The sequence below is a fragment of the Engystomops pustulosus genome, chromosome 10, assembly GCF_040894005.1.
Source record: "Engystomops pustulosus chromosome 10, aEngPut4.maternal, whole genome shotgun sequence".
Lineage (NCBI taxonomy): Eukaryota > Metazoa > Chordata > Amphibia > Anura > Leptodactylidae > Engystomops > Engystomops pustulosus.
In genome coordinates this window covers 84,505,332-84,793,689 of record NC_092420.1, presented here as the reverse complement: position 1 = coordinate 84,793,689, position 288,358 = coordinate 84,505,332, and the positions used below count along the sequence as shown (strand labels likewise).

General features: G+C 44.2%; 6 protein-coding genes and 1 long non-coding RNA gene across 12 annotated transcripts; all 7 read left to right on the top strand.

The window, feature by feature from the left end:
- The first annotated feature begins 34,274 nt into the window (after nt 1-34,274).
- DDAH1 (dimethylarginine dimethylaminohydrolase 1) lies at nt 34,275-82,186 on the top strand. 3 transcript variants are annotated; one of them, XM_072128699.1, is made up of 6 exons: nt 34,275-34,718; nt 73,534-73,633; nt 74,884-74,957; nt 75,981-76,100; nt 77,734-77,877; nt 78,714-82,186. In XM_072128699.1, the coding sequence occupies exons 1-6, from the start codon at nt 34,419-34,421 to the stop codon at nt 78,828-78,830; spliced, it is 855 nt and encodes a 284-aa protein (XP_071984800.1). In that variant the 5' UTR covers nt 34,275-34,418; the 3' UTR covers nt 78,831-82,186. The 3 variants fall into 3 exon arrangements, with proteins under 3 accessions (XP_071984800.1, XP_071984801.1, XP_071984799.1); XM_072128700.1 differs by lacking the exon at nt 34,275-34,718 and adding an exon at nt 56,674-56,859; XM_072128698.1 differs by lacking the exon at nt 34,275-34,718 and adding an exon at nt 65,044-65,371.
- A 56,215-nt stretch (nt 82,187-138,401) lies between these two features.
- LOC140103530 (guanylate-binding protein 1-like) lies at nt 138,402-178,277 on the top strand. Of its 2 annotated transcripts, none has more exons than XM_072126626.1 (12): nt 138,402-138,522; nt 140,295-140,395; nt 155,738-155,941; nt 159,140-159,267; nt 161,438-161,547; nt 163,050-163,243; nt 164,172-164,420; nt 168,414-168,685; nt 170,567-170,767; nt 171,262-171,343; nt 175,361-175,404; nt 177,684-178,277. In XM_072126626.1, exons 3-12 carry the CDS (start codon nt 155,767-155,769, stop codon nt 178,197-178,199), a joined length of 1,971 nt encoding a protein of 656 aa, XP_071982727.1. In that variant the 5' UTR covers nt 138,402-138,522; nt 140,295-140,395; nt 155,738-155,766; the 3' UTR covers nt 178,200-178,277. The 2 variants fall into 2 exon arrangements, with proteins under 2 accessions (XP_071982727.1, XP_071982726.1); XM_072126625.1 differs by having other exon boundaries at nt 175,358-175,404.
- A 16,234-nt stretch (nt 178,278-194,511) lies between these two features.
- Nucleotides 194,512-249,675, top strand: BCL10 (BCL10 immune signaling adaptor). 2 transcript variants are annotated; one of them, XM_072127529.1, is made up of 8 exons: nt 194,512-194,877; nt 195,902-196,190; nt 199,485-199,729; nt 203,309-203,562; nt 248,412-248,550; nt 248,667-248,858; nt 248,992-249,120; nt 249,254-249,661. In XM_072127529.1, the coding sequence occupies exons 1-8, from the start codon at nt 194,830-194,832 to the stop codon at nt 249,254-249,256; spliced, it is 1,299 nt and encodes a 432-aa protein (XP_071983630.1). In that variant the 5' UTR covers nt 194,512-194,829; the 3' UTR covers nt 249,257-249,661. The 2 variants fall into 2 exon arrangements, with proteins under 2 accessions (XP_071983630.1, XP_071983631.1); XM_072127530.1 differs by lacking the exon at nt 194,512-194,877 and adding an exon at nt 194,907-195,165 and having other exon boundaries at nt 249,254-249,675.
- On the top strand, nt 246,075-248,292 carry LOC140104613 (uncharacterized). Its single transcript, XM_072128231.1, has 4 exons — nt 246,075-246,762; nt 247,058-247,215; nt 247,320-247,573; nt 248,226-248,292. The coding sequence occupies exons 1-4, from the start codon at nt 246,075-246,077 to the stop codon at nt 248,290-248,292; spliced, it is 1,167 nt and encodes a 388-aa protein (XP_071984332.1).
- A 248-nt stretch (nt 249,676-249,923) lies between the features above and the next one.
- On the top strand, nt 249,924-251,605 carry LOC140103904 (uncharacterized). The gene is made up of 2 exons (XR_011850202.1): nt 249,924-250,681; nt 251,301-251,605. It is a non-coding gene; the product is annotated as an uncharacterized lncRNA (long non-coding RNA).
- Nucleotides 251,606-257,378: 5,773 nt separating this feature from the next.
- LOC140105239 (protein kinase C-like) lies at nt 257,379-261,314 on the top strand. The gene is made up of 8 exons (XM_072129186.1): nt 257,379-258,090; nt 258,382-258,539; nt 258,644-258,897; nt 259,886-259,948; nt 260,061-260,199; nt 260,316-260,507; nt 260,641-260,769; nt 260,903-261,314. The coding sequence occupies exons 1-8, from the start codon at nt 257,412-257,414 to the stop codon at nt 260,903-260,905; spliced, it is 1,617 nt and encodes a 538-aa protein (XP_071985287.1). The 5' UTR covers nt 257,379-257,411; the 3' UTR covers nt 260,906-261,314.
- Nucleotides 261,315-269,692: 8,378 nt separating this feature from the next.
- On the top strand, nt 269,693-273,527 carry LOC140104090 (protein kinase C delta type-like). 2 transcript variants are annotated; one of them, XM_072127447.1, is made up of 8 exons: nt 269,693-270,404; nt 270,700-270,857; nt 270,966-271,219; nt 272,040-272,102; nt 272,219-272,357; nt 272,474-272,665; nt 272,799-272,927; nt 273,061-273,527. In XM_072127447.1, the coding sequence occupies exons 1-8, from the start codon at nt 269,726-269,728 to the stop codon at nt 273,061-273,063; spliced, it is 1,617 nt and encodes a 538-aa protein (XP_071983548.1). In that variant the 5' UTR covers nt 269,693-269,725; the 3' UTR covers nt 273,064-273,527. The 2 variants fall into 2 exon arrangements, with proteins under 2 accessions (XP_071983548.1, XP_071983549.1); XM_072127448.1 differs by lacking the exon at nt 272,040-272,102.
- Nucleotides 273,528-288,358: the final 14,831 nt, after the last annotated feature.

The following is a 288,358-nucleotide window of genomic DNA, read 5'->3' as shown; positions in this document are numbered from 1 at the left end:
TGATTTATCATATTTAGCATTATGCGTGCCTGCGTATACAATCAGCCCCCTTCATCGAGTCAGCCGTGTATATAAATAAACGCCTCTATACATTTCATGGTTCGTTATATGGAAAGGAATGTGTTTAATCAGAACGGTGCCCTAGGAATTAAACACGGGGTCCAGATCCTGAACATGAGTCAACGACATGGAGCGGGGGGGTGACGCCCCCATGGGCCGGATGCCGGTCCCGAAACGTCTATTCTGTGGACTCTGATGTTGTCGACTTTGCTTTGTTTAATCAGATTATGTCATCGTGGTCGTATAGAGCCATGGGTGTTCTTGAAGATATTAAAGTTTGAGGTCATGACAGCCCATATGTTCTAGTAATTCATTGTAAAGGGCCCATTCCCTCATTTTTTCCATGAACTTTATGTTCTTTTTATTTTTATCTCCTCTTTTTCTTTCCATATGTTCAGTTTATTTGCTTTTTCTAGTCGTACTTCCACTAGCGTGACCATAATCTGGACATATACGTAGGGGCGCTCTGAAGTTTCCAACTATTATAGGTTCCCTGTTGACAGACAGGGCCTGATAAAGATTGGCGCAGATTTGATGGGGCCCCATTCCCACTTATAAACCAGAACTGAACCTCTGTAGCATAATATGGAAGGCATAGGGACGGTAAATTACTAAATTTAACCTCAAAATATAAACCACTGAATGTGGTTCAAGAAGGGTCTAGATGCCTTTGTACACCTAAATAACACTGATGGTTATGTTATATAGAATTTTTTTTCCCATAAATCTCTTCCTCATCCAATCCCTTCCCTTCCTTGGATGAACTTTATGGACATGTGTCTTTTTCAACCGTATAAACGATAATGTGATACTATGAATGGCCATAAGAGAGGGTGGGTGGTGAAAGTCCCCAAATGGATGAAAACCCTTGAACTGTGCTGTATACCAGAGGGTCTTCCTTTTCCCAACCTAAAATACAGCACCATCTGAAGACCAGGCACTTAGGGTATCCCACTGACTAAAAGGGGTCATGTACCTTGATTTTAGCCAAGCCACAAGCCTGAAACTCGTATTGAAACTATGATGTGGGTAACCTGGACCTTTCTGAATGCTGTCTTACAACATCTGTGCACTGGTGCAAATGACAACTCACAAGCAGTAATGTACTTTCCTACAGTAAAGGGGGGATTAGTGTATATATACACTATATATAGTGTACTGATATGATTCAGTAAAGTTACTGAGGCTGAACTACTGAAATCATGTTCGTAACTACCCGGGTAGTGGAACGGCAATAACTAGGAGTAATGTTCTGGAAGGGGGGTGAAAACGGTAATATAGCCCCAACCATATTGTACTATTAATAGCCCTATGGTCTCACAGTATGTATTATAACAATACCATGACATTACTGTGTGTATTATCCCTGTACTGTGACATCACTGTGTCTATTATCTCTGTACTGTGACATCACTGTGTGTATTATCCCTGTACTGTGACATCACAGTGTGTATTATCCCTGTACTGTGACATCACTGTGTGTATTATCACTGTACTGGGACATCACTGTGTGTATTATCCCTGTACTGTGACATCACTGTGTCTATTATCTCTGTACTGTGACATCACTGTGTGTATTATCCCTGTACTGTGACATCACAGTGTGTATTATCCCTGTACTGTGACATCACTGTGTGTATTATCACTGTACTGGGACATCACTGTGTGTATTATCCCTGTACTGTGACATCACTGTGTGTATTATCCCTGTACTGGGACATCACTGTGTGTATTATCCCTGTACTGTGACATCACTGTGTGTATTATCACTGTACTGGGACATCACTGTGTGTATTATCCCTGTACTGTGACCTCACTGTGTGTATTATCCCAATACCATGACATCACTGTGTGTATTATCCCTGTACTGTGACCTCACTGTGTGTATTATCCCCGTACTGTGACATCACTGTGTGTATTATCCCTGTACTGTGACATCACTGTGTGTATTATCTCAGTACTGTGACATCACTGTGTGTATTATCCCTGTACTGTGACATCACTGTGTGTATTATCTCAGTACTGCGACATCACTGTGTGCATTACCCCTGTACTGTGACATCATTGTGTATTATCCCTGTACTGTGACATCACTGTGTGTATTATCCCTGTACTGTGACATCACTGTGTGCATTACCCCTGTACTGTGACATCACTGTGTGTATTATCTCTGTACTGTGACATCATTGTGTATTATCCCTGTACTGTGACATCACTGTGTGCATTACCCCTGTACTGTGACATCATTGTGTATTATCCCTGTACTGTGACATCACTGTGTGCATTACCCCTGTACTGTGACATCACTGTGTGCATTACCCCTGTACTGTGACATCACTGTGTGTATTATCTCTGTACTGTGACATCATTGTGTGTATTATCCCTGTACTGTGACATCACCGTGTGCATTACCCCTGTACTGTGACATCATTGTGTATTATCCCTGTACTGTTACATCATTATGTGCACTTTGCTGTATTATCTCTGTGTGTAAAGGAGACCAAACTCACACACTGAACTTGGGTGGCCATTGTCAATATATATCTATTCCTCTGGGGTCCTGTGGTTACTGATTGCCAATACTGATTTCTGGCAGGAGCAGAATTACCTGGATAATCCTTAAAGGACATCTACCACCAGGATGAAGGATGGTAAACCAAGTATATTAACATACTGGTGTATGCCCCCTCTGGCAGGATCCACTCTTCTTTAAGCTTCCTATACCCTTGTTTATAAGAATAAAAGTCTTTAAAGGTTATGCTAATTAGCCTGAGGGGCTTCAGGCTCCATTAAAACCTATGGAGCCTGAAGCTCCTTAGGCTCATTTGCATAATTTTCTTTTTTTTTTTTTCCAAAAACTATGGAATAAGAAGCTCAAAGAAGAGGAGATCCTGCCAGAGGGGGCGCACACGAGAATGTTAGTGTGCTTGGTTTACAATCCTTCATCCTTGTGGTAGTGTCCTTTTATTAGCTCCTCATTACCCCATACAACTATAACTACATTCAACCTGGCCAGCATAGGGTGAAATATCCATATCTATATGTATTGACATTGACTTATATGGTGATATAGATCCATGACAGTTTTCCATGGCAACGCTGCACCAAACAGAACTGAGAAGGGAACATTCCATACATTTTTGTGATCTCAGGCTCTGGGCATAAATATTTTTCTGTGCTGTGGTCTAGGGGGAATAGAGTAGATTGATGAATAGCCTTGTAGGAAAATATACAATAGAACTTGTAATTTCTTGATCTTAGGCTTTGTTCATTTTTGTTTTAGGAGTCCATTGGGCGGTACTACTCAGTAGGACCACCCACTGGACTCCAAACGACTGAGCAAAATGTTTAGATAAGTAAACAGTTAGCAGTCCTGATTCTTTCCTATGAGAACTCCCTCCTGAATTAAGAGATTTTTTTATACCCAAATTCTAAAAAAATAATTTTATTCTATTTTGATGTCATGTCGGAGCAGTCGCCCAGTGATTTCATAGGGCAGAGTTTTATGAATATTGGCTTTGGCTTCAAAATGGCCACCTCCTTTGCGTCGAAGACACGTTAAATATAACTGGCATTTATGTCATAGCAGTGGACCCGCAGAGCATTCATCCTGTCTAAACAATCACTCCCGTTTTGTTAGCAGATTATCACTTATTTCCAGGGACAGTCCCGGTTTTGCCACTGTAAATATTTTTGGTCTCTGGCAATGACCTTATTTTTCCTATATTGACCAATTGCGTAGAATAAATCCTCATATCCTGAAGACTGGAAAGGAATTTTAGCTGAACAGAATAATAAAACCTGTGTATTGAACATGTAGACACTTTCTGTGCTACTGGATTTGTCATTGGGAGACACAGAATTTCCACTGTTTTTACTTTAAAATGACCCTCAAAACACAAAACAAAATTTGACATTTAGGGTCTAAACTTAACCTAATCATGAGGATTAGGTGGAGTTTTGGAATATCCCTTTAATGTTTGGTTCTGGGGCTTGGATAACAATGTAGTGTCTTCCCTACACCCTTAATCAATGGTCATCATGTGACAGAAAATACTTAAAGGGGTCTAATTATTCAAGAAAGCAGGCAAGAAAGTAGAGTTGAAGATTGTAGGTTGTTTGCTTCCAAACATGGTACCTCCAGTGTTAGATTTGGGTTCATTGAACCAACCAACTAAAGTGATTCCTTCAAGACACACATCAACCACCCTAGTAGCCTCAAAAATAGATTGGGGGTCATTTACTAAGGGCCCGATTCGCGTTTTCCCGACGTATTACCCGAATATTTCCGATTTGCGCCGATTTCCCCTGAATTGCCCCAGGATTTTGGCGCACGTGATCGGATTGTGGCGCATCGGCACTGGCATGCACGCGACGGAAATCGGGGCACGTGGCCGAACGAAAACCTGATGGATTTGGAAAAATCGCGGAGCTTGCACTTACCTTCACTCAGCCAGGCTCGGTGGATTCCAGTGCGTTCCATGGAACTTCCGCGCAGCAGCGCCACCTGGTGGACGTCGGAGGAACTGCCTTAATAAATCCCGGCCGGACCCAAATCCAGCGCAGAGAATGCGCCACTGGATCGCGAATGGACCGGGTAAGTAAATCTGCCCCATTGTCTTTAACTGGACCTTTGGGGACAATTATTTATTGAGTTAAGGCCTAACAGAGAATATTTTGGTAGTCTGGTGAGGCTGTCCAACCCTTTCCAGTTGAGGTACAGTAGATTCAAACCATGAACTGCATGGTGGAAGTCCCATCCAGGTCAACATCTTCAAAGAGTTTGTACGTTCTCTCCGTGTTTGCGTGGGTTAACTCCGGGTCCTCTGGTTTCCTCCCACACTCCAAAACAAAACTAATAGGTTGAATAGATTGTGAGCCCCATTGGGGACAGGGACTGATTTGGCAAGCTCTGTGCAGCGCTGCAGAATCTGTTGGCGCTATACAAATAAAGATATTATTATTATGAACTGGTATGATGCCAACTCCAGTTTTTGAAGACCTGAAAGAAATCTCTGGGGAGCCGGGGCATGCGTGCCAAAAAAAAAAGGAAAGCATACTTACCCTGCTCCAGCCAGCCTCCGCTTCCATATCCATATCTCCCCCTTGGTATTTCTGTTTTTTGGCAGTGCGTCCGGCCAGAGGCGAATGATTGGCCTCCTCTGTTTTTGGAGACAACAAATGAAGTGATGTCCCATGGTCAATTGAAGTGACATCTTGCGGTATGTGGAGGCTACTCATTGACCAAAGTGGTTCCCATGATCCCTGTAACTTCTGTCTGGAGACAGTGCCAATAACCTGAATTGGATGGATGCAGGAACCGGTAACTGGAGCAGGGTAAGTAGGCGTTTTCTCACCATCCCTACTCCAGGCCATCGTAGTGTTTACCACATGCTTGGAAAACCCCTTAAAGATTTTGGTTTAGTTGTCCACAAATTATCTCCTTAAAAAAAATTGTTTATACTTCTATTGCTATTAGTAATTTCACATTATAGAACTTTATAACATCCATTCATAATCCATTTACCAGGGTTTCTGGATTTATACTAACTCAACATGTGCTACATCAACATAAAATCCCCCAGTATAGGAGTGGTCATAACATTCCATGCGCGCCATTTATGACTCTGCGTTTGGAATTTCAGCCATGACAATGTTACTTTTAGCTCTTGTCCTCTTCGCCGTCTTCTCAAGGAGCACCTGTCCTGATGTTTACATGTTCCTCCGCACATAATCTGACCTATGGACTCTGTGACCCTCTTTTGTGTTGTAATCTGACTTCCAAAATTTACTGATCCCTCAGGCCTATTTCCTAAACGTTGCCTGAGCTCTTTTTCCATTCCAGGTGCTTGCAGGAGGTGAGGACCGACCACCTTGCTCTATTGTTTACATATACAGTGCCAGAACAATGAAGGGATTAGACATGACCAGATGTATTTATGTACTTTTTTTATCAAATAATTTGCATTATGGGAAAAGTTGGCTGAATCCAACAATTTCAGCTTTCGATATCAACTAGTCTACATTCACATTTTCAGCCAATGGTCTGTCTGACTTTCATATTCCTCTCTACTTCCCTCTTCCCAATGCCAACACATGTAAACCTAGCTGAGCATACCTGTGTATGAGTGAGTTGGGGAGAATCCCTCTTGGCGTTCATCTGATGCCATTACCACATCTAGTTCTATTAGAGATGCATTGACTGGAGATTTCAGCTTCGAGTTGCCCAGGAACAAAACAGGCGGCACCAGATTCAGGATTTCTGGCGCACGTTCTTCATGAATCTGGTGCCCCTTGTGCACTGCCCTGACAGAGTGGCTCACTTTTTTTTTTGTGCACCCTTAACATAGAGGGGCTCATTTACTAAGGGCTCAGCAGCCGCACTTTCGTCGGGTTTCCTGACTTTTTCCGTTTTGCACCAAATTCCACCAAGAAGAAGCAGGTGAACTCCGGCGGACGTCGGCGCAGCAGCGACACCTGGTGGACATCGTGTGCACGACCTTAGTGAATCGCCGGAAGACCCGAATCCTCATCGGAGAACGCACCGCTGGATCGCGACAGGACGGGGTAAGTAAATCTGCCCCAGAGTGTGTGACACAATTCTGTCGTACTTTGCATGATAAATGTGGCGCACGGTCCGACTGAGCCCATGTCAGTGCAGAAGTTTGTGTTGCATGAAGAATAGGCACTTCTTAAATACAGGCAGTCCCTGGGTTATGTACAAGATAAATTCTATAGGTTTGTTCTTAACTTGAATTTGTATGTAAGTCAGAACTGTATCTTTTATAATTCTAGCTCCAGCCAAATTTTTTTGGGTCTCTGTGACAAATCGATTTTAAAAATGTTGGATTGTCATAAGAACCAGGATTAACAATAAAACTTTCAGACAACTTTGATAACTGTTATAGCTGATTATTGTAGCCTAAGGCTAAAGTACAGTAAGTTACCAACATCCAGAAGGTCGTTTGTAACTAAGGGTCATCTGTAAATTGGGTGTTCTTAAGTAGGGGACCGCCTGTACCGGTGCAAGCAGTTAAAGAATGTGCAAAGTCCAGTGTCTGTACATAATAATTTCTGCCGTGTTGACACTTTTCTAACATGATGTCATTCAAAATATTAGGAATGTAAGGAAACAGTCACATGTCACCACTCTCACAATGCCCCAGAGTAAATGTACAGGTAGTTTTTTATAATATGTCTTAGGCTACATTCACACGATGTGTACCCGCCATACCGCAGCACGGCGGGCACCCGTCAGCGCCGGGGAGAGAAGGAGGGGATGAGCGTTGCTGACCTCCGCCCCTTTCCATAGCGTTATATGGCGCACGGCACCGTATTCCAGGGTCCTATCTTTCTCCCGGCTACGGGACGGTACGGTGCCGCACGCTCCCATACGGCACCGTGCACCCATTTCCGTCTATGGGGGACCTATATATGGCGTATATACATCGGCCATATATACGTCCCCCATACGGTCGTGTGAATATAGCCTTAGATAGGATTTGATTCTAGGACCTAAAGGCCTCATTAGCAATTGTCTTCATTACGGGCTTTACAGTAAAGCGAGTCATCACCAGATTTTTCTCTAATAAATTAGCAGCCCCCTCAGGTCAGGTATGAAATGTCCTTTCTAGAATTCCCTCTTTTATGTGAAATCGCACCCATTTACCTATAATAAATCTGTAAAATCATGTGATAATGTACAGAGAAGAGTGATATTGTGCCTAAGATGCTCTCGGGAGAAGCGTGAGTGTACTGGGAGATGCTGTGTCAGAGGGAAGGTCCCTGTCAAGAAAGAAGGAGCAGAAAACTCGATGTAGCATGTAAAAGTTTTTAATGAAATTACATTATTTTTTATTTGGTAGTAAGCTACCATTTACCGTATATACTTGAGTATAAGCCGACCCAAGTATAAGTCGAGGCCCCTAATTTTACCACAAAAACCTGGTAAAACCTATATTATTTTTACTCGAGTATAAGCCGAGTTTGGGGTTTCAGCACATTTTTTTGTGCTGAAAAACTAGGCTTATACTTGAGTATATATGGTAATTACCTAATTAATGGTACAGTTGGCTTTACTCTGCTGTTCCCTTTTATCAGACAGTTCAAGTGTAGAAGGCACTGAGTGTACCTGAGTGTTCTATGATGGGATTATAGCGAGGAAGTTCAGAAAATCCCTACCATATGAGTAAATCTTTATCACATATATCTCAAATTCTAAGAACCTACAAGAACAGTTCTTGCTCAAATTGCCAGCTGTTATTTGGGTTAAGGTTCAAGGTTTCTTTAAAGTCCTGGTGATCCAAAATTTTTTGGTAATGAAAAAATTATTTTATGAAATTATTTATGAAATATTTTATATATGATGTCACAGTACAGGGATAATACACACAGTGATGTCACAGTACAGAGATAATACACACAGTGATGTCACAGTTCAGGGACAATACACCCTGTGATGTCACAGTACAGGGATAATACACACAGTGATGTCACAGTACAGGGATAATACACACAGTGATGTCACAGTTCAGGGACAATACACCCTGTGATGTCACAGTACAGAGATAATACACTCAGAGATGTAAAAGTACTGGAATAATATTCACAGTGATGTCACAGTACAGGGGCAATACACACAGTGAAAATAGCATAGGGGCAAATAATTCCCACTACATATAGTAAAACACTGCCAATAGCATGGGTGTCACATAGTTCCATAGTATAGGGTGATCTAGTATGAATGGTATAAGGTCACATATATTGAGTAGTTTAAGGTCATCTAGTACTACTACTAATGGTATAGGATCACATAGTTGCAGTAGTATAGGGCCATACAGTACAAATAGCATAGCATTATATAGTTCTAATAGAAGGTCATACACTGCCAATAATAAAGGGTCACATATTTCCAATAGTATAGGGGTCACATAATTCCGTACTAATGGTCATAAAAACCCCTTTAGTAAAAGGTCACATAGTTCCAGTATTATAAGGTCATACTTTGCCATTATATTGGGTCACATAGTTCCAGTAGCTTAGGGATATACTGTGCTAATAGTATAGGGTCAAATAGTTCTAGGTGTAGAAAGTCAGGCAATATTAAAAGTACACGTTCAAGTAGCAGAGGATCATACAGTGAGTATGGTATAGGGTCATATAGTAGCAGTTGTGTATGGCCACATAGTTCTAATAGTATAGGGTCACATTCACAAGCTTGAATAATAAATGGTCAAGTATTTGCAGTACTATAAGGTCATATAATGCCTCTAGTATAGGGTCTCATAGTTCTAGTAAAGGGTCATACAGTGCCAATGGCATAAGGTCACAAAGCAGTAAATGTATAGGGTCACATAGTTCTAGTACAGGGTCATACAGTGCCAATAGTTTAAGGTCACAAAGTAATAAATATATAGGGTCACATCACTGCAGTACTTTAGGGTCATGGATACAGTGCCTATATTAAAGGGTCCCATAGTTCCAGTAGTAAGTGTATAGGATTCCATAGTTAAAGCAGTAAAGGGTCATACAATGCCATACATTGGATAGAGCCATATGGTCCCATTAGTATAGGATTTTACAGTGCTTATCTTATAGGGCCACAGACTTGTTTTGGTGCCAATAATATAGTGTTAATGTAGTCTTAGTGCTAGTTCCAGTAGTACAGCGCCATTTATGCTCATATATCCTACAGTCTATGTGATATAACAATATAGGCTGATCTCATTTCCATACTCCATCAGTATATAAATATACGCCCTGGGCCCTATAGGGATGTGTCCTCTGTTACCAGTGCAGAGATAGGAGGTGGGATGTGTTTTTCTCTCTATTTTGGTGGCACATGGCTCACAGCGGAGAATGAATACGGTCTTTTCATGCGGGGCCTGTAGGTGGCCAGTATTTCCGTGGGAATGTCTCCTGGCCTAGGAAGTAACAGCTTCTGGCCGGGACATGCGTCAGCCCCTAGGAATGCTCCGGGCCGAGCAGAGAAGGATTCTTTGTACGTTTTCCTGGCTAATAAGAACCAGACATAGCCGCAGACAGGCAAAGTAATAAGCAAAGAGGTGACCGTCCAGAAGTCCGCATCGCGCTGACCATCAGGAGAAATATTCAATGACACAAATCCTGGGATATGTATCCCAATATCTCAGGCAGGAATTTGCTTTCTTTGGAAAGTTCTTGAATGACAAAAGTAAACTTCCTTTTCACGTGTACGTCTCAAGTTTTCCCCATTCTTCAGGCCTCCGCGAAAGCGACTGCCAAGTAACCCTTTCAGCGCCTGGTGTCTAAATGATATCACAGTTTTCACCAATTTCATGTGTTTACGGGGATTATGAGTTGTACTGTCAACAGGGCCGGTCATGAGAACCCTCGCTTGCTATTTTAAGTCAGTTTTTCTCATTATTTCTCCCTGCCAATAGCACTTAGATAATGTTTCGTAATAGCACAAGGCCCCAAATCAAGATCCAATATTATACCGCCATATGGTTGCCACATTATACTGCCATATACCTTCCAACTTCTAGACAGTGGAAAAAGATACAGACGTTACAGCACTCTCTGCAAATTTACATACATAATCTAAACTTATGCCCCTTAAAGGAAATCTACCATCAAAATCCATCATGATAAACCAGGGACACTTACTCATAGATCCAGGCACAGTGACTGTAGTAATCTTCTTATATTTGTTATCCATGGCCTCCTTCCTTCTGAAATCAACTTTTAAAATTATACATTGGGCACGAACACTTCCCCCTGAGCACCTGTACATTGTAACAGCTTGTGAAGCTAGAGCACAGAGGAGCTGCACCGAAGAGCTCATTAGCATAATTTTAAAAGTTGATGCACAGGGGTTAGTGAGTCTTTATAATGAACCACTGCTTGGGCCACCATAGGGAATTATTACAAAGCTCCACATACACATTGGGGCATATTTACCAAGGGTCTGTCGGACGCATTTCCGTCGGGTTTCCCGAATTTTTCCGTTTTGCGCTGAATTGCCCCGGGTTTTTAGCGCATGCGATCGGATTGTGGCAGATTGGCGCCGGCTTTCATGCGACACAAATCGGGGGGACGTGGGCGTTGGACTACTCAACTGATTCGGACAAACTGCGGAATTTAAAAAGCAAATTGTGTCGCAAGATCAGCACTCACATACACTGGGAAGAAGAAGGTGAACTCCAGCGGACGGCAGCGGGGGAAGCGACACATGCAGGAAATTGGACGCACGATCTTAGTGAATCGTGACAGCTCCGAATATTCGTCGGACATTCCGGATCGGCAGCGTCAGCAGGACGGGTAAGTAAATGTGCCCCATTATCCTTGAAGTGTAGTTGGGTTATGTGGTCCATTACTACCGGGGCCTATCAACACATCCGATGTGGTGTTCGCCTCTTACCATGGCACCTGCGTAAAGACATTTCACCAGTGGATGTCACTGATCTGACATATTTTACTGCAGCAGCATTAACCACTACAATACTGCCCCCTATGGTCAAAAATGTACAAGAAAAAGAACTGCAGAAATTCTTATTTATAACGAATTATGTAACTGTAGATTTCTTTTTCCAAAAATCACATTGTAAAGTGTATGATATCAATTCTTGGATGGTGCAGCTTCTGCGGTATACTGTAATGTATGACTAACGCATTGGAGACATAGATTTCTAATGATTGCAACCAAAGTTCCAGCAACTCATAGAACTTCTGATAAATGTGTCACGCTCTCGGTATCCTTTCCCAGATGTGTCACATCATGTTTTGGACAATGGGGGATATTTATCAGAAGTGTCTGAGGTAAATCTGTTTTAGTTGCCTACGGAAACCAATCAGAGCTCAGCTGTCATTTCATAAATAGCTGTTGAACAGTGAAAGCTGAGTTCTGATTGGTTTACATGAGCAACTAAAACAATTCTGCTTTCAGATACTTCTGATACATCTCCCCCAATATTAGGTCTAATTAATCCTTTTCTTCTGACATACTGGGTAGTGAAGGGTCGTTCGCAAACGATGTGAGACGGCTCTCCTCAGTGATCCGATGGCTCACTAAACCCAGCCCTAAACTATTAACCACGCCCCTTTTAACCTGATAAAATCGGCTTAAAAGTGGTGTGGTGTGGGGTGACTGACTGGCCTGCGGCTCCCTATTATATATTTAATAGGGAGCCGTTCAGGAGTGAAAAGAGCCGGCTCTTCTGATTGAGCGGAGCCTAATGATCCAGCTCACTAAGAAGAGCCGGATTTAGTGGTTAGATATTGGGGGGAGATTTATCAGAGAGCAGAACTGTTCTAGTTTCCCATCCCAACCAATCAGAGCTCAGCTTTCATTTCCCCACAGCTGTTTATAAAATTAAAGCTGAGCTCTGATTGGTTTCCATCGGTAACTAAAATAGTTTTACCTCAGATACTTATGATAAATGCCCCCCAAATTTTCTATATATTATAGCGCTATACATTAACACTTGGCCTCTCTGTGCGGTTTTAATCATCCGTATACGTATTTGCATATATGTACCCAGAGGCCAATATAATTGAATGTACAGGCATGATGTGTTAGGAGAAATATGTGTATGAGGGTTTCAGAATTTTCCTTGCTCCGGAGAATCTGATCCCTACATGGATGTATGTTCATTCCAGCCATAAGCGTCTTGTACTCTCTGAAGCACCTCATCCCTGCAGGACATATGTAGCTCTTGGCTGGACATTTTTTTCTGATAGATGTAAAATTTGGGAACCAATGAGCATCAGTCCTGCATGGAGAGAATGTCAGCACATTGTAAGCCTCAGGGTCATACTATGGTATAAACTGCATGGACTGGAATTAGGAGGATGGTAAAAGCAAACGTAGAATAATTACAGGCCGTCCCCTACTTAAGAACACCCAACTTACAGACAACCCCTAGTTAAAGACGGACCCCTCTACCCCCTGTGACCTCTGGTGAAGTCTCTGGGTGTTACTATAGTCCCAGACTGCAATGACCAGCTGTAAGGTGTCTGTAATGAAGCTTTATTGATAATCCTTGGTCCAATTACAGCAAAAAATGTTGAAACTACAATTGTCACTGGAGAAAAAAAAGGTTTTGTCTGGATCTACAATTATAAAATATACAGTTTTGACTTACATACAAATTCAACTTAAGAACAAACCTATGGAACCTATCCTGTACGTAACCCGGGGACTGCCTGTATTGTGGTACAGGGTAATGCACCAAGGATATTTAACAAAGAGCCTTTTTTTGTAATAGGTGTTATAATGAGTGTATTGAGAGGACTCAAAGGCTGAGGCTTCCTTACACAAGACAGGTGTCTGCTGCACTATGCAGCAGACACCCGCTGCTAGCTCTAGAAATCGGTGCTGTCAGTGATCAAGGGTATTTAGCATTTAAGTGAATCCATATTGACTTATCAGAACTTGGCATCATCAGGGGAATGCGATCCATTGCTATAACAAGTGGGAGCCCCTCCCGGACTCCTATGGAAGCCATAAAATATTTGAATCAATGGTGGTGCCAGTTGTCTCTTTAAAGGGACTCTGTCATCAGATTTTACCCCATTAGACTTCTAGCCCCTCGAAAGTAGTGTATGAAATAGAATTTCTAGAATTCCATCTGATATGTAAAATCTCACCTGTTTACCTATAAAAAAATCACTAAAGATATGTAAAAAAGCAACAGAGAAGAGTCATATTTTGCCTGAGATGAGTCAAGTTTTGAGGCTGCAGGGGGAGTGTCAATTCAGAGACCCTTATTTTCTGTTCTGTAGTTCCTAGAAACAATCTAATCTTTCAAATCACATCATGATTGTGGTTGACATTTATTAAAGCATTTGCACAAGTTTTCTGTCTGATATTGCACTGAAAAGAATGTGCAAACTGCGAGCATATGTATTCATAAAGTGTCTGCTCCAGTTTTGTGTTGTGGCTGTTCTGTGTCCGCCGCACCAGAAAAATGTGCTCCTAAAGGATCGGTTACTGCTTTTTCAGAGTTAACGCCACAATTCTGAAGCATGAACAAAGTGCAAAAATAATGGTTACACTTCCCGAGCAGTGCAGGGGGCGCCAGATTAACGAAAACTGTGGGGCACATTTACTTACAGGGTCCCCGAAAGTGCATTGTCCGTGCACTCTGCCGCGATTCATTAAGATCGTGCACCAGATATCCTGCATGTATCGCTTCCCCGCTCAGGTCCGCCGGAGTTCACCATCTTTTAGGCGGTCCACTATGTGCATGGGCTTGTGACACAATTTGAAAGTTAAACCCCGCGCTCAGTCCGAATCAGTCGGATCGTCTGACGGCACGTCGCCTAATTTGTGATGCATGGAAGCCGGTGCTGCTGCTCCACAAAAGAATCGAGTACACCAAAATTCCATCACACACACTTCTTAAATACCTGTGCCAGCCGTTTTAGCCCCGATAACGGTGCACAGTCCGACAAAAGTGCACAGCGTGATCCTTAGTAAATGAGCCCCCGTGTGTCAGTTTTGATGAATCTGCCGCATTCTGCACACTCCACATGCAAACTGCACATAGTACAAACTGAAACAGGCTTTTCCAATTATTTCTATAACTGTCTTTATCTCCAGTTCCGTAGCTCAGGTCCAAAAGCCTGATGGTTTCTTAAAGATGAGATTCTTATCTTTAATATGATACCAAAACCGCGATTCTCTGTACTAAGGAAGGGAACATAGGGGAATCTGAACTAAACTTGACTCATCTCAGGCAAATTATGACTCTTCTCTGCTCATTTTCATATGACTTTGGAGGAGATATTTTACAGGTAAACAAGTTAGCTTTCATATAAAAGAGGGAATTCTACAAATCCCATACCTGAGGGGACTAGTAGTTTAATGGGGTAAAATCTGGTAACCCTGTCCCTTTAACATTTTGATATTCCTGACCCCTTTAAAACAGAAGCAATAAATCTGCGCAATTCTTCTTTACACATTCAACTATTCAACTTTGAAATATTTTCTGCTTCCAATGAGTATGAGCTAGTATGGGTTCCCCCGCCTTTGTGATTTGTAGGATACTATAGCTTGAGCAGAAGCGTAACTACAGTGGTAACAGCCATAGCAGCTGCTATGGGGCCGGCAATATCAGGGGGCCTGGACATCCGACCTGACATTAAAGAATGGAGGATGTGCATCATTCTATACATATTATGCTGCACATTGTACATCATATTATGTACATAACATATTTATGATCTATATATGTGTGTGTATCTGTTATGTGTATATGCTGTATGTGTGCACGGTGTATGTGTGTATATATGCTGTACCTCTGTATATGGCACTGTATGTGTGCATATGTGATGTGTACATGCTGTATATATGTGTGTGTATGTATATAAATGTGTGTGTATGAGTGAAGAACTGTATGTTTATGTATATAGGTATATAAATGTGTGTGCATATATATGAGTGTAATATGTATATTTTAAAGCGGGAAGGGGGCCCCATTCAGAAGTCTGCTATGGGGCCCTACTTCTCCTAGTGATGCCCCTGAGCTTGAGTAACTATACAGCGACGCTGAGATGTAACGTACAGTAATTGTCCTAATGCCCTCAGGTCCTCCTGACTGTACATACTGAGGTTACACAAATTATTTGTGACTAAGAACAATCAGTGGTGATGGATTGTAATTGTCTCTGATCGGTTTCGATTGCTCCTGGTATTATAATGGGATCCTGTGGTGCAGCGGATGAGTATTAAACCTGTTGTATTCGTCTGAGCTGCTTTACTGATGACACCTTAACCACAAGATCGTTCAGGGAATGGATTAGGAGAAGGCGAGCCGGCAATTACAATTTCAGAAAACGACAATATAATTGTTTGATACATTATGATGTATACAGATGATACATTGTCATGTAATATAACATGATGATTTAGGACTGGGGCAGGCACTATTCTGGCACAAGAACATATAGGTGGATCTCTTACTGCACGTGTCTTTCCTGGCTCAGGAGGACTCAGCACAACTATCATGTAATACTCCATTTCGCCTGTAGTGGCCACTGTGGGGATAATAAGCAGCTCCAAGATCAGAGATTAGATCAGCGATCAGGTGATCATCAGGGCAGATCCATTATTAGAGGAGCTGTCATTGTTATAGTGTTACTTTATTTGGCAATTCATATAGCTTGTTGTTTAGAGGATGGAATGAGTGGAGATGGTAAAGATAACACTGCAAAACCACACTGTATGATATCATCCCATTCTATATGTGATTTACCTGTTATCTTCATGGACACACAATCTATCCCTAGTGATGAACAGACCCATCCTAATTTGGGTCCGGCGGGTTAGCACCAATTGCGAGGGTTAAAGAAAACCTACCATTTGATTTGCTGCATTATGAAGCAAACATACCTTGAGATCGCTGTAGCTACACTGATGCAGGATCATATCTTGGTTAATCCCTGTGCTGAGTGGTTTGCTGATAAAACAGATATAACATTATGATAATGAAGCTCTGTTGCTTCTATGGCTCCCGCTTCTCTTAGCAAGTGAGTTTTTCTCTGCAGGAGATGATGATGCAATCAATGTTTTCCCTGCCAGACAGAATAATCAGTTGCTGCACCATCTCCCAGCTGCTGTGTATGAGTCATCCAGCTCAAGTTGATTAGTCATGCTTTACCAACCTCCATTTGTAATTACACGCTCCCTGTCTAATGTGTCCATCTAGGCAGCCAGCCTGACCCAGCTTTCCCAAGGTCCTGAATGTTATAATAGTTTTTTTTTCAGCAAAACCACTCAGCTCAGGGATTAACCAAGATATGATCCTGCATCAGTGTAGCCACAGCATTCTCAAGGTATGTTTGCTTCATAATGCATCAAATCAAATGGTAGGTTTCCTTTAACCCTTTAAATTGCTCAACTGTGGTAGGAATGTCCCATCAGATCTACTTCTAATGGTAGAATCCTCATGGCAGGTTTCCTTTAATGTGGCTGGACATCCCCTTTAAGCTACGATTTACACATAAGGTAAAAACTTGAGGAACAAGTTTACTTTTTGGTCGTAAAGTTTTGTCTGTAATGAGATTATATATATATATAAAGTTTCCTAAAATTTTGTTTTGATGATATATATATATATATAGCATAGTATCCAGAATAAGAAAGATGAATCTGAAATAAGAAGCAGCGTTGGGATGTGTGATGTTACGTAATGCCTCCGGACCTTCTAAATATTTAGTCTGATTCCTGATGAGTTCCTGGCGAGCATTGCCTGTGACAGCGATGCTGGTTAAATATAAGCTCAGCACATATCCATGTGGAAAATTTCCACATCCTCTTGTCTAAATGGCGAATCTTTAAAGACTCGGAAAACAAAATACATCTGTATATTTTCCCTCGTCCCGCGGAGCTTCTCAGATGTGGCTAAAACAGAAGGATCCACTGTAAAAACAAGCCTTCTCCTGCCCTCGTAGACGCTACACAATGCCGCCATATTAAGTTTCCAGTCAATATTCTGGATATACGAATCGTGCAATCTTGATTCCAGGTCATGTCCTCAGGTCTCCACGTAACATATGCCACGTAATCCTAGTGATGGAGACGGTGGAAGCAAAATGAAAGATTGCCTTATGTTAAAGGGGTTCTCCAGAGGTTGAAAGACATGGCTGCTTTCTTCCAAACACAGCGCCCCTCCTGACCATTGGTAGTGTGTGGTAGTGCAACTAAGCTCCATTCATTTCTATACAGCTGAGCTGCAATACCTGCACTCACCATGGTCAGGTGTGGCGCTGTTTTTGGAAGAAAGCAGCCATGTTTTTCCACCTCGGGAGAACCCCTTTAAGTGATACATATGTTAGGCCTAGTCATATTTTGGCCCCTCGGCTGCCGTCTTGGTGATCAGCGCTGATCTGTCAAGTCAACTTCAATTCATGATGACCACAGGAACAAGAGGGAGTGGGGGGGATTGGAACATATGTTCAGGACAGATGTTCCCATCAGGATCAGGACTACCTTATCTTTATAGGGGCTTAGTGTCTCTACTGATAAAAGGCTTTGACCAATGGTGTCTGTGGATGGCTTTCTCCTCTTTCCCTATCCACATGCACCCTCAGACAGATCAAGAGTGCATCTGTATGGGGGGAATATCTGTAGGTGATGCGGTTTTTGTACTGCAGTTATAGTAAGGGTAAGAGAAGCTCCTGTGTCTCACTTATTTTGCTCCCCTTTTCCTCTGGACACATAAGGAGAGGAGGCTAAAGCTTATCTCCTTACACAGCTTGAAAATATTTCCTTTGATATCAAGTGACTGTCAGTAAGGTCATTAGAAACTACTTATCTGCTGGATTTTTGAGCGACCTCTTTCTGTTTAGACAGAGCGATAAGTCAAAGAAGCATAAAAATAATCAAAAAATAAACATTTAGTTACACTTTAAAGGAAATTGATTTGATTTGCTGCATTATGAACCAAACATACCTTGAGAATGCTGTAGCTACACTGGTTGCAGAAACATATCTTGTTTTATCCCTGATCCAACTGGTTTTGCTCAAAAAACATTTATAAAATTATGATAATGAGGCTCTGTCGCTCCTCTGGCTAGCTGGGTGCTTCTCCTCACCCTAATTATGCACTGCTTCCCAGAACGCTGTATTGACTGTGTTGTCCCTAACAGGCAGAAGTAATCAATCGCTGCACTATCCCCCAGCTGCTGTGTATGAGTCATCCAGCTTAGGTTGGACAGTTCAGGAAGCTCCTGTGTACGTGGAAGTAATGTATTTATGTACAGCAGCCAGTCTGAACCCAGCTTTCCTAAGATCCTGCATTTCAAAAGAGTTTTTGGGCAAAACCACTCGGATCAGGGATTACACAAGATATGTTTCTGCATCAGTGTAGCTACAGCATTCTCAAGGTGTGTTTGGATCACAATGCATAAAAATAAATGGTAGATTTCCTTTAAGAGGGTTGGACTGGAGCACCAGTGTATGATCTCCTTGGTCCATGCTATGACATGGGCCCCAAAAATCTATAAGCGGAAACCACATGCCTGGGTATAAATTAGGATATAACATTATCCCTTTAAGTTCTTTATCTCCTAGGGGTTAAGTACTTTATGCCCTGTTGTAGATGGCTAGACCACCTCCATATTAGGGCTCCCATTCTTTTATGGCAGTCCCTTTCCGATGATGTATGTATGGAAGTATAAGGAAGCATTGCTTGTATGGAAAATCGCACCATATAAATGACATCTCCTGTACAGCAGAAACTGCTGATCGTTACCAGTGTGAATATGTCCCGATCTTGTCATTTCTGCACACAGACAAATATAGTGCAGAAATAGCTGAAATCCATCTGAATGGGGATGTCAGATCTCTATGCACATGCCATAGGGACCAGCCGTGTCCAGATATATGGGCATATGCAGACATTATATAGTGTATCCCAATCATTCTGGTAAAGAGATTTTCCACCTTATTTTTAGAAGCATCTGATTAATAATTCAGGATTACTTGGCTTATCTGCTTTTCTTCTTCTCCGCTGGCAGAATAATGCCAGTCTGTATCCGACCTAAAAAGTTATGTTTCAGACATATGAATAGGTCCACGATAATAGGAATCAAATATTATGGGGCACATTTACTAAGGTCCTTGCCTCAGTTTTATGTCGGACTTTTCACGTTCTTTTTGGTGTAAACTGCTTGCACAGGTGTCACGGGCGCTGCTATTGAGTCACAAGAGACCCAAATTACGGGGCATTCAGCACTCGTGACCGGACCATGTGCCAGATTTAACATGCAAAGTCTTTTGCACGCCCTATGTTAAAGGTGCACCCCAAAAAGATGGTGATCTCTGTCGGGCCAGGGCAGGGAAGCGCCAGATTCATGATTTCGGGCGCACGTTTTTAATAAATCTGTCACACCAAGCATTATACACGGGCAGAGCACTTTATGTAGAGTTTCCTACATTCTTAGTAAACGTGCCCCTATATGTAGTGGTAAACGACTGTATGTAGTGTGATCTGCCTGCACTCACCACTAGAGGGGGCTCAAAAAATAAATGGTTTATTGGATACAAATTACACTCGATAATAAACTTGACTGTAGTCACCTACCCCTAGTGGTGGCTCCATACCTCCATCATTTATATCTCATTATACAGCTGGAGATTTGTTACAGGGGTATTCCCATCTTCCATGCTCTATAACCTGCTGCCTGCAGATAGGACACTATGTACAATCTACTCAGCTCCTTCTGCTCTATAACATGCTGCCTGCAGATAGGACACTATGTACAATCCGCTCACCTCCTCCTGCTCTATAACATGATTCCTGCAGATAGGACACTATGTACAATCTGCTCAGCTCCTCCTGCTCTATAACATGCTGCCTGCAGATAGGACTCTAAGTACACTCTGCTCAGCTCCTGCTGCTCTATAACATGCTGCCTGCAGATAGAACACAATGTACAATCTGCTCAGCTCCTTCTGCTCTATAACATGCTGCCTGCAGATAGGACACTGTGTACAATCTGCTCAGCTCCTCCTTCTCTATAACATGCTGCCTGCAGATAGGACTCTGTGTACACTCTGCTCAGCTCCTGCTGCTCTATAACATGCTGCCTGCAGATAGAACACAATGTACAATCTGCTCAGCTCCTTCTGCTCTATAACATGCTGCCTGCAGATAGGACACAATGTACAATCTGCTCAGCTCCTCCTGCTCTATAACATGCTGCCTGCAGATAGGACACTATGTACAATCCGCTCACCTCCTCCTGCTCTATAACATGATTCCTGCAGATAGGACACTATGTACAATCTGCTCAGCTCCTCCTGCTCTATAACATGCTGCCTGCAGATAGGACTCTAAGTACACTCTGCTCAGCTCCTGCTGCTCTATAACATGCTGCCTGCAGATAGAACACAATGTACAATCTGCTCAGCTCCTTCTGCTCTATAACATGCTGCCTGCAGATAGGACACTGTGTACAATCTGCTCAGCTCCTCCTGCTCTATAACATGATTCCTGCAGATAGGACACTATGTACAATCTGCTCAGCTCCTCCTTCTCTATAACATGCTGCCTGCAGATAGGACTCTGTGTACACTCTGCTCAGCTCCTGCTGCTCTATAACATGCTGCCTGCAGATAGAACACAATGTACAATCTGCTCAGCTCCTTCTGCTCTATAACATGCTGCCTGCAGATAGGACACAATGTACAATCTGCTCAGCTCCTCCTGCTCTATAACATGCTGCCTGCAGATAGGACACTGTGTACAATCTGCTCAGCTCCTCCTGCTCTATAACATGATTCCTGCAGATAGGACACTATGTACAATCTGCTCAGCTCCTCCTGCTCTATAACATGCTGCCTGCAGATAGGACTCTATGTACACTCTGCTCAGCTCCTGCTGCTCTATAACATGCTGCCTGCAGATAGAACACAATGTACAATCTGCTCAGCTCCTCCTGCTCTATAACATGCTGCCTGCAGATAGAACACAATGTACAATCTGTTCAGCTCCTCCTGCTCTATAACTTGCTGCCTGCAGATAGAACACAATGTACAATCTGCTCAGTTCCTCCTGCTCTATAACATGCTGCCTGCAGAAAGGACACTATGTGCAATCTGCTCAGCTCATCCTGCTCTAAAACATGCTGCCTGCAGATTGGACACTATGTACAATCAGCTCAGCTCAGCTCCTCCTGCTCTATAACATGCTGCCTGCAGATAGAACACAATGTACAATCTGCTCAGCTCCTCCTGCTCTATAACATGCTGCCTGCAGATAGAACACAATGTACAATCTGCTCATCTCCTTCTGCTCTATAACATGCTGCCTGCAGATAGAACACAATGTACAATCTGCTCAGCTCCTCCTGCTCTATAACATGCTGCCTGCAGACAGAACACAATGTACAATCTGCTCAGCTCCTCCTGCTCTATAACATGCTGCCTGCAGATAGAACACAATGTACAATCTGTTCAGCTCCTCCTGCTCTATAACTTGCTGCCTGCAGATAGAACACAATGTACAATCTGCTCAGTTCCTCCTGCTCTATAACATGCTGCCTGCAGGTAGGACACTGTACAATCAGCTCAGCTCCTCCTGCTCTATAACATGCTGCCTGCAGATAGAACACAATGTACAATCTGCTCAGCTCCTCCTGCTCTATAACGTGCTGCCTGCAGATAGAACTATACATAAAACAAGGCAGGTTCCCTTTAAATCAGCTCAGTCTCCAGTACGCCAGTGACTGCACGGTATTTATTCAGATAAATGAAATGTTCTCTGTTCTGTGTAATGACAGGTGTGTGGCTGCAGGTATCTGATGGCACCTTATGTATTTGCCTATTGTTGTGTCCTCTGTGATAGGATGAGCTCACTGCACATGAATGTGTTTGCCTTTGGGGATATAGCGTTTACTTTGGATGGAAGTCATTGTTTTATAGGACATTCTCAATCCTAACACATAATAGAGTGAGGACCCACTCCGGAAAACCCGAAAACCACAAGGTCTCTTTCAGTTCAGAACACTGATATGATACTACTTGTATAATGAAAGGCTCGGTGTAAGGATTCTCCCCAATCTCATTTGTGTTGGGGTTAAATACCTTTGTATTGCTGCAGTGAAATCGAGAACTTGGGTGAAGCAGATGTTGGTAAACCCTACTAACCGAAAGGGATGGCCCCACGTGGACAATTCCTTTAAGAATGTTCACAGCCGAAAATAGCAGACGCAAAAATATATTTTCGTAACATTCTCGTCACATTTCTGATTTCTTGACATGATGAACATCCCCTTCTTCCATATTTCAGAGAGATTGATAGAAACACAGTGACGTAAACACATTCCTCGCACGCCGGTGACACAATGGACGTAACAAAGGGCAAGTGATAAGTAGTCATCGTGTGATGTGAATTGTTCTGTGGGGTTGGATGAGAAATAAGATCAGCTTAGGATGGGCCTACACCTATTCACAGCGAGCCCAGCCATCCGTGGGAATGCTGCTAATCGGGGCCCGGATTGCTAGTAACAGCGGCCATAAACGTAAAAAGGGGTGTGCCAACTTTAAAGGGGTGTGACAACTATAAAGCGAACCTGTCAGCAGGTAGGTCATTTGTAGCTGGTGATCATTCTATGCTGATTTTATACATTCATTTTTCAGCATTTCAAATGCTGCCACTACTTAATAAAAGTTTATTCCACATCACCTGAGGTGGTGCAGCAGGGAAGGGGGATATCTGCAGCAGTGAGTGTGCCTGTGTCTCAATCTCCTCAATGTATTCTTCCACTCCTTCACACCATTTCCCTTCCCTACCTGCTCAATGCACATGACAGGAAGAAGGGGGGGGGGGAGAGAGAGAGAGGAAACTGCATGAGGAGACTGAGACAGAAGGAAGGTAGTGGAGAGGGAGCTGCATGAGGAGACCGAGACACAGACACACATGCTGCAACTTTACTTTTGCTGAAAATCTTTGTTCTGGGGTAAGGATCTGAAATGTGTACATAATGGGGCACATTTACTAAGGGTCTGCGGACCGCATTTTCGTCGGGTTTCCTTACTTTTTCTGTTTTGCGTGGAATTGAACTGGGTTTTTTGGCGCACGAGATCAGATTTTGGCGCCAAATTTCATGCTGCACAAATCGGGGGGTGTGGCCGTCGGACAACCCGACTGATTCGGACTGAGCGCGGGATTTAACATTCAAAATTGTGTTGCAAGCCATGCACTTACATGCACCAGGAAGAAGAAGGTGAACTCCGGCGGACCTGATCGGGGAAGCAACAGGAAATTGGACGCACGATCTTAGTGAGTCGCGGCAGCTCCGAATCCTCGTCGTACAACGCACCTCGGGGATCGCAACGGGACGGGTAAGTAAATGTGCTCCAATGTCATTGTCACCTCCTTGCATGATGCCAATGGCTGCTGTGTTACATATACAGAGGTTTTTCGCATTCCGCGCCTCCCTTCTGCCACCACACAGATGCCGTCTACATCTCCTGTATTATTCCCCGCTCTGAGAAGATCTATTGAAGGTTTTTTCTTGCTCCGTTCACATTGGCTTCACCCTGTAGAGTTATTAAAACAACCCTTTTTGCAGTTCCCAAACAGTGGAAACTATGTCTCCCGCTCCATGTTCATTTGTGTCAGACACGAGATTAATGACTTTCCGCCGCTGCAGAATGGAATGTCTAAGGGAAACCATTTGGAATTGAATGGAAGAAAAAATAAAGATTACCCAGAGACGAGTCCAAATTTCCAAACTAAATGTGGCTGTTATTAGGACGGAGGGTAATGGACACATCATTCACCCACCACCTAGAAATATACATTATAGAAGAAAAAGGTCAATTCATCATTTCTTCATTTTCCCACCTGGACATTTTTTTTTCCATTCAAGGCTTTAAGACGTAGAGGAATGTCGTCTTTCAAGTAGAAAATCAGTGGAAAAAAAAAAGAACAAGACACCGAGATGGATCTGGAATGTTCTGTATATTGGCTGGTAGTAAAAGGAACAATAGAAGTTGTGGCTCATGCACCTATACCAGGGTGTGGGGTCTACAGGATCCTCCGGTTTACACTCTTTAAAGGGAACCTGTCACCAGCTTTTACACCATTAAACTGCCAGCCTCCTAAGGTAGGCCATATGCAAATGAACTGAGAAGAGCCATTTTTTGCCGGAGATGAGTCACCGTTAGAGGCTGAAGGGGAGGACATCACTGGGCACATATCTTGGGTACTTTAGTACAGGTGATACAGATTTGGGAATGTGAAATGCAGATATAGATACAATACTGTCTGTATCTCCAATTCTGTAGCTCACAGAACCACAAGCGTAATCATCATTTAATAGATGAGCTTACTGGGTCGTATTTACTAAGGCTACATTCACACTAACGTATGGAGGACGTATATACGACCGACGTATATACGGCCGATATACGTCCTCCATAGACGTCAATGGGCGCACGGCGCCCTACGGGAGCGGTACGGTGCAGCACACGTGCAGCACCGTACCGCTCCGTACCCGGAAAAAGATAGGACCTGTCCAATCTTTTACCGTAATACGGCACCGTGCGCCATTACTTCCTATGGAGACGGGGCGGGGCTGCGCTGCGCTCTCCTCCTCCTCCTCTCCCCGTACACTGCCGTTGCCCGCTACGGTACGGGCGGGCAACGGCAGTGTGAATATAGCCTTAGGGTCCTCGGCCGAACTTTCCTGGGATATTCTCGCGTTTTTAGGGATTGCGCCGCTGGGACAGGTATTTAGAAGGGGATTGTGTTGCACGCGATCAGATTTTGACTTTCATGCGATAGGAATGGGGGGAGGGGGACTGACGGCGGGCCGGCGGACGATCCAACGGATTCAGACTGAGCGTGGGATTTAACTTTAAAATTGTGTCGCAAGACAATGCACTTACATACACTGGGAACAAGAAGGTGAACTTCGGTGGACCTGAGCGGGGAAGCGACACATGCAGGATATCGGGCGCACGATCTTAATGAATCGCACCAGAGTGCATTATCGTGGGTAGAACTCAGTCGGACAGGTAAGTAAATGTGCCCCATTATCTTTAATATGATACCTGTGACATGTTTCTAGGTGCTATAGAACTGACGATAGGGGAAACTGAAATGAAAACCTCTAAACCTGACTCATCTCTGGTAAAAGTGACTCATCTTAGCTAATTTGCATAACTTTGAAGGAGATTTTTTTCTGGGTAAGGTTACCTGCACATGAACATTGACTGTCCTCAGGCTGCACACAGCATATCCCAGGTCAGTTTTTGCAGCCCATGTGATTTAAAGTATGTTAGACCTTTGAGTGGTTTGTCCAAATAAACTGTCCTTTTGTCTCCTCAATCAAATCAGTTTTTGCTGATCTGTAAACAAAAAAATATACGGCTGACAAATGATATCAGTAAGGCCCCTTCTCCACTGGCGTTTTTCACGCGCGAGTTCTGCGCGTGCATTTGACGCTCAGAACTCGCATTGCACTCTGTCCCATTGTATTCAATGGGTCTTTCTCCATTAGCGTTGTTTTTGACGCGCGTGCTTGCGTTCGTTTGCACGCGCATCAAAATCGCAGCATGCTCTATTTTTGCGAGTCACGCGCAATTTTCACGCCCTATTCAAGTCTATGGAGATGCATCAAGAACGCATTGCACTCACAATCATTGCAAGTGCAATGCGAGTGCAATGCGTTTTAAACGTAAGGGTTGCTAGGTGACCAGAATAACATTATTTCCCCTGCTCGCGAACGATCATTTAATTAAAAAAACACAGTGAAGAACAGTGAAGAATAGAATAAAATCATTGTACACAGTGAACACAGTGAACACAGGATCATTTAAGATAAAAACACAGTGCAGAACACAGTGCAGAATAGATTACAGATGTTCGGCACATCTGCTTACTTGTCGGGAGATGCGCGCGGAACGGTGCGAACAAAATAGCATGTGAAGAACAATATATATGTGTGAAGAACACATTGCAGATGTATTTAAACATCTGCAATGTGTTCTTCACACACATATATATTGTTCTTCACATGCTATTTTGTCCGCACCGTTCCGCGCGCATCTCCCGACAAGTAAGCAGATGTGCCGAACATCTGTAATCTATTCTGCACTGTGTTCTGCACTGTGTTTTTATCTTAAATGATCCTGTGTTCACTGTGTTCACTGTGTACAATGATTTTATTCTATTCTTCACTGTTCTTCACATCTGCTAAATTGTCGGGAGATAATATACGCGCGGAACAGTGAAGAATAGATCGCAGATGTTTGCAAATTATCAGAAGACATTATTTTTCAATTAAATAACACATTTTAATCCCAAACCATGGTCCCTTTGAAAAATGCTCGAGTCTCCCATTGAATCGCGCGTCAAAAATGCGCCGAAAACGCAAAAAAAACGCAAATTACTCCAAGGAAAAATGGAACAAAAACGCAGCCAAAACGTCAGTTTTTCACGCATTGCACCCTGACGTGAAACGCAACGATAGTGTGCAAGAGGCCTAACTTGTACCGAACTCTTCCAGGGTCACATAATTTTGTTAAATAGTAACTGACCCGCAGATATGGAGCAGATGCGAGTGAAATTTTTTTTTACTATCCACATTTTCACGTTCCTATAGACTTCCATGGGAAGGCACAAGCTGAAAACATGGGCAGGAATAAGAGCTGCTCTGAGATTTCTATAGACTCCCTTAAAAACATGTTCATGTGCCCATTGAAATGAATGTGTCCGTGTGACATCCATGGACCAATGGATTTAAAGGACATCTACCACCAGGATGAAGGATTGTAAACCAAGCACACTGACATACTCGTGTGTGCCTCCTCAGGTGGGATCTGCTTTTGTTTAAGCTTCCTATGCCGTTTGTTTTTCAGAAAAAAAGCTTTAAAATTATGCAAATGACCCAGAGGGGCTCAAGGCTTCAGAGGTGTTAATGGAGCCTGGTGCTCCTTGGGCTCATTTGCATAATTTTAAAAGCCTTTTTGTTGTAAAAACCAAGCCATAAGGAGCTAAAAGAAGAGCAGATCCTGTCAGAGGGGGCACACACCAGTATATCTGTGTGCTTGTTTTACAATCTTTCATCCTGGTGGTAGATGTCCTTTAAGGTGGCCAGACATGTGGTTGGGATACATGGTATTGCCATAGTGTTGTACTTCCATTCTTGTGAGTTGAGTGTGCATGTGTGAAGGGAAGTCAAGTGAGATAGCTACCATCCGAATTACCACTTTGGATACAGTAAACTGTATTGCCGTCAGCAAACAACCACAACGACCCATGCAGTACGGACCCATGTGCCGGACGGATTTCATAGACTGACCACTCCATGAGACTGACCACTCCCTTCATGGTAGTGATATATGATGCAAGGAATCTCACAGAATGATGCAAGGAATCACACAGTAGCATAAAACTGTAATGATGATTACTGCAGGGAAGCAGGGACTCCTTACATCAGTATGATATAAGGAATCCCGTCCTCTGAATTGTGGTCAGTCCGTAAAGTCTGTCCGTGACACTTGCCTAAGGCCTCTTCCTCGCTTGCTATATTTTTGAGTTGTCCAACCTACACATGTCTGTAATAAGCTGTATCAGGCCTAAAGAAGATTCAACATCCAAGAAAATTCCGTACATTTTCCCTTCTATCTGCAGCCGGAAGCCTTTAGTCCTATAAGCCGCCTGCACTATCCTGCCTGCCTTTGATTTTATCATCACAGCTCACTTCATTTTGCTTCCTCCCACACAGGCTCCACATCCTGGCTCTGGATTATGGATGGTGGGATGATGAGGAGGATGATAAGCATTCCTCTGCACTGAAGACCACCATGAAGTCCTCTGACACCCAATGGGGATAGCAGCAACGTGTCACAAGCAACTGAACAGGTAAGAGACAAACATTTACAGAAGATTCCTTTAAGTCCATGGTCCAATGGATAAACGTATAAGTGGGGCTTCAGTGATATCCTAAATGCAAAGTGTATGAACCATAGAGAAATTAATATCCGATATTTGGTGTAGTCGCCCTTTGTGACCCCCCTAGAGGAGAGGATATGACCCCCATTAAACCCTGATCTTATCATCATCCAGTCATGCCTGGGATTATATAAAAGGACAGAAGGATTGGAGTGAGAATACATCCACAGAGGATCTGTGCTCAGTTCTTCAAGATGTCTGGAACAACCTCCCTGCCAAGTTTCTTCACAAACTGTTTAGAAGTGATGATATGGCCCCCATTAAACCCTGATCTTATCATCATCCAGTCATGGCTGGGATTATATAAAAAGACTTAGAAGAAGTGGAGTGAGAATACATAACGGAAGAGCTGTGCTCAGTTCTTCAAGATGTCTGGAACAACCTCCCTGCCAAGTTTCTTCACAAACTGTTTAGAAGTGATGATATGACCCCCATTAAACCCTGATCTTATCATCATCCAGTCATGCTTGAGATTATATAAAAAGACTTAGGAGTGGAGTGAGAATACATACACAGAAGATATGTGCTCAGTTCTTCAAGATGTCTGGAACAACCTCCCTGCCAAGTTTCTTCACAAACTGTCTAGAAGTGATGATATGGACTCGCAGAGTGCTGATCTCATTATCATTCAGTCACACCTGGGATAACATAAAGAGAGCAGGATTGGAGTAAGAATACACCTACAGAAGGATCTGGGTTCAGTTATTTAAGATGTCTGGAACAACCTCCCTGCCAAGTTTCTTCAAAAACTGATCTCATCATCATCTAATCTGCCTCAGATTATATGAAGAGACAGGATTGAAGAACATCTACACCCAGAAAAGATAAATTGCGAGTTCCATAAGATGTTCGGAACAATCTCCCTGCCGAGTTGCTTCAAAAACTGTCTGCCTCGAAGAACTGATGCTGTTTTGAAGGCAGAGGGAGATCACACCAAATATCCATTGGATTTTGATTTCTCTTTTGTTATTCACTTTGCCCAAGACTAGTAAAATGAAGAGATTGCAGCGCTCCTATTGCCTTGTATGGGACTGATGAACATATGGTCCCCAGGCTGCAATATGGAGGCTTCGAACCCGCATGAAGAAGATGATTGGTGCCGCTGCATGGTCTTGATTCTTGATTTTTTTCATTGATTAAAAAACTTTCTACACTTCTACCTTACAGCATTCTTTACACACATGCCTAAAATTTTTGTACACAGCTGTATATGGGTATGAATGTTCGTATTACATATAGACAGGTACTGTCTGTGAATACGTTTTGGATTTGCGTACAAAGGTGTGAGGTGTATTGCAACAAAACCTGAGCAGATTGATGTATTGATAATGGATATAAATATGGATATATTTATATAAAATATAAATTTGCTTCTTTAGTACTTAGGAGTCCAGTGGGTGGGCAGCTATCTATTGATTTATGGGCAAGGCTATCAGTCACGGAGTAGAATTGCCTTCTGGACTGCCTAAAAAGTCCACAAATGCCCATTTGGACCACAAATTCAATATGATCAGTATCTCCGGTTCTATAGCAATCTTAAAGATTAGATTATTGTCTTTAAAATGACACCAAAACATGTTTCTAGGTGCTATAGTACCTGAGTTAAGGGCATCTCAAGTGATGCAGTAGTTTAAGGGGGTAAAATCTTATGACAGGATCCCTTTAAGACTAAAGGGCTCATTTACATTGGGTTAAGTTTTGGTGTTTAGAAAGTGCCTATCAGCAATACATCATGTTGTCTCCCGCCCAGCACTCACTATGTGTAAATCATCCTGTATACTGAGATCATTCTCATCCAATTGAGATAAAAAAAAACGTCAGTTTGGGTTTTTTTTGTCTGAATTATTTATGGTCTTTATGTGAAGGGTTTGGGATTCTCTCTTTGTAATGTAAATGTCAGGACGTCTGGGCATTATTAGACTAGAGACGAAAACTCAAGATAAGGAATGTGAGATTATGTGATTGGTTATTGTTGCATTCCTAATAGGAGCTTCAATTACTGGGTAAATTCGCCATATACCGCGGATCTTATAGATCTTTTGGGGTTTCCTGCACAGTGGACGCACAGGTGGAGAGACGCTGGGCCATACATGGTGGGAGTCTGATCAGGTCTTACACTCAGGGCCTATACAAATGAATAGGACAAGTGTACAGGACTCATCTCGCAAGGAGTAGATGCAGGGGCGCAACTACAGGGGTGGCAGCCATAGCAGCTGCTATTGGGCCCACAGTATCAACGGGCCGGGGCATTTAGTGTATTGGGTGTGTATATACTGTGTGTGTGTATATACTGTATGTCTGTGTATAGTATTGTACATATGTGTGTATTTGCTATATGTGTGTGTGTGTATATGTGATGTGTATATTCTCTATATGTATGTGCATATGTGATGTATTTATGCTGTATTTATGTGTACAGTATATGCTGTATGTGTGTGTATGGTATGGCATTGTACGCATGTGTGTATTTGCTGTATGTGTGTGTATATGTGATGTATGTATGCTGTATTTATGTGTATATGCTGTATGTGTGTGTATGGTATGGCATTGTACACATGTGTATTTGCTGTATGTGTGTATATGTGATGTATATATTCTCTATATGTTGGGCATAAGTGATGTGTATATGCTGTATGTATTTGTATATGCTGCATGGGTGTATATGGTACTGTATTTACGTGTGTACATGCTGTATGTATGTATATGTGTTGTGTATTTACTGTATGTATGTTTATACTGTATATGTGTATATGTGATGTATGTATGCTGTATGTATGTGTATATGCTGTATGTGTGTGTATATGTGATGTATGTATGCTGTATGTATGTGTATATGCTGTATGTGTGTGTATATGCGATGTATATATTCTCTATATGTTGGGCATAAGTGATGTGTATCTGCTGCATGGGTGTATATGGTACTGTATTTACATGCGTACCTGCTGAATGTATGTATACGTGTTGTGTATTTACTGTATGTATGTTTATACTGTATGTGTGTATATGGTCTTTAAATGCTTTATGTATATGTTAATGTGGCATGTTAATGTATATGTATAGCATATGTTAAGCATGTATGTATATATGAGTGTATAAATGTGTGTGACTGTACAAGTATGTATATTTTTTTAAAGGGGAAGGGGGGGCCCCATTCTGAAGTCTGCTATGGGGACCTGCCTGTCCTAGTTACACCCCTGAGCAGATGCATTGACAAATGTACCGTGTAGCGGTTGTTGGCGTCATAGGACAGAAGGGCCCATTTATGGTGACACTTTAATCCACCGTCATGGCTGAGCTCACTCTACTTATTTGAGGAGTCCAAAGGGCATCACTCGGAGGTTACAAACCAGACAATAAAGAGAAGTCGAGTCCCTGGTGACATTCCCAGAACCCCTCTGTGCTGCCGCAGATTCACAAGCTGTTACAACATATATGGCGTTTTCAGATCGTAAAAAACGCATGCGTTTTTGAACAGTTTGAATTAAGATAATTGGTCAAACCTGTCAAAAATGCAAGCGTTTTCAAAAAAACTTGTGTGTTTTTCATAAACGCATGCATTTTTTAATGAATACGTTTTTTACGATCTTAAAATGCACTAAAAACGGCCCAAAAACGTTCTAAAAATGCCGTGTGTGTCACCACCCTTAGGCTGGTGCAACACGCACCACTATGTCTGCGTCGAGGCCGATGACATAGCGGTGCATGTGGCACAAGCCTTAGGGTGAAGACACATGTGGCGTTTTTAGGCCGTTTTTGGTCTGTTTTTACTAAGTGCGTTTTCAGATCGTAAAAAAACGCATGCGCTTAAAAATTCATGCTTTTTTTGAGAACGCATGTCCGTTTTAATTGCGCAAATTTGGAAAACCAGACCAAAATGCATGCGTTTTAAAAAAATGGATGCGTTTTTTTAGCGCATGCGTTTTTTACGATCTGAAAACGCACTTAGTGGGGGTCTCAGTGCTGATCCAGTTATTTTTGCGAGTCACACGTGGCGTTTTGAACCCGTTTTTAGTCAGTTTCTAAGCAATGTGCCCAGAGGCCGTATTCCCACGTGCCATTTTTGTTGCGTTTTTAAACATATCCAAAACGCAAGTGGGTTGCGTTTAAGATGCGTTTAAAAAGGCAACAAAAACGGCACGTGGGAAACCGGCCAGAGGGCGCATTCACAGGATGAGTCACATTTTTTGATGCGTTTTTTACGCATTCCAAAGGTTTCAGGGAGCGTTCACACGTTGCGTTTTGGTCGCGTTTTCATTGCGTTTGAAACGCATTACAACAGCTGATGAGAGGTGATTTGCCCGATTACATTACCATTTATGTTTGTTAACGCAATGTTAACACATGTCTTTACATCGCGTTTAGTAGGCTTTTTGTAAACAGAAATGTTAACTGTAATGTATTTAGGCAAATCATCTCTCCTCAGCTCTTGTAATGCGTTTCAAATGCAATGAAAACGCAGGCCAAAACGCAACGTGTGAACGCACCCTCAACCTTGATCACGTGTTGAAGTAACATTGCGCTTCCATTGCATTTGCTAAAACACAATATTATTTCAACATGTGATTAAGGCTGTAGCCTTTTGAATGCGTCTAAAACGTATCAAAAAAACGTTTTTTTCAGCCTTGATCACGTGATAAGGTTACTATGGGGGACATTTACTATGGCGTTTCCGCCAGTTTTGTGGCGCTCTCACCACATGTTCTGCTCTCCGACCTATTTATTAGCTGTCTGCTCCGACTGTTCTCCGAAAAGGGGCGTGGCTTTGGCGGAGTGGAGACTCAGACACAATTACTATGTGTCGCAGCCCTTTTTGGGCGGTGTAAACTGACGGAAAGTAGACCAAAAGAAAACTGGTCTAGCAGGGACTGTTGGACACATTTCTGGTGCTCGGGACAGATTTTGTCCCAGGGACAGAAAATAGTCTCGGCGCCAGAAATGTCTCTGCACAGCTCCACAATATTAAATGTGTATCTTCTTACCGAGAGCAGGTCGGTAACAAAGCCAATGCAGACACCGACACTGTAAGTAAATGTCCCCCATTGTGTTTTTGCAGATGCAGTGGAAACGCAATGTAACCTTATCATGTGATCAAGGCTGAAGACAGTGGGATGCGTCAAAAAACGTGACGCATCGTGTGAAAGCGCACTAACGCATCGCTACCATAATGGCGGCGTGCCTCAGGAAACACATGCGATCGGTAAACAATCGCATGCGTTTCACTGGAAACGCTAATGAGATTGGGCCAAGGCACGCCCCCCCGCGTTGGAGGCGCAGCGTGTGACCGCATCCTAAGCACCGGCAAAATAGTCTGGGAACTGGGAAGCTGCAACAAATAGGAGGCTGAGGAGGAAACATGTAACAGCTGACACTTCCCAGGATATTAACCCTCGCCTAACCCATCACTGCACCCAGAGAGTGTGACTTACTACGTAGATACAGTAACACATCTAGAGATAAGTAGCAATGATATCTGACCCAGATTATTACAGAAATCCCTATGAAAAATCTTGTGTTTCCTATTATCAGGAAATAATCGGTTACATTGTAACAACGTTGTTACATAAATATTGTTCTGTGTTATTGTTGGAGTCTGATGGATTCCATGGGGTCTCCTGTGTAAGGATTTCCTAGAAGATGCTACAACCTGCTCCTCTCCTCCTCTCTCCCCTCTGAATGGAGCGCACGCTGGGCTCAGCACCAGGCAGGGGGATGCAGCTGTCATCCAGGATTGTGCTGCACCCAATCAGCTGGCAGTGATAAGTGACCAATTGCAAACTGCATAACATCTTTGTTCTAGGGACTGGTTTACATTCAGCCAGAGGATGTAGCTTTGCCTCTCACTAGGACTCTATTTACACTGTTGGTCATTGATCCGGGCACAGTCTGAGCAGAGGGGCTATCGCTATGTCTGTACAAGCTGTGTCAAGCTTAGGCAGATGCACACATGCCATAGTGCGAGGCATCCCAGACTCCCTCAGCCAGCAGGCTCTCCGCATGGAGGACGCCGGAGACGTGGATACAGCCAGGGCAAGGAGGGAGCATGAGCTCTACATCAGGGTCTTAAAGGACAAGCTGGGGCTGCAGGTCATCGAATTGGAGGCGGACGACTCTATGCCTGATGCCCCCTTTGTGGAAGACGTTGCTGTTGTGCTGAATGAGACCGCCCTAGTGACCAGACCAGGGGCCCCAAGCAGAAGGAAAGAGGTAAATGACCCCTGACCTGTGCTCCTTAAACCTTTCTCCCATGCACAGGCACCAGCGCCGCTTTCTACACAACGCAGTTAGGGATATATATTCTGTATATGACAGAATGAATGTGGATAAGGTGTGGCAGCTGTATGCCAGGGCCTGGCTGTGCCCACAGGACCATCTGCTCGCTGCAAGCCGCTGATTAGGAATTTCAGCCTCTTATCCTCAGATTTAGCAAATGCAATTTACCCGACAGACAACAAAGCCTTGAGACCGGAGAGTTTATTTTCCTAATATTCTCCAATTTTGGAGGTGGGTGGGATTTGCATAAATTCGGTGATTATAGCAATTACTATGTGTTGGTATCTGAGATGTGTGTTGCCCGTGCACAACGACTGGAGGCTCCGGCATTTGAGATCTATCCGTAGTGTATGAACGTTTCATGTATTCCTGTGTCTGGACGAATGTGGCGCAAAAGTTGATTGTTTTGTGTGGTGAGTGATTTCTAGTCGCTACTATGATAAATCGATGGATATGGGATCAGCTGCAGCCGTGTCCGGGCCTTGTGCTCTGTAATGGGATATACGCACAGTCTGGAGGATGGATCTCTATGGAATACAGTAATAAATATTATGGGAGAGACACAGTGGCAGGTGCAGGTGCAAGAATAGAACTCACTTCCAAGACGGCGACTCCTGACAGCCACATAGTGCTACAGCCGATACAAGGGTGTGACTAGGGAAAGTAACGTATTATGGGCACAATGTGGCGCTGGGGGGGGAGGGGGGAATCGTCCGCGAGAATATTTGTGATGAAATATTGTATCATTGTTCTATATTATTATAAACCGTATAGAAAGAGGACTTTTATCTATTATATATTCATACTGTTTCTCTGTATCTCATACGTATCGGTCTCCTAACTATTATGTTATCTGTGCGTTTAAGTATATTTTAGGTCAAAAATCCTATTGCAAGATGTTTCTTTTGAAGTTTGATTTTGTTGTGTTTTTGGGGTTTATGATAAAGTAAGATAGATTTTTTTTTTTTTTTCTTTTGAAAAGGCAACATGAGCATCTATTTTACTTCTATGTATTCATCTATCTACATATCTCATTCATTCATTGATCTCCAACATCATCTATCTATCATATATCTATCATTTTATTTCTAAGTTCCCCACTATCTATATCTGTGATCTCTCACATTCTCTATCTATTGTGTGATATATATATTAATTTTATCTGTATGTATTCATCTATCTACCTATCTTGTTCATTGATCTACCACATTGTCTGTCTCTATATCCACCTACCCATCCAGTTATCTAGCCTCTCAGCTTTCATTGATCTATTGTATATCTATTCATTTTATCTTTATGTATTCGTCTTTCTATCTCTATATCCATTCATTCATTCATCCTCACATCTTTCATCTATCTACCCCACTATCTATCTATCTATCTCACTCATTCAGTGAGTCTGTCTATCCATTCATGTATCCATCTAGCCTTAGATCTATCATCTTTCTGTAGTATTTACTCAGTCCCTGAGTAACTGATGAGTACAGTAACCATCTCCCCCCATTAGTCTTCTATGACAGCTCCAGTAATAGCACGGACCATAGATCTCCTGACAGTGATCTGGATAATTGATGCTAGCCTGGTGTGTGCTGTGTATTCACAGACATGTGGCGGTGGTAGTACACCAGTGCTGGGCAGTCCTCTGTCTGGCGGCACCACACCCCTGGTCCATCTTTGTTGCAGCGTTCATGGCATACACAAAGCTTGGAGGGACTGTCTGTCGCTACATAATGGCAGGGGAAAGGGGGCAGCCAGCCGGAAAATGAGTCTCCAAGTGACGGGGAGGGATGTGGGATTGGAAGCCTTCCTGAGAAAAATAACAGCAGGAAAAATCCCATTAGAATAAAAACCAAGGAGCTCGCAGAAAGATGCCGTCTATTTCAAAGGAATGTGCAGCTCCTTCTATGGGATTTAATGATGTGTTTTTAGCGAAAAACTTGCCCAGAAGTTTAATAGGCCCTTCTCTGGTAAATGATGGAAAGTTCTGCCCCTAAATAAAAATATTTCATTTTCTCGTAACACAAAAATAGAAGCGGATTAGTAAATAACGGAGACATTACAACTGGAGAGACGTCTGCACCCACAATGGAAGAAGGTGTTGAATAGTTTTGAGTAAAGGGGTTGTCCAGGGTTTATAAAGGGATCAGGTCATGGTTCCCATTCAGAGCGCTGGAGCAGCATGGGATTGATAGGAGTGTGTATCTTTTTGTTTCTATATTTTATTCCTTTGCATCTCTCTTGGCTGGTATTTATGTAAATCCTGTACATCCCCTTTAATCCCACAAATGCTTTTTCTACAGTAGAGCTGGTAACGTGTATGAGTGGAGGTGCCCTTGGACTGTATGAAAATTGTGGGTTCACTACAGGTCAAATTATTTTAGTGGTTTAAAAGTTACTGTCTACATACAGAACCAGAACGAAAGTTTTTCGGAAAGGGGGGGGGGTCCCTTCTGTCCGTATTCAGTTTTGCAGTTTAAGGACCTTCAAAGGACTTTATTCACATATGTTGAGAGCTGGCACGTGTATGTGGTTTTCAGGGAATAATAATAATAATTCTCTATATAGCGCAGACAGATTACGCAGCGCTGCACAAAGCATGTCAAATCAGTCCCTGTCCCCTATGGGGCTCACAATCTAAACAGCCTAACAGTATGTTTTGAAGTGGGGGAGGAAACCGGAGGACCCGGAGGAAACCCACGCAAACACGGAGAGAAAATACAAACTCTTTGCAGATGTTGGGTGGGAGGTCCTCTCTCTACATGGCCACATTGATGGCCATGGGCCCCTTAGAAGCCTTGGGGATCCAGGCTGCCGCCCTAACCACCCATATTATAATCCACTGCTGCCTATAGGCCTCAATGTTCCAGAAATTGGTAGATCATGGATCCTCAGATGCTGTCGTAAGGGAAATCTGGCCATATAGATCAAAGTCGCATCATCTGAAACTAATTTTACGGAATCAACAACCCATCAATGTATAAGTGGGTCCTACCAACTCTCCCACCTACTCATCACGGCAGATGCCGCTCATTATATATTTGGCTGAGGATGCATGTGCATGGAGCGTCGGAAGGAACAGCTGCTGGCTGATAGATTTCTAATTTGTATGATCAGCCTAAAAGTATAAACTGGTGGAGGTTCTCCAAATCAGTCTGGGTAAGGCGAGCATGGGGTATTTCCTCAGACCCCATTTATGTCTTCTAGCCTAGAGATCTTTCTACATGCAAGAAATGTTGACTCCTGCAGGACAATGGGTCTCTATCTACAACTCCATGGGTGGCACGGTGGCTGAGTGGGTAGCACTTCTGCCTTGCAGCGCTGGGGCCCTGAGTTCTAATCCCACCCAGGTCAACATGTGCTAAGAGTTTGTATGTTCTCTCTGTGTTTGCGTGGGTTTCCTCTGGGTCCTACGGTTTCCTCCCACACTCCAAAACATACTGTTAGGTTGTTTAGATTGTGAGCCCCATTGGGGACAGGGGCCAATTAGCCATGCTTTGTGCAGCGCTGCGTAATCTGTAGGTGCTATTTATATAAAGAATTATATTATAACTCGGGTGTGATCGAATACACAAGAGGTTTTCTGGCTGATAACAGGTGATCGTATGGGCCTCAGCAGGACGCCCATATACACAGCATCTGCTTGATATGAGACCAAAGTTCTGTCCGAACTATGCAACGCAGTCGTTTTTAGACTCTACTGAACTCTAAAAAGTTTCCTCCCAGGGCCTCATGTTGACACATGGAACATATGATAAAAGTTTTTTCACCGCTTTTGAGTGATCGCGACCCATGTAATGGTTTTGTTGCATTACGCCATTCATTCCAGTGAATGTGGTGGCACCGGGAAATGTAAATGTCTTCATTCCTGACATCTGCAGTCACTCTGTACGGTATTCTGTTACTATAAACATGGAGGGCGCTGTATCATGGACCATTTACTGTACATTATTCTCCCTCTATAGGCCGCACATTGCTGACATTCCACCGTTTAGGGTAATTATTATTAAGCGGCGGAGCTTCATTATCGGATATGGTTTATCTTAGATGCACATTCCACTGGTTTTATAGCTCAGTGAATTTACAGTAAAGACTTCAACATGCGATGTATAAGTGTCATCTCTATAGGCAGGTCTGGGCCCATTACATAAAAAGTGAAGCTGTGTAGTAGGTTTTACATAATTTAAAAACCTGAAAATTTTCTCACAAAGCCATCACTTTGGTTTCCTCCTCCTGCTGTTTGCAGATGGGACACTGTACAATGTGCTTAGCAACTTCTGCTATATAACATGCTGCCTGCAGAGAGGACACTATGTAGAATCTGCTCAGCTCCTCTTGCTCTATAACATGCTGCCTGCAGATAGGACACTATGTAGAATCTGCTCAGCTCTATAACATGCTGCCTGCAGATAGGACACTATGTACAATCTGCCTAGCTCTTTCTGTTCTATAATATGCTGCCTGCATACTGGACTGTGTACAATCTGTTCCTCTCCTCCTGCTCTATAACACACTGCCTGCAGATGGGACACTGAACAATCTGGTTTGCCCTCCTGCTCTATATTATACTGCCTGACAATAGAACACTAGTTATAATCAACTAAGAGTTTGTAAATATTAGGTTGATGGTGGCCTGAGATCTGCATGAGACTCTGGTCCTCTCTTCCCTCCACTGATGGAAACACATGAGTGTTGTGCATACAGAACACCATAGTCTGAAAATCCTAAATCTGGAGGAAAGTCTTCCTGGAAATGTCTCCATGCTTAGACCATGGATCATACATGTGGATGACAATAGCAGTGTCACTTCTATCAGCTGTAGCCTTTGGGTCTGATATCTACCCCGGGGTAACCGGTTGGGAGCCATAACACTAGCGCTCCAATGAATCTCTGGGTTCGTGTGGGCGGATGAATGAACATCTTCGAGCACAAGGATTTCCATAACCACATGAATAATCTTGAGCAATTATACATGTTTCCAGATAAGCGGAGCGCTTTCCATCCTGTGTGCAGATAATTGTAGACTTCCCCTTTAATTTCGCATGTGGGATAATAGATAATGTATTAACCTCACAGTTGAAACTCTCCGCTCTCCCACCTGGATGATCCCGTGACCGCCGGATTCTGTACATTCTTTTGACGGGAAGATGCAGAAGAGGAGAGACCTGTTTGTGACCTGGCGGCACACTGTGAAAATGACACGATATCGTGAAATGGAAGCGGAAGCCATTAAATGTCACTTTTGGTGAAAGGCGTCTATGCGCAGTGGGCGGACCGATGGCGCAGATAATTTAGTTATCCCTATAGTCAATGAGTTGTTATTTTTTGTAGACGCAGATATCATTTAATGACGTATGTGTGTGCCGTGTTTATAAAGGGACTTATAAAGATGCCATACTGTTGAGATATTCTTTGTCCCATGGTGCCATAAAAAGCACAATATGGCAGTTCATGACGAGCCTACAGCTCCATGCTGGGTTCAGGGGTGCACCGCCGTATGATTGAAGCGCCGTCCCTCCATCCAGAGGCTTAATGGAGTTTTGCACAAAAATCATACGGTCATTAAAGGTGAAGGAAGTGCAGGAACGTCCTGCTGGGCCCCCTCTACCAACAGCCGTGCCCCTTCATGCCCCCTCCACACCCACTTGGCATGGAGATGGGGTGTAGCGGAGATTAATCACAATTAATGGCGTTTTGCAAGTAACTGATTATTTCGGGGCTTCTAGGCCAATTTTCTGCCATAAAGGCGCTGATAAATGTCCCCTTATCCATCTCACGCAACTGTTCCGGACCCAGTTGGACTGTCACGATGTTCGGGCCCCGCTGGTATCCTCCAGATGCTGACAGAGTTGATTGCACTTGAAGGTGAGTATATGTGTTTATTATTTTACTGTGGGGGCACAATAAGAGTGGGAGCTTCTTGTGGGGGGTCGCACAATTTGAGGGCAAGCTGATTAGGGGGTGCATAATTTGGCCAACAAGCTGCTGGGGGGAGCACAATAAGAGGGGGAGCTGCTGGGGGCTCCATAAGAGTGAGTTTTAATATGAAGGGGAGAATAAGGGCACTAAGGAGAATTTATACTGTGTGGGGATGGAGTAAGGAGGAGAGTAAAAAGCATGGTGGGGAAGAAAAAAAAATGTATGCAATGCACATAATGGCCTTCATATATTGTCCCTCTTTTCTGCTATAAAAGTCGGATACCCAGCAATCCAAAGAATCTCGTTTCCACTTCCTGATGGACTGGCAGGTCAGACATGTGTCTTGCTGCTCCATTTAATAGTATGGGATGATTAGAAATTGCCGAGCACAGCACTCTGCTATCTCTGCCACTGCTGTTCTCTGTCTATTAGCATGCCAAGCAGCGGCAGACACCTCAATAATTGAGAACAGGACCCACATTCTCATGGTTGGTGACTATAACTTAGTACAACCCCTTTCATTTTCCCATAAAATGGAGAACATTCATGCATATTGGGAGCCCATCACTTTCTGCTTTGAGCATTGAGCAGGGGTGTAGCTAGGAGGGCAGCTGGAAGTGCCCCTGGGGCTAGTGCCTCACTAGAGGCAGTGACAAGTAGTGACGGTGTAGGGTTCGCTCATGTGTTGCAACCAGTGAAGCAGATGATTTTGTTTCACCCATGTAACCTTTTTGGCCAGTGACTGTGAAAGTGTCTGTAGCCCCGTATGTCTAGTACTAGCCATTGATCCAGTGTCCTAGCAGGTCACCCAAGAGACCACACCTGTTCACATGACAGTCTTCATCCCTGTTATTACAAGTCTCTCACATTTTCCCAGTCCGTCGGCCATGTGCCAGCCATGCTAATGTCTCATTATGTAACCGTAATAGGAATAACAACCAGCCCGGGGTCTTGTTCTACTCCGGTAACAATGACCTTCTGTTCTTCTAAATATTCATTAAGTTTTAATTGCACTAATTGCTAAAATGGATTTCTGAAATGTTTATGGAAACAAGAAAAATATGTATATCTGCCCCTGTTTTATGCTGGACTCGGGACCGGTGTTTGGGTGCGGGGGGGCAAAATGGGCATTTGCCAGGGGCCCTCTGTCCTAAAGTGGACTTTTGTGGGCAGTAGATGTATTGCTCCTTTGATACCCCTTGGTTGAATGCCCGGGTGAAGATGCTGATCATCTGTATATCTAACCATTTATCAATCTGTACATCAATTAATCAATAGATCTTCTTTCTCTTTTACTGTGTATGTCTCTAATATATATGTTCTTTTTATAAGTTAGTATCAGAAGATCCGGAGCAGCACAGCAGATCAAGGGTACAAAATCCAGACAACCATTGGCAGAGATCCTCAATCAATAGTCTAAAACCAGACCTGCCTGGCCCCCAACCCGTCCTCTATTTACTGTTCTGATAAATTCTGGAAAATGTAAAAATAGTAATGCTCATACATATTTGTGTCTCTGTGCAGTCACAAGTGTTGGCCCCCCTTCTCCCATGTAGTGGCTAAGTGCAAGAACATCACAGTGGGGCACATTTACTTACCCGGTCCTGTCGTGATCCCCCGAGGTATGAAGTCCGGCGGGATTCACTAAGATTGTGCGCCCGATTTCCTACATGGGTCGCTTCCCCGCTGAGGACCGCCGGAGTACACCATCTTCTTCCCGGTGTATGTGAGTGCATGTCTTGCGAATTTGAATTTTAAATCCTGCGCTTAGTCCAAATCAGTCGGGTTGTCCGAAGGCCCGCCCCCCGATTCGTGTGGCATGCAAGTCGGCACGATTGCGACAAAATCTGATCGCGTGCGCCAAAAACCAGTTAAATGTGGCGCAAATTGGAAATAGTCGGGAAAACCGACGGAAATACGGTGTGCGCACCCTTAGTAAATGAGCCCCAGTATGACCGCCAAACAGTGCACCAGTAAATCTTGTAATCTGGGATGAGTTCCAAGCTTTGGGACATAAGAGATCCAGCCCCTTAGTTACTGCACCCCTTTGGCAGCTGCAGTGACTAAGGGTCTGGATTAGAGATGAGCGAACATGCTCGTCCGAGCTTGATGCTCGGTCGAGCATTAGGGTACTCGAGACGGCTCGTTGCTCGGACGAGTATTTCCCCTGCTCGAGATCGAGCATTTAATTAAAAAAACACAGTGAAGAACAATGAAGAATAGAATAAAAACAGTGAACACAGGATCATTTAAGATAAAAACACAGTGCAGAACACAGTGCAGAATAGATTACAGATGTTCGGCACATCTGCTTACTTGTCGGGAGATACGCGCGGAACGGCGCGAACAAAATAGCATGTGAAGAACAATATATATGTGTGAAGAACACATTGCAGATGTATTTAAACATCTGCAATGTGTTCTTCACACACATATATATTGTTCTTCACATGCTATTTTGTTCGCGCCGTTCCGCGCGTATCTCCCGACAAGTAAGCAGATGTGCCGAACATCTGTAATCTATTCTGCACTGTGTTCTGCACTGTGTTTTTATCTTAAATGATCCTGTGTTCACTGTGTTCACTGTTTTTATTCTATTCTTCACTGTTCTTTACATCTGCTAACTTGTCGGGAGATAATATACGCGCGGAACAGTGAAGAATAGATCGCAGATGTTTGCAAATTATCAGAAGACATTCTTTTTCAATTAAATAACACATTTTATTCCCGAACCATGGTCCCTTTGAAAAATGCTCGGGTCTCCCATTGACTTCAATGGGGCTCGTTACTCGAAACGAGCACTCGAGCATCTGGAAATGTTCGGCTCGAGTAACGAGCACCCGAGCATTTTAGTGCTCGCTCATCTCTAGTCTGGATCTCTTCAGTACAAAAACTTGAATCTAACCCCTGGTCATATGAAGTAATCATTTATTCCTTTTGGGTGCTAGGGGTTATGTTTTTTACACACCCATACAAAACCTATAAATAAGTATCAGAATACAATGTTGAATTCGATGTTCGATATCTGATTTCTCTAGATTTCCCATTCCAATGTGAAACTAGTTAAAAAAAAGGTCCCTGTAGACCCCCTGGTCACGTCGATGGTGCTCATTTGCAAATGATGCAGGAGACTTTAACTACAAGGTTATATATTTGTTTATAACTGACTAGGGAGCTAATAAATTTGGTCCCTTCAATAGCACTTTTATCCCTCCCTCTTCGTGGTGGCATGATCACGAATAGACTGAGTGTGAAGAGATCCAGATAAGCCGCCCCAAGCAATATCATTACATCTATAGTCTCCTTGGCCTGTGTAAGAATATTTTAATCTCTTTGAGGTGTGTGGTGCCAGTAACTGGATCTTCCATAGAATTCGGTGGTGATTCTGGATATTTTACACCCCATTGCCCATCGTTAGGGGTTAAATGTCAGCGGAGTTGACATGTAATATGGGGAGCAGCAGGTGGTCAGAGGTGCACACAACATATCTGAAAACAAAGCCGTCTTGTGTGTGGGACATTGGGGGCATTGTTCCGTCGCTCCGTTTTTGCATTCCATTGTCGGTTCTATAACAAACTGTTAGTTCTGCGATACTAAAAGTTAAGAACAATTCATAGTTTTCTGTCCAGGATCCAACAAAAATGTCTACATTGGGCGCGTGCCACTGAGGGAGCAGTAGGGTTCACTTTGTCCTCCTGTAGCCACTGCCCTGGGCTACCTATTACCCTGAACGTCACTAAGTTCTGTGTGGCGTCTTTCGGTGCCAAATTCTACTGGGCAACGTTGCTCTCTGTTGATATTGTTTCTTTGGCCATGCTAGTTCCCATCATGGTCAGCCTGTACTCCAGCCTAAATGCAGCAAGTTTGGAAAACCCAGAGCTCCAAATAGGTGCAGGTCCCATATAGGAAACCTGCATCTTGCAGATGATACACTATACATTTGAGTCTGGAAAACCCTTTTGCCTTATAAAAAGTCCATCAAGTCCCAGTCCCGACCCCAATATTCAAGTCAGAAGAACTTCCTGAATCAACCTCAAACCATAAAATGGTCTTCAACATCAGGCACTCTGCTTGTTGCAAAACTGGATACCTGCTAGACCGTTACCTGTTGAAGGTCGCCTGCATCAGGTTGTAGACTGTTGATGTAGACTTTCCTTCTAGAGCAAATGGCTTGAACTGAGTGTCTCAAAAAACATCACTTACAACGGAGGTCCTGGATTTCAATGGAAACGATGGTGCTACCTTCCTGTGGTGGCACTGTGGACTCCAGTTTTTCCTACAGATTACAACTGGTCATGAGAATATATGCAATCAGGACCTTCGATGATCACCTCACTGTTGGGGGAAGTTTGAGTTTAAATCCTGAATAAATTCTGGACTGGTTGATTTGCTGTAGGCCTATCACCACGTTGCACCCTACAACATGGGCTTTCAATTACTCACAATGGATCTCTACTGTCTTGGTACAGCAATATTTTTGGATCCTTCCATCTGTACTATAGAAGTGTCGGTCCAACCCCACCAGTCTTTAACCAGGTCCTCTCATGTTCCTTTGCTGTCTTCAGAAAGATCTTCAGAAATGGATGATAATAGTTCTCCATTATCATCATTTTCCCTTTCTATGGTACTCTTGGCATAATCTTCAGGTGGAATTCGCATACGGTCAACATGATTTGAGGAGCACAAGTTAAACTTGACATTTGTTTCTTTGGACCTTGAAGGAACATGTTGTTCTTACTTCTTTTCACTTCTCTATTGTGGACCTTTCAATAGTAAAGGGGAAAAGGATGATGTCACCTGCTTATAGTCTCATAAATGAGAAAATTTGTTGATGTTCATAAATGTTTCACCTCATGGGTGGAGTGTCCTGGAATTTTATTGTGTCATTTTTTTGGCCGATATTCCCTTGTTTTATTCAGATCCTACAGTGTTGATGATCTTTTCTGCTCCTTTGTTCATCCATTCCACTACTTTATTGTTCAACTTTCGAGCTGTAGAAAATGGGAAAGCGCTAGAAAAAAAGGCCAAAATGTGATTTCTAAGCTCAGCGCAGGTAGGCAGATGCGCTGACTTGGCATTGTACGGAGGGTCACTTTACTTGATACGAAATGCAGATGTTCGAAAGTGAAGGTTTTCTCTTGGAGCGATCAGTTCCTGCTACATCCGGTACAGACTGAGCGTCTACTGATTACTCTGATAACAATATTATCAGTGCTGGAGCTGGATCTCTGTTATATAAGTGTTCTTTGCTGATGAGATCAGGGGGTGTCGGAGAGGAACCTAATCTGTCTGCACAGCTGAGACGCACGTCATGATGGGTCTACACTGAGATCCATTAAGAAAATTGAGTTGTACAATATGTTATACGTTACTGAGATCCTTCCATCATGAGGCCTTCAAACCTTAGTGTCTGGACACTTTGGGGCATATTTATCAAGCTGTCTGAAAGTCAGAGTATTTCTAGTTGCCCATGGCAACCAATCACAGCTCAGCTTTCATTTCATTAGTGCTCATGAATATTTTAAAGGGATGCTGTCATTGGTTGCCATGGGCAACTAGAAATATTCTGACTTTCAGACAGCTTGATAAATATGCCCCAATGGGCGCATGTGTCGCGCATTTTCCTGACGACCTTGAGACCTTCCCCTGGCATAGAGTGCGCCTACTTTATAAAGAGGCACAGATGCTCATAGGATTTGTGTTACATTAAAGCCTTATTGTGTTGCACCAGTTAATTTAGTGTTTGCTACATCTGTTTGTATTGCATCGGGTGACTTCCATGGTCGACATTTCTCGTTTTCGAGTAAATTTTAAATTTTTTAATTTTTTTCTAAGTATTTCAGAATGTATCCATCATGCGTTTCTTTACTTGCCATATGTGAGTATATGAAGGATCAGCAGTGAGGATTTCAAGCACAGACCTGTGATTTTGCTTTTTTTTTTTTCATTCTCTATGACTAGAAAACTGTTCCCTGTCGCCACCTAGTGGAACCTCCATGAAGTGCATTAAGAATGCAGCAGGAGATTTTTAGGTATTCCTCGGAGGTGACAGCACATGATGTGCCAATGCTAATTGATAGAAGATTAAGAATTTCATGTTTATGGTATCTGCGACTCATGCCCAGGTATTGTCATTGTCTCGCCATGCTCTGTAATAATGTGTTCTGAGTTGCAGAACGTTACCAGTCTACATTTTATGTAATTTGTGTCTTGGAATGTGGCATTTCAGGTTCCCTTTGGTAGTCCTACAGACATCAGGTAGCAACAGATTCAGAATTTTTTGTTCAAAACATGTGTTTTATTATATTCTTCTCCAGGACCGCCATTAGTTATCTTAACTGGATATTTCCCATTATATACAGAGATAAGGACCCAGTGAAAACAAATTTATACTCCCCTTCCTGCGCTCCCTGCAGCTTCCCCTGTGCTCCTCTTCTTACCCAAAGCGACGACCAATGCGGCGGCATCCTCTCTGACCCAGGTACTGCTGCCTAAGCAATTGCTGCGCCGTCTGGGTCACAGGCAAAGGAAATATCGCTACCTGCGTCCAGTGATCAGCGCTGTGTATGGTGCAAATAGCACCGATCACTATTGAGGGCACCCCTTTTAATGCAAAAAGGGGGAAGGGGGCCATGAGACCCCCCCCATAATGGTGGCCCTGTTCTTACCACCCAAAAAACTTTCTTTTATTGGGATTGTACAGGATTAAAAATCACAATAATGTTCTCTTAAAATAACTGCAATATCCTTGCATTTCCATATGTTGTCTTATTCTTTCTGTACTTGTATATTATCCCTGTACTGTGACATCACTGTGTGTATTATCCCTGTACTGGGACATCACTGTGTGTATTATCCCTGTACTGTGACATCACTGTGTATATTATCCCTGTACTGTGACATCACTGTGTGTATTATCCCTGTACTGTGACATCACTGTGTGTATTATCCCTGTACTGTGACATCACTGTGTGTATTATCCCTGTACTGTGACATCATTATGTGTATTATCCCTGTACTGTGACATCACTGTGTGTATTATTCTTGTACTGTGACATCACTGTGTGTACTATCCCTGTACTGTGACATCACTGTGTGTATTATCCCTGTACTGTGACATCACTGTTTATTATCCCTGTACTGTGACATCACTGTGTGTATTATCCCTGTTCTGTGACATCACTGTGTGTATTATCCTTGTACTGTGACATCACTGTGTGTACTATCCCTGTACTGTGACATCACTGTGTGTATTATTCTTGTACTGTGACATCACTGTGTGTATTATCCCTGTACTGTGACATCACTGTGTGTATTATCCTTGTACTGTGACATCACTGTGTGTATTATCCTTGTACTGTGACATCACTGTGTGTACTATCCCTGTACTGTGACATCACTGTGTGTATTATCCCTGTACTGTGACATCACTGTGTGTATTATCTCTGTACTGTGACATCACTGTGTGTATTATCCCTGTACTGTGACATCACTGTGTATATTATCCCTGTACTGTGACATCACTGTGTGTATTATCCCTGTACTGTGACATCACTGTGTGTATTATCCCTGTACTGTGACATCACTGTGTGTATTATCCCTGTACTGTGACATCATTATGTGTATTATCCCTGTACTGTGACATCACTGTGTGTATTATTCTTGTACTGTGACATCACTGTGTGTACTATCCCTGTACTGTGACATCACTGTGTGTATTATCCCTGTACTGTGACATCACTGTTTATTATCCCTGTACTGTGACATCACTGTGTGTATTATCCCTGTTCTGTGACATCACTGTGTGTATTATCCTTGTACTGTGACATCACTGTGTGTACTATCCCTGTACTGTGACATCACTGTGTGTATTATTCTTGTACTGTGACATCACTGTGTGTATTATCCCTGTACTGTGACATCACTGTGTGTATTATCCTTGTACTGTGACATCACTGTGTGTATTATCCTTGTACTGTGACATCACTGTGTGTACTATCCCTGTACTGTGACATCACTGTGTGTATTATCCCTGTACTGTGACATCACTGTGTGTATTATCTCTGTACTGTGACATCACTGTGTGTATTATCACTGGAATGGTTTCAAAGGGAACTAGGCTTGGTTCATCATGCGTTTGATCTTTAATATATGTCATGTATACCTCCTTTGGTATATGTCAGGGTTTACCCTTTTTTGCCTCGGTGTAGGAATACTGTATCACATATATATCCCACTGTCTTCATTGATGTAGAAGAAATGTCTGCTGGCAGAGGCATGGACCTATACACTTCTCTTCCAGTACTACAACTCCCAGTCTCTGTGAGGAGATGCCTGGAATACCACAGGTCATCTAACCCTCACTGTGTTATATGTTTGAGAGAGGGTTTTTTTTTTTTTTTTTTTTTCTTCATAATTCCAGTTTAAACCAAACATCCCTTGAAGAGAGTCCAAAATCAGCGGCTCAAGGTATTTTTGGCCTTTTCCGTTTACTGGAAACGCATTCCTGCTGCGGCACAACCTTTTTACTGTGAGGCTGCACTTGTCCGCTAATTAGCGATGGAAGACAAGCAATGGCCTTTCCCGGTCTTCACTCTTCAAGGCTCAGTCACATCGTCCGCATCCAAAATAAATATTGGGAGGACAAATTGCACATTCATTCTTCCACCCCTGACCCCCCCCCTCCTTTCATCCACTCCCCTTCTTCTCAAGCCAAAATCGCCTCTATTACTGGAACTGAGTATGAGGGTTGTTTTTATCCCATCAGTCAGGTCCGTGTCTTAGAAACTGAATTCCTTCATGGGGAATGAGGGCAGCGCAGTGTTCTAGGATACACTCAGGCTTCAATGCGACGTAGGCCGGAGCTCTGATATTTATATTCCAGGTAGTCTTCGAGGCTTCATCTAAAGCCCTTTTCATGGCCTCCTCGTTGGGAATCACTGACGGATGATTGAGCGCAACGTGTGGCCTGGAGATACCATTCGTTACAGGTGGGATCGGGATGGTGTTTCAGGGGTGGGGCTCAATTTACAATGTGCCCTTTTTGTATAGGCGAATTCTTTTCATAGTAACACATAGCCCATTTGTTCAGGTAACATTAGATTTCATCCGTGCCATGTTCTATAAAGTGGCGCTTTTGTTTTTGGTGTGTAGATATCTAGTAGACCTATTTTGCTTGATATAAGTCTATTAAATGCTGGACCTTCAAGCTCCGTGACCCCAAATACTTTCCCTTCCATTTACCCCCCCTGAGGTGCCTGAAATTGTGTTGCAAGGCCTAGTGAGCACAGGACCTGCAAGCTTTTTCCTGTTAAAGGACTTGTATGGGATTAGGAAAAAAACATGGATGATTTCTTTACGATACAAAAACCTGTCCATAAGTTGTTTCCATTGAAGTCAATGGAGTTGAAAACTGTGGACTGCTATTGCACTGAATCATAAATAAAAGCAGGACAATAAAATGAATGGAAGAACTAGATGTTAGAAATGACCAACCATAACTGCGCCCCAAAATTTCCATGGGTCCCATGTCTCAGTAGAATGGAGCCAAGCGTATGACCACTGCCACTATGGGAATGATGGGGGACAGCCATGTAGAGTTCTCAGCGATCTTCTCCAGTCACATCAAAACTTTGAATGAAGCTGCAATGTCCATGCATGATGATGACTTGTATGTAAATGGAAGACATGGGAGCTCTGCTCTCATTACTGGAGACTCCCTAGTGGTGGAAACCATAGTACTACACGACTACTCTCCATTCTGGTCTATGGTAGCTCTGAAAACAAGACAAGTCTAGAAGCTCTGTTATGTTTTTGGCTCCTATATTCTTGAATCGAGAGTGGCCACGCGTGAACAGCTGAGCCTTTAGACCCACCCAAAATATAAAGATCTAGTAGTTTTGCCATTGTCAGCAGTCCAATGGAATGAACTTGATTGGAAAGTTGCTGTCCGTGCACATCATGATCTACATTTCGCCCAAATGTAGGAAGCGGAAACCCATTCTCAAGAGGCGGAACCTTTATTTATCATGTATTTATGACCTCCTGAGGTTATGTTATAAATATAAACGGTGGGAAAACCTCTTTATTGTGTCTTTTCCAGTTTCTTGACTGTCTGAAACAAACTTGACCATGGCTTGTCCCTGGTACTATAAGAAGATTCATTCGTTCAAACTATGGATGCAGCCAGAAGAAGACCGCTCCATCCATAATGTCAAACAGCTGATGGTTCAACTCCCCCCAATTGTCTTTTAATGACCTGTCCAATGGAGGGGTCATTGCTAGATTTAGCCTAGAATGCCCATTATGATAAGACCATGTTGGAGGACCTGTACTTGGCAGCCCAACAGTTGTTGGCTTTGGTGGAAAAGTGTAACCAAAGAGCTTTTGAGATAACTTTGCAAGGACATGTCAAGATTAGTGTGGGTTAAGATTTCTTAAAGTGCAGATTTCGAGGATTACTTTCGCTGGTACTCACCTGAGCTATGCCACCCACAGACATGGCACACGTGTCTGCATAACTACTGTGCGTGCCATGACTTCCGACTCTCCCTTTCTGCTCTATTTATTCTATGCCGCTACCTTCTTTTTTTTTTTTTTTTTTTTTTCTCTTGCAGAAAATATTTGTAGAATATCTGGAACATTCTGTTCCTTTACAGTAAGTAGCTACAATCGAGTTCATGATTTAACAGTACCACAGACGAAGTATTTGAAGACAAGGAATGTACCGCACAGCCCAGATAACCTAGGAAGGATCATTACTTTCCCATCCTCTGCAATGATTCTATAAAATAAAATACAGATCTAGCCCACAGCATTCTTCTCCTATGATTAATCTAAACACAACTATCTCGACCCCCGGAGGAGATTATCTATATAAACCAAACATTTGCACGATTCTGAGATAGCGGCGGGGTTTTTAATGCGTTCATAACCAAAAAATGAGACACTTTGGTGATAGCAACAGTAGAGTTTATTAAAACCACCCACCCTTTTTCCATTTGAGTCTGTCTTGTGAACATATACAGAGATAACATGTGTATATAGGATTGGGTTTTATGTGGTTTTATAGGAGGTCAAAGCTATAAGAAGAGTTTTCCCTCCAGTACAAGGCCAAAATATCCAGGAGACGGTGACTGTCCTTGGACAATACGTTGGTGGCGAGTGGCTTGGTTACAATCGGCAGAAGCTATTGTACCTTGAATATTTGGACTTTTTGCTTACCATGAGTCACTCTTAATGTATTTTACTCTCCAAAGCCCCAAATAAGGGAGGACAAAGGATAAGTTGCCTCTCGGCCTTTCTTACCCGCTGATCATGGGTTATGGAAAAAGATAAACATGGCTGTTCTATGTTCTTTACTTAAGGCCCAATCAGATTTCCGGAGACGGTGACTTGCATTGCTTCCGTAACTCCCCAAATTCTACTGTTTCTGTAACTCTTGAGTTATGGTAACAATATGCAATAGCGGTTTCCATTATTTCTGACTTGTGGTCGGAAGGAGGACATACCTATTCACATCTTGGCCCTCCATATAAAATATAATAATGTAAATATAGAATTAAAAGTGTAGAGGACCAATTTGGCTAGCTTTGTGCAGCGCTGCATAATCTGTGTGCCCTATATTAATAAAGAATTATTATTAGAGTATTTTATGAAAAAAGTGAGGTTCAAATTATAGTACCATTTTTAGAGTTTTATTATAAATTTGGGTTGTCTGAGATATAGGGGAAAAAATAACAAAATTTACCTTCTTTTTCTGCAGATGATCCAGCAATGGACCACCCGTGGTGCTCTCTGTTGGAGTCACGCTTCTTGACTCTTAACATTCAATTAGTGTCTGATGTCCTAAACAAGCTGCCCCTTTAAGTCATTTGAGGACTTTCATCATATGCCGGTGCACGTCGAAACCCTGCCCCTCTACATCGCCGACTACATCAGGAGGTTCCAACCTCCTGATGTATTTGGAGGTTGGATGCGTTGGTGTACAATGCTGCAGGATCTGGTGTTGAATTGCGCTATTAGCTGCAACCATACAGGCTTGAAGAGCCGCAGGCAACAGCAAATGCGCGGGGTCAGGAACGCCAATCGCCGGCCCGCACAGACTCTGGCTGCACCCCCTTCTCTTGCCATGGAGGCGGTATAAAGGGGAAAATTAATTGCAATGCCTGGAGGATCACAGAAAACTGGCACATGAGCCCTAATAAATGCCTAAATTGTGGTCGGATTGTTCCAATGGTGGATGTAGCGCTGTTGAGCCTCCTGACCAGGAGCACCATGGGAGGTTCAGTGCTGGATTGTCTGCGGTGATATTTTGTTACATTACTGGTGGACCACGGAGACCTGGACCACTTTTTGCATTCTGTAGGCACATCTGGAAGATCGGGAACACCCCAGGTGCACTTGAATTGCAACATTTTCTTAATATAATTGCTAGATATAATACCTTTTGACATAGCTCCTTGGCACAGATCACAGATGATTCCTCAGGGCTCCAGAAGGGGATCCCTTGGAGAATCCCTGCAAAAAAATCAATTCATAAACAAATTGAATCTAATCTTATGTAAGATATGAATGAAAAACACACGGCATTCCTGCCAAAGGAAAAAAAACATTTTCGAGGTCCAAACCTTTTATCAAGTCGGTCAGGGGCAGCATAGGAAACTTACTGCGGCTTGGTCGGAGATAAGGTTTCTGGGAAAGTGGCATTATGTAATGGTTTTCCATGTATTTGCAGAGTTAGCTAAAAATACTTTGTTTTGTGGCCGCGTAGCACATTTCTCTACCAAGAAGCTGGTGAATTCTGCTTCTGCTGATAAGTCACTTGGAATCTTTTTGTCATAGAACAACGTGTTCTTCCTAAACCTCCTCCTGACTTATCACTTGGCCGAGTTATGGCTTATTCTTGCCAGCTATAGAGTTCTAGAAAATAAGTCAAATGCTACTTTTGCTACATTTTTCATATGTATACCTAATATATGTCATCATTTAAGATCTAAAATGGAAAATACGGCTATTGACACCACATCGGAACCCGTCAGCACAAACATTTACTCAATGTAAACGCCCCTGCAGACATGGCTGCATTCTCTTAGGCAGGGGCACATAAGACTGCCATGGGTCCTTGGCTGCATGAATATTATACGCCTACAAGTCTAGGATCACTTACTACATATGGTAGTAGCATCAGCTTCTTGGGGAATCAAGGATGTGTCCTTTCTGCTGCATTCAATCTGTGGTTTTGGGATGTTTTAGAGGCCCTTCAAAGGTCCTGTAATGACTCTTCTGTGTATGTGTATTGATAGTATGAACAGATATACTCAGAAGAACCTTTACCCATGAAATTCTCTCATAACATTTGGTGAGTGGTTTGGGTGGCCATGGACCCACTGGAAGGCTTGTGCCCTGGACTACCACCCAAACCGCCTATATTATAATTCATTACTGCCCTTGGAAACACAGCCTAAGGCTAAATTCACACTGTCTTTGCCCGCTGTACCGTATTACGGTGGACACACGGCAGTGCCAGGGGAGAGAGACTCTCACCCTCGCCCCTCTCCATAGGAATATATGGTGCACGGCGCCGTATTCCGGAGAAAGATAGGACCCCTCCCGTTGGGCGCCGTGTGCTCATTGCGATGTATGGGGAACATATATTGGCCGTATATAAGTCCCCCATACGTTCATGTGAACATAGCCTAAGAACATGGGGTCGAGACAAATCTTGAGCTGGACTAGGAATATGAACACCTAAATAATTCTAGATGGTCCTGCATCCATGAGCTTACACAAGAAATTTTGTGCAAAGTGGTTAAGGAACCGTTGGTCCAGATTTAAGATGGGGGATCATATGGAAAAGGAAATTTTAGATAAATACCTAAAATAATTATATGTATGAGTCATAAAGTTGTGTGAGAAGATAACATTGGCGATACCTATCCCTCCTGCCCACCGTTAATTTTTGGCTTTGTTTGTAGACTCTTATTTTGAGAAAATCCGGATTAACAAGCAAAAATGTTTTCTGAGTAACTGATGAAGCCCGTTCATACAGGAAATTGGTAATGTCCAAGCATCGCAGACTTGTAGAAGACCTTTCACAACCTGCACCAACCCCAACGCTTTGTATTCTTTATAGGTGTCAGATTCCAGTACAGTTGTAATTGTTTCGTTAGACCCCAACCTAGGAGTATGGGGTGGTCTGTTCCAGCCCTGGAGTTCCCACTTGACAGTATAGGACCTAACTACCAAATTTGTTGCCAAAAATAAAGGCATCAAAGTGAGGTAGGAGTAGAGAGAGGGAGAGCAAGAGGACCTTCCAATGTGTATTGGAGTATTCTGATGGTTATAAGCCAACATACGCTGTGGAAGAAAACAAATAACTCACTCATTTTCCTTGGAATAAACCATGAACATGAACACTGAACCCATCAGTAATATCTGTTGCTTGGTTTGGTTTCCATAGGCTATTTTGGACTACGGTGATACAGGATATACATCAAAAACGTATCTAGGATGACAAGGGTGTACCAGTCATAAAGCAAGTTGAGCCTTTTGCATCAGGCGTTACAAACTATAGGAAGATGGGGTGCACAATAAGTGGAGCAGTCACCTGCTACAAAGTAAGACTTAAAGGTGTTTTCCCATGAAAGAAAATTCTCACATTTCAATCTCCTAGTGAAGTTAATACAATAAAGATCATTAGATACATTATAACCCATCTAGTTTTGTGGGGTGACAAGGTGGTTACATTATCAGGGTACAGGTGTATATGCACTTTCATCTGGCTTCTGACATTGTACTAACACACTGACACATAGATGAGACAGATCAGAGATGCATGAGATGATTACAAAGAGGCTGATAGACCATTACACTGTGAGCTCTGCTGCATCTCACAGATATGTGCCTGCCTCCCCCTTCCCCTGGATCACTTATCTGGTTGTAGTTTGCAGCCTCTCTCTCTGCTCACCATGTGCTGACAGGATGTGAATCGGTGAGTGTCTCTGAGCTCCGTGCAGGGGACGGGGCTACAGGCACAGCAGAGAGACCGACAAGAAATCTCATTTGCACAATCTCATCCAAGATGGCGGCCTGAGCCTAAGTCAGAAGTTAAAGGGTTGTGTCTAGGGGCAACTGAAATTGTGTACAGCAGGACTGATAGAGACAGGTTGGACTTGTATGTGTGAAATGCTGCACTTTTGTTAATAATTTATGTTATAAGAATGTGTTATTTTGTTATCTTGAGTACATATAAGAAACTTGTCTTCGTGGGAATATCCCTTTAACACTCTATGAGACACTACATGGAGAACCCACATACTAAAAAACTATCCTGATGTTACTACTGCATGGGGGGAAGGGGCACTGCTCTATAGCTCACCTTAGACAGCAGAAAGTTCAGGTTCACCTCTGCAGGATGGCATCATAGAAGAACATTATGGTACTACCACTTGTACGGGGTCCCTTGGCATTTTTGAATCTTGCCTAGATGGTAATCTGGCATCAGAGTGTATACCTCAAATTAAGAAGTTTACTTATAGAAGACCAGAAAACCCAAAAACCTAATACCCCACCACCACTGGGAAGAGACATTGGCTTCAAATAATTACTGTTCGGGACCATTTTTTTTATGGTTCTTTGCTCCTCGTCCACTCATAGTGAAGTATTTCGGCACACGTTTCAGCTTTGTTTTTCTGTTCCAACTAGAACCATCAGGGTAGCTTGGAGCTGATGAGGTAGGGCAGATCCTCTAGGAATGTACCATAAAAATTAGGGTTCCTCCTGACCATTGGAACGCGATTATGAAAGCATCCAGTTTGTTTCACTTTTTCCATCCACATTGTTGACTTGATGGGTTTTGAGGGGGAAAAAGGACAAATTTTCTGTTTTTGACTTTATGAGAATAAGGATCTGTGTTCTCCCCGAGCTCTTCACGGCCCGTGCATATTTTATTTCCAGATGTTGAACTGTTGTTTTTTCGGAAGCCTTGTTAGACTGCCAACGGAGTCGATTATTGAAGGATTTTCCAAACCCAGCTGATTATCACAACACACAGGAATCTGAAGTTTCAAAGCCACTTTCTGGCGGCGGATCACTGGAACAGCTGCACGAAATCTGTGCAGAGGAGCCTTTTCCGATGAGCAGCGTTTGTCCTTTTAAGGTAAAATAGTGAGAGCATTCTTCTCATCCCCGTGTCATTGGGACACTCGAGTCATTGAAACTCACACGTTCGAAAACCATCGGATCATCGGACACACCAGAAGGCAAATATGTATTTTTTTTTTTTTTCATACTAAATTTTGTAATTTTAAGGGTTCCCCTTGGATGTTCCTTCATTTTTCCAAAACTTTAAAGGGAAAGTATGATAAGCGCATCATTCTTCCCTCCACCCACTTGGGTTTTGCACTTGTCTAAGGACTTCTTGTGGCTTTTGAGCATATTTTTAGTGGGAAGATTACATAATTCACTGGGGTTCCGGATACAGGAACACATTCTGATGAAGTGGTTATAGTCAGATGTTATTACAGAGGAATTTCTTGTTTGTGCTGATTTATGATGAGTCTTGGTTTCTGATGAACTTTTCTGAATTTCCACTTATTGGGGCACATGTATCAGAAGTCCCTCTGTCAGTCTGTTTTTGGGACGTTTCTTGGGTTTTGCTGGTCATGTGTATCTTTAGTGGCTTTTCCTTATTGATACATGTGGCGTTTTGGTCTTATGTTAATGTTCGACTATTCCAAAAGTTCCAAAGTTGAAGATTTGCGCCAAAATTTGTGACTTTGTTGCAACTTTTAAAAAAAGTCGCTATTTCCACATCTGGATTCAGGTGATAACTCGGGGAACACTCAAGAAAACTAGACAATGGTGAAATTTGAAGAGGGACGTTTTGGGTGCAAATAAAGATGCAAATAAGCATAAGAACCATGAAAAGTCTCAAAAATTTAAAGACAAAGGCAAGCCAAAAGTTTGATACATGTTCCCGATTGACTTCTATAACCAGATGATGCATCTGGAAACATTTTATATTCTGCCATAGAGGTCTCCAGAAGTGACCATTTCAATAACTGACCAGATATAGCAGAGTTTCGGTAAGATAAAGTGTCAGTTCACTCTCTGCCTGTAAATTGGACACTACTTACAATCTAATCAGATACTACTGCTCTATGGGAAATATGCAAATATGTTTTCCAAGGTGTTAAATGGAAAACAATGCCTCCTTTTGCTACCTTGAAAGGCAGCCCTATTAACACCAAGTATGACCTACAAGAAGTAGGGAGAAGTAGAGGAGACCCAACCAGGACGAAACAGCACTGTCCACAGTTGGGAGTCTGTTCCTTCTGGAATAGATATACTGGTTTGGCTTAATCCCACATCATGGTTTTAGATTTCTTGTAGGTCATACTTGGTGTAAAGGGGGCTGCCTTTCAATGTAGCAAAAGGAGTCATTGTTTTCCATTTAACACGTTGGAAAACGTATTTGCATACTTCCCAGAATTCCCTTGTCTAGCATCTATGGCTTTAAGTCATAAGACTCATAAGTCTTAAGACACACCTTTTAAGGTGGCTTTAATTGGCAATCTCTCCCTAAGGAGAACACCTACTGTCTGACTCTACTGCTCTATAACATGCTATCGGCATACAGGACACTATATACAACCTGATTGGCTCCTACTTCTCTATAACATGCGACCTGCAGATGGAACACGTTGTACAATCTGCTCTGCTCTTCCTGCTTTATAATGTGCTGATGGTACATACATGACACTTATATGTAGCTAGTACTAGCTACATGGTTCGTGTTGTATACAGTACCATCATATTGTGTTTTTTTTAGCTTTCTGGGTCTTGATTAGTTGTTTGCCACCTAGGACCACTCTTGACACCTTATCACATGGGTTATTTTGCCCCTTTAAGTATGGATGTTGTTGTTGTCTACGGCCACGTCTGCTATTACAATTCAGACGGGCCATCTGGTGTGCTCCTTGGATTTTCGCATTCCTCCTCTTCCAATGTTTCCATTCTCTCAGTCCTGTGGCCTCAGTGGTCCCAGGCCTTGTGAGGCCTTTTAGCAGTGAGCTATTTATGTTGCAGGATGAGGTATGTACCCTCCTCAGTAGTTTCTCTCAGAAGACCAGACATCTTTACTGCATAGCGAGCAAAGGACATGGTTTAGGCATTACAGAATGGAAAAGCGATTAGGAAGAAGGGAAAGACTCAACATGGAAGATTGTGATAGCATCGTGTAACTTATTCTACATTCCCCAGCGAGTCGTCTGCTAATGTTCTCATACGTTCTGTCTGGTTTTGCTATCAGCCTCCTCTTATTTGAACCAATGCAAAGAAATATGTTCGGGACAGATTCAGCTGTCAGACAGGTGGACCTTTTTTTCCCTAGAAAGTCACTGGAAAGGAATGAAGCGGAAATGTTTGTTTGTAACAATGATGGCCTACGAGGAGATGGACACGCGTGGAAAGATCATTTACATGTCCTGTTATTCTTTATCATGATGTAGGAAGATGCCAAGAAGATGATATAACACTACAAGGGTTTATTTCCCCCGTTGGGGCTACCTAGGGAGTCGTATTGTGGTGGGGCACAGGCCATACTAACAGGTCTGGACTTCTGTGCTCCTCAACCTTGGTCAGCCCCGATAAAACTGATGAATTTAGAAATGGAGAGGGGGAAAAAATATAGTTTGAGGGTTTAGACCATTAACCTCCTGGGTCTTCAGTCCATTCCGGTTCTGACAAATCCTTTTTTTTTATTGGATTTGTGATGTTGACCTTTTATAGGGACCATACCATAAAAGACAATCTCTTATCAAGATTTGCTCTCAAGGACCGCGCCCTGAGAACCATGGCTGTGGTAAAATTTTATTCGCATGGATTTATTTTGGATCTGCGGGGAACAGTAGTGGAATACAGGCGGTCCCCTACTTAAGAACACCCGATTTGCAGACGACCCCTAATTACAAACGGACCTCTGGATGTTGGTAATTACTGTACTTTAGCCTTGGGCTACAATAAACAGCTATAACAGTTATCAAATTGTCTGAAATTAAGATTTATTGTTAATCCTGGTTCTTATGACAATCCAACATTTTTTAAATCCAATTGTTACAGAGACCAAAAAACAATTTGGCTGGGGTTACAATTATAAAGTATACAGTATTTGCATACAAATTCAACTTAAGAACAAAGCTACAGAACCGATCTTGTAAGTAACCTGGGGACTGCCTGTATAATATAGACGGTTTGGGCGGTAGCCCAGGACCCATGCCTTCTAGGGGCCCATGGATACCCAAACCACCCACCAAATTTTATAGCGAAAAGAATATGCTCTCAATACATATGTACACAGGAGCTATTTCGGGACCTTTTTTGAAGGTCCTCCAAAAATCCTGAAGCCAGATATGAAATTGGGCAAAAGTGAAGCATAATCCATTCCCCAAGAAGCTGATTCTGGTACCATATGTAGGGAGTGATTCCAAACTTGTAGGGGCTATAATGTTCATACAGCCTGGAGCCAAAGGGGAATAGGTCAAGAGATATCATATATAGAACGTAATGCCATCATTGAAATTGGGACAATACTTGGGGTCAAGTGTTGCAATGTTTAAGCAGTACGTGTACCTCAACACTTATATACCAGTCTAGGTGTGTGTGATATATTATATCTTACAAATTGGTTAAATAGCCTTGTATTAAATTGCCAGACATGTGTATCTGAGACTGGAAAATTTTGTTTTTTCTTAAAGGACAGTGCGTGACTGATGTGAGTGGGGTTTATTGGGTATACAATTTGGTATTCGGCTTGGATTTTCCACAGTTATATATTTGTAAAATGTCTTTAATGTTGGTCCCGTAACACAATTTTTCTTGCCTGCTGCTGAAATTCCTGTTACTTCCGTCCGGATCTCAGTTGGGGTCCACTTCCAACTGTTTCCTGATAAACCGGAGATACCGGCTCAGCCAATCACTAGGCAGAGTGAGCTGTTTTAGCCATTGGTTGGCTGAGAGGCATCTCTGCATGTACCTGGAATTGGAGTGCACCACAGACCGGGCAGTCTCTAGACCAAAGTTTAGGGAAGTACCATAATAATAAATTATGGGCTCCATGTTCAGCCATTACAGTTACTGGATGTTATTACTATTGGTATTTCACATCTGACCCAATATAATAGAACAAGTTAAAACTGGAATCTAAGATTTTCCTTCGTTTGGAATCTGTGTTCCATTATACACTGGTATTGCATAAGGACATCTGGACATCTTATAACTCTCCCTCATAACCTTATACTACAATAGATGGAGCGGAGAAGTCTGAGCATCCGTCCAGCATTTACGCATAATACTGCCTTGTCCTGGAAAAGCACGGCTGAGCTGGCCGGATTATCCTTCTGCTGTGGGATCTTTGATTTCAGACGCAAATGATCGTCATCAGATATTACAAAGGAATAACCTGGAAGGATCTTGCCTCATGCAGTAATAGAAGGAGATTGTTAGGAAGTCTTATTATTTTGGCAGGTGAAGCGAGAACGGTCCAGACAGGAGAATATGTGGAATCGTAGCGGTGGTGGTGGAGGTGGAGGACGGTGATTAATCTCTGATTCCTGTTACGTTTCACAGTTCTATGGGAAGTAATACACAATGACTAAGGCCTAATGTGGCTGCCAAGTCTGTTTTCTAGCAAAGTGTTTTCATAACCGTTCAGTAAATCTACCAAATCCCTAGGCAAGGCCGGGTTCAGCTGCTTCTCTACGCCAAAGCCGGCTCTGGGAGGGTATGACGCAGTAAAAGTCTTCAGTAATCACTGAGGATAATTATCCTGATATGGAGAAGCCTATTAAAGGACCCATGGTTGAGAACATACTATAGATCCACACAAGTGGCTGCTATGAGGTCCTTTGGGTGAGAGGCCCTAATCCTTGTTGGTCTTTGCTAATAGTTTTAGGAAGCTTTGTGGGTCTTGCACCTTTTATAGGAAGTGCATTGTTGATAAGCAAGGGGCGAGGGATTGTGCCAAGGGTCAAAGGAAGGGTCTGACTTAGAGCCAGTTTTGTACTTTGTGTCCGACTCTTTCAGACATGACCACTGAGGCTAGGGATTGTCTCAGCCATCACATGTACATAAAATATGATTGTATTTTCCATTGTACTGGTAGACACCATTGACCTCGGGACGTTGCTGGTGCCATGGTGGTCACTCCCACTGTAATACCTTGATGGACCTTGCCCCTAGACCTCCTGATGGGGTATGAGTTGCAGTACCAGTCATGAACAAGGGTGGTGCTATATCATGCACTTTCTCGAATTCCCAACTTTAATAGTGAGTAGAAATTTGCCGCTGACAGATGAGTCCTCTCCGGCTTTTGATTATTCCTCAGCCGCTTTGAAATCTTTACTTGCCTTTTAAACAAAATTTTTCACTCGTTCCTTCTGGAAGTAAACTGTACTCTTTTTAGTATAACATTTTACCGTCCAACATAAACAGCTTGTCAGTCTTTTGTGAAAAGGCCGGTGTGTCGAAGGAATCTCCTAATTGATAAATAATCGCGGCTAACCGAAAGGCACGAAGGAATGGCGCTATCTAAATAATGAACCTGGCGAATAAATCAGACCCCATTCTTCATTAAACAGAGCCACCATTATCCTGGGAGGAGTTGTGTCGCTTACACAGTCTGCTGTAGTTTATGGAAAACTTGTGCATCTCGTCCCCCCCCCCCTCCTTCCCCTATGCAAAAGTTGTCAATTTGCCAATTCTTTGCAAAACAGCTGGAGGAACACTGAATGTTTTGTTTGCAAGGACACTATCCTGCCAAGATTTCCACTCCGCAGGAGAAATGTTAAACTTCATTCAGAGCGTCCTGGGCTTTTCTTCCTCTGCAGGGTCCTCAGATCAGACCTCATCACTCTTCGGAGCAAACTATTCTTTTCCACTACATTATTCGAGGATTTGGTCATCCAGGAAATTGAGGCCTTGTCCATGTTTGGGCCTTATATCCTGTTGCTCCGTACCCCCCCCCCCTTCTTTGTTGCCATGTAAAGGCATCTAAAGAAAATTTGCGTAAGTCATCTTGTTCTGCACGGAAGAGGCCTGGGGAGCGAGATCAAATAAGGGTCTGCTGAGATCATGCATGTTTTATGAGTCAGTGACTTTTTAATGTTACAAAAAACATGTGTGCGGGAGACTAATGTCCATTATGACATGCGGATTCTTTCCATTCACTGCTAAAGAAAGCATCTGAAATAGCAGACTAAGAACACATTCACTCAAGATGTATTTATGGTCCTGCTATGGTCCATATATTTCTTTCCAAAAACAGTAGTATTTGGCCAAGGGAGGCTGAAGAGAGGTCTTGGCCCCTGGACGATATGGGTCATGGTAACTTTTCCACTTGTCTGAGAAGTAATACACCTGGAGTATAGTAGCTGCCACAAGGCCATAGATGCATTCAATTTTGTCTAGAATTGTGACATCTTAACACCCGCTATAAATACAAGAAAAATAAGCCTTACCAACGATCATGTGTCTATTGGGGGATTCCAAACCCTCAACCAACGTAGGTTATCATCGCCATGATAAACTGTATCATCCACAATGCTTTGTTATTCCGAAAGATGAGCTGAGGTCAAATATTTCTGCCAGAAGTTTACTCTACTCTCCTATTCCAGTGAAAAATATATTGAAAAGTTCTTCACAAAGCCAAGTGTGCAAGTGCATGTAAGAGCAAAGAAAGTTCAGGAGGAGTCTGAAAACTATTGTCTCTGATGCTCCCAAATTGCCACCATCCTCGCGTGAATATAGTAAGACAATACATTATACCGTATGTAATGCTATCACTTAGGAGTTTTTAAAGAAGGGCTTTACATTGACTAAATAATACCACCACATAGTGCCCATTCTGTACAACTACACAGTGTATAACCAATTCAATAGATACATTTACATAGATTTATACACACTTTTTACCTCCGATGTCCACATCCAGGTTGGACAGTCATTGCCCCACTGTCTGGGTGTTGGTGACGTTCCTGGTCTAAGGGGGTACATAGAAAAGTCTTGGATTCAGATTATTTTTATTTTTATTTTTTTTTGTATCATTCTACATTGAACCTAACTCATGACCTTGCATACCTCATTTTTGGATCACCATGTTGCCAATGCCATGTAAACCATGTTGGGCAAGCAGGCGAATAAGTAGTAAGTCACCTACAAAAGGAAGTCAAAAGTCAATGCTTGGCACTGGTGACTTAATGGGTCCCCAGACAGTGCCAAAGTGGTCAGACTGACCTTGCCTCTGAGACATTAGCAAAAAAAAGAGAAACCCAAGGAACTCCCAAATACTAATGTTTTTGGAAATGCATATATAGAGCATAGCATGGCCATAAATGCAGCTTGGTGAATGTGTCCATGTAGCTAACCCTGAAGATTGCCGATACCAGATAAATCCTATTCTTCTACCTTAGAACCTTCTGTTGAAAACTGTCAATTCTTAGTATTTTAGTAGATGAGGTCCATTAATTCCAACCAATAATCCTACAGTGTTAATAGAAGTGTTCAAAAGAAGGCCACAAAATCCGATAAGGGTTTTGAAAATTTTGAGAAGCTTTGCTCTAGTGACATGTTTCCTTATTGGTGGACATTTTCCAGATCTATCCGCAGAACTCCTTCAGAGACCTTCTTCTCAACTTGGCTGAACAATGAGTTCCATCCAAGGTCATGGGGTTCTTGGCCTTACCCTGAATCTGGCCTTGGTCGTCACCTCGGTCACAAAAATTCTGGTATAGTCCCTCAGACGTTGCTATGGTTTTTCGGCATTGTACCAAGTAGACCAAGGGTCTTTGCTATTGTTGAAGAACAAAACTCGTCTTCAGTCCTGCCGCAGGTCGTTTTGTTTCCAAATTCTTTCGCTTCAAGCGCAACATTTCCCGCTCCCCCCAAACTTTTTAAATGGTGGCGTCTCGTTTAACTTCACCTCTTTCACAGGCTTTTTTAGCACAAACAACGCAGCTGGAAAGGAGCCCCGGTGGTGAAACCTAGCCCAGGAATTCCTGGTGATTGATACCGACTTTATCTCCAAGTGGCTTTATTTGCAATTTAATGACATCTCTCGTATTCAGGAGTAATAATGGCCTCGGTTGAAGCTTCTATTTTCCCATGGAATGAGGAGAATGTGACAGCCGAGCTTTCAACAAGACTCATGAATTTTAAATAGTTTTCAACTAGAAAATAGGACACATGGCGTGTGGTCAGGGGTGGACGGGGAGCTGGCAGCCGCTCGGGGTAGTTTGGGATATAGTTGGTGCCTAAAAAGATAATGAATTCTTGGCTTGACCAGGTGCATACTTTGCCCAAGGAGCATGTCCAGACAGAGCGGAGAATGTTCCTTTGCCCAATATTTAACAATTGATCATTTTGTAGAAGGCAGAGGAGAAGTATTCGGCGATGCACTTTCTCAGCATGCTTGTACAGATCCCCATTTCATGTCATCATCCTTATCAGACAGAATCTGCACTGGTATTTCTAAGCGGAGTCTCGGTGCCAGTAACGCGGGTTATATAACATTTTTCCCTTTTTTTTTTTTTATTTTTGCACGACCTGAAATACATTCTTATGTTTTCATCACAGGCTCCGCTTCGCGTTGGATTGGATCGGTCGCTGATTTGAGGGTAATGAAATCCATACATTTTATTTTCAGGAGGAATCTTGCATATCCTTTTCTTTATCTTTCTTAGGTTTTTTTTTTTTTGCTAGTCAATGTATCAGGGTCTCTGTTTTTGGAGCCTTCATCAGAAGTTCCACCATGTTTGGTGCTGACGATTGCCACATGCACCACCATTAAAACTACACAGAATGGAGGCCATATAGGAACCTCCATATAGGAACCTCTTCTCCCTGCAGAACACTTACCGTATCTGCATGCCTTATGTTGTACCTATAGTACAGGAAATAACTCCAGGTTCCTTTACAGGCTGCAATTCTAGAATTAGCAGTTTAGCAAGCAATACATATCTATCATCAGTCATCCTCTATTATGGATTGTTATCTACTGACAGATTAGAAATACCGCCAGCAGCGTGTAAATGGTTGAACTGTATGTGCACAAAAGACACTCATATAATGATCACAGTGGAGAAGGGAATCGCCAGGGAAATCCCTGTATACACTGATCCTGAGTTACATTCAGCATTGTACATCAGAGCTGCACTCACTGTGTACATACATGACTTTACTGATCCTGAGTTACATCCTGTATTATACACCAGAGCTGCACTCACTATTCTGCTGCTGGTGCAGTCACTGTGCACATACATGACATTACTTATCCTGTACTGATCCTGAGTTACATCCTGTATTATACTGCAGAGCTGCACTCACTATTCTGCTGCTGGTGCAGTCACTGTGTACATACATGACATTACTTATCCTGTACTGATCCTGAGTTACATCCTCTATTATACCCCAGAGCTGCACTCACTTTTCTGCTGATGCACATTTGTAATTTGGGCTTAATACAGGATAAATAGTCCAAACCTTCTTAAAATACGTCAACCTTTTGCACTGTGATAAATATAATGTAATCTGATGAACTTTGGATACTTCATCCTTTCGTGCGATGCAGAGGAGTCGTCATAACAAACATATTCCCAGTCCCAAGGGTCAACGATTGGCAATAAACAGGTCGGGTACGGACTCTTAGGAATGGCCCATTGTGATCGATGTGTTGCACTACACAATGGGGCGTTTGAGTGAGACGCAGCAGCGTAGCTGAGCGCCAGCGCTGAATGACAGGTCGTGTTTTCATTTCATCCAAGGTTATGTCTGCCGTGTGGAAAATATTTGCCTGGGGTTAGAGCTTCTGATGTAATAATCTAAAGCCGTGTTGACTGATGCTTCATAATTGTAACATTTGTACGGGTGCAGTTTACTCATGTGTGCGCCTATACCCTGAGCGCTGTCCTCCGCTCACCCCTTAGGTTTAGACAAGTGGCGGGCCGTGCGCGTCTAATGACAGGATAATGGCAGCGCGATGGAGGCTTTGCTCCGGACTGTCATCGGGTCATGTGTTTTCTACATAATCAACAGCCGTAAGAGAGAAAAAATGACAGATCTGTGGCAACCGTAATTCCCAGTGTCAATCCCGCAAACTCCGGGCCCGGCTCGTATGACACTCATCGCACGGTTCAGAAAGTAAGATTCCACAATATCTCAGCAAAATAACTTTTCTAATTGAGTTTTCAGAATGACATATAATCTGATACCGTTATCCCCCCATATGTTCTTATTTAACGTAGAGCTGAAGTCCTCACCTCATATTACACCAAGGCCATCCTTTACAGATCTCCGTGATGACAGGTCCTAAATTTATAGGTTAAAAAGTGCAAATGCCTTACTTTTTACACGTCAACTTAAGTCCCATAATGCACCACTCCAAATCTTACTTTGTGGGGGCCTGGTTTGATTAGAACAAGACTGTGGTGTCTGGCGTACACAGAAGCAAGACTCATTCCTATGCAGGGTCTTCTTTCACATGAGGAGAGTTGAGCATCTTGCCTCAGGCAGCACCACCTGTAACAAGAAAGGGGGCGGCATCAGGGGAGCAGTTACATGCTACATAGCAGGATCTGCCTCTTATAGATATCTCTTCACACCTGTTGTCAGCATGGGTGTGAGACTCTGCATGGAGAACCCACTTGGTAAAAAATAAACTTATACATAACTACTGGATGAGGTATAGGGGTGCCGTTCTATAGCTCGCCTCAGACAGCAGAGTTTAGGATCACCCCTGCCTCTTGCCTTATTGTTTTTCTACTAGTTGTTATTATGTTACTTTCCTTTAAGAGATCCCACTTGCAGGGAATTCTTAGTGCAATGCCTATTGGGTAAAAGGAAGGTATGCAAATTAATTCACCTGCAGAGGGATGATCTCCGCTCTAGTGCCATCTATAGGTGATAATCCCACGAAGTTAAACATTTATATCTATAGGTGTTTCTGCTTTGTCTATTGTTTCATAGATGTCTTGGGGGGGGGGGGGGGGGGGTGGTAACGCCTGACCCTCATTTGTTAGATTGTAGCCCTAGAGAGCTTGGTGGTCCACCTTTTTTGTATGTTGTTAGTAGTGATAAGAAGATCCAATCCAGATCCGAACAAAAAAAGTTTGGTTCTGGGACCAAGACCAGAATGAAAACCATCACCATCGTTGGTGTTTAACCTTTTAAAAGCAGGGAGTGACAAACTTGGGCAAAATGGCGCATGCACCAATGGTGCCAGCAACGATCGTGGGTGTTAATTATGGAGGTGAATGTCGAACCAAACTTCTGGCAGAAGTCTGGGTTCAGACACGAACCCGCAATGTTTCACACTCTGGCCCACTCAACCCTAGTTGTTAGCTTTAGCATAACCATTACAAAAATGAATTCCTATTCATATCCATGATTTGTAGCTTTTCCAATGGCAATGGATGTGTATCCTCACCCTGCTGTGCTTAGTTCATTGCATTAACCTACCACATTGCTTGACTCTGCTCCACGTGGAAGCTTTAACGTCCAACCAGAAGCCTGACCATTTTACCCAAAGATATTGAGCCATAGCAAAGTGCAGAGAGAAAAGAGCACAGCAGTGTTAAGATGTTTTTTTTTCTATTGCAATTAGAGAATTTGAAGTCCTGGAATATAAATTATTTTTCACAAAAAATTTTGTAAAAAATACACTTCTGTTTTGTTATGGTCTTCAAGCGAAAGCCACTTAGGTGGCACCAAAGAGGCATATTCTAATTTTTGGAGTAGAGCTCCTCATTTTCGTATGATTTGTCATAGACCCAATTTCCTTTGCGCTAGTTGTTATGAGAAGGTGCCAATGTCCTTAATATGGAAGAGGAATTTTTGGCCTCCACCTGGCGCCTTATTGCTCCCCTGCCAATGCCCTGTGCTGTTCATTGCTATATAACGTTCCCCGATCAGACTGACCTCTCGAGTTTGTTTCCAAACATCAGACGGAGGGGCGGCCTTGGGTCTGGTGTCCTTCCACCGTTGGATCCACGTGTAACGGGTCTCATACGCGACAGACTGGATTTTACTGTGTTTCTGGACAACAGGAAATTCTTAGAAATGTCATTAACACACATTTATTGCTTCTTTCCCAGAAATAGAGGAGCTCTGGCAGATCCTCTGCAACTCTCCTCTACCTCCATAGACATTTTATAACTCTGGAATGTGTCTGCTTCAAAACTTCAGGATGTTTCGATATTACTCATGATAATTTTTCAGGCGCCGCAACGTGAAATAAGCTTCAAACAAGTCGTGAGGATTGAGAATAATGTTACAGCGTGTCTCGTGTGCAGTAATAGAGCCGCGTGGAGACAAGTCAGGAGAAACAATAGAGCCACAAATATAGCCAGTCCTACCATGCTGTGCCTATAGAACGCCACCATACTGCGCCTACGTAATAACGTTGTACGGGGGGAAACCGGCTTTAACCCATTCAGTACGCAACCTGTTTGGGACTTCAGTGATGACTTTATTTATTGCACCGTTCATAAGTGGACTTGTTTTCTGTGGGGTGCGTTGAATTTTAAGATGGCATCATTGTGGGGCACTTATAATATTTTGTTTATTAAAGGGAACTGGTAATCAGGAAGGTCATTTTTAGCATGATAGGTTCCAATAGTTTCTGCCATGTTGATCTAAAAAAAATGCTTTTATCGTACATCTGAATAATAACCGTGATTTTATTTGGTTATATAACATTGCCTGATTCCCTGCCAGAAGTGTGTAGTGAGTCCCGGGGGTGGGGAGGCAGTTCATGTGGTACAAGTTGCCTTCTCTTCAATTTCTCCTCCTCTACATCTCACGCATTGCCCTTCCTCATCCTCTCCCCTGCTCCCTACTTTGCTCACAGCTCTCTGCTGCAAGCCCCCCTCCCACCAGGACTCTCCACACACAGCTAGCAGGGAGCCATGTAATCTTACAGGGGGAAAAAAAGACTGGAATTGTTCAGATGCACGATAAAGTCATCTTTAAAATCAACATGCCAATAGCTTTTGAAACTTGTCACCATGTAAAAATTACCTTCCTGATGACCGTTTCCCTTTTAACAATGCATTTATTTTTTAGCATTTTTGTTGTATAGTCAAAATGACTTCCTATACTTTATTCTTTTGCTCAGTAAAATCATGGAGAGTTTTTTGTTTTTTGTTTTTTTTAAAAAAACATTGCAAAAAAGTCTTTGCACCCCAATGTTCTCACACTTTGATGTATGGTGCTGGCTAAGGTGTAATTTTTATGCAGGATGAGCTGATTATTTTTTTTTTTTTTTTTTTTTTTCCATTGATACTATTTTGGGGACTGTACTACCTTTTAAACACTATAAAGGGAACATGTCATCAGGAAGGTCATTTTTAGAAGACCGGTTCCAATAGCCTATGGCACGTTGATTTTAAAAAATGTCTTAATAATTCCAGGGCTTTTTAATAGTTTCTTTAACATTAGCGGGCTCTCTGCCAGCAGTGTGTGGTGAGTCCAGGGGGGGCAGTTTAAACAAGAATTTCTTGCGGTGGTGGCCTGGGGAGGGGACAACAGGGCAGAAGCTGATGGAGGGGGTGGGTAATGAGTGAGGAGAAGGCCTTGGGGAGAGGAAGACTTGTGCTGTTCGAACTTTCCTCCCAGGACTCGCCACATGTTACTGGCAGGGAGCCAAGTAATGTTACAGGCTTCCTTTTTATGGGTGGCAAGATGGCGAAAAGTGTGGATTTGGAGGATCTGTAATACCAAGTGCAGTCCCTAGACTGCTAGACTGTGTATGATACTGAGCCAGGAACACCACATGACTCATGGGTAAAAAATGTCAAGATATTTTTTACATTTTTGTGTTGCAGGGGACAGTGTAGACGAGAGCAGGAACCTATTCCCGACGCCATTTGTGGTTGAGGGGCAGAAAATGTGGTGACAATTTCCCTTAAAACATATAAACTGTATACAGAGAGCTCCCCCTAGAGGCGGTAAAATTGTACAATGACTATGCTGGAGATTTGGATCTCTGTAACAAGGCTCTGATCAGCACAGACTTGACTTGACAGAAGAATCTGACCTAGCAGTGGCTGGATGTCTCACCCCTTCATTTCGGAGGTATGAGAAAAATGACAGGCACGCAACGTTCAGGTAAACCCTATAAAGCCTTGAGTCCTGACCGTTCCTGTTCCAGGCAACCTGTCAAGTTGTCTTTTTAGTCGTTGAGCTTCCTTCTTACCCACGGCCTGTTTTTTTGCTTTTTTTTCGATTCTGTGAAATCTTCACCTCGTCGATGATCTTCGGTGATGTAACGTGCCATTGTTGGATTGAATAGAGCCAAAATTCTTTAGTAGTCATTTTCTCAGAAGTTGGATGAGATCATTTTTTTTTTTTTTGGTCTTCTGTCAAATGTCAGCCTCATATTTGTGTCAACCTTGAGAGATATACTGCGGTGTTTACAGCTCGGCATATTTGGTTGCGGTGTTTGACATATGCCACCCCCTGCCTGGGGCACTTGGAGCAGACATTACAGAGAGATACAGGTTTCTCTAGAAGACTTGGACGGCCGCTGCATTCATTGTCAGCATAAGTAAACAAGCACTTACGTCATCCAGTAGCTTCTTACCGGTAGTAATTGTCCAGGTATGAGGAACTGAATGTCTACCGGCTCCGGCTTCCACAGTTCAGACACATTGTGTAATGACAATTAAGAGTCCTTAAATATTTTCTCATTAATCCTATTAAGTAGAAAATATTCCGTCATCTTCTGAGCGAGCGTTTCCACCTGAGTAAATGTCTTCTCCAAACATTGCATCAGCGAGAGACAGAATAATTCTCCCAAGGTAACGTAATCTGCAGAGCGTTACATCTTCCAGCTCATCGTATCGGCTTGGAGGCCGCAGGTGATTACTCACTAGAGGGATTGTCCTGCTTGGTGAATGCTAGGAGGTTTCCCATGTAAGTGATACTAGAAGCCACCGATTAGTGAACAACCCTCATGGCTCTGTCTGATCACAAGATATTGGGTAGAAGTGATCGCCCCAATACAACCAGTGTCGGACTGGCCCACCAGAGGATCCTCCGGTGGGCCCCCAGCTCAACCCAATACTGAACCCCAGAGGTCCATCAGAAAACAACACAATTTTAAGGCTGCTAGAGTATATTTCCTGGGGGATAATGAAGAGTTGGCCCCCAGATTGTTTTTCTCTGGTGGACCTAAGGAGACCCAGTCCGACACTGAATACAACAGTTTCTCATGAAAGTAGAAGAAGGCCATGTGCATTCGGCAAACCTGGGCATCAAGTATCAAAACCTTTAGGCTTGTTTCAAGAGCACTAATGTGGTACACTTTGGGTCTTTATTTAAGGGAACCTGTCATCAGGTTTTAGCCCACTAAACTAGAAGCCCCTTCAGGAAGGGGATGAAATGTTCTTTCTAGACTTCCCTCTTTATGTGAAATCTCACCTGTACAACTATATAAATCGGGAAAATCTTTCAGATGACATCAGACTAAAGGATTTGTCATCTACAGAACCAGAGATGCAGAAAGCTAAAGACATAGTTGGAAATGCAAGCTGCATGTAAAGATGCAATTCCCGCCTATTTGACCGCCTGTGTGTCCAGTTCTGTAGCTCACAGAACCATAAGCCTGATGGGATCTGAAAGATGATTTTTTTCTTATCTTGAATATGACACCAGCAGCATGTTTCTAGGTGCTAAAGAACAGAAGATGGGGGGGGGGGGGCTTCTCAAATGACACTTCCCCTGTAACCACTGAACTAGACTCCTCTCATATGAAAGTAAGATGAGAAGAGTCCTGTTTGCCTGACTTTATAGGTAAATGAATCCACATGGAAGGGAATTCTAGACATGACATACCCGACCTGAGGGGTATAGTGGCTTAGTGGGGTAAAACCTGGTGACTGGTTCCCTTTAATTTTTGGTTATTTTTGGGTGTTTGTTTGGGCTTTGTGGTCAAAGGTTTCAACTTGAATAAAACTCTGAAAGGACAAGGCCTGTGGATCTTTGTGGGTACAAGCCTGTACTTATTGATAATGACTCTCCATTCTTTATGGGATAGAGGACTCCCAAAGATTACTAAAATGAATCCACTGTATATCTTCTCCTTTTGGGCTGCGTAAACACATGGTGTAAACACAATAAAACAGCGGAGGACAGGAGATTTCCATAATTACATTCTTGTAAATATTGTGTTTTATTTAACACAAGTAGTTAACACATTAAATGAAATCTACCACCAGGATCAATGATTGTAAACCCAGCACACTTACATGATGGTGTGTGTCCCCTCAGGCAGGATCTGCTCTTCTTTCAGCTTCTTATACCCTTGTTTTTACAGTAAAGGGATTTAAAAATTATGCAAACGAGCCTGAGAGGCTCTGGGCTCTTTTAACAACTATGAAGCCCTGAGCCTCTCAGGATCATTTGCATAATTTTTACATTTGTTTTTGTAAGAACACACCAGATCCTACCAGAGGGAGCACACACCTGCATGTAAGTGTGCTTGATTTACATAATGGATGGTGGTGGTAGATTAACAGAATGTTAACACCAACAATAACAGCATTTTGTAAACACTAATGTTAACGACAATGTAATTGGGCAAATTCCCTCTCCTCCTGAGCGGTAATATTGCATTTCAAAATATGTAAAGGCCACATGTGAACGCAGCCTTATGCTTAGTAAAAAAAAAATCAACTGGTTCAATTAGGATTCTCATTAATAAGGTGCCACACAATCTCACATTTGTGTCGCAGAGGATTTCTACTATCCTGAATACTGATGAAACGTTCTGTTCCTGCAGGTGGAGGCTGTGAAGAAAGCGTTACAGGACCTGCAGATGAATGTGGTGGAGATGACGGATGAAAACGCCACGCTGGATGGGGGAGATGTGTTGTTTACAGGTAATATATCCCAAATGATGGGGGTACCAGTGTGTTCTTTGACTTGGCCCCCCAATACTGTAGTGCCAAGGAGCCACTTACTTTCAGAAACTCATTCCTACATATAGGGGGAGATTTATCATAAGTCTCCAAGAGCAGAACTGTTCTAGTTGCCCAAGTCAACCAATCAGAGCTCCGCTTTCATTTTCCCACAGCTGTTTATAAAATTAATGCTGAGCTCTGATTGGTTTACATGGGTAACTATAACTAAAATATAACAGTTGTACCTGATACAATCTCCTCCATAGAATCTATAACCCAACCATCAGTAACAGTCTATCTATTGTAGAAACTTATGTTTGCTTATTAAAAAGAGGGGTCTTTAGGCCCCCTCCAGCATCAGGGCATTGGTGCAGCTTCTACTTCTCTTCCCCCCCCCCCCCCCTGTAGCTACATGACTGTCCCAGCCTAAGCCTCTGCTGTCCATGTTCACCATCCATTGACCTTCTATTCCTATACTTTCTATAGTGTTTTTTTTTCCCCAATTTTAAAGCCAAATCTTCCTTGCATGTCCGTGATTCGGTAGAATCATGTGTAGCACATGGAGGAGACAGAACACGTCTATAGCTATTCATAAAGTAGGACTTCACCTGATTGAATTTGTTCACCCCTTTAACTACATGACCTAAGGATAAACTTATGGTCTGTAAATCCCAGGTTTCTAGGTGCTAAAGAACAAAAGATGACTCTCCCCTGCAACCTCTAGACTCCTCTCATATGAAAATAGGATGAGAAGAGTCATATTTGCCTGACTTTAGGGGATTTTTTTTTTTAAATAGTTAAATAAGTGAGATTTTTAGGCCCCATCCGGCATCAGGACATTGGTGCAGCTGCTACTTTCCACCCCTATAGATACATGAATGTCCCAGCCTAAGGGTGATGTCACACGTATGCGTTTTCAATCCGTTTTCAATTTACAGGTCCTGGTGCCTAAGGGTGAAGACACACGTGGCGTTTTTAGGCCGTTTTTAGTTAGTGCGTTTTCAGATCGTAAAAAACGCATGCGTTTTTGACAGGTTTGACCAATTATCTTAATTCAAACTGGTCAAAAACGGCCTAAAAACGCCACGTGTGTCTTCACCCTTAGGCACCAGGACCTCTGCGCGAGTTATGGTCTGTAAATCCGAGGGAATACACTAGGTGGCAGCGCTGAGTGATAACATGCACTGTGTACCGTTTGTGTTGAATCCAAGTTTTTTATCATTTCTCAGGGCGAGAGTTTTTTGTGGGTTTATCCAAAAGAACGAACCAGCGGGGAGCAGAGATCCTGGCCGACACATTTAAGGTAAGAATGAGATAAGATCGTACGTTATACTGCATATTATAAATGGGAAACTGGGGACACAGAAAAGAGTCTTGTGTTGTTTAATTACATTGATGTTAATGTTTGCATTTACAAAATAATCCATGTGTTAACATAGCATTAACAAAACAAATGTTAATGTGATGTAAACACATGCAGTTACATTGTGTTAACATCTCGTTTTGTAAAGACAAATGTAAACAGCAATGTAATTGGGCAAATCTCCTCTCCTGAGCTGTTGTATTGGGTTTCAAAATGCAATGTAAATTCCACATGTGAACACTGCCTTAAAGGAGTAATTCCATCTCAGCAAGTGAATGTTATTGTTGTATTATTAGAGAGTTCTAGAATTTTCCACTATACTTTCTGTAACACGGTTTTATACATCTCTGCTTGCTGTTATTCTATGGAAACCTTCTATGTTACTTTCAGTGGACAGAAACCGGACCATGGCTCGTTATATCAGGGCTCGTTATATCACATACCACTCATTACGCTCTATGATCCTAACGAGCCGTGCACCTGTGTGACCGTGGTCAGATTTCTATCCACTGGAGTAAACATAGATGCTTCCTGTAGAATGACAGCAAGCAGAGATCTAGAAAACTGTGATACAGAAAGTACATTGGAAAATTGTATAAGTTTTTATAATGCACACAATAACATTCACTTGCTGAAATGGGAATAGCCCTTTAAGGATACATAGAGCTGCAGTTGATAGATAATCTAAAAGAGTGTAGCCAAAGCTCCTCCATTCACATTACATTAGATAAGATTTCTCTGATGATATATATTCAAAGAGCTAAGGATTGGGCATGTTGGATGTCCACATGGCTGATCATTTTGTCCTTGGGTCAGAAGTCACTTGTAATTGGATCTGGCAGCAGCTTTCTCCATCCATTACACATCTTCCTATCATTACCTAAACTTCTACAATAGACATGCTCAGAAAAAAATTTGGACACCCTAAGTGTTAATCTCCCAAATTCTCTTCTGTTCCCGCAGGATTATGCAGTGTCCACAGTCCCCGTAAGCGACTACTTGCATCTGAAGAGTCTGTGCAGCATGGCCGGACCCAACCTCATCGTCATCGGCTCCAGCGAGGCAGCTCAGAAAGCTCTTAAGGTACCGAGTGACTTTATTAAGAAGCCCGCAGGTCCCCGAGGACACGATCTGCTGAATTTGTACTGTATCTGTTACCCCATTCCAAATCGGCAACTAATTTGGGAGAAGTTACTGCCACCTCCCCTTCTATCTATCGTTACAGCATAGTAAGGTCTCTACATTGCAACCATTTGGTACATTGTGTCCCCGATGACGTCTGTGCTGGACATTGTTGTCCTCTTCTGCATCACTGATGGAGGAGAACAAAGCCTGAGGCTTATAATGAGCAAATATAACAATATGTATCTGCATAATGTCTCCGCCATGAGGTCACCTGACCTATATTTACTATGCAGGTGACACACACGGATCTTGTATAATTCTAGGCAGGTTCCTGGAATGTGCAGAACCCCAAAACCTAGAGTAAAACATATAGTAAATATTAGCTCAGTTTTGTTCCAGAGATGTACACGCTGTTCTAGTTATGATGGTTAGTACTGCATCTACATGATCTGATCATAGAAGAGGATGCGGGAGATGACAGGTCTCCTTAAAGGGGTTGTCCAGCCACATCCGGTTTTCCCCAATCCACAGATCAGGAGAATAAAAGTCTGATGTACCCCAAATGATTGTCTAGTGACGGTCTATGACAATGATGGAACTGAGTATAGGCGGTCCACCTACTCAAGGACACCCAACCCCTAGTTGAAGAAGGACCCCTCTCCCCCCTGGTGAAGTCTCTGGATGTTACTATAGTCCCAGGCTGCAATGATCAGCTGTAAGGTGTCTGTAATGATGTTTTATGGATAATCCTTGGTCCCATTACAGCAAAAAATTTTGATAAAATGATTGTCACTGGAGCAAAAAATAATTTTTGTCTGGATCTACAATTGCAAAATATACAGTTTCGACTTACATACAAATTCAACTTAAGAACAAACCTATGGACCCTATCTTGTACGTAACCCGGGGACTGCCTGTACTGTGCTCTGCTCTCTCTGTCATAGAGTTAAATAAAGCAACAGACACATGTGCGACCACCAACGGACCACCATTCCCGTGATCCGTGGGGGTCCCACAATGGTAATATCCACCTAACAGCAAGTAATCCCCTATGCTTTTACTTATGTGAAAACCTGATTTGACTCTTGATGTGGCTGGACAATCCCTTTTAAATCTTCAAATTCCTATGTGTGTCTCCTACATAGAACATCATCGTAACATTGCGGGATGTAACGATGATTCCAAGCTGGAAGGCGACAAGATGTTCTTTCACGGGAGAACAATTTCATCTCTCGCTTCTGTCTCTGACCCGCGACCCCTTACACCAGCCCTTTAAGCTGTCTGGGTTGTGGTTGGCTGCATTTTATGGAGATCCGTAGTCTGCAGTTTCCTCCACCAGAACCAGAACCATCTCTATCACACCAGGGAGACTGTAACCAGAAGATTTTACATCTGCTTGGACATGACACAGATCGGAGGAAAGCCATGAGGATATGGGGTCACCGACTGCAGGATTCATTAACCTGTTGATTCAGAGCCATACAAATTTATGGAATAACATGCCAGATCACATATATGACCCAAAACGGGTCCTAACAAGTTCTGTCTGTGAGTTGGACACATAATGAATGACGTTTCTGCTGTGTTGCAGACCATGCAGCAGATGAGCGATCATCGCTATGACAAGCTGACCGTCCCCGATGATGCCGCTGCCAACTGCGTTTATTTGAACGTTCCCGGGAAAGGTCATGTCCTGCTGCACCGGGCACCCGAGGAATTCCCTGAGAGTGTGAAAGTAAGTTATAGAAAACCTGATAGCCCTCCATGACTGCTCTGACTGGCTCTGTATACAGCATAGCCACCTACACAGTAGAAACCCAGAAGCATAAATCGCTTAGTTTATGGTCCTAGATCACCTGAGATGCCTTGGTCAATTGTTACCACAGCATCTGTAAAGTTAATCTCACTTCCTGTTATGTGAAAGTAACAAAGCGCTAACAACCTCATCGCCTCTTACAACTGATCCCAGGCTGTGGAAAGCTCAATAATATTGTAGTAATTGTGTTACAATTGACCACAGTATCTCTAATTTCACTTCCAATTTAAATTGTCCCTGGAATGTAAATTTTTAGCTGATGACAGGTTATAATAGTCTATGCTATTCAAAATGTAAAAATACTCTTTGTTGGTATTCTAATCATTTCAGTTGTTTAATAACATTTTATTTCACATTATTCCCATCTCAGGACACGCCAAGTAATGTGAAATAAAGTTTTCTAAAGTACTGCAATGATTCAGAATGCTGACAAAGGCATTTTAACTCCTTACCGATGTGTGATGAAGGTTGGGAGAGTATATAGCAGCAAACCAGCACCAATCGCGAGTGTTAGGCCCTAATAAGCCTGCAGCATGCGTCGCGTGCTTAGATGGACGCTATCTGTAACGTCGTTGGGGAACGACTACATGTCTCCATGACAGCCTTGGATCTTTTTAAGACCCGAGGCTGTATGTTTGCTGTCCATTTGTTACAATGTAATGTATAACTTGGAGTTCTTAGAAATAGGTACACGTTGGAGATCTTTAGAAAAATATTTTTTGATTATTCCAATAAATTTTTCCCTTTTTTTGTAGGTTTTTGAGAAGCTCAAGGAGCACATGCTGATTCCTGTGGCCAATTCCGAGTTGTCTAAAGTGGACGGATGCCTGACCTGCTGTTCACTACTGATAAACAAGTCGCCAAACCTCTGAGAGCCTGGACTGCGACAAGTGCGCCCGGAGACAAGTGCACACTGTGGCCACTCCTCCAACGTCCGTTACCTGACAATCCAACACCGAGCTGATACTACGAGAAATCCACATAGAAAATTGAGGGCTAAATTTACTGACCAGTAGTGAAATCATTAAGTAAAATCCCATTTTTCATCTAAGAAACGCCTTAAATTCTCATGCAGAGCCTGATCGATCACTTGGAATTCAATCATTTTGGAATAAAGTACCAAACCATGTCAAATTTGCTAAATTTTTTACACTTTTTTTTGTTGTTGTTTGGGAGGAGGAGGGTTACTAGTTTCCATAGTGGTGGGAGATATATATATATATATATATATATATATATATATATATATATATATATACGTACATTTTTGTTGTTTTTTTTCTGGAATAATTGCATTTTGAGCACTATGTTTGTGTAACCCCGCCCACTTTTACCAACCTCAGTGAGGGGGTGTGGCTTTTGTCACCACCAATGAGAGACCAATTCTTTAAAAAGTGATTTGATTGTTCACTTTGCTTCCTTTGTAATGAAAATGGTCAAGTTCCATAGTAAAGGATAAAGCTCAGGAATATTCCAAGGTGGATTTCCAGCCAATGACTGGACAATGAACCTATTAAAGGGATTTGTCTATGAGTAGAAAAACTTGTTGCATATGGACTCTAACACCGTGCCCTATCTGTCCATGCTCAGCCACATTCACTTCAGTATAACTGAGTTGCAGTACCAGACACAAGCTCAGGAAAGAGCTGGCACTGCCTGACAGTTGTGTTACAGAATAGGGAGGAAGAAACTGTTTTTCTAATCTTGTACAACCCCTTTAATGGGCTCCAGCACCACATCTGTCTCCGGGTTGGATCTGGTATTAAAGCTTATTCCAAATCAAACGATTAAAACTGAGCTTGAGTACTAGACACAACACCTGAACAAAGTGGGTGTTCAGTCTAGGAACTATGAATGATGGTTTTGCAGATTTATACCCCGCCTCCCACCTAAATCCCCGCCCCCGCGGTACTACTATAGTATCTGTATAGCAATCGTGTTTTCAGTACGGGAAGGGAACTAGCTTAATATTGACACAACCCCAGAAGTCCCCTCCACTGTGCCTATGAGCTTGGTGACCCTCTACAGAATCATATATGGTAAAAACTTTTTTTTTGTCTTTTTGATCACCTGTTAGCATTTTCTCAAATGTGTTTCAAGCAAGCTAGAATTTTAGAAAATTTGTATAATTATTGTTCTAGGAAATAATTGTGGTGCACATGTTACAATCTGACACTGTGTGAAAAAAAAAAAAAAATTGTTATCCGACAAGGGCCTGGGCAAAGTTTCTGAAACTTTCTTTTGTACAGGTGAAGGACAAGGTTAGATGGTGGGTATGGGTCTCTATTGGCTATTCTACCTTATAATTTGGTAAATAATCGCAATTCTTATCATAACAATTCTAATCCTTTTTTTTTCCGTTTTTAATTTGTCTCTTCCCTCTGTTATTCCGCCTGACAATGTATGGATAAACTGACAAATGGTTGTTAGCATTCCCCCGATCCCCTTGACAATAGAATATGTCCCTCCATCCATAACCTGACATGCCCTATCGGTTCTAAATTTGTATCAATTCCTCCTGGTTTTCTAGACCTCTGCTTGCTGTCCTTCTATAGAAAGCTTGTTTTCTATAGAAATGTTTAATTCCAGTGGACAGAAACCTGACCATGGTCACACAGGTGCATGGCTCGTTATATCACACGGCTCTGATTACTCTCTATGATACTAACGAGCCGTGCACCTGTGTGACCATGGTCAGATTGCTGTACACAGGAAGTAGCTTTCTATAGCAGGACAGCAAGCAGAGATCTAGAAAACCACAACAGAAAGTATATTGGAAATGTGCTTCAACTTTTTATAGTACAAACGGTACCATTAATTTTCTGAAATGGGAACACCCCTTTAATCATCAGGAAGAATAACAGAGGGACGACACAATGTAGCATTCTATGAAAAAGAAGCTCCAGAATTATTATATTGAGGTCATCGGAGCTGTATACACAAAACGGTACCTATAATCACATGGGCGGCTAATTGTGGCCCAGGATAAGGGTGATGCCACACATGGCGTTGTGAACCTGGTTTTGGTCCGTTTTTACGCAGTCCGTCCAAATGCGCATGGGTTTTTTTGAAAACTCTTCCATTTTTTGACAGGTTTGGCCAATTATCTTACTTAAAACTGGTCAAAAAAACGGATGCGTTTTTGGACGGACTGCTTAAAAACTGACCAAAAACGGGTTCAAAACGCCATGTGTGGCATCACCCTAAGGGCGAAGACACCCTAAGGGTGAAAACGCATGCGTTTTTGACAGGTTTGACCAATTATCTTAATTCAAACTGGTCAAAAACGCATGCATTTTCAAAAAACGGTCTGAAAACGCACTAACTAAAAAACCGCCCAAAAACGCCACGTGTGTCTTCACCCTAACACTAGTTCTAGTTAATAAGTCCTCTTGACTGCCCCCTAGCTATGTTATAGGGCATTATTCTGCATAATTATGATGCACTATAGGCAGCAAATAGTGTAAATACATACATCTAGACAATCCCTTTTATATAAAAGTCTCCAGTTTGTCTCTCTCTCGTCTCATTTCTCCTGCAGCGCAGCCTAGAGGGGAAGTGTAGCATTGCAGGCAGGAATTCACATTTGACCACCAGAGAAGAAGCCACTTCCAGTTAGCTGCTACAGGGTGAGACCACCGCATAGTTGTAACGTACAAAGTATCTTCTAGGGTATTGTGATCTTTAATCTGTATATGGTGATAACTTTTTCCTGAATTTGGTGTATAATGTATGTGGAATAAAAAAAATTTATGCTGTGAATAATGTACACTCAGGTATTTACCGGAAACATTTGTATTTAGAATATAGATGCAGATGAGTAGTAAGACATTGTGTATCACAGGAGTATGGGGCGGACTTAGTGCAGTCGCAGAGGGGGCCTATAGAGGAATAGGGCCCGGTTTGGAAGACCAGTATTGTCTATAGGTCTCTCAGAATTGCTTTCTTTGCATTGGTTTAGAGTCCCATATAACGTTCTGCAGTCACCAGTATAAGTGACCCCGGATATGCCCATGTGTGTAGTCTGGGTGGACAGATGTCCAGTATACGGCTGCTGTTCTTGTCACCATCTTGGCACCAGTGCGGTTTTCTCTAGACGTCCAGTATGTAGATGTCAGGATCACATATGACCGGATCGTGTTCCTGTGACATTATGGTTTCCTTCTGAATTGTCCTGTTTCATGTAATGGGTTTTCCTGTTGATTTAATAAAAGTCACCTTGAATTTATTGTAATGTTGAGAGTTTTTCATATTCTTTGTTTCATGTCGGTAACGTCTGCTCTGCGTCACCCTACAACTTTTACAGGGCTAATCTGCTTCCTATGTATCTGTGTCATCCTGCAACTTGCTTATGGTGCTTGACCAGATCTTATGTATAATCAAACCTGACACTGTGCCGCGTCGTCCTGCAACATACAAACAACCTTAAACTGGACCTTGTGTCATCCTGCAACTTGTACACCTGTGTCCTGAGCCGGGACCAGGCAGTGTGGCACCCTAGGCAGAGCAGCAAATTGTACACGGTGTTAGACATGGGTCACCCTGCGATTAGCAGATCATGTGTTAGATCTGTAACCCTGTAACTGATCAACCTGGACCCCTGGCTGCACTTCACAAAGTATATAAACCCAGAAGGCATTATTAGAGTGCCATATTTAATGCAATTGCCATAACAAATGTAATGTTGACCCCTAGTGGTTGTTTATTATTACTACAGGCTGATTGAAACCTGGACTAATGGCCATCATATTGTTGGGGGAAAAAAAGCCTCTTCTGGGACTAGCCTATAAGGTATATTGGTAGTTCAGTCTTGAGTTTAGTTTGGGGTTAGTCAGGGTGAGGTGATGTGAGAGGAGCAGTTAAAGACAGGTCCTGGGACGAGGCAGTGGCGGATGGACCCTGGGCTGTTCACAAGACTAGGGTCTCCTAAGCATCCAAACAAATGTGTGTCTGGATGTTAGGATTTCCAAGTACTGCTCTATCTACTCTATATGCTTTTATCTTATACTGTTCATAAAAGTAATTTAATGATGATCTACAATTGTGCCCAATTATAGCCCATCTATTAACGAAAGCCGATCACATTCCCTAACTGCATGAAACCCTCCATTCACCTACTGTCCAGACCAGATGTCCCAGACAGTGTAGGAGATGTGGGTGCTGCCCCTGGATGCCCCGGCCTCTGTGCTCTGCAGCTGAAATCCACCCTTGGAATTGTTCCCCGAGGCCTAATCTCCTCCGCTCAGTGACACCACCGCAGCCAGTTCTGGATAGTGCCCACCATCCCGGGAGTGGAGGTGCATATTTACTTCAATGGTGCCAGGGGGGAAGTGACTCCCGTCATAGACAGAAGAGGGCGCTGTGACTCACTGTGGTGCTGGAGCAGGGTCTGATGGCCGATGCACAACTGTGGTGCGCCACAGACATTGCTGCAGCACATGGACATGGGTCGCCAGATATAAATGTGATATGTAGTTGCAGCGGCACCAATGACCTACATCACCTGCACATCCTCTAATACAGTGGTCCTAAACCTTTTTGTATCCTGGGACCGGCTGCACCCCAATTTTTTTTTTTTTTCTACAAACAGGGTTGGGTAACTCCCTTACCATGGTCCCTTGGAAAAAAATTGTTTTCCCCGCAAATACCTCATATCTAACCCCAACCCATATTATGTGCCTTTCCAGCAGCCCCTGGCCTAAAAATGCCCCCTTTCTTGTAGCCTCTCCTGATAGTGCTGCTTTTTCTGTAGTCGGCCTATATAAGAAGGCGGCTACAAAAAAGGGGACACTATAATATCCCTTTTTCTATAGCCCCACACACACCTATAATGACCCCTTGACCTTTTCACAATGAGGAAAAAAAATTACTGAAATGTCTACAACAGCCACCCCCCCCCTTTACTAAAATGTCCACAGCAGCCCCCCCTTTACAGAAATGTCCACAGCAGCCCCCCCCCCCTTTACAGAAATGTCCACAGCAGCCCCCCCCCTTTACAGAAATGTCCACAGCAGCCCCCCCTTTACAGAAATGTCCACAGCAGCCCCCCCTTTACAGAAATGTCCACAGCAGAGCCTCCTTTAATCAAATGTCTGCAGCAGAGCTCTGATCTACTGAAATGGGCACAGCAGAGACTCACTTTAATAAAATATGCAAAGCAGAGCCCCCTTTTATGAAATGTCCACAGCAGCCCCCCCAGCAGAAATGTTTACAGCAGTGCTTCTCCCCATAGTGGTGTTCACTGATCTGTCCACTGCTACACTAAATAGAAGGAGGGAATTTGCTCCTACAACCAAGATTCTAAGAGAACAAAACATGGGGATTTCCAGTGAAACTACTAATTTCCAGAAATGGAGTCACCCACGTGCTCAATAACCCTAAAGATGCCACAAATCTAATGCGGAGGTGGAGTTTGCTGCCCCCTGGAGACGAAGACACAGCATCACCATAGAAGAAGAAACCAGTGGAGCACCGCCACCTGGTGGAGAACAAGAATAAAGCAACAACCAAGTTCAAGTCCTCTACAGTGGGGCTCATTTACTAAGGGTACGTGGTCCGCACTAACGTCGTAATGCCCGACGATTTCCAATGTGCGCTGCATTTCGAAGGGGGTTTTGGCGCACGCAGTCGGATTATGGCGCATCGGCGCTGGCTTTCACGCAACACAAATCGGAGGGCAGGCCGTCAGATGATCTGACGGATTCGGACAATGCGCGGGTTTTAACATTCAAAATTGTGCCGCAAGACATGCACTCACATGCACCAGGAAGAAGAAGGTGAACTCCGGCGGACCTGAGCGGGGAGCGATACATGCCGAAAATTGGACACACGACCTTAGTGAATCGCAGCAGATCCGAATCCTCGTCGGACAACGCACCTCGGGGATCACACTGATTGTATTAACTCTAACACCCCCCCCACTCCCCGCGTCACTCAGGCATCTTGGAGCCTTAGGCCGCGGTCACACGTACCGCTAAGCGTCCGTCATAACACGACGCTAGCGCACAGGGAGAGGTCCTCGGCCCGAACGCACATGCGTTTCCAGGGAAACACATGCGATTGTTAAGCCGATCGCATGCGTTTCTCTGGAAACGCATATGCGTTCGGGCCGCGGACCTCCCCCTGTACGCTAGCGTCGCGTTATGAACGGACGCCTAGCGGTACGTGTGACCGCGGCCTAAGAAGTTCATAGCAAACCAGATTTGTGTATCCTTACTCCATAACTTTTCCATTCTTAGTGTCCCTCCACTACTTTAGGATGTCACCACTATTGTTTTTCATGATATGTTATTGCATTGTTATTAAGTTGAATTATGTGTTTGACTTTTTCAGGTGACAAATTTGGCTATGTAAAGGTATAGTGTCCATCTCAGCATTTCTCAAAAAATCGATAATCATTTAATATTACAAAAATTCATGTAAAAGGGTTAAATAGTCCTTTAAAAAGAGGCAGTACTCTGGAATGAAGCATTTAAAAAAGCAACATTTTATGTATCCAGGAATCTCACGTAAATCCTGTAATGCGCCCATTGCCGGCCTATGGGAGAAGTATATGTGACGTATATACTTTGGCCATATATAGGCCCCCCCAACGGCCGTGGGAAGGTGGCCTAAGGGTGATGCCACCTGTGGCGTTTTTGGTCCGTTTTTTTTAAGCATACGTTTTCAGTCCGTTTAAAAACGCATCCGTAGTCTACTGTTTACCACGCGTTTGGCTGCTTTGAACCTTTATTTATTAAGATAAACAGGTTCTAAGCAGCCAAACGCATGGTAAACGGACAAAAACGGATGCGTTTTTTTTTTTAAATCAGGTAAGAAGATTTAGCATCAAAAGAAAAAAAGAAGTAATTAGCTCTTACCAAATCCCTATTAAAATCAATTAACCCCTAGGCGCACCAGGACGTTATAGTACGTCCCCGGGGCTAGATGCTTAGCGCACGGGGACGTTCTATAACGTCCTGCTTCTGGCACCGGCTCGCGAACGGAGCCGGCACCAGAAGCAGCGGCTGTCAGCTGTCTAGTACAGCTGACAGCCTGCGCTAACACCCGCGATCGGAGCCGGCTCCGATCGCGGGTGTTAACCCCTTACACGCCGCGGTCAAGCATGACCGCGGCGTGTAAGGGTGTCTGCGCCGTGAATCGGATCCCCCGTGCCGCTTACCGGGGGATCCGATCCACTTCTGGGCAGCTCCGAGGACTGGCATGTGCCTCGGAGCTGCCCGGTTGCCATGGCAGCCAGACCCCTTCCGGGTCTGACTGTAAACTGTCTGAGCATGCGCAAGCTTGCTCAGACAGTTTACACTGCTCTACAATAAAATAGTATTGTAGAGCAGTGTATTGAACTTAAACCGGTGATCAGAGCATCACTGGTTTAAGTTCAAGTATGTATAAGTAAAAAAAAGTAAAAAACACTAAAGTTATCACATTACAATAAATAAAAAATAAATACATTAAAATATAAGCCCCTAAAATGTCACTTTCCTATAAAAACACTTAATAAAGTATAAAAAACACAAAAACACAAAAAAACCCCGCATATTTGGTATTGCCGCGTCCGTAACAATCTGTATAATAAAACCGAATCGTTACTGGACCCGCACGGTAAACGCCGTAGAAAAAAAAACGCAAAAACGTTCCGAAAAAAGATAATTTTTAATTAATACCCTATAAAAAATGCTCTAAAAAGTGATTTAAAAAATGTTATGCACTCCAAAATAAGCCCACTAAAAAGAACAACTCTTCTCGCAAAAAATAAGCCCCTAACTAGATTTGTCAGCCGAAAAATAAAAAAGTTATGCATATGAAAAGATGGTGATGCTAAAATGAACAAGATTTTCTCCAAATTGGTTTTTATTCAGTACAATTGAATAAAATACACAAAACCCCCACATATTTGGTATCCCTGCGTCCGTAACAATCTGAATAATAAAACAGAATCATTATTAGATTCGCCAAGTGAACCCCGTTAAAAAACCCCCAAAAAAAGCTCCAAAAAAAAGACAATTTTCAATTAATACCCTATAAAAAATGCTCTAAAAATTAATTTAAAAAATGTTATGCAATCTAAAATAAGACCACTAAAAAGAACCATCCTTCTCGCAAAAAATAAGCCCTTAAACAGATTTGTGAGGCGAAAAATAAAAAAGTTATGCATATGAAAGTCGGTGATGCGAAAATTAACAACATTTTTGCCAAATTACTTTTTATTCAGTAAAAATGGGAAAAAATAAAAAATCTATATAAATGAGGTCTTTTCGTAATCGTGGCGACCCATAGAATAAAAATAATATACTATTTTTATGGTATGGTAAACGGCCAAAAAAAAACAAACAAAAATCTTCCTAAAAAGTGATGATTTTCATTTCCTCCACCAACAAAGAGTTAATAAAATCTCACCAATTAGCCTATAGATTCCCCGAAATTACGTACCAGAAAAGTGCATCTCATGTGGCAAAAGAAATAAGCCCCTATAGGTCCACATTAAAAAAAGAAAAAAATTTTAGCCTGTACAATGTGACATAGCAAATCTGATCTGCATGGCGCCTCCTTCCCTTCTATGCCCGGCCGTGCGCCCATACAGCAGGTTATCACCACATATGGGGTATCCGTGTACTCGGGAGAGATTGGGTAACAAACTTTGTGGAGCCTTTTTTAATTTAATCCATTGTAAATGTTTAATTTTCCACCCAAAATGAGTGTATTGTGAAAAAATATTACAATTTGCAGACTGCACCTCCATTTTGTTTTAACCCCTATAAAACACCTAAAGGGTTAACAAACTTCTTAAAAGTGGTTGTTCATACATTGAGTGGTGTAGTTTCCACAATGGGGTAATTTATGAGTCTCGCTATTATTTAGGCCTCTCGGTGTCAATTAGAAGTTGAGCAGGTCCATCTAAGTACGGGTTTTGGTGATTTTACAAAAAATGTGAAAAATGATACCTAAATTCTGAGCCTCATAACATTCTAGTAAAATATGTGGAATCTTAAAAAACCATGCCAACATAAAGCAGACATTTGGGAAATGTAAGTTATGAATTTATTTGGGTGCTATGACTATCTGCATCAAAAGTAGAGAATTTAGAATGTTGAAAATAAAGAATTTTTCCAAATTTTTGCCAAATTTTGGTTTTTTTCATAACTAAACGCAAAAGATTTCATCCAAATTTTTAAACTAATTTGAAGTACAATGTGTCACGAGAAAACAATCTCAAAATCCCCTGGATATCTTATAGCGTTCCAAAGCTATAACCACTTATAGTGACACAGGTCAGATTTGAAAAATGGGACCGCGTCCTTAAGGCCAAAAGAGGCTGCGTCCCGTAGGGGTTAATACTCAAAACAAAAACGACCCCTCCGAGAATATGGAAAATAAGACAAAGGAATTGAGATATGAGCTGTATCAAATATATCAACACAAACTTCAAACTTCAATATGAGGAAAGCAGGAGTGAAATACTACTGGCAGGGAAACTATTAGCAAGTAAAATTCAAAATAAAAGATTGAAGCAAAAGATCCCTTACATATTCGATAAAGACCAAAACAAAATGTTTAATCCGCAAGCGATTGCAGATACCTATGCAGAGTATTATAAATCATTATATAACCTAAAAATAACAACCAAACCCCCCACACAACACAGGAGCAGATATCACATTGGAGCACATTTACTTATACATCACAGTTCACAGAACAGAACTATAAGAATCCTAGATTTAATACAAATTTCTGAGACCCGGAAGGTCTCCTCCAGTCCTCTCCGCTACCGACTCCTCCGCCGCCACAGAGGCCGTTGGACGTTAGTCCTCAAAGATGCTATTGCAAGACTAGCAAAGAAATGACCAAGTAGAGTAGCACAGTCCAATTCTACAAAAATTTGTCTGACAGGAACTAACAATTGGCAGCGATAATAATGCACCTAAAGGAAACAAGGACGTAAAGTATGATAATAGTGTAACCATGATCTAAGTTAGTAAGCTAAACGTTAAGTCACACAAGTATTTACTGTATTAGGCTACATTCACACTGCCGTTGCCCGCCCGTACCGTACCATAGCGGGCAACGGCAGTGCACGGGGAGAGGAGGAGGAGGAACTAAGCGCAGCTCACCCCCGCCCCTCTCCGTAGAGATACATGGCGCACGGGGCCGTATTACGGGAAAAGATAGGACAGGTCCTATCTTTTTCCCGGGTACGGAGCGGTACGGTGCCGCACGCTGTGCGCCCATTGCCGTCTATGGAGGACGTATATCGCCCGTATATACGTCCTCCATACAGTAGTGTGAATGTAGCCTTACAGGCAGTCCCCTACTTAAGGACACCCGACTTACAGATGACCCCTAGTTACAGACGGACCCCTCTGCCCACTAGGACCTCTGTTGAAGGTCTCTGAGAAAGCGCGATCTAGCACAAAGCGGCCCTTCGTCTGGCCCCGCTCTACCCTTGTACTGCACCTTGTTTGAATAAAGGAGTTCTACACCTCGGTGAGTGCCGCCTCGCTTTTCTCTGGGATATATTCTATATTCATACCACTTATTTCTGGCTGAGCAACACCATTTAGAACTGTGGCGAGGCGAGTCATCGTACTTTGAGATCTGTTGATCATTAGTGGTTGGTGCCGAAACTATCGTTATCTTACTTGGACTTAGATTTGATGCTATTACTATAGTCTCAGGCTGTAAGGTGTCTGTAATGAAGCTTTATTGATAATCCTTGATCCCATTACAGCAAAAAATGTTGAAACTTCAATTGTCACAGGGCAAAAAAAAAAAAAATTTGTCTGGATCTACAATAATAACATATACAGTTTCGACTTACCTTATATACTCGAGTATAAGCCTAGTTTTTTAGCACAAAAAATGTGCTGAAAACCCAAACTCGGCTTATACTCGAGTAAAAAATATATAGGTTTTACAAGGTTTTTGTGGTAAAATTAGGGGCCTCGGCTTATACTTGGGTCGGCTTATACTCGAGTATATACGGTACATACATTTTCAACTTACAAACCTATGGAACCTATTTTGTACGGAGCATTGAACCCTGTTCTATTAAAATACAAGAAATATCGAAGAATTCTAGAGAACCATTCTAAGCCCACCAGTTATGACGCACCAAACACCAGGATGCAAATATGCCCTATAAACCATGAATATAGTAACGAAGACAAAAATAGTATAGATGAAAGGGGAGGAAGTTTTCCGCTTTGATTTGGCTATTATCCACATAAATGGACGACGTCCACCATAATTGGCTTAGTTTTTATGTAACTTTGCCTGAATATCTGGCTCCCCCTGCAGTTTCCCTGTCTCCCCCTGCAGTTTCCGACCAGACCACCTTCTTTTCCCAATAGAAATAATCAAGTCAAACAGGTTATTAGGCTAACAGGGTAAATTGAAAATATATCTTGACAAGGACCAGCACTAATTTGGGGCAGCCCGTTCCTCCTACTGGTCTCATTCATTGTTTCTGCTGCTTCCTAGGACACCTGAGAAAAGCATAAACTGGTCAAAAGAAAGAAAGACAGTAAACTATTTTGAAACATTAGTAATTATCATAAATTAATTGTAATGGATCCTTGAAGCCAGAGATCTTATCAAAACATGCCTGGCACTTACTCTGTATTCTCCCAGCCGCAAACCTCCCGGCTCAGAGGTCCAATTTACTTTAATGCAACTTAGAGCCCCAGGGATGTAACCTAACAGGGTCTTGTATAAGGATGCATTGTAGAAAATAAGGGGACTATACCCATGATGGTCACCCCTCCACACCGGGAGACCATACCCGTGACAGTTACCCCTCTACACCATGGGGCATACCCATGATGGTTACCCCTCCACAACAGGGGACAATACCCGTGATGGCTACCCCTCCACACCAGGGGACTATACCCATGATGGTTACCCCTCCACACCAGGGGACTATACCCATGATGGTTACCCCTCCACACCAGGGGACTATACCCATGATGGTTACCCCTCCACACCAGGGGACCATATCCGTGATGGTTACCCCTCCACACCAGGGGACTATACCCATGATGGTTACCCCTCCACACCAGGGGACTATACCCATGATGGTTACCCCTCCACACCAGGGGACCATATCCGTGATGGTTACCCCTCCACACCAGGGGACTATACCCGTGATGGTTACCCCTCCACACCAGGGGACCATATCCGTGATGGTTACCCCTCCACACCAGGGGACTATACCCATGATGGTTACCCCTCCACACCAGGGGACTATACCCATGATGGTTACCCCTCCACACCGGGAGACCATACCCGTGACAGTTACCCCTCTACACCATGGGGCATACCCATGATGGTTACCCCTCCACAACAGGGGACCATACCCGTGATGGCTACCCCTCCACACCAGGGGACTATACCCATGATGGTTACCCCTCCACACCAGGGGACTATACCCATGATGGTTACCCCTCCACACCAGGGGACTATACCCATGATGGTTACCCCTCCACACCAGGGGACCATATCCGTGATGGTTACCCCTCCACACCAGGGGACTATACCCATGATGGTTACCCCTCCACACCAGGGGACTATACCCATGATGGTTACCCCTCCACACCAGGGGACCATATCCGTGATGGTTACCCCTCCACACCAGGGGACTATACCCATGATGGTTACCCCTCCACACCAGGGGACTATACCCATGATGGTTACCCCTCCACACCAGGGGACCATATCCGTGATGGTTACCCCTCCACACCAGGGGACTATACCCGTGATGGTTACCCCTCCACACCAGGGGACCATATCCGTGATGGTTACCCCTCCACACCAGGGGACTATACCCATGATGGTTACCCCTCCACACCAGGGGACTATACCCATGATGGTTACCCCTCCACACCAGGGGACCATATCCGTGATGGTTACCCCTCCACACCAGGGGACTATACCCGTGATGGTTACCCCTCCACACCAGGGGACCATATCCGTGATGGTTACCCCTCCACACCAGGGGACTATACCCATGATGGTTACCCCTCCACACCAGGGGACTATACCCATGATGGTTACCGCTCCACACCAGGGGACTATACCCATGATGGTTACCCCTCCACACCAGGGGACTATACCCATGATGGTTACCCCTCCACACCAGGGGACTATACCCGTGATGGTTACCCCTCCACACCAGGGGACCATATCCGTGATGGTTACCCCTCCACACCAGGGGACTATACCCATGATGGTTACCCCTCCACACCAGGGGACTATACCCATGATGGTTACCCCTCCACACCAGGGGACCATATCCGTGATGGTTACCCCTCCACACCAGGGGACTATACCCATGATGGTTACCCCTCCACACCAGGGGACCATATCCGTGATGGTTACCCCTCCACACCAGGGGACTATACCCATGATGGTTACCCCTCCACAACAGGGGACTATACCCGTGACAGTTACCCCTCTACACCATGGGGCATACCCATGATGGTTACCCCTCCACAACAGGGGACCATACCCGTGATGGCTACCCCTCCACACCAGGGGACTATACCCATGATGGTTACCCCTCCACACCAGGGGACTATACCCATGATGGTTACCCCTCCACACCAGGGGACTATACCCATGATGGTTACCCCTCCACACCAGGGGACCATATCCGTGATGGTTACCCCTCCACACCAGGGGACTATACCCATGATGGTTACCCCTCCACACCAGGGGACTATACCCATGATGGTTACCCCTCCACACCAGGGGACCATATCCGTGATGGTTACCTCTCCACACCAGGGGACTATACCCATGATGGTTACCCCTCCACAACAGGGGACTATACCCGTGATGGTTACCCCTCCACACCAGGGGACCATATCCGTGATGGTTACCCCTCCACACCAGGGGACTATACCCATGATGGTTACCGCTCCACACCAGGGGACTATACCCATGATGGTTACCGCTCCACACCAGGGGACTATACCCATGATGGTTACCCCTCCACACCAGGGGACTATACCCATGATGGTTACCCCTCCACACCAGGGGACTATACCCATGATGGTTACCCCTCCACACCAGGGGACCATATCCGTGATGGTTACCCCTCCACACCAGGGGACTATACCCATGATGGTTACCCCTCCACAACAGGGGACTATACCCATGATGGTTACCCCTCCACACCAGGGGACTATACCCATGATGGTTACCCCTCCACACCAGGGGACTATACCCGTGATGGTTACCCCTCCACACCAGGGGACCATATCCGTGATGGTTACCCCTCCACACCAGGGGACTATACCCATGATGGTTACCCCTCCACACCAGGGGACTATACCCATGATGGTTACCCCTCCACACCAGGGGACTATACCCGTGATGGTTACCCCTCCACACCAGGGGACTATACCCATGATGGTTACCCCTCCACACCAGGGGACTATACCCGTGATGGTTACCCCTCCACACCAGGGGACCATATCCGTGATGGTTACCCCTCCACACCAGGGGACTATACCCATGATGGTTACCCCTCCACAACAGGGGACTATACCCATGATGGTTACCCCTCCACACCAGGGGACTATACCCATGATGGTTACCCCTCCACACCAGGGGACTATACCCGTGATGGTTACCCCTCCACACCAGGGGACCATATCCGTGATGGTTACCCCTCCACACCAGGGGACTATACCCGTGATGGTTACCCCTCCACACCAGAGGACTATACCCATGATGGTTACCCCTCCACACCACTGGACCATATCCGTGATGGTTACCCCTCCACACCAGGGGACCATATCCGTGATGGTTACCCCTCCACAACAGGGGACCATACCCGTGATGGTTACCCCTCCACACCAGTGGACTATACCCATGATGGTTACCCCTCCACACCAGGGGACTATACCCATGATGGTTACCCCTCCACACCAGGGGACCATATCCGTGATGGTTACCCCTCCACACCAGGGGACCATATCCGTGATGGTTACCCCTCCACACCAGGGGACCATATCCGTGATGGTTACCCCTCCACACCAGGGGACCATATCCGTGATGGTTACCCCTCCACACCAGGGGACTATACCCATGATGGTTACCCCTCCACAACAGGGGACTATACCCATGATGGTTACCCCTCCACACCAGGGGACTATACCCATGATGGTTACCCCTCCACAACAGGGGACTATACCCATGATGGTTACCCCTCCACACCAGGGGACTATACCCATGATGGTTACCCCTCCACACCAGTGGACTATACCCATGATGGTTACCCCTCCACACCAGGGGACTATACCCATGATGGTTACCCCTCCACACCAGGGGACCATATCCGTGATGGTTACCCCTCCACACCAGGGGACCATATCCGTGATGGTTACCCCTCCACACCAGGGGACCATATCCGTGATGGTTACCCCTCCACACCAGGGGACCATATCCGTGATGGTTACCCCTCCACACCAGGGGACTATACCCATGATGGTTACCCCTCCACAACAGGGGACTATACCCATGATGGTTACCCCTCCACACCAGGGGACTATACCCATGATGGTTACCCCTCCACAACAGGGGACTATACCCATGATGGTTACCCCTCCACACCAGGGGACTATACCCATGATGGTTACCCCTCCACACCAGGGGACCATATCCGTGATGGTTACCCCTCCACACCAGGGGACTATACCCATGATGGTTACCCCTCCACACCTGGGGACTATACCCGTGATGGTTACCCCTCCACACCAGGGGACCATATCCGTGATGGTTACCCCTCCACACCAGGGGACTATATCCATGATGGTTACCCCTCCACAACAGGGGACTATACCCGTGATGGTTACCCCTCCACACCAGGGGACCATATCCGTGATGGTTACCCCTCCACACCAGGGGACTATACCCATGATGGTTACCCCTCCACAACAGGGGACTATACCCGTGATGGTTACCCCTCCACACCAGGGGACCATATCCGTGATGGTTACCCCTCCACACCAGGGGACTATACCCGTGATGGTTACCCCTCCACACCAGAGGACTATACCCATGATGGTTACCCCTCCACGCCAGGGGACCATATCCGTGATGGTTACCCCTCCACACCAGGGGACCATATCCGTGATGGTTTCCCCTCCACAACAGGGGACTATACCCGTGATGGTTACCCCTCCACACCAGGGGACTATACCCATGATGGTTACCCCTCCACACCAGGGGACTATACCCATGATGGTTACCCCTCCACACCAGGGGACTATACCCATGATGGTTACCCCTCCACACCAGGGGACCATATCCGTGATGGTTACCCCTCCACACCAGGGGACCATATCCGTGATGGTTACCCCTCCACACCAGGGGACTATACCCATGATGGTTACCCCTCCACAACAGGGGACTATACCCATGATGGTTACCCCTCCACCAGGGAACAATACCCATGATGGTTACCCCTCCACCAGGGAACTATACCTGTGAAGGTTACCCCTCCACATCAGGGGGCATAGCTCTGATGGTCACCCTTACACCCCAGGGGGCCATCCCCCTGATGGTGACCCCTCCACAACAGGGGGCCATACCCGTGATGGTCACCCCTCCACACAAGGGGGCCATATCCATGATGCTCACCCCTTCACACATTGGGGCCATACCTGTGATGGTCCCCCTCCGCACCAGGGGGCAATACCCATGATGGTCCCCCCTTACACCAGGGGGCAATACCCATGTTTTTTTGTGGGGGTAATATTTTTCAGTATGTATGTAATATATATCAAAATCTTACTCTTGTCTAAGCCTCTCACAGTATATCAGTGAAGCAATATGTAAGAATGACATTTCAACGTAATCGTACCAAATCGCAAAATACCTCAGAGGCTCCGCTTTAAATGTGTTTCGCCAGATAACAGGCTATTACCATTAACGAGCAAGGCCTCATAACATAATGTAATAATGGTATATAATGAGCCTTCTGCTCTGAACACAGATAGCCAATGCCCACCTGTTCTTATATACCCGTCCACCGGAAGAGACATTTGTTTCCGTCTCTGTTTTTAACTTATCATTTCAAATTTAAATTAAATAGGAAGGTCTGCAAAATATCCCAAGCCAAAAACGTACCGACTCGAGAGGTGACAAGTATATAGGGAGCCATATGTAAAATATAAAAATAGCCATAAATATATATATATATTTTTATAGAGGTAGATGGACCTCGAGGCCACAAAAGCTCAGGCACACAAAACCAGGAAAATATGTTCCATGACCACCAGCCATCAGCACCGGCTCAGCTTCACTCCTTCCCCGGCTCCTCCTCTCTCACCAGTGTGTGATACATGTGACCTCCTCTATAGAGAGCACAGCAATGGCTGACATCTATCCTCAGCCCTTCTCCTCTCTATCACCAGCTCACCAGGACTCATGATTCTGCAGTAATATGTGATATATCAGCCATATCTGCTCTAAGTAACAGAAAGACCCCACGTAATAAAAAAAAATCCATATTAACAGTGTGTGAGGTAATAAAACTCCCATGGAGCATATAGCGATCTGTGAGGTAACTGGGAGCAGGTCACCCATGTGTCATCTTCACATAATAGTATAAAAGATTTCTCCACGGTAACACTAAGCAGCCATATGCACAGTGTATGAGGTAATAAGCTGACATACCGTCATGTCTGCCATATATAAGATAACAAGATTATATATATGAGGAGACATATTACATAAACTCCTGTGATAATTATGATTTCTGAGGTAATAATTATTTCATATATAATATGGAAGCTGATTCTACACTAGTACATGACGTGTGAGGTATATGTGGATACTACAGAGTGATATAACCCCAGTATTATACACCCCCAGGCAACAGACATGTTTATTCATGGTCTTATGGTGAGAGAAAGAGGAAGAGAGACACAGGACAGGAAGTGACATCTACTAGTGATGGAAATTACGGCTCACGAGGAAGAGCTGGCTCTTCTGGCTCCTGAACAGCTCCCTATTATATTTTTATATCAGGCCAATCAGTTACACCACTCCATTTTTAATCTGGTTGTATCGGGTTAAAGGGGGCGTGGTGAGCCGGTAAGGGGCGAGGATAAGTGAGCCATTGGCTCTCTAAGGTGAGCCGGATCCCATCATTCAGGAATAAGAGCTGGTTCGTTCGCGACACATCATATAATATCTACTGTTGGGTCCCACCCCTCTTACATTACCACACTTGACATTATATACTCTGTCTCCTAATAGGCTTGCACTACACATCACGTATTTGGTCCCCTTAAAGCAGACCCACCCCTATTAACCCTACCCGTACCCTGATGTAGTACTACGTCATAGGATGTGGGTAGTTCTCACACCTTGACATAGAATTACGTCATGTCGATCGCTCGGGCTCAGAGGCTGTACTCAGTATGCAGTAACCACAGTAACAGCCGGGATTGCGACTATCGCGATCCTGTCCGTTTAACCCTATTTATGCCACTGTCATAATGTATATAGCGCATTGCAGCGACGACCAGGACCTTCCGTGCAGGGAACGGAGGTGCCAATCATTGCCATGGCAGCCCTGAGTTCCGATAAGGACCCCAAGGCTGCCTTCAGTAGCAGTCTGCTAGGATTGTGCAGCTGTCAGCCTATGCAGAATGCATATCTAATATGCTGCAATACATTAGTATTGTAGCATATTACAATGAACAAGTGATCAAATGATCACTTGTTCATGTCCCACCCTGGGACAACATAAAACAGTAAAAAAAAAGTTTGAAAAAAAGGTGCAAAAAAAAAGAATAAAAGTCCCCTGAAGTCCCATCCCATGCAATAATCAAATACAACAGAAAAAAGTGTAAATTAAACGAAAACAAAACACAACATATTGGGTATGACAACGTCCGTAAGAACCCGTACAATAAAATAAAATTGTCACTGAACCCATATGGTGAACGTGGTAAAAAAAACAAAAAAAACTCACAAAAATTATGAAATTTTCACATCTGACTTCATAAAAAGCGCTTAAAAAGTGACAGTGCACAGTACCACTTCTCCTGTCCTGTATATATATATGTACAGTGCACAGTACCACTTCTCCTGTCCTGTATATATATGGACAGTGCACAGTACCACTTCTCCTGTCCTGTATACATATGGACAGTGCACAGTACCACTTCTCCTCTCCTGTATATATATGGACAGTGCACAGTACCAATTCTCCTGTCCTGTATATATATGGACAGTGCGCAGTACCTCTTCTCCTGTCCTGTATATATAGACAGTGCACAGTACCACTTCTCCTGTCCTGTATATATATGGACAGTGCACAGTACCATTTCTCCTGTTCTGTATATATATGGACAGTGCACAGTACTACTTCTCCTGTCCTGTATATATATATGGACAGTGCACAGTACCACTTCTCCTGTCCTGTATATATAGACAGTGCACAGTACCACTTCTCCTGTCCTGTATATATATGGACAGTGCACAGTACCACTTCTCCTATCCTGTATACATGGGTAGTACACAGTACCACTTTTCCTTCCATGTAAATATGGAGAATGCACAGTACTACTTCTCCTGTCCTGTATATATATATATGGATAGTGCACAGTACCACTTCTCCTGTCCTGTATATATATGGACAATGCACAGTACCACTTCTGTCCTGTATATATATATGGACAACGCACAGTACCACTTCTCCTCTCCTGTATATATATATGGACAGTGCACAGTACTACTTCTCCTGTCCTGTATATATATGGACAGTGCACAGTACCATTTCTCCTGTCCTGTATATGTATGGATAGTGCACAGTACCACTTCTCCTGTCCTGTATATATATGGACAGTGCACAGTACCATTTCTCCTGTTCTGTATATATATGGGCAGTGCACAGTACCACTTCTCCTGTCCTGTATATATATGGACAGTGCACAGTACCACTTCTCCTGTCCTGTATATATATGAGCAGTGCACAGTACCACTTCTCCTGTCCTGCATATATATGGACAGTGCACTGTACTTCTCCTGTTCTGTATATATATGGACAGTGCACAGTACAACTTCTCCTGTCCTGTATATATATGGACAGTGCACAGTACCACTTCTCCTGTCCTGTATATATAGACAGTGCACAGTACCACTTCTCCTGTCCTGTATATATATGGACAGTGCACAGTACCACTTCTCCTATCCTGTATATATATGGACAGTGCACAGTACCACTTCTCCTGTCCTGTATATATATGGATAGTGCACAGTACCACTTCTCCTGTCCTGTATATATATGGACAATACACAGTACCACTTCTCCTGTCCTGTATAAATATGGACAATGCACAGTACCACTTCTCCTCTCCTGTATATATATATGGACAGTGCACAGTACCAATTCTTCTGTCCTGTATATATATATGGACAGTGCACAGTACCACTTCTCCTGTCCTGTATATATATGGACAGTACACAGTACCACTTCTCCTGTCCTGTATATATATGGACAGTGCACTGTACCACTTCTCCTGTTCTGTATATATATGGACAGTGCACAGTACAACTTCTCCTGTCCTGTATATATATGGACAGTGCACAGTACCACTTCTCCTGTCCTGTATATATAGACAGTGCACAGTACCACTTCTCCTGTCCTGTATATATATGGACAGTGCACAGTACCACTTCTCCTATCCTGTATACATGGGTAGTACACAGCACCACTTCTCCTGTCCTGTATATATATGGATAGTGCACAGTACCACTTCTCCTGTCCTGTATATATATGGACAATGCACAGTACCACTTCTCCTGTCCTGTATATATGGGCAGTACACAGTACCACTTCTCCTGTCCTGTATATATATGGACAGTGCACAGTACCACTTCTCCTATCCTGTATATATACATATGGACAGTGCACAGTACCACTTCTCCTGTCCTGTATATATATGGACAGTGCACAGTACCACTTCTCCTGTCCTGTATATATGGGCAGTACACAGTACCACTTCTCCTGTCCTGTATATATATGGACAGTGCACAGTACCACTTCTCCTATCCTGTATATATATATATGGACAGTGCACAGTACCACTTCTCCTGTCCTGTATATATATGGACAGTGCACAGTACCACTTCTCCTGTCCTGTATATATATGGACAGTGCACAGTACCACTTCTCCTGTCCTGTATATATATGGACAGTGCACAGTACCACTTCTCCTGACCTGTATATATATGAGCAGTGCACAGTACCACTTCTCCTGTCCTGTATATATATGGACAGTACACAGTACCACTTCTCCTGTCCTGTATATATATGGACAGTGCACTGTACCACTTCTCCTGTTCTGTATATATATGGACAGTGCACAGTACAACTTCTCCTGTCCTGTATATATATGGACAGTGCACAGTACCACTTCTCCTGTCCTGTATATATAGACAGTGCACAGTACCACTTCTCCTGTCCTGTATATATATGGACAGTGCACAGTACCACTTCTCCTATCCTGTATACATGGGTAGTACACAGCACCACTTCTCCTGTCCTGTATATATATGGATAGTGCACAGTACCACTTCTCCTGTCCTGTATATATATGGACAATGCACAGTACCACTTCTCCTGTCCTGTATATATATGGACAATGCACAGTACCACTTCTCCTGTCCTGTATATATATGGACAATGCACAGTACCACTTCTCCTCTCCTGTATATATATATGGACAGTGCACAGTACCAATTCTTCTGTCCTGTATATATATGGACAGTGCGCAGTACCTCTTCTCCTGTCCTGTATATATGGACAGTGCACAGTACTACTTCTCCTGTCCTGTATATATATGGACAGTGCACAGTACCACTTCTCCTGTCCTGTATATATGGGTAGTACACAGTACCACTTCTCCTGTCCTGTATATATATGGACAGTGCACAGTACAACTTCTCCTGTCCTGTATATATATGGACAGTGCACAGTACCAATTCTCCTGTCCTGTATATATATGGACAGTGCACAGTACCAATTCTCCTGTCCTGTATATATATGGACAGTGCACAGTACCACTTTTCCTTCCATGTAAATATGGAGAATGCACAGTACTACTTCTCCTGTCCTGTATATATATATATGGATAGTGCACAGTACCACTTCTCCTGTCCTGTATATATATGGACAACGCACAGTACCACTTCTCCTCTCCTGTATATATATATATGGACAGTGCACAGTACTACTTCTCCTGTCCTGTATATATATGGACAGTGCACAGTACCATTTCTCCTGTCCTGTATATGTATGGATAGTGCACAGTACCACTTCTCCTGTCCTGTATATATATGGACAGTGCACAGTACCATTTCTCCTGTTCTGTATATATATGGGCAGTGCACAGTACCACTTCTCCTGTCCTGTATATATATGGACAGTGCACAGTACCACTTCTCCTATCCTGTATATATATATATATGGACAGTGCACAGTACCACTTCTCCTGTCCTGTATATATATGGACAGTGCACAGTACCACTTCTCCTGTCCTGTATATATATGGACAGTGCACAGTACCACTTCTCCTGTCCTGTATATATATGGACAGTGCACAGTACCACTTCTGCTGTCCTGTATATATATGAGCAGTGCACAGTACCACTTCTCCTGTCCTGCATATATATGGACAGTGCACTGTACTTCTCCTGTTCTGTATATATATGGACAGTGCACAGTACAACTTCTCCTGTCCTGTATATATATGGACAGTGCACAGTACCACTTCTCCTATCCTGTATACATGGGTAGTACACAGTACCACTTCTCCTGTCCTGTATATATATGGATAGTGCACAGTACCACTTCTCCTGTCCTGTATATATATGGACAATGCACAGTACCACTTCTCCTGTCCTGTATATATATGGACAATGCACAGTACCACTTCTCCTCTCCTGTATATATATATGGACAGTGCACAGTACCAATTCTTCTGTCCTGTATATATATGGACAGTGCACAGTACCAATTCTTCTGTCCTGTATATATATGGACAGTGCACAGTACCTCTTCTCCTGTCCTGTATATATGGACAGTGCACAGTACTACTTCTCCTGTCCTGTATATATATGGACAGTGCACAGTACCACTTCTCCTGTCCTGTATATATATGGACAGTGCACAGTACCACTTCTCCTGTCCTGTATATATATATGGGCAGTGCACAGTACCACTTCTCCTGTCCTGTATATATATGGACAGTGCACAGTACCACTTCTCCTGTCCTGTATATATGGGCAGTACACAGTACCACTTCTCCTGTCCTGTATATATATGGACAGTGCACAGTACCACTTCTCCTATCCTGTATATATATATATATGGACAGTGCACAGTACCACTTCTCCTGTCCTGTATATATATGGACAGTGCACAGTACCACTTCTCCTGTCCTGTATATATGGGCAGTACACAGTACCACTTCTCCTGTCCTGTATATATATATGGACAGTGCACAGTACCACTTCTCCTATCCTGTATATATATATATGGACAGTGCACAGTACCACTTCTCCTGTCCTGTATATATATGGACAGTGCACAGTACCACTTCTCCTGTCCTGTATATATATGGACAGTGCACAGTACCACTTCTCCTGTCCAGTATATATATGGACAGTGCACAGTACCACTTCTCCTGTCCTGTATATATATGAGCAGTGCACAGTACCACTTCTCCTGTCCTGTATATATATGGACAGTACACGGTACCACTTCTCCTGTCCTGTATATATATGGACAGTGCACTGTACCACTTCTCCTGTTCTGTATATATATGGACAGTGCACAGTACAACTTCTCCTGTCCTGTATATATATGGACAGTGCACAGTACCACTTCTCCTGTCCTGTATATATAGACAGTGCACAGTACCACTTCTCCTGTCCTGTATATATATGGACAGTGCACAGTACCACTTCTCCTGTCCTGTATATATATGGATAGTGCACAGTACCACTTCTCCTGTCCTGTATATATATGGACAATGCACAGTACCACTTCTCCTGTCCTGTATATATATGGACAATGCACAGTACCACTTCTCCTCTCCTGTATATATATATGGACAGTGCACAGTACCAATTCTTCTGTCCTGTATATATATGGACAGTGCGCAGTACCTCTTCTCCTGTCCTGTATATATATGGACAATGCACAGTACCACTTCTCCTGTCCTGTATATATGGACAGTGCACAGTACTACTTCTCCTGTCCTGTATATATATGGACAGTGCACAGTACCACTTCTCCTGTCCTGTATATATGGACAGTACACAGTACCACTTCTCCTGTCCTGTATATATATGGACAGTGCACAGTACAACTTCTCCTGTCCTGTATATATATGGACAGTGCACAGTACCAATTCTCCTGTCCTGTATATATATGGACAGTGCACAGTACCACTTTTCCTTCCATGTAAATATGGAGAATGCACAGTACTACTTCTCCTGTCCTGTATATATATATATGGATAGTGCACAGTACCACTTCTCCTGTCCTGTATATATATGGACAACGCACAGTACCACTTCTCCTCTCCTGTATATATATATGGACAGTGCACAGTACTACTTCTCCTGTCCTGTATATATATGGACAGTGCACAGTACCATTTCTCCTGTTCTGTATATATATGGGCAGTGCACAGTACCACTTCTCCTGTCCTGTATATATATGGACAGTGCACAGTACCACTTCTCCTATCCTGTATATATATATATGGACAGTGCACAGTACCACTTCTCCTGTCCTGTATATATATGGACAGTGCACAGTACCACTTCTCCTGTCCTGTATATATATGGACAGTGCACAGTACCACTTCTCCTGTCCTGTATATATATGAGCAGTGCACAGTACCACTTCTCCTGTCCTGTATATATATGGACAGTGCACTGTACTTCTCCTGTTCTGTATATATATGGACAGTGCACAGTACAACTTCTCCTGTCCTGTATATATATGGACAGTGCACAGTACCACTTCTCCTGTCCTGTATATATAGACAGTGCACAGTACCACTTCTCCTGTCCTGTATATATATGGACAGTGCACAGTACCACTTCTCCTATCCTGTATACATGGGTAGTACACAGTACCACTTCTCCTGTCCTGTATATATATGGATAGTGCACAGTACCACTTCTCCTGTCCTGTATATATATGGACAATGCACAGTACCACTTCTCCTGTCCTGTATATATATGGACAATGCACAGTACCACTTCTCCTGTCCTGTATATATATATGGACAGTGCACAGTACCAATTCTTCTGTCCTGTATATATATGGACAGTGCACAGTACCAATTCTTCTGTCCTGTATATATATGGACAGTGCACAGTACCTCTTCTCCTGTCCTGTATATATGGACAGTGCACAGTACCACTTCTCCTGTCCTGTATATATATGGACAGTGCACAGTACCACTTCTCCTGTCCTGTATATATATGGACAGTGCACAGTACCACTTCTCCTGTCCTGTATATATATATGGGCAGTGCACAGTACCACTTCTCCTGTCCTGTATATATATGGACAGTGCACAGTACCACTTCTCCTGTCCTGTATATATGGGCAGTACACAGTACCACTTCTCCTGTCCTGTATATATATGGACAGTGCACAGTACCACTTCTCCTATCCTGTATATATATATATGGACAGTGCACAGTACCACTTCTCCTGTCCTGTATATATATGGACAGTGCACAGTACCACTTCTCCTGTCCTGTATATATGGGCAGTACACAGTACCACTTCTCCTGTCCTGTATATATATGGACAGTGCACAGTACCACTTCTCCTATCCTGTATATATATATATGGACAGTGCACAGTACCACTTCTCCTGTCCTGTATATATATGGACAGTGCACAGTACCACTTCTCCTGTCCTGTATATATATGGACAGTGCACAGTACCACTTCTCCTGTCCTGTATATATATGAGCAGTGCACAGTACCACTTCTCCTGTCCTGTATATATATGGACAGTACACAGTACCACTTCTCCTGTCCTGTATATATATGGACAGTGCACTGTACCACTTCTCCTGTTCTGTATATATATGGACAGTGCACAGTACAACTTCTCCTGTCCTGTATATATATGGACAGTGCACAGTACCACTTCTCCTGTCCTGTATATATAGACAGTGCACAGTACCACTTCTCCTGTCCTGTATATATATGGACAGTGCACAGTACCACTTCTCCTATCCTGTATACATGGGTAGTACACAGCACCACTTCTCCTGTCCTGTATATATATGGATAGTGCACAGTACCACTTCTCCTGTCCTGTATATATATGGACAATGCACAGTACCACTTCTCCTGTCCTGTATATATATGGACAATGTACAGTACCACTTCTCCTGTCCTGTATATATATGGACAATGCACAGTACCACTTCTCCTCTCCTGTATATATATATGGACAGTGCACAGTACCATTTCTTCTGTCCTGTATATATATGGACAGTGCGCAGTACCACTTCTCCTGTCCTGTATATATGGACAGTGCACAGTACTTCTTCTCCTGTCCTGTATATATATGGACAGTGCACAGTACCACTTCTCCTGTCCTGTATATATGGGTAGTACACAGTACCACTTCTCCTGTCCTGTATATATATGGACAGTGCACAGTACAACTTCTCCTGTCCTGTATATATATGGACAGTGCACAGTACCAATTCTCCTGTCCTGTATATATATGGACAGTGCACAGTACCACTTCTCCTGTCCTGTATATATGGGTAGTACACAGTACCACTTCTCCTGTCCTGTATATATATGGACAGTGCACAGTACCACTTCTCCTGTCCTGTATATATATGAACAGTGCACAGTACCAATTCTCCTGTCCTGTATATATATGGACAGTGCACAGTACCACTTCTCCTGTTCTGTATATATATGGATAGTGCACAGTACCACTTCTCCTGTCCTGTATATATATGGACAGTGCACAGTACCTCTTCTCCTGTCCTGTATATATATGGACAGTGCACAGTACAACTTCTCCTGTCCTGTATATATGGACAGTGCACAGTATCACTTCTCCTGTCCTGTATATATATATGTACAGTGCACAGTATCACTTCTCCTGTCCTGTATATATATGGACAGTGCACAGTACCTCTTCTCCTGTCCTGTATATATATGAACAGTGCACAGTACCACTTCTCCTGTCCTGTATATATATGGACAGTGCACAGTACCAATTCTCCTGTCCTGTATATATATGGACAGCGCACAGTACCACTTCTCCTGTCCTGTATATATATAGACAGTGCACAGTACCACTTCTCCTGTCCTGTATATATATGGACAGTGCACAGTACCACTTCTCCTGTCCTGTATATATATGGACAGTGCACAGTACCACTTCTCCTGTCCTGTATATATGGACAGTGCACAGTACCACTTCTCCTGTCCTGTATATATGGGCAGTGCACAGTACCAGTTATCCTGTCCCCCTTGCGGTAGTGTGAATGCAGCCTAACACTGATGTTAGTATCCCGGTTTGTGAGTTTGCTCTGAAGGACTGCGTTCTGTTTCTAAAAAGCAATTTTTGCCCACCCTCTAATTCCCCAGCAGTGGATTCCTTCATTCCTTCAGTTCTCAGAGATATCGAGAACTATAAAGAAGCAGCTTCCCAATCCATTGTTAAAAGCAACCTCTCCATTGTTGAAAGGAGGGCGTTGGATACGTTAGTCCATGACGGCGATCTCATCATCAAACCCGCAGACAAGGGTGATGGGATCGTCATCATGGACCGTGCGAAATATATGGATGAGGTCTACAGACAATTGAATGACCAGTTGGTACACAAAAAGGTCGATGCAGACCCTATACTAATTTTTACTAAAAAATTGAAGGTCCTTGTTGACCATGCTTATGCTCTTGACATTATTGACAAGGATTTACATGACTTTCTGTTGCCCAAATTCCCCAAAACTCCCTTGCTATACTGTTTACCTAAAATACACAAGTGTTTACACTCCCCGCCAGGCCAACCAATCGTGTGGAGGCGGGATTCTTTATTCAGCCCCGCGCCGATTTTTCTCGATAAAATACTCAGTTGCTATGCAACCAATGTGAAGTCTTACATCAGAGATACAACCGATTTTTTTGAATAAAATTTCCACTATATTTATCCCAACAGGAGCTCTCCTTGTTTCATTTGACGTGATAAGTCTATATACGTCTATTAATCATGACCGGGGCATTGCTAGTGTTGGCAAAGCATTATCCAGATATGATTTTTCCAATGAGAGCAAGGAATTTATACTGGGTTTGCTAGAAATGATACTTACATGCAACTACTTTATGTTTGATGATGCATTTTATGTTCAACTTCGCGGCACGGCTATGGGGTCCAATGTGGCCCCAGCCTATGCAAACATCGGGATGGCTGATTTGGAGGAGACTTGCGTCTATGGGTCCCACCACTTCAGCCATGTGCTGAGGAGATGGAGATACATCGACGATGTCTTCGCCATCTGGCTAGGTGACCGGCCTACACTTGATTGTTTCTTGGATTATCTTAACAGTATCGACTCTGACATTAAATTTACCATGGTGGTTGGAGAGTCAGGGCTACAATTTCTGGACACTAGAGTATTCGTGGTGGACAACCACTTAAGAACAGATTTATACGTAAAGGAAACAGATTGCAATACACTCCTTAGATATGATAGTCACCACCCCAGAAACATGGTACGGTCGTTACCTTAACTTCTGAGGGTTAAACGTATTGTGGATGACAAGGACTCCCAACTAACTGGCCTTTACAACATGGGTAATAAATTTGTCAATAGAGGTTACCCTAAATCACTGGTGGGAAAACATATAGAGAGGGTCATGGACATAGACCGTACCAAATTGCTCTCTAAGGACACTATTAAGAAAGACAATAGTCGCATTCCCATGGTCTCTACCTACACCATACATAGCCAGAACATTGCTGCGATCATTCGTAACAACTCGCGCATTTTGAGCACATATTATAAAAATATACAAGAATTTCAGAGTCCTCTGTTATTTTCCTATAGAAGAAATAAAAACCTGAAGGACAGACTTGTGAAAACAGATGTGTCAACTACTAGAAGGGACAAACTCTCTCGTAAGGGTTGTTTCCCATGTATGGCCTGTGACAACTGTACATTAATGTGGAAGGGTGATAAATTTATCCATCCTACCACAAAACGGGAGTTCAAAATTAATTCTACTTTCACTTGCAGAAGTGATTTCGTTATTTATGTCCTCCAATGTCCCTGTAATCTCCTTTATGTCGGAGAAACGACTACCGAATGTAGATTGCGACTTAACAATCACAAATCTAACATACAAACTAAAAAAATTGATCTTCCTGTTCCACTGCATTTCGTTAAAGCTAATCATGGGCTGAAAGACCTTCGGTTTACGATTATCGACAGAATACCCCCATTAAAATTTGGGGGCAATAGAGAACTGTTATTGAAACGTAGGGAGGTGCAATGGTTACACAAATTGAATTCTTTGCACCCCTCGGGCCTTAATAGAAACTTTCCTCTCAATGGGGGTCATTTACTAAGGGCCCGATTCGCGTTTTCCCGACGTGTTACCCGAATATTTCCGATTTGCGCCGATTGTACCTGAATTGCCCCGGGTTTTTGGCTCACGGGATCGGAATTTGGCGCATCGGCGCCGGTATGCACGCGACGGAAATCGGGGGGCGTGGCCGAACGAAAACCCGACGTATTCGGAAAAACCGCCGCATTTAAAAAAAAATTGTGTTGTGAAAATTTCACTCACCTTCATCCTGGATAGGCCGGTGTATTTCGAGGCATTCTAAGCGGACTTCAGCGCAGCAGCGCCACCTGGTGGACGTCGGAGGAACTGCTTTGATGAATCCTGGCCGGACCCGAATCCAGTGCAGAGAACGCGCCGCTGGATCGCGAATGGACCGGGAAAGTAAATCTGCCCCAATGTCTTTATTTGATGTATTGTGTCCGAAATCAATGTCCCCCTATGGGATCCGATTCATTTGATAACCTGCTCCGCAAAATATGACATATTTAAATAATTTTTTATGCCATTATTCAATGCTCTATTCGAATCTTACAAGGTGTGACTATTTAGGCTATATTAAGGGGACCACATTGGCCAATTACTAATTCATCCTCTCATTCTTGTTCTCTACAGCAGCAATTGGACTGATACATGGACATTTCTGACTTTCCGGCTGGCAGTGACTGCTAGGTGATCAGGAACCTTTGGAACCGGTGGACTCCTGAGATAAATGATCCCGGATGGGCCGTAAATACGAGCCAAAGTTATATGGCATGATATGCTATCTTGAGCCTGTTGTCTCGACTTACCTTGGACCCTGGGTTATCCTCCCGTACTTCACCCGGCAATAAATATTCACTTTTTTCACTACTCCTGGAGTGCTGCTTCATCCTCTCTTCTTGGCTACATGGTGGGTCATGTCGGACCCTCTGTGAAGACCTGCAACCGCTCCTTACACGGTGCCATTCCACAACCTTTGTTTTTTCTACCTATGGACAGAGCACAGTACCACTTCTCCTGTCCTGCATATATATGGACAGTGCACAGTACCACTCCTCCTGTCCTGTATATATATGGGCAGTGCACAGTACCACTTCTCCTGTCCTGTATATATATATGGACAGTGCACAGTACCACTTCTCCTGTCCTGCATATATATGGACAGTGCACAGTACCACTCCTCCTGTCCTGTATATATATGTGCAGTGCACAGTACCACTTCTCCTGTCATGTATATATATATGGACAGTGCACAGTACCACTTCTCCTGTCCTGCATATATATGGACAGTGCACAGTACCACTTCTCCTGTCCTGTATATATATGGGCAGTGCACAGTACCACTTCTCCTGTCCTGTATATATATGGACAGTGCACAGTACCACTTCTCCTGTCCTGTATATATGGACAGTGCACAGTACCACTTCTCCTGTCCTGTAAATATATGGACAGTGCACAGTACCACTTCTCCTGTCCTGTAAATATATGGACAGTGCACAGTACCACTTCTCCTCTCCTGTATATATATGGACAGTGCACAGTACCACTTCTCCTCTCCTGTAAATATATGGACAGTGCACAGTACCACTTCTCCTGTCCTGTATATATGGGCAGTGCACAGTACCACTTCCCCTGTCCTGTATATATGGACAGTGCACAGTACCACTTCTCCTGTCCTGTATATATGGACAGTGCACAGTACCACTTCTCCTGTCCTGTATACATATGGACAGTGCACAGTACCACTTCTCCTTCCATGTATATATGGAGAATGCACAGTACCACTTCTCCTGTCCTGTATATATATGAGCAGTGCACAGTACTACTTCTCCTGTCCTGTATATATGGGCGGTGCACAGTACCACTTCTCCTGTCCTGTATATATGGACAGTGCACAGTACCACTTCTCCTGTCCTGTATATATATGGGCAGTGCACAGTACCACTTCTCCTGTCCTGTATATATATGGACAGCGCACAGTACTACTTCTCCTGTCCTGTATACATATGGGCAGTGCACAGTACCACTTCTCCTGTCCTGTATATATATGGACAGTGCACAGTACCACTTCTCCTGTCCTGTATATATATGGGCAGTGCACAGTACAACTTCTTCTGTCCTGTATATATATGGACAGTGCACAGTACCACTTCTCCTGTCCTGTATATATATGGGCAGTGCACAGTACCACTTCTCCTGTCCTGTATATATATATGGACAGTGCACAGTACCACTTCTCCTGTCCTGCATATATATGGACAGTGCACAGTACAACTTCTCCTGTCCTGTATATATATGGACAGTGCACAGTACCACTTCTCCTGTCCTGTATATATATATGGACAGTGCACAGTACCACTTCTCCTGTCCTGTATATATATGGGCAGTGCACAGTACCACTTCTCCTGTCCTGTATATATATGGGCAGTGCACAGTACCACTTCTCCTGTCCTGTATATATATATGGACAGTGCACAGTACCACTTCTCCTGTCCTGCATATATATGGACAGTGCACAGTACAACTTCTCCTGTCCTGTATATATATGGACAGTGCACAGTACCACTTCTCCTGTCCTGTATATATATATGGACAGTGCACAGTACCACTTCTCCTGTCCTGCATATATATGGACAGTGCACAGTACCACTTCTCCTGTCCTGTATATATGGACAGTGCACAGTACCACTTCTCCTGTCCTGTATATATATGGACAGTGCACAGTACCACTTCTCCTGTCCTGTATATATATGGACAGTACACAGTACCACTTCTCCTGTCCTGTATATATGGACAGTGCACAGTACCACTTCTCCTGTCCTGTATATGTATGGACAGTGCACAGTACCACTTCTCCTGTCCTGTATATGTATGGACAGTGCACAGTACCACTTCTCCTGTCCTGTAAATATATGGACAGTGCACAGTACCAATTCTCCTGTCCTGTATATATAGACAGTGCACAGTACCACTTCTCCTGTCCTGTATATATATGGACAGTGCACAGTACCACTTCTCCTGTCCTGTATATATATGGACAGTGCACAGTATCACTTCTCCTGTCCTGTATATACATGGACAGTGCACAGTACCACTTCTCCTGTCCTGTATATATATGGACAGTGCACACTACCACTTCTCCTGTCCTGTGTATATGGACAGTGCACAGTACCACTTCGCCTGTCCTGTATATATAGACAGTGCACAGTATTACTTCTCCTGTCCTGTATATATATGGACAGTGCACAGTACCACTTCTCCTGTCCTGTAAATATATGGACAGTGCACAGTACCACTTCTCCTGTCCTGTATATATGGACAGTGCACAGTACCACTTCTCCTGTCCTGTAAATATATGGACAGTGCACAGTACCACTTCTCCTGTCCTGTATATATGGACAGTGCACAGTACCACTTCTCCTGTCCTGTATATATATGAGCAGTGCACAGTACCACTTCTCCTGTCCTGTATATATATGGACAGTGAACAGTACCACTTCTCCTGTCCTGTATATATATGGACAGTGCACAGTACCACTTCTCCTGTCCTGTAAATATATGGACAGTGCACAGTACCACTTCTCCTGTCCTGTATATATGGACAGTGCACAGTACCACTTCTCCTGTCCTGTATATATATGGACAGTGCACAGTACCACTTCTCCTGTCCTGTATATGTATAGACAGTGCACAGTATCACTTCTCCTGTCCTGTATATACATGGACAGTGCACAGTACCTTCGCCTGTCCTGTATATATATGGACAGTGCACAGTGCCACTTCTCCTGCCCTGTATATATATGGACAGTGCACAGTACCACTTCTCCAGTCCTGTATATATATGGACAATGCACAGTACCACTTCTCCTGTCCTGTAAATATATGGACAGTGCACAGTACCACTTCTCCTGTCCTGTTTATATATGGACAGTGCACAGTACCACTTCTCCTGTCCTGTATATGTATGGACAGTGCACAGTACCACTTCTCCTGTCCTGTATATGTATGGACAGTGCACAGTACCACTTCTCCTGTCCTGTATATATATGGACAGTGCACAGTACCACTTCTCCTGTCCTGTATATATATGGACAGTGCACAGTACCACTTCTCCTGTCCTGTAAATATATGGACAGTGCACAGTACCACTTCTCCTCTCCTGTATATAAATGGACAGTGCACAGTACCACTTCTCCTCTCCTGTATATATATGGACAGTGCACAGTACCACTTCTCCTCTCCTGTAAATATATGGACAGTGCACAGTACCACTTCTCCTGTCCTGTATATATGGGCAGTGCACAGTACCACTTCCCCTGTCCTGTATATATGGACAGTGCACAGTACCACTTCTCCTGTCCTGTATATATGGACAGTGCACAGTACCACTTCTCCTGTCCTGTATACATATGGACAGTGCACAGTACCACTTCTCCTGTCCTGTATACATATGGACAGTGCACAGTACCACTTCTCCTTCCATGTATATATGGAGAATGCACAGTACTACTTCTCCTGTCCTGTATATATATGAGCAGTGCACAGTACTACTTCTCCTGTCCTGTATATATGGACAGTGCACAGTACCACTTCTCCTGTCCTGTATATATGGACAGTGCACAGTACCACTTCTCCTGTCCTGTATATATATGGGCAGTGCACAGTACCACTTCTCCTGTCCTGTATATATATGGACAGTGCACAGTACCACTTCTCCTGTCTTGTATATATATGGACAGTGTACAGTACCACTTCTCCTGTCCTGTATATATATGGACAGTGCACAGTACCACTTCTCCTGTCCTGTATATGTATGGACAGTGCACAGTACCACTTCTCCTGTCCTGTAAATATATGGACAGTGCACAGTACCACTTCTCCTCTCCTGTATATATATGGACAGTGCACAGTACCACTTCTCCTCTCCTGTAAATATATGGACAGTGCACAGTACCACTTCTCCTGTCCTGTATATATGGGCAGTGCACAGTACCACTTCCCCTGTTCTGTATATATGGACAGTGCACAGTACCACTTCTCCTGTCCTGTATATATGGACAGTGCACAGTACCACTTCTCCTGTCCTGTATACATATGGACAGTGCACAGTACCACTTCTCCTTCCATGTATATATGGAGAATGCACAGTACTACTTCTCCTGTCCTGTATATATATGAGCAGTGCACAGTACCACTTCTCCTGTCCTGTATATATATGGACAGAGCACAGTACCACTTCTCCTCTCCTGTATATATGGACAGTGCACAGTACCACTTCTCCTGTCCTGTATATATATGGACAGTGCACAGTACCACTTCTCCTGTCCTGTATATATATATGGGCAGTGCACAGTACTACTTCTCCTGTCCTGTATATATGGGCAGTGCACAGTACCACTTCTCCTGTCCTGTATATATGGACAGTGCACAGTACCACTTCTCCTGTCCTGTATATATATGGGCAGTGCACAGTACCACTTCTCCTGTCCTGTATATATATGGACAGTGCACAGTACCACTTCTCCTGTCCTGTATATATATGGGCAGTGCACAGTACAACTTCTTCTGTCCTGTATATATATGGACAGTGCACAGTACCACTTCTCCTGTCCTGTATATATATGGGCAGTGCACAGTACCACTTCTCCTGTCCTGTATATATATATGGACAGTGCACAGTACCACTTCTCCTGTCCTGCATATATATGGACAGTGCACAGTACCACTTCTCCTGTCCTGTATATATATGGACAGTGCACAGTACCACTTCTCCTGTCCTGTATATATATATGGACAGTGCACAGTACCACTTCTCCTGTCCTGCATATATATGGACAGTGCACAGTACCACTTCTCCTGTCCTGTATATATGGACAGTGCACAGTACCACTTCTCCTGTCCTGTATATATATGGACAGTGCACAGTACCACTTCTCCTGTCCTGTATATATATGGACAGTGCACAGTACCACTTCTCCTGTCCTGTATATATGGACAGTGCACAGTACCACTTCTCCTGTCCTGTATATATATGGACAGTGCACAGTACCACTTCTCCTGTCCTGTATATATATGGACAGTGCACAGTACCACTTCTCCTGTCCTGTATATATATGGACAGTGCACAGTACCACTTCTCCTGTCCTGTGTATATGGACAGTGCACAGTACCACTTCGCCTGTCCTGTATATATAGACAGTGCACAGTATTACTTCTCCTGTCCTGTATATATATGGACAGTGCACAGTACCACTTCTCCTGTCCTGTAAATATATGGACAGTGCACAGTACCACTTCTCCTGTCCTGTATATGTATGGACAGTGCACAGTATCACTTCTCCTGTCCTGCATATATATGGACAGTGCACAGTACCACTTCTCCTGCCCTGTATATATGGACAGTGCACAGTACCACTTCTCCTGTCCTGTAAATATATGGACAGTGCACAGTACCACTTCTCCTGTCCTGTATATATGGACAGTGCACAGTACCACTTCTCCTGTCCTGTATATATATGAGCAGTGCACAGTACCACTTCTCCTGTCCTGTATATATATGGACAGTGCACAGTACCACTTCTCCTGTCCTGTATATATATATGGACAGTGCACAGTACCACTTCTCCTGTCCTGCATATATATGGACAGTGCACAGTACCACTTCTCCAGTCCTGTATATATGGACAGTGCACAGTACCACTTCTCCTGTCCTGTATATATATGGACAGTGCACAGTACCACTTCTCCTGTCCTGTATATATATGGACAGTACACAGTACCACTTCTCCTGTCCTGTATATATGGACAGTGCACAGTACCACTTCTCCTGTCCTGTATATGTATGGACAGTGCACAGTACCACTTCTCCTGTCCTGTATATGTATGGACAGTGCACAGTACCACTTCTCCTCTCCTGTATATATGGACAGTGCACAGTACCACTTCTCCTGTCCTGTATATATATGGACAGTGCACAGTACCACTTCTCCTGTCCTGTATATATATATGGGCAGTGCACAGTACTACTTCTCCTGTCCTGTATATATGGGCAGTGCACAGTACCACTTCTCCTGTCCTGTATATATGGACAGTGCACAGTACCACTTCTCCTGTCCTGTATATATATGGGCAGTGCACAGTACCACTTCTCCTGTCCTGTATATATATGGACAGTGCACAGTACCACTTCTCCTGTCCTGTATATATATGGGCAGTGCACAGTACAACTTCTTCTGTCCTGTATATATATGGACAGTGCACAGTACCACTTCTCCTGTCCTGTATATATATGGGCAGTGCACAGTACCACTTCTCCTGTCCTGTATATATATATTGACAGTGCACAGTACCACTTCTCCTGTCCTGCATATATATGGACAGTGCACAGTACCACTTCTCCTGTCCTGTATATATATGGACAGTGCACAGTACCACTTCTCCTGTCCTGTATATATATATATGGACAGTGCACAGTACCACTTCTCCTGTCCTGCATATATATGGACAGTGCACAGTACCACTTCTCCTGTCCTGTATATATGGACAGTGCACAGTACCACTTCTCCTGTCCTGTATATATATGGACAGTGCACAGTACCACTTCTCCTGTCCTGTATATATATGGACAGTGCACATTACCACTTCTCCTGTCCTGTATATATGGACAGTGCACAGTACCACTTCTCCTGTCCTGTATATATATGGACAGTGCACAGTACCACTTCTCCTGTCCTGTATATATATGGACAGTGCACAGTACCACTTCTCCTGTCCTGTATATATATGGACAGTGCACAGTACCACTTCTCCTGTCCTGTGTATATGGACAGTGCACAGTACCACTTCGCCTGTCCTGTATATATAGACAGTGCACAGTATTACTTCTCCTGTCCTGTATATATATGGACAGTGCACAGTACCACTTCTCCTGTCCTGTAAATATATGGACAGTGCACAGTACCACTTCTCCTGTCCTGTATATGTATGGACAGTGCACAGTATCACTTCTCCTGTCCTGCATATATATGGACAGTGCACAGTACCACTTCTCCTGCCCTGTATATATGGACAGTGCACAGTACCACTTCTCCTGTCCTGTAAATATATGGACAGTGCACAGTACCACTTCTCCTGTCCTGTATATATGGACAGTGCACAGTACCACTTCTCCTGTCCTGTATATATATGAGCAGTGCACAGTACCACTTCTCCTGTCCTGTATATATATGGACAGTGCACAGTACCACTTCTCCTGTCCTGTATATATATATGGACAGTGCACAGTACCACTTCTCCTGTCCTGCATATATATGGACAGTGCACAGTACCACTTCTCCTGTCCTGTATATATGGACAGTGCACAGTACCACTTCTCCTGTCCTGTATATATATGGACAGTGCACAGTACCACTTCTCCTGTCCTGTATATATATGGACAGTACACAGTACCACTTCTCCTGTCCTGTATATATGGACAGTGCACAGTACCACTTCTCCTGTCCTGTATATGTATGGACAGTGCACAGTACCACTTCTCCTGTCCTGTATATGTATGGACAGTGCACAGTACCACTTCTCCTGTCCTGTAAATATATGGACAGTGCACAGTACCAATTCTCCTGTCCTGTATATATAGACAGTGCACAGTACCACTTCTCCTGTCCTGTATATATATGGACAGTGCACAGTACCACTTCTCCTGTCCTGTATATATATGGACAGTGCACAGTATCACTTCTCCTGTCCTGTATATACATGGACAGTGCACAGTACCACTTCTCCTGTCCTGTATATATATGGACAGTGCACACTACCACTTCTCCTGTCCTGTGTATATGGACAGTGCACAGTACCACTTCGCCTGTCCTGTATATATAGACAGTGCACAGTATTACTTCTCCTGTCCTGTATATATATGGACAGTGCACAGTACCACTTCTCCTGTCCTGTAAATATATGGACAGTGCACAGTACCACTTCTCCTGTCCTGTATATATGGACAGTGCACAGTACCACTTCTCCTGTCCTGTAAATATATGGACAGTGCACAGTACCACTTCTCCTGTCCTGTATATATGGACAGTGCACAGTACCACTTCTCCTGTCCTGTATATATATGAGCAGTGCACAGTACCACTTCTCCTGTCCTGTATATATATGGACAGTGCACAGTACCACTTCTCCTGTCCTGTATATATATGGACAGTGCACAGTACCACTTCTCCTGTCCTGTAAATATATGGACAGTGCACAGTACCACTTCTCCTGTCCTGTATATATGGACAGTGCACAGTACCACTTCTCCTGTCCTGTATATATATGGACAGTGCACAGTACCACTTCTCCTGTCCTGTATATGTATGGACAGTGCACAGTATCACTTCTCCTGTCCTGTATATACATGGACAGTGCACAGTACCTTCGCCTGTCCTGTATATATATGGACAGTGCACAGTGCCACTTCTCCTGCCCTGTATATATATGGACAGTGCACAGTACCACTTCTCCTGTCCTGTATATATGGACAGTGCACAGTACCACTTCTCCTGTCCTGTATATATATGGACAGTGCACAGTACCACTTCTCCTGTCCTGTATATATATGGACAGTGCACAGTACCACTTCTCCTGTCCTGTATATATATGGACAGTGCACAGTACCACTTCTCCTGTCCTGTGTATATGGACAGTGCACAGTACCACTTCGCCTGTCCTGTATATATAGACAGTGCACAGTATTACTTCTCCTGTCCTGTATATATATGGACAGTGCACAGTACCACTTCTCCTGTCCTGTAAATATATGGACAGTGCACAGTACCACTTCTCCTGTCCTGTATATGTATGGACAGTGCACAGTATCACTTCTCCTGTCCTGCATATATATGGACAGTGCACAGTACCACTTCTCCTGCCCTGTATATATGGACAGTGCACAGTACCACTTCTCCTGTCCTGTAAATATATGGACAGTGCACAGTACCACTTCTCCTGTCCTGTATATGTATGGACAGTGCACAGTATCACTTCTCCTGTCCTGTATATACATGGACAGTGCACAGTACCTTCGCCTGTCCTGTATATATATGGACAGTGCACAGTGCCACTTCTCCTGCCCTGTATATATATGGACAGTGCACAGTACCACTTCTCCAGTCCTGTATATATATGGACAATGCACAGTACCACTTCTCCTGTCCTGTAAATATATGGACAGTGCACAGTACCACTTCTCCTGTCCTGTATATATATGGACAGTGCACAGTACCACTTCTCCTGTCCTGTATATGTATGGACAGTGCACAGTACCACTTCTCCTGTCCTGTATATGTATGGACAGTGCACAGTACCACTTCTCCTGTCCTGTATATATATGGACAGTGCACAGTACCACTTCTCCTGTCCTGTATATATATGGACAGTGCACAGTACCACTTCTCCTGTCCTGTAAATATATGGACAGTGCACAGTACCACTTCTCCTCTCCTGTATATAAATGGACAGTGCACAGTACCACTTCTCCTCTCCTGTATATATATGGACAGTGCACAGTACCACTTCTCCTCTCCTGTAAATATATGGACAGTGCACAGTACCACTTCTCCTGTCCTGTATATATGGGCAGTGCACAGTACCACTTCCCCTGTCTTGTATATATGGACAGTGCACAGTACCACTTCTCCTGTCCTGTATATATGGACAGTGCACAGTACCACTTCTCCTGTCCTGTATACATATGGACAGTGCACAGTACCACTTCTCCTGTCCTGTATACATATGGACAGTGCACAGTACCACTTCTCCTTCCATGTATATATGGAGAATGCACAGTACTACTTCTCCTGTCCTGTATATATATGAGCAGTGCACAGTACTACTTCTCCTGTCCTGTATATATGGACAGTGCACAGTACCACTTCTCCTGTCCTGTATATATGGACAGTGCACAGTACCACTTCTCCTGTCCTGTATATATATGGGCAGTGCACAGTACCACTTCTCCTGTCCTGTATATATATGGACAGTGCACAGTACCACTTCTCCTGTCTTGTATATATATGGACAGTGTACAGTACCACTTCTCCTGTCCTGTATATATATGGACAGTGCACAGTACCACTTCTCCTGTCCTGTATATATATGGACAGTGCACAGTACCACTTCTCCTGTCCTGTATATATATGGGCAGTGCACAGTACCACTTCTCTTGTCCTGTATATATAGACAGTGCACAGTACCACTTCTCCTGTCCTGTATATATATGGACAGTGCACAGTACCACTTCTCCTGTCCTGTATATATGGACAGTGCACAGTACCACTTCTCCTGTCCTGTATATAAATGGACAGTGCACAGTACCACTTCTCCTGTCCTGCATATATATGGACAGTGCACAGTACCACTTCTCCTCTCCTGTATATATATGGACAGTGCACAGTACCACTTCTCCTGTCCTGTATATATATATGGACAGTGCACAGTACCACTTCTCCTGTCCTGCATATATATGGACAGTGCACAGTACCACTTCTCCTGTCCTGTATATATGGACAGTGCACAGTACCACTTCTCCTGTCCTGTATATATATGGACAGTGCACAGTACCACTTCTCCTGTCCTGTATATATATGGACAGTGCACAGTACCACTTCTCCTGTCCTGTATATATGGACAGTGCACAGTACCACTTCTCCTGTCCTGTATATATATGGACAGTGCACAGTACCACTTCTCCTGTCCTGTATATATATGGACAGTGCACAGTACCACTTCTCCTGTCCTGTATATATATGGACAGTGCACAGTACCACTTCTCCTGTCCTGTGTATATGGACAGTGCACAGTACCACTTCGCCTGTCCTGTATATATAGACAGTGCACAGTATTACTTCTCCTGTCCTGTATATATATGGACAGTGCACAGTACCACTTCTCCTGTCCTGTAAATATATGGACAGTGCACAGTACCACTTCTCCTGTCCTGTAAATATATGGACAGTGCACAGTACCACTTCTCCTGTCCTGTATATGTATGGACAGTGCACAGTATCACTTCTCCTGTCCTGCATATATATGGACAGTGCACAGTACCACTTCTCCTGCCCTGTATATATGGACAGTGCACAGTACCACTTCTCCTGTCCTGTAAATATATGGACAGTGCACAGTACCACTTCTCCTGTCCTGTATATATGGACAGTGCACAGTACCACTTCTCCTGTCCTGTATATATATGAGCAGTGCACAGTACCACTTCTCCTGTCCTGTATATATATGGACAGTGCACAGTACCACTTCTCCTGTCCTGTATATATATGGACAGTGCACAGTACCACTTCTCCTGTCCTGTAAATATATGGACAGTGCACAGTACCACTTCTCCTGTCCTGTATATATGGACAGTGCACAGTACCACTTCTCCTGTCCTGTATATATATGGACAGTGCACAGTACCACTTCTCCTGTCCTGTATATGTATGGACAGTGCACAGTATCACTTCTCCTGTCCTGTATATACATGAACAGTGCACAGTACCACTTCGCCTGTCCTGTATATATATGGACAGTGCACAGTACCACTTCTCCAGTCCTGTATATATATGGACAATGCACAGTACCACTTCTCCTGTCCTGTAAATATATGGACAGTGCACAGTACCACTTCTCCTGTCCTGTATATATATGGACAGTGCACAGTACCACTTCTCCTGTCCTGTATATATATGGACAGTGCACAGTACCACTTCTCCTCTCCTGTATATATATGGACAGTGCACAGTACCACTTCTCCTCTCCTGTATATATATGGACAGTGCACAGTACCACTTCTCCTCTCCTGTAAATATATGGACAGTGCACAGTACCACTTCTCCTGTCCTGTATATATGGGCAGTGCACAGTACCACTTCCCCTGTCCTGTATATATGGACAGTGCACAGTACCACTTCTCCTGTCCTGTATATATATAGACAGTGCACAGTACCACTTCTCCTGTCCTGTATATATGGACAGTGCACAGTACCACTTCTCCTGTCCTGTATATATATGGACAGTGCACAGTACCACTTCTCCTGTCCTGTATACATATGGACAGTGCACAGTACCACTTCTCCTTCCATGTATATATGGAGAATGCACAGTACTACTTCTCCTGTCCTGTATATATATGAGCAGTGCACAGTACTACTTCTCCTGTCCTGTATATATGGGCAGTGCACAGTACCACTTCTCCTGTCCTGTATATATGGACAGTGCACAGTACCACTTCTCCTGTCCTGTATATATATGGGCAGTGCACAGTACCACTTCTCCTGTCCTGTATATATATGGACAGTGCACAGTACCACTTCTCCTGTCTTGTATATATATGGACAGTGTACAGTACCACTTCTCCTGTCCTGTATATATATGGACAGTGCACAGTACCACTTCTCCTGTCCTGTATATATATGGACAGTGCACAGTACCACTTCTCCTGTCCTGTATATATATGGGCAGTGCACAGTACCACTTCTCTTGTCCTGTATATATAGACAGTGCACAGTACCACTTCTCCTGTCCTGTATATATATGGACAGTGCACAGTACCACTTCTCCTGTCCTGTATATATGGACAGTGCACAGTACCACTTCTCCTGTCCTGTATATAAATGGACAGTGCACAGTACCACTTCTCCTGTCCTGTATATGTATGGACAGTGCACAGTATCACTTCTCCTGTCCTGTATATACATGGACAGTGCACAGTACCACTTCGCCTGTCCTGTATATATATGGACAGTGCACAGTACCACTTCTCCTGCCCTGTATATATATGGACAGTGCACAGTACCACTTCTCCAGTCCTGTATATATATGGACAATGCACAGTACCACTTCTCCTGTCCTGTAAATATATGGACAGTGCACAGTACCACTTCTCCTGTCCTGTATATATATGGACAGTGCACAGTACCACTTCTCCTGTCCTGTATATGTATGGACAGTGCACAGTACCACTTCTCCTGTCCTGTATATATATGGACAGTGCACAGTACCACTTCTCCTGTCCTGTATATATATGGACAGTGCACAGTACCACTTCTCCTGTCCTCTAAATATATGGACAGTGCACAGTACCACTTCTCCTCTTCTGTATATATATGGACAGTGCACAGTACCACTTCTCCTCTCCTGTAAATATATGGACAGTGCACAGTATCACTTCTCCTGTCCTGTATATATGGGCAGTGCACAGTACCACTTCCCCTGTCCTGTATATAAGGACAGTGCACAGTACCACTTCTCCTGTCCTGTATATATGGACAGTGCACAGTACCACTTCTCCTGTCCTGTATACATATGGACAGTGCACAGTACCACTTCTCCTGTCCTGTATATATATGAGCAGTGCACAGTACTACTTCTCCTGTCCTGTATATATATGAGCAGTGCACAGTACTACTTCTCCTGTCCTGTATATATGGGCAGTGCACAGTACCACTTCTCCTGTCCTGTATATATTGACAGTGCACAGTACCACTTCTCCTGTCCTGTATATATATGGGCAGTGCACAGTACCACTTCTCCTGTCCTGTATATATATGGACAGTGCACAGTACCACTTCTCCTGTCTTGTATATATATGGACAGTGTACAGTACCACTTCTCCTGTCCTGTATATATATATGGACAGTGCACAGTACCACTTCTCCTGTCCTGTATATATATGGACAGTGCACAGTACCACTTCTCCTGTCCTGTATATATATGGGCAGTGCACAGTACCACTTCTCTTGTCCTGTATATATAGACAGTGCACAGTACCACTTCTCCTGTCCTGTATATATATGGACAGTGCACAGTACTACTTCTCCTGTCCTGTATATACATATGGACAGTGCACAGTACCACTTCTCCTGTCCTGTATACATATAGACAGTGCATAGTACCACTTCTCCTGTCCTGTATATATAGACAGTGCACAGTACCACTTCTCCTGTCCTGTATATATATATGGGCAGTGCACAGTACCACTTCTCCTGTCCTGTATACATATGGACAGTGCACAGTACCACTTCTCCTGGCCTGTATATATATATGGACAGTGCACAGTACCACTTCTCTTGTCCTGTATATATAGACAGTGCACAGTACCACTTCTCCTGTCCTGTATATATATGGACAGTGCACAGTACCACTTCTCCTGTCCTGTATATATATATGGGCAGTGCACAGTACCACTTCTCTTGTCCTGTATATATAGACAGTGCACAGTACCACTTCTCTTGTCCTGTATATATATGGACAGTGCACAGTACCACTTCTCCTGTCCTGTATATATATGGACAGAGCACAGTACCACTTCTCTTGTCCTGTATATATATGGACAGTGCACAGTACCACTTCTCCTGTCCTGTATATATATGGGCAGTGCACTGTACTTCTCCTGTCCTGTATATATATGGACAGTGCACAGTACCACTTCTCCTGTCCTGTATATATATGGACAGAGCACAGTACCACTTCTCCTGTCCTGTATATATATGGACAGTGCACAGTACCACTTCTCCTGTCCAGTATATATGGACAGTGCACAGTACCACTTCTCCTGCCCTGTATATATATGGACAGTGCACAGTACCACTTCTCCTGTCCTGTATATATATGGGCAGTGCACAGTACTACTTCTCCTGTCTTGTATATAAATGGACAGTGCACAGTACCACTTCTCCTGTCCTGTATATATGGACAGTGCACAGTACCACTTCTCCTGTCCTGTATATATGGACAGTACACAGTACCACTTCCCCTGTCCTGTATATATGGACAGTGCACAGTACCGCTTCTCCTGTCCTGTGTATATATGGACAGTGCACAGTACCACTTCTCCTGTCCTAAATATATGGACAGTGCACAGTACCACTTCTCTTGTCCTGTATATATATGGGCAGTGCACAGTACCACTTCTCCTGTCCTGTATATATATGGACAGCGCACAGTACCACTTCTCCTGTCCTGTATATATATGGACAGTGCACAGTACCACTTCTCCTGTCCTGTATATATGGACAGTGCACAGTACCACTTCTCCTGTCCTGTATATATATGGACAGAGAACAGTACCACTTCTCCTGTCCTGTATATATATGGACAGTGCACAGTACCACTTCTCCTGTCCTGTATATATATGGACAGAGCACAGTACCACTTCTCCTGTCCTGTATATATATGAACAGAGCACAGTACCACTTCTCCTGTGCTGTATATATATGGACAGTGCACAGTACCACTTCTCCTGTCCTGTATATATGGACAGTGCACAGTACCACTTCTCCTCTCCTGTATATATATGGACAGAGCACAGTACCACTTCTCCTGTCCTGTATATATGGACAGTGCACAGTACCACTTCTCCTCTCCTGTATATATATGGACAGGGCACAGTACCACTTCTCCTGTCCTGTATATATGGACAGAGCACAGTACCACTTCTCCTGTCCTGTATATATGGCAGTGCACAGTACCACTTCTCCTGTCCTGTATATATGGACAGTGCACAGTACCACTTCTCCTGTCCTGTATATATGGACAGTGCACAGTGCCACTTCTCCTGTCCTGTATATATATGGGCAGTGCACAGTACCACTTCTCCTGTCCTGTATATATGGACAGTGCACAGTACCACTTCTTCTGTCCTGTATATATATGGACAGTGCACAGTACCACTTCTCCTGTCCTGTATATATATGGATAGTGCACAATACCACTTCTCCTGTCCTGTATATATATGGACAGTGCACAGTACCACTTCTCCTGTCCTGTATATATGGACAGTGCACAGTACCACTTCTCCTGTCCTGTATATATGGACAGTGCACAGTACCACTTCTCCTGTCCTGTATATATATGGACAGTGCACAGTACCACTTCCCCTGTCCTGTATATATATATGGAAAGTGCACAGTACCACTTCCCCTGTCCTGTATATATATGGACAGTGCACAGTACTACTTCTCCTGTCCTGTATATATATGGACAGTGCACAGTACCACTTCTCCTGTCCTGTATATATATGGACAGTGCACAGTACCACTTCTCCTGTATATATATGGACAGTGCACAGTACCACTTCTTCTGTCCTGTATATATATGGACAGTGCACAGTACCACTTCTCCTGTCCTGTATATATATGGATAGTGCACAATACCACTTCTCCTGTCCTGTATATATATGGACAGTGCACAGTACCACTTCTCCTGTCCTGTATATATGGACAGTGCACAGTACCACTTCTCCTGTCCTGTATATATGGACAGTGCACAGTACCACTTCTCCTGTCCTGTATATATATGGACAGTGCACAGTACCACTTCCCCTGTCCTGTATATATATGGACAGTGCACAGTACCACTTCCCCTGTCCTGTATATATATGGACAGTGCACAGTACTACTTCTCCTGTCCTGTATATATATGGACAGTGCACAGTACCACTTCTCCTGTCCTGTATATATATGGACAGTGCACAGTACCACTTCTCCTGTATATATATGGACAGTGCACAGTACCACTTCTCCTGTATATATATGGACAGTGCACAGTACCACTTCTCCTGTATATATATGGACAGTGCACAGTACCACTTCTCCTGTCCTGTATATATATGGACAGTGCACAGTACCACTTCTCCTGTCCTGTATATATATGGACAGTGCACAGTACCACTTCTCTTGTCCTGTATATATATAGACAGTGCACAGTACCACTTCTCCTGTCCTGTATATATATGGGCAGTGCACAGTACCACTTCTCCTGTCCTGTATATATATAGACAGTGCACAGTACCACTTCTCCTGTCCTGTATATATGGACAGTGCACAGTACCACTTCTCCTCTCCTGTATATATATGGACAGAGCACAGTACCACTTCTCCTGTCCTGTATATATGGACAGTGCACAGTACCACTTCTCCTCTCCTGTATATATATGGACAGGGCACAGTACCACTTCTCCTGTCCTGTATATATGGACAGAGCACAGTACCACTTCTCCTGTCCTGTATATATGGCAGTGCACAGTACCACTTCTCCTGCCCTGTATATATGGACAGTGCACAGTACCACTTCTCCTGTCCTGTATATATATGAACAGTACACAGTACCACTTCTCCTGTCCTGTATATATATGGACAGAGCACAGTACCACTTCTCCTGCCCTGTATATATATGTACAGTGCACAGTACCACTTCTCCTGTCCTGTATATATATGGACAGTGCGCAGTACCACTTCTCCTGTCCTGTATATATATGTACAGTGCACAGTACCACTTCTCCTGTCCTGTATATATATGGACAGTGCACAGTATCACTTCTCCTGTCCTGTATATACATGGACAGTGCACAGTACCACTTCTCCTGTCCTGTATATATATGGACAGTGCACAGTACCACTTCTCCTGTCCTGTGTATATGGACAGTGCACAGTACCACTTCGCCTGTCCTGTATATATAGACAGTGCACAGTATTACTTCTCCTGTCCTGTATATATATGGACAGTGCACAGTACCACTTCTCCTGTCCTGTAAATATATGGACAGTGCACAGTACCACTTCTCCTGTCCTGTAAATATATGGACAGTGCACAGTACCACTTCTCCTGTCCTGTATATATGGACAGTGCACAGTACCACTTCTCCTGTCCTGTAAATATATGGACAGTGCACAGTACCACTTCTCCTGTCCTGTATATATGGACAGTGCACAGTACCACTTCTCCTGTCCTGTATATATATGAGCAGTGCACAGTACCACTTCTCCTGTCCTGTATATATATGGACAGTGCACAGTACCACTTCTCCTGTCCTGTATATATATGGACAGTGCACAGTACCACTTCTCCTGTCCTGTAAATATATGGACAGTGCACAGTACCACTTCTCCTGTCCTGTATATATGGACAGTGCACAGTACCACTTCTCCTGTCCTGTATATATATGGACAGTGCACAGTACCACTTCTCCTGTCCTGTATATGTATGGACAGTGCACAGTATCACTTCTCCTGTCCTGTATATACATGGACAGTGCACAGTACCTTCGCCTGTCCTGTATATATATGGACAGTGCACAGTGCCACTTCTCCTGCCCTGTATATATATGGACAGTGCACAGTACCACTTCTCCTGTCCTGTATATATGGACAGTGCACAGTACCACTTCTCCTGTCCTGTATATATATGGACAGTGCACAGTACCACTTCTCCTGTCCTGTATATATATGGACAGTGCACAGTACCACTTCTCCTGTCCTGTATATATATGGACAGTGCACAGTACCACTTCTCCTGTCCTGTGTATATGGACAGTGCACAGTACCACTTCGCCTGTCCTGTATATATAGACAGTGCACAGTATTACTTCTCCTGTCCTGTATATATATGGACAGTGCACAGTACCACTTCTCCTGTCCTGTAAATATATGGACAGTGCACAGTACCACTTCTCCTGTCCTGTATATGTATGGACAGTGCACAGTATCACTTCTCCTGTCCTGCATATATATGGACAGTGCACAGTACCACTTCTCCTGCCCTGTATATATGGACAGTGCACAGTACCACTTCTCCTGTCCTGTAAATATATGGACAGTGCACAGTACCACTTCTCCTGTCCTGTATATGTATGGACAGTGCACAGTATCACTTCTCCTGTCCTGTATATACATGGACAGTGCACAGTACCTTCGCCTGTCCTGTATATATATGGACAGTGCACAGTGCCACTTCTCCTGCCCTGTATATATATGGACAGTGCACAGTACCACTTCTCCAGTCCTGTATATATATGGACAATGCACAGTACCACTTCTCCTGTCCTGTAAATATATGGACAGTGCACAGTACCACTTCTCCTGTCCTGTATATGTATGGACAGTGCACAGTACCACTTCTCCTCTCCTGTATATATATATGGACAGTGCACAGTACCACTTCTCCTGTCCTGTATATGTATGGACAGTGCACAGTACCACTTCTCCTGTCCTGTATATATATGGACAGTGCACAGTACCACTTCTCCTGTCCTGTATATATATGGACAGTGCACAGTACCACTTCTCCTGTCCTGTAAATATATGGACAGTGCACAGTACCACTTCTCCTCTCCTGTATATAAATGGACAGTGCACAGTACCACTTCTCCTCTCCTGTATATATATGGACAGTGCACAGTACCACTTCTCCTCTCCTGTAAATATATGGACAGTGCACAGTACCACTTCTCCTGTCCTGTATATATGGGCAGTGCACAGTACCACTTCCCCTGTCTTGTATATATGGACAGTGCACAGTACCACTTCTCCTGTCCTGTATATATGGACAGTGCACAGTACCACTTCTCCTGTCCTGTATACATATGGACAGTGCACAGTACCACTTCTCCTGTCCTGTATACATATGGACAGTGCACAGTACCACTTCTCCTTCCATGTATATATGGAGAATGCACAGTACTACTTCTCCTGTCCTGTATATATATGAGCAGTGCACAGTACTACTTCTCCTGTCCTGTATATATGGACAGTGCACAGTACCACTTCTCCTGTCCTGTATATATGGACAGTGCACAGTACCACTTCTCCTGTCCTGTATATATATGGGCAGTGCACAGTACCACTTCTCCTGTCCTGTATATATATGGACAGTGCACAGTACCACTTCTCCTGTCTTGTATATATATGGACAGTGTACAGTACCACTTCTCCTGTCCTGTATATATATGGACAGTGCACAGTACCACTTCTCCTGTCCTGTATATATATGGACAGTGCACAGTACCACTTCTCCTGTCCTGTATATATATGGGCAGTGCACAGTACCACTTCTCTTGTCCTGTATATATAGACAGTGCACAGTACCACTTCTCCTGTCCTGTATATATATGGACAGTGCACAGTACCACTTCTCCTGTCCTGTATATATGGACAGTGCACAGTACCACTTCTCCTGTCCTGTATATAAATGGACAGTGCACAGTACCACTTCTCCTGTCCTGCATATATATGGACAGTGCACAGTACCACTTCTCCTGTCCTGTATATATATGGACAGTGCACAGTACCACTTCTCCTGTCCTGTATATATATATGGACAGTGCACAGTACCACTTCTCCTGTCCTGCATATATATGGACAGTGCACAGTACCACTTCTCCTGTCCTGTATATATGGACAGTGCACAGTACCACTTCTCCTGTCCTGTATATATATGGACAGTGCACAGTACCACTTCTCCTGTCCTGTATATATATGGACAGTGCACAGTACCACTTCTCCTGTCCTGTATATATGGACAGTGCACAGTACCACTTCTCCTGTCCTGTATATATATGGACAGTGCACAGTACCACTTCTCCTGTCCTGTATATATATGGACAGTGCACAGTACCACTTCTCCTGTCCTGTATATATATGGACAGTGCACAGTACCACTTCTCCTGTCCTGTGTATATGGACAGTGCACAGTACCACTTCGCCTGTCCTGTATATATAGACAGTGCACAGTATTACTTCTCCTGTCCTGTATATATATGGACAGTGCACAGTACCACTTCTCCTGTCCTGTAAATATATGGACAGTGCACAGTACCACTTCTCCTGTCCTGTAAATATATGGACAGTGCACAGTACCACTTCTCCTGTCCTGTATATGTATGGACAGTGCACAGTATCACTTCTCCTGTCCTGCATATATATGGACAGTGCACAGTACCACTTCTCCTGCCCTGTATATATGGACAGTGCACAGTACCACTTCTCCTGTCCTGTAAATATATGGACAGTGCACAGTACCACTTCTCCTGTCCTGTATATATGGACAGTGCACAGTACCACTTCTCCTGTCCTGTATATATATGAGCAGTGCACAGTACCACTTCTCCTGTCCTGTATATATATGGACAGTGCACAGTACCACTTCTCCTGTCCTGTATATATATGGACAGTGCACAGTACCACTTCTCCTGTCCTGTAAATATATGGACAGTGCACAGTACCACTTCTCCTGTCCTGTATATATGGACAGTGCACAGTACCACTTCTCCTGTCCTGTATATATATGGACAGTGCACAGTACCACTTCTCCTGTCCTGTATATGTATGGACAGTGCACAGTATCACTTCTCCTGTCCTGTATATACATGAACAGTGCACAGTACCACTTCGCCTGTCCTGTATATATATGGACAGTGCACAGTACCACTTCTCCAGTCCTGTATATATATGGACAATGCACAGTACCACTTCTCCTGTCCTGTAAATATATGGACAGTGCACAGTACCACTTCTCCTGTCCTGTATATATATGGACAGTGCACAGTACCACTTCTCCTGTCCTGTATATATATGGACAGTGCACAGTACCACTTCTCCTCTCCTGTATATATATGGACAGTGCACAGTACCACTTCTCCTCTCCTGTATATATATGGACAGTGCACAGTACCACTTCTCCTCTCCTGTAAATATATGGACAGTGCACAGTACCACTTCTCCTGTCCTGTATATATGGGCAGTGCACAGTACCACTTCCCCTGTCCTGTATATATGGACAGTGCACAGTACCACTTCTCCTGTCCTGTATATATATAGACAGTGCACAGTACCACTTCTCCTGTCCTGTATATATGGACAGTGCACAGTACCACTTCTCCTGTCCTGTATATATATGGACAGTGCACAGTACCACTTCTCCTGTCCTGTATACATATGGACAGTGCACAGTACCACTTCTCCTTCCATGTATATATGGAGAATGCACAGTACTACTTCTCCTGTCCTGTATATATATGAGCAGTGCACAGTACTACTTCTCCTGTCCTGTATATATGGGCAGTGCACAGTACCACTTCTCCTGTCCTGTATATATGGACAGTGCACAGTACCACTTCTCCTGTCCTGTATATATATGGGCAGTGCACAGTACCACTTCTCCTGTCCTGTATATATATGGATAGTGCACAGTACCACTTCTCCTGTCTTGTATATATATGGACAGTGTACAGTACCACTTCTCCTGTCCTGTATATATATGGACAGTGCACAGTACCACTTCTCCTGTCCTGTATATATATGGACAGTGCACAGTACCACTTCTCCTGTCCTGTATATATATGGGCAGTGCACAGTACCACTTCTCTTGTCCTGTATATATAGACAGTGCACAGTACCACTTCTCCTGTCCTGTATATATATGGACAGTGCACAGTACCACTTCTCCTGTCCTGTATATATGGACAGTGCACAGTACCACTTCTCCTGTCCTGTATATAAATGGACAGTGCACAGTACCACTTCTCCTGTCCTGTATATGTATGGACAGTGCACAGTATCACTTCTCCTGTCCTGTATATACATGGACAGTGCACAGTACCACTTCGCCTGTCCTGTATATATATGGACAGTGCACAGTACCACTTCTCCTGCCCTGTATATATATGGACAGTGCACAGTACCACTTCTCCAGTCCTGTATATATATGGACAATGCACAGTACCACTTCTCCTGTCCTGTAAATATATGGACAGTGCACAGTACCACTTCTCCTGTCCTGTATATATATGGACAGTGCACAGTACCACTTCTCCTGTCCTGTATATGTATGGACAGTGCACAGTACCACTTCTCCTGTCCTGTATATATATGGACAGTGCACAGTACCACTTCTCCTGTCCTGTATATATATGGACAGTGCACAGTACCACTTCTCCTGTCCTCTAAATATATGGACAGTGCACAGTACCACTTCTCCTCTTCTGTATATATATGGACAGTGCACAGTACCACTTCTCCTCTCCTGTAAATATATGGACAGTGCACAGTATCACTTCTCCTGTCCTGTATATATGGGCAGTGCACAGTACCACTTCCCCTGTCCTGTATATAAGGACAGTGCACAGTACCACTTCTCCTGTCCTGTATATATGGACAGTGCACAGTACCACTTCTCCTGTCCTGTATACATATGGACAGTGCACAGTACCACTTCTCCTGTCCTGTATATATATGAGCAGTGCACAGTACTACTTCTCCTGTCCTGTATATATATGAGCAGTGCACAGTACTACTTCTCCTGTCCTGTATATATGGGCAGTGCACAGTACCACTTCTCCTGTCCTGTATATATTGACAGTGCACAGTACCACTTCTCCTGTCCTGTATATATATGGGCAGTGCACAGTACCACTTCTCCTGTCCTGTATATATATGGACAGTGCACAGTACCACTTCTCCTGTCTTGTATATATATGGACAGTGTACAGTACCACTTCTCCTGTCCTGTATATATATATGGACAGTGCACAGTACCACTTCTCCTGTCCTGTATATATATGGACAGTGCACAGTACCACTTCTCCTGTCCTGTATATATATGGGCAGTGCACAGTACCACTTCTCTTGTCCTGTATATATAGACAGTGCACAGTACCACTTCTCCTGTCCTGTATATATATGGACAGTGCACAGTACTACTTCTCCTGTCCTGTATATACATATGGACAGTGCACAGTACCACTTCTCCTGTCCTGTATACATATGGACAGTGCATAGTACCACTTCTCCTGTCCTGTATATATAGACAGTGCACAGTACCACTTCTCCTGTCCTGTATATATATATGGGCAGTGCACAGTACCACTTCTCCTGTCCTGTATACATATGGACAGTGCACAGTACCACTTCTCCTGGCCTGTATATATATATGGACAGTGCACAGTACCACTTCTCTTGTCCTGTATATATAGACAGTGCACAGTACCACTTCTCCTGTCCTGTATATATATGGACAGTGCACAGTACCACTTCTCCTGTCCTGTATATATATGGGCAGTGCACAGTACCACTTCTCTTGTCCTGTATATATAGACAGTGCACAGTACCACTTCTCTTGTCCTGTATATATATGGACAGTGCACAGTACCACTTCTCCTGTCCTGTATATATATGGACAGAGCACAGTACCACTTCTCTTGTCCTGTATATATATGGACAGTGCACAGTACCACTTCTCCTGTCCTGTATATATATGGGCAGTGCACTGTACTTCTCCTGTCCTGTATATATATGGACAGTGCACAGTACCACTTCTCCTGTCCTGTATATATATGGACAGAGCACAGTACCACTTCTCCTGTCCTGTATATATATGGACAGTGCACAGTACCACTTCTCCTGTCCAGTATATATGGACAGTGCACAGTACCACTTCTCCTGCCCTGTATATATATGGACAGTGCACAGTACCACTTCTCCTGTCCTGTATATATATGAACAGTACACAGTACCACTTCTCCTGTCCTGTATATATATGGACAGAGCACAGTACCACTTCTCCTGCCCTGTATATATATGTACAGTGCACAGTACCACTTCTCCTGTCCTGTATATATATGGACAGTGCGCAGTACCACTTCTCCTGTCCTGTATATATATGTACAGTGCACAGTACCACTTCTCCTGTCCTGTATATATATGGACAGTGCACAGTACCACTTCTCCTGTCCTGTATACATATGGGCAGTGCACAGTACCACTTCTCCTGTCCTGTGTATATATGGACAGTGCACAGTACCACTTCTCCTGTCCTGTATATATATGGACAGAGCACAGTACCACTTCTCCTGTCCTGTATATATATGGACATTGCACAGTACCACTTCTCCTGTCCTGTATATATATGTACAGTGCACAGTACCACTTCTCCTGTCCTGTATATATATATGGACAGTGCACAGTACCACTTCTCCTGTCCTGTATATATATGGGCAGGGCACAGTACCACTTCTCCTGTCCTATATATATATATGGACAGTGCACAGTACCACTTCTCCTGTCCTGTATATATATGGGCAGTGCACAGTACCACTTCTCCTGTCCTGTATATATATGGGCAGTGCACAGTACTACTTCTCCTGTCTTGTATATAAATGGACAGTGCACAGTACCACTTCTCCTGTCCTGTATATATGGACAGTGCACAGTACCACTTCTCCTGTCCTGTATATATGGACAGTACACAGTACCACTTCCCCTGTCCTGTATATATGGACAGTGCACAGTACCGCTTCTCCTGTCCTGTGTATATATGGACAGTGCACAGTACCACTTCTCCTGTCCTAAATATATGGACAGTGCACAGTACCACTTCTCTTGTCCTGTATATATATGGGCAGTGCACAGTACCACTTCTCCTGTCCTGTATATATATGGACAGCGCACAGTACCACTTCTCCTGTCCTGTATATATATGGACAGTGCACAGTACCACTTCTCCTGTCCTGTATATATGGACAGTGCACAGTACCACTTCTCCTGTCCTGTATATATATGGACAGAGAACAGTACCACTTCTCCTGTCCTGTATATATATGGACAGTGCACAGTACCACTTCTCCTGTCCTGTATATATATGGACAGAGCACAGTACCACTTCTCCTGTCCTGTATATATATGAACAGAGCACAGTACCACTTCTCCTGTGCTGTATATATATGGACAGTGCACAGTACCACTTCTCCTGTCCTGTATATATGGACAGTGCACAGTACCACTTCTCCTCTCCTGTATATATATGGACAGAGCACAGTACCACTTCTCCTGTCCTGTATATATGGACAGTGCACAGTACCACTTCTCCTCTCCTGTATATATATGGACAGGGCACAGTACCACTTCTCCTGTCCTGTATATATGGACAGAGCACAGTACCACTTCTCCTGTCCTGTATATATGGCAGTGCACAGTACCACTTCTCCTGTCCTGTATATATGGACAGTGCACAGTACCACTTCTCCTGTCCTGTATATATGGACAGTGCACAGTGCCACTTCTCCTGTCCTGTATATATATGGGCAGTGCACAGTACCACTTCTCCTGTCCTGTATATATGGACAGTGCACAGTACCACTTCTTCTGTCCTGTATATATATGGACAGTGCACAGTACCACTTCTCCTGTCCTGTATATATATGGATAGTGCACAATACCACTTCTCCTGTCCTGTATATATATGGACAGTGCACAGTACCACTTCTCCTGTCCTGTATATATGGACAGTGCACAGTACCACTTCTCCTGTCCTGTATATATGGACAGTGCACAGTACCACTTCTCCTGTCCTGTATATATATGGACAGTGCACAGTACCACTTCCCCTGTCCTGTATATATATGGACAGTGCACAGTACCACTTCCCCTGTCCTGTATATATATGGACAGTGCACAGTACTACTTCTCCTGTCCTGTATATATATGGACAGTGCACAGTACCACTTCTCCTGTCCTGTATATATATGGACAGTGCACAGTACCACTTCTCCTGTATATATATGGACAGTGCACAGTACCACTTCTTCTGTCCTGTATATATATGGACAGTGCACAGTACCACTTCTCCTGTCCTGTATATATATGGATAGTGCACAATACCACTTCTCCTGTCCTGTATATATATGGACAGTGCACAGTACCACTTCTCCTGTCCTGTATATATGGACAGTGCACAGTACCACTTCTCCTGTCCTGTATATATGGACAGTGCACAGTACCACTTCTCCTGTCCTGTATATATATGGACAGTGCACAGTACCACTTCCCCTGTCCTGTATATATATGGACAGTGCACAGTACCACTTCCCCTGTCCTGTATATATATGGACAGTGCACAGTACTACTTCTCCTGTCCTGTATATATATGGACAGTGCACAGTACCACTTCTCCTGTCCTGTATATATATGGACAGTGCACAGTACCACTTCTCCTGTATATATATGGACAGTGCACAGTACCACTTCTCCTGTATATATATGGACAGTGCACAGTACCACTTCTCCTGTATATATATGGACAGTGCACAGTACCACTTCTCCTGTCCTGTATATATATGGACAGTGCACAGTACCACTTCTCCTGTCCTGTATATATATAGACAGTGCACAGTACCACTTCTCCTGTCCTGTATATATATGGGCAGTGCACAGTACCACTTCTCCTGTCCTGTATATATATAGACAGTGCACAGTACCACTTCTCCTGTCCTGTATATATATGGACAGTGCACAGTACCACTTCTCCTGTATATATATGGACAGTGCACAGTACCACTTCTCCTGTATATATATGGACAGTGCACAGTACCACTTCTCCTGTATATATATGGACAGTGCACAGTACCACTTCTCCTGTCCTGTATATATATGGACAGTGCACAGTACCACTTCTCTTGTCCTGTATATATATAGACAGTGCACAGTACCACTTCTCCTGTCCTGTATATATATGGGCAGTGCACAGTACCACTTCTCCTGTCCTGTATATATATAGACAGTGCACAGTACCACTTCTCCTGTCCTGTATATATGGACAGTGCACAGTACCACTTCTCCTCTCCTGTATATATATGGACAGAGCACAGTACCACTTCTCCTGTCCTGTATATATGGACAGTGCACAGTACCACTTCTCCTCTCCTGTATATATATGGACAGGGCACAGTACCACTTCTCCTGTCCTGTATATATGGACAGAGCACAGTACCACTTCTCCTGTCCTGTATATATGGCAGTGCACAGTACCACTTCTCCTGCCCTGTATATATGGACAGTGCACAGTACCACTTCTCCTGTCCTGTATATATATGAACAGTACACAGTACCACTTCTCCTGTCCTGTATATATATGGACAGAGCACAGTACCACTTCTCCTGCCCTGTATATATATGTACAGTGCACAGTACCACTTCTCCTGTCCTGTATATATATGGACAGTGCGCAGTACCACTTCTCCTGTCCTGTATATATATGTACAGTGCACAGTACCACTTCTCCTGTCCTGTATATATATGGACAGTGCACAGTACCACTTCTCCTGTCCTGTATACATATGGGCAGTGCACAGTACCACTTCTCCTGTCCTGTGTATATATGGACAGTGCACAGTACCACTTCTCCTGTCCTGTATATATATGGGCAGTGCACAGTACCACTTCTCCTGTCCTGTATATATATGGGCAGTGCACAGTACTACTTCTCCTGTCTTGTATATAAATGGACAGTGCACAGTACTACTTCTCCTGTCCTGTATATATATGGACAGTGCACAGTACCACTTCTCCTGTCCAGGTATACATATGGACAGTGCACACTACCACTTCTCCTTCCATGTATGTATGGAGAATGCACAGTACCACTTCTCCTGTCCTGTATATATATGGACAGTGCACAGTACCACTTCTCCTGTATATATATTGACAGTGCACAGTACCACTTCTCCTGTATATATATGGACAGTGCACAGTACCACTTCTCCTGTATATATATGGACAGTGCACAGTACCACTTCTCCTGTCCTGTATATATATGGACAGTGCACAGTACCACTTCTCCTGTCCTGTATATATATGGACAGTGCACAGTACCACTTCTCCTGTCCTGTATATATATGGACAGTGCACAGTACCACTTCTCCTGTCCTGTATATATATGGGCAGTGCACAGTACCACTTCTCCTGTCCTGTATATATATGGACAGTGCACAGTACTACTTCTCCTGTCCTGTATATATATGGACAGTGCACAGTACCACTTCTCCTGTCCTGTATATATAGACAGTGCACAGTACCACTTCTCCTGTCCTGTATATATATGGACAGTGCACAGTACCACTCTCTTGTGTATATTGATAGTACACAGTATCACTTATTATGGATTATTCCGGATTAGCATACTGCTGGTAGTGATATATACGGTATATAACACACTCCTCAGGTTCCCTCCCTCTTCTCTGTGTTACAGGCTTCCCGAATGCTGATAAAGTGAAAGCGAAAAAAGATTGTAAGAAGAGAGGAGACATTACTGCTCGGTAATCAGAGACGTTGTAAGAAGAGAAGAGAGAGGTAGGTACATCTACTGCACCGGAGGCATCACATAGACACTGCACTTCTCCTGTCCTGTATATATATGGACAGTGCACAGTACCACTTCTCCTGTCCTGTATATATATGGGCAGTGCACAGTACCACTTCTCCTGTCCTGTATATATATGGACAGTGCACAGTACCACTTCTCCTGTCCTGTATATATATGGACAGTGCACAGTACTACTTCTCCTCTCCTGTATATATATGGACAGTGCACAGTACCACTTCTCCTGTCCTGTATATATATGGACAGTGCACAGTACCACTTCTCCTGTCCTGTATATATATGGACAGTGCACAGTACTACTTCTCCTCTCCTGTATATATATGGACAGTGCACAGTACCACTTATCCTGTCCTGTATATATATGGACAGTGCACAGTACCACTTCTCCTGTCCTGTATATATATGGACAGTGCACAGTACCACTTCTCCTGTCCTGTATATATATGGGCAGTGCACAGTACTACTTCTCCTCTCCTGTATATATATGGACAGTGCACAGTACCACTTATCCTGTCCTGTATATATATGGACAGTGCACAGTACCACTTCTCCTGTCCTGTATATATATGGACAGTGCACAGTACCACTTCTCCTGTCCTGTATATATATGGGCAGTGCACAGTACCACTTCTCCTGTCCTGTATATATATGGACAGTGCACAGTACCACTTCTCCTGTCCTGTATATATATGGACAGTGCACAGTACCACTTCTCCTGTCCTGTATATATATGGACAGTGCACAGTACTACTTCTCCTCTCCTGTATATATATGGACAGTGCACAGTACCACTTCTCCTGTCCTGTATATATATGGACAGTGCACAGTACCACTTCTCCTGTCCTGTATATATATGGACAGTGCACAGTACTACTTCTCCTCTCCTGTATATATATGGACAGTGCACAGTACCACTTCTCCTCTCCTGTATATATATATGGGCAGTGCACAGTACTACTTCTCCCGTGCTGTATATATATGGGCAGTGCACAGTACCACTTCTCCCGTGCTGTATATATATGGACAGTGCACAGTACCACTTCTCCCGTGCTGTATATATATGGACAGTGCACAGTACCACTTCTCCTGTCCTGTATATATATGGACAGTGCACAGTACCTCTTCTCCTGTCCTGTTTATATATGGACAATGCACAGTACCACTTCTCCTGTCCTGTAAATATATGGACAGTGCACAGTACCACTTCTCCTGTCCTGTATATATATGGGCAGTGCACAGTACCACTTATCCTGTCCTGTATATATATGGACAGTGCACAGTACCACTTCTCCTGTCCTGTATATATATGGACAGTGCACAGTACCACTTCTCCTGTCCTGTATATATATGGACAGTGCACAGTACCACTTCTCCTGTCCTGTATATATATGGACAGTGCACAGTACCACTTCTCCTGTCCTGTATATATATGGGCAGTGCACAGTACCACTTCTCCTGTCCTGTATATATATGGACAGTGCACAGTACTACTTCTCCTGTCCTGTATATATATGGACAGTGCACAGTACCACTTCTCCTGTCCTGTATATATAGACAGTGCACAGTACCACTTCTCCTGTCCTGTATATATATGGACAGTGCACAGTACCACTCTCTTGTGTATATTGATAGTACACAGTATCACTTATTATGGATTATTCCGGATTAGCATACTGCTGGTAGTGATATATACGGTATATAACACACTCCTCAGGTTCCCTCCCTCTTCTCTGTGTTACAGGCTTCCCGAATGCTGATAAAGTGAAAGCGAAAAAAGATTGTAAGAAGAGAGGAGACATTACTGCTCGGTAATCAGAGACGTTGTAAGAAGAGAAGAGAGAGGTAGGTACATCTACTGCACCGGAGGCATCACATAGACACTGCACTTCTCCTGTCCTGTATATATATGGACAGTGCACAGTACCACTTCTCCTGTCCTGTATATATATGGGCAGTGCACAGTACCACTTCTCCTGTCCTGTATATATATGGACAGTGCACAGTACCACTTCTCCTGTCCTGTATATATATGGACAGTGCACAGTACTACTTCTCCTCTCCTGTATATATATGGACAGTGCACAGTACCACTTCTCCTGTCCTGTATATATATGGACAGTGCACAGTACCGCTTCTCCTGTCCTGTATATATATGGACAGTGCACAGTACTACTTCTCCTCTCCTGTATATATATGGACAGTGCACAGTACCACTTATCCTGTCCTGTATATATATGGACAGTGCACAGTACCACTTCTCCTGTCCTGTATATATATGGACAGTGCACAGTACCACTTCTCCTGTCCTGTATATATATGGGCAGTGCACAGTACTACTTCTCCTCTCCTGTATATATATGGACAGTGCACAGTACCACTTATCCTGTCCTGTATATATATGGACAGTGCACAGTACCACTTCTCCTGTCCTGTATATATATGGACAGTGCACAGTACCACTTCTCCTGTCCTGTATATATATGGGCAGTACACAGTACCACTTCTCCTGTCCTGTATATATATGGACAGTGCACAGTACCACTTCTCCTGTCCTGTATATATATGGACAGTGCACAGTACCACTTCTCCTGTCCTGTATATATATGGGCAGTGCACAGTACCACTTCTCCTGTCCTGTATATATATATATGGACAGTGCACAGTCAAAGACCAAAGGACGTCGGTTCATGTCTGGTAGCTGTGCCCCTCACCTCCCCACCAGCCTAGTCCTGGGGAGAATACAGGCCCTGGGCGGGTTGGCTTCTGCTAATCCTGCTGGATCTCACAGAGCACCTGCATATTTTTTTCAGATTTTGGGACAGGGGCTACAACGTAAGCTGCCGCACTTCGCAACAGCCTTTAAGTAATGTCCCCCATTGAGTCATGACTTAGGAAACCTGCGGGTGTCAGAAAAGCAACGACTGAACTGCCCGGCAATAAAAACAATCCAGGATCCAAAGGTTCCTTATCTTGCTTTAATATATCAAAATTATTAGGGCCTGTAATTGTGGTAATTCCCCTTTTACATACGAATCTTATGTGACCTGATGTAAGAATGGAGTAATAGTGTCCAGAATTTCTTATTTATATTTCCTGCTCTGTTTTCCTTGTCTCATCTTGGAAAATGTATTTGCATACCTCTTTCTCTGTAATGGGTAATTTGAAATTTTGTTTAACTACAGGCCATATTTTGGCCGTTATCTGGGCTTGGGTGTCATATACATTTTTGTAAAAATCCAACAACACTTTGGTTATATTAAAATTGTCATTTTATATGTTACTGTTTTCTCCTCTTATTGCTGTTCTATGGGCCACATTTACTTAATACAGAGCAGTGTGCACAATATGCAGTTACCTGTGCAGTGTGCAGGGGGCGCCAGATTCAGGATTTCTGGCGCACGTTCTTCTGGCAGTATACTGAGGGGGGCTGGCTGTATACTGAGGAGGTCTAGCTGTATACTGAGGAGGCCTGGCTGTATACTGAGAGGGGGGGCTGGCTGTATATTGGAGGGGCAGGCTGGCTGTATATTGGAGGGGGCAGGCTGGCTGTATATTGGAGGGGGCAGGCTGGCTGTATATTGGAGGGGGCAGGCTGGCTGTATATTGGAGGGGGCAGGCTGGCTGTATATTGGAGGGGGCAGGCTGGCTGTATATTGGAGGGGGCAGACTGGCTGTATATTTGAGGGGGCAGGCTGGCTGTATATTGGAGGGGCTGGGCTGGCTGTATATTGGAGGGGGCGGGCTGGCTGTATATTGGAGGGGGGGCTGGCTATATATTGGAGGGGGCAGGCTGGCTATATATTGGAAGGGGACAGGCTGGTTGTATACTGAGGAGGGCTGGCTGTATACTGGTGGGGGCAGGCTGGCTTTATACTGGGGGAACTGGCTGGTGGTGTTATATGGCATAGTAGTAGTAATAGTAGTTATATTCCTGTACATAGGGGGTAGTATTATAGTATTTATATTCTTGTACATAGGGGCAGTATTATAGTAGTTATATTCTTGTACATAGGGGGCAGTATTATAGTAGTTATATTCCTGTACATAGGGGGCAGTATTATAGTAGTTATATTCTTGTACATAGGGAGCAGTATTATAGTAGTTGTATTCTTGTACATAGGGGGCAGTATTATAGTAGTTATATTCTTGTACATAGGGGGCAGTATTATAGTAGTTATATTCTTGTACATAGAGGGCAGTATTATAGTAGTTATATTCTTGTACATAGGGGCAGTATTATAGTATTTATATTCTTGTACATAGGGGCAGTATTATAGTAGTTATATTCTTGTACATAGGGGGCAGTATTATAGTAGTTATATTCTTGTACATAGGGGGCAGTATTATAGTAGTTATATTCTTGTACATAGGGGACAGTATTATAGTAGTTATATTCCTGTACATAGGGGGCAGTATTATAGTAGTTATATTCTTGTACATAGGGGGCAGTATTATAGTAGTTATATTCCTGTACATAGGGGTAGTATTATAGTATTTATATTCTTGTATATAGGGGGCAGTATTATAGTAGTTATATTTTTGTACATAGGGGGCAGTATTATAGTAGTTATATTCCTGTACATAGGGGGGCAGTATTATAGTAGTTGTATTCTTGTACATAGGGGGCAGTATTATAGTAGTTGTATTCTTGTACATAGGGGGCAGTATTATAGTAGTTGTATTCTTGTACATAGGGGGCAGTATTATAGTAGTTGTATTCCTGTACATAGGGGGCAGTATTATAGTAGTTATATTCTTGTACATAGGGGCAGTATTATAGTAGTTGTATTCTTGTACATAGGGGGAAGTATTGTAGTAGTTATATTCCTGTACATAGGGGGCAGTATTATAGTAGTTATATTCTTGTACATCGGGGGCAGTATTATAGTAGTTATATTCCTGTACATAGGGGGCAGTATTATAGTAGTTATATTCTTGTACATAGGGGCAGTATTATAGTAGTTATATTCTTGTACATAGGGGGCAGTATTATAGTAGTTATATTCTTGTACATAGGGGCAGTATTATAGTAGTTATATTCTTGTACATAGGGGGCAGTATTATAGTAGTTGTATTCCTGTACATAGGGGGCAGTATTATAGTAGTTGTATTCCTGTACATAGGGGGCAGTATTATAGTAGTTGTATTCCTGTACATAGGGGGCAGTATTATAGTAGTTATATTCTTGTACATAGGGGGCAGTATTATAGTAGTTATATTCTTGTACATAGGGGGCAGTATTATAGTAGTTATATTCTTGTACATAGGAGGCAGTATTATAGCAGTTATATTCCTTTACAAAGGGGGTAGTATTGTAGTAGTTATATCCCTGTGCATAGGGGGCAGTATTATAGTAGTTATATTCTTGTGCATAGGGGGCAGTATTATAGTAGTTATATTCTTGTACATAGGGGGCAGTATTATAGTAGTTTTATTCTTGTACATAGGGGGCAGTATTATAGTAGTTGTATTCTTGTACATAGGGGGCAGTATTATAGTAGTTGTATTCTTGTACATAGGGGGCAGTATTATAGTAGTTGTATTCCTGTACATAGGGGGCAGTATTATAGTAGTTATATTCTTGTACATAGGGGCAGTATTATAGTAGTTATATTCTTGTACATAGGGGGCAGTATTATAGTAGTTGTATTCTTGTACATAGGGGGCAGTATTATAGTAGTTATATTCCTGTACATAGGGGGCAGTATTATAGTAGTTATATTCTTGTACATAGGGGGCAGTATTATAGTAGTTATATTCTTGTACATAGGGGCAGTATTATAGTAGTTATATTCTTGTACATAGGGGGCAGTATTATAGTAGTTATATTCTTGTACATAGGGGGCAGTATTATAGTAGTTATATTCTTGTACATAGGAGGCAGTATTGTAGTAGTTATATTCCTGTACATAGGGGGCAGTATTATAGTAGTTATATTCTTGTACATAGGGGGCAGTATTATAGTAGTTATATTCTTGTACATAGGGGCAGTGTTATAGTAGTTATATTCTTGTACATAGGGGGCAGTATTATAGTAGTTATATTCTTGTACATAGGTACATAGGGGCAGTATTATAGTAGTTATATTCTTGTACATAGGGGGCAGTATTATAGCAGTTATATTCTTGTACATAGGGGACAGTATTATAGTAGTTGTATTCCTGTACATAGGGGGCAGTATTATAGTAGTTATATTCTTGTACATAGGGGGCAGTATTATAGTAGTTATATTCTTGTACATAGGAGGCAGTATTATAGCAGTTATATTCCTTTACAAAGGGGGTAGTATTGTAGTAGTTATATTCCTGTACATAGGGGGCAGTTTTATAGTAGTTATATTCTTGTACATAGGGGGCAGTATTATAGTAGTTATATTCTTGTACATAGGGGCAGTGTTATAGTAGTTATATTCTTGTACATAGGGAGCAGTATTATAGTAGTTATATTCTTGTACATAGGGGGCAGTATTATAGTCGTTATATTCTTGTACATAAGATGCAGTATTATAGTAGTGATATTCTTGTACATAGGGGGAAGTATTATGGTAGTTATATTCTTGTACATAGGGGACAGTATTATAGTAGTTGTATTGCTGTACATAGGGGGCAGTATTATAGTAGTTATATTCTTGTACATAGGGGGCAGTATTATAGTAGTTGTATTCTTGTACATAGGGGGCAGTATTATAGTAGTTATATTCCTGTACATAGGGGGCAGTATTATAGTAGTTATATTCTTGTACATAGGGGCAGTATAATAGTAGTTATATTCTTGTACATAGGGGGCAGTATTATAGTAGTTGTATTCTTGTACATAGGGGGCAGTATTATAGTAGTTATATTCCTGTACATAGGGGGCAGTATTATAGTAGTTATATTCTTGTACATAGGGGCAGTATTATAGTAGTTATATTCTTGTACATAGGGGGCAGTATTATAGTAGTTATATTCTTGTACATAGGGGCAGTATTATAGTAGTTATATTCTTGTACATAAGGGGCAGTATTATAGTAGTTATATTCTTGTACATAGGGGGCAGTATTATAGTAGTTATATTCTTGTACATAGGAGGCAGTATTATAGCAGTTATATTCCTTTACAAAGGGGGTAGTATTGTAGTAGTTATATTCCTGTACATAGGGGGCAGTATTATAGTAGTTATATTCTTGTACATAGGGGCAATTTTTATTAGTAAAAACAAACAAAAATTTACAATACATTCTTGTCAGAATGAAAAATAAAACAATTATTTAACAAAGATCAAACACATCAGCAAAATAATGAATTTAGAGTAACTTCAAATTAAAAAGTCCATCACTGGTAATAAGGGAAAAAAAGAAATAAACAGAATTCCATGACATATAATCCATCACTGTAGATTTATGTTCCTCCATAACTGAACATTCTCACTCTTTTTCCTGAACTCTAATGATTGGATCCACCTCAGCTCTGATAGTATCTGTGTGACTGCGGTCATGGGCTGGAAGGACTCATTATGGACGGACACTCTGGTCCTGGTGTGCCAGTGGTAGTACTTGGTTACTGTGATGATCAGGTACATGGTCCCCCTGTCGATGCCGGCTACCTGTGATGTCACCCCATAGATTATGTCCGGGTAGGTCAGAGACTGCAGTCTTGGTATCCTAAGCCTGCGGGACACCTCCTGCCATATCCGCCTCCCTCCCTGGCACTCGGTAATGAAGTGCTGCATCGTCTCCTCCTGCTGACAACCCAAGGGACACATACGGTCTGAGACACTTAAAAACTTTAAATTACCCCTAACAAAAAGCTTCCCGTGCAGTGATAGCCAAGCAATGTCGAATAGTTTTGCAGGGAGCCTAGGACTATTGAGGAGCGTCAGACTTTTCTGCATTGTGGCCGTTGTGCAGTCCCTCAGAGCTGGCTGTAAAGTATAAAAGGTCCTACAGACACTGGTGTAAAGGTCCTTCCTGGTCTTACTCTCCAGATAGGTCTTATCTATTCTCCACTTTTTCACACACCTGAGACCATACTCCAGATACTGGGGGAGGAAGCCAGGAGTCCATCGGCCCCTCTTGAGACTGCCGCCTCGCACCCAAGACTCTGCAAAAGGCAATATCCAGTCCCTGACACTACTTACCCACAGGAGACCATTATTTGAGTCCAGGCATCCAAAATTAACTTTCAGAAACAAGGAGTCAAAGAAAACCCTTGGATTTAACATATCCAGCCCACCCTCTCTCCTCTGCAGGTAGGTGATCCCTCTTTTTACTGGGTTCAACCTGTTCCCCCATAAAAGTTGGAAGAACAGGCTAAAGAGCCTAGCGGAGAAAGATTCTGGCAAAGGAAAGACGACAGAGACATAGAGGAAGACAGGGACCAGGTAAGTCTTCATCAGAGTAACCCTTTCTCTATAGGTCAGCCTCCAGTTCTTCCATCGCTGAACCTTTGTATTTCCGGTATCCAATTTCTCTTCCCAATTTAGTTTGGCATTATCTTCCCTCCCAAATTTAACCCCAAGGATCTTAATATGGGTGGAGGCCTTGGCAAACTGCGGCAGATCAAAGCCAGGAGCAGCATCCAATGTCCAGAAAGCCTGACTCTTCTCAAGGTTGACCAGAGACCCGGAGGCCTCTGAGTAACTTCTGATGGCTGCAGATAACATCTCCACCTCACGAGGCTCAGATATCACCACAGTCACATCATCCGCGTAGGCGACTACCTTCAAAGGCAAGCAATGGGGGACCGGCACCCCCTGAAAATCACACCGCTGCAGTGATCGCAGAAATAAGTCTATAGCAAACACATACAGCAGTGGACTCAGGGGGCAGCCTTGTCGCACCCCTGCCTCTACTTCAAAAGTTTCCCCCTGCCAACCATTGATCAGAGGAAAGCTCTTCGCCTCTCTGTACAGAGTTCTCAGCCAATCTATAAATTCTCCCGGAATACCGTACTTTGACAAAGTGGCCCATAGATAATCGTGATCAACCCTGTCAAAGGCTTTAGCCTGGTCCAGACCTACAACATATCTCCCACACCTCAGAGCTTTACATCTCTCAAACATCTCTCTTATGGAGATAACTGCTCCAGAGATGTTCCGCCCTTTTACCGTGCCGTACTGAGAGCCTGCCAACAGTGCCGGGGACAAACAGACTAACCTAGAAAACAGAATTTTTGCCAAAATCTTCCGGTCAACATTCAAGAGGGCGATCGGCCTCCAGTTCTTGATGTCACTAGGCTCCTTACCTTTGGACAGCAGAATAAGGGAGGACACTCTCATGGATGGAGGCATCAGGTGATTTTCTAGACAATTAGTAAATACATCCACAAGGATTGGGGCTAAGAGGTCTCTGAACTTCTTATAAAATTCTGCTGTAATACCATCAGGACCTGGTGCCTTCTTCAGATGTAACTTATCAATGGCCTCTTTAACCTCCTCCTCTGTTATTCCTGCTGTCAAAGGAGAAAAATCCAAATCTTTAGTGTCAGGACCTGGAGTTGCCTCCAAGAATTGAGCCATTTTTCCTCTATCCAAAACCTTCTTCTGAAATAACTCAGCATAGTAGGATCTCACCACCCCCAGGATACCCTCCCGAGATTCCTGTAAAACTCCCTGGGAGTCAGTGAGACCTGTGATTGATTTCTTGTCCACACGTTCCCGGCAACTCTCATATGGATCTGGCGTGACTACGTTTCCATAGTCACGCTCCACAACCAGGGACGTGTAGCGGCTGTACTGATACTGCTTTATTTCAGATTTCAGTCGGTCGATTTTTTGTTTTTCATCCCCACCCGCCGAATAGAGTGACTCCAATTCTTTCCGCAGCTTGAGATACTGGCTGTACTTACTCTTCCCCTTCTTCACTGACAATCTCTTTAAAAGGGACCGGATCTCCTCCTTGACGTCCTCCCACCAGTCAGATATGTGGTTATAGAAATCCACTCTCTCCATTTCACCCTGTAGAAGAGAATGGACATGTTCCTGGACAAAACCTTCTTCCAAGAGACTAGAGTTAAGTCTCCATAAACCTCTTCCCATATCAGGCTGCTCACTAGCACCTAAGCAAAAAAATAAGGCAAGGTGATCTGAATAGGGAACACACTTTTCGCTCCTCTCTCCTATGACTTCCATAGGACTCACCAGCGCCAAGTCTATCCGGCTAGTTCTTCCAGCACAGGAGTAGGTAAATTTGGGTTTCCTACCACCCTGCACAAACACATCAGATAGACCTGACTGCGAGATTATAGCATTCAAGACCTTGGAGTCCCTGGTGAGAGGTCTACCACTGGATCGATCACTAGATGCTCTGGTGGCGTTAAAGTCACCCGTCATGATTATGGGCACAGATGTAAAGAGATAGGGTTTTACCTCATTAAACAGATTTACCCTTTCAGTCACTGTCTGCGGACCATAGATATTAGTAAGTCGGAGCCTCCTACCTCGGATGGTAACCTCCAGCACTAGACATCTTCCCATCAATACCTCGGTAAGTCTATGTATGGTGACATCATGTGTATTAAATAGTATAGAGACCCCGGCACAAGGCTCCACAGACAGTGACCAGAAGGATGGACCTGAACGCCATTCCCTCTCTGCTTCTCGTAAGAGACTAAGACTATTGAGATGAGTCTCCTGTAAGAAAAAGACATCGGCGTCCAGATATTGGAGATGTTCATACACCGCATGTCTTTTCTTCCTTGCCCTAATGCTATTTACATTAGTCGAGATTACTTTAAGGTGAAAATCCGCCATTAGAGCCATAAGAAGAAGCAGAGAGAGTAACCCCATCATCATAAGTCTGAGTCCGAGCCCTCCTGCTGACCACCCGTCTCCATATCGGATTCAGATTCTGGCCCTACTGCCTGAGGTCTCCGTTTGGAAGGGGGATCTGGCTCATCCTCATATTCTGCCACCATTTTCTCAAGTTCCCTCTCTAGTTCTTCCTCTACATCTGACTCTGACAACACACTAAACCTGTTGACAGTCATTGTCACATCTGCCGTTCTGTCCACCTTCATCCTAGATGATTTTTGGACAGTGGTCCACTCACCCTCTGGCTTACGAGTGGATGTATCTTTCTTCCTTCTCTTTGTAGAAGTTGGTGCTGGAGAAGGAATGGGCACTGAGGGTGGTACAACCTGAGGGACAACCTGCTTGTTCCCCTCAATGCTTTGTGGTCGGGAATGGTCTTGTACTGGTATGGTTTTAATCTGAGGCAGTGTTACCTCCTGGATTGTGTCCACAGTCCTTCTGCAAGGAGATGTCATCTGCACCACTAACATCAGGCAAGTGTCCTTGTCCTTGTTGCATGCTGTATGCTGGGACTTGTGGTGCCTGCACTGCACCATTACCATCAAGGAGATGTTCCTGTCCTTGCTGCATGCTGGGTGCTGGAACTTGTGGTGCCACTGATTCACCATTTACATCAACGGGATGGCTGCAATCGTTCTGCAGTTTGCAGGATGCTGGGACTTGTGGTGCTTCTGTAAGTGGCTGCTGATTCCTGGCAATGTCTTTCCTGTAGAGATCTCCTTCCTGATAGGGGAAAGTTGCCGGCTGCAGTACAGGTTTTTACAGGATATGATGATCCTCCATGATGTTTTTGAGCCTGGAACCGCTCCTGGTTCCTGTACGTCTCAGCGAGAGGTCCCATCTGCTCCAGTACGGCCTCCGTCTTGGCGATGTTGTCAGTAAGTTCTTTGGCCAATGAAGCCAGTTTTTTGTCAAGCAGCTCTTGTCTTTCGGGGTTCGCGGTTTTCATTTTATATGCACAGTCTATTTTTTTCTGTAGCAGCAGTTTCTGGTCTTTTAGCTTCTCCAGTGTTTTTACGAGTGCTGGGATCTTATCAGCCAGCTGGAGCTCAGGTGCACGCTCAGCCGCAGGACTGGGAGAGGCTGCATGTTGTACTCTGCTGGGTCCGGGCCTCTGTGGCGCTGGCGGGCTCTGGCGCGCTGCGGCTGTCACTACTGGGGGGGGGGTACAATGTCCATCATGGGGATTGGGTCCCACTTTCCTGCCAGTGACAGCGCTGGAGGCAGCTTGAGGCCTCCCTGCTGGTCTCACCTCGGCCTCCACAGATCTTACAGTCCTGTTTCCTCCACTCCCAGACCTGGTTCTCTCAGTCCGGATCAGGACAGGCTTCTGCAGGTTCTCCAGGATGGTCTGGCGCTCTAGAGATGTCCTCCTGTGCCTGGATGATGGAGGTGTAGACGGCACAGCTGAGGCCTGTGATGGAGGCTGCCTCTGCTCCCGCACACCTTTCCCCAGCGGATTTCCCAACACTCTGCTCTCACTCACAGGTTCCTGCTTCACACTCACACTGGCAGCTGGTTTCACCATAGAGGTACTTACTGCTACTGCTGCTGCTTTCTTCACCGCATTCATATTCTTCTCTTCACAAACTCTGACTACACCAGAACTGCTGACACTCTGCACAGAACTCACTGCACTGGTCACTTTAGGATTTTCATCCATGGGATTTGGTGGCTAAGAATTTCCCAGAGAAGGCCTGAAAGCCTGGGCCTTGCATGGGGAACTTCCCCACCCAGGGTGGCCCCGCCCTGGGCTTGCTCCAGACATGAGGAGACCTCAGGAGCTCACACTGCACACAACCTCTCAGCAAGGGGGCAGTGTTATAGTAGTTATATTCTTGTACATAAGGTGCAGTATTATAGTAGTTATATTCTTGTACATAGGGGGCAGTATTATGGTAGTTATATTCTTGTACATAGGGAGCAGTATTATAGTAGTTATATTCTTGTATCAACAGTTTGTGTGGAGTTTAGTAACTCCACCCACTTCACATGGCCACACCTACTTGTTTTGACCCCCGCCCACAGAATGAGGCCACTTTTAAAGTTTTTTCCAGGGCCACTTGAAATTGCCAGTCCGCCCCTGAGAACAAGTATGGTTTTATGGCAGGTAGGTCTGCGTCTATGAATCTGCGGACAGTTGTACTCAATATTCAGAGAGAGCTACTTGTGGGAAGCTCTGGGGAAATTCAGTTTTGGTCTGGGATTTATTAGGTGGGTCCAGATCTTATATACTAATTCAAAGGCTAGAATTGAGATCAATTGAATAGTAGCCCACAAGGACACTATCAAGTGGGCTTGAAAAACGGTCAACACAAGTCCACAATTTGCACAAGTAACCTATTGCTGGCGGTGCCCATTTATTTTCACAAAGCAGTACATTTCCATGACCACACCATGGAGGTGACGGAATTAAATTGCTCAAAAAACGAGAGGCATTCTGGACCCATACTCCTGGGATTATGACCTACATACCCTGTTTCCCTGCAAGTAAGACGGTGGGGGTCATTTACTAAGGGCCTGATTTGTGTTTTCCCGACGTGTTACCCGAATATTTCCGATTTGCGCCGATTTCCCCTGAATTGCACCGGGATTTTGTCGCACACGATCGGATTGTGGCGCATCGGCGCTGGCATGCACGCGACGGAAATCGGGGGCGTGGCCGAACGAAAACCCGACGGATTCGGAAAAACCGCCGCATTTAAAACAAAAAATCTGTCGCGGAGCTTGCACTTACCTTCACTCAGCCCGAGCCGGTGAACTCCAGCGCGTTCCGATGCTTTTCAGCACAGCAGCGCCACCTGGTGGGCAACGGAGGAACTACCTTAATAAATCCCGGCCGGACCCGAATCCAGCGCAGAGAACGCGCCGCTGGATCGCGAATGGACCGGTTAAGTAAATCTGCCCCAATGTTTTTCAAGCTTAGAAATATACGGCCTCCCCTGGCTCTAAGAGCTGTCTCTTTCACGTGAACCATGGGAGTCGGCTCCACTTAGTCCCCTCCCCTTAGCCCACCCCTAATCGGCTCGCCATGCCCCCTTTGACCTGACAACATCGGGATAAAAGCGGAGTACAGGGGATGACTGGCTGGACTGCGGCTCCCTATTATATATTTAATAGGGAGCCATTCAGGAGCCAGAAGATACGGCTCTTAGTGAGCGGAGCCTAATGAGCCAGATCACTAAGAAGAGCCGGAATTCCCATCACTAATGTCTGGACAAGCCACAGGGAAGCTCCATGTATCTGTAATATCTGTAATATTAAAGGTTTGCGTTTATTTACAATAAAAAGAAAAAATGATGAATTTTTTGAAAAATTTGCCATTTTCGAAATTCCAAATCATTGCGTTTTCAGCCAGATGGATTTACCACCTAAATTGCTGAATAACATTTCCCATATGTCTACTTTACATTTTCATAATTTTTGAAATGTCTGGATAATTTATTGTGATGTCACGCGGCTTACAAATCGAATATCGCTTTTCCGGATTTTAAGAATTATTTTGGGGATAACTACAGTTTTATATACGTATATACGTCCCCCGTAGGCGGCAATGGGCGCACGAGACCATACGGAAGCCAGGATACAGATGGGACATGTCCTTTCTTTCCCCGTGATATGGCCCCGTGCGCCATATATTACTATGATGAGGTGCGGGGTGAGCAGCGCTCTCCCCCTCCTCTCCCCGGCGCCATGTACTATGGGTCGGCGAGCATACATCGTGTGAATGTAGCCCAAGATAAATGACCCCCCAATATGTTCATCCCCCATGTACGAGTATAAAGTATAGGTATCTCATATGACCTCTCTTTTTATATTTATTAATTAGTTTTAATGTTCATTCTTTTTCTTCATTCTTTTTCTTCATTCCTTTTCTTCATTCTTTTTAATATGTCCCCTTCTTTATTCATGCTCTGCCGAATATTCATGTATTAGCTTTCTTCTTTATACTCATGACATTGGGCTATGTCTCCTTTCTTTAGGGTAAAACAATGCCTCATTCTACCTTGAAAGGCAGCAGAATCCCCTGGCGAAGAATCAATGGCTATAAGTTTACACACACCTGTAAGGCGGCCTTAATTGTCAAACTTTCCATAAGGAGACTCACTTTCTGACCCTGGTCAATAGCAGTTCCCTACACTGTACTGAAGAGACTCAACCAGGTCAAACAGTTGGGAATCTGTTCCTTCTGAAATAGATCTACTGGTTTGGCTTGGTATTAAGGGGGCATTGTTTTCCATTTTCCACCTTAAAAAATACATTTGCATATTTCCCAGAATTCACTAGTGGAGCATCAAAGGCTTTAAGTCTTCATACGCCTGGAATGCGTCTTAATTTTCAAACTCTCCATATAAACAAATACTCAGTCGCCTCTCACCCCTTCACCTCTCGGTGATAGGTGTCTCTGCAAGTCTCCAATCTGCCCCATGTGCTGTACTGCCGTTTTGATAGATAAATATGAGATGGATTGGTTAGATTAAAACAAATCTATTTAACAAGACAACATAGAAAAAGTCAAATAACTAAATATACACTCACCGGCCACTTTATTAGGTACACCTGTCCAACTGCTCGTTAACACTTAATTTCTAATCAGCCAATCACATGGCGGCAACTCAGTGCATTTAGGCATGTAGACATGGTCAAGATAATCTCCTGCAGTTTAAACCGAGCATCAGTATAGGGAAGAAAGGTGATTTGGTGCCTTTGAACGTGGCATGGTTGTTGGTGCCAGAAGGGCTGGTCTGAGTATTTCAGAAACTGCTGATCTACTGGGATTTTCACGCACAACCATCTCTAGAGTTTACAGAGAATGGTCCGAAAAAGAAAAGACATCCAGTGAGTGGCAGTTCTGTGGGTGGAAATGCCTTGTTGATGCAGGAGGTCAGAGGAGAATGGGCAGACTGGTTCGAGCTGATAGAAAGGCAACAGTGACTCAAATCGCCACCCGTTACAACCAAGGTAGGCAGAAGAGCATCTCTGAACGCACAGTACGTTGAACTTTGAGGCAGATGGGCTACAGCAGCAGAAGACCACACCGGGTGCCACTCCTTTCAGCTAAGAACAGGAAACTTAGGCTACAATTTGCACAAGCTCATCGAAATTGGACAGTAGAAGATTGGAAAAACGTTGCCTGGTCTGATGAGTCTCGATTTCTGCTGCGACATTCGGATGGTAGGGTCAGAATTTGGCGTCAACAACATGAAAGCATGGATCCATCCTGCCTTGCGTCAACGGTTCAGGCTGGTGGTGGTGGTGTCATGGTGTGGGGAATATTTTCTTGGCACTCTTTGGGCCCCTTGGTGCCATTTGAGCATCGTTGCTACGCCACAGCCTACCTGAGTATTGTTGCTGACCATGTCCATCCCTTTATGAGCACAATGTACCCTGTAACATCTGATGGCTGCTTTCAGCAGGATAATGCGCCATGTCATAAAGCTGGAATCATCTCAGACTGGTTTCTTGAACATGACAATGAGGTCACTGGACTCAAATGGCCTCCACAGTCTCCAGATCTCAATCCAATAGAGCATCTTTGGGATGTGGTGGAACGGGAGATTCGCATCATGGATGTGCAGCCGACAAATCTGCGGCAACTGTGTGATGCCATCATGTCAATATGGACCAAAATCTCTGAGGAGCTTCCAGCACCTTGTTGAATCTATGCCACGAAGAATTGAGGCAGTTCTGAAGGCAAAAGGGGAACCAACCCGTTACTAGCATGGTGTACCTAATAAAGTGGCCGGTGAGTGTATGTGATAAATAGATCACAGTAGGACTGTATGGAGGTATAGAAGGTCTAATCCTCAGAACAAGTCACAGTATTTTCTTATTTTCAACAAGTATTGCACATTACCCAGAGGAATAACAGAGGACAAAGGACACATACACAGGTATATACAGAAATATGGTGGGCACCACCAGACATGTGTTTCGCCTTGCTTCATCAGGGGTATGTGTGTATATACCTGTGTATGTGTCCCTTGTCCTCTGTTATTCCTTTGGGTAATGTATAATACTTGTTTGTACGCAAATAGCTTGACTTGTTCTGAGGACTAGACCTTCTATACAGGCAGGGGCGTCGCTAGATCAAAAGATCCGTGTCCGGGTGCCCGAATGTCTCGGTGTCCGGGCAAATTTCCTCAATCTTATCGCTATTTTAAGCAACTCTCTTTTTATTCTTAGGATCTCAATGTAATAAATAAACACATGACCGCTGGTTCTGCCTGATCTAGTAGCCTTGGGTGTCATGAACTACATGTCTGCATATAAATTGGGATCATAAATACAGTGTATATGAAACTACACGCAGCTGCTGATATCTGCTACTTATGGCACATATAATGATACAAGTTATAGACATGCTCACTTTTTCTGTTTCCCTCCCATCAGCCGTGTTTCCTCCCCCATTACATTCTGAGATGGATCTTACAGTTTGTCTCATCAAAGAAACAGCGGATGGATTACTTCAGGTAATTCCAGAAGCCATCGACGTCTTGTCCAAGATCAGCCAACCGGTGGTGGTGGTATCCATTGTGGGTCTGCTTAGGACAGGGAAGTCCTACCTCATGAACAAGCTAGCTGGATCTCAGAACGGTGAGTCTAAAAGGGGGACAGATATAAGATACAGACGTAGCAGTGCCAATCCAGTCGTGTGCTGGACTCCGACCTCTTCTTTGCAACATATATTCAATCTTTTGCTTAAAAACATTTCTAGAATCCGACTATTTCTTACAATTGAAACCTCTAAAACACTAATTGGCTTGTCTTTCAGACCAAACGCTACACAGATTCCTCCAGTCTATATCAGTCACTGCACTGGTTGCCCGTCTACTTCTGAATACAGTTGAAATTAATAACCCTCATCCACAAAGCTCTGCATAATGCTGCACCTCCCTACCTCTCTTATCTCACTCTATAGTCCAACCCGTGTACTTCGATCTGCCAGTAATCTGAGATTATTCTCTTTCTTATTTCGAACCTCCCACACACGTCTCCAGAGCTGCACCAATTCTCTGGAATGCCCTACCCAGGACTATCAGACTAATACCCAACCCCCAATGCTTCAAAATTGCTCTTAAAACCCATTTATTTAGGCAGGCCTATCACGCTCTCACTAACGCACCAACTGCATGCAACTTTAACTCTAAACCACTTCTGGGTACTCCTAATGTCTGTTATCCAGAAAATGCTTCTCTGCAGTCCCATTGACTTTGTATATAAGATGGCGGCTGATGGCTGGTTCAAGCAGCAGCATTTTTATTTATTAAGTTATTTTTATTCCATTCCCTTGTATAGGATGGCTGGACCATTATACAAGCTCTTATACCTCTTGTGTCACCCCCTCATCCTCATAGATTGTAAGCTCTTGTGTCACCCCCTCATCCTCATAGACTGTAAGCTCTTGTGTCACCCCCTCATCCTCATAGATTGTAAGCTCTTGTGTCACCCCCTCATCCTCATAGACTGTAAGCTCTTGTGTCACCCCCTCCCCTCATAGACTGTAAGCTCTTGTGTCCCCCTCATCCTCATAGACTGTAAGCTCTTGTGTCACCCCCTCCCCTCATAGACTGTAAGCTCTTGTGTCACATCCTCATCCTCATAGACTGTAAGCTCTTGTGTCACCCCTCATCCTCATAGACTGTAAGCTCCTGTGTCACCCCCTCATCCTCATAGACTGTAAGCTCTTGTGTCACACCCTCATTCTCATAGACTGTAAGCTCTTGTGTCACACCTCTTCATCCTCATAGACTGTAAGCTCTTGTGTCACCCCCCTCATCCTCATAGACTGTAAGCTCTTGTGTCACCCCCTCATCCTCATAGACTGTAACCTCTTGTGTCACCCCCTCATCTTCATAGACTTTAAGCTCTTGTCACCGCCTCATCCTCATAGACTGTAAGCTCTTGTGTCACCCCCACATCCTCATAGACTGTAAGCTCTTGTGTCACCCCCTTATCCTCATAGACTGTAAGCTCTTGTGTCACTTCCTCATCCCCATAGACTGTAAGCTCTTGTGTCACCCCCTTATCCTCATAGACTGTAAGTTCTTGTGTCACCCCCTCATCCTCATAGACTGTAAGCTCTTGTGTCACCCCCTCATCCCCATAGACTGTAAGCTCTTGTCACCGCCTCATCCTCATAGACTGTAAGCTCTTGTGTCACCCCCTCATCCTCATAGAGTGTAAGCTCTTGTGTCACCCCCTTATCCTCATAGACTGTAAGCTCTTGTGTCACCCCCTCATCCTCATAGACTATAAGCTCTTGTGTCACCCCCTCATCCCCATAGACTGTAAGCTCTTGTGTCACCCCCTCATCCTCATAGACTGTAAGCTCTTGTGTCACCCCCATCATCCTCATAGACTGTAAGTTCTTGTGTCAGCCCCTCATCCTCATAGACTGTAAGCTCTTGTGTCACCTGCTCATCCTCATAGACTGTAAGCTCTTGTGTCACCTGCTCATCCTCATAGACTGTAAGCTCTTGTGTCACCTGCTCATCCTCATAGACTGTAAGCTCTTGTGTCACCCCCTTATCCTCATAGACTGTAAGTTCTTGTGTCACCCCCTCATCCTCATAGACTGTAAGCTCTTGTGTCAGCCCCTCATCCTCATAGACTGTAAGCTCTTGTGTCACCTGCTCATCCTCATAGACTGTAAGCTCTTGTGTCACCTGCTCATCCTCATAGACTGTAAGCTCTTGTGTCACCCCCTTATCCTCATAGACTGTAAGTTCTTGTGTCACCCCCTCATCCTCATAGACTGTAAGCTCTTGTGTCACCCCCTCATCCCCATAGACTGTAAGCTCTTGTCACCGCCTCATCCTCATAGACTGTAAGCTCTTGTGTCACCCCCTCATCCTCATAGAGTGTAAGCTCTTGTGTCACCCCCTTATCCTCATAGACTGTAAGCTCTTGTGTCACCCCCTCATCCTCATAGACTGTAAGTTCTTGTGTCACCCCCTTATCCTCATAGACTATAAGCTCTTGTGTCACCCCCTCATCCCCATAGACTGTAAGCTCTTGTCACCGCCTCATCCTCATAGACTGTAAGCTCTTGTGTCACCCCCATCATCCTCATAGACTGTAAGTTCTTGTGTCACCCCCCTCATCCTCATAGACTGTAAGCTCTTGTGTCACCCCCTCATCCTCATAGACTGTAAGCTCCTGTGTCACCCCCCTCATCCTCATAGACTGTAAGCTCTTGTGTCACCGCCTCATCCTCATAGACTGTAAGCTCTTGTGTCACCCCCTTATCCTCATAGACTGTAAGTTCTTGTGTCACCCCCCTCATCCTCATAGACTGTAAGTTCTTGTGTCACCCCCCTCATCCTCATAGACTGTAAGCTCTTGTGTCACCCCCTCATCCTCATAGACTGTAAGCTCTTGTGTCACCCCCTTATCCTCATAGACTGTAAGCTCTTGTGTCACCCCCTCATCCTCATAGACTGTAAGCTCTTGTGTCACCCCCTCATCCTCATAGACTGTAAGCTCTTGTGTCAACCCTCATCCTCATAGACTGTAAGCTCTTGTGTCACCCCTCATCCTCATAGACTGTAAGCTCTTGTGTCACCCCCTCATCCTCATAGATTGTAAGCTCTTGCGAGCAGGGCCCTCACTCCTATTGTTTCATATGACTCTGTAATGTCTTATTTTATTTGTATATGTCCCCCATAATGTGTAAAGCTATGGAATGTATTGGCGCTATATAAATATCATTTTTATACATTAATAATAATGATCTTTAAGTCTAATTCCGCTCTGCTACATCTGAACGCCATTGTACTGCCGTTTATGCAGGCTTTGCTGTGGGGTCAACTTTAGCAGCTGTGACCAAGGGTATCTGGATGCGATGTCTTCCTCATCCTACTAAGGAGGGTCACACTCTGGTTCTGCTGGACACGGAGGGTCTGGGAAATTTGGAGAAGGTCAGTCAACGGCAATAAGTTAATAGACGCTCTGCTTTACATGGTGATATAATTGTAGAGGATAATAATGAATTTTCCATCATGTCAGAAGAAGTCTATGGGGCTCATTTACTTACCCAGTCCAGTCGCGATCCCGTGGCGCGTTCTCAGACGAGGATTCGGATTCACTAAGGTTGTGCGCCCGATATCCAGTAGGTGTCGCTGCTGAGCTGAGGTCCCCAGGAGTTCACCTGCTTCTTCCTGGTGCATGTGAGTGCTGATCTTGCGACACTTTTAGTTTTTTAAATTCCGCAGTTTTTCCGAATGCGTCGGGTTGTTCGACGGCCACACCCCCGGAGCCGATGCTCCAAAATCCCAGGGAAATTCAAGGCAAATCGGAAATCGCTGGGAAACCCGACGAAAGTGCGCGATTCGGACCCTTAGTAAATGAGCCCCTATCTGTGTCTGATAAATAAGAGTCTAGACAGCATCTCCATAATAATAATAATAGTCTCAATAATTACAATAATAATCTCTGAGAAGATCCCTCCCTATATACCAAGGCAGTAAATCTGTGTCACAGTGTAACAGTAGTCATAGTTCTTAGTTACCGAAATTCTCCCCCTAGATAATCACAGAGGTTATAGCTCAGTGGGTTGAGGCGCTGTGTCAATATTGTACATGGACACTGCAGGTTCTGGGTTCAAATCCTAATGAGGATAATTATTATTTTTTTTTTTTATTGAGATGATTTTTATTATTATAATATGGCTAAAATTTGGGGCGTGGCCAGGGAGTGATTGGGGGTGTGGCTTAGGGGGAGGTATGGGATTGGAGCATGGCTGGCCTGATACCAATATTCAATGCGAGTCCAAATCACCCCAAAAGAGCTATAAGTTGTACACAATATAAGCGAATCTTTGCAGATGGTATCTCAGTGCACTCAGGGCTGGAGGCCACCGATCTGATTTTGATTGTGTTGACCATGTCCAAAATATCCCGTTTGAAGCATGACCAATGGTCACACTTTTTCCTGTCCTCTGCTTCTTGGTTCAGTGTTGCAACCAATTTCTTGATGTATTTTTCTGGGTCCCTCATGCGTCAACTGGATATTTGGAATACAGGTGTCTTCCATAGACTTCCTATGAGACAACCCCAATATCATGCACGTGCTGTAGGAAGCACATAGAGCTGTGGAGGGTACAGATATCCTTAAACTGTGGGGTTAGAAGATGGCTATGCTTTCTTTTCTTTTTTTTGGCTTTGCTTCTGTCTCTAACTTGTTTGATAGATCGGGCATTTTTGGAAGCGACGGTACCTATTGGGGCACATTTACTAAGGGTCCGCTGAAAGCATTTCCGTTGGGTATCCCGAATTTATACGGTATTTGGTGCACGCGATTGGATTTTGGCGTAATCGCGCTGGCTTTCATGCAACACAAATCGGGGGCGTGGCCGTCGGACAACCCGATTGATTCGGCCTGAGCGTGGGATTTAAAATTCAAATTGTGTAGCAAGCCAAGCACCAATGCACCAGGAAGAAAAAGGTGAACTCCGGCGGACCTGAGCGGGGAAGCGACACATGCAGGAAATTGGACGCACGATCTTAGTGAATTGCGGCAGCTCCGAATCCTCGTCGGGGATCGCGGCAGGACGGGTAAGTAAATGTGCCCCAATGTGTTTATGAACTTTACTGTTTATTTATATTTATATCAGTTCTAGGGAAAGTGCGGTGATTTTAACTTTTTGGGTTTTTTATTATATATATCTTTTTTTAACTTTTTTATTTATTTTTTTTTACTGTTTTTCATACCCCTTAGGTTACATTAACCCTAGGTTGTCTGATCGATCCTATCATATAGGAAGTATGGCAGTATATGGGGCTTTTCCCATATATTGTCATGGCGAATGATCACCGCTCACTGATGAAGTCGTGGGGAGCAACGATCGTCACCAAGATGGCAGCACCCATGTTAGCACCGATCACGGGTGTTACCAATAAGTCTTTGCTGCAATATGCAGCAAAGACTTACCGGCTATGGAGAGGCCTCAGCCCGTGAGCCCTCTCCATGCACCCGACGTGCGCCGTACTATTACGGCGTGCGTCGGGAAGGGGTTAAGGCCTCCTTACAGAGTGGAGAAATCCTAGAGACGTTTTATACCTGTGGCCTTGTAAAATGTTATTGTTACAGGAAGACACGAAGAACGACGCGTGGATCTTCTGCCTGACCAGCCTGCTGAGTAGCGCCCTAATCTACAACAGTAAGAACATCATTGATGAATATGCCATTGAGAAGCTACAGTATCCTTCAAAGAAAGTTTAATTAGCAGAAAGTTCTACAGATGTAGTGTAACGTCCGTGCCAAGACGTCTCTTTCTCCGTAGTTGTCAGAATCGGTGGCATTCATTTGTTTGCACTTCTGGTGTATTAGGTTTCTTTGGATTGATTGAGCTACACCCAGCTCTCTGCAGTAAAGCTCTGCCCAGCAAGTGTTACTAGTGCTATTGCTTAGTCTTGCTACTCTTTTCAATTGACTTCTGCTTTGCTTTCCAACCATTCTATTGCTATTCAATTCTGTACCTTTGTCGCCATCTTTGTTTTGACCCAAGATTGTCCGACTCCACATACCTTTCTGTTGTTTGTCCCTCAGTGTCGTATATCTCCCACTGTAACTTTGTGCTTTGACTTGTGCTTGTTTTCTGTGTACCAGTGTGATCACTGGTCTATATCCGAATTCCTGTTACCTGTTCGCTCCAGCATCAAGATGCTGCCAGACAAAGTCTTCCCTGTCACCTTGTAAGGGACACCCAAGGATCATTAGGTTCCTGATAGCGGGTTTGCCCTTGTCAGGGCGGTTTATCTGTTTTAGGCAGGGCCTTAGCCCGCAGGTATGTCGCAGGGTAAATTCACCACCACTTACCTAGTCTGACAGCTAGCGCCAAGCCTGGTTGTGGTTGCGCTGTTGCTGGACAGGTTCTTTATATGTGGAGCTTATGTGTCAAAGCATTTTGTTTTCCTTCCTCTGTCTATTATGTTCTTGCGAGAAAGATGTCCATGGTGGTCCTTCTTGCTTATGGTAAACGTTCTGAGATTTCAGTCCTTTTGTATTTAATAGGGTTGTGTCAACTATCATTCAAGCAGGATGTTGTAGGATACTGTACCTTCTTCCATTGGTTAGAGGGACAGAGATGCGTGTAGATCGGATAGATACACAGACTTCGCCAGACAGGACTCAAGGCCTCTTGCAGTCCCAGGCAGCCCAGGACCCTAGAAGGAAGCTACAATGATAACCAAAGCTTTTTCTCCTCTTTGTACTGTATTGGTGTCCTCAGGTGCCTAAACAATTTAAACATGTGATAGAGCAGGGAGTAATAAGTTACTGTTTAAATTGTCGCATCGGTACTTTGCGAAAAATATGTGGGTTTTGGATGTAGTTTGGGCACTCGGTGTCTAAAAGGTTTGCCATCACTGGTCTATGACCTTCAGCCATCTATCATGGTCCTGTACTAGAATTTGCATTGCATTGGTTCCACATTCTTACCCCTAAATCAGAGGAGTATGTTACATTGCTCATTGTTTCCCTTCTCTGATAAAAATTATGGTGGAGCCCAGAACTCGTACTTCTCATGAGGATGAAGAAGGATTAGCCAGGAGCTTTAGTAGCTTTCTCTTTGTCATATATCATTAAGGTGTTACAAATCTAGTGAATCTATTTTAAACCTAATGATGGAAAAACTTTTGCTGATTTTTATACTTTTGGGGTACAAGACATTTAGTTGTTTAACCTTAATTCATTTGTGCAGTTATGTCAGTGAAATGTCTCAGTTCATTAAAGTGAAGTCTAAAGACGATGAAAGTGAAGAAGATGAAAGTGAAGATGATTATTCCAGACACTTTCCCACCTTCATATGGACAGGGAGAGATGTCACTTTAAAAAGAAATCTGCATGGAAGGCCAGTGACTGATGATGAATTCCTGGAAAACGCACTGACTCCACGTAAGGAACCACAACAACACTGTATGGGAATTAAGATATTACTGTATAAAGTCCCCCTCTACAGTTAGATTATTGTTATTAATTGTCAAATGGTCACCTATCTGGGGGATATAACTTCTTCTCCTCCTCCCTCCTTTCTTCTTCTCCTCCCTCCTTTCTTCTTCTCCTCCCTCCCTCCCCTCCCTCCCTCCTTTCTTCTTCTCCTCCCTCCTTTATTCTTCTCCTCCCTCCTTTATTCTTCTCCTCCCTCCTCCTCCTTCCTTTCTTCTTTGTCTCCTCCCTCCTTTCTTCTTCTTCTCCCTCCTCCTCTTTTCTCCTTTCTTCTTCTTTACCCTCCTCCTCCTTTCTTCTTCTTTTCCCTCCTCCTCCCTCCTTTCTTCTTCTTCTTCCTCCGCCTCCCTCTTCTTCCTCCTCCTCCTCCTCCCTCTTCTTCCTCCTCCTCCCTCTTCTTCCTCCTCCTCCCTCTTCTTCCTCCTCCTCCCTCTTCTTCCTCCTTCTCCCTCTTCTTCCTCCTTCTCCCTCTTCTTCCTCCTTTCTTCCTTTTTCTCCCTCCTTTTTTCCTTCTTCTCCCTCCTTTCTTCTTTTTCTTCTTCTCCCTCCTTCTTTCTCCTTCTCCCTCCTTCTTTCTCCTTCTCCCTCTTCTTTCTCCTTCTGCCTCTTCTTCCTCCTTCTTCATCCTTCTTCCTACTTCTTCATCCTTCTTCCTCCTTCTTCCTCCTTTCTTCTTTCTTCTCCCTCCTTTATTCTTTTTCTCCTGACATCTGAGTGATAAAAGGTTTTACTAGTAAAATACCATCTGGCAGGCTACTTTTAGTAAGGTCATGTCATTCTCAGAAATGGTCCATGGCACAGTCTTTCAGGCTGTGGACAGGATATATTGTATATTCCAATTAGTGATGAATCTTTGTTTTAATTTTCTATTTTGCAGGCGAAACCATACACAACAAGAATAACGTGCGCAACAAGTATAAAGAGTGCATCCGCACGTATTTCAAGAGTCGCAAGTGCTTCATGTTTGACCTTCCTTCTGGGGATAACAATGTTGTCCAGAACATGGACAAAGCGTCTGATGATCAACTATCGGAAGGATTTAAGGTCCAGACAAATAATTTCTGTGACTACATTTATGAAAATGTTGATGTGAAGTGTGTGGATGACAACATCGTCACTGGGAAAAGTAAGTATCTGCACAAAATATAAAACTAGTCTGAGATCTTCTAAATCAGAGGCATAGCTAGGGGTTCAGCATGGAGGGGGGACCCACCCAAGTGTACCCAACGCAGGTGTACCAGTATTCCCCCATACAGTGACTATATAGCGGTAGATACTGGTTATCCTCAGGTTTCCTTATTAATAACCATAATGTATAACAATGTAGTGACTTATAGAAGACCTTTCTGTACACATTTCCTGTCTCTTCTGCATGACCAGTGCCGCTCTGACTTCTACCAGCGGGATCTTAGATTTTCTAAAGAGAACCTGTCAGGTTAATTTGGGAAACTAAACAGCCCACAGGTCCTTATGGTGCATTTATACTTATCTAGATGGGAGTCCGTTGAGGCACGTAGGACTCATATCTGGAGCTCTCAGCCCCTCCTCTTCAATGAAATGGAAAATTTGGAACAATAAACCAGTCCATAATGACTTGTGGGTGGTTTAGTGTTTTGAATCCTCCTGACAGGATTCCTATAAATTTACAATAAGATCTATTTGGTGAAAGCCGTCACTTTCATGTTACAGAGCTATCCATGATGAAAGATATTAAAGGAAAATCTTCAATTTATATTCCTCATTACTAGTACTGATCTGTGCTTATATATACAGGATAGGAGTAGTAGTACTGAGCTGTGCCCATATATACAGGATAGGAATAGTAATGCAGTGCTACGCTATATATACAGGATAGGAGTAGTAGTACTGATCTGTGCCCATATGTATGTCGGATAGGAGTAGTAGTACCGAGCTGTGCCCATACATACAGGATAGGAGTAGTAATGCAGTGCTGCACTATATATACAGGATAGGAAGAGTGGTGCAGTCCACATACAGTGGCGCAGTGTGTACGTGTGTACGTGTTTGTGTGTAAATAATTATTGGTAATGTGTTTGGTAAGGTTGTGGATGGCATGTATATCTTCCTTAGTTTCCTCAGCCACGGGAGATAAATCCAGAAGGACTACACAATGCTTTAGCAGAACATAAGGGCTTATTTACTAAGGGTCCACAGACGCACTTTTGTCAGACTTTCTGACGTTTTCGTGTTTTGCGCGGCTGTGACAGGTATTTACTAGGAGATTGTGTTGCATGCGATCGAATCAGGCGCACGATCTTAGTGAATCGCGGCACACTGCATTGTACGCGGACAATGCAATTTCTGTGAACTCCTCTGAACCGGATAAGTAAATGTGCCCCATAGTCTGCTAAGGCTCTCTTCTTTAAAGTTACATGGACTGGAGGGCAGGTAGTGGGGGACTTCTAGTCCACATCCCATGGTGTTCTCGGGTGAGGCTGAGATCATCAGTGGAGAATGTTCTGCACAGAAGGTCAGTCTGGAGGAAGTGAAGCCTAGACAGGCCACCAGCTTGAGACCTGTGCAAGGTATGGACATTGAGGGGCACATTAACGAAGCTCCATGTTTTCGGACTGACTTTCCCTGTTCTTTTAGGTGTAAAAGGCTTGCACAGGTATTTCAGCAGTGTCTGCACCACAAATGTGTCGCACACGGTCATCTTGTGGCACAGCTGCACTAGCCACCATGCAACACAAATGAGGGGACGTTATGGTGCTCAGTCGGACCATGCGCCACATTTATCATCCAAAGTCTGTTGCACACTCTATGTTAAAATTGTTAAACTCTGTCGGGGCAGTGCAGGGAAGTGACAGATTCATGATATCAGGCGCATGTTCCTAATGAATCCGTGGCACCCAGCATTACGAGTATTACATGGGCAGAGCACATTCTTAGTAAATGTGCCCCTGTGACTTTGATTTGGTGCAAGGTACAAGGCCTGTGCTAGGATCCTAAGGTATCCAGTTGTATAGTTATAGCCGGACAGGTATAGGATTTTGTTTTATGTTTTGTTTGCTGCTGGATGTTTGCTAAATAAATGTAAAGTTTGGATCTTAAACTTCTTAAACTGAAGCTCTCTGAGAGAGCTTTGTCACTGGCGACCCCACTGTTTTAGCTGAATCCCTATGATTACTATACTATAATTCTTCACCTTCTCCGTATGTTCTCTGCACCACATAAGAAGACTAATCACTGACATTATAGGAATAGTCTAGATAGTTAGTCAGTAATTACAGTTATCAGAGTCAGAAGTGGGATTCAGTACCTCACATGTCACACGTCTTCTCCTTTGGGAACTGAACTGCAGGTCCCACTGTGACCCCTGATGCGCGTCAGCGTGATGATGCACTCACGCTACCGCACATCAAGTGTCAATGCGACACGTGCCGGGAAAAAAAGGCCCCGTTGCATGAACATGCGTCATTGGCGCTACATCAGAGATGGCACTCGAGTGGCCGCTTACGGCCGCATTGAGTACCAGAGCTGTCACTCACTGGCAGGGGTCTCGGATGGGGATGGTGGACCCTGCCATAACGGAGGCAACTGGGGCCCACCGGAGGAATGGGGGCCGACCAGTCCTACCCTGGCCACAAATAATATTGAGCCCTGTCTTGTTTTACAGACATTACATCAAAGTTGGACCAGCCTGTAGTGTGTTTTTTCCACTTGCGGGTGACTCCAAATCCAGACCTCCATTTGGTTAATAAATTTGATTTCCATTGATAATTTTTTAAATTTATTTTGTTGTCAGCACATTCAACTTTTTACAGACAAAAGTATTCAGTGAGAATATTTCATTATTTCAGATCTAGGATGTCATTTGAGTGTGCATGTAGGCCCATAGAACGGCGGCTGTGGGCCAATCATAGACCAGGCTGTGGACCTTCAAAAATGTTCAAAGAAAAAATAAGCAGCACTCCAAACAGTTCAAATAATCAAAAATGGTGATTTAATCCAAATACTATGTTTCGGCTAATGAGCCTTGAAAATGCATTGGTCACAGCCTCTAGCCAGTATAAAGCTGACCAGCCCCCTCATCCCCTAGTATATAACTAGCCAGCCCCCCCACGCCTATGCCCCACAATATATAGCGAGCCAGCCCCTCCCCCCGAGCATGGGAAGCCTATAAAAAAAAAAATTAACACTGTACTCGTGTTTCCGACGCCCCCCCCCGCAGTCCATCTTCTTGCTTCAGATGCTCAGTCTTCGGGTTTCTCCAACTCCTCTTGCGGTCGGCACACACAATGACGTCAGCCTCTTCCCGTAGTCATTGTTTGTGTACCGCCGGAACTGCATAGGAACCCGAAGAGGAGCTGGAGGACCCAAAGCAAGAAGAGGACCTGCGGTGGGCATCGGAAAGGTAAGTACAGTGTTATTTATTTTGTTAATATAGTAGGGTAAAAGGCGAGTTAGGGTTTATCAGCACAATTTTTGTGTTGAAAAACTTGGCTTATACTTGAGTATATAGGGTAAGTTGATTATTTGAACCATTTGGGGAGCAGTATGCAACATATATTTGTGTGTGTGTGTTTGAGTGTATATATATATATTATTAGGAGTAGTAGTGCTGTGCTCTTATGTGTACACAGAATAGGACTGGTGCAGTGCTTAGCCAGTACAGGATAGGGGAAGTAGTCCAGTACTGCGCCTGTATATACACAGGATGGGGGGAGCAGTACAGTTCTGTGCCTATATAGTATATATAATTTTTTTTTTTACAGGATTATATATAAGGGATAAGTGTAGTGCCACAGTGTAGTGTAGGATAAGTGTAGTAGTAGACATACACAGCAGACACACATAAAACCACTTACCACACACATGTGCTCAGTCTCCCGTCAACAGTGCTGTGATGGCGTCATCTCACAGATCCTGGAAGGTCAGTAGTAATACATGTGTGTCGGGACTAATACAGGAGGGCAGGTCTGCGCCAGTCCCTCCATACAACTCTATGTCCCTCCTCAAGAGCTGAAAGCTCCTCAATGGGCCTCTCAAAGTTCGGGGCACCAAAGCCACTGCCCCCCCCCCCCTACACCTGCAGCTACGCCTCTAGTCCGGATGTAGATTGTGGATATATTTATAACCTGTTCATTGTTCCTAGTTCTGGCCGAACTGGTCATCATGTACACAGAGACCATTTGCTCTTCTAATGCTATTTGTGTGGAGCACGTGGTGAACAGTATATCGATGGCAGAAAACACTAGAGCTGTGAATGAGGCGATACAACATTATCAAAAGAAGATGGAAGAAAATGTCGTGTTTCCCACCGAGACACTGGATGAGATAAGTGAGAAGTGTGAGAAGGAGGCGCTGGAGATATTCAAAAAAATATCCTTCAAGGACAAAGACCATCAGTTCCAAAGACAATTGGCGGTGAGAAATCATAACTAATTGAGACGGCCTAAAAAATTCTATGCAAAAATGATGTACATGGAAGCTGATGGCGTGGGTCAAAGCCGGGTTACTGCAGTCATAACTCTGACATCTCAGTCTGATATCTGTGCTGGGTGACTGATCTGGTAATTGCAGACAGTGATGAGAGATTTTGATACCCTAGGCACAGAAAAATAAATTGCACCCCCACTTATTAGCCATATATTTAATTCTTAAGAATAGCACTATTGCTAGAGAAGAGCTTAAAGGGAACCTGATGCTAGATTTATGGTGATCTAACCATGGGCAGAGTGAATTAAGGATCAACTAAATTTTACATTGAGGAAACGGTGCCCTAAAGTGCCCCATGTTCCTTCTTTCTTACTCAGTGTCTCAACCACCCCCCATGTCCAGTCTTTCTTGTACAACCTGCAACCCCATTCCCTCTATTTTCGCATGGTCTGTATTTATACCCAATCCTTCTCTCACAACCAGTGCCCCATTTTCCTCTCCTGAAATTCACCTCCATGCCCCCTTCTTCATATACAGCACCCCCATACCACCCTTCTCCTCACACAGCTTTTACCCTGTTCCCCCACCTTCTCACAAAGACTTCCGTGTGTCCCTGCTTACACACCTTTAATTATATCAATTTAACATAATCATATGTCCTTGTGGCTGATGCTGTGTTCTTAGTACACATTGGTTTTGTTGCTTTTTTGCCACTTTTTGCCACATATATGTAGCTACACCGTGGCCTCAATTTGGGTGGAGATACAGCACTCTACGCAGATGCCTTCTCTTTAAAAATTCTGTACATTTTGGTATTTTAAAGGAAATCAACCATTTAAAACAACAAGAAACCATCTAAGGATACTCTCCTCTGCTCCTCTTCATACCGATCCCATCACTGTCCACCACTAAGCTAGACATGTGGGGGTCACCCCGCAGTCGGAATACAAGGACCAGATGTCCAGCTAATTATGCAAGAGGTGTGAATTCAGCATGGGAGGTATGGGGGCGTGCATAATTAGCAGCCCAGAACACTGGACATCTGGTCCTCGCGTTCCGAGCTGCTAATTATAACTTTCTTTTCTAAGTGATCCCGGCATGTCAAGCTTATCGGCGGACAGTGCCAGGATAGGAATGAAGAGGAGCACTAGTGAGTAGCCTTAGAAGATTTCTTGCCTTTTGAAATGGTTGATTTCCTTTAACCAAATCTAACAAAAGCCCAAAGTAATTTCTATCCTAAAGTTTCCTCACAAATCACCGGACCTAAAATGTCAAGAAGCAATGAGAACCTGGTGCCCATCCCAGTGAGTGTGCAATGGTTGTAGAGTGCCGAATAGACATGTCCTTGATCACTGTGGGAGTTGTGCAGGTGAAAGATTTGGACCAGGAGAAGTGGCATCAACTCAACGAAGGAGTAGGAGGAAACGTGGGGGTGCTGCCTGATGAGGATGGCAAGATGGAGCTGTGCCATATTGGTGCATATTTTTAAAAAATAACTTTAAACCAAATCTTAAAAAACAATGGGCCACATTTATTAATGGTTCTGGGTGCAGTTTGCCTCAATGATGTGCAGGGTGCGCACAGACTTCAATAATCTGGCACTCCCTGCATCCACCACTCGTGCTTAAACTGAGTGCACTATTTTTTATTAAATTTTTTTTGGTGCACTCCGTTTAACACAGACAAGAATTATGTCAAACACTTCATAAATACATGTGTGAGCAGTTTTCACAATTATTTATGTACAAACCTCTCTGTAAAACTGTCGGAGCCTAAATGATTAGTTAGGATTGACTATGGGGGGGACTTTTTATGCCCGAGGCTTATAAGAGGTGAAGGTAACTCCATTTAATATTTATTTATCTATAGGAAAACATTGAAAAGGAAAGAAGGAAATTCTCTGAGAGGAACGACATGGAGTCTCGTAATCGTTGTGAGAATTTGATCGAGGAGCTTTCCAAAGACCTTGAGAGAGGCTCATATGTAAGATTGGGCGGGTACCAGATGTTTATGAAGGAAATGAAACGCATAGAAGAAGAATACAAGAAAGCGCCAAGAAAAGGCAACAAGGTGGGCGTTGTCCATTGTTATCAGGACAGATCTATAAAGTAAGGCATTGAAGGGGGTAAGGCATTGAAGGGGGTAAGGCATTGAAGGGGGTGAGGCTGGGAGGGAGAGCAGTAGTTGCTCAGGGGAACTGCTTTTAGGAGCATTACACAAGGAGAATTGGTGAGCGCTGGGGTTGTTGCCCAGTTGTAGTAGATAATACTGGAAAAAGTGAATGGAAAGTCAATGTTTGTTGATAAAGGGGATGTAGTTTGGGACAGACTTTCCAAAAAGTTAATATCAGGTTGGTCCTATTGCTAAATCAGACTGGTCTTCAATGACTGTCCCAGGACCGGCTGTTAGTTTCTGGGTACGATAAGGTTGTATTTGAAATCATTCTTATTCCTAGAGAGGTTTTTATATTCTAAGTGTTTGCCTGTTTAGTCGGCGGGCTAATAGTAAATCTATGGTGACGGCATTTGCTCTTTTTTATTCCAACTCACTTAAAAAAAATTTAGGCTGAAGAAGTTTTTCAGAAGTTTTACAAATCCAAGTTAATGATTGCTTCAAACATAATGGAGATCGAAAAAGTTCTTGAAGGTAAGGAGAAAAAATAGAAGGTAAATGGCCATGGTTTTAAACGGATCTGGTTCTCTGGTTGCACTGGGTGATGTGAATTCTTCGTTGACTTTATTTTCTCTATATATACGTAGTATAATGATCTATCCAAGAAGTATCCACAAAGGTTACAGGAGGTTTGTTTTTGTTGAGAAATGTGCATCCATCTCACCACTATATGTGTCTGTTCTATAGATCTATGTGTGTGTATATGTATATATACTATGTCTCTGCTCTATGGCTCTGTTATATACAGCATATACTATATTAGTATGTATTTGCTACATAGATCATATTGGAGCATCATAGTGATATAAGATGCAAGGAATTTCTGCTTCTCCACTAAATCTAGGAGTAAATCTGGGAGAGTCTCTCTCGATGAGAAGGACCTGGGTGTACTAGTAGATCATAGATTAAATAACAGCATGCAATGTCAGTCAGCTGCCTCTAAAGCCAGTAAGATATTGTCATGTATCAAGTGGTCTGGCCTCTCGGGATAGTGATGTAATATTACCACTGTACAAAGCATTGGGGTCACCCTTACCTGGAATACGCTGTTCTGTTCTGGGCACCAGCCCAAATTTTATGGTATATGGCAAAAGTAACTGGTTTTCTACTTGCTTTAAGTGTTTTGATTACTGCCAGGGAGAGACCCTGTGACCTCAGGAAGTCGGACTCTGGATGCACCCTGCCATCTGTGATTTCCCTGGGTCCGGATGAAGAATGGGCTCTTTGAAAGAGCAGGTCCTGCTGCACCAGGAGTATTATTGGTTGTTACAGAGACACCTAAGTCCGTAGCGGATACCAGTTCTTCTTTGGCTATTTTGGGTGCACTAGAATTGCACTTGCTGTATCTTGCAAAATTTTCTTGACGACTCTTCTTGCAACTCTTCTTGCAACAAAGGGAATAGAGGGGAAGGTGTATGAGGTGTATGGTTTGTTCCAGACATGCCTGAAGGCGTCCAGAGGTTCTCTTGGTTCTTTGGCCTCCAGAGAGTAATAAAGTTGACATTCTGAATTTTTCCTTGTGGCAAAAAGGTCTATCTGGGGTGTGCCACGTGGAGGAAGATCTCCTGATTAAGGCACCACTCGTTAGGCAGGATGTTCTTTCTGCTGAGAAAGTCTGCCTCCCTGTTTAAATACTCCTTTAGCTGAGTAGCTGATATGGAGAGGGTGTTTTCCTCTGCCCAGAAGAGATGGTGTGAGTCAGAGCAGAGAGGGCTGGAGGCCTGGTTCCCCTTGCATTCTTAGTTAGGATGTTAGGATGTGGACAAGGTGGCCCACCAAATGAGGAGTGTTTGATCTTAAACTTCCCACAGTGTCCTTAGCTCCCGATAATTTGACGGTTGTTTGTACTGATCTTTTTACCAGCATCCCTGGTGAAGACCGCTCCCCACCCAGAGCTGTTGCATCGGTCTGTATCATGATACAACCCAGGTTGTGCCAGGAAACACCATTTTTTTAGGCTGACTGAACTGAGCCACCACCCAAGGTCTCTTTTTTACTGAGGTAGGAGTGACTTTCTTGTCCAGAGTCAAATTCTGCTTTTTCCAAGCCCACAGTATCCAACTTTGCAGGATTCAGGAGTGGCTCCAAGCCACTGATGGGAGACAAGCTGTAAGAAGATCAGGACCTTCATCACACCCCAAATGGATATAGCCAGGATCGTATTTAGCACTTTATGCTGTCCTCTTTTATTTCCTTTGGAAGAAAAGACATTTGAGTAGAGTTTAGTAAGACTCCAAGAAACTTTTTGTGGGTGCAGGGTGACAAGTCTGACTTTGGAATATTGACCAACCATCCCAGGTCTGACATTTTCAAGGTGAGGTATTAATGAAGACTAGACTGAGTTTGTCTTTCCCCACAATGAGAAGGCCTTCCAAATGTGGGATAAAAGGCAGGTCGGTGGTCTTGACTACCTTGGTCACCTAGACATCCACTTTAGGGCAGGAGCCCCAAATTTTAGACCTCTTCATAAAAAAACAGATGTTTTTTTTTCCTCCAAGATGAGTTCTTTTTAAGGGGATCATTCACAGGGAAAACTTGTTGGCATTTAGCTTTAAGGCCGCCGAAAAGTTCATCCTGTCTTGACTTAGGGGAAACGATTTCCTCAATGACGAGGTCCCTCTTTTGGAAGAGGTGTCAGGAATCAGAAATCTGTCCTGAGTCCAGGGAACGGTCTTGATCATCAGTATCAGCAATGGAACATGAGGGTACCTCTGAGCCCTGATCGAGGAATTAATATCTAGCCTCGGCTTCTTTGAGGAAGGTTCCTTTTGCATAGCAGTGGCCACAGATAATGTCACCATCTCCTTTATAAACGATTTGTGCTTGTCCGTAAATAATTTTTTTCTCTTCTCTCATGTAATTATATATACACGGTTTACAGATAGGCTTCCTTTAGGAATCCGGCATAGGATGAAGGCGCATGTTACACTTCCAAGAAGGGGATTTACTCTTTTTCAGGTTTCTCAGTCTTAGTAGTTTTTTTGGCCTTCTCTGATTTATAAGGTTCATCTTTCTTACCTTATACCCTAGGCCCGTGATCTTTATCCTAGGAAGGTAAAGACACTAACTTGGAGTTCTATAGAAGAAAAAAGGGGTACATAGAGCTGCCAAACAGTATCACTTACATGACCAGACGGGTGGAGGTGATCCAAGTCTGCCTCATTAGCTATGATCTAGTCTGGCACGGCAAGGAATGCCTTATACACAAATTGAGACCTCAGGTCAGTGATGGCAAACCTTTTCAACGCTGAGTGCCCAAACTACATCCAAAACCCACATACTTTTTGTAGAGTGCAGATGCGACAATTTAAACAGTGGCTTATTACTCCCTGCTCTGTCATATGTTTAAGTTGTATAGGCACCTGAGGACACCAATACAGTAGAAAGAAGGAGAAAAAGATTTGGTTATCATTGTAGCTTCCTTCTAGGGTCCTGGCTGCCTGGGACTGCAATAGGTCTTGAGTCCTGTCTGGCGAAGTCTGGTGGAGTGATGGCGCGGGTGCCCATAGAGAGGGCTCTGAGTGCCACCTCTGGCACCTGTGCCATAGGTTCGCCACCACTGCCTCAGGTCAACGGAGCAACACCGCTAACCATCTGAAATACCTTTCTGGGGAGCCCATCCCAATTTGAAGGTGGTTTTGAACCGGCGTCAGGGCGGGGACCAGGAGCCGGGCGGCGCCACGGGACATTCTCCCAACCACCCAGGATATGGGGGAGGAGGGGGTGTAGTAACGCCCAAAAAAACAGGACTGTCCTGCCTAATCTGGGACGATTGGACCGCCAACAGGAAGCTCCAGATGTAATGTGGAGGAACAAAAGAACGCGGAGTAGAATAAAAACAAGCTCACATGGGGCGCTATAAACCAATTGTTATGGAGTGTCTACACCACTACGACTCAGTCATAAAAAGCATATAGAATTTATTATAAATATATGGTGATGGTAGAAAGCATATCCATCAACATTTAGACATATCCAAGGTCAAAATTTAGCCAAAGGAATAGACAATAGGTACAAGCTATAAAGCATAGATAAAAGTAAAGATAAAAAAGTCAAATTTACGCGGTGACGCATTTCGGGAGTCTTCCCTTCATCAGACCAATTCATAGGACAAATGACAACTTATTTTTTATCTAAACCTTTATAGCTTGTACCTATTGTCTATTCCTTTGGCTAAATTTTAGCCTTGGATATGTGCAAGTGTTGATGCATATGCCTTCCACCATCACCATATATTTATAATAAATTCTATATGCGTTTTATGATCGAATCAGTGTTTCTGGTGTAGACACTCCATAACAATTGGTATACAGCGCCCCATGTAGATATTAATACAATTTTTAAATTAATTGGTTAAATCCAAGGTAGTTTGTTGTACATACATATTCATATAGCATATTTATAAGCACTAATGTTCTATATGGTCTGATTGGCCTTAACAGATACGTGAAACTTCTTACCAGTTTTTTTTCTTCTCTTTTATGTAAGCAGAAAAACTGAAACAAGAGGAGGAAAAGAGAAGGAAGGAGGAAGAAGTAAGTCATGTAATCCACCCCCATCTCCAGTAGTAACTAATCCTAAAACCAACCACATACATTACACAATAGAATTTTATGGATGTATTATAAGGACCAGATTAGTACATAGGAGGTCTCTACAATTAGGGTCAGGTAGGTCCACCTGGGAAGTAGAAGACACTCCAGTGGATTTAATGCCCCCCAAAATATCCACAGAATTTTCCCATTTGAAGTGAGCAAACATTTTAGTATTTGGGTCTAATTCTTATTCTATAATATCATACATCATCATAGATTTTATTTATTACTGTTCTCATAAATACTGAAACCTGCGTCTTTTCTGTGCATTTTCTGCACCTACATTTTCATTCTCCTTTCTGCTAAATTCCATTTGGAACCTAGACATTGGGGGTCATTTACTAAGGGCCCGATTCGCGTTTTCCCGACGTGTTACCTGAATATTTCCGATTTGCGGCGATTTCCCCTGAATTGCCCTTGGCGCACGCGATCGGATTTTTGGGCATCGGTGCCGGCGTGCACGCGACAGAAATTGGGGGGCGTGGCCGAACGAAAACCCGACGGATTCGGAAAAACCGCCGCTTTTAAAAAAAGAAAAGTGTCCCAAGACTTGCACTTACCTTCACTAGGAATAGGCCGGTGTACTTGAGTGCGTTCTGATGCTCCTGGTGGACGTCGGAGGAACTGCCTTAATGAATCCCGGCCAGACCCGAATCCACCGCAGAGAACGCGCCACTGGATCGCGAATGGACCGAGTAAGTAAATCTGCCCCATTTTCTCAGTTGCTTCCACCTTATGATTCACTGGACATGCACAGCGGGTTGTGTTGGGTGTGTTGGAGACTCCAGGTCTTCATCATTATGTGATGACAATCGCCATGTTCAGGCAAGGATTCCAGTATGTGCATTGGCCACATCTATAAGCCCTAACACAGCTCAGCTGACCTGAACTCAGTGGGGCAGATTTACCATTGAATACAGCCAAAATATGGGCTGTGTACCGCACTTACCAACAGTTTAAGTATATGTATGTCTGGGTAGGTTGAGAAATAAGAGTTCTCTTTACGGAGAGTTTGCCAATTCAGGCCACCTTGTAGGCGTGTGGCGACATTTAGCCATTGACGCTCCACTAGGGGACTATGGCCGAATAAGGAAAACCATGCATCTTTTATCTACCTTGTCAGGCAGCTCCCTTACCCTCAAGCATGATTTTCAGGAACCCAGGAATGACATGATGTAGGATTAAAACTAAACCAGTGGCTCACATTTACTTACCCGGTCCCGCGGAGTTCACAGAAAGTGCGAAGTTCACCCCGGCACTGCCCTACCAAAGTGCACCACTTTGCATGTTAAATCTGGCACATGGTCTGACCGAGCACCGGAAAGCCTCTAATTTGTGTTGCATAAAGAATAGTGCAGCTGCGCCGCAAAATGGTCACGTGCGACACATACAGTACCTCTTAAATACCTGTGCAAGCTGTTTGCACCAGAAGGATTGTCTTAGCCAACCAGCCCCATGTATATAGCCAGCCCCTTGTATATAGCTGGACGACGCCAGCCTCCTGTACAAACTCTGTACTGACATTTACGCTGCCCCCCTGACCTCCCCTATAGGTTCTCTTCTTGATCTCCACCCGCCGGCATTGATACGTCCACAGCGCTTTCCGAAGTAACAGCCTGTGCGCCGCTAGTGCACACCGGTCTGTGAAGAGGGGCGTCGGAAAGGTGAATACAGAGGGTTTTTTTAAAAAAAATTTTTACCCGAGTATACGCCGAGTGTATACAGATGTTGTCACAGAATAGCGCTCAAGAATCAGTTCATCTAAAAAGTAGTGTTATCAGAAAAGTAGCGTTGTCACAGTATAACGCACACTATTACTTTCATTAGGAAAGTAGTGTTGTCACAGAATATCATCTATAATCATCCAATGTCATCTATTATTATCTATTGTCCTCTATATAATCATCTATTATCCGCCATAGTCATTTAAATGAACACCCTTAATCATGTATGATGCAAATCACTTCCTCCCTGGGGGAAGACCGTGCTCTACGGGAAGTTAAGAAGACTCCATCTTCTAGGCCACCCCTAGTTTCCTTGTATGACCTCAGGACTGACGCGGTGGCCTTCAGTGTAGTGTTGGGCACCTATGTTCAGCCTCCCTCATGTCATCTATGTCCCCTAAGTTACAGCATAATTATTCTGGTGTTATTGAGATATTCTATCATAACATTCTCTCCAGTAGGAATCCTAACACATCTTTCTTCTTATCTTCTCAGGAGCGAACCAAAGGGAGCAACAATTCACAGAAGGCTGGATATGTAGCTGGATTTCTAGGGGCAGCAGCTGTTGGAGGATTATCATGTTTAAAAGCGCGTGCAGCAATTGGAGGTGGTGCAGCAATTGCAGCAGGTGGAGGAGGTGCAGCAGGTGGAGGAGGTGCTGCATTTGCAGTAGGTGGAGGAGGTGCTGCAGCAGCAATTACAACAGGCGGAGGAGGTGCTGCAGTAGCAATTACAACAGGCGGAGGAGGTGCTGCAGCAGCAATTACAACAGGCGGAGGAGGTGCTGCAGCAGCAATTACAACAGGTGGAGGAGGTGCAGCAATTGTAGCAGGTGGAGGAGGTGCAGCAACTACAGCAGGTGGAGGAGGTGCAGCAGGTGCAGCAATTACAGCTACATCTTCAGCTTCTGTTCTAACAGTGGCTACAGTAGGGATCGGGTTAGTGTTGGTGGTAGGGATTGCTGTGACAGTGCTTGTCATAAAAAATCGAAAACATAAGTCGGAAAAATAAGTTAAAAAAAAAAAACTGAATAAATAACTGTGATCTGTCGATTGATTGAAGGATTGATATTATAATGAGGAAGCCTGGTGACCCCTGGCGAAACGCGTGGGGATTAGTGCCCCCAGTGCCACACTTGGATGTCCTTCACCTAGGTAATATACAGACCAGTTTCATCTTTATATATTTTTCAGATGCTATATTGATTATATCTTGTTGTATACTATCCACTAAGCTTATCATGTCTTACTAATATATAGCCTGTATATACCCTCTTTGTATTATAGACTACTATGCGCTGGGGACAAGGGTACTTTGTACAGCACCTTAAGTGCTTTTTAATTGTTTTTATATTCTTTCTTTGTGTATCTATGTAAAGTAATAAAAATAAAAATTGTTACATCTATTCATTTATGGGCATCCACTTTCTTCTCCAATATTTCATATAAAATAAAATGCATATTTAACTATCAAAGCCTCTTACTTTATGCTTTATATTTAACTGAATTATGTTCACTTCTTATTTTCTTTTACTATTTTTACTCCAATGATTACAGTCAGAGCCGCCATCATGGGGAGCAATTGTCAAACTGCATTCCTGGTTATGGCCACTAGATGGGGCCTTGCAATGCATCGTTTGACTCCTGGCCCTCAATATCAATCAGCGCTATGTGTAGTTAAAGGAAACCTACCATTTGATTTGAAGCAAACCTACCTTGAGAATGCTGTAGCTCCACTAATGCATGATCATATCTTGGTTAATCTCCGTGCTGAGTGGTTTTGCTGAAAAAACTATTATAACATTCAGGACCTTGGGAAAGCTGGGACAGCATGGCTGCCAAGATCAACACATTACACACGGGAGCTTGGAATTACAACAGGCAGTTAGTCAAGACATGACTAGTCAAGCACTAATCAACCTGAGCTGGATCACTCATACACAGCAGCTGGGGGATGGTGCAGCAATTGATTATTTTGTCTGGCAGGGAGAAGAGTGATTGCATCATCCTATCCTGCAGTGAAAATCTCTCCTGCTACAAGAAGCGTGGAAGCAAGCGCTGGAGCAGCCATAGAAGGGGCAGAGCTTCATTATCATAATGTTATGTCTGTTTTATCAGCAGAACCACTCAGCACAGGGATTAACCAAGATATGATCCTGCATCAGTGTAGCTACAGCATTCTCAAGGTATGTTTGCTTCATCATGCATCAAATCAAATGTTAGGTTTCCTTTAAGACGAACATAGAGCTAATTGCTGGACATGGTCAGTGATTGTACCGCTGCCTGTGCCTGTTGTGTGGCCCAGGCGCTGCTACTGTTTCTTAGGCGACGGCGTCTGGGTCACAGAGTGGAGGGGACGCCGGCATCCACTGGTATCCTGAACAAAGCCGGCACGAGGGTGAGCTGGGTGCATAGAGCTCTCATGCATATATACTGGGGGACCAGGTGCTGGGGGTCCATCTAGCTACTGGGGTGTGTGCTGGGCTACATAACGTATATAAAGCGGATATAAGATGAGAAACGGGGGCGAGGGGAGGGGCAAAAATGTTATCATCACTCAGGGGCTCAAAAATTCCTAGTGGTTGCCCTGATTACAGTTCAACTGCCCTGATACATTCCCCCCCATTGTAACAGACATGGATGGGGCATAAGTGAAAGACAAAGATATAAATATTACACCCATTAAAAACCCTGTTTCTATAAAAATATAGAAACAATAACACTTAATTGTAAGGTAGGGATAAAGTATTGAATCGGAGGACACCCTTTCAGCCCCACTGACTAAATTTTATTTGAGCATTAGAAATTTACCAAAACTCATATCTCAACATCAAAGCGAATGTTCAGAAAAAAATATCAGGGAGACATGTTTGAAAAAATACTTTATTTCTGTGTGAGGGGGCGTCCACACGTTCAGTTTTTCAGATGCCCAAACCAGGAGTGGAGTGAAAATAGATAAGGATCAACGCTTCTTAATGATACGTCATCACCCAATATAATCCACACCTGCTTTTGGCTTCAAAAACTGCATTTGAAAAACTGAACGTGTGGCTGCACCCTTAGGCCGCGGTCACAAGTTCCGCTAGCGTAGCGTTATGAATACGCCGCTAGCGCACAGGGAACACAGTGCTTAGGGCGCCCGCTGAGGGGGGCGGCTGGGCAGCTGGATATTTTATTTATTAAAAAAAAATCTCCATAACAGATGGTCAGCGGGAGAGTCAGTGGAGCCAGCGCCAGGCGCATCCGCCCCGCACTACTGCAATCAAACACAAGTACTATTGCTGACAGGAGCGTCGCGCAGGACTTACTCCACTGATGTCCTGATGGCCAGCTGCAAAGAAGATAACATATCTTTGCTTCTTTGAGTTTCCTCTAATGGAAGCCCTGCTGTTCCCATGTGTCCTGCTCCCTCTCCCTAGCCTGTGCCTTGAAGTTGATTGTAGCCGGTACAGAGTGGCAGGCGGATGGGCTGCAGGCTTGCAACCAGAAGAGCTGCACACCAGATGTCCTGAAGGTTTTCATGCATGTCCCAGACCTCCTGCTGGATGTTTAGCTATTTCAGGTAAGTGTAATTTGCATATGTGTTTTGTCAAGGATATATTTACGGCCGCATATAGGTCCCCATAGACGGCAATGGTGGCCGGGCCGCAGTACGGTGCCACAAATGTGTGGCACCGATCCGCGCCGCACACTGGGAAAAGATAGAGCATGATCTATCTTTCCCCGTGTGTGCGGCCATGAGCCGCTGTTTTCTATGGAGGGGTCACTTCATCCTCCTCTCCAGCACACGACGGCATGCCCTCCCAGCGGGCATAACGCTGTGTGAATGTGCAACACCCCTGCCAACGTATAGGCAAGGGGATCGTTGCGAATAAGGCCCTCTACCTGTCAGGTTCTATCTAGTGAGCTTGATCAACTCATCCAAGGGATACTGCAGCGAGATCTCAGGTAATCTGCAGCTGTAGCCTCTGCCTGGAAAGGCAATAGTTAAGTGGGTGTAGAATGTTATCCAATGATATGGCTGTATGGTAAACTGGAGTGTGATTGGAGAGGTGCTACCACCTGACCAGGGGGAGTACAGGCCTCTTTACTACCAGCTCTCTTGGAGAGCACATGCTCTTTACCACAAGGTCCAGCCCAGACCACATGGTCTGAGTGAACAGAGAGAGACAGTGGGGGACATTTACATAAAGTGTTGGTGTGTGCATTGGCTTTGTTACCGACCTGCTCTCGGTAAGAAGACACACATTTAATATTGTGTAGCTGTGCAGATAAATTTCTTTGGCTGAGACCATTTTCTGTCCCTGGGACCAAAATCTGTCCCGAGAACCAGAAATGTGTCCAACAGTCAGAGAACAGGCAATAGCACTGTTTTGTGTCCCTGCTAGACCAAATTTCTTTTGGTCTACTTTACGCCAGTTTACAGCGTCCAAAAATGGTTGTGACACATATTAATTGTGTCTGAGTTTCCACTCCGCCAAAGCCACGCCCCTTTTCAGAGAAGAGTCGGAGTGTCACGGCGAGGACGTCGCCGCCTCGTCACGTGACGTGGGGTGCAACTGTACGGGTTAATTTAGCCTACTCAAACTTGCGCTCACCTTTCACTCAGGACACAAATTGAGCCTAAATCACACCTCATACAGCTCCAGCACCAGAACCAGACCCACTGCCACCACTTATTGCATTTATACTGGGACCAATAAGTATCCCACTCTACATCAATTCTTGCTCTCAAGCAGTCACTTTGTCACACCACTAGACATGCACACTCAGCACTCCAGCAGTCACACAGCTAACCACACTTCACAAGGCTATGAGTTCGCAGAGCATACAGGGACCAAAATTAAAGTGAAAAGCTTTAATTACAAAAAGTTGATCAGTGCATAAAAAGATATTAAAAACAAAAGAATTACAAAATAAAATGACACACAACACGGCAAAACAGTTATAAAATAAAAAGGGAGAAAAATAACAGAAACTTACAAACTTAAAGTAAATCCTGATCCCTGGAGGTGGGAGAAATAAGGAACACACTCAGCTTGTCAAGCAGCCCCCAAAATGTGAACACCAATTCCTGTATTTCATATTGTTTTATATCTTTACAGTTTGGTTCAGATTTCAGAACCTCCCATTCATTAATTAGTCCAGAGGGTCATTCACGATTGGGCAAAGTGTTAATGAGGGGGGAGAGTCCAGGAATATTAAGCAGTTCTTTGTTTCCAAATCCCTAGATGCAGGGGTGGGGGTAGGTGCAGAGGAGAGGTGACCAAATGGTTTTTGAGGTCACCAGAGAACATTCTGCAGGTCAGAGTTTATCAGGTTGTAAGGCTCTCCAGGATGTTTTAAATGTGGCCTGGACGCTTCAATGGATGCCACATGTTTCAACCAAGTTTGTAATTGCCCAATAGTTCAACAAATCTTACACATTCAAGAATAATTTTTCCTTGACACGGAGCATGCGGAAAAAGTCATTTTTTCTGTCCCTGACAGCTAATAAATAGGTAGATAAGCAGAAGATGCGGTGAGAGCGCCACAAAACTGGCGGAAACACCATAGTAAATGTCCCCCAGTGTTCATTACACCTTCAGTACTGTCACAGAACCAAATCCCAGGAGTCAGGAGACACAGTTTGGACACAGCTCCATCTCAATCATCCCAGCCTGCATCTACTACCAGGCTGGTGCTTTATTCCTGAGGACCACTCTCCATGACCACTTCAGTAATCTGAATCTGCTGTTGACCGTTTAGGCCCATTGCCTGCTACCTGTTGTTCAATAAAGAATCGTGAGTTGATTTGCACAATGTTGCCTCCGTCTGATTCCTGGATACGGCTGTCTACCACCTTGGGCTCCCCATCCATTACTCAGGGACATATCTTACAAACACTCAGGAGTTGCCCCAGGGAGAACCAGTACATCAGCCTCTCCCTCCATGTTTCTTGCACACACCACCTGCTGGAGACGTGCCAGGCTGTAGGACAGCCCTCCGGTCCCCATGGACAGCCACTCCGGTATTCTGGGCCCCCGGCTGTCTCCAGGCCCCAAGAAAATGCTAGGCCCCGGTAGGGGATGTGGCAAGTTCTGTGCCTTATACTGGCACTATAGACTGTACTTTTATTAAAATACTGTGCTGCCTAACCCTGCTGCCATCCAGTTTAAAGGGGTTATCCGAGTTTAGGAATAATTTAGGGCCAGGCTGGGGTGGGCTATTTAAAAATAATAAACGTGTACTTACCTCCTCTGGTGCTGCTGATGTCCCGTGCTGCGGTCCGTCTGATCTGTGCGCCAGTTTGTTTACAAGGGCGCACAGGGAGCTTCCCGCCGGCCTACAGCTCCGACACCATCTCCCAGCCCTTACAATGCTGAGCGATAGGGGCGGATGGGAGAAGCCGTCCGGAAGCTCCCTATACGAGGCTTCTGTGCCCCTGTAAACAAACAGAGGCATGGATCAGACAGACCGCGGCGCGGGACATCAGCGTTGCTGGAGGAGGTAAGTACACGTTTATTATTTTTAAGTAGCGCGTCCCAGCCAGATCTCCTGCTCCTGGCTCCTGCGGCTGAAGAGGTCATGACCGCAGCCGCTGCTGCTGCCAATACCCCGGATGTTCCCACTCCTGTTCCAGCACCTGCCTGCCCACCTGTGGGCAGAGGTGAGACTCTCCGCCGGCATCTCAGAGATGCTGCCTCTGATCAGGGCAGACAGGAGGAGGCCTACGAGGAGGATTCCTGGCTGCAGCTTCCAGCTACTCTCCAGCCTGCGGTGTATCAAGCGGTGATAGCACAGGCGCCATTGTCATCCATGGACTCATCCTGGTCCAAGGAAATGCCCTGGTGGCCTCTCCGATGGCGAGTGTGGTGGCCATCGAAGCGGCTGAGAAGGGAGGAGAACCCGAGGTTCCAGTGAGGGGTGAGCCTCCAGCGACTTCGTTCCAATGGGGTGATGACCCGGCCCCGGAAAAGTTGGAGGCTGACAGGGCACTAGGCCAAGCGCCTATTTATTTATTTTTCGATTCGTCCGTGATGATGGGCTCTATGGATCCACCGACACCTTGGAGGCTGGTGGTCCCGCTCCCGAACGTCATTGTGCAAATCAACTCACGGTTCTGTCTGTCCCTGGGTGCTAGGCATGGCCTGAGGCACCTGTGGTTCCTGGTATTAGGACACTGGCTGGGGCAGCACTGAATTGTGCTGGTCTCTCTTCTGCTAACTGGAGCTGACGTGCTCTATGATGGAGTCTCTAACTCTCCTCCTGTGCTCCTGCCCACCAGAGGTTTATATACTCCCTTGGTCAGGTATCGTCACTCTCCAATCAGCTTCCAGCTTGTCTTACAATATCACAAGAAACCTCAAAGGACAATAACATATGGCATTGTTAACTTTTGCCTTACCAGGCAGTGGCTTCAAGCTGCAATTACAAAGTTCTCCAGTACTGAGAGACCTCCTAGAGAGGTGATCAGTCTCCCTGACAGCTCCTGACAAGGAGAGGGCGCTATTCGCAACTACCACCCTGCCTAAGCCTTGGCCAAGGGTGTTGCGCTGCATCGTTTCCCGATGATTTACGTTTTGCGCTGCATCGCACCAGGGATTGTGTTGCACGCGATCGGATTTTGGCGCATCGCCACCTGCTTGCACGCGACAGAAATCGCGGGGCGGACCATCGGACAACTCGACGGATTCGGACTATGCGCAGGATTTAACATTTAGAATTGTGTCGCAAGACACGCACTCACAAGCACCGGGAAGAAGAAGGTGAACTCCGGCGGACCTCGGCGGGGAAGCGACAGATGCACAAGCTTCATGAATCGCGCCGGACTTTATCTTCGTCGGACCGTCCGAATCGGGGATCGTGACAGGACCAGGTAAGTAAATTTGCCCCCATGTCTCCTCTTTTCCCTCTACACTGCCCCCATCAGACAAACCATCAGCAGATTTGGTTTCCATTATCGTCTTTATGCTGAAAGCCAACTATATACTTCTGCACGTAACATCACCCCTGCCTCACTCTAGGACACTAGTGACTGTCTCTCTGCTTTCTCTAACATCATGTCCTTTGAATCTTTCTAAGACTGAACTCCTCATCTACTAACCTCTATAATGCTAATTATCGCTCTGATTCACTCTCAACTAGACTCCTGTAACTCTTTATTAATCGGTCTAACACTCACTAAACTCTTCTCTACAATCTATTCTTAATGCGGCAGCCAGGCTCGTTAGTCAGACCAAATGCTACACGGATGCCTCCAGTCTGTGCCAGTCACTGCACTGGTTACCCTTCTCCTTCCGCATTAAATTTAAAATAATAACCCTCATCCACAAAGCTCTGCATGATGCTGCACCTCTCTACCTTAATTCAAACCTCTCACTCACGTCTACAGGACTTCGCCTGAGTTGCACCAATTCTCTGGAATGCCCTTCCCCGGATTATCAGACTAATCTGCAAAGTTTTAAACAAGCTCTCAAAACCCATCTTTTTAGGCAGCCTATCACACTCGCTGAATGCATGAAATGTCAGCTCCCTCTTTACTAACCCGTCCTGTGTCCTCCTTCCATCTGTTATCAGGATTCTCTGCAGTCTCTTTCACCTTGAATAGGTATATAAGATGGTGGGTGATGGCTGGTTCTAGCAGCAGAATTTTTATTTATGAAATAATTTTACACTGTTCCCTTATAAAGTATGGCTGGACCGTTATACAAGCTCTTATAGCTCTTGTGTCACCCCTCATCCTCATAGACTGTAAGCTCCTGTGTCACCTCCTCATCCTCATAGACTGTAAGCTCTTGTGTCACCCCCTCATCCTCATAGACTGTAAGCTCTTGTGTCACCCCCTCATCCTCATAGACTGTAAGCTCTTGTGTCACCCCCTCATCCTCATAGACTGTAAGCTCTTGTGTCACCCCCTCATCCTCATAGACTGTAAGCTCTTGTGTCACCCCCTCATCCTCATAGACTGTAAGCTCTTGTGTCACCCCCTCATCCTCATAGACTGTAAACTCTTGCGTCACCCCCTCATCCTCATAGACTTTAAGCTCTTGTGTTCCCCCCCCCCCCCATCCTCATAGACTGTAAGCTCTGGTGTCACCCCCTCATACTCATAGATTGTAAGCTCTTGTGTCACCCCCTCTCCTCATAGACTGTAAGCTCTTGTGTCACCCCCTCATCCTCATAGACTGTAAGCTCTTGTGTCACGCCCTCATCCTCATAGACTGTTAGCTTTTGTGTCTCCCCCTCATCCTCATAGACTGTAAGCTCTTGTGTCCCCCCTCATCCTCATAGACTGTAAGCTCTTGTGTCCCCCCTCATCCTCATAGACTGTAAACTCTTGTGTCCCCCCTCATCCTTATAGACTGTAAGCTCTTGTGTCACCCCCTCATCCTCATAGACTGTAAGCTCTTGTGTCACCCCCTGATCCTCATAGACTGTAAGCTCTTGTGTCACCCCCTCATCCTCATAGACTGTAAGCTCTTGTGTCACCCCCCCCCCCATCCTCACAGACTGTAAGCTCTGGTGTCACCCCTTCAACCTCATAGATTGTAAGCTCTTGTGTCACCCCCTCATCCTCATAGACTTTAAGCTCTTGTGTCACCCCCCCCCCCCCATCCTCACAGACTGTAAGCTCTGGTGTCACCCCTTCAACCTCATAGATTGTAAGCTCTTGTGTCACCCCCTCATCCTCATAGACTGTAAGCTCTTGTGTCACCCCCTCATCCTCATAGACTGTTAGCTTTTGTGTCTCCCCCTCATCCTCATAGACTGTAAGCTCTTGTGTCACCCCCTCATCCTCATAGACTGTTAGCTTTTGTGTCTCCCCCTCATCCTCATAGACTGTAAGCTCTTGTGTCCCCCCTCATCCTCATAGACTGTAAGCTCTTGTGTCACCCCCTCATCCTCATAGACTGTAAGCTCTTGTGTCACCCCCTCATCCTCATAGACTTTAAGCTCTTGTGTCACCCCCCCCCCCCCATCCTCACAGACTGTAAGCTCTGGTGTCACCCCTTCAACCTCATAGATTGTAAGCTCTTGTGTCACCCCCTCTCCTCATAGACTGTAAGCTCTTGTGTCACCCCCTCATCCTCATAGACTGTAAGCTCTTGTGTCACCCCCTCATCCTCATAGACTGTTAGCTTTTGTGTCTCCCCCTCATCCTCATAGACTGTAAGCTCTTGTGTCCCCCCTCATCCTCATAGACTGTAAACTCTTGTGTCCCCCCTCATCCTTATAGACTGTAAGCTCTTGTGTCACCCCCTCATCCTCATAGACTGTAAGCTCTTGTGTCACCCCCTGATCCTCATAGACTGTAAGCTCTTGTGTCACCCCCTCATCCTCATAGACTTTAAGCTCTTGTGTCACCCCCCCCCCCCCCCCATCCTCACAGACTGTAAGCTCTGGTGTCACCCCTTCAACCTCATAGATTGTAAGCTCTTGTGTCACCCCCTCTCCTCATAGACCGTAAGCTCTTGTGTCACCCCCTCATCCTCATAGACTGTAAGCTCTTGTGTCACCCCCTCATCCTCATAGACTGTTAGCTTTTGTGTCTCCCCCTCATCCTCATAGACTGTAAGCTCTTGTGTCACCCCTCATCCTCATAGACTGTAAGCTCTTGTGCCACCCCTCATCCTCATAGACTGTAAACTCTTGTGTCCCCCCTCATCCTTATAGACTGTAAGCTCTTGTGTCACCCCCTCATCCTCATGGACTGTAAGCTCTTGTGTCACCCCCTCATCCTCATAGACTGTAAGCTCTTGTGTCACCCCCTCATCCTCATAGACTGTAATCTATTGTGTCACCCCCTCATCCTCATAGACTGTAAGCTCTTGTGTCACCCCCTCATCCTCATAGACTGTAAGCTCTTGTGTCACCCCCTCATCCTCATAGAATGTAAGCTCTGTTGTCACCCCCTCATCCTCATAGACTGTAAGCTCTCGTGTCATCTCCTCATCCTCATAGACTGTAAGCTCTTGTGTCACCCCCTCATCCTCATAGACTGTAAGCTCTTGTGTCACCCCCTCATCCTCATAGAGTGTAAGCTCTTGTGTCACCCCCTGATCCTCATAGACTGTAAGCTCTTGTGTCACCTCCTCATCCTCATAGAGTGTAAGCTCTTGTGTCACCCCCTCATCCTCATAGACTGTGAGCTCTTGTGTCACCCCCTCATCCTCATAGACTGTAAGCTCTGTTGTCACCCCCTCATCCTCATAGACTGTAAGCTCTTGTGTCACCCCCTCATCCTCATAGACTGTAAGCTCTTGTGTCACCCCCTCATCCTCATAGACTGTAAGCTCTGTTGTCACCCCCCCCCCCCCATCCTCACAGACTGTGAGCTCTGGTGTCACCCCTTCAACCTCATAGATTGTAAGCTCTTGTGTCACCCCCTCTCCTCATAGACTGTAAGCTCTTGTGTCACCCCCTCATCCTCATAGACTGTAAGCTCTTGTGTCACCCCCTCATCCTCATAGACTGTTAGCTTTTGTGTCTCCCCCTCATCCTCATAGACTGTAAGCTCTTGTGTCACCCCTCATCCTCATAGACTGTAAGCTCTTGTGCCACCCCTCATCCTCATAGACTGTAAGCTCTTGTGCCACCCCTCATCCTCATAGACTGTAAACTCTTGTATCCCCCCTCATCCTTATAGACTGTAAGCTCTTGTGTCACCCCCTCATCCTCATGGACTGTAAGCTCTTGTGTCACCCCCTCATCCTCATAGACTGTAAGCTCTTGTGTCACCCCCTCATCCTCATAGACTGTAATCTATTGTGTCACCCCCTCATCCTCATAGACTGTAAGCTCTTGTGTCACCCCCTCATCCTCATAGACTGTAAGCTCTTGTGTCACCCCCTCATCCTCATAGAATGTAAGCTCTGTTGTCACCCCCTCATCCTCATAGACTGTAAGCTCTCGTGTCATCTCCTCATCCTCATAGACTGTAAGCTCTTGTGTCACCCCCTCATCCTCATAGACTGTAAGCTCTTGTGTCACCCCCTCATCCTCATAGAGTGTAAGCTCTTGTGTCACCCCCTCATCCTCATAGACTGTAAGCTCTTGTGTCACCTCCTCATCCTCATAGACTGTAAGCTCTTGTGTCACCCCCTCATCCTCATAGACTGTAAGCTCTTGTGTCACCCCCTCATCCTCATAGACTGTAAGCTCTTGTGTCACCCCCTCATCCTCATAGACTGTAAGCTCTTGTGTCACCCCCTCATCCTCATAGACTGTAAGCTCTGTTGTCACCCCCTCATCCTCATAGACTGTAAGCTCTGTTGTCACCCCCTCATCCTCATAGACTGTAAGCTCTTGTGTCACCCCCTCATCCTCATAGACTGTAAGCTCTGTTGTCACCCCCTCATCCTCATAGACTGTAAGCTCTTGTGTCACCCCCTCATCCTCATAGACTGTAAGCTCTTGTGTCACCCCCTCATCCTCATAGACTGTAAGCTCTTGTGTCACCCCCTCATCCTCATAGACTGTAAGCTCTGTTGTCACCCCCCCCCCCCATCCTCACAGACTGTGAGCTCTGGTGTCACCCCTTCAACCTCATAGATTGTAAGCTCTTGTGTCACCCCCTCTCCTCATAGACTGTAAGCTCTTGTGTCACCCCCTCATCCTCATAGACTGTAAGCTCTTGTGTCACCCCCTCATCCTCATAGACTGTTAGCTTTTGTGTCTCCCCCTCATCCTCATAGACTGTAAGCTCTTGTGTCACCCCTCATCCTCATAGACTGTAAGCTCTTGTGCCACCCCTCATCCTCATAGACTGTAAGCTCTTGTGCCACCCCTCATCCTCATAGACTGTAAACTCTTGTATCCCCCCTCATCCTTATAGACTGTAAGCTCTTGTGTCACCCCCTCATCCTCATGGACTGTAAGCTCTTGTGTCACCCCCTCATCCTCATAGACTGTAAGCTCTTGTGTCACCCCCTTATCCTCATAGACTGTAATCTATTGTGTCACCCCCTCATCCTCATAGACTGTAAGCTCTTGTGTCACCCCCTCATCCTCATAGACTGTAAGCTCTTGTGTCACCCCCTCATCCTCATAGACTGTAAGCTCTTGTGTCACCCCCTCATCCTCATAGAATGTAAGCTCTGTTGTCACCCCCTCATCCTCATAGACTGTAAGCTCTCGTGTCATCTCCTCATCCTCATAGACTGTAAGCTCTTGTGTCACCCCCTCATCCTCATAGACTGTAAGCTCTTGTGTCACCCCCTCATCCTCATAGAGTGTAAGCTCTTGTGTCACCCCCTCATCCTCATAGACTGTAAGCTCTTGTGTCACCTCCTCATCCTCATAGACTGTAAGCTCTTGTGTCACCCCCTCATCCTCATAGACTGTAAGCTCTTGTGTCACCCCCTCATCCTCATAGACTGTAAGCTCTTGTGTCACCCCCTCATCCTCATAGACTGTAAGCTCTTGTGTCACCCCCTCATCCTCATAGACTGTAAGCTCTGTTGTCACCCCCTCATCCTCATAGACTGTAAGCTCTGTTGTCACCCCCTCATCCTCATAGACTGTAAGCTCTTGTGTCACCCCCTCATCCTCATAGACTGTAAGCTCTTGTGTCACCCCCTCATCCTCATAGACTGTAAGCTCTGTTGTCACCCCCTCATCCTCATAGACTGTAAGCTCTTGTGTCACCCCCTCATCCTCATAGACTGTAAGCTCTTGTGTCACCCCCTCATCCTCATAGACTGTAAGCTCTTGTGTCACCCCCTCATCCTCATAGACTGTAAGCTCTGTTGTCACCCCCTCATCCTCATAGACTGTAAGCTCTGTTGTCACCCCCTCATCCTCATAGACTGTAAGCTCTTGTGTCACCCCATCCTCATAGACTGTAAGCTCTGTTGTCACCCCCTCATCCTCATAGACTGTAAGCTCTTGTGTCACCCCCTCATCCTCATAGACTGTAAGCTCTGTTGTCACCCCCTCATCCTCATAGACTGTAAGCTCTTGTGTCACCCCCTCATCCTCATAGACTGTAAGCTCTGTTGTCACCCCCTCATCCTCATAGACTGTAAGCTCTTGTGTCACCCCCTCATCCTCATAGACTGTAAGCTCTTGTGATTAGGGCCCTCACTCCTATTGTTCCATATGACTGTTTGTTCTATGCAATGTCATATTTTATTCCTACATGTCCCCTATAATGTGGTGTAATATGTGATGTGGGTGTATATACAGGTTTAACATGTAATAGGTGTATATACTGAATATGCATCTGTAACATCCCCCACCAGGGCCCAGCCTTTTTGGGCTTGGGGGCAGTTGGATTCCCTTTTGGACCTGAGTGAGGCCTAGGGCTTATCTGGGTCACAGTTGATGGGTATCGGAGGATCAGGCCTCTTCTTCGCTGGGCAGGTATCCGACAGGTGGATTCGAAAGAAAGGAGCCATAACCTGATGACACGTGTGAGTGCCTTGGGTGGCACCAAGTAAATAAAGCCCTGGCTGTAGCTCCATATATGTCTGTGTACTGCCGCTCTAGCTCTGCGTATGGCAGTTTACTGCTGTGTTTTTTCCACTTACGTCTGTCTACTGATGATGCATCTCCAGGTATGTGTGTGATGCTGCTCCATCTCCATGCATGTTTGTGCACTGATAATGTATACTTCATCTGTAGCTCCACGTATGGCTTTTTGCTGCTGTTGTAGCAACATATATGGCTGTGTACTGTCATTGTACCTTTATTTATGGCTGTGTACTGGTGCTGCATCTTCATGTATGGCTGTGTACTGCTGCTGTAGCACCATGAATGGCTGTGTACTGTCATTGTGTCTTTATGTATGGCTGTGTACTGGTGCTGCAGCTTTATGTATGGCTGTGTACTGGTGCTGCAGCTTTATGTATGGCTGTGTACTGCGGCTGCAGCTTTATGTATGGCTGTGTACTGCGGCTGTAGCTCCATGTATGGCTGTGTACTGCGGCTGTAGCTCCATGTATGGCTGTGTACTGCGGCTGTAACTCCATGTATGGCTGTGTACTGCTGCTGTAGCACCATGAATGGCTGTGTACTGTCATTGTGCCTTTATGTATGGCTGTGTACTGCTGCTGTAGCACCATGAATGGCTGTGTACTACAACTGCAGCTCCGTGCATGGTTGTGTACTGCAGCTATAGCTCCATGTATGGCTCTTCACTGCTGATGTAGTTCCATGTATGGCTGCGTACTATAACTGTAGCTCCATGAATGACCGATTTTTTCCGACGTGTTTCCCGAATATTACCGGTTTTCCCTGAATTGCCCTGGGTTTTTGGCGCATGCGATCGGATTGTGGCGCATCTGCGCCGGCATGCACGCGGCGGAAAACGGGGGACGTGGCCGTTGGAAAACCCGACAGATTCGGAAAAATCGCTGTATTAAAAAAAAAATGTGCCACACACTTACCTGTACCCAGGATAGTTTGGTGAACTCCGGCGGACTTCAGCGCAGCAGCAACACCTGGTGGACAACGGGCGCACTACCTTAGTGAATCGCCGGAAGACACGAATCAGCGTCGGAGAACCCGCCGCTGGATCGCGAATGGACGGGGTAAGTAGATCTGCCCCACTGCGCCTGTATCTCCATTTGTGGCTGTAGCTTCATGTATGGTTGTGTACTGTTGCTGTAGCTCTATGTATGGCTGTGTACTGCTGCTGTAGCTCAATATATGACTGGTGCTTCAGTGGAAACACATATGCGATCGGTAGCTTCATTTGGAGAAAGATCCAGACCACATATCCACGTCCGTAAATATGATCAGGCCAAGCCCTTCCCTGCTTGGGTTGTTTTGTGTTTCTAAATGCAGGTCATTTGGAACATGCGAATTCAGCACTTTATCCTGATCGCATATTTATTTAAACCTAAACGCCTGGGATTTGGAATGAGCACCTTTTGTTTTGCATGGAAACAATGCAAAACACCTGGGGGCTCATTTACTAAGGGTGATGCCACACATGGGGGCACATTTACTTACCCGGTCCGTTCGCGATCCAGCGGCGCGTTCTCTGCGGTGGATTCGGGTCCGGCCGGGATTCATCAAAGCAGTTCCTCCGACGTCCACCAGGTGGCGCTGCTGAGCCGATGTCCGCCGAGATGCCCGGGAGTTCATCCTCTTCATCGTGGTGCATGTGAGTATGGGTCGTGCGACCATTTTTTTTTTTTTAAATGCGGCGGTTTTTCCGAATCCGTCGGGTTACCGTTCGGCCACGCCCCCCGATTTCCGTCGCGCGCATGCCAGCGCCGATGCGCCACAATCCGATCGCATGCGCCAAAATCCCGGGGCAATTTAAGTACAAGCGGCGCAAATCGGAAATATTCGGGTAACACGTCGGGAAAACGCGAATCGGGCCCTTAGTAAATGACCCCCACGGTGTTTTGCTCCGTTTTTAAGCATGCGTTTTCAGTCAGTTTAAAAACGCATCCATTTTTGAAAACGCATCCGCCTTTGACCGTTTACCATGTGTTTGGCTGCTTACAACCTGTTTATCCATTAAGATAATTGGGAAAAACTGACAAAAATGGTAAAAAAATGGATGCGTTTTCAAAAAAGGAAGCCTTTTTAAACAGACTGAAAACGTCTTAAAAACGGACTAGAAACGCCATGTGTGGCGTCCCTTAGGACTTTGCACCGTTTCCGGGGATTGCACGGCTTTGACAGGTATTTAACAGGTGTCTGCACTGGGATTTTGGGGCATGCGATCGGTTTTTGGCGCAGCTGCATTGCTTTCATGCGACAGGTGGAAGGCCGGCCATCGGATGATTCGACTGATTCGGACTGAGCGCGGGATTTAACTTTCAAATTGTGTCACAATCCAATGCACTTACATGCACCAGAAAGAAGAAGGTGAACTCCGGGGACCTGAGCGGGGAAGCGACACATGCAGGATATCAGGTGCACGATCTTAGTGAATCGCGGCAGAGAGCATTATCGTCGGACATCGTCATGAACTCCATCGGACAGGTAAGTAAATGTCCCCCATAGTGATCTTTTACTATCACAAGCAGTTAGCTGTAAACATAAATCTCCCAAATCATTTACAGCCACCAGATTTTTTTAAAGTGCACCTACAATGTTGTCTTACTGACCACCCTAAGCAGAGGAATTGTGGAGGAAGAGCTGCGTACAGTAACCCTTTGAGCCCTGTAGCAGCTTCTATAGATACTCCAGCCCATGTAGTGGGTCACTATGTCAATCACATACTAATAACCTACCCTCAGAACGACATAACAGTACAAACCAGAATCGAAAGGAGTTAAAAGTTACTATAAGAAAAGTTCTGCCCAGACCCTGCCTTATTAGTTATACATCTGGATTCATGTGGCTTTCAAGCCTCTTGCAGTGACTGTGATGACACCTGCTGTTCAGGTCTGGGCTCTGCAGAGTTTTGGTGCAAAGTATCAACCAGTCAGATCTGAGCCTGAAAAATACAGGAAATGAGGGTGAGGACGTCACAAGAGAGCAATGAGGAAGAACTAGGTACAATGCCACCTACAATCTCACTGGGAGGAAGAACATAGTGAAGAACTAGCCGAAACTTGTAACAGGAAGTTCTGCAAGTCCATTGATCTGCAAACGAAAGCGGGCGAGTGTGTGCAAGGGGAAAAAGGGTCCCACACCACACCACTTTCTATAGACACGTCACAAGCTGGGGGTGGTGGCCTTCAGGTGCCTCCAAGATGACTCCCCAACTGAGTGAAGATGTTATGGCAGATATTAAGAAAGAAGTAAGTAGAAGGGACGCTGGTGATGAATAGATCATCTACAAGTACAGATCTGATCTGTAATGGGAGGATTTTCTCTTAAACTAGACAGACATGTTGAGACGGGGTTTGGGGTGGCATATTCTCAGGAGAAGGAAGAAGGAACACCTTACTATGTAATACTTTGTATTTTACTATGAGAATGGAAGCAGATCTAATTTATAGACAGGTTCTCCTACGATTGTCTCACGAGATTCACTCAGAACGAGATAAGGAGTGTGAATTTACACCTAAAAGCATATTTCGGTCACGGTAAGTTGTCTCCTATCTAGTTGATGACAACTGGGACGATCACACAAATGTGGGTCTCCTTGAGGGACTTCTTGTGTACCTGAGCTCCATAGTTGGCTATTACTACAGTGAACGGAGTAGGACTAAGCTTGTATGACCCACAGCTTCATTCAGTCTGGGTACAGTGTACCCCCGTTTTCCAAATCAGTGAGACCCCCACTAATTAGCAAGTTATTCCTAAACAGTGACCAGAATACCCCTTTAACTCATGTAAGTTTCTGTGACTGTGATACTCCTTTAAGATGGGCATTCACCTACTGTTGTAATCTATATGGAAACCTAGTGGTAGTAACAAGGTTATGTTACCCCTCCTGTGACTCGCTCAACGCTTTGGACCACCACTGAGATACAGGCGATCCCCTACTTAAGGACACCTGACTTACAGACAACCCATAGTTACAGACGGACCCCTCTGCCCACTGTGACCTCTGGTGAAGCTCTCTGGATGCTTTACTTTAGTCCCAGACTGCATTGACCAGCTGTAAGGTGTCTGTAATGAAGCTTTAATGAATTTTAAAATATACAGTTTCGACTTACATACAAATTCAACTTAAGAACAAACCTCCGGACCCTATCTTGTATGTAACCCAGGGACAGCCTGTATTGGAGAAATACTAGCAGTTGGAAGGCCACGAGCCAAACACAATAATGCATCTCCCGCCATCTCCCCCGCCATCTCACCATTTCTCTCTTGTAGGCCGTTGAACGCTTACGACCCTATTTATGTGAGAAGCTCATTGCCGGAAGACACTTTGATTACCTACGCTCCAAGATGATACTCAACATAGACGACACTGAGGAAATTATGTGCCAAACAACAAGCAAGAAAAAAGCTGGAGAAATGCTGGATCGGCTGGCCAAAAATCCAAAGGGCCTTGATGCTTTGATTGAATCCATAAGACAACAAAGAACCCAAGACTTTCTCATAGATAAAATTCTTGACGAGGTTCTACGAGTGAAAAACTCACGTCTTGAATCCTTAAAAGGTAATTGCGTTGTGGACCAATGTAAATGTCGCCTTTCCCATTTTTGTTTCGATTATGTAGTGAGAGGCAAGTCCTCCTGTTATGCTCAACAACATTAGACTGTTGTCCACCACATACTTCTTTGGGCAACACCTTTTTTTCACGCCCGCCACCCCCCCACCCCCCCCCCACCCCACCCCACCACCGTACCCGTGTATCCATATTCTCTAGAACACATCCTCAGTATCTTTGTCCAAGTCAAAATTAAAGGAATATGGAAAGCTAGAAGCAGATCTGTCATGGAGAGAACACAGTAATCTCTGGAAAGGATCCAGTTCTGCCTTCACCATTATATCTTGAGAGATACTATTCTTCGCTTTAGGATGGTTCTCTTCCATATATTGTAGCTCTCAGCTTCCTTAACCTGTGATGAGGTGTATTAGAAGCTCTTTTAACAATGTCATAGTCATAATGATTGTTGAAAACAAAAGGTTCACTCCAAGTAGGCACAAAACGTGGTGGATTCTCTCAGTATTTAAAGGGAACCTACCACCACGATTCTACCTATAAAGGTAGAACGGGTGGTAGGTGGATGAATGGGACGTGAGGATAGCCCTTTTTTGGGCTAATCCTCACGTCCCGGGTGTCTTTTAGAAAACTTTATTGCAGGCATATGTAAATTTTTTTATGCGGCTACTGGGGCGTGGAGTAGCCGGACATCAGACTACTAGTCGCGGCTACTCCACGCCACAGTAGCCACATTACTCCGCCTACCATTTAATCTTCGTCGCGCAGCTCCTCGTAGCTGCGTGCCCTCGTCCTGGTCCCCTGCGTTCTGTGCATGCGCAGCACGCAGGCCTTCGGCTGCGGGGGGTCTCCTCGTAGCTGCGCGCCGAAGATTAAATGGTAGATGGAGTAACGTGGCTACTGGGGCGTGGAGTAGCCGCGACTAGTAGCCTCATGTCCGGCTACTCCACGCCCCAGTAGCCGCATAAAAAAAATTTACATATGCCTGCAATAAAGTTTTCTAAAAGACACCCGGGACGTGAGGATTAGCCCAAAAAAGGGCTATCCTCACGTCCCATTCATCCACCTACCACCCCTTCTACCTTTATAGGTAGAATCAGGGTGGTAGGTTCCCTTTGCTAGGTGACCCACTTGAAAATGGCTAGAATTATTATTCTGATACTAGTTAGCCATGCTAGGACCTCTAAGCAAATTATCCAGCATACTTAGGAGTCAGGGGCGTAAGTATGAGAGGCAGGGCTCTACTGAATGGACCCCAAAATAGACATATTTGTATCACACACACATGTATACACTCATATATACACTATAAATAAATATACTCAGCATATACACACTATTTACACAGATACAGCAAAACATACATACAGTATATACACACCATGTATACATACATAAAGTATATACATACATACATATTCTACCTTATACACCCATTCAGCACATATACAAATACATACAGCATCACACATACACACACATCTAGACCATACACACATAATGATACACAGACATACAGCATATACACACACACATACAGGATATACCCACCACATACACACACATAGGACACCCTTTACAAACCCAATACCCAAGATGCTGGGGCCCTGTGACTCTGTGGGCCCCATAGCATCTGTTATGGCTGCTATCCCTCTAGTTACACCCCTGTTAGGAGTAACATTTTCTCCGTTACCCAACTCAACAGTACAAAATGTGCATTCATTGATCCTTAAAAGGGGCTATCAGAGTTAAATACTTTGTGTATTCACCTTCTTTTCCACGGCCATCTCATAGGATCACAGTTTCAATCTTCTTTATACATCACTGTAATAAATCCCCCCATCTAGGAGGGTTCTGGAGATACCTGTTCTCTGCATTTACCATGCTCCTATAATACTGAATGGAGCAGCAGGACCAATGCTCAACCTGCCGCAGCCACTCAGTCAAATAGTGAGAATGGAAGCCCCGTTCAAGATCGTTGAGAGTTCGATACTGTGTTTTAGGTAGGGGTGGCCCCACTCACACCCCCACTAACTGTGTATAGGGAAGAACAATAATAGTTAGTCCATCATCTTAAAGCTCTAACATACACTCACTGGCCACTTTATTAGGTACACCATGCTAGTAACGGGTTGGACCCCCTTTTGCCTTCAGAACTGCCTCAATTCTTCGTGGCATAGATTCAACAAGGTGCTGGAAGCTCCTCAGAGATTTTGGTCCATATTGACATGATGGCATCACACAGTTGCCGCAGATTTGTCGGCTGCACATCCATGATGCGAATCTATCGTTCCACCACATCCCAAAGATGCTCTATTGGATTGAGATCTGGTGACTGTGGCATTATCCTGCTGAAAGTAGCCATCAGATGTTGGGTACATTGTGGTCATAAAGGGATGGACATGGTCAGCAACAATACTCAGGTAGGCTGTGGTGTTGCAACGATGCTCAATTGGTACCAAGGGGCCCAAAGAGTACCAAGAAAATATTCCCCACACCATCACACCATGACACCACCACCACCAGCCTGAACCGTTGATACAAGGCAGGATGGATCCATGCTTTCATGTTGTTGACGCCAAATTCTGACCCTACCATCCGAATGTCGCAGCAGAAATCGAGACTCATCAGACCAGGCAACGTTTTTCCAATCTTCTACTGTCCAATTTCGAAGAGCTTGTGCAAATTGTAGCCTCAGTTTTCTGTTCTTAGCTGAAAGGAGTGGCACCCGGTGTGGTCTTCTGCTGCTGTAGCCCATCTGCCTCAAAGTTCGACGTACTGTGCGTTCAGAGATGCTCTTCTGCCTACCTTGGTTGTAACGGGTGGCGATTTAAGTCACTGTTGTCTTTCTATCAGCTCGAACCAGTCTGCCCATTCTCCTCTGACCTCTGGCATCAACAAGGCATTTCCGCCCACAGAACTGCCGCTCACTGGATGTTTTTTCTTTTTCGGACCATTCTCTGTAAACCCTAGAGATGGTTGTGCGTGAAAATCCCAGTAGATCAGCAGTTTCTGAAATACTCAGACCAGCCCTTCTGGCACCAACCATGCCACATTGAAAGGCACTCAAATCACCTTTCTTCCCCATACTGATGCTCGGTTTGAACTGCAGGAGATTGTCTTGACCATGTCTACATGCCTAAATGCACTGAGTTGCCGCCATGTGATTGGCTGATTAGAAATTAAGTGTTAACGAGCAGTTGGACACTATTGTACCTAATAAAGTGGCCGGTGAGAGTATATTACATACTTTGAAGTCATTGCTCTAATTCCATGTTTGTCTTGTAGACTGCTACTCGGACACGTCACTGGCATCATCCAACGGAACCAGTGAAGAAAAATTGGTTTCGCCGCAAACAGAATCTACAGTCCTTTATCACCCCGCGGAGGAGTCCAGTCTCCCAAACTATTTGAGCAACTCTCTAACTTTGAGAAGTTCATCGACTCAAGACAACGACAAGTTCCCCAAACCGGGAGAACTGGGAGCTCCACCACTTCCCAGCATTCCCTCAAAGGAGCCCGAGGAGTCGTGTGTATGTTCTACCATGGATAACCAGTTTCTTCCTCTTAGGTCCAGCTCTCCTTCTGATCAGTACCATAAATGAATACCCTGCCCCTTGTATTGTCATATAGCATTGGATTTATGTTTGCAGAAGTCTGCTCGCAAATTTGGAGATGTCAAATTTGAACAATTTTAGTAAAGGATTGGCGGATGGAGTACATCACTTTTGGTTCCTAATGTATGGGACAGGATTGAATGGGAAAGATATAGCAAATATGTGTATAGAGGGGTACTTACTTGTCTACTATTCGGTGGTATAGCTACTAGTAAGAAGCTTATGCTGCTACTATGGGTGCTGCTACTATGGGTGCTCTATGCCTGTAACCCAAATTCCACCATGTTTAGATCCCACCTTTTTGGAGGCCGATGTGAAGTTTGCCATACTCTGTGATATGCTGCCCATGTATATGCTATTCTTTCATATGCCAAATCCAGGTACTGGCAATAAGCACATGGTGCCCAATGCTGGCATCATAAAGGGGCTGTTTCTTTTGTGATCTTGTTCTTCATTGAATATAATTGATGCCAGTGGTAAAAGATGGACAGGGCATGTTTGATTTTACCATGTCTGTTGATAAGGGAGAAGATTTCCATTGAAAACATGCACACTTGGCAAAGCACTATGGAGGACCGAAATCATAATAACCCAGTTCACTATCAATTCCAACTGCTCAATCTTCAAACTTAAAGTGAATGTATCACCTATTTTTGTTACTACATGAGCAGATACTAATAAATATTCTTTTATTATCAATTTTTATTTTAAGAATGTAATTTGTTTTATTTCAGTAAAGAAGGGTTGCACAACCCATGGCCCACAAAGTGTGGCTTGCACGTTGCCCGCAGAGACCAGTGTGCGCTGATGTCAATGATGGCGGCAGGCTGGGTAGTGTTGAGGACTTGTCAGATGTCAATGATGGCGGCAGGCCGGGTAGTGGTGAGGACTTGTCAGATGTCAATGATGGCGGGAGGCCGGGTAGTGGTGAGGACTTGAGGACAATGACGGGAGCTCTCATTGGTCTCTGCAGGCAGCAGCGTGTGGGCCAAAACCCAGGCCTCTCCTGCTCTGCTCTGGCTTCTGACACCGGATGTCCTAGGGTAGTGCAGCACCCAAAGCCGGAGGGGACCCGAGCAGTGAGGACATGTCAGCTGCTCTGTACTCACCGCTCGGCTCCTCTCCTGCTCTAGGTGCTGCACTGCCCCGGGTTCTAAGGCCGACCCATATATCCAGCATCAGAACCCTTAGCAGTGAAGCAGGAAAGAGAAGAGGAACCTGGACAAGTGATGATTTGTTTTTCTAATTTTGATCTGATCTGGAGAACTTTGGTTTTGTAGGCAGCACTGGACAACTAAAGGATCATATGTCTGGTCTGGGGTTCCCTACTTCTCTGGGGGTTTCCACATTTACATGCCTGCTCTGAGGTCTCCACTATTATTATCTGCCCGGGGTGTCTCCACTATAGTTCTTTATTAATGGTCTGCTATGAGGGTCTTTTGGTATTATAGGTTGGATCTGAGGCATCTTCAATTTTTTGTCTTCTCTGGGGGTCTCCAGTATTATAAATCTCTTCTGATGGTCTCCATTATTATAACCAACTCTAGGGGTCACCAATTGTATAGGTCTACTCTGGGAGGCTCCACTATTATACTTCTGCTCCAGTGGTCTCCACGATTCTATGTCTGCTCTGGGAGGGCTTCCACTACTATACTCCTGCTTTGGGGGGCTTCTACTATTATATTCCTTTATTGGGGGCTTCCACTATTATTCTCCTGTTTTGGGGGCGCTTTCACTTTTATACTCCTGCTGTTGGTGTTACCACTGTTATATGTCTGCTTTAGGGTTCTTCACTATTATATGTCTGTTCTGGAGGTCTGCAGTATTAGTTTCTGCTCTGGGTGTCTACACTATTATATGTCTGCTCTTGAGGGTCTTATGTATTCTAGTCTGTCCTGGGGGAGTCTCCAGTATTATAGTCTGCTTGGGGGTCTACAATATTATAGGTCTGTTCTGATAGTTTCCTGTATTATGCATCTGCTCTAGGAGGGGTCTATAGTGATAATAATAATCTGTATATATTATATTTTATTATATTCCGTAGCGCTTTACAAATCATAGGAGGCATAAACAAAAAAAAAAGACATTACAGAATACAAACAGTCATATGGAACAATACGAGTGAGGGCCCTGCTCACAAGAGCTTACAGTACAGTCTATGAGGATGAGGGGGTGACACAAGAGCTTACAGTCTATGAGGATGAGGGGGGGACACAAGAGCTTAAAGTCTATGAGGATGAGGGGGGACACAAGAGCTTACAGTCTATGAGGATGAAGGGGGTAATACAAGAGCTTACAGTCTATGAGGATGAGGGGGGGGGACACAAGAGCTTACAGTCTATGAGGATGAAGGGGGTAATACAAGAGCTTACAGTCTATGAGGATGAGGGGGGGGGACACAAGAGCTTACAGTCTATGAGGATGAGGGGGGGACACAAGAGCTTACAGTCTATGAGGATGAGGGGGGGGACAAGAGCTTACAGTCTATGAGGATGAGGGGGTGACACAAGAGCTTACAGTCTATGAGGATGAGGGGGTGACACAAGAGCTTACAGTCTATGACAGTGATGGCGAACCTTTTAGAGACCGAGTGCCCAAACTACAACAAAGACCCGCTTATTTATCGCAAAGTGCCAACACAGAAATTTAATTTGTGATTTATACTCCCTTCTCTGTCACAGTTTTCATTGATACCAGCCCCTGAGGACACCAATAAAGCAGAAAATAGTCCCAGGTAGAGCTGTCACTTTAAAATAGCTCTGTGCACAGCAAGTCCTGGGCTGTCTGGGACTGCAGGAATATACCTGGAGTCATCTCTGGTGATGGCCTGAGTGCCCACAGAAAGGGCTCTGAGTGCCACCTCTGGCACCAGTGCCATAGGTTAGCCATCACTGGTCTATGAGATAGAGGGGGTGACACAAGAAGTATGAGAGCTTGTATAATGGTCATTTTAATGAGGAGCCGGATCAGCTCTGCTGCATTAGCAGCACGGCAACAATCTCTGTAGCAGTAGCAGAGATGTAAGCAATCCACGTGTCATAAGACAATAACCAGGACAAAAAATCCCAGAACCTTAGAATAAGCCTCTATTTATATATTCTTGCTGAGCTCCCAAACTGGGATTCTGCATGAAAGAATGTTTCAACATTATAAAGATAGCATTAACTCTTCAGTGCCAGGAATGATGGAACACAGGTTGTATGATCCTTTTGGCCAGTAGATGGCAGAGGATGGCGCCACGGGAAATAACGTTGTATAATGTGGATAGAAAAGTTCCAAGTAGGGTGCTCACCTGCTCTGCAATAATTAATTGCATGTAACCCTCATAAGATCATTGATCTTAACAGCCTCCAATTTGTAAACTTTCTTGGAGAGGGGACGTTTGGAAAGGTAAGTGGCCACAATGGTAAACTAATTCTTGTCATCAGACATATCTTTAAAAAAAAGGGACTTCTTCTTCCTTTAAAATTCTGACCTATTCAACTTTTCTTCCAGGTTCTCTTGGCATCAGATCCAGCCAGTGAAGAACTGCTGGCCGTCAAAGTCATGATGAAGTCAAGTGAGGTAGAACATGACATCCAAACAGAGCTGGAAGTGCTGAAGATCGGCACTGGATGCCGCTTCCTTACATCTCTGCGGGCATATAAAGAGACTCACGAAAATTACATCATTGTCATGGACTATATGGCTGGAGGAGACCTGCACGATCTCATCACAGAGTGGATGCCGTTTGACATGCAAACTACAAGGTACATTTCATATGATCATATATTATAGAACATGTGTTATTATTAGAGATGAGCGAACATACTCGTCCGAGCTTGATGCTCGATCGAGCATTAGCGTACTCGTAACTGCTCGTTGCTCGGACGAGTATTTCGCCCGCTCGAGAAAATGGCAGCTCCCGCCGTTTTGCTTTTTGGCGGCCAGAAACAGAGCCAATCACAAGCCAGGAGACTCTGCACTCCACCCAGCATGACGTGGTACCCTTACACGTCGATAGCAGTGGTTGGCTGGCCAGATCAGGTGACCCTGGGATAGACTAGCCGCTGCCCGCGCTGCTCGGATCATTCTCTGTCTGGATGCCGCTAGGGAGAGAGCTGCTGCTGGTCAGGGAAAGCGTTAGGGTGTTCTATTAGCTTACTGTTAGGCAGGAGTGATTCTACAACAGCCCTTCTTAGGGCTACAATAACGTTATCCTTTTTTTTTTATTTGCTTGTGGCTGGGCTTGCTGGCACTAGTAGTGTGGTAGTAGTACCATATTGTGAGGAATTAGCAGGGGGACTTGCTACCGTTGTGTTTAGCTCTTAGTGACACACATATCCACCTCAAACACCAAAGTGGGAAAATTTATTAGGGGTTTGATTTCAATTAGGCACAGTCTGCCAGTTTCTTTTTATTTTACGTTTATTTTTTTCATAACTCAGCGTCATCTCATCTGGCATAGTAGTGTGCTTTAATACTTGGCTAGAAAATAGCCATAGGAGAATCCAAACGGCTTACTTACGCCTACAGTAGCGTTATATATATTTGATTTCTGGTTGATCTGCTGGTGGCTGTAGTTGTTGCAGTGCATCTACTAGCAAATTGTGAGCAATTTGGAGTGAGACTTGCGACCACTGTGTTTTGCGCTTAGTGACGCACATATCCATCGCAAAGACCGAAGTGGGAAAATTTATTAGGGCCCGGGGTTGGATTTCAATTAGGCACAGTCTGCCATTTCCTTTTTTATTTTACGTTTATTTTTTTCATAACTCAGCGTCATCTCATCTGGCATAGTAGTGTGCTTTAATACTTGGCTAGAAAATAGCCATAGGAGAATCCAAACGGCTTACTTACGCCTACAGTAGCGTTATATATATTTGATTTCTGGTTGATCTGCTGGTGGCTGTAGTTGTTGCAGTGCATCTACTAGCAAATTGTGAGCAATTTGGAGTGAGACTTGCGACCACTGTGTTTTGCGCTTAGTGACGCACATATCCATCGCAAAGACCGAAGTGGGAAAATTTATTAGGGCCCGGGGTTGGATTTCAATTAGGCACAGTCTGCCATTTCCTTTTTTATTTTACGTTTATTTTTTTCATAACTCAGCGTCATCTCATCTGGCATAGTAGTGTGCTTTAATACTTGGCTAGAAAATAGCCATAGGAGAATCCAAACGGCTTACTTACGCCTACAGTAGCGTTATATATATTTGATTTCTGGTTGATCTGCTGGTGGCTGTAGTTGTTGCAGTGCATCTACTAGCAAATTGTGAGCAATTTGGAGTGAGACTTGCGACCACTGTGTTTTGCGCTTAGTGACGCACATATCCATCGCAAAGACCGAAGTGGGAAAATTTATTAGGGCCCGGGGTTGGATTTCAATTAGGCACAGTCTGCCATTTCCTTTTTTATTTTACGTTTATTTTTTTCATAACTCAGCGTCATCTCATCTGGCATAGTAGTGTGCTTTAATACTTGGCTAGAAAATAGCCATAGGAGAATCCAAACGGCTTACTTACGCCTACAGTAGCGTTATATATATTTGATTTCTGGTTGATCTGCTGGTGGCTGTAGTTGTTACAGTGCATCTACTAGCAAATTGTGAGCAATTTGGAGTGAGACTTGCGACCACTGTGTTTTGCGCTTAGTGACGCACATATCCATCGCAAAGACCGAAGTGGGAAAATTTATTAGGGCCCGGGGTTTGATTTCAATTAGGCACAGTCTGCCATTTCCTTTTTTATTTTAGGTTTATTTTTTTCATAACTCAGCGTCATATCATCTGGCATAGCAGTGTGCTTTCATACTTGGCTAGAAAATAGCCATAGCAATAGGATAGCATCGTTTGGTTTTAAAAACTAAAAAACACACAAAAAAAAAAAAACACAAAAAAAGGTAAAAAAAAAATTCAAGTTATAACTCTCATTTTCAAAATGTTTAACCCGAGGGCTAGGGGTAGAGGACGAGGGCGGGGACGTGGGCGTCCAACTACTGCAGGGGTCAGAGGCCGTGGTCCTGGGCGGGGTGAGACACCACCTGCTGATGAGGGAGCAGGGGAACGCCGCAGAGCTACACTCCCTAGGTTCATGTCTCAAGTTACTGGGACTCGTGGTAGAGCACTGTTGAGGCCAGAACAGTGCGAACAGGTGATGTCGTGGATTGCCGACAATGCTTCGAGCAATTTGTCCACCAGTCAGTCTTCCACGCAGTCCACCCATGTCACCGAAATCGGCACTCCTCCAGCTCCTGCACCTCAGCCTCCTCCCCCCCAGTCTGCCCCCTCCCAGCAAAATTTGCCATTTGAACCGGCATACTCTGAGGAACTGTTTTCTGGACCCTTCCCACAGTCACAAACCACTTGTCCGGTTGCTGATGAGCAATTTTCCGATGCCCAGGTTTTCCACCAGTCGCAGTCTGTGGGTGATGATGACCTTCTTGACGTAGTGGAAGAAGTGTGTAAAGAGGTGTCCGACGATGAGGAGACACGGTTGTCAGACAGTGGGGAAGTTGTTGTCAGGGCAGGAAGTCCGAGGGGGGAGCAGACTGAGGGATCGGAGGATGATGAGGTGACAGACCCAAGCTGGGTTGAGAGGCCGGGTGAACACAGTGCTTCTGAGACGGAGGAGAGTCCTCGACCAGAACAGGTTGGAAGAGGCAGTGGTGGGGCCAGACGGAGAGGCAGGGCCAGAGCTGGTGCATCAGCGCCAAATGTGTCAACTAGTGAAGCTCCCGTGGCGAGGGCTCCTGCGGCGAGGGCTAGATTTTCAGAAATCTGGAGGTTCTTTAAGGAAACACCGGATGACCGACGGACTGTGGTGTGCCACATTTGCCAAACCAGGATCAGCAGGGGTTCCACCACTACTAGCTTAACTACCACCAGTATGCGCAGGCATATGAATGCTAAACACCCCACTCAGTGGCAACAAGCGTGTTCACCTCCGGCCGTGCACACCACTGCTCCTTCCCCTGTGTCAGCTGATAGTCAGCCCCCTGCCCAGGACCCTGCCACAAAAACCCCATCGTCGCCTCCACGATCCTCCACAGCATCCACCAGCGTTCAGCTCTCCATACCCCAGACGCTGGAGCGGAAACGCAAATATAGTGCAACCCACCCGCACGCCCAAGCCCTTAATGTGCACATCTCCAGATTGCTAAGCCTGGAGATGCTGCCCTATAGGCTAGTAGAGACCGAGGCCTTTCGCAGCCTCATGGCGGCGGCCGCCCCTCGGTATTCGGTCCCCAGCCGCCACTACTTTTCCCGATGTGCCGTCCCAGCCCTGCACCAGCACGTGTCAGACAACATAATCCGTGCCCTGACCAACGCCGTTTCTGACAAGGTCCACCTGACCACGGACACGTGGACGAGTGCTGCCGGGCAGGGCCACTATATATCGCTGACGGCACATTGGGTTAACTTGGTGGAGGCTGGGACCGAGTCTGACCCTGCGGCTGGTCATATACTGCCGACGCCGAGGATTGCGGGGCCTACCTCGGTCCAGGTGTTTCAGGCCTACTATGCCTCCTCCTCCTCCCACCCCTCCTCCACCTCCTCCTCCGAACGACCATCCGTGGGCATGGCGCCATCAGTCGGTAGCTCTAGGCACAGCAGCAGTGCAGTCGCTAAGCGACAGCAGGCGGTGCTGAAACTGCTGAGCCTAGGCGATAAAAGGCACACCGCCCAAGAACTATTACAGGGCATCACGGCGCAGACTGATCTGTGGCTGGCACCGCTGAACCTGAAGCCAGGCATGGTTGTGTGTGACAACGGCCGTAACCTGGTGGCGGCTCTGCAACTCGGCAGACTGACACATGTGCCATGCCTGGCCCATGTGTTAAATCTGATAGTTCAGCGTTTCCTCAAGACATACCCCAATCTGTCTGATTTGCTCACGAAGGTGCGCCGCATCTGTGCGCATTTCAGGAAGTCCAGCACAGATGCTGCCACTCTCAGGGCAGCGCAGCGCCGCCTCCAACTGCCCGCTCACCGACTGTTGTGCGACGTGCCCACGAGGTGGAATTCAACACTGACCATGTTATCCAGAGTTTACCAGCAGCGCCGAGCGATTGTAGACTGCCAGATGTCAACTTCCACCAGAACTGGTAGTCAGGTCAGTCAGCTTCCTCAAGTCTACAATGAGGAGTGGACGTGGATGTCTGATATCTGTCAGGTGCTGAGTAACTTTGAGGAGTCAACACAGATGGTCAGTGGCGATGCCGCCATCATCAGCCTCACCATCCCGCTGCTTGGCCTGTTGAAAAACTCTCTGGTCAGCATGAAGTCGGAAGCTTTGCGCTCCTCACAAGAGACGGGGGAAGAAGATTCCTTTGTTGATAGCCAAAGCACCCTTAGGTCTGTTTCTCAGCGCATATCGGAGGAGGTGGAGGAGGATGAGGAGGAAGAGGAGGAGAATGTTGGCGAGACACAAGAGGGGACCATTGTTGAGTCCTTCACTGTTGAGCGTGTATGGGCAGAAGAAGAGGAGTTGGAGGAGGAGGAAATGGACAGTCAGGCCAGTGAGGGGAGTGAATTCTTACGCGTTGGTACTCTGGCGCATATGGCAGATTTCATGCTAGGCTGCCTATCCCGTGACCCTCGCGTTCAAAGAATTTATTCCAGCACCGATTACTGGGTGTTCACTCTCCTGGACCCACGGTACAAGCAAAATCTTTCCACTCTCATCCCTGGAGAGGAAAGGAGTGTGAGAATGCATGAATACCAGCAGGCCCTGGTGCACAAGCTGAAACAGTATTTCCCTTCTGACAGCGCTAGCGGCAGAGTGCGTAGTTCTGCGGGACAAGTAGCGAGGGAGAGTAGGCGAGCAGGCAGCTTGTCCAGCATTGGCAAGGGTACGCTTTACAAGGCTTTTGCCAGCTTTATGTCACCCCAGCAAGACACTGTCACCTGTCCCCAGTCTCGGCAGAGTAGGGCTGATCTTTACAGAAAGATGGTGAGGGAGTACGTAGCTGACCATACCATCGTCCTAAATGATCACAGAGCTCCCTACAACTACTGGGTTTCAAAGCTGGACATGTGGCACGAACTGGCGCTGTACGCCTTGGAGGTTCTTGCCTGCCCTGCCGCTAGCGTCTTGTCCGAGCGGGTTTTCAGTGCAGCTGGTGGCATCATCACAGATAAGCGTACACGCCTGTCGACTGACAGCGCTGACAGGCTGACGCTTATCAAGATGAATAAAGCCTGGATTTCTCCTAATTTCCAATCTCCACCAGGTGAAGGAAGCTCAACCTGAATAATTTATCCACTCCTCCTCCTCCTCATTTTCCTCCTTCTCCTCCTCTTTGTACAGTAAAGCAGAGGAAACTGGCTATTTTTTTACAGGGCCCACTGGCTCTAGCTATAGTACTTTATGCATTCAATTTTTATGGAGGGCCACCGACCCGGTCCTCTGTTTTAAACAATTTTTGGGAGTGCCACATACAGGCACTCAATCTATTCCATTTTTATGGAGGGCCACCTACCTGCTCCTCTGGTTTGAAAACTTTTTTGGACTGCCACATACAGGCACTCAATCTATTCCATTTTTATGGAGGGCCACCTACCTGCTCCTCTGGTTTGAAAACTTTTTTGGACTGCCACATACAGGCACTCAATCTATTCCATTTTTATGGAGGGTCACCTACCTGCTCCTCTGGTTTGAAAACTTTTTTGGACTGCCACATACAGGCACTCAATCTATTCCATTTTTATGGAGGGCCACCTACCTGCTCCTCTGGTTTGAAAACTTTTTTGGACTGCCACATACAGGCACTCAATCTATTCCATTTTTATGGAGGGCCACCTACCTGCTCCTCTGGTTTGAAAACTTTTTTGGACTGCCACATACAGGCACTCAATCTATTCCATTTTTCTGGAGGGCCACCTACCTGCTCCTCTGGTTTGAAAACTTTTTTGGACTGCCACATACAGGCACTCAATCTATTCCATTTTTATGGAGGGCCACCTACCTGCTCCTCTGGTTTGAAAACTTTTTTGGACTGCCACATACAGGCACTCAATCTATTCCATTTTTATGGAGGGCCACCTACCTGCTCCTCTGGTTTGAAAACTTTTTTGGACTGCCACATACAGGCACTCAATCTATTCCATTTTTATGGAGGGCCACCTACCTGCTCCTCTGGTTTGAAAACTTTTTTGGACTGCCACATACAGGCACTCAATCTATTCCATTTTTATGGAGGGCCACCTACCTGCTCCTCTGGTTTGAAAACTTTTTTGGACTGCCACATACAGGCACTCAATCTATTCCATTTTTCTGGAGGGCCACCTACCTGCTCCTCTGGTTTGAAAACTTTTTTGGACTGCCACATACAGGCACTATCCAAATTGAATTGTCTCCATAGCAGCCTCCACACGTTGTCTCCATTGCTACCTCCAAAAGTCGTCCATATAGCTGCCTCCATACATCGTCCCTTTATCAAACGAGGTGTGTCAGGCCGAAATTTGGGTTGTTTTCATGGATTCCACATCAAAGTTGTTAACTTTGTCGCCACCCTGCTGTGTTATCCACAAAATACACTGGCAAACTTTTACCATTTACGGATATTATTTCAGCGCTTCTTGCGCATCTGTTTACATTCCCCTCACCCGCCATATCCTAAACTTATAAGAACGCTACTACACTTGATCTTATACAAAAGGTTCTTAGAAGTGCTGTTTGGGGAGTAGCCTAGAGACAGGGGCTTGGATTGGCGAAAGCTCGCCTGGCAGCGGAGCGCCAGCTCCATGCCAAGAACCAACTAACATAGTTTTAACTGCAGCACCTTTAATCTACTACTAGTTCACTGCCTCCATACATGGCCGCCTTATCAAACGTGCTGTGTCAGGCAGAATTTTGGGTTGTTTTCATGGCTTCCACAACAAACTTGTTAACTTTGTCACCACCCTGCTGTGTAATCCTCAAAATATACTGGCAAACTTTTACCATTTACGGATATTATTTCAGCGCTTCTTGCGCATCTGTTTACATTCCCCTCACCCGCCATATTCCAAACTTATAAGAACGCTACTACACTTAACTTGGTGCAGGCTGGGACCGAGTCTGACCCTGGGGCTGGTCATATACTGCCGACGCAGAGGATTGCGGGGCCTACCTCGGTCCAGGTGTTTCAGGCCTACTATGCCTCCTCCTCCTCCCACCCCTCCTCCTCTTCCTCCGAATTACCATCCGTGGGCATGGCGCCATCAGTCGGTAGCTCTAGGCACAGCAGCAGTGCCGTCGCTAAGCGACAGCAGGCGGTGCTCAAACTGCTGAGCCTAGGTGATAAAAGGCACACCGCCCAAGAGCTATTACAGGGCATTCCGCATCAAACTTGTTAACTTTGTCGCCACCGTGCTGTGTAAGCCACAAAATATACTGGAAAACTTTTTTCATTTACGGATATTATTTCAGCGCTTCTTGCGCAGATGTTTACATTCCCCTCACCCGCCATATCCCAAACTTATAAGAACGCTACTACACTTGATCTTATACAAAAGGTTCTTAGAAGTGCGGTTTGGGGAGTAGCCTAGAGACAGGGGCTTGGATTGGCAAAAGCTCGCCTGGCAGCGGAGCGCCAGCTCCATGCCAAGATCCAACTAACATAGTTTTAACTGCAGCACCTTTAATCTACTACTAGTTCACTGCCTCCATACATGGTCCCCTTATCAAACGAGCTGTGTCAGGCAGAATTTTGGATTGTTTTCATGGCTTCCATGTTAACTTTGTCGCCACCCTGCTGTGTAATCCACAAAATATACTGGCAAACTTTTATCATGTAGCGATATTATTTGAGCGCTTCTTGCTCACCTCCTTTGGTTCCTCTCTGCCACCCATTGGTTTGAAGCCTGAGTCCATTTAGGGTATGTTGCCATGCCACTCTCTAGCCTGCCGCTGCTGCTGCTGCCTCTGCATGCCGTCCCCTATAGTGTCAGGGTCAATTATTGGATGTTTTAGATGCTATCTAGCCTCAATCGGTCACTCTGTCATGGCCATGCTGTTGCCCATAATTTTGGCATAATGGTGCGATTAAGCAGCCTCAGAGGCATCCATGCATGCTGCCCCTGCTGTTTCATGTCCATTTCCGTGGTGTTTCCATCCTTTTCTGAGGTTCCCAGGTGTTTGGCCAAGCTTCCCTGTGCAGAGCCTTGGTCCCCTTGAAAAATGCTCGAGTCTCCCATTGACTTCAATGGGGCTCGTTACTCGAAACGAGCACTCGAGCATCGGGAAAAGTTCGTCTCGATTAACGAGTACCCGAGCATTTTAGTGCTCGCTCATCTCTAGTTATTATCTTATGTTGTATGATCATGTATTATAGGACATGTGTTATTATCTTATGTTGTATGATCATGTATTATAGGACATGTGTTATTATATTATGTTGTATGATCATGTATTATAGGACATGTGTTATTATCTTATGTTGTATGATCATGTATTATAGGACATGTGTTATTATCTTATATTGTATGGTCATGTATTATAGAACATGTGTTATTGTCTTATGTTGTATGATCATATATTATAGGACATGTGTTATCTTATGTTGTATGATCATGTATTATAGAACATGTGTTATTATCTTATGTTGTATGATCATATATTATAGGACATGTGTTATCTTATGTTGTATGATCATGTATTATAGAACATGTGTTATTATCTTATGTTGTATGATCATGTATTATAGGACATGTGTTATTATCTTATGTTGTATGATCATGTATTATAGGACATGTGTTATTATCTTATATTGTATGATCATGTATTATAGAACATGTGTTATTGTCTTATGCTGTATGATCATGTATTATAGGACATGTGTTATTATCTTATGTTGTATGATCATGTATTATAGGACATGTGTTATTATCTTATGTTGTATGATCATGTATTATAGGACATGTGTTATTATCTTATGTTGTATGATCATGTATTATAGGACATGTGTTATTGTCTTATGTTGTATGATCATGTATTATAGAACATGTGTTATTATCTTATGTTGTGTGATAATGTATTATAGGACATGTGTTATTGTCTTATGTTGTGTGATCATGTATTATAGGACATGTGTTATTATCTTATGTTGTATGATCATGTATTATAGGACATGTGTTATTATCTTATGTTGTATGATCATGTATTATAGGACATGTGTTATTATCTTATGTTGTATGATCATGTATTATAGGACATGTGTTATTATCTTATATTGTATGATCATGTATTATAGGACATGTGTTATTATCTTATGTTGTGTGATCATGTGCAACATCCCCCACCGGGGCCTAGCCCTTGAGGTGAGGCCTGGTGACAGCCGGGGCCCGCGGTACCGGAGTGGCTGGCGGTTGCGGCCTAAGCACGCTATTGTCACGGTGCTTGGTACGGGGGAACCGGAGGGCTGTCCTACAGCCTGGCAGGTCTCCAGCAGGTGGTGTTGGCAAGAAATGATGAGGGAGAGGCTGCTATAGCGGATCTCCCTGGGGCAACCCCTTAATGTCCCGAGAGTGAGTCTCTGGGTGATGGACAGGGTGCCGGTGATGAAGGCAGCCGTATTAGCAGGGACCAGACGGAGACAGAAGTTGAAGAAAACAACTTACAGTTCTTTATTTGAACCGGCAGGAACCGCAGCAACGTGCCTTTAACAGGTAGATGGAGTGCTGAGATGTGAGTTGGAGGGAGCCTCAGGAGATAGTTCACCAGCCTGGATGTATAGGGCAGGCTGGGAGGCAGCTGTGTCCTGGTAGGAAGCTTCAGCTTGTCCTGTAGGGCTTCAGGTATCACCTTCAAAGGTAAGATGATACCCCTTTTCCTCACTACACTAACTCTAATCTAATACTCCACTCTTCAGAGGCAGGGGCTAGGCTCTTTCTGCTCTGGTATGGGCTAGACAGAGATTACTCACTCACTCACTGATCTCTAGGATTCCACACTAGAATAATCATCTAATGTTCTCCAGAACATTCCTGGCCAGAGGTTTTATTACCTCCCTTTGGTCAGGTGGTGGCTGCTCCTCCAATCACATCTCAGCTCACAAAGCACAGGATGTAACACATATCATTGGACAATAGCATCTTGCATCATACAAAATACTTAACCTCTGCCTTGCCAGACAGGATTCACTACTGCAATATCCCCTATGTCCTATCAGAACCATGTAGTGTGATGTGGGTATATGCAGGTGGGACGTATTCGCAAACACTACCTCGCCATTGCATCGGCGAGGGTGTTGCATACCCCGGGGGCAATTGAAAGAGCCGCCCTCGGCTCGACTATAGATGTTTTAGGGCATAGAGGGGCTAAGGGCACTTCTGGGAAGTGCAGGCTATGTGAGGTGTAGGGACAAACCGCCCATGGTCCTGGAGACAGGCACCTGGGTTGGTGTCGGACTAAGACAAAAACATATAGCTGTATGACAGTTGGTCGCTGACGCCATTAAACCGAACTGTACAGTAGGAAAGGTGTGGTGTCATGTCCTGTAATCCACTCCTTGCACCAAGGCCTGTATATTTGTTTGATCAACGCTTCTTCCCTGGCGACAATTATATAATGTGTATATGCATTGCGTTAGCATATGCGACACGAGTACCTCCTGACTGGCAACCTTACCCATGTATGAGTGGCATCCAGGTGCTATCTGTGTAACACCCCCGGTCCCCTAAAGACCCGCAGTTTACGGACTACCCCCATGTGCAAACCTCAGTTTGAGGGATCAGGTAGCGGTCAGTGTTTTACACAAAAAGACGGTCCGACACAGCCACACTACAACCTGTAAAGCCTATGAAAGGGTTAATGCAGACTACTGGCATATATGACAGTGTGCAAACAAGTTAAGATCACATTGGCTTAGGAGCCCAATGGGTACACATCTTGAACGTTACAAACGTTACATAGGTAGATAGGCTACTCAGGGTAGCAGAATAGAATGTCTCTTTTCCTGAAAAGGAAAGGCATAAAAGTGCATGCATAATGTCCGTACCTAAAAAGGAAGGCATTAAGTGCAGAATAATAAGTCAATAGACATAGCAACTTTTCCCTGGAGTATCTGGCAAAAGTCTCTCAGAAGGTCTCTACTGACAAAGTCCATCTTCTGGGTACAGCCCTTGATGTGGGGAAAAATGCACTGAAGAAGCAAAGGGTCTCCTCTATTTGGAGAGGGACAGAGTCCTTTGAAGAAATCTCTGCTGTGGCAGAGGAAGGGTGCTATCATAGCACATGACAGTGTATAATCTCTTGACTGAGATAAATAAGGGTAAGAGTCTCAGGAAAGTCTCTGGCTCTTTGGGGTAAATGGAGATAAATACACATATATTTACAATGGACAAAGTACCTGGAGAGGGCTACAGCCCTTCAGGGATTAGTCTGCATCTTCTTCGGTGGTAAGTACTTCGGTGTCAGAAAAACGTACCTGCCTCCTGCTTCTGCGTGTCACCAGCTGGTACTCCTGCAGGTACGCAGGAGCTTTTCCTTTTGTCTCCCTTTGAGACCTTCGAAGTTCCGGCCTGGAGAAGATAACAACCTCCTCATCGTCCTCCTCTGAGTCAAGCGCTGGAGTCGGAGTCTCAGCTGCCTCTGATGCTTCAGGGGTTGCAGACACTGGAGCCGGATCATCCTCCACAGGCAGCAGTATTGGAGACTGCGGTGGGGATGATGGTCCCTCCGAGGTACCTCTTACTGGAGTGGAAACAAAACAGAATTGAGGCACAGTCACAAGTTCCAAGAAACTGGGGGTAGGCGAACACAAGGAGGTCTGTAAGTTGGGGGACGAGGTGAGAGGTGTAGACATAGGGGCAAAAGGACGAAGACATCTCTTCAGCCGGTTCCTATGTACCCGGAGTGATGGACGGTCTCCTCTTGAAATCTCGTAGACTTCAGGGGAGAGACTGTCCCTAACTAGGTATGGCTCACGCTCCCAACGCCCATCTAGCTTACTGGTAGGATGGTTGTTGCGCAGCCACACTCGATCTCCTGGGGCAAAAGGCTCAGCACAGGCATTACGATCAAAGTCCCTTTTTTGTTTCTCTCGGGCCTCTTCCAACCGCAGATCCACAACTTCTCTGGCATCCGCCAGGCGCCTCTGGTGTTCGTGAACCCAGTCAGTCTGGGGGAGTAAAGACTGGGAATCAGGGGACTCCATGTCCCAGGTCATATCAGCAGGGAGATGGCCGTGTCTCCCGAACATCAGATAGTACGGGGTGTACCCTGTGGAGCAATGATTGGTATTGTTGTACAGGTACACCAATTCGGGCAACAGCTTTGGCCAGTCAGCCCTTTTTGCAGGGGTCAGAGTCCTCAGCATATTAATTAGAGTCTGGTTCATCTTTTCACAAAGCCCGTTGCCTTGGGGATGATAGGCTGTGGTCCTCAGCTTCTTGCAGCCATATAGAGTACACAGCTCCTGGAAGACTTGGGACTCAAATGCTGTTCCTTGGTCTGTAAGGATCTGGTCCGGACAGCCATAGGGGAGGATGAAGCTCTTCCACAGGGCCGCTGCGGTAGTCCTTGCAGACAGATCTCTGACAGGTACTGCAACCACAAATTTGGTATAGTGGTCGATGATCGTAAGAGCATAACTGTGACCGGATCTGCTGGGCTCCAACTTCACGTGGTCCAATGCCAGTATCTCCAAGGGCCGTTGGCTCACAATGGGACGTAGAGGGGCCCTTTGATTGTGTCGCTCTCCTCGAGCGATGGCGCAGGCTGGGCATTCTCGACACCAGGCTTCAATGTCGGACTTCATGTTGACCCAGAAGAATCGCCTTCGGAGGGTGGCTTCAGTCTTCTGAGCGCCAAAGTGTCCAGACCGGTCATGGTACATTTCCAGTACTATCTTGGCGTCCCTCCTGGGAATCACAACCTGGTATAGCCGGTCATAAGTGATCGGGTCCAGAGTTCTTCTCTTTAGCAGACCCTGGTGCATGCTCAGAGTCTTTCTCTGGCGCCACAATTGAGACAGTTCTCCATCAGCTCTTCTGCGCCGGATTCTTTCAGGCACTCGCCCTCTAGAGAGATAGTCCATTACCTCTCCTTTGGCACGGCTATCAGCCTGAAGACTCATCCAGAGGTCCTTTTCCGCAGGGGGCTCTGACTCTTCTTGAGGAGTAGCTGGCGCTGCCTCTGTCGGTAGGGAGTAAACTCTCTGGGCATCTTGACGCACAAACCGGGCATAGAATGCGGGCATCTCGACATCTTCCCACTGAGCATCCGTGGAGGGTCCCTCCCACTGGTCAGGGAGACGGGACAGAGCGTCGGCGTTGTCATTGGTCTTACCAGCCCGGTACTTGATGGTAAAGCTGAAATTGGCAAGTCTGGAGGCCCACCGTTGTTCCAGTGCTCCAAGACGTGCGGTGTTCAGATGCGCCAACGGATTATTGTCTGTGAAGACAGTGAAAGATGATGCAGCTAGGTAGTCCTTGAACTTTTCGGTCACAGCCCAGACTAACGCCAGAAACTCCAACTTGAAGGAACTGTAGTTCTGGTCGTTTTGCTCCGGTTCTCGGAGGGAACGGCTGGCGTAGGCTATGACCCTTTCAGTTCCGTTTTGGAGCTGGGATAATACCGCCCCTAGACCTTGCTTGCTGGCATCAGTGTATAGGGTGAAAGGCAGACTATAGTCTGGATATCCCAACACCGGGGGCTCAGTCAACCGTTGCTTGAGCATCTGGAAGGCAGCTTCTCGTTCGGCCGTCCACTCAATGGCTACTCGGGAACGTTGGCTCTCTTTTGGCAGGCCCCTTAGAAGCTCTTGCAGGGGAGCCGCCAGCTGGGCAAACTTCGGGATGAAACGCCTGTAATAACTGGCAAATCCCAGGAAGCTTTTGATGTCCCGTACGGTTGATGGGGTAGGCCAGTCGTGGACAGCTGCAATCTTCTCTGGATCTGGCTCAATTCCATGAGCGCTCACCACATGTCCCAGGTACTTGACACTAGGTTGTAGCAGGTGGCACTTGGATGGCTTGACCTTCAACCCATGTTGGGTCAGGATTTGGAAGACTTCAGCCAGATGGTGGAGGTGGTCTTCATAAGTCTTGGAGTAGATGATGATGTCGTCCAAATATAGCAGGACGGTCTCGAAGTTGCGATGACCCAAACATCTCTCCATCAGCCGTTGAAATGTGCCTGGGGCGTTGCATAGCCCAAACGGCATGTTGTTGAACTCGAACAAGCCCATTGGGGTGGTGAAAGCCGTCTTCTCTCTGTCTTCCGGCGCCATGGCCACTTGCCAGTAGCCACTGGTCAGGTCCAGGGTAGAGAAGTAGGCAGCTGACCCTAGGGCTGCGAGGGATTCCTCGATTCGAGGCAGAGGATAGGCGTCCTTGTGGGTGATATTGTTGATCTTCCTATAGTCAACACAGAATCGAAGGGTTCCATCCTTCTTCTTCACAAGGACCAGCGGGGCAGCCCATGGGCTGCGACTCTCTCGGATAACGTTGGCTGTCTTCATCTCTTGTACCAGCTTCTTCACCTCTTGGTAACGGGCTGGAGGTATGGGCCGGTATCGTTCCTTGATAGGAGGATGAGAGCCAGTAGGGATGGTGTGTTGGATCAGAGTAGTCTGCCCAAAATCCAGTGGGTGTTTGCTGAAGGCCCGGTGGTGCTTCATAACGACATCCAGGACACCTTGTACTTGGTCTGCAGGAGTAAAATCGTCATCTCCAATATTGAGCTCAAGCCACCAGGATTGCTCGGCAGGCTCATCTTCAGCACCTGGCTTCACTTCCAACTGTTGGGAGGCAGACAGAGAGGTTTCCACCAAGTCTTCAGGGTGGACACTGAAGAGAGTGGCTACGGCTTGGTACTTTCTCAGATCCACTGGGGAGTCTCCCACATTTAGTAGTCGAATGGGTACTTGTCCTCGGGATACCGTGACTAGGCTCCTGGCGGCTAGAATGGGCAGGTCTTCATCGGCTGGTAGAGGTTCTACTATCGCCTGGTAGTCTTGACCTTGGACGCCCATGCAGGCTCGACACCATACTAACGTCTCAGTCCCAGGTTGAAGGCGAACAGGTTGGGGATCCTTGATCCGGGCTCTGCAGATTTCTCCATTAGGGCCAGCAAACTTCTGTTGCGCCGCTAGAACCTGCATAGTCTCCTGAATTACCTTCCGGGAACCGTTGGGCACTGTTGGCAGGGAGTCATGGAGAGCCTTCAGCACTTCGGGGTAGCAGTTGCGGAGGACATTGGTACCCAGTACCAGGGAGAAGTTACCGTTTTCGGGCACACGTGTCACCACTACGCCCTGTCTGGTTAACTCAGTGTCTCCAATGGTTAGCGTGGGCTCCCAGTAGCCGCGGATGGGTACGGGTTTTCCATTCGTAGCAATGATGTTCAAGTAAGCCTTTGGAGGCTGGACTAAGGATGCTCTTCCTCGGCATTTCTCGAAGGCAGCACTCCGGAGGGTGGTCACTTGAGAGCCGGTATCAATTAAGGCCGGTAGAGTAACTCCGTTGATGGTTACATGAACCATGGGGCGAGTCCCCACGAACCTGGGCATCCAGTTAGCATCTCGGGGACTTACAAGTTCTTCCCTTGGAGGTCGTCCCTTAGCTCCAAGGGTTTGTCGTTTAACTGACGACAATCATTCTCTTCATGCCCATATTTATGGCAGTAGCTGCACCGCTGGCGGGGTTTCCTCTGACTCCAGGTGCTTAACGACTTCGCTTCTTTTGGGCGCTGTTTAGTCGGAGATTCACGAGGAGTAGCTGACCGTACCGGGTTCTCTGGAGGTTTCCTCCTCATAGCAGAGACAGTTACTTCCAACTCGGTCAACCGATCAAGGATTTGATGCAGGGTGTCCGCCAGATTAGGGACCGGTCCTGTTATGCCAGTAACTTCCATAGTCGCAGGAGTAGGTGATGCTGACTGCGTGGGATGGCAAGTGAGAGCAGATTCTTCCATTTCTACGGATTCAGGCTCTTTCTGCGGTCCAGTAGGTGATCGGTCTCCTAATATGTCAATGGCAATTTCCTTAAACTCAAGGAAAGAGGCCTGGGCATGTTGAGAAGAGATGATCTTTAGTTGACACCTTTGATTTCTATCAACAAGTCCATTGATAAATTGTTCCCTTAAGGTTTGGTCAGAGGTTTCAGCGTCTTTGGGCTCAAGGCAGGTGATGGCCTTCCATGTCTCCTGTAGGGAGAGGGCAAAGTCTCGGAGGGACTCTTGGGGCTTCTGTCTTTTCCCGAAGAATTTCTGCTTCAACTCGGAGACAGTACACTTGTCAAAGGTGTTACGTAGCCTATCAAGAATCTGGACCACATTCTGACACTGTTCTCGGGGCCAGGACTTGACTTCCCGGAGAGCGGGTCCTTTCAACTGCCCGATGAGGATGCCCACTTTCTGTTCCTCTGTGAATGGGAGCAAGGCAAAGGTGGCTAACAACTTGTCCCTGAATTCAGGGAGAGTATGTGATTCTCCCTCGTAGTAGGGTAACCAGGGGGCCCCCAGATAGTAGGGCATAGTCAGAGGCATCATGGTGGGAGTCCCAGGGACACTAGCTGTAGCAGGGCTGGAGGGACTCTCTGGAGGACTTAACATGCTCCGGTACCCTGAGGAGGGACCAGGGGACGGGACTTGCGCCAGTCCCGTATCTTCGTCCTGGGCGGACATGACTGGCCTAGCTGAGGGAAGCCTGTAGGGGTACACAATGTCCGTTGCTATGGCCGATGGCTAGAATGGGACGTGGGCACTTTAAGACACAGTCACTATTCCCTGGGAGGTGAGCCAATAACCTAGCGTCGGAAACAATCTCTACCCCCCTTTAACTTCCCCAGCGGTACTCACTCAGGATCAGCCGCGGTGACAGGACAGCTCCGGTACACGAAGGTCTCCGTTCCCGATGTCCGGCAGGCAGCAGGGTTCAGTGATGCTCCGCGGTGTTCTCCAGTCGCAGGACACGTGCGCCGGAACTCCGGATGAGGCGCACACTGCTGGCAGGCTTCAGGCGCGGCCTGCGCCGAAATCCAAGATGGCCGATTAACCCTCTTCGTTGCCGGCCGCACACGCTCCAGCTCCTCCTCCACGGTGCTTCGCGCCACTCGCGCAGGGGGCGGAGCCTAATGACGCCTCTGGAGTTCCCGCCAGTCAAGATTTGGCGGGCTTGAAATACTTGCTGCTTCACAGTTTCTGAGGTAAAAATCTTCAGGTGCGGCAGCGCCGGATGTAGCAGAGCTAATACAGTTCTTGCCAGGATTAACCTCTGGAGTGCGGGAGCGGCGCTCGACAGCACATGGCAGCAGTATAACACAGTTCATTCCAGAAACACACAAGTCCTTGGGCCTAAACCCGGATGGCATCAGGGTTAGGCAGCACAGTCTTTTTCTTAATAAAGTACAGTCTTTAGTGCCAGGATAAGGCACAGAAGTATATATCCTGTTCGTGACGCCACTTGCAACATCCCCCACCGGGGCCTAGCCCTTGAGGTGAGGCCTGGTGACAGCCGGGGCCCGCGGTACCGGAGTGGCTGGCGGTTGCGGCCTAAGCACGCTATTGTCACGGTGCTTGGTACGGGGGAACCGGAGGGCTGTCCTACAGCCTGGCAGGTCTCCAGCAGGTGGTGTTGGCAAGAAATGATGAGGGAGAGGCTGCTATAGCGGATCTCCCTGGGGCAACCCCTTAATGTCCCGAGAGTGAGTCTCTGGGTGATGGACAGGGTGCCGGTGATGAAGGCAGCCGTATTAGCAGGGACCAGACGGAGACAGAAGTTGAAGAAAACAACTTACAGTTCTTTATTTGAACCGGCAGGAACCGCAGCAACGTGCCTTTAACAGGTAGATGGAGTGCTGAGATGTGAGTTGGAGGGAGCCTCAGGAGATAGTTCACCAGCCTGGATGTATAGGGCAGGCTGGGAGGCAGCTGTGTCCTGGTAGGAAGCTTCAGCTTGTCCTGTAGGGCTTCAGGTATCACCTTCAAAGGTAAGATGATACCCCTTTTCCTCACTACACTAACTCTAATCTAATACTCCACTCTTCAGAGGCAGGGGCTAGGCTCTTCCTGCTCTGGTATGGGCTAGACAGAGATTACTCACTCACTCACTGATCTCTAGGATTCCACACTAGAATAATCATCTAATGTTCTCCAGAACATTCCTGGCCAGAGGTTTTATTACCTCCCTTTGGTCAGGTGGTGGCTGCTCCTCCAATCACATCTCAGCTCACAAAGCACAGGATGTAACACATATCATTGGACAATAGCATCTTGCATCATACAAAATACTTAACCTCTGCCTTGCCAGGCAGGATTCACTACTGCAATATCCCCTATGTCCTATCAGAACCATGTAGTGTGATGTGGGTATATGCAGGTGGGACGTATTCGCAAACACTACCTCGCCATTGCATCGGCGAGGGTGTTGCACATGTATTATAGGACATGTGTTATTATCTTATATTGTATGATCATGTATTATAGGACATGTGTTATTATCTTATATTGTATGATCATGTATTATAGGACATGTGTTATTATCTTATATTGTATGATCATGTATTATAGGACATGTGTTATTATCTGAAAGGAAACGTACCACTAAGGATCTACCTATTAGATCCGGTGGTAGGTGCACCTAACGAATGTAAGAATAGCCCTTTTAGGGTAAATCCTTTACTCCCCTCTATCTTTTCTAATCTTTAATCAGGGTAATATGCAAATTTTCTAAAGAGGCTACTGGGGGCAGGGTCGGACTGGGCTGCCTGGAGCCCACCAGAGAAATTGATTCTGGGGGCCCACAATGCCGCTACCTAGAAATATTTCCTAATTCACAGTGTTTCATCACTATTTTATCATTGGTTATTTTATACCGGGGCATAAATATTAGGGATGTAAGCGTCATTGCTCAGCACTAACTTACCAATAAGAATAACTAACAATAACCGTCCATCTCCTGCGTATTTTCACTGCACCACATAAAGAAGATTAGAAACTCACATTATCGAAATCGTCTAGATAGTTGGTCAGTAATTACAGTTATAAGACTCAGAAGTGGGATTTACAACCTCACATGTCACACGTCTTCTCCTTTGGGTACTGAACTACACGATGACTTCTCCTTGTTTTTACTCATCACTGGAGAATTTTCCACCAGATATCTTCATCTCTGTGTGGCACATCTCCACACTGTGCAACTAAAAATATCACAGTCATTACAATGTAAAGTCACCTGGATAACAATGTAAAATATATCCTAAATAATATTTACCCATCACAATTGATCATATTGTGCCCCCCACAAATATCAAATATACCCCCTTAACAAAACCATATTGCGCCCTCTCCAGAAATCAAATATTACATTGTGACTTTTCAGTATATTACAATATACACTATAGCCATTATACACCTAATAATTTAAATTGGACATCATTCATTCCCATAAGTTATTACATAATACAGCATATCATTTCTGATTAATCATTTTCACTACACAGTCTTACAGTGCTCCTACTTATTATGTTTTATATACTGCTCTCCCTAGTTATTCCTCTTTTATTTAGTGCCCCTCTTATCAAATATTTTAAATAAAAGTTTTAATAAATTTTATACTTCTATTGTGTATATATGGGTAGAGAACAGTACTATTACTACTCCAATCCTGTATATATGGGCACAGATCAGTACTACTACTCCTATACTGTATATATGGGTTTAACCCAATACTACAACTCCTATCCTGTATATATTGGTACAGTACACTACTACTACTCCTATTCGATATATATGGGCACAACACAGTACTACTACTCCTATACTGTATATACTGGGAACAGTACACTACTACTACTCCTATCCTGTATACATGGGCACAGCACAGTACTACTACTCCTATCCTGTATATATGGGCACATTACAGTACTACTACTCCTATCCTGTATATATGGGCACAGCACAGTACTACTACTCCTATCCTGTATATACGGGCACAGCACAGTACTACTACTCCTATCCTGTATATATGGGCACATCACAGTACTACTACCCCTATACTTTATATATATATATTCCTTTAATGACCCCTTATTGTAAACAGTCCTGTAATGGCTTCCCTTATAATGCAATTCCACCCCCACTCCCTTAATATTTAGTCCTCTAGTGACCCTTTACTATTCTATATACAATCCTACTGTACAATGGGCCCCCTTATTATAGATATTCAGTCTAGTAGTGACCCCCTTCTAATTTTTAGTCCTCACATACATGGCTCATTTACGCTGCTCAACCGGAGTGTGAATAGTTAAAATAAAATAATAAACCTCACTTACCTGTAGCAGCGCTCCCGCGTCCTCCGCTTCTCTTCTCCCCTCTGGACTGGGACTGACAGGATCAAGACGCACGGCAGCGTGGGTGAATCACCCCGCATCAGGGGTCAGAGTGCGAAGTGTGTTGGGAAAAGTTCCCGGCCGCTTGCACAGCCTGTGCTCAGCGGTCGCCGGTCATAGTAAATGGCAGCACCATTAACCACTGAGTTGCATCAGCAGGGGCCGCAGGTGGGGATGGAGGCCCCTGCCGTAGCAGTGGTATCGGGGGCCCACCGGAGGATTCACCGGTCCTCTGGTGCCCCAGTCCGACCCTGACTGGGGGGGTGGAGTAGCTGGAGCTAAGTGCGGCTACTCCACGCCCCAGTAGCCTCTTTGATCCTCCTGCCCAAACATCTTCAGCGCGCAGCTACGAGTCGTCCGCAAAGCCGGAGTTCTGATGGTGTGCGGACTGGAATATCTTCACGATCATGGCGTCATACATCGGTAAGTCAGGCAGAAGTTGTCTTCATATATATATATAAGTTTAATTAGTTGATTAAGTGTCTGTTTCTGTTTCCAATATGTCACTGTTTTAGGAAGACTTGGCATTGGCTTAAAAAGAAGTTTGAAATCAATACTAGTTCTCGCCAGTTTGGCAAAATCAGGGGTTAAAAGGGTTAGAGCAGTTTCACGGTAGATATTTTTTGGGGAAAAAAAGGAATACAGTTAATTTCACTATTATTCAGAGAGGATAGATTAATACCCTTCGAGGCACTGAAAGAATCATTTAATACAAGCAACAAAAATTACTTTCACTATATTCAGCTGGCTCACAGCATTAAGAGTTTAGGGGATAAGACAAGGATTTTAAAAGTCAAGAATTATTTTATTATAATTAGTGGGTGGGAAAAAATTACTTTCTAAAATATATAAATATGTTACCAAGAACCTTCATAGTTTAGGGCAGCATTCTAGTAGAAGTATGTGGGACAGAGATATTGGGGTTTTGACCGATAGGCAATGGACAAATATATTTCAGAATATGAATGGTGCAAGTTCAGAATCAATCCGATTAATTCAATTCAAAATCATATATAGGTTATAATATACTCCGGATGATATTAATCATTTCAGGCGGGCACAAACAGAAAAATGTTTGCAATGCCAAGAATTTAAGGCGGATTTTATACATATGACTTGGAATTGTAAATGGGTATTGAAATTTTGGGAGGAAGTACATATGGAGGTATGCCGGGTAACGGGTCTCAAGGTTCCTATGACACCAGATGTCTTAGTTCTAGGGAACACAAATGAAATCACAGGCCCCTGTGGGGAATTGCTCTGGTAGTTGACAGGTAGCAGTGCAGGAAGCAGTGACACACGCAGGTTTAAAAGTCCAACTTAAGTGTTTATTCACACTTGCAAAACAGAACACAAATTCAGCCTTGGTTTAGGCACATGCAAAAACATTACAAAAGTAATTCCTGCCCGGCTAGGCGCTGTCTAATACAATTGTCGGAACCTAGCTATCCGGGTACCAGGCTGCCTGGCACACGCTCTTGGCCAGCAGCAAGACAGGAGACCCTCAGTTACCTTTGCTGTGAGAATGCAATCTCGCTTTCAGCTCTCCAGGTAGGGCCTCTCCTACTGCTTCTGGCCTGCAGACTAAATCAGGCCCTAACGAAGCCTGTGACCCGCACCTGTGGGCTATACAAAAGCCCAGGACTGAAGCCCGGGTGGAGTAGGAGTCCCACTACCAGCCTACCCCTACTCCATAATAAGCAGGCCCAGTACGGACATTACAAATGTGTCTGTGTTAGCTAGGCCAACACAGACAAAACAGACTATTCCTGCTTATCATGTCTGCATTAACCCTTGGGTTACTGCAGACAAACCCAGGGCTTTTACCACATGTATTTCATCTGCCTGTAGGACAGATAGCGGTTTTCCCACACAATACCTCTTACTTTCTCACATACCCTCCCCCTCAGTTCAGACCCACCGGGGCGAACTCCTGACATTAAGCAATGCGTTCGGGACAAGGCATCTGCATTGCCCTGTAGCTTCCCGGCTCTGTGCTCCACCGTAAAGCTGAAATTTTGGAGGGACAAGAACCACCTAGTGACCCTGGCATTCTTCTCCTTAGTTCTACTCATCCACGTGAGAGGAGAGTGGTCAGTTATTAGACGGAACCGTCGTCCCAGCAAGTAGTACCGTAGGGACTCTAATGCCCACTTTATCGCCAGACATTCCTTCTCTACGATACTGTAATTTTTCTCTGCTGGCGTGAGCTTCCTGCTCAGGTAGGTAATGGGATGTTCTTCTCCATTCACCTCCTGAGACAGGACAGCTCCCAGCCCTACATCTGATGCATCCGTCTGCACAATAAACTCTCTCTTGAAGTTTGGCGTAATGAGGACGGGAGATCCACACAATGCAGACTTCAAGGCCTGAAAAGCCCCTTCTGCTTGTTCATTCCACCGCACCATGACAGGCCTTTTACCCTTCAGCAGGTCTGTCAAGGGAGCGGACACGGTGGCAAAGTTTGGTATAAACCGTCTGTAGTACCCGACAATGCCCAGGAAAGCCCTGACTTGTTTCGTGCTCACTGGTTGAGGCCAACCCTGTATAGCGTCAATCTTGTTGACCTGAGGTTTAATTATACCTCGACCAATCACATACCCCAAATAGTGTGTCTCCTCCATTCCCAGCGCACACTTCTTGGGGTTTGCAGTCAGGCCCGCTGCCCTTAGCGAGTTCACTACGGCCTGTACCTTGGCCAAGTGACTCGCCCAGTCTTGGCTGTAGATGATAATGTCATCTAGATAGGCTGAGGCGTATCTCCTATGTGGCTTTAACACTATGTCCATTAACCGTTGAAAGGTAGCGGGGGCCCCATGAAGCCCAAATGGTAACACAACATAGTGAAAAAGACCCTCAGGGGTAACAAAGGCTGTCTTTTCTTTAGCCCTATCTGTCAGGGGTACCTGCCAATATCCTTTAGTTAGATCCAGGGTGGTGAAGTACCGAGCACTCCCTAGTCTCTCAATAAGCTCGTCCACCCGGGGCATGGGGTAGGCATCAAACTTAGACACCTCATTCAATTTTCTAAAATCGTTGCAAAATCGCAACGTCCCATCCGGTTTGGGAATTAGAACAATTGGACTGGCCCACTCACTTTTGGACTCCTCAATTACCCCTAGCTTCAGCATCTTCTGAACCTCCTCTGATATGGCTTGTCTACGAGCTTCAGGGACTCTGTACGGCCTTAATCTTACCCTAACCCCTGGCTCAGTGACAATGTCATGTTTAATTACAGATGTGTAGCCTGGCAACTCTGAGAACACATCTGTATTTCTTGCTACAAACTCTCGAGCCTCTCGCTGTTGCTCTTTGGTTAGGGTATCGGCTATTCGCACTTCTGCCTCCGGCACAGGCTTACCTGCAGCCTGTGAGGGTATCGCAGGAGGTGGACTAGCCAGAACCATCTCTGTATGCAGACTCTCTCTGTCTTTCCAGGCCTTTAACAGATTAACATGATAAGTCTGCTCGGGTTTTCTCCGTCCGGGCTGACGTATCCTGTAGTTCACCTCTCCTATTTTCTCTATCACCTCATACGGTCCTTGCCATTTAGCGAGAAACTTACTTTCTACAGTGGGGACTAGCACCAACACACGATCACCAGGATTAAAGGTTCTTACTTTTGCTGACCTGTTATAAACCCGGCTTTGAGTTCTTTGTGCCTCCTCCATATGCTCCTTGACAATGGGCATGACGGCCGCCACCCTGTCCTGCATATCTGAGATATGGTCTATTACACTTTTGTGGGGGGTGGGCTCTTGTTCCCATGTCTCTTTGGCTATGTCCAGGAGACCCCTGGGATGTCTGCCATATACTAACTCAAACGGCGAGAACCCAGTAGAGGCTTGTGGAACCTCTCGGATGGCGAACATTAAATATGGCAACAGTACATCCCAGTCCTTCCCATCCTTGTTTACCACCTTTTTTAGCATACTCTTTAAAGTTTTGTTAAACTGTTCTACCAATCCATCCGTCTGAGGATGGTACACAGAGGTGCGTAACTGTTTAATATTAAAGAGCCGACATAGCTCCTTGGTGACTTTTGACATAAACGGAGTCCCCTGATCTGTGAGGATCTCCTTGGGAAGTCCCACCCGGCAGAACATGGCAAACAACTCTTTAGCAATTAGTTTCGCCGAGGTGTGCCGTAGTGGGATGGCCTCAGGATATCGGGTAGCATAGTCCATGACTACCAGGATATGCTGATGCCCCCGAGCAGATTTAACCAAAGGACCGACCAAATCCATGGCGACCCTTTCAAAGGGTACCTCAATAATGGGCAGAGGTACCAACGGACTTCGAAAGTGTCCCATTGGAGCATGCAATTGACAATCAGGGCAAGTTTCACAATACCTTTTTACCCTATCGTACACTCCGGGCCAATAAAAACGCTGCAAGATGCGTTCCAGAGTTTTTGTGGTACCTAAGTGCCCTCCCATCACATGCTTATGTGCAAGGTCTAACACCATCTGACGATATGGCTGAGGTACCATTAACTGCTCCCGGGTTTCACCGTGGACCTTATCAATGCGGTACAATAACTCCTGATTTACCACCACTCGAGGGAACAACTTATCCCCACCTGGGTGCTGAGGTACACCATTAATCTCTACCACATTTTCTCTGGCGCGGACCAGAGTGGGGTCCTGGAGTTGTGCAGTACCAAAGTTGTCACGGGATACAACTTGTCCAAATCCGACAACTGCGGTCCTGTCACTACCTCCTCAGTTTCGCCTGCCATAACATCTAGGGGAAACATTACACTTCCATCTTCTGTGGCGGTCACCCCTACGGCAGGAACTCCAGAATCTGGGTCATCAGGCTCGGGTTCAGAGATCTGACCAGACAACACAGGAGAACAACCCCCCAACTCTTGGTTTCCCCGCCATAGAGTCCAGAACATGGGGAAGTCCCGTCCCAAAATAAGATCATGGGGCAAGTTCATGACAACCGCTGCCTCATGTAGCGTCTCTCCACAAGAGGTCTGAAAGTTAATAACTGTGGTGGGGTAGTCCTTTACGTCCCCATGGATGCACAGGACTCCAACTGTGCGCCCTGTGACCGCCTTGGGGTCTGTGAGGGACCCATTAATCAAGGTCACCCGACTGCCTGAATCCAGCAGGGCCAATGCTGGATGCCCTGCCACAGTCACCCGGCACAGGTGGCGCTCATCAGCAGAGTCGGGGCTATTAGCTGTGTAGACAGGGGCAGCATAGAGAGAAACCCTTCTGGCGGAACTGCAGTCCATGGGCTCTGAGGAATTGGGGCAATGGGCTGCAATATGACCTGGCTCATGGCAGGTCCAACAGGTGGGAGCCTCCCCCCTCCTCCTCCCCTGGGGTACTTCCCGGACATTGGGTGTTGTCCTGCCCCGGCAATTTGTGGGTGACAAGACCTTCTGTGCCTTAAGGCCTGTCTTGGTATAAGGGGCTTTCTTTGTTAGGGCCTGAGTGGCACAAAACCTCTCCACCAACCCCACCAGCGCATCGGCATCAGACGGGTCCCCGTGTCCCACCCATTGTTGGATCTCACCCGGCAAGGCCCTCAGGAAACGGTCCAAAACAACCTTCTCGACCATCTGGGCTGGGGTTGATGTCTCCGGCTGAAGCCACTTGCGGACCAAGTGAACAAGTTGGTGCATCTGCCCCCTCGGTGGTAGCGCCTCCTGGTATCTCCAGCTATTCACTCTTTGAGCGCGTAGATGCTGATCAACTCCTAGTCGGGCCAAGATCTCTGCCTTTACCTTGGAGTAGTCCCGGGCATACTCCTCGCTCAGGTCGTAGTATGCCTGCTGGGGATCAGCGACGAGGAAGGGGGCCAACACCTCTGCCCAGTGCTGCTGTGGCAACCTCTCTCGGGTGGCCACCCTCTCAAAGCCTGTCAGATAGGCCTCCACATCATCCTCGGCGGTCATCTTGGTCATAGCTTTGCGGACCTCTTTCCTGGCGTCCTTCACCGTCATTGCTGGGACAGTCCTTTGCTGAGCAGCGGTCAGGGCTGTTACCTGCTGGAGCAGCAATCTGTTTGTCTCTTGCTGCTGCACGTTGGACTGGACAAGCTGCTTGATTAACTCCTCCATGGCTGTGGCTTGCAGCTTCAGTGCTGTCCAGGACATGCACTAGTGTATACTTCACTGCACTATGCCCGCTCCAATCCACCATGTGTAGGGAATTGCTCTAGTAGTTGACAGGTAGCAGTGCAGGAAGCAGTGACACACGCAGGTTTAAAAGTCCAACTTAAGTGTTTATTCACACTTGCAAAACAGAACACAAATTCAGCCTTGGTTTAGGCACATGCAAAAACATTACAAAAGTAATTCCTGCCCGGCTAGGCGCTGTCTAATACAATTGTCGGAACCTAGCTGTCCGGGTACCAGGCTGCCTGGCACACGCTCTTGGCCAGCAGCAAGACAGGAGACCCTCAGTTACCTTTGCTGTGAGAATGCAATCTCGCTTTCAGCTCTCCAGGTAGGGCCTCTCCTACTGCTTCTGGCCTGCAGACTAAATCAGGCCCTAACGAAGCCTGTGACCCGCACCTGTGGGCTATACAAAAGCCCAGGACTGAAGCCCGGGTGGAGTAGGAGTCCCACTACCAGCCTACCCCTACTCCATAATAAGCAGGCCCAGTACGGACATTACAAATGTGTCTGTGTTAGCTAGGCCAACACAGACAAAACAGACTATTCCTGCTTATCATGTGTGCATTAACCCTTGGGTTACTGCAGACAAACCCAGGGCTTTTACCACATGTATTTCATCTGCCTGTAGGACAGATAGCGGTTTTCCCACACAATACCTCTTACTTTCTCACACCCCCTACACCTAATTAGATGGCTGGGGATAGCACTGCAAGTTGCTCAATGTGTGATTATGCATGGAAGTCCCCAAAAAAGTTCTCCACTGCAGAGTGGGAAAATAGACTGAATAGAATAAAAAACTTTGAAAAAATCAAATATGCAGGTGCAACATCCCCCACCGGGGCCTAGCCTTTCCTTGGGGCCTGGAGACAGCCGGGGCCCGGAATACCTGAGTGGCTGGCGGTTGCGGCCTAGGCACGCTAGTGTCACGGTGCTTGGTATGGGGAACCGGAGGGCTTTCCTACAGCCTGGCAGGTCTCCAGCAGGTGGTGTTGGCAAGAAATGATGAGGGAGAAGCTGCTATAGCAGTTCTCCCTGGGGCAACCCTTTGGTGTCCGGAGTATGAGTCTCTGGGTGGTGGATAGGGTGCCCGGGATGGAGGCAGACGTTGAACAAAAATAACTTACAGCTCTTTATTGGAACCAACAGGAACAGTAGCAACGGGACTTGACAAATGGTAGAATGCTGGAGATGTAGTTGGAGAGGGAACCACAGGAATGGAACATCAGCCTAGATGCAATGGCAGGCTGGGAGATAGCTGTGTCCTAGTAGGATGCTTCAGCTTGTCCTGGGTTGCTTCAGATATCACCCTTAAAGGTAGGATGATACCCCTTTACTCTCATTAGCTAGCTGACTCCACTGAGGCAGGGAGCTGGGCTCTCCTGCTCTGGACAGACCTACTGGTCTGATCTGGTCTGGTGTGCTGACTGAGTCCCTAATCCACTCTAACTCTAGAACTTTCCTGACCAGGGGTTTTATTACTCCCACTGGTCAGGTGGTGGTTCCTCCTCCAATCGCATCCCAGCTTACAGATACAATAGGATAGGACATGTGATTGGTTGACACATATTACCTCACATTCCACAATTAACTCCTGCCTTACCAGGCAGACTCTACCGCTGCAGTGTTCCCCTGTGTTATGTAGTGACTTGCTGTTGGGTTGATCAGACCCTACACAGGCTGCAAGCTACATGGTGGGGCGTATTCGCAACAACCCCTCTGCCTTGCATCAGCAGGGGTGTTGCATACCCCCGGGGCAATTGAAAGAGCCGCCCTCGGCTCGACTACAGACTGGTTGGGGCGCAGAGGACCAACCGCTGACCAGCAGCGGGGGACCTCCGGGGGGCCCGTGTAAATAATGGCCGGTAGAGATAAGGGCACTTCTGTGAAGTGCAGGCTAGGCGATCTGTAGGGACAAGCCCGTGGTCCTGGAGGACCAAGACAAGGACATGTGTATGCGAAGTGTGACAGTTGGTCGCTGACGCCGTTAAACCAAACTGTACAGTAGGAAAGGTGTGGTGTCATGTACTGTAATCCACTCCTTGCACCAAGGCCTGTATATTTGTTTCATGAACACTTCTTCCCTGGTGACAAATATATAGTAAATATGCATTACATTGGCATATGTGACACAATGAGACATTATACAATGTACAAGTACCTGCCGACTGACATTCTTACCCCTGTATGAGTGGTATCCAGGTGCTACATCTTTAACACCCCCGGTCCCCTAAGGACCCGCAGTTTTCGGACTACCCCCACTTACGAAGCTTCGGTTTGAGGCATAAGATTGTGGTCAGGGTTTACATAGAAACGGTCCGACACAGCCACACTACAATCTGAAAAGCCTATGAAAAGGTTAGTGAAAACTACTGACATAACATTGACAGTGTGCAAACATTTTAGTAAACTCTCATTGGCTTAGGAGCCCAATGGGTATACATCTTATAACATTAACGTTGCAAACGTTACAGAGGTAGGCTACTCAGGGTAGCAGGATAAAATGTCTCTTTAACTAAAAAGGGAAAGGCATAATAGTGCATGCAGAATGTCCATACCTAAAAGGAAGGCATTAAGTGCAATACAAGAAGTCAATAGCATCTTTTCCCTTGAGGTGGCAAAAGTCTCTCAGAAGGTCTTCAATAGCAAAGTCCATCTTCTGGGTACAGCCCTTGATGTGGGGAAAAGTGCAATAAGTATGGTGGTGCAGTTCAAGGAGAGTCTCTTGACTGAATGATAAATGAGGGGGGGAGAGTCTCAGGAAAGTTTCTGGCTCTATAGGTTAGCTCAGCCCAATCATATTTATAATAACACAGTTGTTCGTGGTGCACAGTTTGCCCCTTAAGGAGCTACTCACGGTATAAGACCGGTCCGCACAGTCTTTGAAAAAGTCCACAGAAATAGAAATTATTTTCTCTATTTCTGTGGATATTTACAATAAGTACACAGTACCTGAAGAAGGCTTTCAGCCCATCAGGGGTTACTCAGCATCTTCTTCGGTGGTGAGTACTTCGGTGTCAGAAAAGCGTACCTGCCTCCTCCTTCCGTGTGACACCAGTTGATACTCCTACAGGTATGCAGGAGCTTTACCTTTTGTCTCCCTTTGAGACCTTCGAAGTTCCGGTTGGGAGAAGATAACAACCTCCTCATCGTCCTCCTCTGAGTCGGGCGCTGGATTTGGAGTCTCAGCTGTCTCTTGCAGCTGGATCATCCTCCACAGGTAGCAGTATTGGAGACTGCGGTGGGGATGATGGTCTCTCCGGGGTACCTCTTACTGGAGTGGAAACAACAACACAGTGTAGAGGCACAGTCACAAGTTCTAAGAAACTGGGGGTAGGTGAACACAATGAGGACTGTAAATTGGGGGTCGAGGTGAGAGGTGTGGACATAGGGCCAAAAGGACGAAGACATCTCTTCAGTCGGTTCCTATGTACCCGGAGTAGTGGACGGTCTCCTCTTGAAATCTCGTAGACTTCAGGGGAGAGACTGTCCCTAACTAGGTATGGCTCACGCTCCCAACGCCCATCTAGCTTACTGGTGGGATGGTTGTTGCGCAGCCACACTTGATCTCCTGGGGCAAGAGGCTCAGCACAGGCATTACGATTGAAGTCCCTTTTTTGTTTCTCTCGGGCCTCTTCCAACCGCAGATCCACAACTTCTCTGGCATCCACCAGGCGCCTCTGGTGTTCGTGAACCCAGTCAGTCTGGGGGAGTAAAGACTGGGAATCAGGGGACTCCATGTCCCAGGTCATGTCCCGAACATCAGATAATACGGGGTATAGGGGATCAGAGTCCTCAGCATGTTGATTAGAGTCTGATTCATCTTCTCGCAAACCCGTTGCCTTGGGGATGATAGGCTGTGGTCCTCAGCTTTTTACAGCCATATAGAGTGCACAGTTCTTGGAAGACTTGGGACTCAAATGATGTTCCTTGGTCCGTAAGGATCTGGTCCGGACAGCCATAGGGGAGGATAAAGCTCTTCCACACGGCCGCTGCGGTGGTCCTTGCAGATAAGTCTCTGACGGGCACTGCAACCACAAATTTGGTATAGTGGTCGATGATTGTGAGAGCATAAGTGTGACCGGATCTGCTGGGCTCCAACTTCACATGATCTAATGCCAGGATCTCTAAGGGACGTTAGCTCACAATGAGATGTAGAGGGGCCCTTTGATTGTGTCGCTCTCCTCGAGTGATGGCGCAGGCTGGGCATTCCCGACACCAGGCTTCGATGTCGGGCATCATGTTGACACAGAAGAAGCGCCTTCGGAGGGTGGCTTCAGTCTTCTGAGCGCCAAAGTGTCCGGACCGGTCATGGTACATATCCAGTACTATCTTGGCGTCCCTCCTGGGAATCACAATCTGATACAGCCGGTCATAAGTGATAGGGTCCAGAGTTCTTCTCTTTAACAGGCCCTGATGCATGTTCAGTGTCTTTCTCTGGCGCCACAATTGAGACAATTCTCCATCAGCTCTTCTCCGGCTGATTCTTTCAGGCACTCGCCCACTAGAGAGATAGTCCATCACTTCTCCTATGGCGCGGCTATCAGCCTGAAGACTCATCCAGAGGTCCTTTTCCGCAGGGGGCTCTGACTCTTCATAAGGAGTAGTTGGCGCTGCCTCTGATGGTAAGGAGTAAACTCTTTGGGCATCTTGGCGCACAAACCGAGCATAGAACGCTGGCATCTCCACATCTTCCCACTGAGCATCCGTGCAGGGTCCCTCCCACTGGTCAGGGAGATGGGACAGAGCGTCGGCGTTGTCATTGGTCTTGCCAGCCCGGTACTTGATGGTAAAGTTGAAATTGGCAAGTCTGGAGGCCCACCGTTGTTCCAGTGCTCCAAGACGAGCAGTGTTCAGATGCGCCAAGGGATTATTGTCTGTGAAGACAGTGAAGAAGGATGCAGCCAGGTAGTCCTTGAACTTTTCGGTCACAGCCCAGACTAACGCCAGAAACTCCAACTTGAAGGAACTGTAGTTCTGGTCGTTTTGCTCCGGTTCTCAGAGGGAACGGCTGGCGTAGGCTATGACCCTTTCAGTTCCATTCTGGAGCTGGGATAGTACAGCCCCTAGGCCTTGCTTCCTGGCATCGGTGTATAGGGTGAAAGGCAGATTGTAGTCTGGATATCCCAACACCGGTGGCTCAGTCAACCGTTGCTTTAGCATCTGGAAGGCAGCCTCTCGTTCGGCTGTCCATTCAATGGATGCTCGGGAACCCCTTAGGAGGCCCCTTAGGAGTTCTTACAGGGGAGCCGCCAGCTGGGCAAACTTTGGGATAAAGCGTCTGTAATAACTGGCAAATCCCAGGAAGCTTTTGATATCCCGTATGGTTGACGGGGTAGGCCAGTCATGGACAGCTGCAATCTTCTCTGGATCTGGCTCAATTCCGTGAGCGCTCACCACATGTCCCAGGTACTTGACGCTAGGTTGTAGCAGGTGGCACTTGGACGGCTTGACCTTCAACCCATGTTGGGTCAGGATTTGGAAGACTTCAGCCAGATGGTGGAGGTGGTCTTCCTAGGTCTTGGAGTAGATGATGATGTTGTCCAAGTATAGCAGGACGGTCTCGAAGTTTCGATGACCCAAACATCTCTCCATCAGCTGTTGAAATGTGCCTGGGGCGTTGCATAGCCCGAACGGCATGTTGTTGAACTTGAAGAGACCCATTGGGGTGGTGAAGGCCGTCTTCTCTCTGTCTTCCGGCGCCATGGCCACTTGCCAGTAGCCACTGGTCAGATCCAGGGTAGAGAAGTAGGCAGCTGACCCTAGGGCTGCGAGGGATTCCTCAATTCGAGGCAGCGGATAGGCATCCTTGTGGGTGATATTGTTGATCTTCCTATAGTCAACACAGAATCGAAGGGTTCCATCCTTCTTTTTCACAAGGACCAGCGGGGCAGCCCATGGGCTGTGACTCTCCCGGATAACATTGGCTGTCTTCATCTCTTGTACCAGCTTTTTCACCTCTTGGTAGCGGGCTGGAGGTATGGGCCGGTATCGTTCTTTGATAGGAGGATGAGAGCCAGTAGGGATGGTATGTTGGATCAGGGTAGTCTGCCCAAAAAACCAGTGGGTGTTTGCTGAAGGCTTGGTGGTGCTTCATAACGACATTCAGGACACCTTGTACTTGGTCTGCAGGAGTAATATCGTCGTCCCAAATATTGAGCTCAAGCCACCAGGATTGCTCGGCAGGCTCACCTTCAGCACTTTGCTTCACTTCCAACTGTTGGGAGGCAGACAGAGAGGTTTCCACTAAGTCTTCAGGATGGACGCTGAAGAGAGTGGCTACGGCTTGGTATTTTCTCAGATTTACTGGGGAGTATCCCACATTTAGTAGTCGAATGGGTACTTGTGCTCGGATACAGTGACTAGGCTCCTGGCGGCTAGAATGGGTAGGTCATCATCAGCTGGTAGAGGTTCTACCATCGCTTGGTAGTCTTGACCTTGGACGCCCATGCAGGCTCGGCACCATACTAACGTCTCAGTCCCAGATTGAAGGTGGACCGGTTGGGGATCTTTGATCCGGGCTCTGCAGATTTCTCCATTAGGGCCAGCAAACTTCTGTTGCGCCGCTAGAACCTGCATAGTCTCCTGAATTACCTTCCGGGAACCGTTGGGCACTGTTGGCAGAGAGTCGTGGAGAGCCTTCAGCACTTCAGGGTAGCAGTTGCGGAGGACATTGGTACCCAGTACCAGGGAGAAGTTACCATTTTCGGGCACTCGTGTCACCACTATGCCCTGTGTGGTTAACTCAGTGTCTCCAATGGTTAGTGTGGGCTCCCAGTAGCCGCGGATGGGTACGGTTTTTCCGTTCGTAGCAATAATGTTCAAGTAAGCCTTGGGAGGTTGGAGTAGGGATGCTCCTCTTCGGTATCTCTCGAAGATAGGACTCCGGAGGGTAGTCACTTGAGAGCCGGTATCAATTAAGGCCGGTAGGGTTACTGCGTTGATGGTTACATGAACCATGGGGCAAGTCCCCACGAACCTGGGCATCCAGTTGGCATCTCGGGGACTTAAAGGTTCTTCCCTTGGGGGTCTTCCCTTAGCTCCAAGGATTTGTCGTTTAACTGACGACATCCATCCTCTTCATGCCCGTATTTACAGCAGTAGCGGCACCACTGGCGGGGTTCCTTCTGACTCCAGGTGTTTAAAGACTTCGCCTCCCTTGGGCGCGGTTTGGCCGGGGAGTCACGAGGGGTAGCTGACCGTACAGTGTCCTCTGGAGGTTTCTTCCTCATAGAGGAGACGGTCACTTCCAGTTGGGTCAGCCGATCGAGTATTTTACTCAGGGTGTCCGTCAGATTAGTGACCTGTACTGATAAGCCAGCAGCTTCCGCAGCCGCAGGAGTAGGTGATGTCGACTGCGATGGATGGCAAGCTAGAGCGGAGTCCTCCATTTCCACGGATTCAGGATCTTTCTGCAGTCCAGTAGATGGTCGGTCCCCTAATATGTCAATGGCAATTTCCTTAAACTCAAGAAAGGAGGCCTGCGCATGTTGAGAAGAGATGATCTTTAGTTGACACCTTTGATTTCTATCAACAAGTCCATTAATGAACTGTTCTCTCAGGGTTTGGTCAGAGTTTTCAGCCTCTTTGGGATCAAGACGGGTTATGGCCTTCCATGTCTCCTGTAGGGAGAGGGCAAAGTCTCTGAGGGACTCTTGAGGCTTCTGTCTTTTCCCGAAGAATATCTGCTTCAACTCTGAGGCAGTACATTTGTCAAAGGTGTTGCGCAGCCTATTGAGAATTTGGACCACATTCTGGCGCTGTTCTCGGGGCCAAGACTTGACTTCCCGGAGAGCGGGTCCTTTCAACTGCCCAGTGAGAATGCCCACTTTCTGTTCCTCTGTGAGCGGATACCGGGCGAAGGTAGCCAACAACTTGGCTCTGAATTCAGGGAGCGTCTGCAATTCTCCCTCGTAGTGGGGTAACCAGGGGGCCCCCAGATAGTATGGCATAGTCAGAGGCATAACGGTGGGAGTCCCGGGGACACTGGCTGTAGCAGGGCTGAAAGGACTCTCTGGCGGGCTTAACATGCTCCGGTGCCCAGAGGAGGGACCAGGGGACGGGACCTGCTCCAGTCCCGTATCTTCGTCCTGGGCGCACATGACTGACCTAGCTCAGGGAAGTCTGCAGGGTTACACAATATCCGTTGCTATGGGTGATGGCTAGAATGGGACGTGGGCACCTTAAGACACAGTCACTATTCCCTGGGAGGTGAGCCAATAACCTAGCGTCAGAAACAATCTCTACCCCCCTTTAACTTCCCCAGCGGTACTCACTCAGAATCAGCCGCGGTGACAGGACAGCTCCGGTGCACGAAGGACTCCGTTCCCGATGTCCGGCAGGTAGCAGTGGCTCGGTGATGCTCAGCGGTGCTCTCCTCCAGTCGCAGGACACGTGTGCCGGGACTCCGGATGAGGACCACGCTGCTGGCAGGCTTCAGGCGTGGCCTGCGCCGAAATCCAAGATGGCCGATTAACCCTCTTCGTTGCCGGGTGCACATGCTCCAGCTCCTCCTCTACAATCCTTCGTGCCTCACGCGTAGGGGGTGGTGACTGGTGACGACTCTGGAGTTCCCGCCAGTGAGGACTTGGCGGGCTGGAATTCCGTGCTGCGCCACACGCCTCTGAGGTAAATGCTTCAGGCGCGGCAGCGCCGGATGTAGCAGAGCTGACAAAGTTCTTTGCAGGGTTTAACCTCCTGAGTGCTGGAGCGATGCTCGACAGCACGTGGCAGCAGTATAACAGTTCAATGTAGAAATTCACACAATCACTTGGGCCTAAACCCGGATGGCAGCAGGGTTAGGCAGCACAGTCTTTGTAATAAAGGACAGTCTATAGTGCTTGAATAAGGCACAGAAGTATAAATCGTGTTCGTGACGCCACTTGCAACATCCCCCTTTCCTTGGGGCCTGGAGACAGCCGGGCCCGGAATATCTGAGTGGCTGGCGGTTGCGGCCTAGGCACGCTAGTGTCACGGTGCTTGGTATGGGTAACCGGAGGGCCTTCCTACAGCCTGGCAGGTCTCCAGCAGGGTGGTGTTGGCAAGAAATGATGAGGGAGAGGCTGCTATAGCAGTTCTCCCTGGGGCAACCCTTTGGTGTCCGGAGTATGAGTCTCTGGGTGGTGGATAGGGTGCCCGGGATGGAGGCAGACGTTGAACAAAAATAACTTACAGTTCTTTATTGGAACCGACAGGAACAGTAGCAATGTGCCTTGACAAATGGTAGAATGTTGGGTCTGCAGTTGGAGAGGGAACCACAGGAATGGAACATCAGCCTGGATGTAATGGCAGGCTGGGAGATAGCTGTGTCCTAGTAGGATGCTTCAGCTTGTCCTGGGTTGCTTCAGATATCACCCTTAAAGGTAGGATGATACCCCTTTACTCTCACTAGCTAGCTCACTCCACTCAGGCAGGGAGCTGGGCTCTCCTGCTCTGGACAGACCTACTGGTCTGATCTGGTCTGGTGTGCTGACTGAGTCCCTAATCCACTCTAACTCTAGAACTTTCCTGACCAGGGGTTTTATTACTCCCACTGGTCAGGTGGTGGTTCCTCCTCCAATCGCATGCCAGCTTACAGATACAATAGGATAAGACATGTGATTGGTTGACACATATTACCTCACATTCTACAATTAACTCCTGCCTTACCAGGCAGACTCTACCGCTGCAGTGTTCCCCTGTGTTATGTAGTGACTTGCTGTGGGGTTGATCAGACATTACACAGGCTGCAAGCTAAATGGTGGGGCGTATTTGCAACAACCCCTCTGACTTGCATCGGCAGGGGTGTTGCACAGGCCTAGGAAAAGAGGATATTTGGCATAACAGATGGCTGTGTAAGAATCAAGAGTATTAACTAACATACTTAAATACAACTTTTTTTTCTTTTCTTTCTTTTTCCCTTTTTTTTTTTCTTTTTTCTCTCTTCCTTCTACTGACTGAGGTGGGGTGGGTGGGTGGGGTAGGGGGCGATTATATTGTTTGTAGGCTAAGGTATTTCTGTATTTTTTTTTTATTTTTGACACACATGTGGATCTTGATTCATAGACAGACACAATACCATATGAGTGTTTGTTGAGGAATAATCTTGGATATTAACTTGTTGCTGCCATTGGGCAAACCATTCCTACAATGTATTACTCAGAGTCTGTCGAATGCTCAAGAAATTGTATGTTTTAATATTATATATGTAGGTACTATGAATACTATGAATACCATGGACAGAAATATTAGCGTTTGTATACTTGTTTGTAAAATAAAATAAAGAAATATTTAAAAATAAATAAATAAAAGTGTCTGTTTTTTCTGCAGTGACTTGAAGCCTTCAATATCCTCCGGGATGCCACCGGACACATCAAGATCGCTGATTTTGGCTTATCAGCAGTAAACGTGTTTAAGGGGGAAAGAACAAGAGGCATCGTAGGCACTAGAGGTTACATAGCTCCAGAGGTAAGGAACATAATCCCCTATATATACACGGTTCCTATCTCAGAGCCGTCCTCATAGTGTTGTGTGTAATTCCCTTCCCAGATATGTCTGCTTATCCACTGTTTGATGTCTTACAGGTGATGGAAAGGGAGCTCTACAACCATCTGGTGGACTCCTTTTCCCTCGGTGTCATCCTATTTATGATGAGCGTAGGTGACCAGCCGTACTATGGCCAAGGCTCAATGCAGGACTATTATTGGTCACTGCGGGAAGATGTTCCTGTTTTCATGCCGGGAATGTGCCCTCATGCCATCAGCTTTATAGAAGGGGTGAGTAGTAGTAGATAAAGAAGCATAATGGCAGGAGTATGGAAATGTTAGGTTGCAGAGACATTGTAGTATAACCCACTGTTTTCCCTGAGAAATTTATAGCTCATATCTAATCATCTTTCTCCATTTCTAGCTCCTCTGCAAATCTCCATGTGACCGACTGGCAATTACATCTTCCATCAGATCGCACCCGTTCTTCCACTCAACTGAATGGGGCGCTGTAGAGTCCGGCAACGCCCATCCACCATTCCACGGGGACTTTGTAAGTATAATGATCATAGACATTTATAGTGTTATCATAGCAGTTATATACTATAATATTGGCTTATATAAATCAACGCCGCTCCACTATCAACTAGGACTAGACCATCTTTACCGATTATGACCTTCTTAACCGATTAAGGCTCACCGAATTTCCACCACTTTACATCTCCATAGATTTGAGCTCCACCAATCCAGGGATTTATTCTAATCGCCATATATGGGGTCAGGAAGGAATTTTTTCCTCTTGTATAAGGACAAACCAACACATGGTCCTCAGAGGTTTTTCGCCTTCCTCTGGATCATCATGGCAAGTAATTACTAGATTGGATTTGAAGAACATTTTTCAACCATACTTGCTATGAAACCATCTACAAAAGCTCATCTACAAAAGTGGTGATGACTACAAATACTACCGATTTAGGACACAAAGAAGGAAATGGATGATCCTTCACCTACCGGTCATGCACCCACTGAAGCTGCTGCTTCATGTAGAGGCCATGACAGACAAAAAGATGGGGTCACTCCCCTCCTGTACTAAACGGCCATAAACCGACAGAAGGATGCGGCTGCTCCTTCATCTACCGGCCAAGTGCAGACGCAAGGAAGGGGTCACTCGATTCCTGTATATACCGGTCATGGACTGACTGAAGAAATCAGCTGCTCCTTCGTGTATTTAAACCACTAGACAAGTACATAGATTTGAGCACCCACAATCCATGGATTTATTCCGATCGCCATATATGGGGTCAGGAAGGATTTTATTTGTCCTGTATAAGGACAAACAACACATAGTCCTCAGAGGTTTTTTTGCCTTCCTCTGGATCATCATAGCAAGTAATTACTGGGTTGGATTTGGTGAACATTTTTTAACCATACTTGCAATGAAACTATCTAGAAAAGCTCATCTACAAAAGTGGTGATGACCAAAAATACTACCGATTTTGGACACAAAAAAGGAAGCGGATGATCGTTCATCTACCGGCCATGTGCAGACACAAGGAATGGGACACTCCCTTTCTTTACCTACCGGTCTTGGACCCAATGAAGAAAGCAGCTGCTCCTTCATGTACAGGCCATGACAGAGAAAAGGATGGGGTCACTTCCCTCCTTTACCCTCCAGCCATGGAACGACAGAAGGATGCTGCAGCTCCTTTTATCTATTGGCCATGTACTAGGAAGGGGTTTCTCCCTTTCTTCACCTCCCAGACATGGACCCAATGAAGAAAGCAGCTGCTCCTTCGTGTAGAGGCCATGACAGAGAAAAGGATGGGATCACTTCCCTCCTTTACCTACCGGCCATGGACTGACAATGATGTGGCTGCTCCTTCATCTACCAGCCAAGGATTACCAGAAGGCCTCATGGATAAACATGGTGTTGTAAGAAGAAACTGAGCAGAACTCCACCAAGGCAGGCCATACCTCAAAGAATCTTGCTCTTCACCTCTACTTCACATATGATCAAGACCTAGATTTCCCAACATAACACCAATACAAGCCAAGGACCAAAGAGAAGAATCTCATGATCTGCTCTTCTCTATTTACAGTGTGCATTACACTCATATGTTTTGCACACAAATAAAAATACAATCATCTATTAAGGTTTTGGATGAGTTATTTTACTTTACAAATCTTATTAAATATTGTGATAAGCAAAGTGTCATCGGGCTGGTGCAGCTGGGGCACTGGATCAGTGTCTGCCAGTGGTGGCTTTGTGGGTGCAATTCTTGAGAAGGGAGATCAGGATGATAATCAAAAGGTCTTATTTACACAGTCCGCCCTTTCACACTCATCCTCTTCAGGAGAAAATAAAAACACTGTAAATACTGTGCCATAAGTGCATTGTGTGTGTGTGAACAAGACCGTCAGACATCTCTCCCATGCATGTTTCCACCTTCCGCTCCCCATACACACGTGGGAAATCATTATTTTAAAGGTAAACAATACATTGGTCATTTCTTGGCTGCACTGACATCACAGATGTTTTTCTTCATCCCATGGATTTGGTGACTGATCGACAACTTCGGTTTACTAGTCATTGTGCCAAATGCTAGTGAAAGGTAAACATGTCATGTAAAGACATTTGTGCGGTTAAAGAGTATGTGCAAACATGATTTGCCTTCTAAGAGAGCAGCATGCAACAAGAGAGTGGGCTCCATAGTAAGGGGCAAAATGGGTGCCCATTACGGTGCCACATTTTGTACCTCCAGTATATTATACCTGGGACAAAACTGGCCACTTTTATTTAAATAACCGTTCACAATCAAATTGAGACAATATGGAAGTAACACTAATCTCTGAGTAATCTGCCTGGTTGGGGCAGTCATGGTCTGATTTACCCATAACTCAGATCTGGTATTTCTGGTCTCCATGTCAGGAACAGCCATGTGGTTTGTAGAAACCCTACCCCTTTTGGGGAAGGGTTTTAGATCAGAATTTTACTATTTTTATTCTTTATGCATAGGATACTATACTATAATTTTTATTCTGTAACTTACAACGACCTATGTGGCAACTTAAACTGACAGCACCAACCAGCATGCAATACTGAGAGCCAGACTAGCCAGCTTCATCATCATCATATCCACCAGACTAACTCTGTGAGGATTCATCTTCTCTAAACTCTTAATAATCTGCTCAAACAGGGGTCATAATAATAATCCTTTAATTATATAGCACCTACAGATTTGGCAAGGGCTGTAAGTAGCTTGCCAAATTGGTCCCTGTCCCCATGGGGCACACAATCTAATCAACCTACCAGTATGTTTTGGAGAGTAGGAGGAAACCGGAGGACCTCTTTGCAGATGTTCACCTGGATGGGACTTGAACCCAGGATTTCTGTACCAGCTTCTGAGAGCAAAAAATTGATAGTAATAAAATAATGTTCAACTTGATAACCAATTGGTAGTTTCTATTATGTAGTTTTTGGAACGCAAAGCAAAATCCTAACAGACTCCCAAATATTGTATATTGTTAATAGAATGAGCCTCCTCATTAATCCCTTCCCAACTTGCGCGGTACTAGTACGGCGCAACCCGGGTCCTGGTGCATGGAGAGGGCTTGCCCTCTCCATAACCAGTAAGTTTGCATATTGCAGCAAAGGCTTACCGGTAACACCCGCGATCGGTGCTAGCACGATCGGGGCCGGCAATGGTACCGACGGCTTCAAAAAGATGGCGGCGAATGGACGCGGATCGTGCTTCTCGTGACATCATCAGGGATCGGTGATCCATCTCCATGGTAGCCTCGGGTCTTCTGAAGACCCGAGGCTACTTCGTTTGAACTCATTCATTACAATGTGCGATCAGGGAAATCCACATATACTGCAATACTGTAGTATGGCAGTATATGATAGGATCGTGCAGACAACCTAAGGTTAAAGTACCCTACGAAGTCTGAAAGTAAAAATTAAAAATAAGGTTTTTTTAAAAAGAATTATAATAAAAAAACCTAAAAATTCAAATCAGCCCACTTTCCCTAGAACTGATATAAATATTAATAAACAGTAAAAATTATAAACACATTAGGTATCAACGCGTCCGAAAATGACCGATCTATCAAAATATAATATCGTTCTTTCACTGCGTTTCACCCCGTAGCGAAAAATAGCGCCCAAAGTCGAAAATAGCACTTTTTTGCCATTTTGAAAAATATAAAAAAATCTATAAAAAGTTATCAAAAGATTGCACAGTCCTAAAAATTATAGCAATGAAAATGCCATCAAATGATGCAAAAAATGACACAACCCACAGCTCCGTACACCAAAGTATGAAAAAGTTATTGGCGCCAGAAGATGGCAAAATTAAAAAAAAACATTTTGTACAGGTTTCAATTTTTGTAAATGTATGAAAACATCATAAAACCTATACAAATTTGTTATCCCCGTGATCGCACCGACCCAAAGAATAAAGTAAACATGTCATTTGTGGCTCCCAGTGAAAGATGTAAAATTCAAGCCCACAAGAAAACGTTGTAAATGCGTTTTTCCACCATTTTCACTGCATTTGGAATTCCTGCTACCATTTTTCCTGCTTCCCAGTACACGGCATGGAATATTCAAAACTGTCACTATGAAGTGCAATTTGTTATGCAAAAAATAAGCCATAAGACAGCTCTTAATGTGGAAAAAAAAAAAGTTATAGATTTTTGAAGGTGGGGAGTGAAAAATGGAAGTGAAAAAACTAAAAAGGGCCAGGTTGTTAAGGGGTTAAGGAAGAATGTCTTGAGGGCCCCTGAAGTTCTGTGCCTATCTAAGATTAACCCCTGGGTCCATCAAGCTTAGTATTATCTGATCTATATTCATATGGAAGCACTGCTCTCGTATTGTACACAGGTACCTAGTGTCTACAGACCCGTAATATGGGGTCAATGACTTCCATCTCACCACCTATAGGTACAATGGACAAAATCATGAACCTCATGCTTGTTGGAAATGTTCTTATGATCTTATAGCCTTTACATTAGATTGGCTTTCAGTAAATTAAAATTTTAAGTTATTTATGTTGAGCATTTATTTAATGGAAATGTGCCAAAAATGTATGTCCATGACTGTGTGCATTCATACATATATATATATATATATATATATATATATATATATATATATATAATAGGTAAATAGTAATATTTATTATAAATCTTCTACAACACATCAGTTCGATGATCTCATAGTAACAGGTCGCCATGGCAACTTATTGTAATGACCTTTGTTTGTGACATCATAATGCATACTATGTCATATAAGTTGCTGTCACCCTAGAGGTAAGTCACTTCCTCACAGACTCCCAAGGGTGAGGTTGTTAATTTGTGCTTCACAATGCATGAAGTTAAAACTTTCCTCCTGCAGGAGGAAAGAAGGAGAACCCAAAGAGATCTGGTTCTACAGCAGCGGAGAGGAATCCATAAAGAGAAGGAAACATTTTTTGCTTTAGGGCGAAATGACAAACCTTCTGATATGGACAATGATGCCTCAAACATGGTATTCAAAAGACAGACTCTGGAGAAAACAAGAACGACCAAGAGACATGAGATCCTTAACCAAAAAAGGAATATGGAGAACATTCTGGAGTCTCACTCTGAAAACTCCACTGATGAAGATCTTCAGAGGGACATTCTTATCGCCATGAAGAAAATTGGAGAACTGGTCCCTGCTACAAGGAGGAGAAACAAAGACACACTCCTCAAAAGGTGGAGAAACATCATCAGCACAGAGTTAGAGATGGAAGAACCTCTCCAAAAAAGACCAAGACATGTCTCTTCCTCCAGATCTGAAGGTCACCGGACATCAAACCTAAAAAGAGAGGCAGCCCAAAAGAGAATCAGGAACAACAGAGACTGGGTTGTCCAATGTAGGAGATGTCTCATCTATGCCAGACCCATAATTAATGGTAATGGAGCTTTAAGAAGGTCCCGGTCATCATCCATAGATATGTCCTTCAAAACATGCAATGAAAGCTTAGGGACTGTCTCTACACCCAGCGGATCATTGGAGCAAGATGCACCAGGTGAGAAGGAATATCTCGGTATCAAAAGACTGGAGGGGGGTGAGGGGCCTGATTTTAATTATTATATTACATATTAGGCCTTTTTGTCAAATCAATCGCAATTTTATAGAAACTGTCCTTAGTTCCATGGAATTCTCAGACATGGAATCTAAGCTCAGATTGGTTTCTAAAGGCAACAAGGAAAATTAATATTTAATTACATTTGTTGAATGAGGCCCGTAGGTAATAACATAGATTTTTTTCTACTAAAATAAAATGTGAAAATTGAGATTTAAATAATATTTTCTCTCCACAGATATCTTTCATTCTGCCTTTGACCAAGTGGACATGCTAGAAGAAGATCTTGGTCATGTCTGTATCTGTCCTCCATCCCCCACAGAATGGGTCAACAGCAGTGTTGACCTTAACAGCCTCCAATTTGTAAACTTTCTTGGAGAGGGGACGTTTGGAAAGGTAAGTGGCCACAATGGTAAACTATTTCTTGTCATCAGACATATCTTTAAAAAAAGGGACTTCTTCTTCCTTTAAAATTCTGACCTATTCAACTTTTCTTCCAGGTTCTCCTGGCATCAGATCCAGCCAGTGAAGAACTGCTGGCCGTCAAAGTCATGATGAAGTCAAGTGAGGTAGAACATGACATCCAAACAGAGCTGGAAGTGCTGAAGATCGGCACTGGATGCCGCTTCCTTACATCTCTGCGGGCATATAAAGAGACTCCCGAAAATTACATCATTGTCATGGACTATATGGCTGGAGGAGACCTGCACGATCTCATCACAGAGTGGATGCCATTTGACATGCAAACTACAAGGTACATTTCATATGATCATATATTATAGAACATGTGTTATTATCTTATGTTGTATGATCATGTATTATAAGACATGTGTTATTATCTTATGTTGTATGATCATGTATTATAGGACATGTGTTATTGTCTTATGTTGTGTGATCATGTATTATAGGACATCTGTTATTGTCTTATGTTGTATGATCATGTATTATAGGACAGGTGTTATTGTCTTATGTTGTGTGATCATGTATTATAGGACATGTGTTATTGTCTTATGTTGTGTGATCATGTATTATAGGACATGTGTTGTTATCTTATGTTGTATGATCATGTATTATAGTACATGTGTTATTGTCTTATGTTGTATGATCATGTATTATAGTACATGTGTTATTGTCTTATGTTGTGTGATCATGTATTATAGGACATGTGTTGTTATCTTATGTTGTATGATCATGTATTATAGTACATGTGTTATTGTCTTATGTTGTGTGATCATGTATTGTAGGACATGTGTTATTATCTTATGTTGTGTGATCATGTATTATAGGACATGTGTTATTATCTTATGTTGTGTGATCATGTATTATAGGACATGTGTTATTATCTTATGTTGTGTGAATGATTATGTATGTGATCACTGATCAATCATCTACTTTCTGCTCCACAGAATGTTTGCAGCAGAGATGGTGTGCGGACTGGAATATCTTCACGATTATGGCGTCATACATCGGTAAGTCAGGCAGAAACGTATCTCCTGAGACTCCACGAGCTGTCTTCATATATATATATATTATTATTTATTATATATTATTTAAAGTTTTACTAGTTGATTAAGTGTCTGTTTCTTCTACAGTGACTTGAAGCCTTTAAATATCCTCCGAGATGCCAACGGTCACATCAAGATCGCTGATTTTGGCTTATCAGCAGTAAACGTGTTTAAGGGGGAAAGAACAAGAGGCATCGTAGGCACTAGAGGTTACATAGCTCCAGAGGTAAGGAACATAATCCCCTATATATACACGGTTCCTATCTCAGAGCCGTCCTCATAGTGTTGTGTGTAATTCCCTTCCCAGATATGTCTGCTTATCCACTGTTTGATGTCTTACAGGTGATGGAAGGGGAGCTCTACAACCATCTGGTGGACTCCTTTTCCCTCGGTGTCATCCTATTTATGATGAGCGTAGGTGACCAGCCATACTATGGCCAAGGCTCAATGCAGGACTATTATTGGTCACTGCGGGAAGATGTTCCTGTTTTCATGCCGGGAATGTGCCCTCATGCCATCAGCTTTATAGAAGGGGTGAGTAGTAGTAGATAAAGAAGCATAATGGCAGGAGTATGGAAATGTTAGGTTGCAGAGACATTGTAGTATAACCCACTGTTTTCCCTGAGAAATCTATAGCTCATATCTAATCATCTTTCTCCATTTCTAGCTCCTCTGCAAATCTCCATGTGACCGACTGGCAATTACATCTTCCATCAGATCGCACCCGTTCTTCCACTCAACTGACTGGGGTGCTGTAGAGTCCGGCAACGCCCATCCACCATTCCACGGGGACTTTGTAAGTATAATGATCATAGACATCCACAGTGTTATCATAGAAGTTATATACTATAATATTACCTCTCTATCATAGTTATGTAGTATATATGTGATGAGATGATACTTACACATGCATATTTGTATTTTTACAGTAATTGGCTTATATTAATCAACGCCGCTCCACTATCAACTGGGACTAGACCATCTTTACCGATTATGACCTTCTTAACCGATTAAGGGTTACCGAATTTCCACCACTTTACATCTCCATAGATTTGAGCACCAACAATCCAGGGATTTACTCCGATCGCCATATATGGGGTCAGGAAGGAATTTTTTCCTCTTGTATAAGGACAAACCAACACATGGTCCTCAGAGGTTTTTCGCCTTCCTCTGGATCATCATAGCAAGTAATTACTAGGATGGATTTGAAGAACATTTTTCAACCATACCTGCTATGTAACTATCTAGAAAAGCTCATCTACAAAAGTGGTGATGGCGACAAATACTACCGATTTTGGACACAAAGAAGGAAGTGGATGATCCATCACCTACCAGACAAGGACCAAGAGAAGGATGCAACTACTTCTTCTTGTATTGGCCATGACAGACACAAAGTAGGGGTTACTCCCTTCTTTTACCAACTGGTCATGTAGCCACTGAAGCTGCTGCTTCATGTACAGGCCATGACAGCCAAAAGGATGGGTTCACTCCCCTCCTTTACCTAACGGCCATGGACCGACAGAAGGATGCGGCTGCTCCTTCATCTACCGGCCATGCGCAGACACATGGAAGGGGTCACTCCCTTCCTGTACCTACCAGTCATGAACCGACTGAAGAAAGCAGATGCTCCTTTGTGTATTTCCACCACTAGACAAGTACATAGATTTGAGCACCCACAATCCAGGGATTTACTCCGATCGCCATATATGGGGTCAGGAAGGAATTTTTTCCTCTTGTAAAAGGACAAACCAACACATGGTCCTCAGAGGTTTTTCGCCTTCCTCTGGATCATCATAGCAAGTAATTACTAGGTTGGATTTGTAGAACATTTTTCAACCATAATTGCTATGAAACCATCTAGAAAAGCTCATCTACAAAAGTGGTGATGACGACAAATACTAAAGATTTTGGACACAAAGAAAGAACCGGATGATCCTTCACCTACCAGACAAGGACCAATAGAAGGATGCAACAGCTTCTTCTTGTATTGGCCATGACAGACACAAAGTAGGGGTTACTCCCTTCCTTTTCCTACCAGTCATGGACCCACTGAAGCTGCTGCTTCATGTACAGGCCATGACAGACAAATGGATGGGGTCACTCCCCTCCATTACTTAACCGCCATGGCCTGACAGAAGGATGCGGCTGCTCCTTCATCTACCGGCCATGTGGAGATACAAGGAAGGGGTACCTACCTGTCATGAACCGACTGAAGAAAGCAGATGCTCCTTTGTGTATTTCCACCACTAGACAAGTACATAGATTTGAGCACCCACAATCCAGGGATTTACTCCGATCGCCATATATGGGGTCAGGAAGGAATTTTTTCCTCTTGTATAAGGACAAACCAACACATGGTCCTCAGAGGTTTTTCGCCTTCCTCTGGATCATCATAGCAAGTAATTACTAGGTTGGATTTGAAGAACATTTTTCAACCATACTTGCTATGAAACCATCTAAAAAAGCTCATCTACAAACGTGGTGATGACGACAATTACTACAGATTTTGGACACAAAGAAGGAAGCGGATGATCCTTCACCTACCGGTAATGAACCAACAGAAGGATGTGACTGCTCCTTCTTGTATTGGCCATGACAGACACAAAGTAGGGGTTACTCCCTTCCTTTACCTACCAGTTATGGACCCACTGAAGCTGCTGCTTCTTCTACAGGCCATGACAGACAAAAGGATCGGGTCACTCCCCTCCTTTACCTAACGGCCATGGACCAACAGAAGGATGCGGCTGCTCCTTCATCTACCGGCCATGTGCAGACACAAGGAAAGGGTCACTCCCTTCCTGTACCTTTCGGTCATGGACCGACTAAAGAAATCAGCTGCTGCTTTGTGTAGACAAGTAGACAAGTACAAAGATTTGAGCATCAACAATCCAGGGATTTATTCCGATCGCCATATATGGGGTCAGGAAGGAATTTTTTCCTCTTGTATAAGGACAAACCAACAAATGGTCCTCAGAGGTTTTTTTTGCCTTCCTCTGCCTTCCTCTGGATCATCTACCAGCCAAGGATTACCAGAAGGCCTCATGGATAAACATGGTGTTGTAAGAAGAAACTGAGGAGAACTCCACCAAGGCAGGCCATACCTCAAAGAATCCTGCTCTTCACCTCTACTTCACATATGATCAAGACCTAGATTTCCCAACACAACACCAATACAAGCCAAGGCCCAAAGAGAACAATCTAATGATTTGCTCTTCTCTATCTACCGTGTGCATTACACTCATATGTTTTGCACACAAATAAAAATACCTAATAATCATCTATTAAGGCTTTGGATGAGTTATTTTACTATACAAATCTTATTTAATATTGTGATAAGCAAAGTGTCATCGGGCTGGTGCAGCTGGGGCACTGGATCAGTGTCTGCCAGTGGTGGCTTTGTGGGTGCAATTCCTGAGAAGGGAGATCAGGATGATAATCAAAAGGTCTTATTTACACAGTCCGCCCTTTCACACTCATCCTCTTCAGGAGAAAATAAAAACACTTTAAATACTGTGCCATAAGTGCATTGTGTGTGTGTGAACAAGACCGTCAGACATCTCTCCCATGCATGTTTCCACCTTCCGCTCCCCATACACAGGTGCAAAATCATTATTTTAAAGGTAAACAATACATTGGTCATTTCTCGGCTGCACTGACATCACAAATGTTTTTCTTCATCCCATGGATTTTGTGACTGATCGACAACTTCGGTTTACTAGTCATTGTGCCAAATGCTAGTGAAAGGTAAACATGTCATGTAAAGACATTTGTGCGGTATGTGCAAACATGATTTGCTTTCTAAGAGAGCAGCATGCAACAAGAGAGTGGGCTCCATAGTAAGGGGCAAAATGGGTTCCCATTACGGTGCTACATTTTGTACCTTGACAATATGGAGTAAAGTTTGCTGCTCCTGGAGCACAAACTCTCTGGGGAAGATGGGTGTGGGGAGGGAAGTATGGAGGTGCAGAGTGAGGGGGCAGCTAGTTGGGTAACATGTAGAAGGCGGGGTAGAGTAAAGAGTTGTAGGGAGTCTACTCCTGATCTGGTGCACCCCAATAAGTTTACCAGGCTGGTGGATGAGGGGGATATCAGCTCTAGGGTAGCAGTGCTGCAGCAAGACACGGCCTCTAGCAACCAGGGGACTTTCTGCTCCAGTAAGAAGGGTAATGGGAGCACAGGCAAGGTCAGACAGGTGCTGGTAGTGGGAGAGTCGATTATTAGGGGAACAAACAGGGCAATCTGTCACCAAGACTGTGCAGTGTGTTGTTTGCCGGGTGCTCGGGTTCAGCATGTTTCGGATCGGGTTTACATATTACTGGGAGGGGCTGGTGAGGAACCAGCGTTCATGGTCCACATTGGCACTAATGACAAAGTAAGAGGTAGGTGGAAGGTCCTTAAAAATGATTTCAGGGATTTAGGCTATAAGCTCAGGGCAAGGACCTGAAAGGTAGTTTTCTCCGAAATACTACCTGTACCACGTGCCACACCAGAAAGGAAGCGGGAGATCAGGGAGGTAAATAAGTGGCTCAAAAGTTGGTGTAGGAAGGAGGGTTTTGAGTTCATGGAGAACTGGGCTGACTTTTCTGTCGGCTACAGGCTCTACAGTAGGGATGGGCTGCACCTCAATGGGGAGGGGGCCGCTGTTTTGGGGGAAAAATGGCTAGAAGGTTGGAGGAGTGTTTAAACTAGAGACCTGGGGGGAGGGAAACTATGCTTGTGCAGGGAAAATAGACAGTGTAGTTAGAGAGCTGGGAAGAGTCATAGTCCATGGGGGAGGAAGGGAGAATGGAATGAGACTGGGGAAGCAGAGGAAATGCTGATAAGTAAAATGGATGCAGCTTCAAAGCAAGGTGAAGTACTTATCATGGGGGACTTCAATTACCCAGATATTGACTGGGGGGCAGAAACCTGCAGGTCCTTCAAAGGCAGCAGGTTCTTGTCAACAACAAAAGACAATTACCTTTCGCAACTAATCCTGGAGCCAACAACAGGGGGGGCACTGCTGGACCTTATCCTTACCAACAGACCTGATAGGGTATCAAAACTACAGGTTGGGGGGAACCTATCATTGATTTTGTATTACGCTTTACTAAGAGCGTTAGGGAAGGGGCAACCAACACTCTAAACTTCAGGAGGGCAAATTTTCAGCAACTAAGGGAAGACCTTAAAGGCATAGACTGGGATAATTTCTCAAAGACAAAAGCCCCCTCCCCCTCCAAAATGGGACTTTTTCTCATATATTCTGAAAAAGTCCTGTGAGAAACACATACCTTATGGAAAAAAGCATAAGAGGAACAAGAAAAAGCCAATGTGGCTAACTAGTCTTGTAAGGAAAGCAATAAGCGAGAAAGATAAGGCATTTAAGTAGCTAAAACGTGAAGGTAGCGATGAGGCATTACAGGATTATAGAGAGAAAAATAAATCCTGTAAAAAGCAGATAAAGGCCGCAAAAATAGAGACAGAGAAATATTGCCAGGGAGAGCAAAAATAATCCCAAATTATTTTTCAAGTATATAAATGATAAGAAACTAAAAACAGAGAGTGTGGGTCCCCTTAGAAATAACATGGGGGTCATGGTGGAAGGAGATGAGGAAAGGGCCAATCTACTGAATGTCGCCTTCTCAATTGTCTTTACCCAGGAAAATCCCCTGGTGGAAGGCACAATGAGGAATAATGTTAACTCTTTTTGGAATGTCAACAGTTTAACCCAGGAAGAGGTACGGCGCCGCCTCGCAAGCACTAAGATAGATAAATCACCGGGGCCAGATGGCATACACCCCCGGGTTCTGCATGAATTATGTACCGTGATAGACAGACCGTTATTTTTAATATATGAAGATTCACTGAGGACTGGTTATGTTCCACAGGACTGGCGCAGGGCAAATGTGGTACCAATATACAAAAAAGGATCAAATAGCAATCCTGGAAACTACAGACCCGTGAGTTTAACTGCTGTGGTGGGTAAAATATTTGAGGGGTTTGTTAGAGATGCTATCCTGGAGTATCTCACTGTGCACAACCTTATACCATGGATTTATGAGAGATCGGTCCTGTCCGACTAATCTGATTGGTTTCTACGAGGAGGTAAGTTCAAGACTGGATCTGGGGGACGCTGTGGATGTTGTATATCTGAACTTTTCAAATGCATTGGACAACGTGCCACATAAAAGGCTATAAAATGATACTGCTGGGAATAGGGGAAAATCTGTGTATTTGGGTAAGTAATTGGCTTAGTGATAGAAAACAGAGGGTGGTCATTAATGGCACATTCTCAGATTAGGTTGACGTTACCAGTGGAGTGCCACAGGGGTCAGTATTAGGGCCACGTCTTTTTAATATTTTTATTAATGACCTTGAAGTGGGTTTACACAGTCAAGTTTCAATATTTGCAGATGATACTAAGCTGTGTAAAGTAATAAATACTGAGGTTGATAGTTTAGCTTTACAGAGGGATTTGTGGAAGCTGGAGGAGTGGGCAGAGAAATGGTTGATGAGGTTTAATGTAGATAAATGTAAAGTTATGCACTTGGGCCATGGAAACCAAAAGTATAATTATGTTCTAAACAGTCAATTACTTGGTAAAACTGGAGCTGAAAAGGACCTGTGGGTATTGGTGGATGGTAAACTAAAGCAAATAAAATTATGGGATGTATCAAGAGAGGAATAGATTCTCATGATAAAGACATAGTTTTGCCCTTCTACAAATCCCTGGTCAGACCACACATGGAATATTGTGTACAGTTTTGGGCACCAGTGTATAAAAAGGATATAGAAGAGCTGGAACGGGTGCAGAGGAGAGCAACCAGGATTATTAGGGGAATGGGGGGACTAGATTACAATGACAGATTACAAAATTTGGGATTATTCAGTTTGGAAAAAAGACGACTGAGGGGAGACCTCATTACAATGTACAAATACCTGAACGGACAGTACAAGGATCTCTCCAAAGATCTTTTTATACCTCGGCCTGTGACCAGGACAAGGGGGCATCCTCTACGCCTAGAGGAGAGGCGATTCTACCATCACCATAGACAAAGGTTCTTTACTGTAAGAGCAGTGAGACTATGGAACGCTCTGCCGCAGGAGGTTGTTATGGCCGACTCTATGTACATGTTCAAGAGAGGCCTGGATGCCTTTCTGGAGAGAAAAAATATCACGGGTTATGGGGACAAAACATTTATTTAATTTTTAAAGGTTGGACTTGATGGACTTGTGTCTTTTTCCAGCCTTATATACTATGATACTATGATAAAAAGGGCCAGGTTGTTAAGGGGTTAAGAAAGAATGTCTTGAGGGCCCCTGAAGTTCTGTGCCTATCTAAGATTAACTCCTGGGTCCATCAGCCTTAGTATTATCTGATCTATATTCATATGGAAGCAATGCTCTCGTATTGTACACAGGTACCTAGTGTCTACAGACCCGTAATATGGGGTCAATGACTTCCATTTCACCACCTATAGGTACAATGGACAAAATCATGAACCTCTTGCTTGTTGGAAACATTCTTATGATCTTATAGCCTTTACATTAGATTGGCTTTCAGTAAATTAAAGTTTCAAGTTATTAATGTTGTGTTGACCATTTATTTAATGGAAATGTGCCAAAAATGTATGTCCATGACTGTGTGTATTCATATACACTCACCGGCCACTTTATTAGGTACACCATGCTAGTAACGGGTTGGACCCCCTTTTGCCTTCAGAACTGCCTCAATTCTTCGTGGCATAGATTCAACAAAGTGCTGGAAGCATTCCTCAGAGATTTTGTCCATATTGACATGATGGCATCACACAGTTGCCGCAGATTTGTCGGCTGCACATCCATGATGCGAATCTCCCGTTCCACCACATCCCAAAGATGCTCTATTGGATTGAGATCTGGTGACTGTGGAGGCCATTTGAGTACAGTGACCTCATTGTCATGTTCAAGAAACCAGTCTGAGATGATTCCAGCTTTATGACATGGCGCATTTTCCTGCTGAAAGTAGCCATCAGATGTTACAGGGTACATTGTGCTCATAAAGGGATGGACATGGTCAGTAACAATACTCAGGTAGGCTGTGGCGTTGCAACGATGCTCAATTGGTACCAAGGGGCCCAAAGAGTGCCAAGAAAATATTCCCCACACCATGACACCACCACCACCAGCCTGACCCGCTGATAAAAGGCAGGATGGATCCATGCTTTCATGTTGTTGACGCCAAATTCTGACCCTACCATCCGAATGTCGCAGCAGAAATCGAGACTCATCAGACCAGGCAACGTTTTTCCAATCTTCTACTGTCCAATTTCGATGAGCTTGTGCAAATTGTAGCCTCAGTTTCCTGTTCTTAGCTGAAAGGAGTGGCACCCGGTGTGGTCTTCTGCTGCTGTAGCCCATCTGCCTCAAAGTTCGACGTACTGTGCGTTCAGAGATGCTCTTCTGCCTACCTTGGTTGCAACGGGCGGCGATTTGAGTCACTGTTGCCTTTCTATCAGCTTGAACCAGTCTGCCCATTCTCCTCTGACATTTGGCATCAACAAGGCATTTCCGCCCACAGAACTGTCGCTCACTGGATGTTTTTTATTTTTCGGACCATTCTCTGTAAACCCTAGAGATGGTTGTGTGTTAAAATCCCAGTAGATCAGCAGTTTCTGAAATACTCAGACCATCCCTTCTGGCACCAACAACCATGCCACGTTCAAAGGCACTCAAATCACCTTTCTTCCCCATACTGATGCTCGTTTTGAACTGCAGGAGATTGTCTTGACCATGTCTACATGCCTAAATGCACTGAGTTGCTGCCATGTGATTGGCTGATTAGAAATTAAGTGTTAACAAGCAGTTGGACAGGTGTACCTAATAAAGTGGCCAGTGAGTGTATATATATATATATATATAATAGGTAAATAGTAATATTTATTCTAAATATTCTACAACACATCAGTTCGATGATCTCATAGTAACAGGTCGCCATGGCAACTTATTGTAATGACCTTTGTTTGTGACATCATAATGCATACTATGTCATATAAGTTGCTGTCACCCTAGAAGTAAGTCACTTCCTCACAGACTTCCAAGGGTGAGGTTGTTAATTTGTGCTTCACAATGCATGAAGTTAAAACTTTCCTCCTGCAGAAGAGAACCCAAAGAGATCTGGTTCTACTGCAGCGGAGAGGAATCCATAAAGAGAAGGAAACATTTTTTGCTTTAGGGCGAAATGACAAACCTTCTGATATGGACAATGATGCCTCAAACATGGTATTCAAAAGACAGACTCTGGAGAAAACAAGAAACACCAAGAGACATGAGATCCTTAACCAAAAAAGGAATATGGAGAACATTCTGGAGTCTCACTCTGAAAACTCCACTGATGAAGATCTTCAGAGGGACATTCTTATCGCCATGAAGAAAATTGGAGAACTGGTCCCTGCTACAAGGAGGAGAAACAAAGACACACTCCTCAAAAGGTGGAGAAACATCATCAGCACAGAGTTAGAGATGGAAGAACCTCTCCAAAAAAGACCAAGACATGTCTCTTCCTCCAGATCTGAAGGTCACCGGACATCAAACCTAAAAAGAGAGGCAGCCCAAAGGAGAATCAGGAACAACAGAGACTGGGTTGTCCAATGTAGGAGATGTCTCATCTATGCCAGACCCATAATTAATGGTAATGGAGCTTTAAGAAGGTCCCGGTCATCATCCATAGATATGTCCTTCAAAACATGCAATGAAAGCTTAGGGACTGTCTCTACACCCAGCGGATCATTGGAGCAAGATGCACCAGGTGAGAAGGAATATCTCGGTATCAAAAGACTAGAGGGGGGTGAGGGGCCTCATTTTAATTATTACATATTAGGCCTTTTTGTCAAATCAATCGGCATTTTATAGAAACTGTCCTTAGTTCCATGGAATTCTCAGACATGGAATCTAAGCTCAGATTGGTTTCTACAGGCAACAAGGAAAATTAATATTTAATTAGATTTGTTGAATGAGGCCCGTAGGTAATAACATAGATTTTTTTTCTACTAAAATAAAATGTGAAAATTGAGATTTAAATAATCTTTTCTCTCCACAGATATCTTTCATTCTGCCTTTGACCAAGTGGACATGCTAGAAGAAGATCTTGGTCATGTCTATATCTGTCCTCCATCCCCCACAGAATGGGTCAACAGCAGTGTTGACCTTAACAGCCTCCAATTTGTAAACTTTCTTGGAGAGGGGACGTTTGGAAAGGTAAGTGGCCACAATGGTAAACTACTTCTTGTCATCAGACATATCTTTAAAAAAAGGGACTTCTTCTTCCTTTAAAATTCTGACCTATTCAACTTTTCTTCCAGGTTCTCCTGGCATCAGATCCAGCCAGTGAAGAACTGCTGGCCGTCAAAGTCATGATGAAGTCAAGTGAGGTAGAACATGACATCCAAACAGAGCTGGAAGTGCTGAAGATCGGCACTGGATGCCGCTTCCTTACATCTCTGCGGGCATATAAAGAGACTCCCGAAAATTACATCATTGTCATGGACTATATGGCTGGAGGAGACCTGCACGATCTCATCACAGAGTTGATGCCGTTTGACATGCAAACTACAAGGTACATTTCATATGATCATATATTATAGGACATGTGTTATTATCTTATCTTGTATGATCATGTATTATAGGACATGTGTTATTGTCTTATGTTGTATGATCATGTATTATAGGACATGTGTTATTATCTTATGTTGTGTGATCATGTATTATAGAACATGTGTTATTATCTTATCTTGTATGATCATGTATTATAGGACATGTGTTATTGTCTTATGTTGTGTGATCATGTATTATAGAACATGTGTTATTGTCTTATGTTGTATGATCATGTATTATAGGACATGTGTTATTGTCTTATGTTGTATGATCATGTATTATAGGACATGTGTTATTGTCTTATGTTGTATGATCATGTATTATAGGACATGTGTTATTATCTTATGTTGTATGATCATGTATTATAGGACATGTGTTATTATCTTATGTTGTATGATCATGTATTATAGGACATGTGTTATTATCTTATGTTGTATGATCATGTATTATAGAACATGTGTTATTATCTTATGTTGTATGATCATATATTATAGAACATGTGTTATTATCTTATGTTGTATGATCATGTATTATAGGACATGTGTTATTGTCTTATGTTGTATGATCATATATTATAGAACATGTGTTATTATCTTATGTTGTATGATCATGTATTATAGGACATGTGTTATTATCTTATGTTGTGTGATCATGTATTATAGGACATGTGTTATTGTCTTATGTTGTATGATCATGTATTATAGAACATGTGTTATTATCTTATGTTGTATGATCATGTATTATAGGACATGTGTTATTATCTTATCTTGTATGATCATGTATTATAGGACATGTGTTATTGTCTTATGTTGTATGATCATGTATTATAGGACATGTGTTATTATCTTATGTTGTATGATCATGTATTATAGGACATGTGTTATTATCTTATGTTGTGTGAATGATTATGTAAGTGATCACTGATCAATCATCTACTTTCTCCTCCACAGAATGTTTGCGGCAGAGATGGTGTGCGGACTGGAATATCTTCACGATCATGGCGTCATACATCGGTAAGTCAGGCAGAAACGTATCTCCTGAGACTCCACGAGTTGTCTTCATATATATATATATGTATATTATTTAAAGTTTTATTAGTTGATTAATTGTCTGTTTCTTCTACAGTGACTTGAAGCCTTTAAATATCCTCCAGGATGCCAACGGACACATCAAGATCGCTGATTTTGGCTTATCAGCAGTAAACGTGTTTAAGGGGGAAAGAACAAGAGGCATCGTAGGCACTAGAGGTTACATAGCTCCAGAGGTAAGGAACATAATCCCCTATATATACACGGTTCCTATCTCAGAGCCGTCCTCATAGTGTTGTGTGTAATTCCCTTCCCAGATATATCTGCTTATTCACTGTTTGATGTCTTACAGGTGATGGAAGGGGAGCTCTACAACCATCTGGTGGACTCCTTTTCCCTCGGTGTCATCCTATTTATGATGAGCGTAGGTGACCAGCCGTACTATGGCCAAGGCTCAATGCAGGACTATTATTGGTCACTGCGGGAAGATGTTCCTGTTTTCATGCCGGGAATGTGCCCTCATGCCATCAGCTTTATAGAAGGGGTGAGTAGTAGTAGATAAAGAAGCATAATGGCAGGAGTATGGAAATGTTAGGTTGCAGAGACATTGTAGTATAACCCACTGTTTTCCCTGAGAAATCTATAGCTCATATCTAATCATCTTTCTCCATTTCTAGCTCCTCTGCAAATCTCCATGTGACCGACTGGCAATTACATCTTCCATCAGATCGCACCCGTTCTTCCACTCAACTGACTGGGGTGCTGTAGAGTCCGGCAACGCCCATCCACCATTCCACGGGGACTTTGTAAGTATAATGATCATGGACATCCACAGTGTTATCATAGAAGTTATATACTATAATATTACCTCTCTATCATAGTTATGTAGTATATATGTGATGAGATGATACTTACACATGCATATTTGTATTTTTACAGTAATTGGCTTATATTAATCAACGCCGCTCCACTATCAACTGGGACTAGACCATCTTTACCGATTATGACCTTCTTAACCGATTAAGGGTTACCGAATTTCCACCACTTTACATCTCCATAGATTTGAGCACCAACAATCCAGGGATTTACTCCGATCGCCATATATGGGGTCAGGAAGGAATTTTTTCCTCTTGTATAAGGACAAACCAACACATGGTCCTCAGAGGTTTTTCGCCTTCCTCTGGATCATCATAGCAAGTAATTACTAGATTGGATTTGAAGAACATTTTTCAACCATACCTGCTATGTAACTATCTAGAAAAGCTCATCTACAAAAGTGGTGATGGCGACAAATACTACCGATTTTGGACACAAAGAAGGAAGTGGATGATCCATCACCTACCAGACAAGGACCAAGAGAAGGATGCAACTACTTCTTCTTGTATTGGCCATGACAGACACAAAGTAGGGGTTACTCCCTTCTTTTACCAACTGGTCATGTAGCCACTGAAGTTGCTGCTTCATGTACAGGCCATGACAGCCAAAAGGATGGGTTCACTCCCCTCCTTTACCTAACGGCCATGGACCGACAGAAGGATGCGGCTGCTCCTTCATCTACCGGCCATGTGCAGACACAAGGAAGGGGTCACTCCCTTCCTGTACCTACCAGTCATGAACCGACTGAAGAAAGCAGATGCTCCTTTGTGTATTTCCACCACTAGACAAGTACATAGATTTGAGCACCCACAATCCAGGGATTTACTCCGATCGCCATATATGGGGTCAGGAAGGAATTTTTTCCTCTTGTATAAGGACAAACCAACACATGGTCCTCAGAGGTTTTTCGCCTTCCTCTGGATCATCATAGCAAGTAATTACTAGGTTGGATTTGTAGAACATTTTTCAACCATAATTGCTATGAAACCATCTAGAAAAGCTCATCTACAAAAGTGGTGATGACGACAATTACAACTGATTTTGGACACAAAGAAAGAACCGGATGATCCTTCACCTACCAGACAAGGACCAATAGAAGGATGGAACAGCTTCTTCTTGTATTGGCCATGACAGACACAAAGTAGGGGTTACTCCCTTCCTTTTCCTACCAGTCATGGACCCACTGAAGCTGCTGCTTCATGTACAGGCCATGACAGACAAATGGATGGGGTCACTCCCCTCCATTACTTAACCGCCATGGCCTGACAGAAGGATGCGGCTGCTCCTTCATCTACCGGCCATGTGCAGATACAAGGAAGGGGTACCTACCTGTCATGAACCGACTGAAGAAAGCAGATGCTCCTTTGTGTATTTCCACCACTAGACAAGTACATAGATTTGAGCACCCACAATCCAGGGATTTACTCCGATCGCCATATATGGGGTCAGGAAGGAATTTTTTCCTCTTGTATAAGGACAAACCAACACATGGTCCTCAGAGGTTTTTTGCCTTCCTCTGGATCATCATAGCAAGTAATTACTAGGTTGGATTTGAAGAACATTTTTCAACCATACTTGCTATGAAAGCATCAAGAAAAGCTCATCTACAAAAGTGGTGATGACGACAAATACTACAGATTTTGGACACAAAGAAGGAAGCTGATAATCCTTCACCTACCGGTCATGGATCAACAGACGGATGTGACTTCTCCTTCCTGTATTGGCCATGTCAGACACAAAGTAGGGGTTACTCCCATCTCTTACCTACCAGTCATGGACCCACTGAAGCTGCTGCTTCTTTTACAGCCCATGACAGACAAAAGGATGGGGTCACTCCCCTCCTTTACCTAACGGCCATGGACCGACAGAAGGATGTGGCTGCTCCTTCATCTACCGGCCATGTGCAGACACAAGGAAGGGGTCACTCCCTTCCTGTACCTTTCGGTCATGGACCGACTGAAGAAATCAGCTGCTCCTTTGTGTATTTCCACCACTAGACAAGTACATAGATTTGAGCATCAACAATCCAGGGATTTATTCCGATCGCCATATATGGGGTCAGGAAGGAATTTTTTCCTCTTGTATAAGGACAAACCAACACATGGTCCTCAGAGGTTTTTCGCCTTCCTCTGGATCATCATAGCAAGTAATTACTAGGTTGGATTTGAAGAACATTTTTCAACCATACTTGCTATGAAACCATCTAAAAAAGCTCATCTACAAACGTGGTGATGACGACAATTACTACAGATTTTGGACACAAAGAAGGAAGCGGATGATCCTTCACCTACCGGTAATGAACCAACAGAAGGATGTGACTGCTCCTTCTTGTATTGGCCATGACAGACACAAAGTAGGGGTTACTCCCTTCCTTTACCTACCAGTTATGGACCCACTGAAGCTGCTGCTTCTTCTACAGGCCATGACAGACAAAAGGATCGGGTCACTCCCCTCCTTTACCTAACGGCCATGGACCAACAGAAGGATGCGGCTGCTCCTTCATCTACCGGCCATGTGCAGACACAAGGAAAGGGTCACTCCCTTCCTGTACCTTTCGGTCATGGACCGACTAAAGAAATCAGCTGCTGCTTTGTGTAGACAAGTAGACAAGTACAAAGATTTGAGCATCAACAATCCAGGGATTTATTCCAATCGCCATATATGGGGTCAGGAAGGAATTTTTTCCTCTTGTATAAGGACAAACCAACACGTGGTCCTCAGAGGTTTTTTTGCCTTCCTCTGCCTTCCTCTGGATCATCTACCAGCCAAGGATTACCAGAAGGCCTCATGGATAAACATGGTGTTGTAAGAAGAAACTGAGGAGAACTCCACCAAGGCAGGCCATACCTCAAAGAATCCTGCTCTTCACCTCTACTTCACATATGATCAAGACCTAGATTTCCCAACACAACACCAATACAAGCCAAGGCCCAAAGAGAACAATCTAATGATTTGCTCTTCTCTATCTACCGTGTGCATTACACTCATATGTTTTGCACACAAATAAAAATACCTAATAATCATCTATTAAGGCTTTGGATGAGTTATTTTACTATACAAATCTTATTTAATATTGTGATAAGCAAAGTGTCATCGGGCTGGTGCAGCTGGGGCACTGGATCAGTGTCTGCCAGTGGTGGCTTTGTGGGTGCAATTCCTGAGAAGGGAGATCAGGATGATAATCAAAAGGTCTTATTTACACAGTCCGCCCTTTCACACTCATCCTCTTCAGGAGAAAATAAAAACACTTTAAATACTGTGCCATAAGTGCATTGTGTGTGTGTGAACAAGACCGTCAGACATCTCTCCCATGCATGTTTCCACCTTCCGCTCCCCATACACAGGTGCAAAATCATTATTTTAAAGGTAAACAATACATTGGTCATTTCTCGGCTGCACTGACATCACAAATGTTTTTCTTCATCCCATGGATTTTGTGACTGATCGACAACTTCGGTTTACTAGTCATTGTGCCAAATGCTAGTGAAAGGTAAACATGTCATGTAAAGACATTTGTGCGGTTAAAGAGTATGTGCAAACATGATTTGCTTTCTAAGAGAGCAGCATGCAACAAGAGAGTGGGCTCCATAGTAAGGGGCAAAATGGGTTCCCATTACGGTGCTACATTTTGTACCTTGACAATATGGAGTAAAGTTTGCTGCTCCTGGAGCACAAACTCTCTGGGGAAGATGGGTGTGGGGAGGGAAGTATGGAGGTGCAGAGTGAGGGGGCAGCTAGTTGGGTAACATGTAGAAGGCGGGGTAGAGTAAAGAGTTGTAGGGAGTCTACTCCTGATCTGGTGCACCCCAATAAGTTTACCAGGCTGGCGGATGAGGGGGATATCAGCTCTAGGGTAGCAGTGCTGCAGCAAGACACGGCCTCTAGCAACCAGGGGACTTTCTGCTCCAGTAAGAAGGGTAATGGGAGCACAGGCAAGGTCAGACAGGTGCTGGTAGTGGGAGAGTCGATTATTAGGGGAAGAAACAGGGCAATCTGTCACCAAGACTGTGCAGTGTGTTGTTTGCCGGGTGCTCGGGTTCAGCATGTTTCGGATCGGGTTTACATATTACTGGGAGGGGCTGGTGAGGAACCAGCGTTCATGGTCCACATTGGCACTAATGACAAAGTAAGAGGTAGGTGGAAGGTCCTTAAAAATGATTTCAGGGATTTAGGCTAGAAGCTCAGGGCAAGGACCTGAAAGGTAGTTTTCTCCGAAATACTACCTGTACCACGTGCCACACCAGAAAGGAAGCGGGAGATCAGGGAGGTAAATAAGTGGCTCAAAAGTTGGTGTAGGAAGGAGGGTTTTGAGTTCATGGAGAACTGGGCTGACATTTCTGTCGGCTACAGGCTCTACAGTAGGGATGGGCTGCACCTCAATGGGCAGGGTGCAGCTGTTTTGGGGGAAAAATGGCTAGAAGGTTGGAGGAGTGTTTAAACTAGAGACCTGGGGGGAGGGAAACTATACTTGTGCAGGGAAAATAGACAGTGTAGTTAGAGAGCTGGGAAGAGTCATAGTCCATGGGGGAGGAAGGGAGAATGGAATGAGACTGGGGAAGCAGAGGAAATGCTGATAAGTAAAATGGATGCAGCTTCAAAGCAAGGTGAAGTACTTATCATGGGGGACTTCAATTACCCAGATATTGACTGGGGGGCAGAAACATGCAGGTCCTTCAAAGGCAGCAGGTTCTTGTCAACAACAAAAGACAATTACCTTTCGCAACTAATCCTGGAGCCAACAACAGGGGGGGCACTGCTGGACCTTATCCTTACCAACAGACCTGATAGGGTATCAAAACTACAGGTTGGGGGGAACCTATCATTGATTTTGTATTACGCTTTACTAAGAGCGTTAGGGAAGGGGCAACCAACACTCTAAACTTCAGGAGGGCAAATTTTCAGCAACTAAGGGAAGACCTTAAAGGCATAGACTGGGATAATTTCTCAAAGACAAAAGCCCCCTCCCCCTCCAAAATGGGACTTTTTCTCATATATTCTGAAAAAGTCCTGTGAGAAACACATACCTTATGGAAAAAAGCATAAGAGGAACAAGAAAAAGCCAATGTGGCTAACTAGTCTTGTAAGGAAAGCAATAAGCGAGAAAGATAAGGCATTTAAGTAGCTAAAACGTGAAGGTAGCGATGAGGCATTACAGGATTATAGAGAGAAAAATAAATCCTGTAAAAAGCAGATAAAGGCCGCAAAAATAGAGACAGAGAAATATTGCCAGGGAGAGCAAAAATAATCCCAAATTATTTTTCAAGTATATAAATGATAAGAAACTAAAAACAGAGAGTGTGGGTCCCCTTAGAAATAACATGGGGGTCATGGTGGAAGGAGATGAGGAAAGGGCCAATCTACTGAATGTCGCCTTCTCAATTGTCTTTACCCAGGAAAATCCCCTGGTGGAAGACACAATGAGGAATAATGTTAACTCTTTTTGGAATGTCAACAGTTTAACCCAGGAAGAGGTACGGCGCCGCCTCGCAAGCACTAAGATAGATAAATCACCGGGGCCAGATGGCATACACCCCCGGGTTCTGCATGAACTATGTACCGTGATAGACAGACCGTTATTTTTAATATATGAAGATTCACTGAGGACTGGTTATGTTCCACAGGACTGGCGCATAGCAAATGTGGTACCAATATACAAAAAAGGATCAAATAGCGATCCTGGAAACTACAGACCCGTGAGTCTAACTGCTGTGGTGGGTAAAATATTTGAGGGGTTTGTTAGAGATGCTATCCTGGAGTATCTCACTGTGCACAACCTTATACCATGGATTTATGAGAGATCGGTCCTGTCCGACTAATCTGATTGGTTTCTACGAGGAGGTAAGTTCAAGACTGGATCTGGGGGACGCTGTGGATGTTGTATATCTGAACTTTTCAAAGGCATTTGACACCATGCCACATAAAAGGCTATAAAATGATACTGCTGGGAATAGGGGAAAATCTGTGTATTTGGGTAAGTAATTGGCTTAGTGATAGAAAACAGAGGGTGGTCATTAATGGCACATTCTCAGATTAGGTTGACGTTACCAGTGGAGTGCCACAGGGGTCAGTATTGGGGTCACGTCTTTTTAATATTTTTATTAATGACCTTGAAGTGGGTTTACACAGTCAAGTTTCAATATTTGCAGATGATACTAAGCTGTGTAAAGTAATAAATACTGAGGTTGATAGTTTAGCTTTACAGAGGGATTTGTGGAAGCTGGAGGAGTGGGCAGAGAAATGGTTGATGAGGTTTAATGTAGATAAATGTAAAGTTATGCACTTGGGCCATGGAAACCAAAAGTATAATTATGTTCTAAACAGTCAATTACTTGGTAAAACTGGAGCTGAAAAGGACCTGTGGGTATTGGTGGATGGTAAACTAAAGCAAATAAAATTATGGGATGTATCAAGAGAGGAATATATTCTCATGATAAAGACATAGTTTTGCCCTTCTACAAATCCCTGGTCAGACCACACATGGAATATTGTGTACAGTTTTGGGCACCAGTGTATAAAAAGGATATAGTAGAGCTGGAACGGGTGCAGAGGAGAGCAACCAGGATTATTTTTGGGGGAATGGGGGGATTACAATACAATGACAGATTACAAAATTTGGGATTATTCAGTTTGGAAAAAAGACGACTGAGGGGAGACCTCATTACAATGTACAAATACCTGAACGAACAGTACAAGGATCTCTCCAAAGATCTTTTTATACCTCGGCCTGTGACCAGGACAAGGGGGCATCCTCTACGCCTAGAGGAGAGGCGATTTTACCATCACCATAGACAGGGGGCAGCCTCTACACCTAGAGGAGAGGAGGTTCTACCATCACCATAGACAAAGGTTCTTTACTGTAAGAGCAGTGAGACTATGGAACACTCTGCCGCAGGAGGTTGTTATGGCGGACTCTATGTACATGTTCAAGAGAGGCCTGGATGCCTTTCTGGAGAGAAAAAATATCACGGGTTATGGGGACAAAACATTTATTTAATTCTTAAAGGTTGGACTTGATGGACTTGCATCTTTTTCCAGCCTTATATACTATGATACTATGATAAAAAGGGCGAGGTTGTTAAGGGGTTAAGAAAGAATGTCTTGAGGGCCCCTGAATTTCTGTGCCTATCTAAGATTAACTCCTGGGTCCATCAGCCTTAGTATTATCTGTTCTATATTCTTAAGGAAGCAATGCTCTCATATTGTACACAGGTACCTAGTGTCTACAAACCCGTAATATGGGGTCAATGACTTCCATTTCACCACCTATAGGTACAATGGACAAAATCATGAACCTCTTGCTTGTTGGAAACATTCTTATGATCTTATAGCCTTTACATTAGATTGGCTTTCAGTAAATTAAAGTTTCAAGTTATTAATGTTGTGTTGACCATTTATTTAATGGAAATGTGCCAAAAATGTATGTCCATGACTGTGTGTATTCATATACACTCACCGGCCACTTTATTAGGTACACCATGCTAGTAACGGGTTGGACCCCCTTTTGCCTTCAGAACTGCCTCAATTCTTCGTGGCATAGATTCAACAAGGTGCTTTAAGCATTCCTCAGAGATTTTGGTCCATATTGACATGATGGCATCACACAGTTGCCGCAGATTTGTCGGCTGCACATCCATGATGCGAATCTCCCGTTCCACCACATCCCAAAGATGCTCTATTGGATTGAGATCTGGTGACTGTGGAGGCCATTTGAGTACAGTGACCTCATTGTCATGTTCAAGAAACCAGTCTGAGATGATTCCAGCTTTATGACATGGCGCATTTTCCTGCTGAAAGTAACCATCAGATGTTGGGTACATTGTGGTCATAAAGGGATGGACATGGTCAGCAACAATACTCAGGTAGGCTGTGGCGTTGCAACGATGCTCAATTGGTACCAAGGGGCCCAAAGAGTGCCAAGAAAATATTCCCCACACCATGACACCACCACCACCAGCCTGAACCGTTGATACAAGGCAGGATGGATCCATGCTTTCATGTTGTTGACGCCAAATTCTGACCCTACCATCCGAATGTCGCAGCAGAAATCGAGACTCATCAGACCAGGCAACGTTTTTCCAATCTTCTACTGTCCAATTTCGATGAGCTTGTTCAAATTGTAGCCTCAGTTTCCTGTTCTTAGCTGAAAGGAGTGGCACCCGGTGTGGTCTTCTGCTGCTGTAGCCCATCTGCCTCAAAGTTCGACGTACTGTGCATTCAGAGATGCTCTCCTGCCTACCTTGGTTGCAACGGGTGGCGATTTGAGTCACTGTTGCCTTTCTATCAGCTCGAACCAGTCTGCCCATTCTCCTCTGACCTCTGGCATCAACAAGGCATTTCTGCCCACAGAACTGCCGCTCACTGGATGTTTTTTCTTTTTCGAACCATTCTCTGTAAACCCTAGAGATGGTTGTGCGTGAAAATCCCAGTAGATCAGCAGTTTCTGAAATACTCAGACCAGCCCTTCTGGCACCAACAACCATGCCACGTTCAAAGGCATCAAATCACCTTTCTTCCCCATACTGATGCTCGTTTTGAACTGCAGAAGATTGTCTTGACCATGTCTACATGCCTAAATGCACTGAGTTGCTGCCATGTGATTGGCTGATTAGAAATTAAGTGTTAACAAGCAGTTGGACAGGTGTACCTAATAAAGTGGCCGGTGAGTGTATATATATATATAATAGGTAAATAGTAATATTTACTCTAAATATTCAGTAAATATCAGTTCGATGATCTCATAGTAACAGGTCGCCATGGCAACTTATTGTAATGACCTTTGTTTGTGACATCATAATGTATACTATGTCATATAAGTTGCTGTCACCCTAGAAGTAAGTCACTTCCTCACAGACTTCCAAGGGTGAGGTTGTTAATTTGTGCTTCACAATGCATGAAGTTAAAACTTTCCTCCTGCAGAAGAGAACCCAAAGAGATCTAGTTCTACAGCAGCGGAGAGGAATCCATAAAGAGAAGGAAACATTTTTTGCTTTAGGGCGAAATGACAAACCTTCTGATATGGACAATGATGCCTCAAACATGGTATTCAAAAGACAGACTCTGGAGAAAACAAGAAACACCAAGAGACATGAGATCCTTAACCAAAAAAGGAATATGGAGAACATTCTGGAGTCTCACTCTGAAAACTCCACTGATGAAGATCTTCAGAGGGACATTCTTATCGCCATGAAGAAAATTGGAGAACTGGTCCCTGCTACAAGGAGGAGAAACAAAGACACACTCCTCAAAAGGTGGAGAAACATCATCAGCACAGAGTTAGAGATGGAAGAACCTCTCCAAAAAAGACCAAGACATGTCTCTTCCTCCAGATCTGAAGGTCACCAGACATCAAACCTAAAAAGAGAGGCAGCCCAAAAGAGAATCAGGAACAACAGAGACTGGGTTGTCCAATGTAGGAGATGTCTCATCTATGCCAGACCCATAATTAATGGTAATGGAGCTTTAAGAAGGTCCCGGTCATCATCCATAGATATGTCCTTCAAAACATGCAATGAAAGCTTAGGGACTGTCTCTACACCCAGCGGATCATTGGAGCAAGATGCACCAGGTGAGAAGGAATATCTCGGTATCAAAAGACTAGAGGGGGGTGAGGGGCCTCATTTTAATTATTATATTACATATTAGGCCTTTTTGTCAAATCAATCGGCATTTTATAGAAACTGTCCTTAGTTCCATGGAATTCTCAGACATGGAATCTAAGCTCAGATTGGTTTCTACAGGCAACAAGGAAAATTAATATTTAATTAGATTTGTTGAATGAGGCCCGTAGGTAATAACATAGATTTTTTTCTACTAAAATAAAATGTGAAAATTGAGATTTAAATAATATTTTCTCTCCACAGATATCTTTCATTCTGCCTTTGACCAAGTGGACATGCTAGAAGAAGATCTCGGTCATGTCTATATCTGTCCTCCATCCCCCACAGAATGGGTCAACAGCAGTGTTGACCTTAACAGCCTCCAATTTATAAACTTTCTTGGAGAGGGGACGTTTGGAAAGGTAAGTGGCCACAATGGTAAACTACTTCTTGTCATCAGACATATCTTTAAAAAAAAAAAGGGACTTCTTCTTCCTTTAAAATTCTGACCTATTCAACTTTTCTTCCAGGTTCTCTTGGCATCAGATCCAGCCAGTGAAGAACTGCTGGCCGTCAAAGTCATGATGAAGTCAAGTGAGGTAGAACATGACATCCAAACAGAGCTGGAAGTGCTGAAGATCGGCACTGGATGCCGCTTCCTTACATCTCTGCGGGCATATAAAGAGACTCCCGAAAATTACATCATTGTCATGGACTATATGGCTGGAGGAGACCTGCACGATCTCATCACAGAGTTGATGCCGTTTGACATGCAAACTACAAGGTACATTTCATATGATCATATATTATAGAACATGTGTTATTATCTTATCTTGTATGATCATGTATTATAGGACATGTGTTATTATCTTATGTTGTATGATCATGTATTATAGGACATGTGTTATTATCTTATCTTGTATGATCATGTATTATAGGACATGTGTTATTGTCTTATGTTGTGTGATCATGTATTATAGGACATGTGTTATTATCTTATGTTGTATGATCATGTATTATAGGACATGTGTTATTATCTTATGTTGTATGATCATGTATTATAGGACATGTGTTATTGTCTTATGTTGTATGATCATGTATTATAGGACATGTGTTATTATCTTATGTTGTATGATCATGTATTATAGGACATGTGTTATTATCTTATGTTGTATGATCATGTATTATAGGACATGTGTTATTATCTTATGTTGTATGATCATGTATTATAGGACATGTGTTATTATCTTATGTTGTATGATCATGTATTATAGGACATGTGTTATTGTCTTATGTTGTATGATCATGTATTATAGGGCATGTGTTATTATCTTATGTTGTATGATCATGTATTATAGGACATGTGTTATTATCTTATGTTGTGTGATCATGTATTATAGGACATGTGTTATTATCTTATGTTGTGTGATCATGTATTATAGAACATGTGTTATTATCTTATGTTGTATGATCATGTATTATAGGACATGTGTTATTGTCTTATGTTGTGTGATCATGTATTATAGGACATGTGTTATTATCTTATGTTGTGTGAATGATTATGTATGTGATCACTGATCAATCATCTATTTTCTCCTCCACAGAATGTTTGCGGCAGAGATGGTGTGCGGACTGGAATATCTTCACGATCATGGCGTCATACATCGGTAAGTCAGGCAGAAACGTATCTCCTGAGACTCCACGAGTTGTCTTCATATATATATATATATATGTATATTATTTAAAGTTTTATTAGTTGATTAATTGTCTGTTTCTTCTACAGTGACTTGAAGCCTTTAAATATCCTCCGAGATGCCAACGGTCACATCAAGATCGCTGATTTTGGCTTATCAGCAGTAAATGTGTTTAAGGGGGAAAGAACAAGAGGCATCGTAGGCACTAGAGGTTACATAGCTCCAGAGGTAAGGAACATAATCCCCTATATATACACGGTTCCTATCTCAGAGCCGTCCTCATAGTGTTGTGTGTAATTCCCTTCCCAGATATGTCTGCTTATCCACTGTTTGATGTCTTACAGGTGATGGAAGGGGAGCTCTACAACCATCTGGTGGACTCCTTTTCCCTCGGTGTCATCCTATTTATGATGAGCGTAGGTGACCAGCCATACTATGGCCAAGGCTCAATGCAGGACTATTATTGGTCACTGCGGGAAGATGTTCCTGTTTTCATGCCGGGAATGTGCCCTCATGCCATCAGCTTTATAGAAGGGGTGAGTAGTAGTAGATAAAGAAGCATAATGGCAGGAGTATGGAAATGTTAGGTTGCAGAGACATTGTAGTATAACCCACTGTTTTCCCTGAGAAATCTATAGCTCATATCTAATCATCTTTCTCCATTTCTAGCTCCTCTGCAAATCTCCATGTGACCGACTGGCAATTACATCTTCCATCAAATCGCACCCGTTCTTCCACTCAACTGACTGGGGTGCTGTAGAGTCCGGCAACGCCCATCCACCATTCCACGGGGACTTTGTAAGTATAATGATCATAGACATCCACAGTGTTATCATAGAAGTTATATACTATAATATTACCTCTCTATCATAGTTATGTAGTATATATGTGATGAGATGATACTTACACATGCATATTTGTATTTTTACAGTAATTGGCTTATATTAATCAACACCGCTCCACTGTCAACTGGGACTAGACCATCTTTACCGATTATGACCTTCTTAACCGATTAAGGGTTACCGAATTTCCACCACTTTACATCTCCATAGATTTGAGCAACAACAATCCAGGGATTTACTCCGATCGCCATATATGGGGTCAGGAAGGAATTTTTTCCTCTTGTATAAGGACAAACCAACACATGGTCCTCAGAGGTTTTTCGCCTTCCTCTGGATCATCATAGCAAGTAATTACTAGGTTGGATTTGAAGAACATTTTTCAACCATACCTGCTATGTAACTATCTAGAAAAGCTCATCTACAAAAGTGGTGATGGCAACAAATAGTACCGATTTTGGACACAAAGAAGGAAGTGGATGATCCTTCACCTACCAGACAAGGACCAAGAAAAGGATGCAACTACTTCTTCTTGTATTGGCCATGACAGACACAAAGTAGGGGTTTCTCCCTTCTTTTACCAACTGGTCATGTAGCCACTGAAGCTGCTGCTTCATGTACAGGCCATGACAGCCAAAAGGATGGGGTCACGCCCCTCCTTTACCTAATGGCCATGGACCGACAGAAGGATGCGGCTGCTTCTTCATCTACCGGCCATGCGCAAACACAAGGAAGGGGTGAATCCCTTCCTGTACCTACCAGTCATGAACCGACTGAAGAAAGTAGATGCTCCTTTGTGTATTTCCACCACTAGACAAGTACATAGATTTGAGCATCAACAATCCAGGGATTTATTCCGATCGCCATATATGGGGTCAGGAAGGAATTTTTTCCTCTTGTATAAGGACAAACCAACACATGGTCCTCAGAGGTTTTTCGCCTTCCTCTGGATCATCATAGCAAGTAATTACTAGGTTGGATTCGAAGAACATTTTTCAACCATACTTGCTATGAAACCATCTAGAAAAGCTCATCTACAAAAGTGGTGATGACGACAAATACTTAAGCTTTTGGACACAAAGAAAGAAGTGGATGATCCTTCACCTACCAGACAAGGACCAAGAGAAGGATGCAACGGCTTCTTCTTGTATTGGCCATGACAGACACAAAGTAGGGGTTTCTCCCTTCCTTTACCTACCAGTCATGGACCCACTGAAGCTGCTGCTTCATGTACAGGCCATGATAGACAAAAGGATGGGGTCACTCCCCTCCATTACCTAACCGCCATGGACCGACAGAAGGATGCGGCTGCTCCTTCATCTACCGGCCATGTGCAGACACAAGGAAGGGGTCACTCCCTTCCTGTACCTACCGGTCATGAACCGATTGAAGAAAGAAGATGCTCCTTCGTGTATTTCCACCACTAGACAAGTACATAGATTTGAGCACCCACAATCCAGGGATTTATTCCGATCGCCATATATGGGGTCAGGAAGGAATTTTTTCCTCTTGTATAAGGACAAACCAACACATGGTCCTCAGAGGTTTTTCGCCTTCCTCTGGATCATCATAGCAAATTATTACTAGGTTGGATTTGAAGAACATTTTTCAACCATACCTGCTATGTAACTATCTAGAAAAGCTCATCTACAAAAGTGGTGATGGCGACAAATACTACCGATTTTGGACACAAAGAAGGAAGTGGATGATCCTTCACCTACCAGACAAGGACCAAGAGAAGGATGCAACTACTTCTTCTTGTATTGGCCATGACAGACACAAAGTAGGGGTTACTCCCTTCTTTTACCAACTGGTCATGTAGCCACTGAAGCTGCTGCTTCTTTTACAGCCCATGACAGCCAAAAGGATGGGGTCACTCTCCTCCTTTACCTAACGGCCATGGACCGACAGAAGGATGCGGCTGCTCCTTCATCTACCGGCCATGCGCAGACACAAGGAAGGGGTCACTCCCTTCCTGTACCTACCAGTCATGAACCGACTGAAGAAAGCAGATGCTCCTTTGTGTATTTCCACCACTAGACAAGTACATAGATTTGAGCACCCACAATCCAGGGATTTACTCCGATCGCCATATATGGGGTCAGGAAGGAATTTTTTCCTCTTGTATAAGGACAAACCAACACATGGTCCTCAGAGGTTTTTCGCCTTCCTCTGGATCATCATAGCAAGTAATTACTAGGTTGGATTTGAAGAACATTTTTCAACCATACTTGCTATGAAACCATCTAGAAAAGCTCATCTACAAAAGTGGTGATGACGACAATTACAACTGATTTTGGACACAAAGAAGGAAGCGGATGATCCTTCACCTACCGGTCATGAACCAACAGAAGGATGTGACTTCTCCTTCTTGTATTGGCCATGACAGACACAAAGTAGGGGTTACTCCCTTCTTTTACCTACTAGTCATGGACCCACTGAAGCTGCTGTTTCTTTTACAGGCCATGACAGACAAAAGGATGGGGTCACTCCCCTCCTTTACCCACCAGCCATGGACCGACAGAAGGATGCGGCTGCTCCTTCATCTACCGGCCATGTGCAGACACAAGGAAGGGGTCACTCCCTTCCTGTACCTTTCGTTCATGGACCGACTAAAGAAATCAGCTGCTCCTTTGTGTAGACAAGTAGACAAGTACATAGATTTGAGCATCAACAATCCAGGGATTTATTCCGATCGCCATATATGGGGTCAGGAAGGAATTTTTTCCTCTTGTATAAGGACAAACCAACACGTGGTCCTCAGAGGTTTTTTTGCCTTCCTTTGCCTTCCTCTGGATCATCTACCAGCCAAGGATTACCAGAAGGCCTCATGGATAAACATGGTGTTGTAAGAAGAAACTGAGGAGAACTCCACCAAGGCAGGCCATACCTCAAAGAATCCTGCTCTTCACCTCTACTTCACATATGATCAAGACCTAGATTTCCCAACACAACACCAATACAAGCCAAGACCCAAAGAGAAGACTCTAATAATCTGCTCTTCTCTATCTACCGTGTGCATTACACTCATATGTTTTGCACACAAATAAAAATACCTAATAATCATCTATTAAGGCTTTGGATGAGTTATTTTACTATACAAATCTTATTAAATATTGTGATAAGCAAAGTGTCATCGGGCTGGTGCAGCTGGGGCACTGGATCAGTGTCTGCCAGTGGTGGCTTTGTGGGTGCAATTCCTGAGAAGGGATGATAATCAAAAGGTCTTATTTACACAGTCCGCCCTTTCACACTCATCCTCTTCAGGAGAAAATAAAAACACTGTAAATACTGTGCCATAAGTGCATTGTGTGTGTGTGAACAAGACCGTCAGACATCTCTCCCATGCATGTTTCCACCTTCCGCTCCCCATACACAGGTGCGAAATCATTATTTTAAAGGTAAACAATACATTGGTCATTTCTCGGCTGCACTGACATCACAAATGTTTTTCTTCATCCCATGGATTTTGTGACTGATCGACAACTTCGGTTTACTAGTCATTGTGCCAAATGCTAGTGAAAGGTAAACATGTCATGTAAAGACATTTGTGCGGTTAAAGAGTATGTGCAAACATGATTTGCCTTCTAAGAGAGCAGCATGCAACAAGAGAGTGGGCTCCATAGTAAGGGGCAAAATGGGTGCCCATTACGGTGCCTCCAGTATATTACACTTGTGACATAACTGGCCACTTTTAATTAAACTACCATTATCAATTAAATTGAGACAATGGGGCTCATTTACTAAGGGTCAGAATCGCGCACCTTCGTCAGGTTTTCTGATGATTTCCAATTTGCGCCGAATTGCCCCGGGGTTTTGGCGCACGCGATCTGATTTTGTCATATCGGCGCCGGCTTTCACGCGACAGAAATCGGAGGGCGTGGCCTTCGGACAACCCAGGAACACTTACTCCATGGTCTTCCTCCTTCTAAAAGAAACTTTTACATTTTTACTTATGAGCCAGAAAGGCTGTGGGAAGTTACTAGAGCCCCTCCAGGCTGCAGATTCACAAACTGTTACAATGAGTAGGATGTGTCCCACCCAACCCCTCTGCTCTCTCCTTCGTCCAACTACGAGTGCACTCTAGAAGCAGCAGGAGGTGCAGGAGGGGCATATAAAATCTATGATTTTTTTTTACCAGAAACAGCTCCAGCTTCGTATTGCAGCTCATCTCTATTTAAGTGAACAGAGATGAATGTAATATCAGATGTATTTGGAAAAGCAGACACAAATTCTTAATAGCTGAGGAGTCTTAGGGTGCTGTCACACGTATAGATCATCAGGCCTCGACCCGATCGCGCATGCATTTCCATAGAAATATCAGTAACCAGAACCCAATGCAAACAATGCAAGACACAGGGTTCTGGTTACCAATCACAATGCTTAAAGCGTGTGTTGACAGTTGCGTTTTGTAAACGCCAGTGTTAACAGCTGTTTAATTAGGCAAATCTCTCTTCAGCTGTTTCAATGCATGCGTTAAACTCCCACTGTGAGGGTGCGTTCACACGTTGCGGCCGCCTTGCATTAACCGCATGCGTTAGTTTGTTTTGGTTGAGACGCAGCAGAGGCTTCCTAATGGAAGTGTATGTAGTTTACATATTGCTGTGCAGATGTAGCAGTTTTTGGCTCACGGTGGGTCCGATAAGCGGCGGTGTGGTGATATATTAATTATGTCTGCGTTTACCGCATGCATTTCTAGCTACCACATTGCGCAATGCGTCTAGTGCCTGGATTCTCGCGGGACCTGGCATCGGCGCGAAATTACCTCAGGAATTCCCCCGCCCTTTTCTGAACTGCGCAGTTTGGAGAGCAATCGCAGCCGCGCGGGTGTGGAAGGAGCGGAATTTGCACCTATCCGCTTGTGAAGATGGACGTCTCAAAGCTGATTGGTCTGGTAAGTAACATGCTTATTCTGCAATGCTTGTATTATAGTTTAATGTAAAGCTATGCTTTTTTTTCACAGCCAAAGTTTGCAAAAATGTGTTTCTCCCCATATGACTTGGCCATACTTAACATGGAATGATGACGTTGTTTGGGACCACAGGAATGACTGTTGCAGTGCATTGTTTTTAGTGACTGGACGGATTGCTTGTCTGAATTTTTTTGCTTTTGTGTGTGACAATAGCATTGCTTACAGTGTGCTCATTTTTTTATGGGTGCACTTCATACAGCAGTGGCTGCTGTTGTGGCGGGAAATGAATCTAATGTGTGAAAAGTATTTGCATCGGGTTTTTTTTTCCCGATTTTAAACTTTTGGCATTAAATTATTTACTAGTTATAGGGTTGGTGTGGATGTATGTTTTTTTTTTTTTTTACTTGAAAAACCATTTGTAAATGCAGACATTCGTCATGTGCTTCAATTTCATAAGTGAAATAGAACATTCCAATTTTTTTTTCAAACATAAGGCTTGTTTTAAAAGTTAAGTTTTATGGAAAAATTTTGAACTACTAAGACAACATAGGTTAATGTAATCCAAGCTTGTCTGCTTATTTCTATCATATCCTGTCATGCTATTGCATTTTTTTTTGTTTTTTTTTTATTTTTTAAAACTTGTCATTAATGGTTTAATTTGAGAAAGCATCAGTCCTTTAGAAGACGCTGCAAGGCCCAACGATTCTGCACTACAAATTGATTGCGTCCATGATACTCTACCTTTGAAAATCTGGTGGCAACCTTGTTGGCATCTAGGGGCATGAGTATGTGCATAATTTGTCTGCACATTATAGCAACCACTGGCTTTTTAAACTATGTATCCAGCAGAACCCTTTGTGCGCCATATTGCTATGTTGTCCGTCTGGTGACAGTATTAATTTAATAAGTGTTTAATTGTAATAATATTATGGTGCCTATTTTTAACCGCTATTTTTTTCCCTTTTCTTTTTTTTTTTTGGTTGCTTACAAAATTTTAACAAAACCTTTTTCCAAACCATGGTTCGTGATTTTTGCTTTTTCTTCGAATCGGTCATTTTAGCTTAATTTTTTTTTTTACCCACATTTATACAAAATAAAATTTAAAGAATTTAAAAAAAAAAAACTTTTAAAAAATGTAATAATGCCAGATGTGCCCGAAGAAAAAAATGATATTTGTGAAGACCAAAAAAAATTGCAAATCAAGGATACAAAAATAAATTTTTAGAGCCTCCTTTGACACATTTTACTCTTCTTTAAAAATGTGTTTCCTCTGTTATTTGGGATAAAAATGCACAAATTCTGCACACGACCAAAAAGGGGAACAAGACGCCTATAGCTTTTATGTTTCCAGGTGCCCCTATGTTGGCTTTTAAAAATTTAATAAACTGTATATGCAACAAGCAAGCCATACCCAATTATTTCCGGAGCAAAAAATGCTCATGGCTGCACTCATCAGTATGCCACTGTCCTGGGTCTATACTCCTTCATACTGGTTATGCATGACCTGTAAGAAGAATTTAAAATTTGTTTTTCTTGCAAGAACAATTTTTTTTCACAGTTTCCAAATTTGGAGGATAGAAAAAAACTTTACAACTGACACAATATTAGAATGCACATAAGTTAGTATTAGATATCATGTTGGTGGAAATGGAGTTGATGTGTTTTTAGGCCAAAATGATTAAAATTTGAAAAAGTGGGCAAGCAATATCTTTATGCCGCAGCCAACTGTTAAATCTAGTTTTTAAATGTGCATTGTTTGAAATATTGAACAATTTTCACATGAAGAATGTATTTCATCATGCCTTGCAGGTCAAAGCACGACCACCACTGTGGGACGGAAAAAAAAAACAAAGACTATGCAGATAACCAGAAAAGAGAAAATCTCTGGCAGGAGATATGTGTAGAAATGAATAGCGGATGGCCTACACTCCCCTCCCGTGAAAAATGGAAACAAGGTTTGTACATGCCATACATACTTAATGTATATTTTATTTTTCAAACATACCTAAAACCATAATAATTATTGCTACAGAGGATGATTTGCGCCAAAGGTGGAGGTCATGCAGAGACCACTCCCGCAAAGATTTTGCCAATTACGAAAAAAGTGGCTCATCTCCAAACAAAAGGAGGCCTTACCAACATTTTGAAGTATTGATGTTTTTAGCTCCAATACGAAGTCTCCGATCCTTTGTATAAAAATTTTTAATTGTACGTCTAACCCAAGTTTGTTCGCAAAAAAAAAAAAGTTATATTTTTTCTTTGCTGCACCCGAGGCAATTTTGTGGATGAAGAATCCACTCAGACACATGCCAGTGACAACTAAGGCCCGTTCCACACTTGCGAGTGTGATGCGATGAACTCGCATCACACTCGCAACGCATGCTGCCGGGAACGCACGGCCCGAACGCTGCACCGCGGGAGTGAACTGACATGCTGAGTTCACTCCCGCGGTGCAGCGTTTGGGCCGTGCGTTCCCGGCAGCATGCGTTGCGAGTGTGATGCGACTTCATCGCATCACACTCGCAAGTGTGGAACGGGCCTAAGAGGATATGCTCCCTGTGTCGCCAGCGACTGAGACGGATAATGCCACACTTTTAGACAAATTAATGGCTACACCACCAGTGGAATCAACACCACCTCCAGCAGAAGATAGCCAGCCAATTAAGCGACGAACGCATGCTGTTCGGCGAAAGAATCCACAACCAAGTATGGCTAATGAGTCAGACATAGAGATTGAAGCTGTAAACTTGTTGCGGAAGGTAGGGTCAGAAGATTTGGTCATCTAGTGGCAGGGCAATGTCGCAATATGCCCAGTAATAAACAAAGCACATATTTGACATTTGTTGTTGGTATTGCCGAAATTTTTACAAACACACCCAATTTACCAGGTGCAGATACCATACTAAGCAGGTTATGTAATGCCATTGCTGCTCCTCCACCGCCTCTGCGACAAATAATGCCACAACAGGTTCCTGCACGTAGACCTACATTTACTGCAGCTATAATAAACCAGCCACCCCACTTGCCCACACCACTGCCACCCGTTTACAATCCACCACAATACCAGCCACTCAAAATCCATCGTACCTTGGGTTACTAAATGCAGATCTCCCCCCATGGGACCCAACTGCTGCTGCCCAAGACAGGCCAAGCACAAGCCAAATGCAGCCATTTGATGACAACCTGCCTAGCGGCAGTCAGTATCAGCGAGATTTTCCTGGTGGCCAGTAGTTTAAAATTTCATTATTCAAAAATTAGAAATGTGTATTTTTCTTTTGCATTTGTTCTTACATATACATATATCGTATGTAGTGCCATTATGTGCAAACAGTTTACATTTTATTGTTATCTTTGAGGAAAATTTTCCATTATATTGGAACAGGTCGATAATTTCATTTGTAGTCCAATAGCTGGTCTTAAAAATCTTTTTTTTTTTTTTTTTTTTCTAAGATACATGATAATATTTGAAACCAAAAAAATGGAAGCTAACAGTCAAAGTTTAAAAGTTACTCATTTACATATATTGCTAGTTACACACGTGTACATCTCTCCAGCATGGCCTCATTGGCTAGCTTTTTTTTTTTTTTTTGGACAAATGTCACTCACACCAAACAAAGTCTCGAAATTGTCTGCATTTTAAAAAATATTCTTTTATCTTGCATATTTGTTTAGTCCATGATATGCAAGTTTGCTTGGTTTTTTTCATTAAAAAAAAAAATATTTGATAATCTAAGCTGCTTTTCACAAGTCAGCAAAAGTTTAACATACAATCCAGGACATTTAAAATGATTAAAAGAAAAATAAAAACCTAAAAAAACATTTTTTTTCCTATATTCACATCTAAAACACACCAGAGCTATGTTTCTTTGTTTCTTTGCAAAACTTCTTTACTTTAATGGCTGTGCAATTTTAAACAGTCTATGCAAAGTAAATAGCTGTTAATTTTGAAAAATATGCTGTTTTATGTTTCCAAACAATTTTTTGGGTAGAAACATTTTCCTTAAAAATTATTATTTTGTTCTAAAATGCAGAAGAGAACAATGTTTCAATTGCATTTTCTGTTACAATTAAATGACACATTTTTTTGCATTTAAACAGCAAGAATCCATCAAAATTGCAGTAAAGAAGTTCACATTGCATAGTTGAGTGTCACCTTTTATTTTAAAAAAATACTTTTCATGTGTAGTAGCCATTTTACTAATTAAAGGTGTGAAAACATTTTTTGATAAAAAAATTAAAAGGGAACCTACCAAGTTAAATAGTTGGTGTACGGTAAAAAGACCAAGCAACAGTTCAGGGTGAGCTTGCGCCAGAGCATACTTTTGTCAGTGGCATAATCGGCTGACTCTTTCAAAATTTAAAGCTTCAGATCTGAAGGATTGATGGCGCAACAACCGCACAACCGTGCGCGTGCCTACATAGGAAGTGCCGGAGAGACATTGGGGGTCATTTACTAAGGGCCCGATTCGCGTTTTGCTTATGAAAGAAATTTGTACGACATAATTTACATATTATGAATACAGTCATTAAATGTCCAAAACATATTAATTTTTACCAGCTTCATTCAAAAATGTATTGTCTAGATCAGTGATGGAGAACCATTTAGCAGCCGACTTTTTTCCAATGTTTTTACATGCAAAAAAGGGTGTCATCTATTCCAAAAAATAAAGTATATATCTAGTGACATATAAATTGCAATTTATCAATGTTTCTAAACAATTTTGGGAAATATTATGCAAAAATCAAATATTGTGCAAAAATCAAATAGACCGTAGTGCCGATTCAAAATAATTCACAATTATGGAACAAAAAGTTTTTTACAAAATAATAGTTTGCCACACTTGGAAAAGTTTGTAATGGTTTCGAAATCGATTCAATTCTTTACTAAATGTTCGTCAGTGACACTTGGAAAATTCAATTGTGCAGACAAGCAAGAAATAAAGAAAGGCACATCCAATTTTTTTTATTGTTTCAAATTTATATACAAACATAACAATTTCACATCTTGCATACAAATATATTGAAAGCATTGATTGACTTATATAATGTGAATATTAATTTCAACATTTGTAAAAAAATTAAACAAATACAACGTTGGATGTTGCTGTTAGGTTACCGCCTTGCAGATTTTAATTAAAAAATAAAAAAAAACTGTTTAGCAACAATAATATTAGCTCTAATTTCATTCCAAATATCAATTAAGGGCACATTTAATGTACACGACGTTAGCTTTGTCGACAGCGATAAGTTTGTGAATGCAAAGCGAAGAATGTCTGCGAATAATTAAATGGCTGCATGAATAATTCAATTCATGCCAAAATTAAAATGTAAAAAAGACAAATTGCAACAGTTTTTAAAGAACCACATACAGTGTAGAAATTCCAGAGTTACAAAATTGCAAATAAAGAATAACATGCAAACATCAACTCAGATACAGTGTACTTGTTTGCAACAACTCAATGGCTCTACAAAAATTAGTTCAAGACATGAGTATACAGGCGGTCCCCTACTTAAGAACACTCGACTTACATACGACCCCTAGTTACAAACGGACCTCTGGATATTGGTAATTTATTGTACTTTAGCCTTAGGCTACAATAATCAGCTGTAACAGATATCACAGGTGTCTGTAATGAAGCTTTACTGTTAATATTGATTCTTATGACAACCCAACATTTTTAAAATCCAATTGTCACAGAGACCAAAAAAGTTCTGGCTGGGGTTGCAATGATAAAATATACAGTTCCGACTTACATACAAATTCAACTTATAGACCCTATCTTGTATGTAACCCGGGGACTGCCTGTACTGCCACTCTACTCCGCCTTCAGGACTGTTAAAATATTTAGTTAACTCTTCACGAACTCTCCAGGCAGATAATGTCCGGCAGTTGCATAAGTCAACAGTATTTTCAAACGGGTTTCTTGCACAATGTATCATTTGGATTGGAGAAGTGATGGTTCGTGAAAAATTGTGTAGAACACAGCAAGTTTTTACAAGCATGGCCACATTCTCGGTATTCAGGCACATTGCCGTGCGTAAGATTCGCCATTGGCTACTTAAAATGCCAAAGGCACACTCTACAACTTTCCGAGCTCTGGACAGTCTTATGTTGTATAACCGCTTAGACATTGCTAGTCCACGGACACAAAATGGCCTCTGCAAGTGAGCATTCAGCCCAAATACTTCATCCCCTACCAAATAATTGGGGAGGAATATGTTTGTCCCTGGTAGCGGTGCCGGCGGTGGTATATCATAATGATTTTCCAATATATGCTTTCCTAAGAAGCTGCTTTCAAGGGCACGAGAATCATTAGTGCTCCCGTATGCACCTACCTCAATAGATATAAAATTGCAGTCACTGTCTGCAATGGCCATAAGCACCACAGAGAAACAATTTTTAGAATTAAAAAAAATTGGAGCCCGAATTAGGGTGATGGATAACCCTTATATGTTTACCGTCCACTGCGCCAAGACAATTTGGAAAAGCAGTGTTCCTCCAAAAATCATCTGCAATTTTTTGCCATTTCCTAACTGATGGCGTTGACATGACAAATGGCTGAATCTTAGTCCAAATTACCCGGCACGTATCTTTAACTATTCCACAGATGGTACTTTTCCCAACCAAAAACTAAAGGTGGAGAGAAGAATAATTTTCACCGGAAGCTAGAAATCTGTGTAAAAGAGTAATTTTGTTCAAATGTTAAAAAAATTACTACTTGGAAACAAAGCACATTTTGCATTTGACAAAACACAAAGGGGGTCATTTACTAAGGGGCCGATTCACGTTTTCCCGACGTGTTACCCGAATATTTCCGATTTGCGCCGATTTCCCCTGTATTGCCCCGGGATTTTGGCGCACGCGATCGGATTGTGGCACATCGGCGCCGGCATGCGTGCGACGGAAATCGGGGGGCGTGGCCGAACGAAAACCCAACGTATTCGGAAAAACCGGCGCATTTAAAAACCGAAAATGTGTCGCTTGGGAAGCGCTTACCTTCACCTGGTCCAGCTCGGTGTATTCCGGTGCGTTCAGATGCTTTTCAGCGCAGCAGCGCCACCTGGTGGACGGCGGAGGAACTACCTTCATAAATCCCGTCCGGACCCGAATCCAGCGCAGAGAATGCGCTGCTGGATCGCGAATGGGCCGGGTAAGAAAATCTGCCCCAAAGAGTAATTTAAAATAAAATCTAATTATATATATCTTATTGTATCTTTAATTTAGTGTAATAAACATGATAGCCATACAGTAGGACAACATCAACATTGTTGAAGAATTAGCTTGAATCCAAAACATTTAAGTGTCATAATATTTTGGGAATGCAGGATCTATCGTTACAATACTAGTTCAATTTTATTTAGAGCTCCATTTACAAACATCAAATATTATGTAATTCTATGAAAAATTCAATTATGAAGAAAGTTATTGGAAAGTAAATAGTTAACTCAAAATGGTAATTTTTAAAAAAATTATTTATCCCGAAATTTTTAAGAAACTAACTGTAAAGTTAGAAGCAAACGTTCCTCGGGCGAAATAGCACGTCGCATTACAGTGTCCACAAAGGTAATTTCCGGTCGGCAGATCTCAAGTAAAATGTCAAATTGTTCCACCTTCAGTCCACAGTAGGACTTAAATTTGGTTGCAAGTCCAACACACCGGCTCAAGGGAGAAAGTTCCACTCCAAATGTTGTAGTAAAATATAGTATTCTTTATTGAAATCTTCTTATTGGTTCATACAAAAATATTAAATAAAAACATGGACACGGATGGCACTGAGTCAAAATTTACAAGCCTACGCGTTTCGGATTAAAAAAACTACATCCTTATTCATGGCTTGAATTGAATAAGGATGTATTTGATTGGGTAACCAAAATTTGGCATGACAAATTAAATGTAAAGTTTAATGCAAAATATTGTCTGAACAATCAAAAATTTGAAAAATATCATTATGAACAATTGGTTCTGATAATTGGTAACTATATCTATTTTTTAATATTGGTGGATGGATTCAACATGAAAACATAAAAAAGAGAGCCCCATTGAAGCAAAAAACATTTTAAAGCATAACGTCTATTAGGGACGCAACTCTTGGCTAGATGTGAAAAATTTACCTTATATACTCGAGTATAAGCCTAGTTTTTCAGCACAAAAAATGTGCTGAAAAACCCAAACTCGGCTTATACTTGAGTCAAAAAAATAAATAAATCAAAACTCGCCTTTCTGGCGACACCGGTAGATCTTCTGTGCGATCCATCCGGTATTGTTGTGCTGCACGACGGGGAAGGGGGGGGCTATATACACTGGGGCAGGGGCTGGCAGGCTATATACACTGGGGCAGGGGCTGGCAGGCTATATACACTGGGGCAGGGGCTGGCAGGCTATATACACTGGGGCAGGGGCTGGCAGGCTATATACACTGGGGCAGGGGCTGGCAGGCTATATACACTGGGGCAGGGGCTGGCAGGCTATATACACTGGGGCAGGGGCTGGCAGGCTATATACACTGGGACAGGGGCTGGCAAGCTATATACACTGGGGCTGGCTGGCTATATACACTGGGGCAGGGGCTGGATGGCTACATACTGGAGAGGCTGTGACCAATGCATTTCCCACCCTCGGCTTATACTCGAGTCAATAGGTTTTTCCAGTTTTTTGTGGTAAAAATAAGGGGCCTCGGCTTATACTCGGGTCGGCTTATACTCGAGTATATACGGTACTCCTCTTTGCCTTCATATAAAATGTGTTTATGCTTCAAATTATAAAAAAAAAAATGCACGCAACATACATCTATATAAGTTGCATAACAGTATTCTATTGCTTTGAATTTATTATGCAAAATTGCAATAAAGGCTAATTTGAAAAACCCTAAATTTTAATATGGCCTACTTACAAGAGTTTGTAAAATTGTGAACTAAATTTTATTACAAAAACGGTAAACAGTAGAAATTGAAATAACCAAAGTAAAAGCCTCCAATCCAACAGAATCCTTTTGTCAAACATATTCTAGTTCAAATTAGCCCTAACACAAATTCTAAAATAAAGTCAGTATAAATCACAGAAGAATGAATTTGGTTTATTCAACTGGTGACCAAATTGTCCGACACTTAATAAGTAAACAATTTTTTGTTTTATTTTAAATTTAAATTTTAAACAATATTTAATTTATGAGTAATATACAGGCAGTCCCCGGGTTACATACAAGAAGGGTCTGTAGGTTTGTTCTTAAGTTGAGTTTGTATGTAAGTCAGAACTGTATATTTTATCATTGTAACCCCAGCCAGAACTTTTTTGGTCTCTGTGACAATTGGATTTAAAAAATGTTGGGTTGTCATAAGAACCAGGATTAACAATAAAGCTTCATTGCCGACACCTGTGATAACTGTTACAGCTGATTATTGTAGCCTAGGACTAAAGTACAATAATTACCAATATCCAGAGATCCGTTTGTAACTAGGGGTCGTATGTAAGTCGAGTGTTCTTAAGTAGGGGACCGCCTGTAGTTCAAATTCTAAAAATTGATTCATTTTTGAAACAATTTTAAAATTCTAATAAGTAACATACTTGCGCAACTGTAAATACAGCTTTGCAAACTGTGCATGAGTGTCATTTTCCATTAGAATTGGGTGGATCCATAGACGTTTGGACTGTGCACCTCTATTTTTATCCTGTAAATAGTTTTGAAAAGAAGATACATGTAATATATTACATTTTTATTAGCAGATTTCATTTTTTTAAAAAGTTGCTATACTCTTTAACATTGCAAAATTTTGAAAATTTAATTTGGTAAATCAGTCAATACATGCTTGCCAAAGAAACATTTACATAATAACAAAAATGCCATAAAAAATGTAATGTTTCCAATCTTTTGCAAAAACAATTTTAAATCAAAATTTTAAAAAATTATTAAGTAAATATTGAATGAAAAAAAGTGTAGTCTCATGCGCCAGAATCAACAGAATCCAGATAGTCACTACTCACAGCAATTGGTGGAAAAAGGCACAAAACAACAACTGGTACTTGAGTCTAAGTGCCAACAAATCTTCACCTTTGCCCGCTGTAAAGTTGGACGGTCTTAATGCGGTGTGCTTTTACAATGCTGCTCCACATGCATAACTTTTCAACCGTGGCAAACAAGGTCCAGGGACATGATCCACAGACATTTTGGTAATCGAGGACAGACAGGTAGAGATGAGCGAACACACTCGTCCAAGCTTGATGCTCGTTCGAGCATTAGCGTACTCGAATCTTCTCGTTGCTCGGACGAATATTTTGCCAGCTCGAGAAAATGGCATCTCCCTCCGTTTTGATTTTTGGCGGCCAGAAACAGAGCCAATCACAAGCCAGGAGCCTCTGCACTCCACCCAGCATGACGTGGTACCCTTACACGTCGATAGCAGTGGTTGGCTGGCCTGATCAGGTGACCCTCGAATAGACTAGCCCCTGCCCGCGCTGCTCGGATCATTCTCTGTCTGGATGC

Bases quoted from the DNA above. Each gene is read 5' to 3' on its own strand.
- DDAH1 (XM_072128698.1), top strand. From the start codon at position 65,063: ATGTCCAGACAGAGCGGAGAATGTTCCTTTGCCCAATATTTAACAATT. The intron at 74,958-75,980 runs GTAAGAATGAGA...CTGTTCCCGCAG, and splicing joins TCCTGGCCGACACATTTAAG to GATTATGCAGTGTCCACAGT. The intron at 77,878-78,713 runs GTAAGTTATAGA...CTTTTTTTGTAG, and splicing joins AATTCCCTGAGAGTGTGAAA to GTTTTTGAGAAGCTCAAGGA.
- LOC140103530 (XM_072126625.1), top strand. From the start codon at position 155,767: ATGGATCTTACAGTTTGTCTCATCAAAGAAACAGCGGATGGATTACTT. The intron at 170,768-171,261 runs GTGGGCGTTGTC...AAAAAAATTTAG, and splicing joins CGCCAAGAAAAGGCAACAAG to GCTGAAGAAGTTTTTCAGAA. The intron at 175,405-177,683 runs GTAAGTCATGTA...TTATCTTCTCAG, and splicing joins AGAGAAGGAAGGAGGAAGAA to GAGCGAACCAAAGGGAGCAA.
- BCL10 (XM_072127529.1), top strand. From the start codon at position 194,830: ATGACTCCCCAACTGAGTGAAGATGTTATGGCAGATATTAAGAAAGAA. The intron at 196,191-199,484 runs GTAATTGCGTTG...TTTGTCTTGTAG, and splicing joins ACGTCTTGAATCCTTAAAAG to ACTGCTACTCGGACACGTCA. The intron at 199,730-203,308 runs GTATGTTCTACC...CTTTTCTTCCAG, and splicing joins AGGAGCCCGAGGAGTCGTGT to GTTCTCTTGGCATCAGATCC.
- LOC140104613 (XM_072128231.1), top strand. From the start codon at position 246,075: ATGCATGAAGTTAAAACTTTCCTCCTGCAGGAGGAAAGAAGGAGAACC. The intron at 247,216-247,319 runs GTAAGTGGCCAC...CTTTTCTTCCAG, and splicing joins GAGAGGGGACGTTTGGAAAG to GTTCTCCTGGCATCAGATCC. The intron at 247,574-248,225 runs GTACATTTCATA...TCTGCTCCACAG, and splicing joins TTTGACATGCAAACTACAAG to AATGTTTGCAGCAGAGATGG.
- LOC140105239 (XM_072129186.1), top strand. From the start codon at position 257,412: ATGCATGAAGTTAAAACTTTCCTCCTGCAGAAGAGAACCCAAAGAGAT. The intron at 258,091-258,381 runs GTGAGAAGGAAT...TTCTCTCCACAG, and splicing joins ATTGGAGCAAGATGCACCAG to ATATCTTTCATTCTGCCTTT. The intron at 260,200-260,315 runs GTAAGGAACATA...GATGTCTTACAG, and splicing joins GAGGTTACATAGCTCCAGAG to GTGATGGAAGGGGAGCTCTA.
- LOC140104090 (XM_072127447.1), top strand. From the start codon at position 269,726: ATGCATGAAGTTAAAACTTTCCTCCTGCAGAAGAGAACCCAAAGAGAT. The intron at 271,220-272,039 runs GTACATTTCATA...TCTCCTCCACAG, and splicing joins TTTGACATGCAAACTACAAG to AATGTTTGCGGCAGAGATGG. The intron at 272,358-272,473 runs GTAAGGAACATA...GATGTCTTACAG, and splicing joins GAGGTTACATAGCTCCAGAG to GTGATGGAAGGGGAGCTCTA.